Genomic DNA, 288,358 nt, shown 5'->3' on the forward strand with positions numbered 1-288,358 from the left:
CCGTAAATAAATAAATAAAGGTATTAGCCTAAAACAATGGGAGATCCCATAGGAAAATATTCGCGGTCGAATATAAAAAGTAGTTTCCACTGCCACCAGCCAAAACTCGATGAGGGGGGACGGAGACGTGCTCCCTCGACTAACAGACCCCGGGGCAATGGAATTGCCCCGGCCAGTACGTCCACAATATAATGGTTTGTACTGGTTCTGTTCAGGATTTGAGACTAGTAAAGTCAATGGTGACTTTATAGACCCTGGGAGACAGTAGTCAGTCCCAGGGTATGGAGTCTATGTTGGGGGGTCCCTAGGACACCCCTGGGTTACGGCACTGAGGGTGCTGTGTAACCCATCTCACAAAAACACATGAGGCCCTATGGAGTACAAGACCCCATAGCCCATTCAACACAAGGCAAACCAAAGAAACACACTTCAAACATGTCCAAGAGTGAGGGTAAAAGAGTCTCACTCTTGGCAGGAGAGAAAAAATAAACCCAGAAAATCCAGCAAAGCTGCTGGGGGACTCAATAGGTTAGGAAATTCAGCCTAAACAGAGAATTCTCCCTAACACTCGCCCCCCCAGACTAAGGGACAGGAGGATTTAATCCACTCCTGGATGAACCTCATACCTCTAGTCGATGACATACATCCTAGAGAGTCCATCAGCATTTTGATGGTGACACCCTGACCTGTGCTCAATGGTGAAATCAAACCCTTGGAGGCAGATTGACCATCTCAATAGTTTTGGATTTTCCCCTTTCATTTGAATTAACCATCTCAAGGGTTGGTGGTCAGTCTGAATGACAAAAGTAGAACCATACAAGTATGGCCTAAACTTCTTCAGTGCCCACACAATAGCAAAGCATTCTCTTTCGATTGTTGCCCACCTTGTTTCAGGTTCCTTCAGTTTTCTACTGATGAAGCAAATGGGGTGTTCCCTACCCTTCTCATCCAGTTGGCTAAGAACTGCACCTATACCTACATTGGAAGCATCAGTTTGTACAATGAAAGGTTGGTGGTAGTCAGGAGCTCTGAGTACTGGGGCTTGGCAGAGAGCTTTCTTCAGGTTTTCAAAGGCCTGATTGCATTCCTCCGTCCATTTGACCTTCTTAGGGAATTTTGGAGAGGAGATCACATTCAGAGGAGAAGCTATGGTCCCATAGTTCTCAATGCAATTCCTGTAGTACCCAGTGAGGCCTAAGAAGGCTCTCACCTGGGTCTGAGTAGTAGGTGTTGTCCAATTTTGCACAGCTTCAATCTTGCTGAGCAAAGGCCTTATTTCTCCACCTCCTACCTCATGTCCAAGGTAGACCACTTTACTCTGACCAATTTGGCACTTGCTTGCCTTTATGGTCAGATTGGCCTGCTCAAGAGCCTGCAAAACATGTCCTAAGTGGGTCACATGTTCGGCCCAGGAGTGGCTGAAGACTGCAATGTCATCCAAGTATGCCATGCAGAAGTCCTCCATCCCCGCCAGAACTTGGTTCACCATCCTTTGGAATGTTGCAGGTGCATTTTTCAGTCCAAAAGGCATAACCTTGAATTGGTATAGGCCAACTGGGGTAGAAAATGCAGTTTTCTCCTTGGCATGGTCTGTCAGGGCTATTTGCCAGTAGCCTGACGTAAGGTCCAGTGTGCTGAGGTACTTGGCTGCACCAAGTTTATCCACCAACTCATCTGTCCTTGGCAAAGGGTGGGCATCAGTCTTGGTGACTGCATTAAGAGCTCTATAGTCCACACAGAATCTCAACTCTTTGGTTCCTGCCTTTGGTACTAACACTACTGGGCTAGACCATGGACTAGTAGAGGGCTCTATTACCCCGAGATCAAGCATCTTCTTGACCTCCCCTTTGATGTGGGTTCTGACATGTTCTGACATTCTATATCCCCTGCTTTTGACTGGCAGGCAGTCACCAGTGAGTATCTCATGCTGTCCCCCAGGGGTCAAGCCTGGTGAAAGTGAGAACAGTGAGGCAAACTGGTTTAACATAGCTTTGCACTCTTCCTGTTGCTCAGGGGTCAGATCTGAAGAGAGATTAACTCCTTCAACCTTTTCGTCCAAAGGTAAGCCTTTCAGGAGGTCAGGTAGAGCTTCACTCTCCTCCTCCTCTTCTGATGACGCTAGGAGCAATGCTCCTACTTCTGGTCTAGAGACATAGGCTTTGAGGCGGTTGTTGTGGAAGACTCTGGGAGCTTCCCTGGGTTTGCCCAGATCCACCAGATAGTTGACCTCTCCAAGTTTTCCCACAACCTTGAAGGGTCCCATCCATTTGTCTTGCAAGGCCCTCTGCCTTGTTGGAAGCATAACTAGAACTAGCTGGTCTTGAGTAAACTCAACCATGTTAGCCTTCTGATCATGCCAATGTTTGATCAGAGCTTGGCCAGCTTTCAAGTTGTCACTTGCTTCTGCCATCATGTGTGACATTCTCCTTCGGAGACCTATCACATAGTCAGTCACTCTGACTGGCTTGGGGGAAGGAGCACTCTCCAACCCCTCCTTAATCAGGGCCAAGGGGCCTCTGACGGGATGGCCATAAAGAAGTTCAAAGGGAGAATAACCCACTCCCTCCTGAGGGACTTCCCTATAAGCAAATAGAAGGCATGGCAGTAGAAGGTCCCACTTCTTCTTAAGGGGTTCTTCTAAGGCACCTATCATGCTCTTCATGGTTCTGTTAAATATTTCTACCAACCCGTTGGTCTGAGGGTGGTAGGCGGTTGAGAACTTGTAGGTAACTCCGCAGGTTTTCCACATGGCTTTCATGTAGTTGGACATAAAATTGGTCCCCCTGTCAGAGATCACCTCCTTAGGAAACCCAACCCTGGTAAAGATACCAAGGAGGACCTTAGCCACAGCCTGAGCTGTAACAGTCCTCATAGGAATTGCCTCAGGGTACCTAGTAGCATGGTCTACTACAACAAGGATAAACCTGTTGCCTGAGGAGGTTGGGGGATCAAGGGGACCAACAATGTCAATCCCTACCCTCTCAAATGGGACTCCCACAACTGGGAGAGGCACTAAAGGTGCCACATTCTTGGAACCAACCTTACCAGAAGTCTGGCAGGTATGGCAGCTCCTGCAATACCTATCTACTTCAGCCCCCATTTTTGGCCAGTAAAAGTAGAGAGAGAGCCTTTCCTTGGTCTTCTTGAAACTCAAGTGACCAGCCAAAGGAATCTCGTGGGCTAGTTGCAAGAACTGTTGTCTGTTCTCTTGGGGCACTACCAGGCGTTAGTAGGCTCCAGGTTCAGATTCAGTTGGTTCACTGTAGAAGAGGCCATTTTCCCAGTGTAACCTATACTTCCCAGGCTCTTGCCCATTAGCCTGAGAAGCTGCCTGTTGGCGAAGGCCCTCCAGAGTTGGACATTCTCTTTGTCCCTTACGAAAAGCTGTCCTGCTGGGTCCACCTTCTGCCAGTAAAGACTGCAGCTCAGGATGGTCAGCCGGGTCCAGGTCTCCAATAAGTTCTGGGCCTCCTACTAGCTCTTCTTCAGAGTCTAGTTCAACCACACAGGGTTGTACCTCCCTCTCAGCCTCCGCTGGAGGTGGAGTTACAGGTGTAACTTTGGACAACCTCGGGGAAGTCCTTGTTGGAAGCACTGGAGTGCTTGCTGTAGGCTTTTTCCTAGGAGTCTTGGGTGGCCCCTTCGCTCCTGGCCTGGTAGTTACTGCAGTAAGTTGTTCCAGTGGGAGAGGAGTGATTTCTGTCATCATCTCCTGAGATAAACCTCGCAGGGTTTTCTCTCTTGCAGATTTGGTGAGCTCCCGTAACCTTTTACTAGGAGGTCTGGGGGTATGTGACACAACTCCCAGAGCTTTCAGGTCATTTCCTAGCAGAACTCTTCCTGGCACTTCACATTGTATACTGACAGGTATCTTCACAGCCATATCATTACACTGGATGAGAACTGGTAACTGGGGACACATCTGCACAGGCCCTCCAGCTAACTTGGTGAGGCATTTGGGTGCCTTAGCAACATCCTCTGCCTTGAAAAATGATTCATCCACCACAGTTATGCTGGCCCCAGTGTCCCTGATGGCAGGGGTCTCCTGACCATTCACGTGGAGACTGTCCTTATAATACTCTTTAGTATTATCTGGGATAGAATTATACACATCTAAATTTTGTTGTTCCCACAACCCCAGAGAGACTAAAGAAACACTGGCTGAGACTCCAGTGGGTTCATCAGCCAGTAGTAGAAAGTTTCCACTTGCCATAGTGACTTCCTCCTCTGGAGCGAAGGCTAAGGAGACAAGTTGGACCCCGGAAGGTTTACCCTTACATCTGGGATCTCCTTTCACATGGTCAGTAGCCTTACAAACATAACAGGCCCCAAAGGTCCTTTGGAATGGAGGCTTGTTCTGACCTCCTTCTGGTTTAGCACCAGAAGGTATACTACTCTGCTGTGGTTTCCCAGGTGGCTTACCCTTATGGTTTTGTTTGGGGCCCTCTTTGGAATTAGGATTATTAGAATTCTCTTTGGAGTCTTTCTTAGGCTGTCTTCCCTCATCCTTCTTCTGAGTTACCCCAGAATCCTTGTGAGTAGCCCGGTTGGCAACCCACAAGTCAGCAGCCTTAGCTAGCTTCCTAGCATCTAATTCCTGTGAATCAGCCAAGTGCTGTCTGAGCTCAGGAGAGCAGGCATCATAAATTGACTCCATCATTACAAGATTTCTCATTCCTTCATAAGTGTTCACCTTGTAACCCTTAATCCATCCCTCTAAGTTTTTCAGCCCTTCACACACCCAGGTAGCCCAAGGGGTACCATCATGCTTTTTGAGGCTCCTAAACCTCTTAAGATACTGGGAAGGGGTTTTCCCAAACCTAGCTATCAAAGCTAGTTTCACACATTCATACTCTTTCCTATCCTCCTCCCCCAACTCCATTACCACATCAGTTGCAACAGGGGGAAGCCTAGAGAACAACCAGGTGAGTAACTCATTGCCTGTGATGTTCTGGAGCCCATGATTATACTCAAACATAGACAACCAATCCAACACATCCAACTTAGGCTCATACATACCAATCAATTCCTTAGGCATCCGGGGTCTTTTAGGACTGGAACTTCTAGAGGAGCCAGAGAGAGAAGCATTCTCAACAGACAATTTCTTCATTTCTAGCTCATACTTGAGCTCCATTTCCCTTAGCCTTAGTTCTTTGTCAGTTTGAGCATTAAGTTTCTTGTACTCTAATTCAAGTTTCATTCTCTCTAGTTCAAAGTATTGAGGGCTAAATGTGGGACCTGGCAAAGGTCCAGTAGGTACAGCTGGTAGAGCAGACAGAGGCCTAGAGGGACTATCTACAACAGTTTCATCCTCCTCTTCTGGTTCTGACCCAAGATCATCAATACTTTGTGCCATATCAAGATCATTGCTGCTTTCTACATTTGCTGGAGTGATAGGTCCCTCTGGACCATCCTCCAGACTTTGGTTTTCTAACAACCTTTCTATTAGCTCTATTTTCTTTCCTTTAGTCATGAGATCCTTATGCTTACAGAGAAGTCTTAGACAATCAGCAGTTTTTGTAGCAAGGGACTCTTGACTATAACTTTCCATAGTAGACAGGTTAAAAAATGACTTTTTCTTTCTTGTGCTTAAGCTTTGTGGTTAGTTGCACTAAGGTATCTCAAAAGTACTCTAAAGTGTATACTCAATACAGATCCCACCGCTGTACACCAGTGTTAGGCAGAAACCTGTGCAGTTCCCTCTGGGACCACTGCAAAAGATTTAAGACTACAGGTGTTGGCAGTAAACCCACTTGGTAGCAGTCTGCACCGCACAGATTCACTGTGATAGCTGTGGCTGAGCAGCCAGACTTCCCTCAAGAAGAGTTAGGCAGTATACAGAGGATACAGAATAGGTACAGAGGCACAGTAGCACAAGCAAACACTAACCAGAGCTAGGTGTAAAAGTATAGACTTATTTATTAAAGGTACACTCATAAATTACACTAGCACACTAGAAAAGATAAGAAAGTCAAACACAGTTACTATTACTCATATGTACATCCCTAATCATTTGTTGGACAATTCTAAGTTAACACCACTTATTTCCAAACAGAGGTGAGCGCTTAACGTTAGATGACACTCCAACAAGTATTACCAAAATGGAGGGAAAAGGCAGAAATAAAGAGAGCAGTAAGGTAAAACACTTTTCACATAAGGTTAGCAAAGGCAGTCAATGGTGGAACCAGGAGAATTAGTTCGGGGCCCGCTTTAGAGGGAGCCAGGCGAAAAATGTGCCCAAGATCACACAATGTCCTCAGTCTTTGCAGGTGAGAGAAAAGGTTTTACTACGGTTCTGAAAAGTTTAATTAGGGTGACCCAGGCCTACCCAGGTTCGAGAGCCGAGGGCTAAATCTACCCCGTACAATCGGTGGCAAGGGAGGCCGGGCGGATCACAGTACCTTTAAACGTGGAAAGATTCCTCCAGCGGTGGTAGTCGTTCCTGGTAGTGGGTGCAAGTCGCGGCGTCGTCCCGAGGAAGAGGTGATCTCGACGGGGAGGAAGGCTGCAGGTCGTTGCACTACCAGGGATGAGGCCAGCCATGGAGTTCTCCGGTCACAAAGGATTTTTACCCCTCTTTCGCGGTTGAGGTAAAAAGTGGTATCCCGGTTGCCGGGGTGCTTGGCACAGGCAAGGCGGCCACGAGATGCTTCGGGACGGCGAAAAGAAGGCAGCAACTGGTTGTCCCCACCAGTTAAGGGAAGAAGACTCTCCGGCGGGAGATCTCCTCTGTCGTCGGAAAAAGTGGTGAGACGGTTCTGCAGGGCTTCACCGGTGGCGTCGTCTTGGCAGGTCGGCTCGGCTTCTCCCTCTTCGGCTTCTTAGGTCCTGTGGCGACTTCTAAAGTTCCAGTCCCCAAAGCCCTGCTTTTATGCAGCAAACCCCCATTCACCCAGCCTAGCTGTCACTCAAACATGCTAAGTGGTGAGCCGGCCGGCTCACCACTTGGGCCAATCAGGACGGAGTGCGACTTGAGTTACCAAGGTAACTCAGTCCAGGGTGCCTAAATCCCCCTCCACCCCTCCTAAGTACCCCAGACAGAGTGGCACCACTTTGGAGGGCTTCTGTGGAGAAGCCCGCCAAAAGTGGAACAAAGGGCTCCACTTTGGGTCAGAGTTACAGAGGTGAACACCAACGCCATTTTAGAATCAAGTTTTGGCAAAAAATACCAACCAGAGTTATAATAATAAAGAAATAACCCGGCGGTATGTTCAAGGCTACCGTAAATAAATAAATAAAGGTATTAGCCTAAAACAATGGGAGATCCCATAGGAAAATATTTGCGGTCGAATATAAAAAGTAGTTTCCACTGCCACCAGCCAAAACTCGATGAGGGGGGACGGAGACGTGCCCCCTCGACTAACAGACCCCGGGGCAATGGAATTGCCCCGGCTAGTACGTCCACAATATGATGGTTTGTACTGGTTCTGTTCAGGATTTGAGACTAGTAAAGTCAATGGTGACTTTACAGACCCTGGGAGACAGTAGTCAGTCCCAGGGTATGGAGTCTATGTTGGGGGGTCCCTAGGACACCCCTGGGTTACGGCACTGAGGGTGCTGTGTAACCCATCTCACAAAAACATATGAGGCCCTATGGAGTACAAGACCCCATAGCCCATTCAACACAAGGCAAACCAAAGAAACACACTTCAAACATGTCCAAGAGTGAGGGTTACAGAGTCTCACTCTTGGCAGGAGAGAAAAAATAAACCCAGAAAATCCAGCAAAGCTGCTGGGGGACTCAATAGGTTAGGAAATTCAGCCTAAACAGAGAATTCTCCCTAACACCCGGGCCGCCTTAGAGCCTCCCCCGCTCCGCATTAGAGCTTCTCCCTCCGGGGAGGGACGGGGACCCCTCCGGGGCTCCCCGGGCAGGTCCGGGGTTCCGTCGACAGGCGCCCAAAGCCGGGGTGGTCGCAGCAGCCTGGGACACTGGCCCGGGCCGCCTTGGAGCCCCACTCCGCATTAGAGTTTCTCCCTCCCGGGAGGGACGGGGACGCCACCGGGGCTCCCCGGGAACCGCCGCCGGGCCCGGGGGACGGGACCGACCCGGCGCCCAAGGCCGGGGTGGTCGCAGCAGCCTGGGGCCCAGGCCCGGGCCGCCTTAGAGCCTCCCCCACTCCGCATTAGAGCTTCTCCTTCCGGGGACGCCGCCGGGGCTCCCCGGGAACCGCCGCCGGGCCCGGGGGACGGGACCGACGCGGCGCCCAGGGCCGGGGTGGTCGCAGCAGCCTGGGGCCCAAGCCCGGGCCGCCTTAGAGCCTCCCCCACTCTGCATTAGAGCTTCTCCTTCCGGGGAGGCCGCCGGGGCTCCCCGGGAACCGCCGCCGGGCCCGGGGAACGAGACCGACGCGGCGCCCAGGGCCAGGGTGGTCGCAGCAGCCTGGGGCCCAGGCCCGGGCCGCCTTAGAGCCTCCCCCACTCCGCATTAGAGCTTCTCCTTCCGGGGAGGCCGCCGGGGCTCCCCGGGTACTGCCGCCGGGCCCGGGGGACGGGACCGACGCGGCGCCCAGGGCCGGGGTGGTCGCAGCAGCCTGGGGCCCAGGCCCGGGCCGCCTTAGAGCCTCCCCCACTCTGCATTAGAGCTTCTCCTTCCGGGGAGGGCGCCGGGGCTCCCCGGGAACCGCCGCCGGGCCCGGGGGACGGGACCGACGTGGCGCCCAGGGCCGGGGTGGTCGCAGCAGCCTGGGGCCCCGGCCCGGGCCGCCTTAGAGCCTCCCCCACTCCGCATTAGAGCTTCTCCCACCGGGGAGGCCGCCGGGGCTCCCCGGGAACCGCCGCCGGGCCCGTGGGAAGGGACCGACGCGGCGCCCAGGGCCGGGGTGGTCGCAGCAGCCTGGGGCCCCGGCCCGGGCCGCCTTGGAGCCTCCCCCACTCCGCATTAGAGCTTCTCCCTCCGGCGAGGGACGGGGACGCCGCCGGGGCTCCCCGCGACCAGCGCTGGGCCCGGGGACCTTCGAGACAGGAGGAAGGGGGGTGAGAGGGATGGGGGTTAAGCAGCCCAGGCCGCCCCGGAGCTCCGGCCAGGCCCCCCTTAGAGCTTCTCCCTCCACGTTAGAGCCTTGCCCTCCGGGACTGACCCACAAACGCCGTGGAACTCGGGCCCGGCCACTACGAGCGCCCCTTGACACACGCACCCCGTTCTGGACTTGACCGCACCACGGGAGGCACTGGGCCGAGGACCGGGAGTAACCCACAAACGCCATGGCACTCAAGGCCGGACCCTATGAGCGGCTATAGCCCCGTGGAGGGAAGGGGGCCCCCCGCTCAGGGCGCCACCCCGTTTTGGACTTGACCGGGAGCAGCCCACGGACGCCATGGAACCGAGGCCGGGAACAGCGCAACGGCCGCCCCTGGGCCCGCAGGGTGGCACTTCCACGCCGACTATTAAGCTCCCACACAGTGGGGGCTTACGGAACCCGACCGGAGACAAATGTAGGAGCCAGCCGCCCCGGCCGCGACGCGGGCCATCTGGTCCGCCGGCCGCCACTCGGGCCATCTGGTCCTACCCCCCTGGCCAGATGGCCCACCGGCCAGCCGGACGCGCCTGCCCCGACCCCACCGTCCGTGGGGCACGGGCTTAAACATAAGCATAATTGAGATCGCGGACTTAAGCAGAGTAAACCACAACTCCGGAGAGAGATACGGAGAATACGTCTAAATGATGACGATGGGATCCAAAAGGTCAAAGTTCTAAAGTTAAATTACAAAAACTGGGTCATAACCAGAAGATTGCACTTATATCAGCAAGATGGGGAAACAATGCTTCGAGTGCTAGCCACTAAAAATTCTGGGGCAATATGGCATCTACTTAATGGTGTATCTTCAACATCTCAATCATTGCTGCAAATAAGCACAGTCCCGGAGTATGGTTGGATTGCATATTTTAGAGCTCTGTATTCAAATAGAAATGAGAATACCTATAATAACAATTGTGTTGCATCTTTAAATCATCCACTTACATTTGACATTGACAACATCAAGTATCACATCACTAAATTAAGCCTTTCAAGAGCTGCAGGCCCTGATGGCCTGTCCAACACCTTAAAGCACATCCCGAATACTGGGCCAAAATACTTTTTCAAATTTTCCAAGAAGTAAAGATAACCCATCATATACCAGAAATATTGCACAAATCAATAGTAGTTCCTATTTTTAAAAAAGGAAATCGCCAAAATCCTGGTAGCTATCGCCTGATAGCGCTACTTGATGATCTAGGCAAACTATTCTCGAGGGTAATTCTGAGAGATTTGATGCTTTGGATTAATCAGAATAAAGCTTTTTACCCATATCAGATGGGCTTTATACCTGGTATGGGCACATCGCTCATCTTCTCACTATATCTGCGATCCAGCAACAGATTATCAAATACAAGCAACCAATATTCATGGCTTATGTTGACTTAAAGTCAGTATTTGACTCAGTATCAGGAAGTCTCATGCCTCACAAGCTGTCCAAAGCTGGATGCCCCAATAACATACAAAATCTAATCATCCAGTTACACACACAGACATCTATTCATGTAAGATTAACATCAGATGGCTTTCAGGCCCTATAAATCCTGAATGTGGCCTCAAGCAAGGATGCGTTCTTGCCTCCCTGATCATTAATTTCTACATTGCTGACATGGGTAACTTGTTTAGTTCCATACCATCTGATCCTCCTCATCTTGGAAATGGTCCGATAGCTTGGCTTTTTAATGCAGACAATCTGCTCCTCATGTTAAAATCTCCCATTGGTCTTCAAAAGCTATTAAACGCTCTGGGGGATATGTGAAAGACAACTACTTAGACATCAATGTTGACAAAACCAAGATTCTATCAAGTCACTTCATCACATGGACCAAAGTACGCAACTTTAAGTGGCGACTGAATGGAGAGTAGCTTGAAATTATTCACCAATACAAGTACTTGGGAACTAATGTCAGCAATTACTCCAATGATCAACCGTATCTCCACGATCTGGAAACAAAGATGTGAACAGCTATATCACAAGCTCTAATACTCCAATGTAAATTTGGAAAATATTCTTATTCATATATCATGGCATTTTACTTACAAAAAGTAACAGCAATAATTCTATATGGATCTTATACCACATTTCCTAAAGCAGAGCAGTTCTGGATAAAGTTAAATGGAACATTCTGGAAGGGGCTTTTAGTCATCTTGAAAAGTACATCAATATCAGTAATAAGATATGAATTAGGCTTGTCATCCTTGTATGTGATGTATTGTTGGAAAATGTTTAGCTTGTATCGAAAGCTCTGCATGGCTCCAAAAGCTGTTCTTCTTATAGACAAGTTAGCTGTTTATATGCTCATGTCACATCACAATTTTCCTTCTAAATGGAGATTCCCTGTAAGTAATGCACCATATGCGGCAGAAATAACAGTGGAAACACTGGTTTCTAACCCAATGAAAGCTAAGAATAAATTGTGGCAAATAGATTGGATTTGGACTCTAGACCAATGCAAGCAGTACATGGTTTATAAAGATCTTCCATTTCTTGAGAAAAAACTTCCGTCTTCTGAATAATATCTATTAAAAACCCCGACCGGTGATATAGGCAGGTCTTTCTAAGATACCGACTGAATTTGGTCAAAACCAAACAAATACAAGAGCGACGCCACCAAATGACAGAATCAGAGAACTGCTGTTGCTTTTTTAAAGTGTTGGACAAGTGGGTGTACGGTAAACCAATAGAATGTGAATTGACAAGTTGAGGGAAACCTGAAAGTGAACTAACAAAAGTTCACATGACAAACTATGTGAGATAGGGATCGTCCGATAGTTTAAAGAGCTATGATACGCAGTGCGGGACCACCTCCTGTGGTAACACTGGGGTTATCAAGCCTCTTAATCATATAATTGGATGGAAACATTTGTGCAATGTCAGGATTGGAGGTGGTAGACAACCAAACTGTGATGCACTGAATCTCGAGTTTCTGTTCTTCTAAAAGGGAAACAATATCATTACAATGTGCACCCTCAGATCTGGCATTACTCAGAAGACCCCGGATGTGGGGAGATGCCTGTTGAACAGCAATTTTGCTAAATGACAAAGCTGCGGTCACACCATTCCTGGGGGAAGGGACTAAAAAAGGCATCATCCTTTGAGGCGGTAACCTCCCCCGGATGATCAATGAGGAAACCAGATGGAAAAAAAGTAGTTTCTGGCGCAAGAGAGATCCCCTCTTGAGTACTTCTGAAATCTGCGGGTAGGGCAGATAATAGACGGGAGAGGGGGGGTTTTGCCAAGACTCACATCATTGTGCAGTTTGCAATAATGTGTGAAGCTGACAGTACAAGGTGAAATCCCCCTGAACACAGGCAGATTCACTGCTGTACTTGATCTCCTCAGTTTGGCCCCATTGCTCTGGTGTTTCTTTCTGATTCTTATTAAATCTGAACATCTTTAAAACATTAGATTTTTTCCTATTGCTCTTCATGGCATCAGGCCACTTCCAATTCTTCACAAAAATAAAAACAAAGGGCGAGGCATAGTCTATCAGAGTTATGCAACAGTGCACCAAGGGTTCACTTTGTGTGTTCTTTGATGACAGTTGGACACTTCTATAAGCAAAGGGTATCAGGGTGAACACAGAGAAAATAGGTTACATACTTCCCCGCTTACTGGGTGACCCACCAAGTATCTTTCAGGTACACTGAGCATCAGAAAGCATGTTTCGGTAGACCCTAATGACAAAAGGTGAGTGATCCAACTAAAATGGGCAAATCTTCAGGCAGCCACACTGGGCACATCACCTGTGCAAATTAGAGGTAAGACCAATATAGATGTCAGAGTGGATCCCTGAAAACTAAGATAGGAGAAGTAGGGGCCCGCAATTTTCATTGCTGGCTGTTTATGTATCTCTCAGTCTAATTTGCATGCCTCAGAGAACCCCTGGTGTTGCACCTTTGTAAATCATGTGCAACACATTTATGACAGCGAGAGAGAGAGAGAGAGAGAAAGAGAGGGGAGAGAGAAAGATAGAAGGAGAGAGAGAGAGAGATAGAGAGAGAGAAAGGGGGAGAGAGGGAAAAGGGAGATTGACAATAACATAGTGAGACTGTGAATTGGAAATTGTCTTCTTTGTCTACTGAGACCAGAGGTAAGAATTATTATTATTATTATTATTATTCTGTGGGATACATGTGACATTTGGAGGAATGCTCTGAAGCTCTATTGCTGTCACTCTCCTTAGCTGTTACCATACCCCCAGATGTGTGTGCCACAGAGCTAGCAAATCAGTTTGCTGCCAGTCCCCGGGCAGCCTTCCATCCTCCTTTTTCAAAATTATGAATGCTTTTCAGCAGTTCAGCTTTATCTACCTTTTTGCAATGAGGGAGATCCTTCTCTTGACAGAGGTCTCACAAGACACTTGTAATCACAGTTTGCACCATGCTCATATCGAGTTCCATGATTGTAAACTTTAACGTTAACTCCACCCTTTTATTTTGGCTGGCTGAACTGTAAGCACATTCTGTTTCAAATCCCACTGCTACCATCAGTGCAACAAATTGGATTCTGCCTTGCAAGAGTACAAGGATAAGTAGGGGTAAAATGGCCCACTCAGACCACACACTACAAACCAAAACACAACACAAATACAAAGGTAAAACAGGGATATTCAATAGATAAACCTCCTTTTGTGGTAACGTGGCAGAGGGAAGTGTAAAGACTGGTAGGGGGGTCTGTACTTCCGCTCTCTATATGGTAGAGGGGAGGCACAGAGGACCCCAGCCAAGATTCTCTAATATGGTAACGATGGACGAGCAATCAAGGCCTAGCTTCTCAGGAGGTGATGCAGGCTGGTTCTTAAGTACAGTGTATCCCCAAGCCCCCACAAAGGAATGTCCACACACTGTATTACTGAAAACACAGTCTTTATATAATTAATATTCAAGGGTTATGTACACTTATCACAATAACGCACTTTGTGCTCAGGAAAATCGGCAATGGTAAATATCTACAATTCTAAAGTGGTACCACTAATATTAGACCTCATTAAAGTGCATTCACAATACTGTTAAAATGGCACACAGATCAATAAGAAGGAAACCAGCAATAGAGAGAGGAGAGATAACAGAGGGTTGAAACAATAGGCAGAATACTGGCCCCTACCACTGGACACAGTTCTGTGTGGAGATCCCCCCACCTGGGCAACCTGTAAAATAAAGAGATATAACACCAGCCCAGTCCATATATTGTTCAATAGTCTATTTCTCTCCTATAATGTTTTTACCCCCCCAATGTACCTGGTGGAGTCGAGTTCTTCGAAGAGGCGTCGACAGATCCTTCTTGAATGACCCCCTTTAAAGCAGGAGTCACGGATCGTCGAGAGGCGTCGAGAAGCGTCGAGGAACTCGGTGTTCGGTGTCGGGGAATCGACGGCCCTTCTTGAATGCCTTCCCTTTCAAGCGGGAGACACGGGGCGTCGAACGTCCGACAACAAACAAGGTAGACCGGCGTCGATGAGGCGGCAGGCTTCGATCCGAGCGGTGCTCGTCGGCGTTGAGACGTCGGCGTCCTGCGAGGAAGAGGCGTGCGGGGCACCTCGGCGACACTAGTTCTGGACCGCAAAGATTGTGGGTGACGGTGGCCCAGCAAGGGCGTCGAGTCGCTCGAGTCTTTGGGGTCGTGAGGTGGCGGGAAACCCACCGGCGGATTCTCCTCGGCGCGTTGGTCGTCCTCGACTTTCTCCGGCGGGACAAAGCGGCCGACGATGCGGACGAGGGAGTCCTTCAAGGCAAACGTTCTTAGGCAAGGAGCGGACGGCTCCGGTCGTCGGCGGCACGGCGTCAAGTGGTTCCCACGGCGGGGCAACACAACTTCGACGGGCCTCCAGCGGTTACACAGACCTGCGAACCCTGGTCGACGGCAATGGACTTCGACAGCGTCGATGTCCGGGTGCTTCACTTCGATCTCCTCGGCGGTCCCGTCTCGGGTCGGCAGCCTTTCGAGGGTCTGACTTCCAGGGCGCTTCGGCGAAGATTCAGCGGTGCTCGATGGTCCCTCGGAGCACGGGAAGAGGGCGCCTAGCCAGGTCCTCTCTCGGGTCAGTCCTCGACGATTTCGACAACCTTCAGTTCCGTCGAAGCAAATGCCACAGCAAGTCTTCTTCTTCCAGCTGGACGTCGAGGATCAGCAAATCCAGTTACTCTTGAGTGGAGACTCAGCTTCTGAATGCTTCTGAACAATTTCCAGTGGTGAGAGGTCCCCAGATATACTATCCTGTCTCTCATCCACACTGCTGGCACACACACAGCAGCCAATCACACAGAAGGGCATTCATGCAGTCAGTCAGCCAATCAGGCGCACAGTGCATTCAGGCCACACTCCTCCCTTTCAGACACTCACAACAAGGAATGTGGATTGGGACAAGTACCCAGCCATTCAACACTACACACTGCATTCAGGCCAGTTTCGGGCAGGGCTGTCTCAGTCTTTGTCTCACATGCCAGAAACCAGACAACCACAACAAGAAGTGTATATTGGTCACACACTCCATTCACCCAGGTCCCACCCACAGGAGGTACCCACAACATACAGTCAAAGGGAAGGCTCCAGTCAGTCTAGCTGGGCCTTCACAACAACACCATATATGGAACTTCCACCCAACAGCCAGTCAGGGGGAAGGGACAGAGTCAGGGCTTCCCAGGACTTTGGGAAAAACAAGACAACAGGCAATAGAAAGCAAGAGGCCACAGGGGCCATCTTGTTTTCTATCAGGAATCAACTGATCCCAATGGCAGGGCCTGGGTATCCCAAAATGGAGGACGCCCAGAGCACCTGTCTAATTCAGCATGGAGCTGCCACCAGCCCATACCCTGCTCTGTGGGCCACCCACAGGTGCCCAAAAACATACACTAGGGGCACAGGGTTGTACCCCTACCCATGGGTGCCATAAGGGTATCCCATGGGTCTGTTCACCAAACCAAAAGAGAGAGCTGCACTGCCAGGAGTCCCAAATGGACTCCTGGGCAGAAAACATAACAGAACACACGATAAAAGGCAGAAAAGGACAAGGATTCAGAGGCCCTGTCCCTCTGATGCATTTCCAGCATCACAGTCGCCCCCCCCAGACTGAGGTGGAGGGTGTCTAATCTCCCACGGGATAGACACCCTCATCCAGACGGTCAACATACCTTCTGGAAAGGCCATCCGCATTATCGTGACTCTTCCCTGGTCTGTGCTCTATGATGAAGTCTAGCCCTTGCAGGCTAATGGACCACCTGAGCAATTTCGGGTTCTCACCCTTCATCTGCATAAGCCACTTCAGGGGCTTATGATCTGTTTGGACCTTGAAGGTAGACCCCGTAAGGTAGGGCCTAAAACGCCTAAGGCTCCAAACTATGCTAAAACACTCCTTTTCAACAGTAGCCCACCTAAGTTCTCTACCCTTGAGTTGTCTACTGATGAATATGATAGGGTGTTCTCTCCCTTTGTCATCTAACTGGGACAAGACAGCTCCAATTCCGGTGTCGCAGGCATCCGTCTGGACGATAAAGGGTCGGCTGTAGTCAGGCGCACACAACACAGGTGCCCTACACAGACTTTCTTTCAAGCCATCAAAGGCCCTCTGACAGTCTTCAGTCCAATTAACCTTCCTAGGTTGTTTGGGCGAAGTTAGAGCTGTCAGGGGTGCAGCTATGGTTCCATAGTCTGCCATGAAATTGCGATAGTACCCAGTGAGGCCCAAAAAGGCTCTCACCTGGGTTTGAGTAGTGGGAGTCTCCCAGTTCTGTACGTCCTGTACTTTACTGGAGAGAGGTTGGATTTGACCCCCTCCTACCTCATGACCAAGATAGGTAACTTTCCCCTGAGCTATCTGGCACTTGGTGGCCTTGATAGTGAGGTTAGCCCTTTTCAAGGCCTGCAACACCCTATCCAGATGTGTCAAATGCTCTTCCCAGGTGGAACTGTAGACGGCAATGTCGTCTAAGTAAGCCACACAAAAGGCTTCCAGCCCACTGAGCGCATGGTTGACCAATCTCTGGAAGGTGGCAGGGGCATTCTTCAACCCAAAGGGCATGACCCTAAACTGGTAGAGTCCCTCAGGTGTTGAGAAGGCCGTCTTTTCCTTGGCATGGTCCGTCAGAGCTATTTGCCAATAGCCTGAGGTAAGGTCAAAGGTGCTCACAAATTTGGCAGCACCTATGGTGTCCACGAGCTCATCAGCCCTGGGCAATGGGTGCGCGTCAGTTTTGGTGACGGCATTGACTCCTCGGTAGTCCACACAGAACCTCCAATCCTTGGTACCCGCCTGGGAACTTGCCTTGGGGACAAGGACCACTGGACTGGACCAGGGACTGGTTGAGGGTTCAATAACACCCAGATCCAACATCTTGGCGACCTCAGCCTGGATGTGGTTTTTGACGGTATCTGACATACGATAGCTCCTGCTCTTGACAGGCACGCTGTCACCAGTGTCAATTTCGTGCTTACACCACGGTGTAAGGCCCGGTGTCAGTGAAAACAGAGAGGCATACTGCTGGAGCAAAGCCCTGCAGGCCCTCTGCTGCTCCGTTGTCAAATCGGGAGAGAGTTGTACTCCCTCCACTGAGCCATCCTGAGGGTTGCTATGCAGCAAATCAGGAAGGGGCTCACTCTCATCCTCTTCTTGCCCTGAAGCTAGCAAGAGACATGAGACCTCCGCTCGTCTGTGGAAAGGCTTGAGCCTGTTGACATGGAATACCTGGGGGGCTACCCCAGAGGCTCCCATGTCAACCAGATAATTGACTTCGCCCATCTTGGAGATGATCCTGAAGGGTCCAGTCCACTTGTCTGCCAAAGCTCTAGGCTTGGTAGGCTCCATCACAAGGATTTCCTGTCCCGGAGTCCAATCCACTTGCGAAGCTTTAAGGTCATGCCAGTACTTGTTCAATTCCTGGCTGGCCTTGAGATTTGCTGTTGCCTGACCCATCATTTGTGTCATCCTCCGCCTGAGGCCTAACACATAGTCCCCCACTTGCTTGGCGGGACCTGGAGGGGTGGCTTCCAAGCCTTCTCGGATCAAGGCGAGGGGCCCCCTCACGGGATGTCCAAAGAGTAACTCAAAGGGGCTGAAACCAACACCCTCTTGAGGTACCTCCCTGTAAGCAAACAGCAGGCATGGCAGGAGGAGATCCCATTTCCTCCTTAGGGGCTCTTCCAAAGCACCTAGCATGCCCTTGAGAGTTTTGTTAAATCTCTCAACCAGACCATTGGTCTGGGGGTGGTAAGAGGTGGAGAACTTGTAGGTTACCCCGCACTCTTTCCACATGGTTTTCATGTAACTAGACATGAAGTTGGATCCTCTGTCAGAGACAACCTCCTTGGGGAATCCAACACGGGTGAAAATGCCCAGGAGAGCCCTGGCAACCACCTTGGCAGTAACAGTCCGAAGGGGTATTGCCTCAGGGTACCTGGTGGCATGATCTACCAAGACCAGGATGAACCGATGTCCACCTGAAGTGGGAGGGTCAAGGGGACCGACGATGTCGATGCCCACCCTCTCAAATGGTGTGCCAACCACTGGTAATGGCTGCAGTGGGGCAATGATCCTGCCTCCAGTCTTGCCAGACAACTGACAAGTGGGGCAGGTCCTGCAGTGGGACTCCACTTCTACCCCCATCCTTGGCCAGTAGAAATGGGCAGAGAGCCTCTGCTTAGTCTTCTTAGTCCCAAGATGACCAGCCAAGGGCACCTCATGCGCCAACTGCAGTAGGAAGGGCCTGTAAACCTGGGGTACCACCAACCTCTTGCGGGCACCAGGTTCAGGCTTAGTGGGCTCACTAACAAGGAGCTCACCCTCCCAATAAACCTTGAATGTCCTAGGCACTTCACCTTGTGCCTGGGACAGGGCCTGTTTCCTCAGACCCTCGAGAGAGTGGCACTCTCTCTGTCCTTTACAGAAGTCTGCCCGGGAGGGTCCCCCTTCAGCTAACAAGCATTGAAGGTCGGGGTGCTCCTCTGGGTTGAGAACCTCTCCCACAGGAGAGTCTTCTGTCTCTTCTCCCACAGGAGTTGAGTTTGGGTTTTCCACTGGACCCAGCCCGTCCGGAGTATGGATCCCAATGGGTGCTGTCGGAACAGCAGGAAGAGAAGGTGTTCCCTCCACAGAGGTGGCCTTCTTGGTCTTCCTTCTTCTTGCCTTAGGCCTCGCCTTTGGCTCGGGTACCTGACTCACAGCCAGACCCGGTGTCACCTGTGACCTAGTGACCGCAGCAGCAGTCAGGGGAAGACCATCCGAGATCAACCCCAACTCCACTAGATCATTACCTAACAGAATGTTAGCAGGGACATTGTCCTGAACCAGGACAGGAAGCTTTGCTGTCTTGTCTCCAATCATGAGTGTGACTAAGGCTACAGGTGATAATTTGGGAGGCCCACCAGCTAATCTGGTGGTTTGCAGAGGAGCACCTTCATAGTCCTCTGGCTTGAGCAGGGTCCTGTCCACCACTGTCATGCTTGCCCCAGTGTCTCTCAAACCAGTAGAAGGCTGGCCATTCAAGAGGACACTTCTCAAAAACCTACGGGTGTTCTGTGGGATAGTCGCCAGTACTTCTGCGTACTGGTCCCAGGCCCCAAGGGACACTAAGGAAATCTCTACCGGAGCACCAAAGGTGATTCCGGTAGAGGAGGGGAGGACAGTGGCCTCCACCTCAGACACGGGGTAAGGGTAGGTCAGGCTGACAGCCTGTACTCCAAGTGCCTTACCTTTACACTTGGGGTCACCCCTTTTGTGATCCAGAGCCCCACAATCCCAACAAGTGCCAGGAGTGCGGGGTACGGTACTGGAACCACTGGGAACCTGCTTTGCAGCAGGTGGACCACTACTCTTATTCCCACCCACAGAGGACTTATCCCCACTAGATTTTTGGGTCTTAGGAGAGGAAGGTTTTGGTTTACCCGACTGTGACTGCTTTTGGGACTCCTCAGCTTTCTGAGAGGCCCCCTTTTCTTTGTCCTTGTCCTTCCCACTGGGGTCCTTAGGGGACACCCGATGGGAGACCCACTTGTCAGCCAACCTAGCCAGCTTAAAGGGGTCCAAAATGTTCTGGTCAGCCACATACTGACGCAGCTCTGGTGAACAGGCTTCAGAAAAATGCTCAAAAAACAAGAGGTGGGACAACTCAACAAAAGTTTTCACCTTGTATCCATCAATCCACCCCATCATGTTCATGTGCGCATTACTCACCCAGTCAACCCAAGACACATTCTCTCTTTTCTTAAATTCCCTGAACCTTTTAAGGTATTGGGCAGGTGTCTTGCCAAACTTGGCAATCAAAGCAGACTTCATACACTCATACTGACCCCTTTCTTCCACACTCAGCTTCAGAATACAGTCATATCCAGTTTGAGGCACTCTGCTTAACAAACACTTAGCCCAATCTCTTTTATCTACATCATGAATTGCACAAGCCATTTCAAACGCTTCAATCCATTGGAGGATATCTGAACCCTCCACAAACACACCAACCAAATCTTTCATAAACTTGGTGGCTGGGGACCTGCCACTGTCAATTGGTCTAGCTGAAGTCTCCACTCGAGCTTTCTCTAACTGGATTCTCTGACATTCAGTGTCCTTTTCTTTGAGCGCAAGATCCCTATTCTTGAGTTCCACTTGCTGTGCCAGCCCCTCTTTCTTAAGCTCAGCTTCTATTTCCAACTTGCGATATTCAAAGGCTAACTTCATCCTTAATAACTCAAGTTCCATGGAATTGCTGGGGTTTGGAACCGAGGCAGCAGGAATGGTGGCATTCCCAGAAACAGATTCAGCGACAACCCCAGGGGCAGAGTCCTCACTGGTTGCATCCCCCCCTTCCTCAAGAGTTTCACCATCAGTCTGGTAATCCACCAGGGCAGCTATCAGCTCAGCCCTAGACTTATCCACAAAGTCTAACTCCCTGGCTTCACAAGCACTCTGGAGAGCCTCTAAGCTCATCCGAGTCAATTTACCATTTGCAATGGACTCCATTGCTTGTAATGCAGTTATTTGGAACACACCCGAACCTTAATCTAACAAAAGTGCGGATATTTTGTAAGTGGCACGGTTATACACTGAGTCTTAAAACCATAAGCATCCCACCGCTGCCACCAGCTGTAAAGACTGGTAGGGGGGTCTGTACTTCCGCTCTCTATATGGTAGAGGGGAGGCACAGAGGACCCCAGCCAAGATTCTCTAATATGGTAACGATGGACGAGCAATCAAGGCCTAGCTTCTCAGGAGGTGATGCAGGCTGGTTCTTAAGTACAGTGTATCCCCAAGCCCCCACAAAGGAATGTCCACACACTGTATTACTGAAAACACAGTCTTTATATAATTAATATTCAAGGGTTATGTACACTTATCACAATAACGCACTTTGTGCTCAGGAAAATCGGCAATGGTAAATATCTACAATTCTAAAGTGGTACCACTAATATTAGACCTCATTAAAGTGCATTCACAATACTGTTAAAATGGCACACAGATCAATAAGAAGGAAACCAGCAATAGAGAGAGGAGAGATAACAGAGGGTTGAAACAATAGGCAGAATACTGGCCCCTACCACTGGACACAGTTCTGTGTGGAGATCCCCCCACCTGGGCAACCTGTAAAATAAAGAGATATAACACCAGCCCAGTCCATATATTGTTCAATAGTCTATTTCTCTCCTATAATGTTTTTACCCCCCCAATGTACCTGGTGGAGTCGAGTTCTTCGAAGAGGTGTCGACAGATCCTTCTTGAATGACCCCCTTTAAAGCAGGAGTCACGGATCGTCGAGAGGCGTCGAGAAGCGTCGAGGAACTCGGTGTTCGGTGTCGGGGAATCGACGGCCCTTCTTGAATGCCTTCCCTTTCAAGCGGGAGACACGGGGCGTCGAACGTCCGACAACAAACAAGGTAGACCGGCGTCGATGAGGCGGCAGGCTTCGATCCGAGCGGTGCTCGTCGGCGTCGAGACGTCGGCGTCCTGCGAGGAAGAGGCGTGCGGGGCACCTCGGCGACACTAGTTCTGGACCGCAAAGATTGTGGGTGACGGTGGCCCAGCAAGGGCGTCGAGTCGCTCGAGTCTTTGGGGTCGTGAGGTGGCGGGAAACCCACCGGCGGATTCTCCTCGGCGCGTTGGTCGTCCTCGACTTTCTCCGGCGGGACAAAGCGGCCGACGATGCGGACGAGGGAGTCCTTCAAGGCAAACGTTCTTAGGCAAGGAGCGGACGGCTCCGGTCGTCGGCGGCACGGCGTCAAGTGGTTCCCACGGCGGGGCAACACAACTTCGACGGGCCTCCAGCGGTTACACAGACCTGCGAACCCTGGTCGACGGCAATGGACTTCGACAGCGTCGATGTCCGGGTGCTTCACTTCGATCTCCTCGGCGGTCCCGTCTCGGGTCGGCAGCCTTTCGAGGGTCTGACTTCCAGGGCGCTTCGGCGAAGATTCAGCGGTGCTCGATGGTCCCTCGGAGCACGGGAAGAGGGCGCCTAGCCAGGTCCTCTCTCGGGTCAGTCCTCGACGATTTCGACAACCTTCAGTTCCGTCGAAGCAAATGCCACAGCAAGTCTTCTTCTTCCAGCTGGACGTCGAGGATCAGCAAATCCAGTTACTCTTGAGTGGAGACTCAGCTTCTGAATGCTTCTGAACAATTTCCAGTGGTGAGAGGTCCCCAGATATACTATCCTGTCTCTCATCCACACTGCTGGCACACACACAGCAGCCAATCACACAGAAGGGCATTCATGCAGTCAGTCAGCCAATCAGGCGCACAGTGCATTCAGGCCACACTCCTCCCTTTCAGACACTCACAACAAGGAATGTGGATTGGGACAAGTACCCAGCCATTCAACACTACACACTGCATTCAGGCCAGTTTCGGGCAGGGCTGTCTCAGTCTTTGTCTCACATGCCAGAAACCAGACAACCACAACAAGAAGTGTATATTGGTCACACACTCCATTCACCCAGGTCCCACCCACAGGAGGTACCCACAACATACAGTCAAAGGGAAGGCTCCAGTCAGTCTAGCTGGGCCTTCACAACAACACCATATATGGAACTTCCACCCAACAGCCAGTCAGGGGGAAGGGACAGAGTCAGGGCTTCCCAGGACTTTGGGAAAAACAAGACAACAGGCAATAGAAAGCAAGAGGCCACAGGGGCCATCTTGTTTTCTATCAGGAATCAACTGATCCCAATGGCAGGGCCTGGGTATCCCAAAATGGAGGACGCCCAGAGCACCTGTCTAATTCAGCATGGAGCTGCCACCAGCCCATACCCTGCTCTGTGGGCCACCCACAGGTGCCCAAAAACATACACTAGGGGCACAGGGTTGTACCCCTACCCATGGGTGCCATAAGGGTATCCCATGGGTCTGTTCACCAAACCAAAAGAGAGAGCTGCACTGCCAGGAGTCCCAAATGGACTCCTGGGCAGAAAACATAACAGAACACACGATAAAAGGCAGAAAAGGACAAGGATTCAGAGGCCCTGTCCCTCTGATGCATTTCCAGCATCACAGGAAGGCTATACTCTCAAGAGGCGATGAACCATTAGTGATCCAAACATCACAGTATCACAGTCCAAAATAAAGGAAATGTCCAATCAAGGTTCTATAAAACTATAAATACTTTAATTAAACCAACCATCTGCACGTAGATAACTACACAAAAAACACTCAAAAGGAAAGAACAGACAAGATGCATCAGACTTGAGAGAGTAGCACTCTGTGCATAATGCCATGGGTAGTAGTTAAGGTACTACCATGAAAAGGATATCTTTGCTAAAAACGGAGCGATCGGCCAAGCATTTAGAAGCTGCAGAGACGCAGGCTTGGATGTGTTCTCTCTTCTTGGCGAGGACAGAGAGTCTGTATTATTTTAGGAGCAGGCAGATGCACTTGATGCCCTTCACTTCCTCTCAGCCACCCTGCACATGCTTTTGAGGGTGACAAGGTTGGAGTCATACCAAGAGTTGCACTTGGATTTGGGCTTCAAGCGGATCCTCATGACAGAGGCAAGAACATCAAGAGTGTTAGAGATAGAATGATGATGGTCAAGTGTGAGTCGGCCAAAGGTGCAGAATGGGGAGACAAAGTAGCGGTGAAGGCCTCAGCTGACACACGCTTAATGGGCCAGACTACCGAGAATGTAGGTGGCAGTGCAGGAGTGGTGAAAGAGTCAGTGGGGGGAGGTCTGAGGAGATCTAAACATCCAGGATGTGCTCTGTGGAGTGAGTCAGACCAGAAGGAAGAATAGAGAGAGAGAGTCGCAGAGGTTGCGAAAGAGTCCTGAAGAAGGGCAGGTAGCATCCAGGTGAATGTTAAGGTCTCTGAGGAGGAGAAGTTGAGAGGTAGAGGCGAGGAGAGAGGAGGAGAGGTCCACCCACTCAGAGTGGAAGGGGGTGACCTGGCCAGATGGCCTGTAGATAGTGGCCACAGTGAGAGAAAGACCAGGGGAGATGGAGAGCCTGCAGACCTGCCATTCAAAGGAGCAGTATTCCTGCATAGGAATGATAGAAGCAGGATCAAGGCTACACACCCCAACCCCCATCTGGATGGTTGGTTCTGGGTGTGGAGAGAATCTTGTAGCCATCAGGAAAGAAAGTGTCAAAGCTTGTGGCAGACCTGTCCATGAACCATGTCTCGGTCAGATTGAGTAGATCCAAATTGAGTTCCTCCAGGAGATGGCAGGTGTCAGCGGAGTGTTTTACAGCTGAGCGAGAGTTGAGAGTAGCAATGTAGAGCAGGTTGCCCCCTTTGAAGGACTTCCGTGGAGGGGTACAGGTCAGAGGTACGCCCTGCGGAAGAGTTGCTGGTGCCCGAGGGTGGGCAGAGGAGGAAAGAGGAGAAGACAAGGTAGCCGGGGAGGACGAGGTGGGTGCTAGAGGGTGGCAGCAGAAGGAGACAACAGGATGGCCTTGGAAGCAGCAGAGGCAGCCATAGATGTGGCAGTGGTTGGAGGCAGCAGAGGAGCCAGAGAGGGAAAAGAAGGAACACCAAGAGAAGAAAGGAAGTTGAAAAGGTACGGGAAGCATCTATCAAAAAGGACGAGGTTGGCCTGAGGGCGGTGCTGTTTAGGCAAACATTAATGATGGTCTTGGAGGAGTGGAAGGCAGCCAGGAGGTCCTCCCACCAGGTGCCACCATTAATGGGTGAAGAATAAAAAGGAGAGCAAACAGAGACCATATGGCCCATGGGCCTGGAGAGGGAATGACAAAGAGGATGTCGGTAAGGGTCTATCTGGAGGAGGCACTAGTGTAGGCATCAGCGATATGGAGGCCTGGCTTGGAGACCAGGATGTCTCTTTTGAGTTTCTTCCTTCCAGGCTTAGTGAGAGGGATAGGGATGCAGGCAGTACAATTAAGCAAACAACCCTGGAGAAACAAAAAAGGACTGGAACAAACTAATCAATAAAAGAACATAGAAGTACAGAGTGAAAACAGCAGGAATGCATGCATTACAGTGTAAGCAAACAACCATATAGAACTACAATGGCAGGAATAGAACAATCAACAAAGGAACCTCGAAGAAGAGAATGAACACAGCTGGAATGCAGGCAGTACAATGAAAGCAAAGAACCCTGGAGAACAAAAATGGCACAAACAAAATAATTGACAAAAAGAACCTAGAAGTACAGAGTGAACACAGCAGGAATGCAGGCAGTTCAGTGTAAGCAAACAACCGTGGAGAACAAAAATGGCAGGAACAAAACAATCAACAAAAAGAACCTAGAAGTACAGAGTGAACACAGCATACACTATATAGTGTAAGCTAACAACCGCGGAGAACAAAAACATCCAGAATAATGAACAAAAGATCAGGGGAGGGAACTATAAAGAGAGGAGGGAAAGGACCGCGGGGGAAGCAGGGAGTGTAGCAGTTTATGAAGGAGGGGTGGACGCAGCCGAGTAGAGAGAGAGTGCATGCGACCTAAAAATGCACAGCGGTACACGTGCCCTAAATTGAGACGGAGTGAACACAACCTAAGGTGCAAGGGAGCACAAGTGGCCTAGCATTGCAACGGGCGCATGCATCCTAAGTTGCGAGGGAGTGAAGGCAACCTAAAGTAAGAGGGTGTGAACATGGCCTATGGTTGTGCAGGAGCACACACAGCCTAAGATGCAAGGAAGTGAACGCAACCAATGTAAGAGGATTACAGACATCGGCTGTGTTGTTTTTCAACATGTCAAAAAATTGTCATTCATTAATACAATGATGTTCTTTTTGGTGCCAACCAACCAAGAAATAAATAACGTCTGTAATGACAAAACAATAGACGTGATCATTGATTTAACCAACTCGTACAAACTGTGACACTATGGACTAACATATCCAACCAGCGCTAAACCAATCCACGGATTTGTCATCCCCACAAAGCTTCTAACCACACAGGAACCTTGGAGTTGGTCCCTAGACAAACCAGGATTAAGGCTGCTGGTAGATCTAGCAACAAGCAACAAGCAGGTGCGCAGGAGAGAGGGAGTCCCGACACCTTAACTCCAACCAATGTTACAATGTAAGAGGAAGCACACATAGCCTAAGTTGCGAGGGAGTGACTACAACCTAAGTAAGAGGGAGCGCACACAGCCTAAGTTGCGAGGGAGTGAACGCAACCTATGTAAGAGGGGTTGCATGTGGCCTAAGATGTGAGGGAGAGCAAGAGTACAGGATGCAGGGGAGAAATAACACATGTTCAAGACTCAGAAGGAGCACCAGGTAGGGGTTACATGGAGTGCAGCAAGCTGACTCTCGCTGAACCTTCTTACCTGGCGGCCACAGACAGGAGGGCGAGGTCGTCTGCACTCACTGTCTACGTCACTACTCCATCACTGCAAACCACATGCATTGCTTAACACTGCAGCCTTGTCCTGCGAGGGCTTTGCCGCAGAGGGTCCGTACCTTAGTTCTTACAGGCACTGGAGTGTGCTATGTGTAATCGGGCACTGTCTCCTGCACAACAGCATCACTTCACACCGCAGCCTTGTTCTGCAAGGGCGTTGCCACAGAGGTTCCATAACTCGGTTCTTATAGGCACGGGCAGCATCTCCTGCACACCTTCGTTGCTTCACATTGTGGCATTATCCTGTGAGGGCTTTGCCGCAGAGGAGCTGCACTTCGGTTCTTATAGGCACAGAAGCGTGGATGTAACAAAGCATGCTACATATAATTGGGCAACGTCTCCTGTGCACCTGTATCACTTCACACTGCAGCCTTGTCCTGCAAGGGCTTTGCCGCAGAGGGTCTGTACCTCATTTCTTATAGGCACAGAAGTGTGGATGTAACAAAGCTTGCACTGTATAATCGGGCAGCTTCTCCTGCGCACCTGTGTCTATTCCCACTATGAACTTGCCCTACGAGGGCTTTGCCACAGAGAGTCCGTAACTCGGTTCTTATAGGCACAGAAGTGTGGATGTAGCAATGTGCATTGGGAGTAGTTATGAGACAGATTTGCCTTCTGTCTTGGACAGCTCTGTCTTCACCTCAGGCTGATCGCTTTGAACAGTACAATGGAAATCCAAATGAGGTGTACTTTACCCGGTTGATGTCACACCCAAAGTGCTTTGCTCTACAGGAAGTGGAGGGGACATGAAAAGGAAAGAGAGACAGTTGTAAAAAAGATGATTCAATGCTTCTTCCAGTGCCCATAGCCCTCATGCCTATTCTACCCCCCCTTCCTTCCTCACTGACAACAAAGGCCTTTAGACATGCAGCACCCTGCTGTGAGGCTACTCCTCCTGAATGGGTGTGATCCTTTGACACCGGGGCCCAGAACAGCTGCATGCTGTGTGGCTGTTTCTGGGGTTGGGTGTTCCCGGCCCTCACAAATTGGATCAAAGAGAGACTGCGGCCTTGGGGCTTCCGTCCTGTAATAGTTCAGTATTGTCCTGTCTGACACGAATACGCATTCCCTTCCATGGCAGAGCTGACTCACAGTTGCTGACACTTGTTCGATATTGATTTGGATGTGGAGTCCATGATCATAAGTAGTGCCATGCACTATGCCTAATCTCGGGCATAGCTTAAGCAGGGTCTGTGGTTCAGTGGACTAATGCATCCACTACAGGTCCACTACAGGTGCTTGTGTATGACCTCATGGTCACAGGTTCAAATCACGGCAGGTCCACTAGGCCCTTCATCCTTCTGAGGTTGATCAAATGAGTACCATTCCATTGGGTAACAATAAACATCTGATGTATATCAATAGTGCCTAGATGCCCCTCTGAGGGTGAACATGGGCTTTATAAATACACCTGTTAAATTATGTTCTTAGAGATTACCCTCCCACCAGCATGGATTACTCATGATCATGTTGTTTTGGTACAGGGGACATATCTTAAATGGCACCCCTGTGTCTCAGTGAATCAAACTCAACACAGCACTACACCAAAACAACTAATTGCATACACCTGCATTCTTTCCAACTGCCACTCGGCACCCGCTCACACACATGAAATCAATGAAATCAATTACACACACTCCCCAAATATACTTTTCCCAACAGAAGCATGGCTAAAACCCCACCATACAACTATTATCCCTGAAATGCTTCCCTACACTATCTCATCCACCACAGCGACCACCCAGACAAAGAATGTGGTGGCATTGACATCACATACACCCACTCCCATTTATCAACCATGCACACTGACATTCACATCCTTTGAAGCACTCTCTCTCAATTGCTCCCCTCTATCACATACACAACCCACCTTTCTCCACCTCATTTTCCGACCCCAATACACAATCTCACATCCCATGGATTGACTTCACAATTAACAAGCTCAGCTCACCCTACAATCAATATCTGTATTGGAGACTTTGACCCTTGTAGTTCCCATCCAGAAGGCAACCCCATACTAAAGAGTATCCTCACTTCACTCATCTCCTGTGTCCGCCCGCACCATACCATGCTGGCAACATCCTGGACCTTTTTGATTTTAAGCAAAGATAATGTCCCTTTGGAAAATTGAATCTGGGTGTTGTGGCTAGACTACTTTGTTATCCCCTTCACGGTCACTCTACCACACAAAATCCCCCACCTGTCACACATACCCCTTGCCTGATGTGTCTCTAATGGGTTTGGTTTGCCTGTCTGGGGCAAGAAAAACCAAACCCATTAGAGACACATCCTTAGCACCATTCATACTACCCTCTCCTCCCCACATGCACATCCCTCCACTCTCCGCAACAATTACAATTCTATCATTACACAGTCACCTGAAAAAGTTGCCAACAATCAAATCTCAAAAAACTAATAGTCATCACCATAAACACTCCAAGCAGCAAGCCAGATGCCTAGAAAGAGCCTGGCAAAAGAAACCATGCCGCGCAACCAGATCACCACTGAATCACTGCGGCAAAATGTACAACACGGTCAGACACAATGCCAAAGCCACCCATTACCTCCAAGAACTCCAATCCACCACCAGTAGTAAAAAGAAACTATTTAACATTGTCAAATCTATGAACAATTTGATGGTGTCATCATTCCTTTCACAGCGGTGGGCTCCTTCCATGTGGCCATGGAATGACAGCCTCTACTTGATCATGACCCTGGGGATGGCTATATAACGGGGTATCACATTGGGGGAAACCACATCCGTGGAGGTGTCATGGCAACATTGGATGAGAAATGGTTTCCCCTTTTTCTTCTGAGGATGAACCTTCCCTTCTCAATGCCCTAATAGCATATTGTTATACCTCTCCTCTTCCACCTTCAACAAATGTTGGAAACCTTTTGTAAAGACCCATAGGCAAACCCTCAAACTATAACCTGCATTGTGAAATTGCTGGAAACACCATCCCAGACTCCACAACCCATTCCGACAAAACTGACTTGCCATCTAAAACCACTAAGTAAAAACTCCCAGGGTTTTTATGCAACTCATCGAGAATGGACTACATTCCCACAACCAGCAAAATTTCGGGTGGAAGAGGAGTGGAGTAATGCAGAACAATGGAAGCCACGAGCACAAGCAGCATTCTAGTCACTATGAGCATGTACCTGTGACCGGGATATTTAAACCACAGAAGCAGGAAGCTAGAGCACACTGCTGAACCGGGAAGATGACAGGCTGAAAGAAGCTTTGTGGAGCCAACCGGGTGGAGAATGGAGGGAAGGAATACTGCTCCAAGCATAAAATACGCTGCTGGAATGGCAGAAGTCATCAGAGGATTCCTGAGCATTTGCAGGTGTCAGGAGGCAGCATATAACTTACCTGAGTCCCGTAAGAAGCAGACACGCTCAGATGAAGCTGCTAGGAGCAGGAAATGGAGGGACAATGGTTGTGAGAGAGAAAACACCAAAAGACCATCATTGGCTGGCTGTGGCAGGAACAAGAAATGCCTCCAGGAGCAGGTGAGTCCTTCTGGGCACAGAAGGGACACCAGGGCATATTGGTGGTCAAAGCGGAATCAAATAATTGGAAATAACAGAGAAAAGAGTTTTTTTGTAGAACCCGAGCGAGATAGGGTTAAACAGCATGTTACAAAAAGAGGACGTGATCCAGAAAGGAGAGATATTCAAATTGGCCAATGTAGGTAGTATATGTATATGAAAAACCCAGACAAGACAATATATATCAACCAGAATATATTGAACAATGAGGCAAAAATACAGGACTTTCAAGTCTGCAAAAGTGAGCAAGAGCTCACCAGTGAAAATCCCTTGCAGGAGAGTATACCAGGCACTTGCAAGTGTGTGATTACAGAAAAGCCCTGGAAGGAGAGTATGCCAGGCAGTCAGAAGAGTGTTAAGGATGTTGTGGTACCAAAGTATACAAGGCAAGGAGAAGCTGAGTGGGCTACAGAAGGTAAAAAGGTCCTGGGAAGGATATATCAGCACCAGCCCAAAAGGGCTGTGTGAATCCATGGAATAAGGAGTTCAAACATGGCAGATGAGTACACAAGGTATCTTGTGTCTTTCAAGAGAAAGACAACAGCTTTGTGTATAACTGTTGTTGTTGAATCAAAAGAGAAACACCAGCAACTGTTTCTTATGAATATATACACCATGGCAAAGATTGCAGGGGAAGGGAAGTACCCTCTGGAACAAGGATCCATTCTTGAGCATTGGATCATCATCATCAACTCCTATCTCTACCATGGTACTATCCTCTCTGAAATGCAAAACTGGACAAACCTCACCAGTCCTCCCAAAAAAATCTCTCAACTCCATACTCCATGAAAGTTACTGTCCAATCACTATCCTTCCATTCCTCACTGGAATCATGGAATGCTTTTCACTTCCCATCTTCAACAACACATCATCACCAACAACCTAGTCAACCCCTCCGAATCACTTCATATCCTCAATGAACTCCACAACATCACAAAGGACACACAGCACTACTCGTAGTCCTCGATCTCAATGCAGCCTTCGACAATATCGATCACACCATTCTACTCAACATCCTATCCCACCGGATGAAACTCCTAGGCACCATCATCGACTGATTCACCTCCTTCCGTATATGCATGCACTCGTTTTGAGTCAGGTATGGGGCCCTGCAAGGCTCCTCCTTGCCTCCACTCCTCTCCAACCTATACGTTGAATCCCATGGACAGACCCTTAGAAAACACATTGTCCCTTTCCACCAATACACTGAAAACACACAAGTATGCTTCCAAATCTCATCCGCCTCTGAGACCCACATCCTCAAAAGATGTCTCTCTATCCACCACCTTGATGCCCGCCCAGTTCTTCAAAGTCAACTGTTCCAAAAGGGAATAACTCTTACCCCCTCATCCCAAAATGGCAGGGCATACACCCAAACTTACCCATTGCCACAGACAACCCACACATATGTCATGATGCCCGCTCCCGGGGAGCCATTCAAGCCCTGCGTCCCCGAAAGCGGACATCCAGTCCCCAGGGAAGGACCCAGCAACCCCATATAGGGGCCCTTTGGACAGTGTCCTGGCGCCTATGGCGCCAGGCTCATAAAAGACATCAGCCCTGGTGCCATAGGCGCCAGGCTCATTATGGGAGTGCTTGGGTGCACTTACCTGATGCAGACCATGCGGCAGGATCCCTCCTTGAGGCCTGAAAGGAACTACTTTACCTGTGGGACTAATTTACCATCCAGGCGTGGTCGGGGAAGGATACATACCTGATTGGAGGAAGGATACATACCTGGAACTTCTTCCAAGGCTATTTAAACCCCACCCGAACCGCCACACGTGCTTTGCGTTGTTCTGCATCTAGCAGCTGGACGCTCACCGTGTCTGCTCCTGCATCCTGACTTCTGCCACGCCTGCCAGCATCCTGGATCACCTGCAAAGAAAGAGAAGAAGAGAACAGAAGAAGGAAAAGTCCTTATCTGCTAAATCCGCATCCCGGAGACATCTCGCCGACAATCCTGAAAAGGAAGACTTTTATTTAAAAGCTCATCGCGTCGATCGCTGCAGCGCCGCATTCCACTCCCCTTTACAGGGTGCCTCCATATTCAGCAGCGATCATCCGGATTCGCAGTCACGCCCCAGCGCCTAGGGAGAAAAAGACAAGAACAAAAGGTGAAAGAGAGAAGGGAACAAGGAAAGCTAAATCTCCATGTTAAGACTTACCTGTTGATTCATTCCCTCTTCATTTAGGGTCCGCGCCGCATCCTGGCATTTCCGGACCCCGGCCCCTAAGGGGAAAAAGAGACATCAGCATTAATGAGCGAATGAAAAGACATTACCAAAAAACGCTCATTAAAGACTTACCTGATTTCTACAAGGATTTCACCTCTCATCTCGGGTCGGTGCCTGTTCCCTGGCATTCCGTACCCCGGTCCCTATGGGGAGCATTAGTACATTAATGCATGGACACAAGGGGAACCTCTTATCAAAAAACTTACCTGGAAGCCGAGCAAGTTTGGTTCTCACCAATCCGAAAATCCAGTGAAGTAACTGGATACCAACGCGCCCCTGCATCAGAAGCAGGATGGAGAGCTCGTCCTTCCAGACCCTAAGGAGGATACTTCCGCGAGCCAGACAAGCCAGATTTGGGGGCCCGGTCCAGTCTGTCTTCCGAACTATGCGCATCACCTTAGAAGAGGTCACAGCAGCGCGAACCAGGCCAGCGCCTCCGTGGGAGTCAGGTGAGCGTTACAGAATGTGAAGCCTTCCTACAAATTCCCACCAAGGAGCTATGGAAAGTTCTGAGACTGATCAGTTGGCCCAATTACTGGGGGAATTACGGGCCGAAGTACATGCCGCTCGTCAAGAGACTAATGCCCTCAGGAGGGAATTAATAATATCATAGGAAAGAACTGAAGACCTGGCCAGACAGCTTTTGCAAGGTCAAGCTGGGCAAACTCCTCTACCCGGTTCCGAAGGGAACCCCACTCCTGTGGTTCCCAATAACCCTGTGCAGATTAATCTACCTGGAAACATGCCGCTGGCCCCACCCGAACGCTTTGCTGGGGACCCCAAACGATTCGCCGTATTCATGAATCAGTGTCATTTGCACTTCCTATGCAGACCTGGGGCCTTCCCTAATGATCAGACCAAGGTAGTCTTTGTATTGTCATATCTCAGCGGCTGCGCTGCCGATTGGTCAGTTCCACTGGTTACTCAAGATGACCCGATTCTCCGTGATTTTCAAGGGTTTCAAGCAAGCATGGAAAGGTTATTTGCTCGACACTCTCAGGGGCAGGCTCTGGATGACGAACTTCTATCCCTGCGACAGGGCAATCATGACCTCCTATCCTATATTGCAACCTTTAATAGACTAATTGTGGTAACGGGATGGCCAGAGGATAAAAGAGTCACGTTGTTTTATCGAGGCCTACGCAGAGAACTAAAAGATGTCTTGGCCCAAGTTGTAAATCCGCCCCAAGAATGCACAGAGTATATAGACTTAGTGGTCCAATTGGATCACAGACTTCAAAACAGAAAAGCAGATCGGTCCAGGTTTGAGACCCGGGTGTTGGTCAAGACCCATGCGAACCCCAAGGGAGTTGATGTCTCTGAGCCTATGCAAATTGGAGGGGTTAAAGGACCCTTAACTCAAAAGGAACGTGAAAGGAGGCGGCAGTTAAAATTATGTCTTTATTGTGGGAATTCTGGACACTTTCTACGAGATTGCCCGGCAAAACCTCCCCGAAAGGCGGTAGGAGCAGCTGATAAAAACCATGAATACTCTGTTTCGGGAAACGACTCCGCCCGACAAGCGTAGGGGTCCGCTTGCCGAGCTTGAAAACTAACTCTCAGACCTCGCATTTCATTGTGCCAATGGTTCTCGTAGATCCAGAACAGCCTAAGCGGTTGCATGCAATAAAGGCATACATTGATAGTGGGGCTATTGGAAACTATGTGGATCGTGAATTGGTCTCTAGGATTAACCTCCCTCTCCCTCCTAAAACCAGCAAAGATATCATCACCACAGTCGATGGAACTGAAATTGCCTCTGGACCGGTAACACATTCCACTACTGAGGTGACTCTCATTGGTCCCGACGGCCATCGGGAGGGTGTTGTGTTTGATGTAATCAAGGCTCCACAGTTTCAGGTTATTCTTGGAATCCCTTGGTTAGAGACACATAATCCTCGAATTGATTGGCGAGCTAAGAGAATAACCTTCCCGGATTGTACACAAACCTGCTACCCAGAAAACCTGAAGATTAATCTAGCATCTGTAACCTCTGCCTCCATGCAACTACCTCCAGAATACCAAGACTTTCAGGACGTCTTCCAAAAGGAACAGGCCAACACGTTACCTCCTCACAGATCGTACGATTGTCAAATCGATCTGGTGCCCGGTGCACAACCCCCTTGTAGCAGGATTTATGCCCTTACCGAACCTGAGAACCTGCATTTGAGACAATATTTGGATCAATACCTAGCTAATGGATTTATTCGCCCGTCAAAGTCCCCGGCATCCTCGGCTTTGTTCTTCGTGCCCAAAAAAGAAGGCGACCTTAGAACTTTTATCGATAACCGCGCATTGAACCAGATAACGGTTAAAAACCGTTACCTCTGCCTCTGATCCCTGAACTCCTTGACCAGGTGAAGGACGCTTGCATATACACCATGTTAAATCTCTGGGGGGCTTATCATCTGGTACGAGTTAAAGAAGGCGACGAATGGAAAACTGCCTTCCGTACTAAATACGGATTATTCGAGTACCAGGTGATGCCTTTCGGATTCTGTAACGCGCCGGCTGCCTTCCAATACTTCATGAATGATGTCCTTCGGGAACTCATCGATGTTTGTGTAGTCGTATATATCGATGACATTCTGGTGTACTCCTCTTCGGAATCTGATCACAGAAAACACGTCAGGGCAGTACTTGAAAAACTGCGCCAACACAAACTATTTGCTAAATTGGAGAAATGTGTTTTCCATACCACAGAAGTCAAGTTTCTAGGTTTCATCCTGACACCCAAAGGAGTCCGAATGGACTCAAGAAAAGTGGATGCCATCCTCAAATGGCCATCACCTAGCTCTGTAAAAGGGGTTCAAAGCATGCTCAGCTTTGTCAATTTCTATCGCAGGTTTATCCTGGAATTTTCATGCGTGGTACAACCCATTACTGCACTCTTGAGGAAAAATAAACGTTTTGAATGGTCTGAAGAAGCCGAGCAGGCCTTTCAGGATTTAAAAGCTAAGTTTACCTCCGCACCTATATTGAAACACCCGCGTCCAGATCTCCCTTATGTCGTCGAGACTGACGCATCCAGCCTAGCCATGGGAGCTGTCCTGTCCCAAAGAGATCCCCAAACCAACCAACTGCATCCCGTAGCATTTTGGTCCAGAAAATTCTTGGCACCCGAGGTTAATTATGCAATCACTGACAAAGAACTGTTAGCCATTAAGTCCGCTTTTAAAGCCTGTCGGCATTATCTGCTTGGCCCTCGACATACCATCACAGTGATCACTGATCACTGGAATTTACAGTATTTGAAAACCGCCAAGGCTCAGTCATCACGGCAGCTCCGATGGGCTTTGTTTTTCGCTGAATTTGATTTCGTGATTACCTATCGACCTGGCTGCAAGAATGGCAAAGCAGTTGCCTTATCCCGAATTGGAATGGGAGAATCTGATACAAACTCAGAACCAGTACCAATAATTCCCGAACAGAGGATTCTAGGCATGACTTCGTTACAGACGCTTGAAGACATTCAAGCCAGAGTGAAACAACTCCTGGACCCTACAACCTTACAGGATTGGATACAAAAGGGATCAGACTTTACCATAGATAATGGTTTACCTTATTTCCAAGGACGTTTATTCCTGCCACATAAGGAGTTACACGAACTAGTTATTTCCGGTTATCATGATACATTAATAGAGGGACACCCCGGTATTGCCAAGACAGAGGAAAAGGTGAAACGACAATTTTGGTGGCCCTCTTGGCGAAAAGATGTTAAATCTTTTGTGATGTCCTGTGGTGTTTGCGCCCAAAATAAAAGTCAAAAGAAAAGACCAGCCGGTCTCCTTCAACCTCTAGACATACCGCCAGCACCCTGGCACACCCTATCAATGGATTTTATTACGGACCTGCCTCCTTGTTCGGGGTACAATACTATTCTGGTAATTGTGGATTTGTTTTCCAAAATGGCCCACTTTATTCCTTTGAAAGGTTTACCTTCAGCTTCTGTCCTAGCCAAAGAATTCCTCGAAAATATTGTTCGGCTACATGGATTCCCATCTATACTAATCTCTGACCGGGGAAGCCAATTAATTTCCCACTTCTTGCGCAAATGTTGTCAAATGGCGCAGATCGACGTAAGATTATCGACCAGTCACCACCCTCAGACCGATGGTCAGACCGAGAGGACAAATCAGACCCTTGAGCAGTATTTACGGTGTATGTTACAGCAATCTGAAAGCAACTGGAAAGACATTCTTTGGATAGCCGAATACGCATATAATAATTTGGTACACTCTGGAACTGGCCACAGTCCTTTTTATACTTTGTTTGGGCATCACCCTCGAACCTCAAACCTTGACTCACCTCAGAACCTCGGAATGCCTGCAGTAGAACATCTGCATTCTACAATTACTCAAGCCTTCAAAGAGGCAACTACGCATTTACAACAAGCCAAGAGAAAATACAAGGAGAATGCTGATCTACATCGGAGTGAAGCACCTCCGTATCAGATTGGGGATCAAGTGTGGTTAGCTACCAGACATTTACCACTCAAAAGGCCTCGAACTTTTAACCCAAAATATCTGGGACCTTATTCCATTACAGCAATACTTAACCCAGTGGCTGTTAAACTTGATTTACCAGCTAGTATGCGAATTCACCCTGTTTTTCATGTGTCACTTCTGAAACCAGTGGTACCCGGAACCCGACTACTCAAACCTCCAGAACCTATTCTAATAGATGGGGAGCCCGAATTCAAAGTGAAGAACATTTTAGACTCAAAAATGTTTAGGTCAAAACTGTTCTACCTAATTGATTGGAAGGGGTACGGACCTCAGGAGAGGTCGTGGGAACCCAGCGACCATGTGCATTCTCCGAGATTAGTCAGGAAATTCAACCGACTCTTCCCAGACAAACCAAAACCCTGGAGGGAACAACCTTGGGAGGGGACTTGGGGGCGGGGGGGTGCTGTCATGATTCCCGCTCCCGGGGAGCCGGTTCAAGCCCTGCGTCCCCGAAAGCGGACATCCAGTCCCCAGGGAAGGACCCAGCAACCCCATATAGGGGCCCTTTTGACAGTGTCCTGGCGCCTATGGCGTCAGGCTCATAAAAGACATCAGTCCTGGCGCCATAGGCGCCAGGCTCATTATGGGAGTGCTTGGGTGCACTTACCTGATGCAGACCATGCTGCAGGATCCCGGCCTCCTTGAGGCCTGAAAGGAAATACTTTACCTGTGGGACTAATTTACGATCCGGGCGTGGTCGAGGAAGGATACATACCTGATTGGAGGAAGGATACATACCTGGAACTTCTTCCAAGCCTATTTAAACCCCACCCGAACAGCCACACGTGCTTCGCGTTGTTCTGCATCTAGCAGCTGGACGCTCACCGTGTCTGCTCCTGCATCCTGACTTCTGCCACGCCTGCCAGCATCATGGATCACCTGCAAAGGAAGAGAAGAAGAGAACAGAAGAAGGAGAAGTCCTTACCTTCAAAATCCGCATCCCGGAGACATTTCGCCGACAATCCTGAAAAGGAAGACTTTTATTTAAAAGCTCATCGCGTCGATCGCTGCAGCGCTGCATTCCACTCACCTTTACAGGGCGCCTCCATGTTCAGCAGCGATCATCCGGATTCGCAGTCACGCCCCAGCGCCTAGGGAGAAAAAGACAAGAACAAAAGGTGAGAGAGAGAAGGGAATAAGGAAAGCTAAATCTCCATGTTAAGACTTACCTGTTGATTCATTCCCTCTTCATTTCGGGTCTGCGCCGCATCCTGGCATTTCCGGACCCCGGCCCCTAAGGGGAAAAAGAGACATCAGCGTTAATGAGCAAATGAAAAGACATTACCAAAAAACGCTCATTAAAGACTTACCTGATTTCTACAAGGATTTCACCTCTCATCTCGGGTCGGTGCCTGTTCCCCGGCATTCCCTACCCCAGCCCCTATGGGGAAAAAGTCACTAGCATTAGTACATTAATGCATGGACACAAGGGGAACCTCTTATCAAAAAACTTACCTGGAAGCCAAGCAAGTTCTGTTCTCACCAATCTGAAAATCCAGTGAAGTAACTGGATACCAACGCGCCCCTGCATCAGAAGCAGGATGGAGAGCTCGTCCTTCCAGACCCTAAGAAGGATACTTCTGCGAGCCAGACAAGCCAGATTTGGGGGCCCGGTCCAGTCCGCCTTCCGAACCCTGCGCATCACCTTAGAAGAGGTCACAGCAGCGCGAACCAGGCCAGCGCCTCCGTGGGAGTCAGGTGAGCGTTACAACATATCCCTCTCCACATTGTTTAAATCCCGTTATTTCACCATTGGCACCTCCAATTCCTTCACACAACACATAGCTGATGTCACCAAACATGCAATCCACAACTACACTTCCTATGTAAGGTCAGGCACATCCTTTCTCCTGAAGTGCTCCCGTCACTACACTCCCCAGCAGCATCCTTTCCACCCTGAAATTCACACAAACCTTGCCCCACAGCAGGTCATACTAAATGCAGCTGACAGACTCATCCTTCACCTACCAAAACATTCACACATTACCCCAGCTCTCACCTAGCACTACTGGCTCTCTGTACCCCAAATACGTGGCTTCAAAGAACTCTTTGTTTTCAGAGCTAGCCACCACAAATCCCCATCTTGAATTGATGACAAACTCCAACTCATCACCAGACAAGCAAACCAGCTTCCCATTCACATTGCACTATGCAAACTAACATGCACATAAAAGCAAGACTTTTCCCTACCCTATCTCTTCACATCTGCACTGCAACCTTGATCACTACTTTCAAAAAGGGTCTCAAAACATACCTGTTTTCCCAAACATAACCAAGACCTTCCATCTCCCCTGCTACCTCATGCCTACCCTAATCATTCTATCCTATATCCTGAAAACATTTTGTAACTTCTGTTTCACTTCCCACCTTTTAACCTTTAAACCTTGTAAAGCGCTCCATTACCTTCTACTTAGATCCATCCCTTAACAAAAATTCTAATGAATAAATAAAATAAAAAAGAAAGCCCCTTTAATCATTCATTTTCCTGTAAAAATTGGAAAGAAATGTAAATGTTGGCTGCACTTTGCAGATGGCATTGCAAAGGATTCATTTTCAATCCTCATACTTTCAGCAGGTGCTAATTGCAGGTGGAAAACAAATTGCACTTTGAAGACGGAGGAAGACAGCACGGAGGAAACATTCATTCTGGTTCTTGCACCTTCTCCACTTTCATGCAAAATGTCCCCAAGAGCTAAAGCAAGGTCTACATGCCAAACGCGGTGCTTATGCACTTTGCTTTACATCCCAACCCATTATGAAATGCCGACCAGAATGTGTTACAAAGTACATACATAAAGCCCGAGCAATGCCGTTTTTAGTCGTGTGCTCAGCTGATTACCGTGGGCATGGGGTGTGAAGGGTGCGAGGAGGGTTCGAATAGGATCATTTATGTTGACTAATGACTAAGCAACAACCTAGGAGGAGGGGGGGAAGGTTAGGTTGGAACATGATGGTGCTCGTCCAGATTACACAATTTGGGCCTCATTACGACACAGGCGCTAATGGGTTAACGGCGCCGTAAAAGGCTGTGGCGCCGTTAACCTATTAGCGCCTAATTACGAGGTCCCTTTGCGGGACCCGACCTTAACGGCTGGTGTAAACCAACCGTTAAAGTAGGGACACGCAAAGGGACCTTGGTGCTAATTACGGTGCCACAATTTGCGGTACCATACTTAGCGCCTTCCCCATTCCCATTGAGCCCTATGGTGCAAAAAAGGGAATGGGGAAGGGCCATGGAGGAAGGAGGAATTACCGCCCCGCCAAACTTGTAATGGGGTGGTAATTCCCCCTTTCTCCATGGCAGAGTCGGGAAATGAATGGGTCGTAATGAGGCCCATTATGTCGCATACATATGCAGTTAGAGTGTGGAAGATGTTGAATACATTGAGAAAAGAAAAGAACACCACCTACCTTGAAAGTAATGGATCTGTGCCAGTCCGTGTCTCCATGATATTCTTCTCGCTGCAGTGTTTTTCATAAATAGTTTTTTTTTTTAGAGAAGAAATATCCATTGATACCGTGTTGTGTGCTCCCCATGAAACCATCACACTCGGTCAACCTTGGCACCCAAATGCATTATTCAATCAGGGGTTTTGTTTTGATCTATTACCTCTGTTATGTGATGCTGTTGGTATTCTTGTGTGCCGTGTTTTGTTCTCTTTCTCTCTGACAATCTTCACTCTTCCTTGCTGAAAGGACCGGACTTCCTCTGTGAGATTGATGACTTAATAGCGAACCTCACTCAGACCTGCTGGGGACTTTTTGCATTTTTCTCTATATCCTCGGGCGTTTACGATGTCTGCACGCTGAGTCACGTCAGTGTTTTGAAAAGGGGATCATCCCTGTGGTTGACTCTTGAACACAAATTGGCACTTTAGTTTTGTGTTTTCGCCATTAATCTTGTCCATGAACACCAGAGGTGCAGCTTGGATCCCAGTAGTGCGAATAAGCATTGTTCTACGGCAGGCAGGTCTGATGTTGCTGACCTGGGTGTTATTTTCTGCCTTCGAAAACAGATTGCACTTTCTTTCGCAAGGCCTCTGACAGGGACTTTTACTGTTAGCCATGTGACAAGCATTAATTGGACTGCAGAAGAGGAGACTAAAAGGCTAGGCTGATATTTGAGCACCACTGCTTTCAGCAACGTGGGTGTTTTGAATGTTTAGAACGGAGTTGACATTTCTATAAATCTCTATTAAGCATGAGTAGATCTTTAAACAGTAACAGAGGAGAAGCTGTGTTTTATCCAAGAATGCATGGTTACTTTCAAATATGATAAACGAAATGTCCTCTCTTTGTTCTCCACCATAATAGCCTAGCTACTGACCCGGCAAAATCTGAACACTCAATCCACATTTGAAGAAGATACATGAAACGGTTGATGTCCAAATTGATTACAGAGAACCATGTTTCTATTGAGATTTCCATACAACCAGAAAAATCTCGAAGTTGTCCATTTTGATTTCCAATATTGTCGATACTACTTGGGCCTTAGAATACAGTTCTGAAATACAAAAAAACATTTTGGAAATCAGATAAACCCAACTGCTGTAATTTTTTGATTTCGCAAAAATTGTCTGTTCATGCACAGAAGCTGAAGAGGAAGAAACACACCAAATAATCTGCAAAAGGCACACCCATGTCCACAAGCCCAATGCAGTCATGGGCAAGACAGCACACAGTAGCTGCAGAGGGTCCAACAAAATGAAGTATAATCTTCCCACTACACATTAAGTTCATAAATAGCACATCCAGCATTGAAGGCACGAACAATAGGGTCAAAGTGATGCAACAAAATAAGGCACAAATTGCATGATGCATGCAGTCAGTCATAAAACAAAAGCACCCACAAACACACACACAACACAAGCAGCACCAGCATACAAAAGGACATAGAGAAATTAATTACACCAAATATATTGGCCGACTGTTCTATTTCATAGGTTATATTATGTTATGTTGAAGGATATTTATACTGCACACTATCATCACCTGAGTGGTCCTTTGGCGCTCTGGCGGATCTGAAAGGCAAGACGGTAGGGTAAATTTGTAGGACTCAGCAGGAAAAGTGCAAGTGAGCTGTGATGTGCTGTTGGCAACTTCAGTTCGGTTTACACCGTTCGCTGAGCATAGGTGTGATTGTTCAGTCGGTAGTTGTCATGTGCTGTTGTGTGGGGCTCTGTGTGGTTTGTTTCATTGTTACAATGTAGTGAAGTGCATGTGGTTGTGCTGTATAGTTATGGTTGTGTTTTGTTTAGATTTTGAAAAGTGTACGCAGAGGGATGAGTCTTTCAGTGGGTTGGTTAGTGGAGGCACTGCATCGTACCCCCTCTGTTTTTGCCACCTGTGGTGCATGTCCCTGGTAGTGTTTCATATTGTGTTGTGCTGAGGGGTCTCTCTCTTATATTCCATGCAGAATTGTGAGTTGTCACCAGGGATGTTAAGTGGTGATGCCTCTGTCCTCCCCCCATGTTCAGGCTAATGGATGTCTACACTGATTTGTCCCCTGGCAATCCTGGTGAGCAGCCACCATGGCATCCCTGGGCCCTTTCCTTGGGGGGGGGCTCTTACCTGTGCCCTTGAACTCCCTTGGCCCCATGGCTTATTTGTTTGGTCACCACTCTATCCTCTTCAGCTCTTATTCCCCCTGTCTGCAGTTCAATCTATGATGCTCCCATCTCTCTCCATGTCCTCCAGCAGGCCCTCCATTGGAACGGGTGCACCCGTGTCTCCCTCCCCCCACCCAGACGTCCCTCCACCTCCCTGCACTTAGTTGTGATAAGGTGTAGTCCTCCGTCTTACCATTTGGGTGTTCATTCCGTGGGGTGTGTGTGTTGCTCATTCATTTTCATCCCGTTTAGAGTTGAAGAGCCAGGTTTTTAGGAGTGTTCTGAATTTTATATGGTCCTTTAAGTTTCGTATTTCTCTCGGGAAGGAGTTTCAAATGTTACAGGCTAGGCAAGAGAATGCTGATCGGCTGAGTTTTTTCCTTGTATATGGTTTACGTTCCAGGCGGAGGTCAATGCAGGATCTGAGTGTTCTTGTTGGCTGGTAAATGGTGATTTTCTTTTGTAGGAATTCTGCTCCTTGGCCGTGGATTGCTCTGTGTGCTATGCACATTGTTTTGAATGTGATTTGTTTATTGACTGGCAGCCAATGTAGCATCATTAGTGTTGGAGTGATATGGTCCCTTCGTGTGAGTTTGTGCAGAAATCTGGCCGCTGAATTCTGTATGCATTGCAGTTTCTTCAGTAGATAATCTGGCATTCCAAGGTATAGGCTGTTGGCGTAGTCTATGCTTGACATGATGATGGACATGATTGCCTGTTTTGTGTGTGTGTAGGAGAGGAATGGAAACATTCTTTTGATTGTGTTCAGGTGGAAGAATAATTTCTTGATTATTGCGTTTACTTGTGGTTCAACGGTAATCTTATTTCAAGATTTTTTACTACGTTGGATGGCGTGGGCACTGTTTCTAGTTCTGTGGGCTTTTGGATATATTGGTTGCTTCACTGGTTTTTCAAAATAATCATGATTTTTGTCTTAAGTTAAGTTTGAGGCTGTTTGTGTTCATCCTTTCATAGAGTTATTTGAGACATTCTGATACCATTGTGTTCTCCTCTTGTACGTCTTCAATTTTGTAGATGATTTGGGTGCCATTTGCATGGTTGTAGCAGGTGAGGCCATACATTTTTATGAGTTTGATTATTGGAGTCAAGTAGATCTTGAAGACGAGTGGGGATAGGGAGGATCCTCGTGGTACTCCACAGGTGGTGTCCCACAGAATGGATTTGAATAGTTTTTTCCATACTGTTTCTGTTCTTTCAGATATGAAAGATTTAATCCAGAGCAACAGCGTGTGGATGATCCATATTTTTTCCAGTCTCTTGATGAGGATGTTGTGGTTGACAGTGTCAAACGCTGCAGAGAGGTGAAGTAGTATCAGTGCCGATTTTGTGTTGGAATCTGCGTTGGTCTTTCAGTCATCCCAGATAGAGAGAAATGTCGTCTCTATCCCTCTCATGGGTCTGAAGCTGACTTTTGTCTGTTCCAATAGTTGGTGGTTTTCTACATGTTCCAGTGTTTGTTCGTAGACATAGGTCTCTAGCAGTTTAGCTATACAGGGATTTTATTTTACATTAGTTTGTAGTTAAAGATGTTCTTCCACATCGTTCATAGTATCATTGAGGAGTGGTTTGATGTACACAGATTTAAAAGCCTGCAGTACTTTTCCTGTTGAGAGTGATTTGTTGAAGAGATTTATGTGGCATTCCAATGGTGTGCCTTGCGTGAGGATTGATTTATAGATGTCTGGTGGCAGGGGTCCCCTGGGGATCCTGCTTTGTTGCTATGTTTCACCAGCTTGATGTATCTCTCTCCTGATAAGCGGTGAAGCTTTGCAGTATGTCTGTTGTTCCAGGGTATATGGGGCTTTGTGCATGGTCTGGTTGATTGGTCTGCTTTGTATGACCCGATGTATGTCAGTGTTTTTATTTTTAAAGTGGTCTGCAAGGTCGTGGCATAGTTTTTGTGAAGGCACCAGTCTGTTTTTGCAACCAGGTGGGTTTCTGATTTCATTTACAATGTTTCTGGGCGTTAGTGGCTTTTGTGATTCAGTTATCGTAGTATTTATTTTTGGCTTTGAGAATGTCCTTTTAGTACGGTCAGATTTGTTTTTGATAGTTTATTCTTTTTGCCTGGTCATAGTTTTTACCCCATTCTAGTTCAAGTTTCCAGTTAGTTTTTTTTTCATTGTATTGAGGTGGGTTATAAACCATCTTGCCACTGCTTTCTTTTGTGATGGGATATTTTCCGGACAGGTGCTGTCTATTGTTTTGGCAATTGATTTCTGGATTAGCGCTGCTTTTTCATCTAGGTCAGTTCTGTACAGGTTTGTGGTTGACAGTTTCAAGGATTATAGTTGTTCATTTAAGTTGCTACTTTTAATGGTATTCCAGTTTCTTTTCCAGATCGTGGGGAGCTTTTGCAGCTGTTTGGGTGCTTTAGCTGGTAGTTGGATCATGAATGGTATGATGAGGTTGTTGCTTCAAAGTATTTATATTGGTGGCGCAGTTGAGATCAGTTTTATGTTGGAGAAGATTGCATCGGGAGTGTGTCCTGCTGTATGTGTCACTCCTATAACTATCTGGCATAGACTCAGTGCGGGTCCTTCCGAGGTTGGAGTAAAGGGAAAAACAATGCCGGTAAAAGATTACCGGCATCGCTTACCGCTACGGGCCATTCCGACCGGTCAGACCGCTATTTACGGCACCGTAATCTACGATGCTGTAAATACCGGTCTTGGGTCGCCCCACCATGCCGAAATTAGCGGCATGGCGTAAACCGGAGCTGATCACAAGTATGGAGCACACGTAAATAACGGCTTCATTAAGGCCGTAATGTCACTTACCGGCATGGAGTACACACAGGCATCTCAGAGAAGGAGTAAATAACCCTGAGCAGTGGTCCACAGAGCCACAGGTGCACACAATCAGCACAGGTGGAGGCAATGGAGTGTGCCACAGCACAAAAGGACCACACCCACACCCCCTCCCACACCAAGAAAAGACCAATAGTGGTAGCAGCACATGAGGCAGGAGGCCCTGCCAGAAAGGTCACAACAACTAGAACTACACCAAAAACACCAGGCCTCCCAACTGAGGAGACACAGTGGGAGAGGGAGGGGGGGACAGGCCCAGCATGAAGCACCAGTGCAGCCTCTGCCACCACCCCAGCAGCACCCATTCCCACGCAGCAGGTCCTGTACCTCAAGGAAACCCCTGAGCAGACACACACCCCCTACCCGCTAGAATGTGACAGCCTCACCACCATAATTTGGTGGCTAAATTACTAGATAAGTGAGCAGCATACAAATACACACCACTCCCCCGGCACAATTGAAGGTGGTGCCTGTGCCCCACACCCATGCCACAGGCACCTATCAGCACACAGTTGGACCCATGCATGGCATGTCACAACCGTCCAGTACACGGACGCAGAACGAAGTGCTGGAGCACCTCCTCAGGCACACATGGGGCTACAAATCACTAACAAGGACTACCCAGGAGATATACAACACAAAAGTTGTCCCCCATGCATTGGCAGGCATGCCAAATGACATGGGTGCCCCTGACAGCACCCACATGGATTAGGTTGACCTGTAGGCAAGAACAGTTTCCCTACATGACAGTCCAGACACTTACCTAAATTGGCTACACATGCAGGTGTTGGCGGCTGTCCCTTGACACCATGGTACTGGACCCCTGTCAGAAACCCACAGAGCAGGCCCAGGGAGCCCTATTATAATGGCCATACCCGTGCATGCGTAGAGATGAAGCAGCCACCTGGCTTGCAGAAGGCACATATGAGTTGCCGAAGCTGGACTGGTGGGGGACCCATCTACTGCAATGTGCTGTCCAAGACCCCGATGTCATTTGTACAGCTCAACAAATTGTGCATCCCTTGGAATGTGGCTCTGTCCCCTGACATGGGACTGCTAGTACCAGATGAAGATTGAGTGAAGGAGGAGGAGGAAGGGGCAAGACAGCATCATGGAGGCGGTGCATGGGAGTGTCATGATCACTGCTTCCAAGGAGCTAGGACCAGCCCAACGTCCTTGGAAGCAGGCCCCTAACCTTCATCCTAGGCACCAGCCGGTCCCCACTGGGACCTTTTGGACCTTGTCCTGGCGCCGGCGGCACCAGGCTCATCAAAGTCACTGGTCCCGGCACTGGAAGCGCCGGGCTCATAATTTGTATGTAGATGCTTGGGTGGACTTACCTGCAGCAGACCATGCTGCTTACTTACCAGCCACATAGGAATCCTCTGTGAGCTGGGACTACTTTTTTATCTGGGTGGGGCAAGCTCCACTCCCTGGATACAACACTGGATCTCTTCTGGAACAGGAGCTCTTTTCTTACCTAGGCGAGGCCGTGGAGGAAGACGCCTCATCACTCCAAGGCTATTTAAACCACACCCGATTGAAGAAACGTGCTTCGCGTTATTCTGCATCTGCAGCAGAACGCTCACCGTGTCTGTTCCAGTTTTCTTCTTTCCGATCCTGAACCTGCAAGAACAAACGCTTACCATTCCTGTATCCAGCCTTCAGTAGCACCTGCAAAGACAAGAAACAACAGGTTAGCACGGCAACCTTTCACGCGCAGCGCTTTCCTCACCTGATCCATCGGCAGCTACCATCTCTTCAAGCTGCTCCTCCGCCTGTGAAGACAAAAGCATAGTTATTCCTGTGTGGAATTACTTACCGGCACTCCGCGAATTCCGGTTTTCTTCAACGCTGCAATCCTGCACCTGAAAGACAAAAGAAGAGATATTTGACAGGTATTTTACTTACGCGCCATTGCGCCCGCCACAATAGGGCGCCTGCAAATACTCTGGCGTTTCCAGCGTCTCTTCAACACCCGAACTCACAACTGCAAGGGAAAAGAGACAGTTAGAGAGCTTTTGAAAAGCAGGCAACCGGCATTTACTTACGCATTTCCAAGCACGTCATTCCAAGACTCTGGCTCGAACTTCGGCTTTCTTCACACCATCTTCTACCTCAAGAGCCCTGCAAGACAAATAGAAAAAGCATTATACAGAGCCCTGTTCCACATTAACGTGCCCACGCACCTAAAGACTGTAAGGACTTAAAAGGTGTCCGGAAACTCACCGTTCGTGCAGTTAACGACGGTAGCAATCCTCTGATGTCAAGAGGCCTACGTTTCACCCAGTGAAGGAACTGGCAACGGCACCCTGCACCAGACGCAGATGGAGAGTCCAGCATTCACCTATCTAAGGTGAGCATGTTGACCTTGGGGCTCCACGGAAAAGTGAGGAAGGGAAAGGGAGAGAGATACCCGACAACCCCAGATCATTAACCCCATATTCTTTCACCTGCAGATATCTCACTCTTCGAGTTAGACACACAGTGCGAAGAGGCTCAGCCCCGGAAGCCAATCGAGTCCTGCACTTCACTTTTCGAGTCACAGACACCATCCTGCCAAGACCGGCGCCTCCGTGGGAATCAGGTGAGCGTTACAGAACGCGAAGCCCACCGCAAAACTCCTACCCAGGCGCAATGGAAACCTCGGATACTGATCAATTGGCCCAGTTGCTTGGGGAACTAAGAGCAGAAGTACATGCAGCTCATCAGGAAACAAACGCTCTAAGAAGAGAGCTGATAATATCCAAGGAGCGAACAGAGGACCTCGCTAGGCAATTGCTACAAACGCAGGCAGGACGAACACCTTTGCCCGCTCCAGGAGGCTCCAGGAGGAAATTATCCTTCAGCATCTTCCTCAAATCCAGTGCAAATCAATCTACCCGGTAATGTGCCCTTGGCTCCGCCCGAACGCTTTTCTGGTGACCCAAAGAGATTTGCAGTGTTCATTAACCAGTGCCGCCTACACTTCTTATGTAGACCAGCTGCCTTCCCAACAGATCAGGCCAAGGTGGCTTTTGTGCTTTCTTATCTCAGTGGCAGTGCCGCAGATTGGTCGATCCCTTTAGTCACTCAGGATGATCCGGTTCTTCATGATTTCCAGGCCTTCCAGTCCAGCATGGAGAAACTGTTCGCAAGACATGCACAAGGGCTGGCCTTGGACAATGAACTCCTTTCGTTACGACAGGGTAATCAAGACCTCTTGACTTACATTGCCTCATTCAACAGACTTATAGTGGAAACTCAATGGCCTGAGGATAAAAGAATAACGCTTTTCTACAGAGGCCTGCGTGGAGAGCTCAAGGATGTGTTAGCTCAAGTTGTGAATCCTCCACAAGAATGCTCCGACTATATTGACTTAGTTGTTCAATTGGACCACAGATTACAGAACAGAAAGGCTGATCGTTCCAAATTTGATACCCGAGTGTTTTCTAAACCGCAGACCTCTACTAGGGGAGCTGACACCGTGGAACCCATGCAAATAGGGGGCATGAAAGGACCTTTAACCCAAAAAGAGCGAGAAAGGAGAAGACAGCTGCAATTATGCCTCTATTGCGGAACTCCGGGGCACTTTCTTCGAGACTGTCCAGTGAAACCAGCTAAGAAGGCTGTAGGAGCCCCAGATACCTGTGCCACAAATTCTGAGCATGGAAACGACCTAGCCCGACAAGTGTAGAGGTCCTCTTGCCGAGCGTTAAAATCTGTTCCATGACCTCGCATTTCGTGGTGCCTATGGTCCTCATTAGCCCTGAACGTCCGGATCGTTTGCATGCAATTGAAGCTTACATCGACAGCGGAGCAATCAGTAATTATGTGGACCGTGAAATGGTATCAAGGATGAATCTACCTCTTGTCCCTAAGGCAGTAAAAGACGTCATTACTACAGTGGATGGCACGGAGATAGCCTCCGGACCAGTAACTCACGCCACCCAAGAAGTGACGTTAGTGAGCCAAGAGGGACACCGGGAGAAAATCGTGTTCGATGTGATCAAGGCCCCTCAGTTCCAGATCATTCTGGGAATTCCTTGGTTAGAGAAGCACAATCCTCAGATCGATTGGCGAGCAAAGACGGTTCAGTTTCCAGAATGTATCTCCACTTGTTATCCTCGGCCTGATGTTCCACTGGCGGCAATCTCTTCTGAGGTTCCCAAACTACCTCCCGAATACCAGAAATTCCAAGACGTCTTTCGGAAGGACCAAGCTAACACCCTGCCTCCTCATAGGTCTTACGACTGTCAAATAGATCTGATACCCGGAACAACTCCTCCTTGCAGTAGGATTTATGCCCTCACCGAGCCAGAGAATCTTCACCTCAGACAATATCTGGACCAATACCTAGCTAACGGATTTATCCGTCCTTCAAAATCTCCAGCTTCCTCGGCTTTGTTCTTCGTTCCGAAAAAGGAAGGAGACCTTAGGACTTGTATAGATTACCGCGCCCTGAATCAAATCACTGTTAAAAACAGATACCCGTTACCTTTGATCCCTGAACTCCTGGACCAAGTCAAAGACGCATGTATATATTCAAAGTTGGATCACAGAGGAGCCTACCACTTGGTACGAATAAAAGAGGGCGATGAATGGAAGACGGCCTTCCGCACCAAGTATGGGCTGTTTGAATATCAAGTTATGCCCTTTGGACTATGCAATGCTCCTGCCGCCTTCCAGTATTTTATGAATGATGTCCTTAGAGAACTCATAGATGTGTGTGTTGTTGTCTACATTGATGACATCCTCGTCTATTCATCATCTGAAGAGGAACATCAGAAACATGTTAAAGAGGTCCTCGAGAGATTACGTCAACATAACCTTTTTGCTAAGCTTGAAAAATGCGTTTTCAACGTAACTGAAGTTGAGTTCCTGGGATTCATATTGTCACCAAACGGAGTCCATATGGATTCAAAGAAAGTCGATGCAATCATCAAGTGGCCTTCACCAACCTCTGTAAAAGGAGTTCAAAGCATGTTAGGCTTCGCTAACTTTTACCGCAGGTTCATTCCTGAATTCTCTCGAATAGTCCAGCCCATCACCGCTCTATTAAAGAAAAACAAACGTTTTGAGTGGTCTACCGAGGCGGAACAAGCTTTTCAGGACTTAAAAGCTAAATTCATCTCTGCACCTGTTCTAAAACACCCTCGCCCAGAACTCCCCTACATCGTAGAAACAGATGCTTCTAGTCTTGCTATGGGGGCAGTTTTATCACAAAGAGATCCGGTCACACACCAATTGCATCCTGTAGCCTTTTGGTCCCGCAAATTCTCGGCTCCCGAGATCAACTATTCAATTACAGACAAGGAACTTTTAGCTATCAGGTCAGCCTTTAAAGCCTGGCGGCATTATCTTTTGGGAGCCAGACACACAGTCACCGTAATGACAGATCACCGCAACTTACAATATCTGAAGACGGCCAAAGCTCAGTCTTCCAGGCAGCTCCGCTGGGCTCTGTTTTTGGCTGAGTTTGACTTTATAATTACTTATCGACCAGGCAGTAAAAACGGAAAAGCAGATGCCCTCTCCCGGATGGGAATAGATGAACACTTGACCAATCCTGAACCAATACCCATAATCCCAGAACAAAGGATTTTGGGCTTGGTCAGCGCTCAATCCTTTGAAGACATCGAGACTACAGTCAAATCACTCCTAACTCCGGCAGAATTACAGGACTGGCAATTCAAGGGGAAGGATTTCTCAGTGGACCAAGACCTACCATATTTCCGAGGACGATTGTACTTGCCCTGTGAGAAAATAAAAAAACAGGTAATCTCCTGTTTTCACGACTCATTAATGGAGGGTCACCCTGGCATTACCAAAACCATGGAAAAGGTCAAAAGACATTTCTGGTGGCCATCATGGAAGAAGGATATTAGAGACTTTGTAATCTCCTGCGGTGTGTGTGCTCAGAATAAAAGTCAGAAGGAGAAACCAGCCGGCCTCTTACACCCACTGGACATCCCTCCCTGTCCATGGCATACCCTGTCCATGGATTTCATCACGGACTTACCTCCATGCTCAGGGTATAATACCATTTTAGTAGTCGTGGATCTATTTTCCAAGATGGCTCACTTCATTCCCCTGAAGGGCCTACCTTCAGCTTCAGTATTAGCCCGAGAATTCTTAGAAAACATCGTTCGGTTACACGGTTTTCCCTCGGTTTTGGTCTCTGATAGGGGAAGTCAATTCATCTCCCACTTTTGGCGAAGTTGCTGTCGCTTAGCCCAAATTGATGTGAGACTTTCAACCAGTCACCATCCCCAAACTGACGGACAAACCGAGAGGACAAATCAAACTCTGGAGCAATATTTACGTTGCATGCTCCAACAAACTGAAAACCCTTGGAAGGATATTCTTTGGATCGCTGAATACGCTTATAACAATTCGACCCATTCTGGAACAGGGAAGACTCCCTTCTTCCTATTATACGGAAACCATCCTAGGACCTCTAACCTGGATCCTCCCCAAGAATTCGAAACACCTGCTGTGGATCACTTGCACTCGGTGATCACTCGTACTTTTAAAGAAGCCACTGCCCATCTGCAAAGAGCTAAAGCTCTATACAAGAAAGGAGCGGATCAACACCGTAAAGAGGCCCCTCACTACGCAGTGGGAGATCAGGTCTGGTTATCCACTAAGCACCTGCCTCTAAAAGGACCCCGCACCTTCATCCCGAGATACTTAGGACCCTTTCTCATCTCTGCCATAATTAATCCGGTGGCTGTCAAATTGGAATTGCCTTCGCATATGAAAATACATCCAGTATTCCATGTCTCCTTACTAAAACCAGTACAACCAGAAACCCGATTGACCGAACTCCCAGAACCTGTTCTAGTGGATGGAGAACTTGAGTTCGAAGTAAAGAACATCCTAGACTCCAAAATCTCCAAATCTAAATTATATTACCTGGTTGATTGGAAGGGATACGGCCCCCAGGAATGGTCTTGGGAACCCTCAGAACATGTCCACGCACCTTGTCTGGTCAAGAAATTCCATCTGAATCACCCCGACAAGCCAAAACCCCCAGAGAAGACACGCTTAGGAGGGGCCTTGAGGGGGGTGCTGTCATGATCACTGCTTCCAAGGAGCTAGGACCAGCCCAACGTCCTTGGAAGCAGGCCCCTAACCTTCATCCTAGGCACCAGCCGGTCCCCACTGGGACCTTTTGGACCTTGTCCTGGCGCCGGTGGCACCAGGCTCATCAAAGTCACTGGTCTCGGCACTGGAAGCGCCGGGCTCATAATTTGTATGAAGATGCTTGGGTGGACTTACCTGCAGCAGACCATGCTGCTTACTTACCACCCACATAGGAATGCTCTGTGAGCCGGGACTACTTTCTTACCTGGGTGGGGCAAGCTCCACTCCCTGGATACAACACTGGAACTCTTCTGGAACAGGAACTCTTTTCTTACCTAGGTGAGGCCGTGGAGGAAGACGCCTCATCACTCCAAGGCTATTTAAACCACACCCGATTGATGAAACGTGCTTCGCGTTATTCTGCATCTGCAGCAGAACGCTCACCGTGTCTGTTCCAGTTTTCTTCTTTCCGATCCTGAACCTGCAAGAACAAACGCTTAACATTCCTGTATCCAGCCTTCAGTAGCACCTGCAAAGACAAGAAACAACAGGTTAGCACGGCAACCTTCACGCGCAGCGCTTTCCTCACCTGATCCATCGGCAGCTACCATCTCTTCACGCTGCTCCTCTGCCTGTGAAGACAAAAGCATAGATATTCCTGTGTGGAATTACTTACCGGCACGCCGCGAATTCCGGTTTTCTTCAACGCTGCAATCCTGCACCTGAAAGACAAAAGAAGAGACATTAGACAGGTATTTTACTTACGCGCCATCGCGCCGGCCACAATAGGGCACCTGCAAATACTCCGGCGTTTCCAGCGTCTCTTCAACACCCGAACTCACAACTGCAAGGGAAAAGAGACAGTTAGAGAGCTTTTGAAAAGCAGGCAACCGGCATTTACTTACGCATTTCCAAGCGCGTCATTCCAAGACTCTGGCTCGAACTTCGGCTTTCTTCACACCATCTTCTACCTCAAGAGCCCTGCAAGACAAATAGAAAAAGCATTATACAGAGCCCTGTTCCACATTAACGTGCCCACGCACCTAAAGACTGTAAGGACTTAAAAGGTGTCCGGAAACTCACCGTTCGTGCAGTTAACGACGGTAGCAATCCTCTGATGTCAAGAGGCCTACGTTTCACCCAGTGAAGGAACTGGCAACGGCACCCTGCACCAGACGCAGATGGAGAGTCCAGCATTCACCTATCTAAGGTGAGCACGTTGACCTTGGGGCTCCACGGAAAAGCGAGGAAGGGAAAGGGAGAGAGATACCCGACAACCCCAGATCATTAACCCCATATTCTTTCACCTGCAGATATCCCACTCTTCGAGTTAGACACACAGTGCGAAGAGGCTCAGCCCCGGAAGCCAATCGAGTCCTGCACTTCACTTTTCGAGTCACAGACACCATCCTGCCAAGACCGGCGCCTCCGTGGGAATCAGGTGAGCGTTACAGGGAGGGACATGTCTTACAATGTTTGGACATAATAACCAAAACACAAGACAGCAAAGGCCAGCATTATATGGGCACACAGGGCCCTGGTTGTGTGTATACTTGTAGACCATGCACTTTCAGACGTCATGATACACACGCTGAATGATGAATGTCCACACAGGTTAAACTTTGCAACTCCAAAGGTGTATTTAAATTTAAATTTTGAATTGATGAGTGTAAACAATCCCTCCACCCGCCCAACCACCTACCCCCAACTCCACACCAAACCCTTCCCCCCACCCCCTTCCCCCATCTCCACAACAAACCCTCCCCCCTCCCCCCCAACTCCACAACAAACCCTCCCCCCTCCCCCCCAACTCCACAACAAACCCTCACCCCCCTCCCCCCTCCCCCCAACTCCACAACAAACCCTCACCCCCCTCCCACCCTCCCCCCCAACTCCACAACAGTACTCCGATGTAGTACATCAAGGCCACATGTGGCAGAAATGACGATTAATGCATGCTCCCCGGACCCGGGGGAGGCATGTCCCGGCGCCGCATGGAACGCAGAGTGCGTCGCGGAGGAGTTGCCAGCGTGTCACGACTGGATGTGGCAGTGTCCCCTGCTGATGATGCGGATTGGAATGTGCAGCCTCAAGGGCATCAGCTATGCGTCCTAGGACGTCACACAACCTGTTAGTGCTCTCAGTGACTGCCTGACGCATATCCCTGAGTTCATTTAGCCATTCCACCCTGGCCTGGCGGTTGTCCTCCATGAACACAGTGATGAGGTCAGTCAGCTGAGTTACAGGACGTGCATCAGATGATGGGTGTTCATCACTGGAGTGACTTGGCTCTACGTGCTCTGGCATGGACTGGACTGGTGAACTTGGGCCACAATCATCGTATCCCTGTGTGTCTGTTGGAGCACTACAGCCAGGTGTTTCGGGATCCCCTGAGTCACTGCATGATGCCAGGGGGACATTGCTGGGCTCTGGGGTGTGGACTGTGGGGTAAAACTCCTCCTCGGACGCCCCACAGATGGATGAAGGGCTGTCCACATTCTCCTCGGGGCCGGTAGCTGCAACCTCCCCAGCAATACTGGACTCTGCCGACGTTGGGGTGGCCATTGTGGCAGGCGCAGATGCTGGGAGGGATTGTGGTGGTGCAGCCTCCACTGATCTTTCAGGTGCCGGGGTGGGTGTTTTTTTTCGGTGCTGGAATGCGCCGGTCCCTGCCACTGCCCATGGAGGTGGTTGGACGGCTTGTGCGTGGCTCACCGCTGTCATGATCAGTGCCTGTGGGGGTAGAAGAGAGGGCCAACATGAGTGATTGTATGATGTCCTAATAGCATACATGGCTGCATTCACATTTCAGTCATTTGGGGTTTGTGGCCTTTTGGGTGTAGCAACAGCAGTGGTACATGTGCATGAGTATGATATGTATGCAGGTTTCGGAGTGACTCATCCTGGCCTGGTTATGTGCTGTCTGGCTGGCACACTGCCGAACCTGCTGCACAGTGTGCATGATGGCATGTGCAAGTCAGTGCACTATGGTTGATGTGCGTTATGTACTTGCACTTGGCCCTTGATTGCGTGGCAGTTGGCTCTGCATTAGTTGGATGGGGGGGAAGGCAACATGACAAGATGCCTTTGATGGCCCTTGAGGGAGTATACATCATACAATTGCCATTGGCAGTGTTGACTTTGGACACTCACCTCCTTCGGCAGACTACGTTGCCCCACACTCCATCTCGCTGACGCCCTCAATCGATTCCATCCCGATCAATGCCACACATGTCTCCTCCCATGGCTCAAGTCTCACTGGGGAACTTGGGCCCCCTCCAGTCTGCATTGCCTGACTCCGGTTGGCGGAGAGGAGGCCCCGCACCCGCACCCGCAAGTCATCCCACCGCTTGCGGCAGTCCTTGGGGGTGCGGGGGGTGGTGCCTACTGCGCTCACCCTCTGGGCGATTTGTGCCCAGATGTTTTTTTTACGGATTACTGACTCTCTCCGCATGTTGGGGCTGAACACAACGTCCGCATGCTCTGCCAGGTAGTCCACCATGGCTTGCAGCTCTTCAGGGCTGAATCTCTTCTTGCGGAGCCGGTCTGCAGACTTCTTTGGGGCTTTGGCATAGTTCCTGGTTGTGTGGTCCTTTCCCTGACTTTGGATTGCTCCCAAGGGTGCTGCCTGATGAGGATGGCAATGGATTGTGTTTTTAAGGATGGCCGCCACGCTCCTTCCCATTCCTGTGCTATGACGAAATTTCCAGTTCCATTGTTTTGCAGTGACCGTAATTTACGGGATCCGTAAATTACGGTCACTGTTATTTACAGACGCTGCTGCTTCCAAGGCGGTGTTGTTATGTACGTGTCGCAGCATGCCGGTAGGGGGTTTTGCAGGTCATTTAGCGGCATGCTGCTAGGTACTTTTCTGGCATGGCAGAAAGTGCATGCCCACGAGTTCGGAATGGGCCGCATTTAGCAGTCTGACACCAGGCCGGTGTCGTACTTTCCACCATGCCGGAAAGTACCTGTACTTACCTCCTAGCTCGGAATGAGCGCCATTGTCTTAAGCTGCTTGATTAGTGACTTGTGAGAGTTTGCATTCTCTACTTCAAACCATATGTTGAAGTCCCCAAGGATTATCAGGTGATCATTTTTGATGGCCAGGTTTGTGATGGCTTCTATGAAGGTGTCTACAAAGGTTGCATCATAGGTTTGTGGTCTATAGATGAGTATGAATGTGAGGTTTGTTTTTTAGTTCAATGTCAGGTGAAGAATGAGGGCTTCACAGTTTCTGATGTTAATTGGGTCATCTGTTTTTATTTTCAGGTGTTCCTTTTAGGCTATTGCAAGTCCTCCTCCTCTTTTTTCCTTTTCTGTTTACCTGTGTGCATTTGAAGTTTTTGTTTAGGCAGTTGTCTAGTGTGACTTTGTAGTTGTCATCTATCCAGGTTTCTGTGACAACTAAGATGTCCATTTCACTTTCGTAGACAAGATTGTAGATCTCTGTAGCATGTTTGGACATTGATCTTTTATTGATTAGTTTTTCTTTTAACAGCGCCTTGCCTTGTTCTTGGTTTCGTCTTATGGTGGTCTTCTTGGTGGGTTTCATCATTGATCTCAGGATGCGAGGTGTGTTCAGTAGGGTGTGTTTCATCATTGAGAAGATCTGTTACATTTCGTATTGGGTTCCTGACTTCTTCAGGTTACTCTTCTGTACCCTGTTGCTGTTGCTGATGATGTCATACAGTTTTGGTGATATAAGGAGTGAGGGTGTCATTTTCCCTCTTGTTTTTTCCATATGTTTCTGGTCTTTTCCTGTGCGATCCTGTTATCTTGCTGGAGCGTCTAGCATTGTTGATGGTTGTGAATTTTTCTGGCTGGTGGTTTGTCGCAGAGTATGTTTTTAGGTACTAAGATGTTTCCCTTCTATTAGAGTTTGTTCTATTTTCTGTTATGCTTAAGGGTGTCTATTCCGTTGTCTTGTCTGTTTTTGTTGGTGTGGTGCCATGGCCTAGATACATTTTATTTATTCTTTCTCCTAGTTTTCTCTTGCATCGTCCCATTCTGTGTCATAGCATCTCGTAGTCTTTTAGAGTCTTTTAGTCTTTTAGAGTCTACTAGTTTAATGAGTTAGCATTATTGTATTTCAGTGCCAGGGTCCCTTGACTGCCAGCAACACTTTCCTGAATTTTGTTTGGGGTGTAGTTCTCCTTTGGCTTATTTGTGTTTTTTTTGCTGGCCTGTGGTTATGGACGAGGGTGCGTGGTCGCAGGGTGGTCTTAGCGTCTGATAGCTAGCAGATTGGGTAGGGAGGGTATTTAAGACAGGGGTGGATGGTGCTTCTTGGGTGTGCACATTGGGTGCACCTTATTCTTTTGGCTAATTATCCCTAGCTATCCCTATATTCTGAATCTTGTGGGGGGTGGTGGAGCACCTAAGGTCGGTGGAGCACCTAAGGTCGGGGACCCTTACTGGAAACTTAGTTCTGCTGCAGTTTCACTTGGGGCATAGCTGTAACATGAGAGTGCAGTTCGGACTGGACCCTGTAGGGGCGTTGGATCACCTAGAGCTGGATGGAGGAGAGGATGTCTAGATTTCTGGATGGGGGTACAAAAGCAAACACAAAAGCAAATGCAAACACTTGGATTTGTGAATCCTGGGTAGGGGGGAAAATGCCTAAACTTCAAACACAACAGCAAATGCAAAAAACCTACATTTGTGACTTCTGTATAGAAGGAAAAACACCTAAATTTCATAACACAACAACAAATGCAAAACACCTAGATTTGAGTTTCCTGGATAGAGGGAAAAATCCTCCATTTCAAAAGACAGCAGCAAATGCAAAACACCTAAATTCAGTTTCCTGTATTAAGGTAAAAAAGCCTACATTTCAAAACACAGCAGCAAATACAAAACACCTAGATTCCTGTACAGAGGTCAAAGTGCCAAATATGGCTATTTTACACAATTGACCTAAATGCGAGATATGGCTAACTAACACAATTGGCTTAAATGCCAGATATGGCTAACTTACACAATTAATCTAAATGCCAGATATGGATAACTGACACAGTTGGCCTAAAAGCCAGATATGGCTAACTAACAGGGTTGGCCTAAATGCCAGATATGACTTACATAAAGCTGTGGGCTATGTGAAGTAGGCTACAAGCCTCCATGGAATAAGGTAATAAGATAGGTAGGACCGTTTAAAGGGAGGAAGTAATAGATCCTAGTTCCTAGCGAAGTAGACAAGATTGATACATGCGTTGTCCACCAAAAACTGCAACCTGCAGGCATTCTCTCAGGCTAGGTGATCAGACCAGTGGCAACAATGGGGACACATAGACTTTCTCATGAACTTGGAAAGGTACACCGAGCGCTGTGAACAGAACAGGGTCCTGGGGGACCCCGCTCCAGCCAATTCAGACGCTTAGATCATCGGGTGGTGTAAAATGTTGTACAGACCAAGGGTCTCAGTACGACCGTGCTACAAAGTAATAGATAGTTTGTGGGGAAGTCTCAGGTGATGCCACCTGACATGGTTAACTAATGGGATAATTAACAGGTGGGACGCCTATAGGTAATACCAACAAAGCTACCCAATGGGAATGCCCCTTGGGTTTTGGCAATGGTGTTAATGTTTGCATGTCACCATGATAAAAAACGGGGTGACAAAGGCTCAAATGAGGAGATTGCTGGAGATTTTGTTGTTTCCTGTAGGATCCCTGTCTGTTGGAGAATACATGGCAGTACAATTTGCCCAATGGAAGAGTTCTCTATTATTGCTGGGGGAAGGTTCGAGATGGGCCCTGCATACTCTGCTAATTTGTGATAGTGTTGATGTGTAGAACCCCTCGTCCTCTGGTATACTATTTCACCCTCTCCTGCACACATCAACTGAGACAGATATAGACATATGTCTCCTCTAACAAGGTCACAATTAAAAATGGGAAAGGGCAACATTGGCAGATATTGCAAGTGTACAACTACATGTTGCACATTAATATGTGACAGACCTAAATGCAGAGACAAAACAAACGTAAATTGCAATACAAGTTCAAACATAAGAGAGTAATCAAGATGCTATGTTGATTCCAAGTGGAAAACATGTAGAACGCATTCCCTGTTATTATAAGTCCATTTAAAAACTGCAAGATGAATGATTCCTGTGTACGTCTTCATAAAATGTCTTTTAATGTCTCTTCGCCTCTAATCCTGCCTATCTATTGCTGACACCTATATAAGTGCTACTTCCAGACATAGTATCACTGATATACTCTTCTCCGTCCCTTCCTCTGACCTATGGACATCTCATCTGATCTATACCCTCTCCCCTTTCTTCACCCATTATTAGTGGCACTAGATGGGAAGTACTCTTGGTGTACTTCTTATCCTCTAGGTGATTCATTAATGTCTATCGCAATGGCACTGTCATGGCCCAGAATCCTCAACTCAATCCTTTTCCCTTTGACTGGCAACTGCGGCCCTCATCAACTTCCTACCTTTTCCACCTACTCCCCCTTTCTCTCTCTTTGCACTTCCTTCACCACCTCCGATGGATGTACCACAACCCTGTACCCCTCCATGGAAAACCGTCAAAGATGGTCACCGGCTACAATTAGCAACTCTGAATGCTCAAACTGCAGTCAAATATTCTTCTGACATCTGCCTCCTTTTTGAAGACTTTGATCTTGACGTCCTTGCTCTCACTGAGATGTAGTTCAATGCCACCTCATTACCCCTTTTGACTCTGTCCTCCCTGATGGCTACAGGATCCTCTTCGAGCCTCGGCCCAACTGATCTGGCAGTGGAGTAGCCCTGATCTTCTGTGAAGGGGTCCCTTCCTCTCTTATATCCACTGTAAAGAAGGCATATAATCAAACAGTGTAGACAGACAAAAGTGATGACAGCTCAAGGGTGTTTATTGAACTTCAATTGGGTTCGAAAAAAAACTATCTAAGACACAAAATACAGGATTCTTCAGCCTAGTTTCCTGGTCTTACACTTTCCAATCTCGAGGGCTCTTGAAAGTAACGGTTTCCTCTTGGGAAGTTCAAGGGAACGTCCCTCCTTGTGATCCTCTCCTGGTTTGCCATTTTTCTCCCCTCGTTCAGCTGCCGTCTCGAAACTGCTATTTCCTCGTGTGCTTTGCCTCGCTCAGAATTTGCCTTTTTGCTCCGTCTTTTATCTGTGTGGGGAAGCTTAATGGAAGTCAGTTGTGAGTGATGGTCAGTAATGGGGGAATGTTCAGATAGGGTCCCTCTGCCGGTTTCAAGCTGAAGGGATGGCAATGATAAGCCCAGTTTGCTTTACGCAGGCTGTGATGACAACGAATGCGACTAGGTTAACCCAGTGCCTGCTGCTTGGTCTTCATCTATGCATCCCCCTTATGATCTGTGAAGGCAAACTATCCAGACGAGGTGCAGTATAGATTAAAAGTACAAGGAGTAGACCTGGTGATGCATCTTGAGAGGAACAAAGTATAGGTTCTGAACAATTGACATTTCCCCTCTGCTGATTTGAAAAAAAGAAGGCAACAAAGAGAAGCCTATTGGATAGATCGTCTCGATTCCTTGGCACCACGAGGGCTCAACGAGGAATTTGATCTCAACTGCTTTTTTACTAACCTGGCTCTGACGAAGGATACAATCCGAAATGCATTAGCCAGATGGGTTTTCTGTTTTGCCTCAATTGAGATAATTAGCTTTTTTGGTGAAGTTTAACCAATTAAGCACAATTTTTTATGAGCTTTATAAACACAGCAATTGAAAAATTAAAAAATATACACATCTGTGAATTACGATTGAAGTTGGATTTTATTAACTGAATAACGATCACAAAAGAAATCGATTAACCCTTAGTGGGAATCAAGGGTGTGCGGCCCACACCGAAGGCACTTTTGCCTCGGTCTCTTTTTCTCCATGTTCATTTTCTGTGCCCAACACGGTGGCACATGATAGTGGGCTGCACCCCATTAATATATTTATTAACAAAATAACATTCCATTGAAAACGAAATACACTATTAAGAAAGTAAGCTGTGCACTCTCGCCCCTCTCTCTTATTGATGGTCAGTAATTGCCTGACCTCACCTGGCAATTGTATTGGGACACATACTGCTATGGTGTTAGTCTATTTTCTCCCAGATTGGGCTGTCCATGTGAAAGTGTTTATGTAGGAAAAGGGCATGGGGGCTAGAGCTCCTACATATCCTATCTGATAGGATGGAGTAAAGGTGGTAGCATGACGGGGAGACCATGTCTCACCATCCGGTGTCCCACTCCCCGAAGACCCCTCACCCAGGTGATCCTCCCTCACTGGTCCATCCCCAGGAACTGGATCCAAAAGCAGTGGCCGTGTCCTGGCCACCTGGATGACAGATCCACAGGGACTAGTGAGTGAGACACCTTCTGGTTTCTCACATGCTCTTCCCCTATGCAAGGCGGATATACTTGGTCTTTTCTTAGGCTCTTCGATTTGAAGACCTTGGATAGAACAAGAGGGAAATATATCCAAGGACTCCTGCATAGTCAATGGTGTTATTTTCATCCATTCTGGTAGAGATGGGTGTTCATATTTGCCTCCTGAATGTGTACCATAAACTGTCATCAAGGGGTTGATTCTGTAATTAGGTGCTTTCTATATTTGGTGCAAGTCTCAAGGGGTTTTGTCTCTGTCCACCTCCACATGGGAGACGTTTGGAAGTAACAGCTTGAGTGCCAATGGTCTTGGGGTATAAACTCCCTATGGGAAGTTGGAAGTTCCTGCTAAAGAGTGGAGAATGCAGGGAAGTCCCTTCTCAAAATGACTTCTATGGGGAGCCCAGGAATGATGGCTGTTGACATCAATTATGACTACCCCCTGATATTATTGTACACGGGTATCTTGGGGTATATTTCGTTATTCCAGTGTACACATGTAACTCTAACTAGGGTTGTATTTTCGAGGTCCTGTTGTAACCAAATCAGCCCTTATGGTGGTTAGTTTGCTACCTGAGTCGACTAATGCCTTTACTTGTTTCCGATTTACCATGGCCTTTTCAAAAGTAAAGTCATCGGAAGACTGACATAAACATACAGTAAAGGTTTTCAGATCTTCTTTGGGTTCTTCCCACTCTTCCCCTTTTACACAGCCTATTTCTATGGGCTCTTCCTTTAGATTTTTAGGACAGTTTCTGGCCAGATGGCCAGTTTCTTTACACGAAAAGCAGATAGGAGGAGAGGGTTTGATTCCATTATGTTCTTCTCTTTTCCTTTCCTCTCTACCCCTTGCATCAGTTCTTTTAACTTCCATTCTTTCTTTAGGTATCCATTCTTTGGATATATAGGATCCTGCCCCTCTCTCTGGTACCTGGGGTTAGGAGCGGTGAGTAAATTTGTGATCTTTCCGCTCTTCACTTCTATGTACCGAGTGGAAGTTTTTGACTGCATCTGAGTGGTTTTGGGCAGTCTCATTAGCCATGATTAGGATGGGTTGATTCAACTGTAGTACTGCCTTTTGTAAAAAGGATGGTAAAAAATTGGTGAATTGTTCCAAAGTAATATTTTCTGCCAATTCTTCCATTGTTTTGTTGTTAATCCAGAGGTTGAATGTGTTTTTATTTTGCTATCCTAGGTCAAGGGGAGTTTCCCCAGGGTTGAGTCTAAAGGCCCTTAATTTTTGCTGGTAACTTACAGATTTGGCCTACCCTTTTTATAAGCCCCTCTTTTATGGATATAAAGGTAGCCCCCTGAGCAAGGTTAAGTAGCTGGCAGGCAGTCTGTAGCTCACCCTAGAGCAGAGGCCCAAAATAACATTTGTTCTAGTTTTCTTCCCAACCTAATTGCAAAAAATGACCTTGGTCTTCACCCTCTCGGTATGGTTGTCGTATCGTCTGAGGGAGCAGAGGTCTTGCCTGTAACTCAACCAATTTCATTAAATTGTCTAGAAAACGAGCTTCAGCCTGAGTCTGATTGGTGGCCAGCTGGGCCATGATGGCTTTCATGTCGGCCATGATTTACCGTGGGTTAAGAGTTCCTTTTACAATATTTTCTGAATCAGAAATAAAAAAGGTATCAATTCACTCTGACGGGGCTTTGAAATCATCTGATTCCGATGGAGGGGAAGATCTGGATAGGTTGATTGCTAAACCTGATGGACCAGGGACTGAAACTGATTTGGTATTAAAAAGAAAAGGTTTGGGAAGAGGTGATTCGGAGCGCTAGCTCTAATGAAGATATATTTTTTGCTCATATTTTTAAGATTATTCAATCCCATTGTTGGATGCCATAGTGGGAATGTGGAAGGATATCTAATAACAGCTGAGTTTTGAAAAATAAATCTTGTTGAACAATTGGGACGTGAAGCTGGGAAAACAAAACCTATTTAAGAGTGGATACACAATCAGAATCGAGAAGTTCAACAATTATATTTTCCCCTTCTGGTGGTACAACGTTTATCAGCATGGACTCTCAATTTGTCAATTGAATCATATCCCACTTCTGGCACTACATGTTAGGAAGGCATGGTATCAAACAGTGGGCCTCATTCCGAGTTCTGAGGTAACCACGCCGCTATTTGCGGCATGGCTGCCTCCAAACTCGTCCAAACTCCGGCCTGGTGAATGGAGTAATTACCGGTCCATTCCGAAGTTGGAGGGACCGGTAATTCCCCATTCACCAGGGCCAATCCCCATTTGCGGGTCCCGTCCTTAAAGCCTGCTAAAAGCGTAGAATTAGATAGAATATTGGGAAAACAAACAAATTTGGTAGAAAGAAGAAATGGGTCACCTTTTCGGATGCCTCCTTGAGTGGTTCAGAGAACGATATGAGGAACCAACCTTGTCCTCAATTTTCATGGCCAATCATCTTTTCTAGAGATGGGCTGTCGACATGGCTGCAGAGCAGGACACAAATCACAGGACTAAGAATAAGGGAATTTAACACCCGCCAATGAGCATACCACTGGTAAATAGGAGAGCACTTACTGTGCTAATCGAAAATGAAACTTTACCCATCTTCAACCTATCACAGCAACAACTTACCCAGGTGGAAACATCAGTCCTGCAATATGGCCTTAGCTTTATGCCTACACAGAACCCAAGTAGCATAATATTTACCGGTGAGGTGAGAGCGTTTTTGCAAAGATTTTGATTGGAATGCTAATTTGCGGGTAAAAAGGATTCACAAGATACAGATGTAACATAATCAGACTTTTTGGAAACATCAGAAGGATGCATACCCCTTTTCTATACTATGCCAAAAATGCATACAAATTTGGAAAATCCACCGGGTAGACCAATTGTGTCAATTTTGGAGTCACTATCCAGATATGTGGACCATTTCATTAAGCCCCTAGCAGTGGCAATGTCACACAGGATATTATCAACCTGGTTGAGGGCCGCAAGTTCAATCCATCCAAAGAGTTATTGGTGACTTTGGACACTGAAGCACTATATAGGAACATCTCCCAAGAACAAGCCCTCTTAAGTCTAGAAACAATTCTTAACATACGTCCTATACCACATCCAGTACCTACCAGCTTCTTATTGGAATATACAGCTGTGGTCATTCAAAATAGCATTTTTTAAGTTTCAAAATGACTTTTTTCTTCAAGCAAAGGGGACAGTGATGTGCTGTTATTTTGCACTAAGCCTTGCTATCTCAAAAATGGCAATTTTAGATGAACAAAATATTGTATGTGACTCCATTCCTTTCTTCCCTCAAATTGGGCTATTCCACAGATATATGGATGATATATTCATTATCTGGAATGGGTCAATGGGTCAGAAAATACCCTCTTTGATTTTATTGGCTGGCTGAACAACCTAGATCAGGATTTAAGATTTGCACACGAAGCAAACCGACCATCTATACATTTTCTGGATTTATGTATCTTTTATAGAGCAGGACGATTACTTTCCACTTTTCAAGTCAACATCCACCTAGTCTCATTACAAACCTACCATACAGAATGTTTCTTCAATTAAGGATAAACTGCACAGATACTGATCCTTTTCAACAACATGCAGAGACCCCATCAAAAAACAACATGCGTGTGGCTACCCTAAAAAACGAGTCAATCACTGTAGAAAGAGGGCACGATTTGACAATCGGGAAGCACTGCTAATTGAGAACTCCAACAAGGAACACTCATCTAGACCGGTATGTGTGCTCACATTCTGTCAACAAGCCCAAGCAATTTGGGGGTTAAATAGGACAAATTGGCATGTACTACAGACTGCAGAACATGGCATGGAAAAACCTTGCTTTGCCTTCAAGAAGGCAACGTACCTAAAACAAAGGTTAATTTGTGCGACTAGGAATGATCCATCTTAGAGCCGCATTGTGGCTGTAACAAACAGACCTGTCATTGGGCATCACCCTAGCAACACCTGTACTGCATGCAAATTATCTAAAAAAGTTCAATCATTTGATGTAAACAGATGAACATGGCATTTGAGATCTTTCACGACATGTGAAAGCTCCAACATGATGTATGCCATTACTTGCCTGTGTAATAAAATCTACATAGGCGAAACTGGCCAACAGGTTCATCTAAGAATCATTGAACACTGTTCCAAAATACAAATGAAAAATGTATTGACCCCTTGGCAGTACGCAAATTAGGACACACTGCTCATTTGACAGGGCCACAGGAATCAATAGTGAGGAAATCACCCGGAAGTTGACCTTTAAAGAAACAAATGTGGATGGTCAACTTAAAAACCATTGAATCAGGAGTTAATATATTGGAAGGAAAATGAACCTGCAATTTCCATACTCCTGGAACATTGTCCTCCACGTTGCTCTACAATTGCCACAACAATAGGAACATTATTTCATATTACTCCAACAGGACATTTTCATATTAAAGGAATTATTCATATTAATGCAGGCACTGTGCATGATGGCCGGGTCCATCTGCATGGCAAATTTACCATATTTTCCCCACAACATGCAAACACTTAGACCGCTCAAACAATGGGAAGGCTTGCCCAATCCAAAATGGCTGCTGTGTTGCCTTCCACTGTTCCATAGAATGACAGAGGTCACATGACATGTGTGTCTAGTTTCTGTAGTTTCTGGCGCTCCTTAGAACAAACCTACCTGATGGAGTTCTCAGACCCTACTACTAAGGCCTCACTGCATCACTGATCAGAACGGTGCCAGTGTTCGTCCCTCACCGCCAACAATAGGTAAGCTCATTCTTCTTCAGCAGGTCTCACTTGCAATCTCTGTGGTCTCCCTTCCTACCCCTAAAGAAAAAGAAAAAATATAGCTTTATTTAGTTTTCTTGTTTTTAAAAAAAAAAAATAAGTTCCTGGACTGTGGCCAGCACCATGTGGCTGTTTGTTTCTGGAGTGGCTGGCTTTCTTGTTCATGCCTCTTAAAAAACAGGGTTTTTCACAAGCCTAACACTTTGAGCAGTGAACAAAAATAAGGAACACTAGGAATGAATAACAAATAGTCTTTCTGGAATTCTATACAATAATTGCTATACTCATTGAAGGTTTATTTTAGGCAGACTTCAGGGGGTGAGTCAGTGATTTAGTCTGTTTTTAAACACCTCAAATTAACAATGCAGACAAAAACTATATGCATCTTGCTTTTCGCAAGTTGCAGTTATAGCATGTTTTCTTCTGCCTCTGTCTCTGTTACGATCATCACAAGACATTCCATCTCATTGTCATTGGTCACTTGACAAAATCCTTGTGCCTAAAAGCTTGTGTACAGTGTAGAAATGTTTGACCATAGCTCATGAAGTGGCCCTTGATTTCATTGTGACGCATTTAATGCTTTCTTGTAATGTGTCTATCTTTCCTATCTCCCTGCCATCCTGTTCAGGATGTTTGTTTGCATGTGTGAGGCAACGAGTGCCCAGAATATGGGATGCCGTGTGAGTGCTCGGCTTTCCCTACGCTACTCTAAATTCTTTAATAAACAGTTATGAGCCCTCCCAATGGTATGTATTTTGCCAGACTCTGAAGCCTGAAAAGTAAATCCACGCAGGCTTGACATGTGTTCAACTTTGCGCCAGACCAGCAGATTAACGGGCCTGCTGTTAAATCTCAATTACCAGTTTATTGGTATCCACTACAGCGCGGAATTTGCTTCGTGACTTTGAGAACATTCAAACATGGAATTGCTCGTTTTACTATAACCGGTAAAATAACTATAGCTGGCAAGATAGCTCAGTGGGTTGAGTGCTTGCTGCTGCTGGCAAGACCATCTCAGTCTTTAATCCTTCTAAGGTCTATAAATGAGTAACAACACAGTTTGGGGGGATATTATAGGTGTATATGTTCTATTTAAAGCGATTAAGCATAAGTGCTCTATAATAACGTTTCATTATCATTTGTCCTTGGAGGCCTGCTTGCATTCACAGTAATTTGGTAATATGGGCCTATATACACTGAGTATAACAATACATATGGTGATTCATTCTTGTATGAAATGTGTATCACATTACAGTGATATTGTAGTGTACTTAGGAACAAGGCTAGGTGATGCCGCTTCTTGTTTAGTCAAGGGGTGAAAGGTTGTGTCCCATCGCTTCTGGTGATGTCCCTTTGGGGTGGGGTCAAATAACATCACTTCCTGTGATGTCATCAGAGGTCAATGGTCGTGTGATGTCACTTCCGCTACCCCTGGCCTTTTGGAGAAATGACGTCCCTGTTCTTCAGCCCACCAACTTGCATGCTTTAACTTGGAGTCCTGTGTTTTATAACCCTCACATGTTTCTTACTCCTTGTCCTTATTGTCTCGCAGCATGGACAGCAGCCATTACACCATTGTGAATGCCACCAACTTACAAATGATGGCTCTGCATTTACAGATCCTCGTGTGACCATGCAACATCTCCCATTACATTGGTAAGCCTCCCCGGCGCCATTATGCCCTGGTTTAAGGAACCCTTTTCCATCAATCATTGTTATCTTCTTCACGCACCATTATGCCTCGACACTAGCCACTTTTTGCCAGAAGTTTTGTTATCTTCCACTTTCTGATTGTAACATGAGTCACTTTTCATTTCTTTCATTTTCGATTCAGCCCGGGAAACCTATCTGTTATGCCCGGCGGTGACAGTAACTCAACAACATCCCCACGCGGATGTCGGTTGGATCCACCTATCCAAGTTGGACAACCAACTTGGCAAAGAATCCCTTACCATCATACGTGGTGATGGTCTCTTTGGATATCATTCTTCTCTCCTTTACAATGGTGCATCAATTAAGACTCTGATGATTTAAATGCACTCTATGAATCTGGTCTTTCCTGGTGACACCTTATGGGCATTCAGGTATTCATTAATATTCCATGTGGCGATTGACACGTGGCCGGACGGTTTTGCTCTCCCCTTTCCCTCCTTCTACTTTCTTTCCTTGAGGACACACACCTTGCTGTTTGCAATGGGACACTGTTGGCTGTAGGAAGGCAAGCTTTTCTCTCCTCCGACAAGCCCCCTTTTTTAACATCTATACCATTCATTGTTATGCTAGGTATGGTCTTTTGTAAATAGTGCTTTTTAGTGTATAGGTACAATGGACGATTCCCTTATGGACAGGTGTCTGAATTTTGTATTTTTTAGTGTGTTTACTCCTCTGATGAAGACGTGGTGAAATCCCTACAAGTCGAAACCGTTTAGGAATGACAACAGGGCCCTGGGAAATTCTCTTGGGTACCCTGATTTCTGGACCAAAAGAAATGGATTCTTGTGATCTTATATTGAGAATTATGTGTTTGCTTTGTGTAATGTTAGTATTGATTTCGAAAGAGTGGTTGATGGTATGAATGGTGACTAGAAATGTTTCTTGATTTTTCAACTTGTCTGTGTTAATGGTGGGTTGTCCATTGGATTTAGACTTTGTGTTGTGTTTTCTGAATACATTGTACGATTTTTTTCTACCTAAAAAAACCTTAAATAAACGTTTCTTTGATGAATACGACCTAGAACCCTTTTCTGTCGTTCACATTTCAAATATCACCTGTGTCTTTCCCCCCTGAGCTCTGACATGTCAAACACATTATACTGGGGATGGAGGCCACAGTGTTTGATGGTTTGTGGGGCAGTCAAGTATCATGGCCATTTTACTGCATCTGGCGGGGGATTCATGGCTCACACACAGCACTGACTGTGCTCTATTGCATACAAGGAAGGTATACATTGTCCAGGTTCTATTAGCTGGGCATTCACATAGAAACAGTGATTGCCATAAGGTCACATTATTACCAGTGAGGAGCACAAATGCTCACAGGTACATGGCATGGTAATACCATGCCTGGCCCAAACACCATAGTTGAGGACTACATCTCATTAGGGAGGCTGTTTTTGGTGTCACAAGATTTGCTCGTTGTTCAGTTTATCCTCAATTAAATCTGATGAAAAAATATAAAACACTGCAGATACCATTATGAAATGTGAAGATATATTTGGATGTCGAGATTGGTCTGGTGCCTCAATTGAAATGGAGTCTTCTGTGGTAGATTACGCTGCATGTTTTCCAACATGTGAGAAGTGGCAGCAGAGAAAAATGGCACAGAGGTACTAGAAAGAGGTGACATCAACCGTCGTGGCTGTTCGAGAAAGTGTCACTGGGCAAGACTTCATGGTGTTGCTCACTTGCAGATGAAACCATGCACATGAATATTCATTTTTCTGCATGTCTTTTGGGGGCTCACCCTTACGTCCATCCCCTACTCCTCAAAATTCCTCCAAGCCCAATATATCAATGGACATTTGGGCCTGTGTCTCTCGTGGCTCCAGCAATGCTTATGGGGTGTCATCTCCTGTCGCTATGGCACTCCTTTGGTGCACATCATCGGCATCTGCACACACACCCTGCAGTACCTGAGAGTGTCAACTGCACACATCACTTATTTTTTATCAGTCAAATCATCTATATTGCCCACACATGTCAACACGATTGTATACCAATTTATTTTCGGTGCAAGCCGTACACAACCTTTGGAGGCACTGCTTTATCATTTTCCATCTAGGTGGCTCCGTGCCATGGTATAGGAGTAGAATCACCCGCTCTGTCAAGTGCTGAACATGGCCACGAGTAGAGCTTGAATAGGCGTCCTTTAAAACATGCAGGCATGTAGGCACTTGTGATAGATTGAGACCAGGGTACCCACTAATGGCAAAGCATTCAGCAACATTCCTGTGCAACATTACTTATTTACCCGTGGTTTAGTGAGATATTGGCATGAGGCATTGGGAGCCTCTGTTAGAAACTCTTTAGCTGTTGACGAAAAAAATCATAACCCCAAATGATTTTGTTCTGTTTTTCTTAGAGGTTTACCATCTAGACTGACCCTGTGTTGACATTCAGCATTTTACTCCTACCCATCTATGTGTGTTCCCAATGACCAATGGCTGATCAGCTGTCAGCACACCCCTCAAATAACAGCATTTCCAGGGTCTATACATGTTAGTCCTGTAGGGATCCTTTAGTAAACCTCATTGGCTTTGACTTTTTCTGAACCCCATCTGTAGTCCAACCTATGACTGGCTCAGACAAACTGCTGTCAAGCCTGCGTGAGTAGCCTTCAACAATAAAGACCAAACCTTTTCTTCGCCTGCGAACAGTTAATGCTCCTCCCATTCAGAAGGCTGAACAGCTTAGAACAAGCAATACAAGCTTTATTTTTCCCCACACCATTTTGAAGTTGTATTACAATTTAATTTTGAGGGGGCAGCAGACAAAACATTTTATCCTATTTTATCTTTATTTTGATTCTGGTTGATACCAGTCAACCTTATACAACAGTGAAAATCATCACAAGTCAAAACAAACATTTTCATTTGATATTTCAATAAACACATAAATATCACAAAAATTCCTATTCACCACCTAAACTGTCCTTCTTAAAATGTACAAATTCTCTAAAACATGTAAGTCAGTTCATCTTTCTCCACATTATCCTAACACAACTTTTTGCATAGCTACCACACTTCGAGACTTTTATAATGCATTGCTGGTACACCACCCTCACCCCCCCCCCCCCTGAGGATACACAGTGAGGAAGTGGGCGAAACACAAATCTAAAGCATCTAATGAAGTGAAGTTCTGGCTGAATAAACGTGTTGATTAGTGGGAGCCACTACACCTTTGTAATAATCCTCGCTTGGCCTAATCATTTGAAAGTTGCAATTGTCAGGAGCGTTTCCTCACCACTAGTTAGCCTCCAGAATAGTTCATCCTTCCTCTCAAAATCGAGGTTCGAAAAGAATCTTTTCAAAAGAACCTGCCCCTTTGCATTTACTACCTCACATTCTGTCAGTATGTGTGCACGGCTCTGCACTATATTCAACTTATTAAACAACAGGTAATTACCCACTTCCTTTGAAATCGTAACTGACAATGGCCCTGGCGGAGATCCATGGTGCAATTTGCACCATGGACCATGGCGCTGAGCTGCCAACTCTGCCATGGGGGTTGGCGGACTTACCGCCCCATTCCGACCTTGGCGGGGCGGTAAGTCCCCAATCCCCATTTACCCTTCCCCATTCCCATTTTTGCCCCATAGGGTATAAAGGGAGTGTGGAAGGCGTTAATTACGCCACCGTAAATTACGGTGGCGTAATTAACAACAAGTCCCGTAGCGCCATGGATTTTTCTGCCTGCAAAAAGCAGGTGTAAAAATCACCATGGCGCTACGGGAAGTCGTAATCTGGCGGAGAGGTACGCCATGCATTACGCTGGCGTAAACCCCTCTCCGCCAGGGTCGTAATGATGGCCAATATATTTAACATCAGTCTTAAAAATTGCCCCCACCAATATGGATAGGGAAATGTTTCTAGGTAAAGAGTCATATGGCCTAGCGTTTTAGCACAGGGGGTGAGGCTTTTATAGACTTACACATGTTAACCCTATCCATCGTTGTACACCAATCCAATCATCGCAGCTTTATTTTAACCAACAGAGGATTCACTATTAATAGAGCACTACTCAGATTACACCCTCCCAAAATATCATCTGCTACTTCACCGAAGGCGATCATCTGAGCAGAAAGAATCTCGCCCACTCAGAGCTAGACCCAAATCAGTGTATAGACTACCCTGCAAAGAATTAAACATCAATATATACAAACATAATAATTTCCAATTGCGGGTGTATCTCAGCGAAGCCAGACCCACCGCCAAACGCAGTGCAGCAATGGGTAGAAAGTTTAGTAAGTTTAAGGCCTTCTTCCAAATAATCATCTCCACTCGGTCCCAATAAGACAGATGTAATTTCTGTTCCCTACATCATAGTAGCCACCACCTTTAAACTGTAAAATGTAACATTGGATCCAGGCAGAATCAACACAGATCGTTTTCATCTGGATTGCCATGTGTTCTGCTTTCAATTTTAATTTACCCCATACACTACGACTAATGGGGGTCACATTTTTAATATGTAACGTTTCACGAATGTGCGTGTCATCCTTGCACAGGGGCCATGCTAATCTTCTCTGTATCGTTCCAATTTTAGTATATGTGCTGCCGAAGCGAGCACCAGCCCAGGTTCTTTACATAGCAACCATCTACATCCAAGAGGCTTCCTGCCATTCTTACTGAATCTTAAACAATTCGTTTTAGTACAATTAATTTCTAGTTCATTTAATAAGTCATATTTTTCTATTGCACTGGCCAATTCTGCAATCCAATCTGTGTTTTATCTAAAAAGATAAAATCGTCTGTATATGTTGGGTATGGGATTTGTGTTCCCCCCAGCCTTGGCAGTGCAAAGCTAACTGCACTTACGCAATCACCCAAATCAGCATGGTACAATTGAACAGACACAGGGCCAACACACAACACTGTCTCAATCATCTCCAAGTGGAGAATTCTTTAGATAATGCCCCCTGCCTATTCAATCGGACCTGCAATACAGTCCCCTGCAATACAGTCCCCTTATTCAAGTGGATCAAGATGGCAAGCAAAGGATCTGGAATACCCCAAGAATAGAGTTTCACTGACTGAAAGACGTACATGGCTCACCATATTAAATGCCATGGAGAAATCAATCACCATGACAAAAACCTGCCCTGCTGAATCCGCCCATGCACATTCTTGAATTGTGGAAATTACAAAACCGTTCAGTGAGGTTGACAACTCCTTTTTAAAACCTGTTTTAAATTTTGGGAGACAACCAGCATCCAAAGCCCTAACTTCAATTTCTTTTTTTCAAAACTTTATACATTTAATATTTCGCATTGACAACAAAATGTAATACAATAACACAATGTTCAATTTCTTGTCACACCAAACTTTCAAAGATTTTACTTTTGGAGTTCAGCAACAAAATAGGAAGATAATAGTTTGGGCTATTCCAATCGCCTTTTTTTAAAAATATGCACTATCACAGATTGCTTTCAGGAGATGGGGGTATGCTTGTTTGCCAAAACTGATAAAAATAACAAATACAGGGCCGCTGCCCATAACCCAGGATTGACCTTTAAGGGGACATTTGATAACCCATTGGGTCCTGCAAATTTCTAAAAAGTCCTTCAATCATCTGCCCCCAAAATTCATAACCCAAGGGCTATTGATAGCTGGCACCTGGACTGCTACCGATGGGCACCAATACATTTAGTCAAAATGGTTGCCCCATATATCGGGATCGGGTTGTCTTCTTTACCAACCTGCGGGCAAACCAACTCATTTAACGCAGGGCAGAAATTATTAGAGTCCTTACCAATGACCATATGCAGCATTCCTTCTACATGGGACCAGTAATAGCGATGGGATTAATACAAATTCTCACATAGTTGCTCCAATATATTGATCTGCTCCCTCACCAAATCCCTACACCCATGTGATTTTACCATATGTCATATTTCTTTTTGTAGGGCCTTCTTCCTTTCCTGTTCCACTTGATAAAACTGGTGGGTGAATACCCTATTTTTCTTAAACCCCAAGTTACCTACCAGGCCAAATCTGTCTAGCAGACAATCAAATTAACCCACCTTCATAAATTCAATCTTTTCAGGTAATGAAGTGGAGCCTATCATATGCTCAAAATATAATTGGTGGTTATACCCTTGAAAATACATCTTCCCCAATCTGTTACCTCCATTGGATAGAATCAAACTCGATAACTCGAATTGTTCTAATCATACCAATCATAGGAGTGGGGGACACCCCCGTAACCCCTGCTCCACATGTTTGGTATATATTAGCCAATGTGTACCTTTTTATTCGGTCAAATGGTACAGGCCAAATTCGGTCAAATGAATCAATCAGCCAAATAAAAACAAACACATTTACTAACACCGTTTTTCTATCTGCGTAGTGCATATAGTATGCATCTTTTTGGTGACCGGATTAACCATACTCATTTGGGATCTTGAATCAATCCACTTGCTTGCATAACTTTCCTTCATTGGGGCTTCAAGCATGGCCACCTCTACCTCTGCCTGCAACCTCATTTCACACGTATGCGGGCAGAACAAAGCTTTTGAAAGATTTAGATTCCTAAGATATTTTCTGGAACCCAAGTTTCCCCACTTGTAAATCTTCTTCTTACTAGGGAGTTGCTTCTCTCCTCCCCCTTTTATTTGTTTTTGGCTGCCTGAGGAGGAGGAGGGACCTTCTACAATAGTCATCACCCCACCTTTCTCACTAGGAATGCTACTCACTACTGTGAAGATCACTATAACTGGGATCTGTGGAGCCTCCTTCAACTGCTCGTTAGGCTCCGCTGAGACCTCATTCAATAAATACTATTCCTTCACCAGGTATTTACAATAGCCTTTAACCTCCTCAACTCCCAGCTTCAATTCACTTAGCAGCAAGGTATGTGCTTTCAACTCCACTTTTATGTTGTCATACAAGGAGCCAAAGGAACTCAGGAGCATTTTTAAGGCAGATGTTTCCGGAGCGGTTAATCTCACCTGCTCGTCAAATTCTCTCAGTGTATAATTTAGACACTGAGAGGTGTGGTGCAAGCCTTGACTCAAAATGCCACCTTCCTCCAACCCCTTGCCTATTATACTGTTTTCATGTTGGGTGAGGAACGATAATCCTGAGTCAACCTTCAGAGGGGCATCCATATCCACCCGATCTAAGCCCTCTAGTGGAATAGATCCAGGGATTTCTTGAATGTCCAACAGATCCAATGCAATTAAGATTTGATCCTTAATAAAGTTACTGTCCTCATCTTTCGGTGTCTTTCTATGACGCCACCGGTCTGATGTCCATACTTATACCTGGCCTGGGCCATTCTTCTCGGCCACTGAAAAGAAAGTTCTCAATCTTTTTTCGCTTTGCTATAGTATTCCCAAAGTCAAATGTAGTTACTAATTTGGGCACTGTCCCTTCATCGAGACTACTCAGAAGGGGGTTAGAGACATTAGTCTCTGGGTCCAAATGATCGACTGGCACACTGAAAAAACCTGATGATAAACTTGACGCTTGCCCCACAACATGAATCATGGAAAGTCCCCAAGGTAATGATCCCAGGACAATTATTGAGGTTGACTCTATCACCCCCATTGTTCTGTAGAACAAAGTGGTTTGAATTTTTTTTCATTCTCGAGGCCTTCGGCTCTACACTATTCGTGGGTACGGCAGACCTACCAGGCCCATTTAATCTGTCAGATCAGAGCTCAGTGGAATTGTTTTGTGCCATTTCCACAGCATGAACCACAATCAGCTTGCACTTTTCTCCCACCACTGAGATCCCATGTTGCTTCCTTTCGGTCATCCCTTCAGAGTTAACCATTATCACAGTTATTACAGGGGAAGTTAATGAAGCCAATAACTGCAATGTAGCAGGGTGTTGCACTATCACATAGTAACTGATTGCAGCTTGCTTTGTAGATTGTACATTCTATTTCCCTCCAGCTTGTGCATGCCTTGAGAATCCAGAGTTATGTTACTGGCTATAATGAATTGCCACAACTAGCTGCAATGATTCCCCGGAGCAGTCCTAACAAAGTAACATACACATTCAGGCCTGGACGCCAGATGGGGGCACTTACTGCACTACTGCTCGTGAAGAATAGGCACCTCTGACAGCATAGCGGCATAAACACGTACCAGTGGATGGAACGAGGCTTACTGCATGCTCCACCTGCCTCCCACCAGCAAACCACTTCCACACCACTTCTCTGCACTCCGCGCTGTGATGTTATAGCAGGTTGCTGTAGCAGACAACTGATAGCACTCCACCTTCAATAATGGAAACAAAAAAAGTTACTGCTCCCATGATACATTTTGCTGCATGGCCATGGGGATCACCTTGTGTATATGTGTTATCACCCTTACAAAGGTTTCTGAGGTCATAAGTGTAGTATTCTAGGTACTTTGTTACAGGCATTATGATGTGAAGTTATTTCATATGCCAATTGTAATACGGTCTGCTGCCTGCATCCGCATGCCTGGAATGTTTGGGTTAGAAAGAGTGAGGTTCCTTTGGAACGGGGCGACTGGAAGCAGCTGGAGAGAGAGGCTGGATGGCGGTGGATGCAGGCGGATCACCGGGTACACCTTTTGAAGTCCCGAGCATACTTCAATAAGCTTGTGAAATCTTGATGTGCCCTACAATAGTTTGGCCTTGTTGGTGGTTTTGTGAACAACACTTGATGTGCCGCTTAAATTGTACATAGATCCATTGTATCAGATTTAAGCCAAGATATTCTTGATGATTCTGGAACCAGGTGACACTGTTTCATCATGAAGACGTTTGCAGAGTACTTCTTGTGGATTGTATTTTACAATGTGTAATTTGTCAGAGAAATGAAGCCTCTGCATGATGTTCCATTTTAAAAAAAAGGCTGATTCCACTATGCCCTCAAAATAAACTAGGGGTTCTGGACCATTATTGGAGTTGCCACGACAGACACGCAGTTGGACGAATAAACTGAACATGAAGCCTTTAGAAAGGTAGATAAGCTTTCACAAAATCTTGCAGATGAGCAGTATGTAAACAAATTAATCTGTGATCACGTGACGAGGTAACGGGTGTCATTTTCGGCAAAGGGTGCATCTTGTGCCTCTTCAACATAGTTCTGGTGTTCGGCTAATGCTGTAAGCAAGGAAGGGAGTAAACTAGTCTAGCAGAGAAAAGGTCTCAGGAGGCACAGGAGGTATGGGTTTGATGGCTGGAGGTGTCTGGGCAGGATACCCGAGCTGGTGAAGGACAGTTGGGGGAAAGCAGGGGTGGTTGCTGCCTGCAGCTGCCAGATAGAAAATGCAAGTGCAGTTAGCAGTACAGGTTGGTAGGAAACAGTCGTTTTTCAGGAGAGGGGTGGAGAAAGAAGAAAAAAAACGTTCTGCAGTAAAAAAGAAATGTATAATAATTATTTGCAATGGGCCTAGTGGTGATGCAAAGCCCTGTCCTCTTGGTGCTCTGTGTAGTCTCAGAGGGCAGTACTAAGGTTTGTGTATAATATCAGCAGTATTTTGTCATTTTCTCAAAACATTTGAAAGGATTCCTAGTCATTTTCTTTTTTTACCACATGTATGGATTTTGGTCAAATCCAGATCTGTCACACAAATCAAATACTTGCAAATACTTGCTAAACTATCAAGTGAACCTTTTCAGACAAATCACCCACATTTCTGGGAATTCAACCTAACACAACAGTTTTGGCCTTCGAGGATATTAATAAGGCATGCATTTTACTGATCCCTCTTCCAAGCAAAGGGATAGGTAGGAGGTTGCTAAAGAGTTCAACAAGAAGTTGAACATTATAATATAAAAAGTTGGAAAGGCTATCTTTTTTGGACTAACAGTAGAGAGCATATTGCCAGTGACCAATTTACATAATATACCTGCACTGTACATTTCTTTTCAGTGACTAGGGTGTGAAGAGAACATCTGGGAATTGTTGGGAGGCTTGCACAATGTTAAATTCAGTGTCTGTAACTGAATGTAACATCGTTTTGTGGCAAATGAAAACACATGTATCCAATAGAAAACAGTAATTGAGTTTGTAGAGATGAGACTCCTAAAGTAGTCACCAAATAGGGAGCAATTAATTGTTGAGTACAGATATGGTGTCTTCAGCTGGTGTTTAAGAAATGAGAAAAAAATACTATTGAATGGAATAAAGTCAAGCATAAATCATACAGGTATGGTGATGTTGATCTGAGTTTTTCAGAATAACATAAAAATGGTAACAACGTATACATAATGATTTTCCATGGAGCAATGCTTTTCATTAAGTAAAAGGCAAGCGCAATGTTTGATGGGTGTAGTGAAAAGTGGTGGTTCAGCAACCAAGATGACAGGTGTGCATGTGGCTACCTCTAGCCAAGGAGGATGATCCAAGGAACAAGGTCTTGCTTACCAGTGAGCTAAGAATTCAATCTAATCCTGTTGTATGGTATAGCTATCTTGGTATCCAGAGTTGTAGTCGCAGTGGTCCAAACAGTACAAGCAATGTCCCTGTCCTAAGTGGGAGGCACAGAGTTTCGGACACAAAGGGTAAATACTGTATGGTCCATCATGTGATTGTCCATGGAACAAGTAGTCCTGGAGCCAACCCAGATTCCCCGGCTGGGGTGGGCTGGAATGAATCACTCTATGGTGCTGAAGGTGCACCCGGTTTCCAATTAGAAACACTGCACCACTCAAAACTGACATTTGTCACAAAATCATGGATTTGGCATTGCATACTAGACACCCATTAATCTGTCCTCATAGATCACACCATGAGTACACTGATCGACTAACTTGGAAAATCAGAAAGGGCATGGATTTATAGGGCCATGAAGTCTTTTTCATGCTTACAGAGTGAATCAGACGTCTTGTGTTGTCTAGCTGGACTACTCAAATCGGACTGAGATTTTAATCCAAACTTTCAATGAACAACACTTTTATGCAGCCTTCAGAAATGCACAGTAGATGGCACCACACCGTGAATTATACAACAGATATAGCACGCTGAACTGCTCAGGAAAGAAACTATAATTGGGCACCATGGGCCAACATGTCCTTGAAGTTGTGGCGTATCACCGGGACACATTACACAGAGTCATGTTGACAGTGAATACCTAAATGAGGGACCAGTTGGGAAAATAAGCGGTCATTAAACCATGATGGCAAACATACAAATGAAGGGTCTCACATAAGACTGAGCGATAAGACTGTCGACCAAGCAGGTAGGAGATTATGGTGTGCCTGTAACTGAGTATGCCATCTCATTGTGATAAGGCAAAATTATAGTATGGATTAGCAAATGAAAAAGCCTCAAAAAGATTTGAGGCAGTAGATAACCTTCAACGAAGCTAAAGTGTGCAATCTTCTAGTATTTTTAACGCTAGTAGACAATGGGAAATCATATACGTGTTGGGGGCCAATCAGTGGCTGCATATGAGCATACACTCTTTCTGTGATAAAACTCATCATAGAATTTTTAGGTGGCACAAGTGTATTGATAGAAAATGAGTCAGACTATATTTTGTCACAAGACAATGCACCAGAAGTGAGTAATGAAGAGGGCATCACAAAATTGTTTAGGCACAAGCGATAACAATCAATGGATGTAACCGATTGGGCCATATTTTGGCGATGAGACAAAATACTATTAGTAAAGTGTACACCCTAAACCTGTTTGGAACTGGAGAATTAATACAGCAGAGGTAAATCTGTTTGACAACTTTTTGCGATGAGACAAAATACCAGTGGCAAAGAGTTAATCATACAGGAGATTTCAGTAAGTGGGTGTTACAGAGATTGCTATCTTTTTGTGACATGATAAAAGGCTAGTAATGAATAGTGAAGAGAAATTGTTTGGGTGGAGTAAAATTGGTGACTTTAAATGAATGGGACAACTTTGTTTTTTCAAATTATTTTTATTGCAATTTTTATATTAAGAAACAAACCACAACATTAAAACAGTGGGACTGTCCCTCAGTCCTTAACTCTTTCCCTCCCTTCTCTCCCCACCCCCCGCCAGATGGCACTTATTGTCTCTGATCTTCAATCGAGGCTGCTAGAGTTTTAGTCTATTTAAACATGTCCAAAATGCAGATTTTGTGGGGGCACCATTGTAGCATGCAGTCACTCTGCAAATGTTCAAGCGCTGTACCCCAGTCTCTGAAGAATTGTTGGGTTTCTCCCTGGATGTTGTATGTAATTCTTTCCATGGCTATATGGGACCAGATTCTTCGGAGCCAGTCCAGGTTGGTCGGAGTTGATTGCTGTTTCCATTTTTGTGCTATTTCTAGCCAGACCGCTGTTAGGAAGCCCATAAAGTTCTTTTTTTGAGTGTTCGACATAGTTTTATCTCTGGGGTTCCACATACCGCACATCCATACCTCTTCTTGTAGATTTTCTGCCCCGTTAAACATGGCGTGCATGTGGGTTTTTACGTCTGACCAGAATTGTGCAAGTTTCGGGCAGTCCCACCAGATGTGTCTCCAACTCCCTGCGGAGTTGCATCCCCTCCAGCATTTGTTGTCGATGGTATGATACATTTTATGTAGTCTTTCGGGGTTGTAGTGCCATTGGATCAAGATTTGTATCCATGCTTCTCGTATCTGATTTGCTCTGGACCATTTAGGGATGATGTGCCACACATAGTCCCATTGCTCTTTTGTTGCCACTTTCTCCAGCGTTATTTCCCATTGCTTCATATGTTGCCATTTGACATTTTCTGTTGAGGTATTAAGAAATCTGTAAGTGGTAGATACACATTGTTTGGTTCTGGTGTGTGTCGGTGTGTATTTTTCAAATGGAGTCAGGTTTCTGTTCACCGCATGCTTTATCCGCATCGAGGATAGCCAGTGATATAGTTGATCGTATTTGAATTTGTCCTTTTCCGATAGTCCCAATAGGTCTCTGCATTCAGTGAATTATCTAATTTGTTGTCCAATAAACATATCTCCAACTTTAGTACAATCTGCTTCTTCCCATTTTTGGTATGCAACACTCTCCATGCCAGGTTGGAATTCCGGGTTGCCTTGTATAGGCATGAAGGGGGCTGGATCGATTGTCAGGATTTCTCTTTTAGTTGATTTGTTCCATATTTCAAGAGGTGTTCTCATCACCTCGCTGATGCAGACATTCTGGTGCCTATGCTCTGGTCTGGTCCATAGGAGCCTGCAAAGTCGGTTCCTTGCCACCGATCTGTCTTGTGCTTCCCAAATCTTTTGGGAATTGTCTGGGATCCATTCTTTGAGGACCCACAATTGGGCCGCTTCATAGTATTTTGGAAAATGTGGAAGCGCCATGCCCCCCCATTCTCTTTGCACTCTGAGTGTCTTGTTCTGCCATAAGTACGTCGTTATTTTTATTTTTTTATTTTTATACGGTTTATTACAAACCTTTAAAAAAGCAAACATTACACCATCCATAAATTACATCAACACTAAATCAGTAAAACCACCACACTTCAAAAAAGAGACTGCACAGGTATCCTGCAAATGAGGAACAAATAGCCACCAAAAAAAGCTTAGGTATAAACACTATGCATAAAAGTAAGTCAAGTGCATATGCTGGTCCTTCCAGCTCACAACCTTATAGTATGTATCATATGAAAATCTAGAGAGATGAAAACAACTTATTAAAGATCCTCATTTACAGCACTAAATCAAAGCAGTATCTCTTCAAGGAAAAAAGTTACTTTTATCGTCAATGCCCTGTCGGTCTCATCAAACATTCATTGCCACCAGTCTAGAGCAGTTAGTGTTGAACAATTTCGGATGAATCTTACCAAGTACTTAGTTCTTTCCTGCCTAAGTGAAGAGCAGGATAATGTTAAGTGTTTGAGGGTTTCCTCCCTCAAACACTTGATGTCTGCATACATCACTTAGTTTGTTGGGACCAGCCCATGTATTCGTTTTTTCTCTTGTTTTAAACAGATTTAAACAAAATTGCATATACAACCTCCTTCGACGGGGATCTCTCTTCTCTTGTGGAACATTTTTCATTATGCAATGATTTCTTTTTTGATCACAGGTTGAACACCAATAATGTCTTCATAACATTTTCTTTGTGTGATCTGGATTTGTTTGTAAAGTCTCCAGCTTGATATCAAGATCTAGCATTGTCACTGCATCTTTTCAACCATAAAGCAAAGACTGAGTTCTCATTACAATGAGTGGATGCTTGTAAGATCTTAAACTGTTTTGGGGAATCTGTCATCATGATTTTCCTGTATAGGGAAAGCATGTTCCAGCACACTCTAGCGTTTATAGAAATGAAGCTGAGTTCATGTCGTATACAATGGGTGGGAGTTCCCTTAGGCAGGCACAAAACTCTGGACCAAAAGATGTTCTCAAGCAAGCTCCAAAGATCTTCTGGGCAGCCAAATGCGCATTCTTCACCAAAAATTAATGCAGGAACTGCTTTTTGTTTATAGAAGGCCAAAACAGGTAACAGAGAGTGTTTCCCATATTTTTGATTTAGGACTGTCACCTGAACTTCTAGAATGTGGCATTTCTTTTTCGTTGTTTCGACCCACGGGGAGTCATTGATATTTGAATTGATTTGCATACCCAAATATTGCGCATTCATTGTGATGTTCAACACAGATTTGTCCATATGCCATCGAAAATGTGGGTAATGTTTCTTCTTTTGGCCGCTTAAGTTCTCCAAAACAAGGATCTCAGATTTTGAAGCATTGATAGACAACCTGTTGTTTCTTACATTTTGATTCAGTGTATTCAGTTTTCTTTGGAGGCCGATCGGTGTTAAATCCAATAAAATCAAGTCATCTGCATATAGGAGATGACTTATAGGCACTCCATTTCTTTTTGGTGAAAAAGATCTAGGGCTCTCGATGGCCTGATCAATGTCGGAGATAAATAAGTTGAAGATAATCGCAGCCAAAGGACCACCTTGCTTGACTCCACATCGGGTTTGTATAGGCACAGATAGATTATCCAAGCGATCCAAATGAATTCTTATCTCCGTATTCGTGTGTAGATCTTTTATTGCCAACAACAAGCTTGGAGTACACTTCCAATTCGACAGTTTAGACCATAATTTCTCGTGGTCTATAATGTCAAGAGCATGAGATAGATCAATTATGGCTGGATAGATCTAAGAGCTAGATCTTATTGCATCCATCTTCAGTATGTTGACAATGAATAGATTTAGGCTGCAGCCCACTCCTTTAAAAAGCCCTGTTTGCCTCTGGTCGATGTGCTCACTAGCTATAGCCCAAGCTAAGAGTTTGCATTGAAGAAGCGTGGCATAAATCTTGCTTAGGACATCCAGTAAGGCAACGGGGCGATAATCTGTTGGATTTGCACGATTGCCCTTCTTAAACACAGGTATAATTAATGCACTTTTCCAAGATATTGGGGTAGTGCACTCACATGCAATATCTTCAAATAAGGTACAGCAGAGGTCTGCCCAGTCTTCCGGATTTTCTTTCAATATGAAGTTGGTTAACCCATCTGGACTTGGCACGCGTGAGGTGCTTATTCTGTTGATGGTTTCAAGAATGTCAGAGCGTTCAAATTGCAAGTCCCACCTAGCCAGGACAGGCAATTCTGGGTCAACGTAATCTCCTTTCTTTTTGTATAGATGTTCATAGTGCCTTATCCAATCGGATTCTGTGACCATACTTGATTGCAGTGCAGTCTGCGAAGCCTGTTCCTCGTTGACTAAGGCCCAAAACTGACAGGTGTTTTTGTTTTGAATTTTTGCCAACATCAGTTCTGCATCTTGCAGTAGCATGATTGCTCGGTGAGACTTCAACCAATTTTTATAGGACTGTTTAGCCTTTTTGATGTTAGCCAAGGTCTCATCGGTATACGGTTTATTGTATGCTCTAATTTTGCTTCTTAGCTGTCTTTTTTGTTTCATGATGTCAAGATCAAAGGCATGTTTATTTGTAAAAGTTCAGTTTCTGACACCTTGTGTTTCTGCAAATATAGCTAGAAGATGTTGATGTTCCAGACAGCCGTCTTCTTCTTGATAGGCGAGGTTAAGCATTCTCACGCTCTCTTCTTTAATTCTAAGTCTATTGCGGCTTGGCTCAACTGCTATATGTATGCCGTTATTGCTTTTGCAAGGGTTTTAAAGAAGGTGGGAGGGAAGCGGATGGGGAGCGCCTGGAAGGTGTATAACAGCCTGGGCAGGACCGTCATTTTTATTACTGTCATCCTGCCCCACCATGAGATCGAGAGTGGGTTCCACTTTTCCAGATCACCCTTGATCTTTTCTAATAGGACCAGGAGGTTTTCTGTGTAGAGGTTTGTTATATTGTTTGTTAACGTTATTCTGAGGTATTTGATCCCTTTCTTTGCTATTTTTAGTTGTAATTCCACTGCTTGGTCATGGATTAATTCGTTGTTGCCAGCCAAGATTAGGATTTCGGATTTTTGTCTGTTGATTTTTAGCCCTGATATAGTGCCGTAGGTCTCTATCTCTTTCAGTAGGGCCGGAAGGATTCCTTCGGATTCGACAGGGCCAGCAGCATGTCATTGGCGCACATCATTGCTTTGCGTGTTAACCCTCCCATGTCAATCCCTTGTATTTCTTCTGCAGGAGTGGTTCCAGAAATATAGCGTATAGTATTGGGGAGAGTGGGCACCCCTGTTTCGTGCCTCCTCGTATTTCGATCGTGTCTGAGAGTTCCCCATTTATTGCTAACCGGGCCGATGGGGTATTGTAGTATGCCCATATCATTTTAATATATTCCTCTCCCATTCCCATTTTCTCTAGGATACGGAGTAGCAAAGACCATTCTACTCGGTCAAACGCTTTTTCTGCATTGAGCGCTAGCAGTGTGGCCGCTGTTCTTGTATGAGCTGTCTTTTCAATCACGTGGGCGACCCGTCTGGTATTATCATGGGTCATTCTGTTGGGGATGAATCCCGCTTGGTCTTGATGAATAAACTTGGGGAGCACTTCTGCAAGTCTCTTGGCCAGGATTTTGGTATACAGCTTCGCATCCAAATGTATTAATGCAATGGGGCGGTATGAGCTTGGGGTTTCTGGATTTTTCCCTTGTTTATGGAATACTATGATATTCGCTTTGTTCATGGAAGGTGTAATATTTGCGTGGTTTTTAAAGGTATTGTACAGTTCTGCTAGTGCCGGGGCCAATCTCTTGTCTATGTTTTATAGAATTGTGTGGTAATCCCATCCGGACCCGGTGCTTTATTGTTTGGTAGGTCCCATATCGCTTCCTTCACCTCTTCCTCTGTGATGGATTTGTCTAGTCTTTGTTTTTCCTCTTGCAACACACATTCTTCAGGTAGGCAAATGATCTTCTCTCGGATTCTCTGTGGCGTATAATTTTTGGTAGTATTGTTTGAAGACCATTCCTATCTCGGCTGTTAAGGTGTGTATCTGGCCTTGGTCATCCGTCAGGGATTTTATCGATTGGGTTTGTTATTTGCCCTGTAACTGTCTGGCCAGTAGCTTGTCTGCCTTGTTCGAGTTCATGTAGTACCACTGCTTCAGGTGTAGGAGATGTTTTTCAGCTTGCTTGTTCCATAGGGCCTCTAGTTGGCCCTGTACATGTCTGTATGCTCGTTTTACTTTTGATGAGTTGTTATGTGCCATTTCTTCTCTCAGTTCCGTGCTCTTTGCTTCTAATTCGGCCTCCTTCTTGTTGTGTAGCGTGTCTCTTTGTGCTTTAAGCGCTATAATGTGTCCGCGGATCACCGCCTTGTAGGCCTCCCATAGGTTGACTTGGTTATGTCCGGCGTATTGTTCTCTTTGAAGTATTCATCTGTCTGTTCCCTTATGGTCTCTCTCATGACTGGGTCCTGGAGGATTTCCCCTGGTAGCGTCCATCTCCATAGGCTTTCGTTGCTTGCGGATGGTGGGGAGTGAGATCCAGAGGGGGACATGGTCCAATAGCGAGATGTCGCTCACCTATATTTCACGGATCCTTCCCAACAGGCTTGAGGACGTCCAGGTGTAGTCTATCCTGGGGCTTGTCAACCCCCTAAGTTTCCTCCACTTGTCTTCAAGGGCTAGATTTGTCATAGCCTTCTGCAGAGTCTTTGATGGCGTGCCCTGCCACGAGTGTCTAGGGGTTGATCGGTCTGTGCCGGGGTCGCATGCGATGTTGGAGTCTCCAGTTAAGATGTTTTCTGCCTTCGCGAAGAATTCCAGTTTATCTATGCTATCCCTTATTAATCCGCCTTGCCACGCATTGGGAGCATATATCATAGCAACTGTCAGTGGGAACCCCTCGATTAGTACATTTGCGAACAAATGTCTACCTTGTTTATCCATTATTGTTTCTTGGATGCATACATTTAGGGAGTTGGTGAATGCTATTAATACCCCTCTTTTCTTCTCTGAGTTGTTTGCTTGGAGGATTTGCGTGCATCCCTTAATTCTTCCCTTCGTCTTGTTTTTTTGATATCTGTAGCGTTAGGATGTCAAATCTCTCTTTGTGCAGGTAGTGTTCCACTTTCTTCCTTTTAACAGGGAAGTTAACCCTCGAATGTTGTATGTGTATGTGAGGATTTTCAGCAGCATCTTTTATGTAAATCTTCTTTTCTTTTATGTCTCGACTGTATCTGATGACTTGGGTCTTTTTCCTTCTGGCATATTCCCTCCCCCCCTTCCCAACAAACCCCTTAACAAACCCCTTAACTCCCCCCATACCCCCATGACATCACTGAGGAGGGCTCTGGGCCCTATGATCGCTTGGGCGTGCTGCCCTTCGCGCCATGCCCTATCAGTCTCAGGGCTAACATGGCATGAGGAGTCCTAAACCTCCTTAAACCTCTTTTTGGGTTCCCTTTCGATGCCAGTTCACCACTGCTGAGTGTCGGTGACGGTCACCTTTCTGCCGCAGAGTTTTTGATGGAGGTCTGGCGGTTGCTGCTCTGTGTCAGTTTGGCGATTGCGGTCATTATTTATGACTCGTAGCTTCCGTGGCTCGTCTCGATTTTGCCTTCACTGTTGACCAACCTCCTGGGATTCCTTTTCCCTTGCTGTGGTTCCCTGCCCGTGTATTGCATCCCCTCTTTCTCCTGTATGTTCAGAATCCAATCTCCCTCCTTGCTCGTGGTGATCCTATGCTGCTTCCCTTCCCATGTAAATAACAGACTGAATGGGAATGTCCATTTATAGCGTACTTGTTTTGCCGCCAAGTCCTTTGTTATTTGCGCATCTCTCAGTGTTTTTTCAGGGTTGATAATGCCAAGTCTTGATACAGTTGTATTTCTGTCCTATTCATTCTGATGTGGACCATCGTGCGGGCTTTCCGAAGGATCTGCTCCATTTGAGGGTATGACACCATTGCCACAAACACGTCTCTTGGGCGGGCACCAGGTTCGCCACTGCGGCGCGGGCTGACTCTGTGAACCCTATTGATCTGGATCACTTCTTCGTCCTCCTCTTCTAGGATTTCTCGGAACACATGTTGGACAGCTTGTTTAAGGTCATTGTCTTCCACGGACTCGTTACAATGAGTGGATGCTTGTAAGATCTTAAACTGTTTTGGGGAATCTGTCATCATGATTTTCCTGTATAGGGAAAGCATGTTCCAGCACACTCTAGCGTTTATAGAAATGAAGCTGAGTTCATGTCGTATACAATGGGTGGGAGTTTCCTTAGGCAGGCACAAAACTCTGGACCAAAAGATGTTCTCAAGCAAGCTCCAAAGATCTTCTGGGCAGCCAAATGCGCATTCTTCACCAAAAATTAATGCAGGAACTGCTTTTTGTTTATAGAAGGCCAAAACAGGTAACAGAGAGTGTTTCCCATATTTTTGATTTAGGACTGTCACCTGAACTTCTAGAATGTGGCATTTCTTTTTCGTTGTTTCGACCCACAGGGAGTCATTGATATTTGAATTGATTTGCATACCCAAATATTGCGCATTCATTGTGATGTTCAACACAGATTTGTCCATATGCCATCGAAAATGTGGGTAATGTTTCTTCTTTTGGCCGCTTAAGTTCTCCAAAACAAGGATCTCAGATTTTGAAGCATTGATAGACAACCTGTTGTTTCTTACATTTTGATTCAGTGTATTCAGTTTTCTTTGGAGGCCGATCGGTGTTAAATCCAATAAAATCAAGTCATCTGCATATAGGAGATGACTTATAGGCACTCCATTTCTTTTTGGTGAAAAAGATCTAGGGCTCTCGATGGCCTGATCAATGTCGGAGATAAATAAGTTGAAGATAATCGCAGCCAAAGGACCACCTTGCTTGACTCCACATCGGGTTTGTATAGGCACAGATAGATTACCCAAGCGATCCAAATGAATTCTTATCTCCGTATTCGTGTGTAGATCTTTTATTGCCAACAACAAGCTTGGAGTACACTTCCAATTCGACAGTTTAGACCATAATTTCTCGTGGTCTATAATGTCAAGAGCATGAGATAGATCAATTATGGCTGGATAGATCTAAGAGCTAGATCTTATTGCATCCATCTTCAGTATGTTGACAATTAATAGATTTAGGCTGCAGCCCACTCCTTTAAAAAGCCCTGTTTGCCTCTGGTCGATGTGCTCACTAGCTATAGCCCAAGCTAAGAGTTTGCATTGAAGAAGCGTGGCATAAATCTTGCTTAGGACATCCAGTAAGGCAACGGGGCGATAATCTGTTGGATTTGCACGATTGCCCTTCTTAAACACAGGTATAATTAATGCACTTTTCCAAGATATTGGGGTAGTGCACTCACATGCAATATCTTCAAATAAGGTACAGCAGAGGTCTGCCCAGTCTTCCGGATTTTCTTTCAATATGAAGTTGGTTAACCCATCTGGACTTGGCACGCGTGAGGTGCTTATTCTGTTGATGGTTTCAAGAATGTCAGAGCGTTCAAATTGCAAGTCCCACCTAGCCAGGACAGGCAATTCTGGGTCAACGTAATCTCCTTTCTTTTTGTATAGATGTTCATAGTGCCTTATCCAATCGGATTCTGTGACCATACTTGATTGCAGTGCAGTCTGCGAAGCCTGTTCCTCGTTGACTAAGGCCCAAAACTGACAGGTGTTTTTGTTTTGAATTTTTGCCAACATCAGTTCTGCATCTTGCAGTAGCATGATTGCTCGGTGAGACTTCAACCAATTTTTATAGGACTGTTTAGCCTTTTTGATGTTAGCCAAGGTCTCATCGGTATACGGTTTATTGTATGCTCTAATTTTGCTTCTTAGCTGTCTTTTTTGTTTCATGATGTCAAGTTCAAAGGCATGTTTATTTGTAAAAGTTTAGTTTCTGACACCTTGTGTTTCTGCAAATATAGCTAGAAGATGTTGATGTTCCACACAGCCGTCTTCTTCTTGATAGGCGAGGTTAAGCATTCTCACGCTCTCTTCTTTAATTCTAAGTCTATTGCGGCTTGGCTCAACTGCTATATTTATGCCGTTATTGATTTTGCAAGGGTTTTTAAAGAAGGTGGGTGTGAAGCGGATGGGGAGCACCTGGAAGGTGTATAACAGCCTGGGCAGGACCGTCATTTTTATTACTGTCATCCTGCCCCACCATGAGATCGAGAGCGGGTTCCACTTTTCCAGATCACCCTTGATCTTTTCTAATAGGACCGGGAGGTTTTCTGTTTAGAGGTTTGTTATATTGTTTGTTAACGTTATTCTGAGGTATTTGATCCCTTTCTTTGCTATTTTTAGTTGTAATTCCACTGCTTGGTCATGGATTAATTCGTTGTTGCCAGCCAAGATTAGGATTTCGGATTTTTGTCTGTTGATTTTTAGCCCTGATATAGTGCCGTAGGTCTCTATCTCTTTCAGTAGGGCCGGAAGGATTCCTTCGGATTCGACAGGGCCAGCAGCATGTCATCGGCGCACATCATTGCTTTGCGTGTTAACCCTCCCATGTCAATCCCTTGTATTTCTTCTGCAGGAGTGGTTCCAGAAATATAGCGTATAGTATTGGGGAGAGTGGGCACCCCTGTTTGGTGCCTCCTCGTATTTCGATCTTGTCTGAGAGTTCCCCATTTACTGCTAACCGGGCCGATGGGGTATTGTAGTATGCCCATATCATTTTAATATATTCCTCTCCCATTCCCATTTTCTCTAAGATACGGAGTAGCAAAGACCATTCTACTCGGTCAAACGCTTTTTCTGCATTGAGCGCTAGCAGTGTGGCCGCTGTTCTTGTATGAGCTGTCTTTTCAATCACGTGGGCGACCCGTCTGGTATTATCATGGGTCATTCTGTTGGGGATGAATCCCGCTTGGTCTTGATGAATCAACTTGGGGAGCACTTCTGCAAGTCTCTTGGCCAGGATTTTGGTATACAGCTTCGCATCCAAATGTATTAATGCAATGGGGCGGTATGAGCTTGGGGTTTCTGGATTTTTCCCTTGTTTATGGAATACTATGATATTCGCTTTGTTCATGGAAGGTGTGATATTTGCGTGTTTTTTAAAGGTATTGTACAGTTCTGCTAATGCCGGGGTCAATCTCTTGTCTATGTTTTATAGAATTGTGTGGTAATCCCATCCGGTCCCGGTGCTTTATTGTTTGGTAGGTCCCATATCGTTTCCTTCACCTCTTCCTCTGTGATGGATTTGTCTAGTCTTTGTTTTTCCTCTTGCAACACACATTCTTCAGGTAGGCAAATGATCTTCTCTCGGATTCTCTGTGGCGTATAATTTTTGGTAGTATTGTTTGAAGACCATTCCTATCTCGGCTGTTAAGGTGTGTATCTGGCCTTGGTCATCCGTCAGGGATTTTATCGATTGGGTTTGTTATTTGCCCTGTAACTGTCTGGCCAGTAGCTTGTCTGCCTAGTTCGAGTTCATGTAGTACCACTGCTTCAGGTGTAGGAGATGTTTTTCAGCTTGCTTGTTCCATAGGGCCTCCAGTTGGCCGTGTACATGTCTGTATGCTAGTTTTACTTTTGATGAGTTGTTATGTGCCATTTCTTCTCTCAGTTCCGTGCTCTTTGCTTCTAATTCGTCCTCCTTCTTGTTGTGTAGCGTGTCTCTTTGTGCTTTAAGCGCTATAATGTGTCCGCGGATCACCGCCTTGTAGGCCTCCCATAGGTTGACTTGGTTATGTCCGGCGTATTGTTCTCTTTGAAGTATTCATCTGTCTGTTCCCTTATGGTCTCTCTCATGACTGGGTCCTGGAGGATTTCCCCTGGTAGCGTCCATCTCCATAGGCGTTGGTTGCTTGCGGATGGTGGGGAGTGAGATCCAGAGGGGGACATGGTCCAATAGCGAGATGTCGCTCACCTATATTTCACGGATCCTTCCCAACAGGCTTGAGGACGTCCAGGTGTAGTCTATCCTGGGGCTTGTCAACCCCCTAAGTTTCCTCCACCTGTCTTCAAGGGCTAGATTTGGCATAGTCTTCTGCAGAGTCTTTGATGGCGTGCCCTGCCACGAGTGTCTAGGGGTTGATCGGTCTGTGCCGGGGTCGCATGCGATGTTGGAGTCTCCAGTTAAGATGTTTTCTGCCTTCGCGAAGAATTCCCATTTATCTATGCTATCCCTTATTAATCCGCCTTGCCCCGCATTGGGAGCATATATCATAGCAACTGTCAGTGGGAACCCCTCGATTAGTACATTTGCGAACAAATGTCTACCTTGTTTATCCATTATTGTTTCTTGGATGCATACATTTAGGGAGTTGGTGAATGCTATTAATACCCCTCTTTTCTTCTCTGAGTTGTTTGCTTGGAGGATTTGCGTGTATCCCTTAATTCTTCCCTTTGTCTTGTTTTTTTGATATCTGTAGCGTTAGGATGTCAAATCTCTCTTTGTGCAGGTAGTGTTCCACTTTCTTCCTTTTAACAGGGAAGTTAACCCTCGAATGTTGTATGTGAGGATTTTCAGCAGCATCTTTTATGTACATCTTCTTTTCTTTTATGTCTCGACTGTATCTGATGACTTTGGTCTTTTTCCTTCTGGCATATTCCCTCCCCCCCTTCCCAACAAACCCCTTAACAAACCCCTTAACTCCCCCCATCCCCCCATAACATCACTGAGGAGGGCTCTGGGCCCTATGATCGCTTGGGCGTACTGCCCTTCGCGCCATGCCCTATCAGTCTCAGGGCTAACATGGCATGAGGAGTCCTAAACCTCATTAAACCTCTTTTTGGGTTCCCTTTCGATGCCAGTTCACCACTGCTGAGTGTCGGTGGCGGTCACCTTTCTGCCGCAGAGTTTTTGATGGAGGTCTGGCGGTTGCTGCTCTGTGTCAGTTTGGCGATTGCGGTCATTATTTATGACTCGTAGCTTCCGTGGCTCGTCTCGATTTTGCCTTCACTGTTGACCAACCTCCTGGGATCCTTTTCCCTTGCTGTGGTTCCCTGCCCGTGTATTGCATCCCCTCTTTCTCCTGTATGTTCAGAATCCAATCTCCCTCCTTGCTCGTGGTGATCCTATGCTGCTTCCCTTCCCATGTAAATAACAGACTGAATGGGAATGTCCATTTATAGCGTATTTGTTTTGCCGCCAAGTCCTTTGTTATTTGCGCATCTCTCAGTGTTTTTTCAGGGTTCATAATGCCAAGTCTTGATACAGTTGTATTTCTGTCCTATTCATTCTGATGTGGACCATCGTGCAGGCTTTCCGAAGGATCTGCTCCTTTTGAGGGTATGACGCCATTGCCACAAACACGTCTCTTGGGCTGGCACCAGGTTTAACACTGCGGCGCGGGCTGACTCTGTGAACCCTATTGATCTGGATCACTTCTTCGTCCTCCTCTTCTAGGATGTCTCGGAACACATGTTGGACAGCTTGTTTAAGGTCATTGTCTTCCACGGACTCTGCCATGTTTTTCATCTGAATTTTGGATCTGCGTGACCGATTTCTTACAGATCCTGGAAGAGTCTTGCCAGCCTTACCTGTGCTTCTGCGACTCTGTAACATCTTTTCCAGTATGTCAGTACATTCTTAGAGGTTCCCTATGTCTGTTCCCTTCATGGACTCGAATTGGGTGTGCATATAGGACATGAATTGTTCTTGGAATTCTTTGAACCATTCATTCATGCCTTCCTAAGTAGTCATGTCTGTGCTGTCTTCCTCACCTCTGCCTCTTCCCCCTCTCTCATTTTGTGCAATTATTTTCAGGATTGTTGGCGTGTTCGCGCCCCAGAGATGGTCCAGGTTCAGAACGGGTTTCCACTTGTTAGCTGTAGCTTGAGCTTGTCTTCCCCTGGATTTGGACATGTGTGCTTCTTCCCCGTAACTATGGGTTGTATGCTAGGAAGTGCCTCTGTGGGCTGCCACGGTAGCTTGCAGGTATGTTGTGGTGACTTTTTGCCCCCATCTCCTGTGTCTCCCTTCTCTGTAGTTCGTATCGCCTTTCCTGTGGAGATTGTGCAGTGGGGGGGGTTCGCCACCTCAGGATTGATGCGGTTTGGGATGGAGAGTCCTCTGGCTGTTGGCTCCTCTTCTTTCCCCGTCGGTGACTTTCAGTTGTTAGCGGGGGGTGGTTGAACCCCACTCGTGGCTATTCGTGGAGGTTTGCCTTGCATCTTCGGCTTCTCCTTATCCGTGTGATATTTATTCCCCGTGGGATACATGGGGGTATGCCCGTATTTGAGTGGGCTGTGGTGTGGGTGAAAATGGACGCGGAGAGTTCCTCCGGAGCCCCGCTCGTGGCTTGTTGTAGGCAGAGGGCAATGGGCCACGCACCCTCCCACCAGGTGCTCCGTGGGCTGTATTTAGCTATGGTGGTTATCCCCCTTGGGGCTTCCTGGTTGCCCCAGTCATCCCATCCGCCGGAGGCAGGGGCAATCTTATGTTGTGGGGTGAGTCCTCTCCTCCGTTGTTCCGTATGTGCTCCCGGGGGGATAATGGCACTGCTGGGCTGGGTTCCCCCCTTGCCCGCTCCTCACCTTAGCTGTAGGCCCATCCGAGGAGGGCTCCTGCAGGGCACGGGGTGGCCCCTCTCCTCCTCAGTCTCCCGAGGCCTCCTCCAATATGGGAGTTCTGGGCCTCCCCCGCCGTCTTTCCACCGCTTTCTGCCACCTTCCCCTTCGGATGCTGGTGGTATTGATATTGATATTGATATTTTATTTCTATTGTGCTCGTATACAAGTGTTTCAAAGCGCAACAAGGCCCAGTGGCATTGAGAACATGCAAGTGCATGGAAGAGGGGGGAGGGGAAAAGTGCGTGGAAGGGGGGGAGAAGTGGAAAGTGCGAAGCAGATGAGAAACAGATAAATAACAATAAATAAATAATAAAGGCAACAAACAGTGGCGATGCAGCTAGCAATTTGCAAGTGCTAGGTTTAAGGCAGCAGACAGGGCAGGTCTGATAAGTGCAGGAAGAAAAAGGGAGGGCTGTATGGGTACAGACACAGACCCCAGTGCAAGGGGTGGCCCGGAGGCAGTGCAGGAGGGTGGCAGGGTGAGCAGGTACCTGGGCCCGAAGGACAGAGCGTGGCCAGGTGCACAGTGCCAAGAGAGAACAGATCAGCAGGGGAGAGGGGGAGTGAAGGCAGAAGAAAAGAGGAAGGTCTTGAACCGGAGATGGTTCTCCTCAAGTTTTAGAGTGGCAGGAAGGCTGGTCCAGAGGGAGGCCCCAGCCGAAGACAGAGATCTACCCCCAGCTTGTTTCTTTGAAAAACGACTGACCCTGAGGGAGTTAGAGGTAGAGGAGCGAAGAGCTCTAGAGGGGAGCTATTTGCGGAGGGACAGCTGAAGGTATTTTGGACCCAGGCCCCAGAAAGCGTTGTGGACAATGCAGAGGGTTTTGAATTTAATCCTTGCATCCACTGGGAGCCAGTGGAGAGATTTCAGAGCTGGAGAGATACGATCCCAGGGCTTGAGGTCAAGGACAAGTTTTGCAGTCCTGTTCTGGATTAGTTGCAGAGGGCAGAGAATAGAGGCCGGGATATTTAGAAAGAGGCTGTTACAATAGTCCAAGCTAGAGAGAACCAGAGCTTGGGATACTATGAGCTTCTAGGGGAAGGAGAGGAAAGGCAGAGTACCTCTGAGGAGGTGCAGTCGTAAATTTGACTTTTTAGAGACCTCATAGATGTAGGCGGAGAAGGAAAGGGTGGAGTCAAAGATGACCCCGTGGTTCTTAGCCTCACAGGTGGGGGTAGGAGGAGGGCCAAGGGAGGCCAGCCAGAGAGTGAGGGGAAAGGATGGTGAACGGTGAGGAGGATCTCCGTCTTGCTGGCATTCAGACCAAGATCATTGGCGGCACACCAATCTTGAATGACAGTTAGGCAATTAGAGATGAGAGAGGGAGAGGAGGTGGCAGAGGGCAGCTTGAAAATGAGTTGAGTGTCGTCAGTGTAGCACTGGAAATTTGAGCAGAAAGTGGCAATGAAGTGGGTGAGTGTTGCCAGGTATTGGTTAAAAAGCCAGGGCGAGAGGTTAGACCCCTGGGGAACACCACAGGTAGAGAGGTAGATAGATGAAAGGAAGGACCGGGGACTGGGGTCCACCTCCCCGTTCCCACTCCCCTTCTGTTGGCTCCTCAACTCCGGAGGCGCTGTTCGGGCGCCCTCACTCGCGGTGGCTCCCGATCTCTGCTGTGTCGCGTGTGTGTCCGGAACTCCGTGCCTTCCCTGGCCCTCTCTGCGGGAGGGGGCTATCGGCCGCTCCACTGGGCTGTTCTTATCGCGTCACGGATCTCATCTTGGTGGGTTCTGCAGGGGTGGCAGCTTTGCTCTTCGGGGGCGCAAGGCTTAACTAATAGGGCTGGGAGCTCGTCCTTCTCGGCTGCTTTGGGTGGCCCGTGGCTGCTCCCGGGGTCTTGCGCCTTGCCGCTTATGAGCTCATGCTCACGGGAACCGCTGGCTGGGCAGTTTCACTTTCCCTGCACCTTCTCTTCTCTAGGTGCAACCGCCAGGTCCTCGCTCCCCTGGGGCCACAGCAATTCTTTATTGTCCGGTTTATGTTGCGGCCTTGTGCTGGCCGACGGAGCTTCACTCACACACGTCCGTCCAGCACGGCCGCCATCCTGGAATCGGGACAACTTTTTCTGATGAGGCAAAATACTAGGAGCCCCCAGCCTGAAGGCCCTTATTGGGACTGTTGATCAATCCCATTCCAACCCAGCAATCAACGGGGTGACACTGGAAACCCCTCTCCCGGCCCCTCACCATCAATCCAATTCCACCAGAATCAGGGCACAGCGACAGAGATTGATGATGAAGGCATGGGACCAGTTGATCCATCTGGTCAGGGGAACAGGTGCCTGAGTGAAAGCCCCACCCCTATAAATACCCCTGACATTGTGCCAAAGCATACCCTAGAAGGATTCTGGAGGAGGATCAACAATATTCAGCAGCACCAAGAGCACTTAGAGAATATTGCAGTCCGAACACTGCAACACCTCGAGGCAATCAGATGTGTCATGCAGGGATCATCCCACTGAATAGCAAGGGCCATGGGCAGGCAGTGATGCCACCTATCAGTAGCAATGGCATCAAAAACTGTTGTGGGCCAGAGGGCCAGAGAGTTCAGGGTGCTGAGACCATACAGAGTACCCTGCTCCTCACCTTGCAGCACAGCTGGAGCCAGTAGGCAGAACCTTCTACTTCTTTCACCCCCAATAAAAGGTCACTGTCTGGCATCCCCTGTCATTGTCAAAATGAAATGTGGCATGCACATAGGCTGATCAAGTTGCCATGCCAAATAGGTCAATTAAATGACACTGAGCTACATGTGACACTCATGCCAGGCACAAGAGACGTGAAAGAGCACAGCTCCTGGAGATGAGGGAGGTGGGTGGACAAGGTGTTAGGGGATGTGAGAGGTGAGAGGGCATGGGTGTTTGGGGATGAGGGAGATGGGGCAATGGTGTATGGGATTGAGGAAGGTGGGAGTACAAGGATGTTTGTTAATGGAAATAAAATCCCATGTAGACATGAATAGATGCAAGCATAGTCATCTTTGAGTGGGTGAGACACATTTCCTAGCTGACTATGTACAATTGTGTAAGGTAAGTGCAAACAAATGGCCTCATAAGGAATTCTCAATCATTCTTGCTGAACATTCATTAGGGTCACTACATTTTGGCAAGTGGTCCTAGGCATATGTGTGATGATCCTTGAGGGGGCAGGCTGAGATCTGGAGGAAGAGGAACATTTCTCCAGCATGTGTGCAGCATGGCATACACAACAAAGAGTTAGCCCACCTGGTCTGGTTTGTACTTCAGTGTGCCACCTGTCTGATAGAAACACCAGAAACCATCCTTACAGAAATCCAACTGAGCCTGGTCCTTATATGTGCCTCATTGTTGGCCTTCTCCTGTGCCGTTCACGGGTTCTGGACAGGTCTCATCAGCCACAGGAGCAGGGAATAGCCAGAGGCATCTACAAAGGGATTGGGGATAGGTATTGGTTACACAACTATGAGCAGGTGTAACCATTGGTCATGACATAATGGTCAGAATGTCAGCTGCTGTATGTATGGCTCTTTTGAAATCACTAGTTGCCTATCTGTACATTATATGATGCCTGATGGCATAAAAAGTGCGAAATGATTCAAGTCACTTGGAAATCCCCAATTTAAGACATCACTAACCTACCAGAGAAAACCGTCATATGAACATGTTGTCTGTGAATGTCCAGTACTGGGCACTCATGCATGTGGCTGATAAGCATACTGTTGTCCACTTTGTGATAGTGCTCTTGATAAATGACATTCCTGGCCTGCAGTGTATGCCATCACTGTCTGTCAGTGTTGTGCTATCATCCTGCACAGGAGAACGGTGCTGTGACCTTGTCGGTATGGTTTGCCCAAGCATGCTTTTATTTTTTAGAGAAACCATTCTGGAAATGTTTTGTTTTAAAATAAAGGTGCAGGAATCAGTAGAAACGTGCACTTCATTGCACAGCACAGACCTTTCCCGTAAACAGCAGGCACACTTGTTTTGGGGGTTTGCATTGTGAGTGGATGGGGGCGTGGCGAGGGGGTCTGTGGGACGCAGGGCAGGCCAGCAGGGAACACAGTTCCGCTACTTGCTTTCATTCACTTCGACAGTAATTCTGCAGGCACTAATTATGTCAGGGCCAATTCTTCTGGAGGAATTAGTGCCCATTTTTGGTGAACCTTAATTTGTCAGAGTGATAAAAGCTACCGTTACCACCACGTTTTCCACTTATCGCCCACCCAACTCATAATGAGGCCCGTCGTCCCTTATTTATTCACCTCAATGAGAAGAAAGATAAATAATCTAAGCCTTTATGAAGTGATGGCTTCAAATGGGGTTGGAGCATCAAGAAATTCAAGGCTTGGATACGATTGCCTACGTCATTTTTAAGAGGAATATGACACGTCTTGGAACTAATGAGATGTAAAATAACGATACGATAACATGTCAGAAATGTCATTGAACTTCCATTATTTTGCCCAAAATATGGCAATCTAAGATTAGGATAAATTGTTTGTCTTCCAGACAAGATCAGTATCTCCAATTATTGAATTCCCCTTTTCTGTTTGATTGCTCTCCCTAATCTAAATGTCACACTTCCAGTAGCACTTTACATCCAAATAGGTTTGCTCATTGGACGGAATCTGGGACTTTTGGCTAAAGAGCATGCACATTATGGCACCTGCATTTTAGACTGACAGTTCTAGCAACTCTTGATAGACATGCTGCACTTGTTAATGTCACCTTAAACACAAAGATCCCTTAACATTTAAATGGCAGAATAGTGCCATTGCTTTTCACTGCACCCATCCTGGCACTTGATATTGAAGCACTGTGCAACTCACATATTTAAATTATGCAGTGGACCAAGTTATGACGAGAAATGCTTAAATACATAATTGAATCCGTGATCTGAGTTGAGAAACAAAAGAAATTGCACATCATACCTGCAAAAACAAAATAGATAACCATTGATTTGGATAAATCAACAATCTCGTTAATGAAACAAGCAATGCAATAAAAAAAACTTCACACAGCGCACGTCACTGGAACCAGATGGCTTCTCTGCAGACATCGAACAACCCTTCAGATCTGAATTTCGTACAATGATGACGGCACTCCCAAAACCGATGCTATTGCATGCCAAAACATCCCATCATCAATTAAGCCTCTTGGAGGGCTCTGCAGGACGCAGCATTAGTTCTGATTAGGGCAAGTACTCTTATTAGTGTCCAGTGTTTGGTAAATGGGTTGTTTTTGTGCTTCAGAAATAGCTTTCTAGCCTTTTACAAAGAACATATTTGCCCATGAAAAGTATGTTCAATGCCCTCCAATAGTGGAAAATACTCTACCCCCTTAAAGTCCTGAGTAAATCCCTGAAGACAAAATGATGGTTCTCATGTTGTACAAATCAACAAAAACTATTAAGGATCATGCAGGTTGTGACCAAATCGCTAATCAAACTTAAAATAAATCCTGACCACGATGCTGGTTAAAAGATAGCTAATTGACAGAGATCAAGCAGACTTTATTAATTAGAGAACAGGAAATAAATTCATTGGATGTCACGGTTTATAACGCGGCACACGCCAGCTAGGGAACTCCTTCCCCTACAATGGATGGGGTGCACTATGAAACGCTTTTTATTTTATTATGCTATGGATTCTTTTGAGTAGGACTCCAACCCGTCTCACACCCAACCTCTACAAACACCACGTGACCCAATGGACTAGGAACCAGGCCGGTGTGTCTCAAGGAAATATGTATTCATTTATTATTTAATGAAAAAGGTAAATTATCAATGAACAGCAGTCACCATTGTTGTGGCAACACAAATGCAATGATCTGTACAGAACAATTAGAATAAGATATTTGTCTGTGTATTTATTTTATTTATATAGCACAGCCAGGCCCTGGGGCATATGGGCGCATCAGTTTAGATCAGGTTACATAAGGTTACAGTTTACATTTGCATGCCTTAAACAATGGTTACAGTTAAATACAGACATTAGTGTTACAGGTACATACATGTTGCAATTAAATAATAAGGTATATTATTTACAATACGTACAGTGGGCAGACAGCAAGTCTAGGATCTGTTGGTTAGACGGTCATTGTATCCAAGTCATGAAGCCAACGCTTAGTGTTGCGCTTAAATAGGTGGAAGGAGGGTTCTGACCTGAGGGGAGCGAGGAGTGTGTTCCATAACTTAGAGGCTTGTACAGGGAAGCTAGCTCTTCCCGAGTTATGGAGTTTGAATCTCGGTATGGGCATAGTGTTTGCTTGATCTGCTCTAAGTGGTCTTGATGATGTATGTGGGCTGAGTTGGTTAGTAATGTAGCATGCTGCAAGGTTGGCCCTGGCTTTGTGTGTAAGGGCAAGAGTTTTGAGAGATATTCTATCCTCTACTGGGAGCCAGTGCAGATTGTGTCTGGTCTCAGAGATATGCAACTTCTTAGGGATGCTGAGGGCTGCCCTGATGGCATTATTTTGTATTACTTGTAATTTGTTAATATTTTTGTGGCTAGTACCTAAATAGAGGGTGTTGCAATAATCTACTTTGGACAAAACTGACGTTCTAGCAAGTGTGATGCAATTGGGTGTGGAGATGAACGGCCTGCATGCGGTGATAAGTTTACAGGTGTAAGCGGATGATGATGCTACTGCATTAGTTTGTTTGGAGAAGGTGGCATCAAGGTAGATGCCAAGGGTTTTAGTGTTGTTTGAGACGGTGATGGGATTACATCTATAGTGAAAGATTTGAATGCAGTTATTTAGTTTTTTTAGTTTAGCGTGAGTACCAAGGATGAACAGCTCAGTTTTTTCGTCCTTGAGACAAAGTCCATGTGGTGCCATCCACGCTTGTATTACTGAGAAGATTTCATTAAGGGTTTTGTTTGTTTGTTTGTTTGTTTTTATTACTTATATTGTGCACCAGACCCGGGCGTAACCGGGCGCATTTTATAAGACAACTTAAAGCTTAGTTACAGGAGCACATGGCAAAAAATAGAGAAACAGAAACAAGAAATATACACTAATATACAATAGAAATGTACAAAAATATATAATGGGTGAAAATGAGGATGCATGTATTTACAGTCCTGATTACAAATTACTGGGGATTAAATGAGTCCATGCAATGGGTGAACTATTGTTTGTCTGTTTTGCTGTCAGTTGCATAGTCTCCAGAGATAGGAATGAATATCTGGGTGTCGTCCTCATAGTTAGTATACGTGACACCCAGGTAGTCAAGGATATCGAAAAGAGGCTTCGTGAAGACCTTATAGAGCAATGGGGACACACGGGAGCCTTGCGGGACCCCACAAGGTACCGGTGAAGGTTCAGCCGAGTCAGTGGGAGAGAAAACCCTCATAGTTCTGTTCACCAAGAAGGAGCTGATCCAGGCAGTGGCTGCGTCGGAGAAATGTGCTGCAGATTTCAGATGGTGGTAGAGCATTTGGTGGTTGACCAAATCAAAAGCTTCTGACAGATCAAGCAGTAAGAGGAGTGCTAGTTTACCATTGTCTTTTAGGATTTGGATCTGAGTAGTGAGATCTATTAAGGCAGTTTCCGTGCCGTGTCTGGGTCGGTAATATCCTATTACAATTCACACAGTTCTTTAATGGCAAACCAGAAAAAATAACATTTTTTACAAAGTGATAGCACCAACAGTTTAGCACTCCCCCTGCAACACTCACCCCCAAACATCAGCTACACCTTATTCCTTTGAATGGAAGGCAGTGGAAATGTCAAGGAGTAGGAATAGAGAGAGGAAATCAGATTTGGGGTAAATCCCACCACCATGGCAGAATGGGACTTTGATTATTACTCACAACTGCTAGGGGACAAAAAGAAAGGGGATTCGAATTGCTTACACTTGATGAGATAGGGAAAGTTTAGAGATTACTAATCAGCACACCAGGGCAACAATAGAAATTAAGTAGGAAAATCGGTTTTGGGCGAAAGCAAATGCAAAAGGGAAAAATACAGTGGCAAATTGACATTTGTTTACACTGGGATTACAATGACAGGTAGCTCAGGGAAGGGTTTGCAAAGGTAGCGGGCGCCCCTCTCTCGACAGAACAAGGCCTGATAACCTGTTCAGTGGTTATTAACCACTTGAGAGTTCGCAGCCACTGCTTTTACTCACTGTGCCTTTCACAGATGGGAAATATCCATTTGCATATCAGTCTTTGTCCTGCCCAGGGGCAGTCCAGCACCGAAATGCAATGGCAATTCCAACCTGAACGAGAGTACCACCAGCAACCCCATACACGTGTTTCACCCTTGTTGGGTATCATCAGTGAGGTGAAGCTGATGCCTCTCTAAGCACAGTGAGAGGGAGACCACGTCTGGTTGCCCCCAGGAGACCTAGGGTTACCAATCCCAGGTTCCTTGAAATTTAGTTTGCAAAGGTAGCGGGCGCCCCTCTCTCGACAGAACAAGGCCTGATAACCTGTTCAGTGGTTATTAACCACTTGAGAGTTCGCAGCCACTGCTTTTACTCACTGTGCCTTTCACAGATGGGAAATATCCATTTGCATATCAGTCTTTGTCCTGCCCAGGGGCAGTCCAGCACCGAAATGCAATGGCAATTCCAACCTGAACGAGAGTACCACCAGCAACCCCATACACGTGTTTCACCCTTGTTGGGGATCATCAGTGAGGTGAAGCTGATGCCTCTCTAAGCACAGTGAGAGGGAGACCACGTCTGGTTGCCCCCAGGAGACCTAGGGTTACCAATCCCAGGTTCCTTGAAATTTAGTTTGCAAAGGTAGCGGGCGCCCCTCTCTCGACAGAACAAGGCCTGATAACCTGTTCAGTGGTTATTAACCACTTGAGAGTTCGCAGCCACTGCTTTTACTCACTGTGCCTTTCACAGATGGGAAATATCCATTTGCATATCAGTCTTTGTCCTGCCCAGGGGCAGTCCAGCACCGAAATGCAATGGCAATTCCAACCTGAACGAGAGTACCACCAGCAACCCCATACACGTGTTTCACCCTTGTTGGGGATCATCAGTGAGGTGAAGCTGATGCCTCTCTAAGCACAGTGAGAGGGAGACCACGTCTGGTTGCCCCCAGGAGACCTAGGGTTACCAATCCCAGGTTCCTTGAAATTTAGTTTGCAAAGGTAGCGGGCGCCCCTCTCTCGACAGAACAAGGCCTGATAACCTGTTCAGTGGTTATTAACCACTTGAGAGTTCGCAGCCACTGCTTTTACTCACTGTGCCTTTCACAGATGGGAAATATCCATTTGCATATCAGTCTTTGTCCTGCCCAGGGGCAGTCCAGCACCGAAATGCAATGGCAATTCCAACCTGAACGAGAGTACCACCAGCAACCCCATACACGTGTTTCACCCTTGTTGGGGATCATCAGTGAGGTGAAGCTGATGCCTCTCTAAGCACAGTGAGAGGGAGACCACGTCTGGTTGCCCCCAGGAGACCTAGGGTTACCAATCCCAGGTTCCTTGAAATTTAGTTTGCAAAGATAGCGGGCGCCCCTCTCTCGACAGAACAAGGCCTGATAACCTGTTCAGTGGTTATTAACCACTTGAGAGTTCGCAGCCACTGCTTTTACTCACTGTGCCTTTCACAGATGGGAAATATCCATTTGCATATCAGTCTTTGTCCTGCCCAGGGGCAGTCCAGCACCGAAATGCAATGGCAATTCCAACCTGAACGAGAGTACCACCAGCAACCCCATACACGTGTTTCACCCTTGTTGGGGATCATCAGTGAGGTGAAGCTGATGCCTCTCTAAGCACAGTGAGAGGGAGACCACGTCTGGTTGCCCCCAGGAGACCTAGGGTTACCAATCCCAGGTTCCTTGAAATTTAGTTTGCAAAGGTAGCGGGCACCCCTCTCTCGACAGAACAAGGCCTGATAACCTGTTCAGTGGTTATTAACCACTTGAGAGTTCGCAGCCACTGCTTTTAGTCACTGTGCCTTTCACAGATGGGAAATATCCATTTGCATATCAGTCTTTGTCCTGCCCAGGGGCAGTCCAGCACCGAAATGCAATGGCAATTCCAACCTGAACGAGAGTACCACCAGCAACCCCATACACGTGTTTCACCCTTGTTGGGTATCATCAGTGAGGTGAAGCTGATGCCTCTCTAAGCACAGTGAGAGGGAGACCACGTCTGGTTGCCCCCAGGAGACCTAGGGTTACCAATCCCAGGTTCCTTGAAATTTAGTTTGCAAAGGTAGCGGGCGCCCCTCTCTCGACAGAACAAGGCCTGATAACCTGTTCAGTGGTTATTAACCACTTGAGAGTTCGCAGCCACTGCTTTTACTCACTGTGCCTTTCACAGATGGGAAATATCCATTTGCATATCAGTCTTTGTCCTGCCCAGGGGCAGTCCAGCACCGAAATGCAATGGCAATTCCAACCTGAACGAGAGTACCACCAGCAACCCCATACACGTGTTTCACCCTTGTTGGGGATCATCAGTGAGGTGAAGCTGATGCCTCTCTAAGCACAGTGAGAGGGAGACCACGTCTGGTTGCCCCCAGGAGACCTAGGGTTACCAATCCCAGGTTCCTTGAAATTTAGTTTGCAAAGGTAGCGGGCGCCCCTCTCTCGACACAACAAGGCCTGATAACCTGTTCAGTGGTTATTAACCACTTGAGAGTTCGCAGCCACTGCTTTTACTCACTGTGCCTTTCACAGATGGGAAATATCCATTTGCATATCAGTCTTTGTCCTGCCCAGGGGCAGTCCAGCACCGAAATGCAATGGCAATTCCAACCTGAACGAGAGTACCACCAGCAACCCCATACACGTGTTTCACCCTTGTTGGGGATCATCAGTGAGGTGAAGCTGATGCCTCTCTAAGCACAGTGAGAGGGAGACCACGTCTGGTTGCCCCCAGGAGACCTAGGGTTACCAATCCCAGGTTCCTTGAAATTTAGTTTGCAAAGATAGCGGGCGCCCCTCTCTCGACAGAACAAGGCCTGATAACCTGTTCAGTGGTTATTAACCACTTGAGAGTTCGCAGCCACTGCTTTTACTCACTGTGCCTTTCACAGATGGGAAATATCCATTTGCATATCAGTCTTTGTCCTGCCCAGGGGCAGTCCAGCACCGAAATGCAATGGCAATTCCAACCTGAACGAGAGTACCACCAGCAACCCCATACACGTGTTTCACCCTTGTTGGGGATCATCAGTGAGGTGAAGCTGATGCCTCTCTAAGCACAGTGAGAGGGAGACCATGTCTGGTTGCCCCCAGGAGACCTAGGGTTACCAATCCCAGGTTCCTTGAAATTTAGTTTGCAAAGGTAGCGGGCACCCCTCTCTCGACAGAACAAGGCCTGATAACCTGTTCAGTGGTTATTAACCACTTGAGAGTTCGCAGCCACTGCTTTTAGTCACTGTGCCTTTCACAGATGGGAAATATCCATTTGCATATCAGTCTTTGTCCTGCCCAGGGGCAGTCCAGCACCGAAATGCAATGGCAATTCCAACCTGAACGAGAGTACCACCAGCAACCCCATACACGTGTTTCACCCTTGTTGGGTATCATCAATGAGGTGAAGCTGATGCCTCTCTAAGCACAGTGAGAGGGAGACCACGTCTGGTTGCCCCCAGGAGACCTAGGGTTACCAATCCCAGGTTCCTTGAAATTTAGTTTGCAAAGGTAGCGGGCGCCCCTCTCTCGACAGAACAAGGCCTGATAACCTGTTCAGTGGTTATTAACCACTTGAGAGTTCGCAGCCACTGCTTTTACTCACTGTGCCTTTCACAGATGGGAAATATCCATTTGCATATCAGTCTTTGTCCTGCCCAGGGGCAGTCCAGCACCGAAATGCAATGGCAATTCCAACCTGAACGAGAGTACCACCAGCAACCCCATACACGTGTTTCACCCTTGTTGGGGATCATCAGTGAGGTGAAGCTGATGCCTCTCTAAGCACAGTGAGAGGGAGACCACGTCTGGTTGCCCCCAGGAGACCTAGGGTTACCAATCCCAGGTTCCTTGAAATTTAGTTTGCAAAGGTAGCGGGCGCCCCTCTCTCGACAGAACAAGGCCTGATAACCTGTTCAGTGGTTATTAACCACTTGAGAGTTCGCAGCCACTGCTTTTACTCACTGTGCCTTTCACAGATGGGAAATATCCATTTGCATATCAGTCTTTGTCCTGCCCAGGGGCAGTCCAGCACCGAAATGCAATGGCAATTCCAACCTGAACGAGAGTACCACCAGCAACCCCATACACGTGTTTCACCCTTGTTGGGGATCATCAGTGAGGTGAAGCTGATGCCTCTCTAAGCACAGTGAGAGGGAGACCACGTCTGGTTGCCCCCAGGAGACCTAGGGTTACCAATCCCAGGTTCCTTGAAATTTAGTTTGCAAAGATAGCGGGCGCCCCTCTCTCGACAGAACAAGGCCTGATAACCTGTTCAGTGGTTATTAACCACTTGAGAGTTCGCAGCCACTGCTTTTACTCACTGTGCCTTTCACAGATGGGAAATATCCATTTGCATATCAGTCTTTGTCCTGCCCAGGGGCAGTCCAGCACCGAAATGCAATGGCAATTCCAACCTGAACGAGAGTACCACCAGCAACCCCATACACGTGTTTCACCCTTGTTGGGGATCATCAGTGAGGTGAAGCTGATGCCTCTCTAAGCACAGTGAGAGGGAGACCACGTCTGGTTGCCCCCAGGAGACCTAGGGTTACCAATCCCAGGTTCCTTGAAATTTAGTTTGCAAAGGTAGCGGGCACCCCTCTCTCGACAGAACAAGGCCTGATAACCTGTTCAGTGGTTATTAACCACTTGAGAGTTCGCAGCCACTGCTTTTAGTCACTGTGCCTTTCACAGATGGGAAATATCCATTTGCATATCAGTCTTTGTCCTGCCCAGGGGCAGTCCAGCACCGAAATGCAATGGCAATTCCAACCTGAACGAGAGTACCACCAGCAACCCCATACACGTGTTTCACCCTTGTTGGGGATCATCAGTGAGGTGAAGCTGATGCCTCTCTAAGCACAGTGAGAGGGAGACCACGTCTGGTTGCCCCCAGGAGACCTAGGGTTACCAATCCCAGGTTCCTTGAAATTTAGTTTGCAAAGGTAGCGGGCGCCCCTCTCTCGACAGAACAAGGCCTGATAACCTGTTCAGTGGTTATTAACCACTTGAGAGTTCGCAGCCACTGCTTTTACTCACTGTGCCTTTCACAGATGGGAAATATCCATTTGCATATCAGTCTTTGTCCTGCCCAGGGGCAGTCCAGCACCGAAATGCGATGGCAATTCCAACCTGAACGAGAGTACCACCAGCAACCCCATACACGTGTTTCACCCTTGTTGGGGATCATCAGTGAGGTGAAGCTGATGCCTCTCTAAGCACAGTGAGAGGGAGACCACGTCTGGTTGCCCCCAGGAGACCTAGGGTTACCAATCCCAGGTTCCTTGAAATTTAGTTTGCAAAGGTAGCGGGCGCCCCTCTCTCGACAGAACAAGGCCTGATAACCTGTTCAGTGGTTATTAACCACTTGAGAGTTTGCAGCCACTGCTTTTACTCACTGTGCCTTTCACAGATGGGAAATATCCATTTGCATATCAGTCTTTGTCCTGCCCAGGGGCAGTCCAGCACCGAAATGCAATGGCAATTCCAACCTGAACGAGAGTACCACCAGCAACCCCATACACGTGTTTCACCCTTGTTGGGGATCATCAGTGAGGTGAAGCTGATGCCTCTCTAAGCACAGTGAGAGGGAGACCACGTCTGGTTGCCCCCAGGAGACCTAGGGTTACCAATCCCAGGTTCCTTGAAATTTAGCTTGCAAAGGTAGCGGGCGCCCCTCTCTCGACAGAACAAGGCCTGATAACCTGTTCAGTGGTTATTAACCACTTGAGAGTTCGCAGCCACTGCTTTTACTCACTGTGCCTTTCACAGATGGGAAATATCCATTTGCATATCAGTCTTTGTCCTGCCCAGGGGCAGTCCAGCACCGAAATGCGATGGCAATTCCAACCTGAACGAGAGTACCACCAGCAACCCCATACACGTGTTTCACCCTTGTTGGGGATCATCAGTGAGGTGAAGCTGATGCCTCTCTAAGCACAGTGAGAGGGAGACCACGTCTGGTTGCCCCCAGGAGACCTAGGGTTACCAATCCCAGGTTCCTTGAAATTTAGTTTGCAAAGGTAGCGGGCGCCCCTCTCTCGACAGAACAAGGCCTGATAACCTGTTCAGTGGTTATTAACCACTTGAGAGTTCACAGCCACTGCTTTTACTCACTGTGCCTTTCACAGATGGGAAATATCCATTTGCATATCAGTCTTTGTCCTGCCCAGGGGCAGTCCAGCACCGAAATGCGATGGCAATTCCAACCTGAACGAGAGTACCACCAGCAACCCCATACACGTGTTTCACCCTTGTTGGGGATCATCAGTGAGGTGAAGCTGATGCCTCTCTAAGCACAGTGAGTGGGAGACCACGTCTGGTTGCCCCCAGGAGACCTAGGGTTACCAATCCCAGGTTCCTTGAAATTTAGTTTGCTCAGGGAAGGGGCTTAGCCTACAATAGGAAAAACAGTTTTCAATGACAAGGACTGCTCACAATAGAACAACAGTTTAATAAGACAGATGCAAACAGGAACTTGTTTGGTAATGCACACAATACACAGACATATTTGGTTTTCAGTTACAAGGAGACTAATTCTTTTGAGTCAATTCTTCAATTTCTATAATAATTAAATACAACACCAGAGACAAGATGGTTGATTTCGAACTTGAACAATCTTGAACCGCGAATTTAAGTGGGGGAAATTAATTGATATACTTCAGAAAAATACTAAGGATTTACACATACAAGTGAGAGTTTTTTTTATTTTTTTTAAGGAGAACTACTAACATGCACAGGCTAGTAATATATTTGTCTAAGGGAAGGTGACTGAAATACACTGGCAATTTTTGGGTTTTCAATGGGAGAAATATTGGATACAATGCTACATAATGAAGGGCTTATGCCATTTGGTGCTGTGGTATAAGCTATTTAGAAAGCAAGCCCTGGTTTAGGATTCAAGAAAGCCAGCAGGATCTCAGGACATATAGGGCAAGGGGTCTGGTCACTACACTCTCAACGATGGTAGGGTTCAGCCTCCTTCTCCTGTCTCCCTGGATTTTGTGAGTCTGTCCTAGTACAGTCCCCCCTTATATAGCACGAATGACATCACTAACTTTACAATCTAGGCGGAGTGCCCTGCAATTATCCCTGCCGCTTGGTAGGACAGTTTACCATTCCTCTCTCCGCCCCCTGGCATGATTGGTTCAAGGCAAGAGAGCACCATCTGTCTGTTTGCAGTTATTACAATTCTTTGTTCTCATTACCACATTTTGGCAAAAACTATCTATAACTTCACAATAATACTAGCCCCTGCCATAAGAAACAGATATGTGGTTTTATCTGGTCATAAGGTATTATGTAAGCCGATTGCCAACTTTGTTTGATGTAGCATGGCCCTTTGGCAAATGATCAAGAAGGTTCCTAATTTAATTGTCCATCTTTTCATCAACTGTCCCATTTGTCACATGTTCTGATCAGCCAGAAACTAGTCATAAGTGGCCATTTCAGTCCCCAAAGTCCTAGGTAAATGCAATGTATCTCTTTAAAACCGCCTGGAAATTACATGAAAAAATAGCATAAAACTAATTTAGTTCGCATTGTGATTGCTGCGAAAAATGGCTACAATGAAATCAGTCTGGTAATGTCAATTGGGAGTGTCGGTCTCCCCTGGGGAGGGCCGCTTCATCCCCCACAGCCATCTGTCTTCTGCTGGGCTCAGCCGGTGACCATAGATTTTTATTAGTCCCTTTGAACTTTGCAGTTTGCTCTTTGAGGTGGGTGCAGGAAGGGCCCACACCTCTTGATCAAGCTTTAGCCACACTTTGCCTTCTTGGAAATCTCTGGGCTCCTGTCTTCATGTCTGGCAGAGCAGGGAATTATGACGCCCTCAGAAGCATCACATTTTATTGCAGGGTTGTTCACTGGTCAGTGCGACTTCCAGCTGGAAGCGGGGCTTTTAATTGTGTAGTTCCCTGCCTTAGTCGAAAAGTTTTTCGTGTAATAAATGTCCTTTCACCGGTGACTCGAGTTTTGTGGTTTGGAACCTAAGATGAATTTGCTTTTCTCAACCCCCCACATCATATTTTTGACATTTGCTGTGTGAGCAGTGCTATCTTTTCCCACTGTGGCTTTTTAAAGGCAATTTTGTTTTCCCACATGTGCAGGCCATTTTTTGCTTTTAATGTTTAAAATCCTGTCGTGCAGGTTACAGGATTCTTTGATTTCTCCTTTTTGAGCAAGTTTGCATTTGCTGTTAGTCCATTGATAATGAGCGGTAGGCCCCCTTCCACGTGGTTCTTTAATTTGACGTGAACAAAAGAAAAAAACAATATGTTTTTCGTTTGCAGCATTTAAAGGGCTGCTATTCAAGAGAAAGGGAAAGCAAAAGCCATTTCTGGTTGTAGTGTTGAAAATCTTGTCCCTTATGTGAATTAAAAGTAAATCAAGGCCGTAGTTTGATGAAGTGTATAACTTCCTGTCATTCTGGTGCAATAAAAGCAAAGCAGGGACGTTTTTGCTTATAGTGTTCCAATGCTCACCACTCATGTGAAATAAATGCAAAGCGGGCCGTTTTTGGTGGCAGTGTTTAAATGCGGCTTTCCAGGGGAAATAAAGGCAAAGCAGGGCCATTTTTGCTTATCGTGTTCAAATTCTTGCCACTCATGTGACATGGAGAGCAAAGCAGGCCGCTTTTGGTAGCAGTGTGTAAATGCGGCTTTTCAGATGAAAGGGATTTCTGTTTGGGGCCTTTATATGTACCCCACAGATCCCCAGACCCATGCTCTTCCATGACTTTTTGTTGTTGAAGAGTAGGGCAGAGTGGGGTTTCTTCGGTGTCATTTTCCTTCATCAAGGAGTGGGCACTCCAGTATCCCCTTCCATCTTTGGGTTGGAGAGTGTGACATGGCACCCCCTTTCTTCCATTCCTTCCAGGTCCCTGGCGTTGTCCTCTCCAGGCTGGAATCTCAGTACTTTTTGCAAACAATTTTCCCGGAAGATTTACAAAGAATTAACAACAGCAACAACTTGCAATGTTCATATGACTTTTTTTTTGTATCATACACAACTTTTCTTATTTTTTGTCCATTTTTACAGTAACACCCAGTAAATTATTCCCATATATATATATATATATATATATATATATATATATATATATATATATATATATATATATACACATGCATCTAAATATTTCCGTCTGCTTTTTCCTTCTTCATTTTTAATTCTTCAGATGGTTCCTCTGCTCAACTTTCATCTGGCTCATCAATCAGTCACAAAGCGTGTCTGGGATGACAGCTTTTCAACTGATTGCTGTGGACTCATTTTTATTCTGTCTGTTCTCCTTTGGGGATGCCTATCTTGTTAGCGACAGGTGAGATTTTGTCTACAACTTCAAAGGGGCTGCACCAGGAGGGGAGGAACTTCCTCTCCTTGGTCTGATTCCTCTGAAAATTATACAAGTAGAGCTTGTCTCCTACTTGATATTCTTTTTTAGTAGTCTTTAAATCGTAGTGGATTTTCATCCCCTCTGCCGATTTTTCCAGATTCCGCTGAGCGTACGCAAAAGCATGCTGAAAGTGTTTTCTCAGATTCTCAATAAATTCATGTGTCATGGATGCTTTAATCAGTGTCTGCTCTTTTGTTCTGTAGAGAAGATGCTGGGAAGCACCATATTTCATCCAGTCATTAGCTCAAATGGAGAAGTTTTGGTCACAGAAGATGGTGTAGACCTGATGGCCATCAGGACAAGCAGTAGTCAGATGTCCCAACTAAGCCCAGAGTCTTCCACAAACTTCTTAAGAATGCTCACAATAATTTTCTTGTGCCTCTCAACTCCCCCCACTAGAAGCTAGTTGGTAGGCAATATGGAGTTTTCTCTTTACCCCAAGTATCTCCCACATTTTTGTCATCTCCTCGCTGCCGAAGTGACTTCCTCGGTCCGACTCAATGCTTTGGGGAAGGCCAAAGTGGGAGAAGATGCGGTTGATCATCGGGGCAGCTACTGTTTCTGCCTTGCAATGTGAGGCCGGGAGACATTCCACACATTTGGTAAACAAGCATGTTTCTTTTAACATGTACTTGTTTCCCCTAGAGGAGCGAATCATGGGCCCAATAAAATCAACTTGTAAATCTGACCAAGGCAGTGTCATCCCCCTTTTCTCAAGGGGAACTCGGTGTGTGAGTGAACTTGGATGAAATTGCACACACACAAGACACCCCTTCAAATATTGGTTGAGGTCCTGATCAATGTGTGACCAGTATGCAACCACTCTCAAGATTACCAAAATAGAATGAAACCAGCGTGACCGGCTGTGGCCGCGCCATGGGCATGACTTAGCATCAGGCTTCGGAATGAGGTAGGTACAACCCACTCATCACATCCAGAGATGGATCTCCGTTCCAACAAACCATCTTGGATTCTGAACATTTTGGGAAACTTCATCAACACCCGGAGATCCTCTTTCCCAATTTAATCAGTTTCAGTCAGATGAAAATCCAGGGGTCTTCAATGTGCTGATAACATTTCCCAATAATCGGATCCCCTTTTTGTGCCATAATCAGATAAGCATCTGGGGTCTCCTTACTCCACTGTCCAGTTTAGAGTTCATTTTGGGCAGGTGATTGGGAACTAGGAACAGCAGTGACCTGGATTTCCCCCAAAAGGGTCTCAGTCTCAAGGTGCTCCCCATGGATGGCTCCTCTTTTGGCCAACTGGTCAGCCAGGTCATTTCCGGTTTTGACTGGTCCCTCTGTTCTGGAATTACCCTTGATCTTCTTCCAGTAGATGGTCATCTCATTAGAGGTGACCAAATCATCAATGGATTGTATTTGTCTGCCATGCTTCAGTGGTTTATTGTTTGTACACAGCATGCCTCTGGTTTTCCAATTTATCCGGTGCTCCACGAACCTGTTCTGGACATAATCGGAATCAGAATCAGAATCAGTGATTATGACCAGTTTGTGGAGTTAGTTGTGCATAGCAGTGAGAATGGCCTGAAGAACTGCCATCAACTCCGCCACCTGACTAATTCGGGGACTGATCTTGTACTTGGCAAAGGGGATCATTCACCCAGATCCTTTTCCCCGTTGTTATCAACATGCTAGGAGCACCCGTCCACATGAACTGTGGGCATCCCCTGGCACATGTCTTCTTCATAGACTTTTTTGTAGGGAATTGAGCTACGCCTCCATGTTGTCTTGTGTTTTGAGACTTTCGTCCTCGAGACAGTTTTCTCGAGCACAATCATGCAAGTCAGCCAAACCTTGCGCGAGGGGTCTCTTCCTGTTTTGGCCATATCTGACCTCCACAGGAAAACCTTGCGTGGACAGAATCCAGAGAATAATTACATTCCCTGCCCAGATTCTGTCACTTTGGAGGTAGTGCATAGACTGGTGAGGAGTATTGATGATGATGTTCTCCCCTGGATTAACAGGTGGTAATTTTTCAATGCCCACACCACTTCCAGGAGTGCCTTCTCAGAATCGTTGAATTTTTCCTCCACAGAGGATAAAGTCTTACTCGCATAGGAGATTACTTTATTGTCTTTAACTTAGGATTCAATGATCCAGCAGATAAGCATGCCCTGGAAATAGCCAACTACCTTAGTGCACTTGGCTTGTTTCAAAAAGTAAACAAACCAACCCACATTAAGGTAGAACCTTAGACTGGGTTGCAGATTACAATTGTACAGGTACTACCACCTCTATCACACCACAACAATGGACGGACCACTCACTGGTGTCCTTCACACTATCAACTACCAGACCTCAACATATAATCTTACAAAAAGTACCGCCCTATCTAACCAGAAATAAAAAGAACATCACAGTGGACAATGTGATTCCTGCTATCCTTCCGACCTTAAACTCTCTGCCCGACAATCTCAACCCGAACAACAAAATCATGCTTTCCACAATGGATAACATTGCCCCATTCAAACTGAGACCAATTAAAGCCAGAGCCCACCTTGACAAATGGTTCACTTCACAATTAAAGGACGTCTACTGAAAAGAAAGTGCGAGACTGCCTGGAGACTATGTCCTTCCAGTGAGAATAAAAATAAGCTAACTACTACCTCAGCGCACTATAATAAAGAAGTCTGCCTGGCAAAATGAAATTCTTACAATGAACTTAATGCCAATTCTAAATCAAGCATGAAAGAATTATTTACCATACTAAAAGAACTAGAATCCCCCATCCCCATACCTGATTTATGTAACAAAAACAAGAACTGGTGCTCTGACATTCAACAGGCACTAACCAATAAAATAAACACTCACCAAAACAAAATAGAACTTAAGAAAAACTCTCTGAACTTATCTCTGCCTGACAACTCTCTCCCACCAAGCGAGTTAACTACTGCCCAGAATAATAGATTCCACTTCATTAAAACATCCGTTTTAGAGGTAGAAAAAATCATCTTGTCCCTCAAACCAACCAATTGCAAAGGAGATATCTGTCCAGCACATATCATAAAAGATGCTGCCAGAAAGCTCTCTCCTCATTTATTTCCAAAATGATCAATGCATAATTCTCCTCCGGCACCATCCTAGCCAACTTAAAACAATCCTGGGTTCTCCCACTCCCAAAGAAGCAAACTTTAGATCCACTCATTGCTATGAACTACCGCCCCATCATGATGGTGCCTTTTCTACTTAAAATACTGGACAAAGTCACATATATTCAAATTCAAAAACACCTAGAAGTGCACAAGCTCCTAGGGACCGGATAATCAGGCTTCCGCCCTCATGGGACCGAAACCGCCTTGATTGATCTGAAAACACAGATTGATGAGCTGAGAGATAAAGGGAAGACAGCATTGCTGTTATTACTGGATCTCTCAGCTGCATTTGACCTGGTTGATCACAACGTCCTCTGCAGGCACCTGGAATCAGCAGCCGACTTCTCAAAGGAGGCTATCAAATGGATAGAATCATTCCTGAGTGATAGAACCATGAGAGTGTTCTCCCCATCGGCAGCAGCGGACCCCAACCCAATCCTGTGTGGCGTACCTCAGGGCTCATGCGTCTCTCCCACTCTTTACAACATATTCACCAAACCTTTGTTCGATGATCTAGACCTTCTGGGTATCACATACACTAACTATGCAGATGATACACAGATTCTCCTCCCGCTGGGAGGAGAATCATGATAAGGACTTGGCATTGGTGTGTTTTTGTGTGTGTGTGTGGGTGTGTGTGTGTGTGTGTAGGCATCGATGTGCATAGCTGAGTGGGCCTGTGATTGTGGGAGCAAGTGTGTGTGTGCTGTGATATTTCTGCTCAGAGTTTTTATGTTTATTGAATGAAAGAGAGTAACTGTGCATGAATGGGTATGCGCAGGAAAGAGTGTTTGACCCTGATTCATGGAATTATCTGCGCGTGCAAACCCCTGTTCGTCAATTCATGTAATCAACTGCATAGTACTTTTCTGGGACTTGCGTGGACTTCGCGCAGGTCTGGCATGCCTCTGCGAGCAATCGAGTGACTTGCGCAAGAGTCCTTGCAGAGTATGGGTTGGAACTACGCAGAGTAAAAAATAGGGGGCGAAACTTGCAAAATTGTTTTTTTTATTTTCTATTATGTAGTTGACTTAATAACTTTATAATACATTTCATCAATCATCAAAGTGTAGTAAGTAAAATTAAATTCACTAAAAGATATTGATTACACTGTTAAAAGGTATTTATCATTTAGGCTGTAACTTCATGTTTCAATGATGGCATTTATATCATACATTTCGTTCCATAGCATGGAAAAGTAGATTATGCTACTTTCATGATTCCCAGACATGAATATGTCCCAAAGGTCAGTGGAGCTTACTATCAATTGGAGGCCAGCAGCAGCAATGGCCTTCTGTGGAAGGGCTGCCATTGAACCATAATCAAAAAGGAGGTGTTGCGCAGATTAAACACAAAACCGGCAAAGTTTATGTTGCCTTTCTACATTATGCCAGCACCCGTTGTTTCAAATGATTTGACAGCATTAAAATGAATGCGTAGGTATACCCATACTAGATAATTACTGATGAAATTCTGAATGTACTTAGGGATTGTCTTTCTAATAGGCAAAATGAGGAGGAACAAGGCAAAATGTGGGCGTGTTGAGGGGAGGGTCCGGTCTAAGCAAACGCAAGCCCATTCCCACACAAACCCAAACGTATTCATGGATTACAATGCACAACTTTGCGTCAGAAAAAGCTACACGCAAACCCTGTGATCCATCCGCCACATGATAGCAGGTGTAAACATCAACACGCATAGGATTCAATGTGTATAAAGCATGCAATGCACACAAAACATATGTCTACAGCCATGATAAAGCCAGCAATAGCAGGAGCTATCATGCATGGACACCGCAGGAGGAGGAGGATGCACCGGCCTAGATCTTCACACAACGGACAACACTGTTTAGGATGCCGGATGACCAGGTATATGCTAGGTACAGGGTCCCCTCATGTAATCCTAGACCTCCTGTGGGAGTGGCAAGATGACTTAGCATCACCCATCATCGGCTTCCAGGCCCTCAGCCCCTAGAAAAAGTGCTGACTGCACTCCTTTTCTCTGCAACTGTTCCTTCCAGCGAACCTCAGCAATAGTTGGTGTAATATCACAGGCCACACAATACTGCTGTAGACACCAGGTATTGTCATGGAAAAACAGTACATACATGTGTGCACAGGCATATATATATATATATATATATATATATATATATATATATATATATATATATATATATATATATATATACCCTGAACAATGGCGGAAAGGCAGAATTCTATGCAGTGGCACTTCCGTGTAGTAGGTGCAAATGACCGTACACATATAGCGCTACAGCTCCATTTTCAGGGGACAGTGCCTACCCGCTGTGCGCTTTCAACATTTATGAGGACACCAATTCAGAATCCTGTAACACCAGCTGAGTGAGATACAAAACAGCACATGTAGCCGCTCATGTAGCCGCTCGGGACATGTAGCGCACATTCAAAGTTATGAAGTCACGGTTCCGCTCCCTTGACAACTATGGTGGGGTGTTGCTATGTGAACCACCAGTAGTATGTGAAATCATAGTGGAAGCATGTGTACTGCACAATGTCACCACACAGCATGGCACACCAGTGAAAATGTAGGGGTGACACCACCCGCACCCACAGGCACCACCCATACCCTTGGCTGGCCAAAGGTCATGTGGCGAGGCTGCACCCACACAGTTGGTGCAAGCATACTCCCATGAAAACCTGCCCCTGTGGAGCACACAGTCAGCCTACATCCCATGTGCCATTCAATTATGAATTGCGGCCTATCCTCATGCCCATAACAACACCATGAGAAGGTGTGTCTGGGAGAGGAACATTGTGTACGTCCATTACACATAAAACAACATGCACGACAGTGCCCGAGATAAGATTTGTAAGTGGGAGTATTGTACTCCCTATTTATGAAAGTTGGGAGTGAAATGATTTTGGAGGCATTCAAAATATAAGACCTGTTCCCAAATGAGAGAAATGAATAAGCAAGTAGACATATGCTGAAAAACTGCATTCACCTGCTAACATTCAATGTTTAACACCTAGTTATTCATGCACATCAAAAGCTACATGTATACTTCTTCCAATCAGGCATTCAAAATACTATTGTCTTCCTGTGGTACTATGTGCGCTACTGGGCCAAACCTAGCCATGTCGCTGTGAGTGTGAAATCATCGGTGCAAGAATCCACATGTCTGTTTCATACTGTGTATAGAAAGTATTTGTACTCCATATCTTAATTTCCAGTGAGTATTTGCCACTTTGTAAGGAAGCGAAAGCGGTTGATACACCCCTAATTTGTATTACTGTGCCCAAATCACCAACACAGTCATAGCAAATGGAAACAACAGTGTCCATGTTGTACACCCAAAAGCACACAACACCGTCACATGGCTACCAACAACTGTTCTGCACATAGCCACCAAACTACACACATGAGACCGCATGCATAGTACGAAGGCATAGTACAAAAAGGAAATGATCAACAAACATATGTGAGGACTGCTGTGGACCTCCTATGCATGTTCCATAACAATATACATGTTGAGTAGCCAACCTTTTCCCTGACAAGTATGCACAGACACATCAAAATGGTCATGCACATTTCAAGATATGCAAGTGCACTGAAAGAAAGATGCACATTTCACCTCACACCTTAACCATTGTGAGCCTGCACCAGCTGGAGTCTGGAATCCATGGATGCCCCCTCTAAAGGCCTGTAAACCACACAACACTGATGCTGTGTTCTGTACAAGCATACAACAGCAATGTCCTGTTCAATTGCAGCAAATATCTTCCCCTGCAGAATGCAGAGAAAAACAGCAAAAGGTCAGGGGAGGCAACACATCCATGCACTCAATTGCACAGCAAAAAGTGCCCCCCTGAGTGCCATGCAACACATGCAAACAAGAATTCACCAGCCACCCATCACCACGTGTCCCTGCACCCATACAGCCAGATCTGCCCACCTCATGCCAATGCAATATGAACACCCCGCACTGTGACACCTTAACCAGTCACAATACCTACGCTGCCTTCTCCCCAGAGTGCCATGCAGTGAAATAACAGGTAACACTTACCCATGCTCATGGTGATGGGACCTTTTGAACACTCTGACCCGGCCACAGTCAGAATGACACTGGAAGGACTTCCAAAAATAGACCACTGAGCAGTTGAAAACCCAGGATCACCTTGAAAGTACTCCCAATTCTTTGAGTTGGCACACCCTGATTAACGTGGCAGGGGGAAAGTACATTAAAAACTGAGACGGGAGCTGAAGATGTAAAGTCCAAGACAATGTGATGCAAAATCATCCCCAATTGCATAGAAGAAAGGATCCAGCAGAAGACAGCTGTTCCCAGAGGCAGCAGTCATACAGGAAGGCAGGGCACCGAAGCAACTGACACGAAAGAGACAAGCAGACATGAGAAATTAATGAGAAACAGAGACCAAGGACTCTGCCACACAAAAGGGAGCAGACAACAGGAAAGAGGAAGGGAAGGCAGACTTCGCAGGGACTGTATTGAATGGGGACCAATGTGCATGAAACTGAAGGGAGCGTTGAGATGCACTGAACAGCTATTCAACAGGTTGTAAAATATTTGCTGGTGTATCATTCACGGTAAATGTCCACCGTGACAAACAACAGCACATAGCCAATGGTGTGTGCCTGGCGTATCTGGTGTACATGGCATCCCCCAAATGGCCAGCAGTGCTGTGCTGTATGTGAAATTGTTTTGGGACAGCACCCCAAGAAGAGGGAGAAGTATCAAGAGTGGACTGCCTGTGTGGATAAACATGACTAGTAAAAATTAATTGAATGGGATGCTATGTGGCAGGCGAGACACATGTGAAAACTACAAGGAAAAAATCCCCGTCACCATGTGTCCTAGCACACATACAGCCAGATCTGCCACCCTCATGACAACTCACCAACAAAGGCCCCCCAGTGACAGTCTCCCTCACAACAATCACCCCTCAACCAGTGCCAACCTGATGGTCTTAATAAAACAGCATGCATAGAAACACCAGTCTACCATCACCATGTGTTACATGCACCCATGAAGCTGGACCCACTCACCCCAATACAAGTAAAAGAAAAACAACCCCACAGAGTGCCAGACTCCCTGTCACCAATGAAAACACAATTGCCACCCTGAGTGCCTTTCACTTGCCTGCACAGGGTACCCACCTGGTTTAGAAAGCCTGGAAGGCACATATCTGGAAAAGTACCTCATGTGTACTGGGCAATGAAGTACACGAATGGGTGATCGAGAAGGGCAGACTGGCCAAGAATGGCCACTTGTGAAAGGTCAATCAACAGCTCAACATCAAAGAAACAACATGCACAACCCACCATGTCATGCAAAGCAGAAAGAGACCCATGTATGCAACATCCGGGCAAAGAAATGCCTACAACCACATACTCATACCCTGCACTAACCAACAACCCCACCCCCCCTGATACACACCACTCAGGACAATATGCTGCTGTTCACTCACCCTCCAACAGACCACACACATGTGTGATACCGTCCCAGTACACTGGCAACTCCCACAGGGACAACAGAAGAAGAGAAGCTGTGGGAGTGGACGATGTAACACATGCATGGGCCCACAATGTGCACACACACACACACCGTGCAGTCACTCACAGTGCCAGATGAGGTGAACAAGTAATGTAAATGGAAAATCATGCAATATATCCTGGTATAGAGAACATACAGAAACAAATAATGTACAACAAGTTACCTGATTGTTTATCACAGGAGCATACATGCAGCAAGTGTGAAAAACCTGTCCTGTGGAGTCAACATACATAAATGCCCCGAACTGTGTCACCAGTGGGTACGCCATGAAGCGGAGCAGCTGAGGATGAGTAGACCTGACCATGGACGTGTGTGTTACATGTGGAATAGTGGCAGGGCAGGTCATGTGAGTGGATAAGGGAGGGGAGTGGTCAGTGGCACAGGTTAAAGAGTAGTGTGGACAGGGAGTACACCCATAGGGCCCTATAGGAAACATGGGGCAGAGGGAGTAGAATAGTGGCAGTAAGGAGACATCATCACGGTCAGTGACAAAAGTGTTGGAGAATCAAAATGCACAGAGTGCAGATGCACAGAGAATGCATGCCGTCAATTAGTATTTACATCCAGAATGTTGGAAACACTGCCAATGGCTAAGGTGTGACAAGCATTGCACAATCACTTTCATTTAGCGTGACAATTGTGAAAGTGCATCCACCAACACAATGCACATGCATCGAATTGTAACTGCACATACACACGCATGCATATGGACAGACACAAATCTGCACTGACATATATCGTGAGAAAAGGATTACACCCCCAGCTAGCAAATATGTGGCATGCATGCAAAGACCATGGTGACCAATAATACAGACATAAACACAAGAGAAAGTGCACATGCTTACCGGCTGACAGGGCTGGGGTGATGTAATTCCCTCATCAACTCCACCGGAATCTGTACCTCCAAATTCGTGAAAGGATGCACAGTGCCTGGCAGAGTGCATGGGGACTAGCAACGTAAAAGAGTGCAGGGTGGTCCTCCCATGGAGTACAGTCACTGGAGGAATCAGGATCAGTGCAACAACATGGGGCATTGCATGTCACCAGCAATAGTCCCTAAGGGGACTGTGCAGGTCAATATCCACATGAAAGGAAAAAAATAGAAAATACAAATAATAATCACCTCCATGGGCCCATGGACATCAATGCAACGGTGGTTCAGGAGGCATAGTTGATCTAGGCCCCCCATCCTGCGGTTGATCTGCAGGTGAGTGTGTGGTGAATCAATACTACGCAGTGCCAAAGCCTGGTCTTCATTGGCCAGGGTCAGCAATGACACTGTTGCTCAGACAGTGTCTGCCTCAAGGCATCCATCACTTCATGGATATGTGTTCTTGTGACACAGAGTTCACCATGAATCATGCAAAGATTTCTTCATGGCATCCAGCTCCATCATCCACTGTAAGACATCTCCTTTTAAACTGTAAGGCATTAACCACAAAACACATACAGCACTTCAACAAATGTGTGTATAATCTAGAAAGGGATGACCTGGAGTGTTTATGTAGGACAAGCTACAGGGTTCGCCAGTGCCTTTAACAATTGCTGTGGTCTGGTTTCTCTTATCTACTTGTGGCTTGCTATTAACTGATCAAGTGAAATGAATAACCTGATTTGATTTGGGAGGAATACTTTCTGCAAATGTTAAGTTAGATACTAAATCTAACTGCAGAAGTTTAATGTATTGTGGGTAACTGAGTAAAAATATACTCTGATATCAAATGGAAGAGAACAGTGTCACATCTCCATTGTGGAAATCTATTGTGAGTTTGAAGCAAGTCAATTGCAAAATTGAAAAGTGCTGAAATACTTAAATGTACAAGTGTATGTTTTTGTCGCGAACTGAGCCTATGAATTAAGCTTACTAATTCTATGAGTTTGAAGCTACGCAAATGTATAACTGAATAAGTGATGAAACATCTGAATCTATAACCATATGCTTTTTTCAAGAACTGAGCCCAAGAAGGGAGATTATGAATTTTAGCTTCAAGGTTTAAATTTGAAGATTTCTTCATTTTTATCTGTATTTCTTATCTTGATAATTTTCTATCTATCTCTTTTAAGTTTTGATGACATTTTGTAAAGGTTTGTAAAAACCAAACACAAATAAAGAAAATAAAAATAAAATAAACAAATGATCAGTCTTGGCTAACTTAATGTAAATGTCTCTTATTGAAGAGACCAGTCGTTAAGGAGAGAAGTTTGCCATTCAATGACATTTACAACTCTTTGCTTGCCTCTACACTACACAGATTGGGAACCCATTGCTACTCACACGGTGGGCAGTGAGGACCTTACATGGAAGAATGTCTGTGCAAAACTGGATTCACATCATATCATACTGAAGCCTTGGTATCTTACCAGGGGCCAGATGGACAATTACACGTTGCCTGTTTGCAACTCCCTTTGGGGACAAGGGAATTCAAGAGAGGAAGTGGTACGAAAATGTTGTGTCTTCAAAGAGGTCAAAGGGTCCAACACAGGCCATGGGAATGCTGACAACATTTCAGAAAAAAAACACATTACCATTTGGCCATTGCTAATACTGTAATTAAATGGATTTTGGGAAATATTATTGCTGGCCTTTCTGCCCAAAAATCCACCAAGATTGCAATATTCCTGAGCTACCCTACATTATAAATAATATATACAATATGTCTATGAGGGGTTACATTCTACTATATTCCCTCCTTACCCCCATCATTAACATGTTTCTTTTGTCATGCGCTGCTTTGAAACATTCTTCAGGATGTAGTTATTACAAAAAACATCATTCTTCTAACAAGGTCACAATTCCCAATAGGTTTTACATTATATCATGTCACTTTTGTGACAGCTATGTATGTTCTTGTTTTTACCACACAATCTAACATGACGCTGGTCTTGTGTTGATCTGTGACGTTGTTCATGATGTATTGCATTACTAAAAACATGATTTCTCTCATATGTTCTCATTTCTAATTTCTCATCATGTTGCTTTTGTACAGCTGATGGCAGGTTTGAAATGTATATTTTCTTCTTCACTATCAATATACCGTTTACATGTCTAAAAAAACAAATATATAAAATGCATATATAAAATGTATATTTTGTTACCCATGTCTCAACTAATACTGAGTATCACACATTATTTCTTAGTGCATGAATATTCTTTGAATGAGATCCTGCCCTTTGCCTCCAATGTTTTATTCATGGTTTCCCAGTGAATCTAAAAATAGAATGTTATATATTTTCTGGTAATGTTGAATGTCTCCACTTTTAAGTGTTCACTTTTTGACTTGGTGTTATCCTATGCATTTGCCTATTAGGACTTTTGTTTGTTTTTACATGTTCCTCTACTTCCCCTTCAGGTAAAAGTGGCAGGCCTAATTGTATACATCATTGTCTTTTGTTTGGAATCATGTACATTCGGGAATGTAAGGGATTAATCCTTGTAATGCTGTTTACTATCCTTTTATGTTATTGCAGTGTTAGTGCTGCTTTCCATGTATACAAGGACGTGCGAAGACCATATTTCATTTTTATATTACTGGTCTAGTCCATCTTTACGTGTTTTACTGCCATTCAAAGTGCTAGCCTGAATGTATTTCAGAGCTGGTAACCATTTTACAGCAGTGATAGTCTCCATAATCTGTTCTCTCTATCTCTGCAGGACAATAGTATGTTACTAATTTCTTTTTGAATGGCACCTTATACTTTCTCCATTTGTTATGTATCCAAAAGAGACTGTCATGTTCATCTTTGTGACTGTCATTATTCATCAAATTGTGTTTTCCTATCTTGCTTACGTCATCATAGACTTGATGTTATAGCTTCAGACATCCTACATAGATTAGTGATCCCCTGCTTGTTTCATTGAGAGCATTGTAGCCCTCTGTTGCATCCCTGTGCCATCTGTATTCACATGATACCAGGCTAATTGTGTCTCCCCGCTTAAATACATGCCAATTTGTGTGCATGAGTGCTTTGTGCATGTTGTTTAAGTTTCGTTTTTATTTGCATGGGACATTCACATTCATACTATCTCCCCACATAACATTGCTCCTCTCTTTTGATGCATGTTAGTTGCTCATCTCTCTGGATATTTTTGTAGTGCACCCGCCTGTCATGTGTGCCAATACATGACACCATCATTAATGTATTTAAGTAGAGACTTTTCATGGGTAACAGTATACATTCGTATGTGCTCATTAGTTAAAGTTTTGAATGTTAGGAAAGGAAAGATTTTCTCATACTAAACCGCCCTACTGTTATACAAATAATGAAGAACACCTGATCCCTAAAGAACTTGAAAAGCAAAAACATGATGCTGGTAGAGCCATACCATAGAGGGAGAATAGCAAAAGCATGTCTCCACGTAAAAGCTGAAAGCATTAAGTACATCGAAAAAACGGCATTCAAAGAAGTGGAGCAATTAGGCTTCATCCTAACCAAAATAAGAAAGCAAAAAACAAAAGAAAGCCCAAAAAGGAAAGGCACTATGCTGCAAGAAAAAAATAACGAGCAGCGAACAGACAGGGAACCAAACCACAAAAAGGAAAACTTGAGCCACCAGAAACTATCCAGAGATCATAATGTGTCAAATCAGAGAGACAACCGAGAATCACATCGTAAAAAATCGCCTGCCAGAACCACAAGCACAAGCTGGGCCAAGACCCCAAGAAAATGGGCGGAGACAACGACGAAGGAAACCACATCCATCTACCAAACAAGATTATTTAAATTAGAGCAACAAGACCCAAAAAAAGGAAAAGAGCCACTGAACCGATCAGCAATTCTCCAAATAACAAAGAGATTGAAACACCTGAGACATCTGAGATTGGAAGATCTCAAACTAGTGGAACCCTACCATGATGGAAATCAGGCAAAAGCTTAAATCCACATCAGTACAAAGGGAACAGAAGGAATTGATCAAGTAGCCATCGAAGAACTGGATCGAATGAGTCTGCGTCTGACAGAAATAAGGAACGCAGAAGCTCCAGGAGGACACCGTTCACCAGACACCACAAGGAAAGGGAGCGTTTACATGAGGCAAGATATCCGGAGTCACCGCGCTTTCAAAAGCCCGAGCACCGAAACTCACCCAGAAAAATCAAGACAGGAATTGGCCCGACTTCGGAGACCCCAAAGCAAAAGAGCAAGATAAGGGACCCGAGCCAGATAAAGGGCCCTTGGAACTTGTTGACATCAACGTGGAACAAAAAATCTGAGAAATAGCAACGACCAGGGCCAGAGTCCGACCCTAACACAACAGCGAAATGCAGGGAGGTATGGCCCGAACCAAAGAATTTCATCTTAGGATCCTGGAGCACCCGGGGCCACGCGCACCTAATGGTTGCCGGAGACGTTAACCTGGGCAGTTATGACATCTTATGCCTGCAAGAAACGTGGCTGACGTCTAAACCCGCACTGGACGGTTTTACAGTGGTAATTTCCCCAGCAGTAAAAGGCCTTTTTGGAAGACCGTCATCAGGTTTATTAATCACGATCAAAACTGGATGTGGCTTAGCAGAGCAAGTAAAGTGGAAAGAAGCCTAAGAACTTCTTGTAGTGGTCTCATCATGGGCCCAACAGGCACCAAAAAAAGGCCAAAACTCTATTGTGTTAGCTATACTCACCTGCTATTGGAATCCCCAGAGGATGTTGACTAAAACTTTTTGCGACAGCATGAGCTCCATGATCGACAAACTTTACGAAGACTTTGAAGACATCAAACTCATAATCTGCGGGGACCTAAACGCAAACTGTGGCAAACAGAAACAAGCTAATCCACTCGGCAACCGGCGATCACCAACATACGATCAAATGAGAGAGCGTGGGAAGGCCTGGAACGATCTTATCGCAACAAGAAATCTACATAACATAGATAAACTGTTCCCCAATCAAATCAACGTACCGACATGGGAACGAGGCCGCTCAAGTGCCACCTTAGACTACATAAGCATCTCCACAGGCTTAATGCAAGCGATAACGAGTTTCTAAGTTGAGAGAACGCTGAACAGCGACCACAACTTGTTGTCATGCGATTGGCAGGGCTGGAGACCTATCAAATCTAGGTATGCCCCAATTACGGAGATAAATAACCAACAAACACGTCTAAGACTAACGGAAGCGAACATTCTGAAACTGAAAAACGACTGGGACCAAAAAATTCAGTCCAACAAAGTAAACAAAATGTACGAAAGACCAGATTATACACCGCTGTTAGCCCCATACAAAAAATCATAAAAAATAACTGTGGCTCCTGGGACCTACCCTAAACACACATTCAACAAAGAGGTGGTTGAACAGAGGAAAATGGGACGACGTTTAAAGAAAATAGCCAAAAAAACAAACACCAGCAAGGATTGGGCAAAATGGCACCAGGAGACAAAAAGGTACCGCAACTGGCTAAAACGACAAAGGGCAACACAATACCAACTGGACGCAGAGGAGATGATGAAGAGATTATCGTCTAAAAAATCTAGCAAATTCTGGTCACTAATAAAAACAGCATCTGCAATCCAGAACACAAATCTGATCAACGCAGTTGCAGAAGAAAAATGGATAGAGTACCTCTTGAAAGAATTCAAAGACCTGAAAACAGCAAAAAGCGCGAAGGAGGACAATCCGACCTCGACCTGGGTGAATCTCTCTAACCCAGAAGACATCGCAGATAAAATTAAGAAATTAAAAACATCTACAGCACCCGGACCCGATGGCCTGACTAACATGGAACTCAAAAAATTTCCGAATGAGTGGTCGAACATTATTGGTAGAATCTTTGCAGAATGTGAGGCCAAACAACAGATCCCCGAGTCGTGGCTGAAAGCGGTGATTGTACCAATATACAAAAAAAGAGGGCGCGAACAGCCAGAAAATTATAGACCAATTGCCTTGCTGGACATCATTGGCAAACTATACGCATCCCTACTGTTGGACCACCTCAGAAAATGGGAGAAAAATAGACCTGCAAAGGACAATCTACAAACAGGTTTCCAAAAAAATGGAAGTACTACAATCAACATAATGATATTAAATATCTTAAAAGCAAAGGTGAAAGAAGGGGCACCAAAGATACATCTAGCCTTTGTGGATGTATCTAAAGCCTTTGACAAAATTGACAGAAACAGACTCTGGGAGAAACTTCAACTTTGGAAATGCCCTCAATCGATACTCGAGCCTATTAAAGCATTACACACGAACAACACCATAAGAGTGAAACTAAGTCAAGAAGGAACACTCTCTGAAGAGATCAAGATCTGTAGAGGGGTCAAACAAGGATGTCCCTTAGCGCCAGCTTTGTTTACAGCCTTCCAGAGCGATCTGCAAGACTCAGAAGCCGAAATAAGGAGCTTCACACCAAAACTGGGCAAAACCTTCATACCCAGATTACTGTATGCAGACGAAGTGATCTTGATAGATCAAACTAAAGTCGAACTCCAGCGCAAACTGTCAAACTTAGCTGAATACATCAAGGCCAACGACCTAGAAATCAACAAAAACAAATCAAAAGTCTTGTCAATCGAAAAAGCAACAAGCAAGAAAATAAAAAAAAATTGGCTTGGTTCCTCGAAAAAAAGAGAAAATTGAAACGGTTGAAAACATCAAATACCTAGGGGTCAAAATAGACAGTTCAAGAACAGACATAACCATGCAAAAGGCACTATGGGAAAAGGCTAAAAGACTAACATCACAAATGAAAGTGATTGATAGAAAGTACAGCAAGTTCTCCCTAAAACCTGCTATAAACTTCTACAAAGGAAAAGCTGTCCCAGTCCTAGCATATGGAACAGAAGTCTCACTGAACATTCCTGCAGTAATTTGGACCAAACTAGAAGGGCAGATATGGAAGGCAGTGCTGGGACTCCCGAAATCCAGAGCTATGCCGGCGATTCGAAGAGAGCTGGGCCTTGTATCTTTGACATCCATGATAGAGCAAAGCGCTATGAGCTTTTTCCGAAAAATCATTCTGCCCGATTCACTACCAGCCCTCAAATTCATAAAGGATGACATAGAAAGCGGCAAATGTGGAGCACTGAAAAGAGAAATGAAAAGCTGGAGGAAATAACTTGCACAGAAAAATAACTGATTGACAACCCGGATCGAATAAAGCGAAAAATGATTACCATAGACTGGATTAACACACTGGAGGCAGCAGTAGAAAATAAACTTCTTTCACATCTCCCGGCCACCTTCAATAAAGTCAAATCTCAGCTAAAATATTGCGTTAAATTCCCTGATAAAAGGAAAAGAACTATGTTTATGAAAGCTAGACTAAATCTGCTCCGAACTCAAGGAATGTTGTTCATCAGAGGTGTGTCCGGGAACAAAGGATGCCGTTTGTGCAAATCAACAGAGGTGACAGAAACCCTGAAACACCTCATAATAAACTGCCTTAAAACCAAGAAACACAGACTAGTGTACCTACAACCCCTGATTGAAAATCCATGGATGATATGTGAAAATAATCTATGGAATCGTTTAATATCCGGCGAAACTACAAGATGGACGATAGCGTTGGTAAACCTTATAGACGTAATTTTCGACAAATTAAAGAGGAAAACCCATCGGCCTAAAGGATAAGCCCGGAGCTAAACACGTGACTGTAACCTTCAAAGGCGAATCCTCACTTAGGAAACTTCTGAAAACGCACAATAACAAGAAGGGATTGGAAATAACGAAAGCCAGTCATTTTGATAAATTTTCTTAGGATTCTCCTGAAAACAAAACAGTCAAAAAAAAAAAAAAAAGAATGTTCAACATTACCTACTTTGACTAAGAGACAGAGGCGTAGCCAGGATTGAGTAACACGTGCAGCCTGGAGCTAATGGTGCAAGGCCCATTATAAAGGGAGACAGCAGAGGGAAGAGGGCTTGTTCTGCTCTGTTAAATGAATCCAATCAAGCAATCCCACTAAGCCAGTGCCTGGTCTGGGATTCCCAAGGGAAGCCCTTATTTATATATTTTTATGTCCAGTTCGTGTACTCTGGATGACAACCCTTATATAACATCCCTCTCTTAGAATCCCTGTGACCCCACTGACCCAAGAAGTAAGTTTGTTTTGCAAATTTAAAAGGTTTATTTGAGAATTAAACAATATATATCTAAATTAATAATTGATATCACACTTGTGAATATGAGCAGTAATCAGCAATAGGTAATCCTACAATAGCAAAGTTCTGGTGATTTATGACTAGGAACAGGGGAATAAGGTATGCTTTATGGTTTCAAGGAGATGCAAAGATGAATAAAAGGCAGCACAGAAATAAACTTGATATGATTTCAGCAAAAGATAATGTGATCACTTTTTCTTTGACAATTTACTCCCCCCTATGCAATGTAAGGAGATGGAAGTAACACACACAATTCACAGGAATACACACAAATGCAATACAAAGTTCCAGTTCCCCCCAGCGAGCTTAGAGGAAAACAGGTATGATTTTAAACACTGGCAAAATCCTTTTAAATGTGGTGGCAATGAAGTGAAAAATATACTCAAATTGCTTTTAATTCCCTATGGGAGGTTCAGGGTGAGTGAGAGATAATTTAAATCAGTTCAGGCCAGCCCTACCAATGATTCAGGGATGGTTATCAAGTTGAAAACAGTTTTTACACGTGGCTGGAATGAAGCAGAATGTCAAATTGCGGCAATTAAGTCGCGTGCGTCGAGCGCAATTAAGGAGGAAGTATAAGGAGTAGAAAGGTTTTGGGCTCGTTAGAAATCTTAGCATTACGATGAAAATGTCGTTCCTATCACAAACGGTTCAAGAGATACGGACGATTTTGTGAAGGTAGTTTTTCAGAAATTAAATTTTAAAGTTTCAGAATGACAGATGACAGTTGTGCAGCTTTGAATCAAAAGAAGGGATATGATTTCTTTGATGCAGTTCTCAATAGGTTAAAATAGTTTGAATTAGATTATTTTAAACTAAGAGATTGGTTTTGCGCAGTTCTGGCTGAGTACTCACACTATATTTTGGACAGGAATGCGACTTCGTCACGGATCGGGTCAGGATTGGCTGCGGTTCTCTCGCCACTGGGTACTGGTTCTGCGCACAGCGATTTGGGTCAGCTCTCAGCGATCTGGTCTGGGTCAGGTCTCTCTGGATCTCTGGTGTCTCTGGATAATTCTGCCTTCTGGGTTTGCTACCGGTTCTGGCAAAAGTTCTTGGCAAATAATTAAAACAGCTCGCCCGGCTGTTGAATAGTTTGCAAATGATTTGGAGGCCTGCTGAAAAAGGATTCAGCTTGTGGATTCAGGCCTCTCTGCTACAAGTTCTGGAGTTAAGTTCTGGTCTCTGGAGATTGATGGATTTGAAGTCTGGAGTCTCCCGGCAAAGCGTCCCGCAAGAAAATGGAAAGTGAATGTCCCTGTCTGGCTTCCAGTGGCTCTTTTTATGTCTTTAGAAAGTGGGTGTGTGCATAGCATAACTGAACCTGCCCCTCTCAACTTATCATTGGTCCAGTTCTCCTCTCTCCCTTGATTGAGGGAACTGAGTTGTGAGTCAGAGTGATGAGGTAGGCATATAGTCAGAGGACCCTCCCCTTGTCAAATTGCACACAAATCTATTTCTGATCCAAATACATATTTCCCAGATACACAAGTGGTTGACATTACATGTACATATTAAAGATTACTTATGGTACATTCTGTTCCAACTCTGATGTTTCTAAGAGCTTGCATTCAAAAATGACAACTTATTTTCGTTTTTAATTGGTTTAGCAATATCGGACATTTACCAAAAATGGCACACATGTACACCGCCTTTCTACACATATTCCAGTAACTTTTCATTTTTCTAGCTTGAACCCTGTGTCTGCAATCTCCATAATTCATGGGGTTTTGCCTCAGAACATGGTACAGAGTTCTAACACCTCGTAAAATGTGCACAGAAAAATCACAAGAATGATGATGTTATGTATATAATTTTTACAAGTCCGCACTATGAATGATCCATCTTTTTAAAATTGTGCTCTGGCCCCGAGGGGTGTGGTTTTCCAAAACACATGGTGGAATTTCTGGTTTATCCACTTCCCCCAAGCTCAGCTTGCTCACAGATGCAGTGCCCCTCCCCGTTTCCTTCCAAGAGGAAGCCATTTACGAACCCCTTAATTTAACATGTGCCTGGGTGAAGGACAGTGTTTTGTTTAGTTTCCTGCAGTCCCCAGGTGCCACTCACCTAATTCAATCAGAGAGGTGTCATCTCCTTTTGGCATGGGCAGCAGAATGCAGCCAGGCCTGGAAACACAGTTGCTGATCAAGTTTCAACTCCTGTCGGGGGTAGTTGCCGGGCAGAATTCACTCTCTTCAAGCCAGGCTTCAGCCAAATGTCACTTTGGTTCCCAGTTTTCTACATTCAAACCAAACTTGCGATTTTTACACATGCAGCTAGAACACTGATTCTAAGTTCAAAACTATGACATTTAACAGTTGCAAACTATGTGACACTCCACAGTAGGTCACTCATTTATATACAAGTCTACCTTCTGCCAAATGTCTGCTGGTGTTCAGTGAGATTTTTGAATATCTATAATGTTTAAAATAGGCATTTTTAGCTTGCATTTCAGAGAAACAAAGGTGATTTGAAAGCGCTTTCTGAGCTAACCGGCACTGCTGTTTTTCCTTTGGCACACATTTCACCCATGGCACTCCTGGCCCATCGCACTCGCACTGGTGGGTGGCAGGTCAGGCGACCATTTTGTTGTGCACATAGACTGCGCGGTTCTCCCAGATTCTGGCGCAAATGTGGGCTTTTCCGCCCACTTGGATTTCCTAAACCCACAGCACCAAGTGTTGCAGAATAATAGTCCAAACTTGGGTCATGGCACCCAACTAGCCCCCCTGCCCGACTGCGCTTTGATTTTGAGTCGAGGGGGAGTCGGGTGCAAAGGATGTTTTGATCCACGGGCTGGTATGTCCGCATCCTCTTCTTCCAATTCCGCAGATGGCACAGATCAGCATCTTTTCCTCCATCCGGTTGGATTGATCGGTTCTCCTCGCCTGTCCTGATGGGAATATTGGGCGGTACCCCGGGCCCCTCGGATCTTTGCTCCCGGTCTCGAGGTCGTCTTCCGTGGTCAGTCTCCGGGTTTCATCTCTCCTAGGATGATAAAGCAAAGCGGCAATACACATTCCTAGACATTTTTCCACCTGTATTAATGGTGTGGCGAACATATACATTTTACATCCGGACACATTTTTCAGTCTTATTTTAAAAAACACAAGATATAACAGGAAACATTTTCATACCAGAATCATGATATTTTAGAGACTATATGCGGGATATTTTAGGGTTGGAACTAAATTACTCTGGAGCGGCCCCCTCTGGGACTCCAGAGGATTCTTCCAGTTGCTGCAGAGTGTGCCTGGGATGGCAACACTTTAGCTGATTTATATGGACCCACTTGCCTTCCCCTTCCACCAAACTACCTTTTCGGATGCTGATCTTGTATGCAACTGGGGAGACCTTGTCTATAATTTCAAAGGGTCCCTTCCATGTAGGCAAACATTTTCGCTGTTTGGCCTGGTTCCTTTGGAAATTGTATAGATAGACCCGGTCTCCCACATTATATACTTTCCTGGAAGTTTTCACATGGTAATGGGTATTCATGCTATCAGCTGATCTTTCTAGATTCCGCTGAGCATAGGCAAAAGCATGTTGGAGGTGTTTCCTCAAATTCTCCACATACTCATGTGTTGTGGAGGCATTTATTTTATCAATGTCTGCTCTTGGGTCCTGTAGAGCAAATGTTGGGGAAGCACCATCTTGCGTCCAGTCATCAGCTCAAACGGTGACATTTTAGTTGCAGATGAAGGGGTAGATCTGATGGCCATTAGGTCCAGAGGTAATTGGATATCCCAAATTGGCCCAGAATCTGCTGCAAACTTTTTTAATATGCTCACAATGGTTCGGTTATAGTGTTCTACTGCCCCAGAAGAAGCTTGCCAGTAAGCAATATGTAGCTTCCTTTTGACCCCCAGTATCTCACACATCTTTGTCATCACTTCACTAGTGAAGTGGCTACCTCTCTCTCACTCAAGCCTTTGAGGTAGACCAAAACTGGAAAAGATGTGGTTAATCATCAGGGCAGCTGCTGTTTCTGGCTTGCAATTTGGGGCCGGGAGACATTCCACCCACTTGGTAAACAAGCATTTGACCGTCAACATGTACTTATTTCCTCTAGACGAGCGAATCACAGGGCCTACGAAGTCGATTTGCAAATCTGACCATGGCAGTGTCATCCGCCTCTTTTGGAGAGGCGCACGGTGTGTGAGGGATGATGGCTGAAATTGTGCACACACCAGACACCTGTGAGAGTATTTAGCATTTTTTTTCATGCAGCACCACTGCATGGGTTTGGTGCATTGCTAGAATGTGGTACAGCAAGGCATGTGTTGCCAGTGTGACATGGACATGTAAATGAAAACAGGCCATTCAGTCAAAAACAATTTCTACATCTAAAATGCAACTATTTTTTTTTCACAGTTAAAAGCATATATTTTTTTCTCACCTGAAATTCCTCTGTTGCAGGAGACACATTTGAAGATTAATGAACTAACCTCATTAACAATACTAACGATTGTAACTCATTAATAATATAATGTGTTCTCCAGTGCAAAATGAGATGGAAAATGACAGGCTCTGAAAGTAATTTTAAACGTGCATCCAGATTTGTTTTTTCTTTGCTTCTATCTGCGCTCTGTCCACAGTATTTGCAGGAAGCAAAGACTCGAATGAGCAGGAAATCAGTTTGGTTACAGTTGCAACTGTATAAGCCAAGCCATTGTTAAAGAAAAGGAGGGTAGGACATGATATAATTTCATTGGTTGAACTCGTTTGGCAGGCTGTAACAGAGCTTTGCTAATTAATCTCGGGGAAGAAGGGAAGAGAAGAAATTTTACACAGCTGAGAGAAAGACCTGTCTGGTGGCTGGGGATTTTCCTGATTGAAAAAGCAGATCCCAGTGCAATGCTGCAGAGACTGGGAATTCCAGTCAATAAGCCCCGGTTTGAGTGACGGCAGATGCTCGTCCTTGCTGGGGTGATTTAAGAAGAATTCATTGAACCACTTCCAGAAAGCAACCAGCGGACGAATTTCACATGCTGAAAAGGCCTGGTAATTATATTACAGAGCGTGGGGGCAGTGTGTATGTGTGCGAAACTATTCAGTCAGCGTGGAAGAGGGAACTACAGTGTTTTATCAACATGTTTAATGTTGCGAATTGAAAATGTTCTCGCTGCTCTCTTTTCATTTTGTTACAGATAAGGTTGTTACAGATAAGGTTGTTACTGTGCAATTTCCATTTATTTCTGTAAAAAGAGTAAGATCGTGTTGAAATGCAATTTTTATAATACACAAAAAAATATCTGAAAGCAGACAGATAGTGTGTTTTATTTTTCACTTTTATTTGTGGATCTACCATTACAGTACTAATAATATGTGGAGAGGTTTAGACAGTGCAATTGTCATTTTTAAGCTAGCTAAAAATAAGACTTAGCAGTAGCTGTGTGCATGATTCCATTCAGTATATAAGTGTATGTTTTCTGAACGGAACATAATAATAATATAATGAAATAGAATGCTGCTGGAGGTACATGTGTCAGCAGAAAGAGAGGCCCTGGACATAGTTCTCCGATGTAGATAAGTTGGTGATAAATACCACATGTTATCTCGCTGCCGTAGATAAGACAGTGAGGACAGCCTATGGTGGCACTCCAATTGAAAATGTGGTGTTCCTGAAATGTAAGCCTGAGGCCTCTCTAGTGATCACACGAACAAACTAAGCAAAAATAAGGGGTTCTGGATATTGGGGCCACATATAAAACAAAGGCATTATGCTCACCAGAAATACCACCAATAATGCATACTAACATAATGTATACCACTAAATGTATCTGTGTGCTGAAATAATGTATGTATACTGTAGTACTATATACAAAATCTAATCTGAATGCAAAGAGTGATTATTACTGAATTATTTTCATTTTGGCAGTAAGAAAATACCGCTTAGCCCCAAATCTATACAAAATACCCTACACACCCCTTCAAGTATTGTTCGAAGGTCCTGCCCCATGTGTGGCCAGTATGCAACCTCTCTTAAGATTTCAAGTGTTGTGTGAAACCCCCTATGACCGGCGGTGGCCACATCATGGGCGTGACTGATCATCAGGCTTCGGAATGAGGTAGGATCCACCCACTGATCATGGCCAGCTTGGGATTTCCTTACCAACAAACCGTCTTGGATTCAGAACATCTTTGGATATTTCATCAACACTCTAAGGTCCTCTTTCCCAATGTAATCGGTATCCGTCAGGGGAAAGTTCTCAGGGTCCTCAATGTGTTGGTAAAACTTACCAATTATTGGATCCTCCTTCTGAGCTGTAATCAAATCGGCATCTGGGGTCTCCTTACTCCATTGTGCAGTTGAAAGATCATTGTGAGCATTTGTCTGGGATCTAGTGATAGCAGTGACCTGGATTTCCCCCAACAGGGACTCTATTTCTATTAGATCCCCTTGGATGGCCCCGGTTTTGGCCAGCTGATCAGCTAAATCAGTTCCAGTTTTGTCTAGGCCCTCTACTTTGGAATGACCCTTGATCCTCTTCCAGTAGATGGTCATCCCATTCGATGTGACCAGATCATCAATATTTTGGGTTAACTTCCCATGTTTCAGGGGTTTGTTATTAGCACATAGCATGCCTCTGGTTTTCCAATTAACCAGGTGCTCCACGAACCTGTTCCGTACATAATCTGAATCCGTGATTATGACCAGTTTGTGGAGTTGATGTTGGACAGCAGTGAGGATGGCTTGATGCACAGCCATCAACTCTGCTACCTGACTACTTCGGGGACCAATTTTGTACCCAGCGGAGGGTTCTGGGGAATCATTCACCCATGCATTCCCTACACCGGCCACCAGTTCTTTTTCCCCGTTGTTGTCAACATGATAAGAGTATCCATCCACATAGACAGTGGGCATTTCCTCACACTTGTCCTTTTCAAAGACTTTGTGTGGGGAATTAGGTATGCCTCCATGTTGTCCTTGATTTTTAGACTTTCGTCCTCGAGATAGTTTTCTCTGGCACAATCATGCAATTCAGCCAGACCTTGCGCGAGTGGACTCTTCTTGTTTTGGCCATATCTGACCTCCACAGGAAAGCCTTCCATTGACAGAATCCAGGAAGTAATTTGGGAATTACTCACATTTCCGGCCCAGATTCTGTCACTTTGGAGATATTGCAGAGGCTGGTGTGGAGTCTCCACTATGATGTGTTCCCCCTGAATGAACGGGCGGTAATTCTTCAATGCCCACACCGTTGCCAGGAGTGCCTTCTCACAATCATTGAATTTTTCCTCCACAGAGGATAAAGTTTTGCTCGCATAGGAGATTACTTTATTGCTTTTGGTATAATACTGCCGTCAAGCAAGTATTAGAGAACCTGGTCTCAAGGAAAAACTTGTTTCTGACAGGGTAAACTAGGCAAGGTGCTTGTGAGAGGCTTCTTTTGAGTTGTCTTACTGCCTCGGATTGTTCTGGACCCCATTCCCACTTGACCCCCCCTTCAAAAGATGAATCAGGGGTCTGGTGATCTCTGCGTAGCCCTCAATGAACTTTCTGCTGTAATTAGTCAGTCCAAGGAGGCTCCTTAGTTCCCGCAGAGTTGTGGGATCTTTTAGTTTCTGGAGTGCTTCCACTTTCTTTTCCTGGGGACAGAGACCCTGGGGAGTAATCTCATGCCCCAAGAAATTAACACGTGTTCTACACCACTGTGCTTTTTTGGAAGGAAAATTTTGCTCCGGCGGCCCTCAACTGGGTCAGGACATAACGGATCTCCGCTATGTGTTCCTCAACAGTTGAGCTTTTAATGAGGACATCATCTACATAAGCCAGGTTACCCCTGGTACCCAGGTCGGGCATGGCCTTATGTAGGAAAATGTTGAATTCATTACCGGAGTTGAGGTATCCGAAGGGAGTTCGGGTCCATGTGTGCCGCTGGCCCCCAAAGGTAAAAGTCAGTTTGTATTGGTCCTCCCTACTGACAGGCACAGTCCAGTATCCATTGGTCAGGTCTATTGCAGTGAGTACCTGTGACCCCTGAATCTGGGCCAGCCCTTGGTCAATGTAGGGCAGAGGCCATTGGGAAGTATGGACCTGTTTGTTGAGCTCCCTAAGGTCGGTGCAGAGTCTCCACTGGCTGTTTGGCTTCAATATTCCCAGCACCGGATTTTTGAAGGTGCTGTGTTCTGGACGGATCATCCCCCGGGACTCAAGGTTCTTAATTATTTAAGTAAGGGACTCCATGGATGCGAGAGGCAAACAATATTGCTTCACAAACACTGGAGTCATGCCAGGGTCTGTGGGAATTGTTGTCGTGTGGATGTCAGTGCGACCACTGTCATATGAGTCTGCCACAAAGAGATCTTGGAAATCCAAGAAAACTTGTTTCAACTTTTGCTTCTGTTCCAGAGTCACGCAGGCATCAGCTAGGTTGACTCTCTCTTCCACCATCTGCCTGAAGCCTGAAAAGACTTCTGGTTTTGCTATCTCAGCAGCCTCCTCCAGCTGGGTGGAGAAGTCCCTGGTCAGAGTGCTGATTTGGACTGGAGGCTTCAGGTGGGAAGGGCAGCCCTCATGGACCTGGAAAATCACCTCATCCCTTCCGAAGTCACAAGTCACATCTTCCTTACCATAAGGGCAGGAAGTGTACACCAGGAAGTTCCCCCCATGCCGGGTAAAGATCCTGTCTGGTGTTGTATTGTCATCACTGTCACTGTCAAAACAGTCCTTGGGGATTGGTCCTAACAGTTCATTTCCTAAAACAATGGAGAAATGTCAGTCATCAACCGCCATTCCAATAATGGTGCCTGCGGCTAGAGTAATAGTCTTTAAGTCGCTGTTATCCACCTCTATTGGAATGGTGTCATGTTCTATGTTGACTAATGGTGTTGGGTTTACCCCTAACCCTTGATGTTGAAGGAAAGCATTTAGATGAATATAAGCATCAGGGTTTTTCAATTTTTGTCCTCTTTTAACTTTCACTTCCAGGAGGAATTGTCGGGTCCTTTCTGGGATGGTGACTTCCTCTTTAATCTGAATTTCAACTGCATAAGGTAGCAATTGAGCTGACCTAAATGCTTTTTCTGGATCATCAAAACCCATGGGATTATCTGCTAATCGGCACCAAGCTTTGAAGTTAATTAGGTCCAAACTAATGGCAAAGCGATTGAGAATGTCACTGCCTAAGTAAAAGATGGCAGTGACGTCTCGCACGACCCAACAATTATGGACTATGCTCTTGTTGCCAATGGAGAATTTGAGCATACACCTGCTTGGCAGGAGATGTTTCGAATTGGGTGTTTCCAGATCCCTTTCCCATTTGTCCATCAGTTTCAATGTGGGAATGGCTGGATCTTTTGGGAGTTGGCAGAACATGGCTTCGCTGATGAAGCTCTTACCGTTGTTCACACACACTCGAGCGAGGACAGAGTCCTTCCCATCATTTAACTGAACAGGGATGAACAACTGCTCTCCAATTTGCTGAACATCAGCCAGGCTCTGAGCTGATTTCACCTCTTTCTGGACGATAGAAGTGGGAGTGTCTGATTGTGGATTGGTAAAGAATTTCGGAGTATTTCCTTCCAGTTTGGAATTCCACCTTAAACTGGAAGGAAGGTTGATTTTCAGAAATAGAGAGAACCCCCCATCACAGTCTGTTGTCCTACTGCTATTACTGTCACGTCTGGAATTTGGTTGTTCTGGAAGTGAAATTCTACTTGGTCAGATTTTTGTTCAACCATGTGGCAGGTGCCGTTTAAGCTAACATAGTTGACACTCTGCTTTAATTTTATTGGTCGGCTAGTCTTGGTCCAGAGGACCTTGTTTATGCAATCTATTAGGAGTGACAACCTTCTCAGGCGGTCATTCCCTAGCAAACAAGGGTGCCCTCTGGAGTCACTACTATGACCGGGTGTTTCACCCTGTGTCGCCCAATTTTGATGTCCAAATCTGCAGTCCCCTCGACGGGAATTTCCTTCCCGTCAAAGTTCTGGAGTTGTCCAGGAAGAGAGGTGAGAGGAATACGGTAATTCTCCCCCCTTCCTGCATTTACTTCATCAAAGGCCCTTTTTGACAGAAAGTTAGCTTGAGATCCAGTGTCCACCAATGCCGAAATTGTACCCTGCCCCTGTACTTGTACCGGGGCATAGTATCTTCCCTCCTTCTCCTCAAGGGGGCACAGACATTTTTGGACAACTGGTGGGCTAATTTTCTGGTTTTGGACATTGCGAGAGAAGAGATTTGGGCAGAATTCTGTGGAGAGTCATGGGAATCTGAAAAAAAAAGTTTGTAACTGGATATTGATACGGTTTTTGGTTACCCTGGTTCCGGTTCTGGGCCCCCTCCTTTTTTGGAGGCAGTCACCTGGAAGGGTTTGAACCAGGGGTTTTTGGTATTGTTGGTTCTGGGATAGGATGATGGGCGGCGACAGCTCGATCCCCACATTTACCCAGTCTATTGATTCGGGTTTGTTCTGGGATAGAATGATGGGCGGCGACAGCTCAATCCCCACATCTACCCAGTCTATATTGGACTCCCTTGGGACCCATTTTTCCTTGGGAGGAGTTCCCCCATCTTTGAAGGAGAAGATCCTTTTCCCAGGATCCTCTGAGGATCCCTCTCCCTCATATTGGAAGATCTGTACCTCCTCCACAAAGTGGATCTGTTTGGGTACTTTGTTTCTCCTACCTCCTCTCTGCTCCTTGGGCGGCAGACTTCCAGGGGTAGGAGATTTTGTTTCCGGTTCCTGGTTTTCCAGGGCTGTTTACAAGTTGGGAAGGAAGCTTCCTCTAAGGCTTTAAACCCCCCTTCCCCTTGTGCCTCCTCCTTGGGAACCGGTGGGCTATCGGGGTGCTGCCCCTGCCATTGTTCTGGAGCACCAGGTCCAGAGTTTGGGGCATTCTGTGTTGGCATGCTCATCTGAGGGTTCTGTTGCGCCCTCAGCATGTGACCCAGATCCCCTGCCATAATTTGGACCTGGCGCTCAAGTTGTGAGACCCGCTCAGGCTAATACGGGGTTCTATTTTCTCCCTGGGCTGATCCCGGGAAGGGTAGCTATCCCTTCTCTGGTAATACCCTGGGTTGGGAAGATTCGGGTATCCCTCCACCCTTGGCCTCCCCTCTCCAGGATTAGGCTGTCTGGGCTCAGGGAATTGGGAAAAGAAGGATGGATGGTTTTGGGGTTGGAAGTTGGGTGGATACCAGGGGAAAAAGTTCTGCCCAGGATTTGGTGAATTTCTGCCCTCCTGGGGGAAGTTAGGAGGGAAGTCCCCCAGGTTAGGCGCTTGGCTGGATCCCCCCCCCTTGGGCTGGAGGAGTCCACACATAACCCAGGATGGGTCGGTTTCCCTTGTAGCGGGGACTGTTATAATCAGGGGAGTGAGGGACCCCATTTATGGTACTACCACCTTGGCTCCCTGTCTGTGAATGGCCCGAGGGCCTTCTGGGCTTAGAATTATTTCGTGCGGGCAGGTTTTTAGGCCCCCTCATCTCCAAATCTAAAACGGGACAACCTTTACCTCTGCCACGTTGGCAGCAGCAGGGGTGCTGTTGGTTTTGGTTTTTTTGGCTGATTCTTGTCTTCCACCGGTCTCTGCACCTCATAGATGCGGGTGGCTTGCTCAATGACCCAGTCTAAAGATCTTTTCTCGTGAAAATCTTTCATGAGCTGCGTCATTATGTATTTGGGGAGAGCATGGAAAAATGTGTTGATGAATTCTCTGCTGTTCGCGCGCACCCTTCTGGTGGTCTGTACAAAGGCACACTTCAATTCTTGCATGAATTCTTGTGGGGCCTGATCCTCTCCACATTGCAAATTGTAGGCTGCCTTGCGAGCCTCTTGGGGATTTCTATGCACAGAAAAGTGTTTCAAGATGGCCCCCTATAGGTGGACCATCTTGAATGGTTTTGGTTCTCCAGCCCCGCAAAGAAACTGGAGTATTCTGGGGAGAATGTCCATTTGACGTACTGGATGCAGCTACTGCTGTCCTTCAAATGGAAGGCCTCCATCATTTGCTCAAAGAGCTCCAAGTGTTCCCACACAGAATACTTGGAGTTCTTGTGATAAGGCGTGATGACACTCCTGATTGCCTTAACCTGTTTTAAGGGCTCCTTAAGCAATGCCTTTTATGCCTTATTGGCCTTTTTGGTTCGGGTAACCCTGGTCCATTCATCCTTCAACTCGGAAGCACTGCTCCCAGAGGTGCCCGTCTGATCTTCCAGGTTTTCCCGGATTCTGCGAGCCTGGGAATGGCTGCCAGAATGTGGGGACCTGGTCTCCTGTGTCCTGTGATGCTCAGAGGAGTCTTCAGATCCCTCCTTGCTACCAGGATTTGCTGGCTACCCCCCCCCCCACTGACCTAACTGGGCAGAGGTTTTCAGGATGCCCTTAGTGGGCCTACCCTCCTGGGGTTCCCCACTAATTTGCACTGTGCTTAGGTGCCCATGCCCGGATGCCCGGCCATCCATTCCTGGGAGGTACTGGCCTATGAACCCTATACTTTTGGCTGGATAGTAATCTGCCATCCCTGTGGCCCTGTGCTCATGTGCGCCAGGGGACGTGGGGGTGGCAGAGTCCAGGGACTGGGAGAGGTGGAGGCCTCTGGTACTAGGGCTCCTGAGGTTATGCTCAGGGGTTTCCCTTTTCCAGCGAACTTAATCTCTATCAGCCCCTGCTCCCTGTTGCAATGCAAGAGCCTGGGCTTTCAGTTCCTCAACTAAGGCCTTACTAGACCCTATCAGTCTCTCCTGCATGGCTACCTGTTGCTGGAGCCTATCATTGTGTCGACAGAGAGCCTCATTTTCCCTCTGTGCTACCTGGTTGGTCCTGGATTACTGGGCCAGTCTTTGCTTCAGGAGGGTTACCTCCTGAGTTCGATCCCTGCTGGCCTGCTCCTTTCTTGCCAGAGCATCTTCCACCCTCCTGGTGTGCTCTAGCAAGTCGTGATGCTCTTTTTGGAGGTCACCCAGCCCCTGGAGGGCCAGGTGATTTTCTTCATTTTTTTCTTTTAATTGGCAGACTTCCTGGCCTAAGGTGTCCCTTTCCTGATTAAGAGCCTGCATCTGTGCCGCCAGGCTGTCCCTCTGCCGTGGAAAGGCACCAGCTTTCTTGTGCTCTTCCTGAAATTCTGTCTGGGCGTCCAGGTCTTTCAGAATCATTGTATTGCTTTCCTCTTTCTGTCTGTCTAGTTGGATTTGCAGGGTGGCTACCTGGTCTGTGCATGCCCTGTTGAAATTGATCTGTTGCTCCAGCTTTTTCTGGCACTGCAGTAAGGAGTCCAAACTGTCTTGATGCTCCTTCTGCAAAGCCAGAATTCTGGTATCTTGGTCAGTTTTTTCCTGTTGCAGGATATCCATATCCTCCTTCATTTTAATGATGTACTGTCTACTCTCGTTTTCTGACTCCTGGCTTCTGTACAGCCTCTTCTCAGAAGAGACCAGGTCAGATTGGGCCTTTTCTAACGTCACCTGTTGCCTATTTGCCAGATCTTGGCCTTCAGTACATTTGTCCTGCATGGCTCCCATATATAGATACAAATATGCCGCTATCCTGGCAATCTTATTGTGTTCATCTTTGGCCTTAGGAGCCATATATAGTTGACTCAGGGCCACATGTAAGGGACCCTGATCTCTCCACTTATCTGACCCAGTTGTAGTGACCTGTTGTGTGATCGCCTGCAACCATACATTTTGGTCCTGTTCAGACCATTTACCTCTCACAAACAGTTTATGTAAGAGGTGCTCCCTAGCTATCTTCATATCTACCAAGGTCGTCATTCTGGAGATTGATTTACTTCCTGACTTACAGAAGTTTGTATTTTATTTTGCAAAACAGACCGTTTCCTTAGAGCGTTCCTTTGAGGAGTGCTTTACAGTGTACCACAGCGTGGTGATCCGACCGGTTGTATGTATCCCGTCAGTTAGCACACTGTATTAATCTGCACAAGTGATAGATCTAATCCAGAATCCCCGGCTACGAGCCCCCACTTTGTTAAATGACTCCAATCAAGCAATCCCACTAAGTCAGTGCCTGGTCTGGGATGCCCAAGAGAAGCCCTTATTTATATATTTTTATGTCCAGTTCGTGTACTCTGAATAACAACCCTTATATAACACCCCTCTCTTAGAATCCCCCTGACCCCACTGAGCCAAGAAGTAAGTTTGTTTTGCAAATTTAAAAGGTTTATTTGAGAATTAAACTCTCTCTCTCTCTCTCTCTCTCTCTCTCTCTCTCTATATATATATATATATATATATATATATAACGCACTTTTATAATAAATTAATAATTGATATCACACTTGTGAATATGAGCAGTAATCAGCAATAGGTAATCCTACAATAGCACAGTTCTGGTGACTTATGACTATGAACAGGTCAATAAGGTATCAGAGAATGCTTTATGGTTTCAAGGAGATGCAAAGATGAATAAAAGGCAGTACAGAAATAAACTTGATATGATTTCAGCAAAAGATAATGTGATCACTTTTTCTTTGACAATTCACTCCCCCCCTATGAAATGTAAGGAGATGGAAGTAACACACACAATTCTCAGGAATACACACAAATGCAATACAAAGTTCCAGTTCCCCCCAGCGAGCATAGAGGAAAACAGGTATGATTTTAAACACTGGCAAAATCCTTTTAAATGTGGTGGCAATGAAGTGAAAAATATACTCAAATTGCTTTTAATTCCCTATAGGAGGTTCAGGGTAAGTGAGAGATACTTTAAATCAGTTCAGGCCAGCCCTATCATTGATTCAGGGATGGTTATCAAGTTGAAAACAGTTTTTACACGTGGCTGGAATGAAGCAGAATGTCAAATCGCGGCAAATTAGTCGCGTGCATCGGCCGCAATCACAGAGGAAGTATAAGGAGTAGGAAAAGCTTGAATCTTAGCTTTAAGATGAAAGTTAAATTTCGTTCCTATGACAAACGGTTCAAGAGATACGGACGATTTTGTGAAGGTAGTTCTTCAGAAATGAAATTTTAAAGTTTCAGAATGACAGATGACAGTTTTGCAGCTTTGAATCAAAAGAAGGGACACGATTTCTATGATGCAGTTCTCAATAGGTTAAAATAGTTTGAATTAGATTATTTTAAACTAAGAGATTGGTTTTGCACAGTTCTGCCTGAGTACTCACACTATATTTTGGACAGGAATGCGACTTCGTCACGGATCGGGTCAGGATTGGCTGCGGTTCTCTCGCCACTGGGTACTGGTTCTGCGCACGGCAATTTGGGTCAGCTCTCAGCAATCTGGTCTGGGTCTGGTCTCTCTGGATCTATGGTCTCTCTGGATAATTCTGTCTTATGGGTCTGCTACCAGTTCTGGCAAAAGTTCTTGGCAAAGAATTCAAACAGCTCGCCCAGCTGTTGAATAGTTTGCAAATGATTTGGAGGCCTGCTGAAAAAGGATTCAGCTTGTGGATTCAGGCCTCTCTGCTACAAGTTCTGGAGTTAAGTTCTGGTCTCTGGAGATTGATCGATTTGAAGTCTGGAGTCTCCCGGCAAAGCGTCCCGCAAGAAAGTGGAAAGTGAATGTCCCTGTCTGGCTTCCAGTGGCTCTTTTTATGTCTTTAGAAAGTGGGTGTGTGAGTAACATAACGGATCCTGCCCCTCTCAACTTATCATTGGCCCAGTTCTCCTCTCTCACTTGATTGGGGGAACTGAGTTGTGAGTCAGAGTGATGAGGTAGGTTTATGGTCAGAGGATCCTCCCCTTGTCAAATTGCACACAAATCTATTTCTGATCCAAATGCATATTTCCCAGATACACAAGTGGTTGACATTACATGTACATATTACAGATTACTTTTGGTACATTTTGTTCCAACTCTGATGTTTCTAAGAGCTTGCATTCAAAAATGACAACTTATTTTCGTTTTTAGTTGGTTTACCAATATCGGACGTTTACCAAAAATGGCACACATGTACACCGCCTTGCTACACACATTCCAGTAACTTTTCATTTTTCTAGCGTGAACCCCGTGTTTGCAATCTCCATAATTCATGGGGTTTTGCCTCAGAACATGGTACAGAGTTCTAACACCTCTTAAAATGTGCACAGAAAAATCACAAGAATGATTATATTATTTATATAATTTTTGCAAGTCTGCACTATGAATTATCCATCTTTTTAAAATTGTGCTCTGGCCCCGAGGAGTGTGGTTTTCCAAAGCACATGGTGGAATTTCTGGTTTATCCACTTCCCCCAAGCACACTTGCTCACAGATGCAGTGCCCCGACCTGTTTCCTTCCAAGAGGAAGCCATTTACGACCCCCCTAATTTAACATTTGCCTGGGCCAAGGCCAGTGCTTTGTTTAGTTTCCTGTAGTCCCCAGGTGTCACTCCCCTAATTCAATCAGAGAGGTGTCATCTCCTTTTGGCAGGGGCAGCAGAATGCAGCCAGGACTGGGAACACAGCTGCTGATCAAGTTTCAACTCCTGTCGGTAGTTGCCAGGCAGAATTCACTCTCTTCAAACCTGGCTTCAGCCAAATGTCACTTTGGTTCCCAGTTTTCTACATTCAAACCAAACTTGCAATTTTTACACATGCAGCTAGAACACTGATTCTAAGTTCAGAACTATGACATTTAACAGTTGCAAACTATGTGACACTCCACAGTAGGTCACTCATTTATTTTAAACATTTATATTTTAGCGTCTTTCAGTCCAATTTAACTTAGGCTGCTGACATCCACAGCCCAGCCAGTTTCATTATGAACATTATTTTAGGCTCTTTCTCTTTCCAGATTTTGTATGCACACAAGTCTACCTTCTGCCAAATGTCTGTTGGTGTTCAGTGAGATTTTTGAATATCTTGCAATGTTTAAAATAGGCATTTTTAGCTTGCATTTCAGAGAAACAAAGGTGATTTCAAAGCGCTTTCTGAGCTAACCGGCACTGCTGTTTTTCCTTTGGCACACATTTCACCCATGGCACTCCTGGCCCATCACGCTCGCACTGGTGAGTGGCAGGTCAGGGGACCATTTTGTTGTGCGCAAAGACTGCGCGGTTCTCCCGGATTCTGGCGCAAATGTGGGCTTTTCCCCCCTCTTGGATTTCCTAAGCCCACAGCACCAAGTGTTGCAGCATAATAGTCCAAACGTGGGTCATGACACCTAACAGCTCCTGGCCAAATGGGCAGGAGTGACCAAGCGTAGCGAAGTAGTGTGAACCAATCATGTGGCCTTTGTAGGGGTTCTCCCACTGAGAACATTTCTTATTTTATGGGTTCAAGTTGTGCATTTTCGATAATGTTCATGTCCATAAATTAGGTAAAATGCCACATAGTTTACAATCGGTTTGGGTTTGTAGAGTAAGACATGGAAAAAAAACAACATTAAATGCCAAGTCAACAACAATGCACAGGGACATTTCCCAGTGCATTTTCGTAAAGCCTTTGCCCACTATATGCCAGTACTATGCACGTATACAAAATCTGATTGAGGCCACACTTGTCCATTCTGGTTCACCTATATCCCAATATCCCCACATAAGAAAATACTAATGTTGGCTTTACCCATAATGCCAGTAATGACACTCTAACAAGATATGTTCATACTGGCTCTGCCAGTATATGCCAGTATCCCCATGAAAGAACATACTCCTTCTGGCATTGTGTTAATGCCAAAAACAACAAACAGTGGCAATGTACAAAAAGCTCTGGCAGCCCCTCTACCAGGAACAAACACAGCCAAATAACCTGTTCTATGGGAAGGTGCCCACTCGGGAGGGTCTACAGCCATGTTTTAGCTCTCTGTACTTTTAACATAGGAGAAATAACCATTTGCATATCAGTGTTTTTCCCACCGACAAGCACAGTCCAGCACCAAAACGCTAAGCAATTCTCCTCTGAACAAGAGTACCAACATCAACCCCAGACACGTGTTTTAGCCTAGACGGGCCTCATCAGTGAAGTGAGGCTGCGCCTCTCTAATCTTCTTCTTCTTCTTAATTATCGGAAGCGTGGGCGGACCCACGCAGGCGCTTCCCCATCATATAGGATGATGTGCACCGTACCCACTAATTATTATTTGGCTCCATTTAAGCTCACAACTCCTCCCACCACAGTGATCAAGGGATCCACGTCTGCATTACCCTGGGTAATTTAGGGTGAAACCCAAGGTTCCCCAAAATGCACCAAAAGGTCTGGGAACACCTCTACCGAGAACAAACAGGCCAGATAACCTATTCTATTGGATGGTGCCCATTTGGTAGAGCCTACAATCATGTTTTAGCTCACTGTACCTTTCACAGAGGAGACATGGGAAAATAATTTGCCGGGCGCTTCCTTAATGGTACTAACTTGACAATTAATGTAAGGAGATGCACAGCAGTGCAAGTACCTGGACATATAATAGCAGGCAGTGCATGGCAAATGCCTATTAATACCTATACACACGCCAGAACTGTTTCTTTACCAATGTGTGTTTTCTTTGTAATTCTAAAAAAACCAATACAGGATAACAAAGGAAGCATTTCATTATATTTGGCTACAGTTAATTTCAGCATCCGAAGAACAGTTCTTACGATCACAGACTGAAGTCCCTCGCACATTCAGTTTCAGTGACCAGTTCAAAGTACATGCTGAAAGCCACTACCCTGTACAAATCCTATTTCTCCTCCTAATTCTTTAGCGATTTCAGATTGCAGATTACGGATAATCAAAGAGTATAGGTTGCAGCTAGCAGATTATAGGTTATAATTCCCTGTCCCCTGGCTAAGATGATGCCGATAGGATAGCACAACACATTTGCTTTGACATCCGTACAGAGCCTACTTACACAGGTTCAAATCCTGGCAGGGCCAAACTCAGCCTTTCATCCTCACAAGGTCAATACATGAGCACCACACACCATGGGAAATAATAAACTCAGATTCCTGGGGGTTTATAGCGCTATATAAATACTCACTTTTATTATTATGAGGATCCCATGCTAATTCCTATGGGCCATGAACCAGGGCCTTATATAATACTGCAGCATCATCCGAAGTATCAAAAAAACAGTCCTAACAGAACAAAGCAAACTAAATAGACTAAACAAAACAACACAAACATGCAGCTGGAGTCAATGATGCTGATGTCTTATCTTCTTCCCCTGCACTAATCGTATCCCACTGAGTCCATAAAGGGAACTTTGGGGACAATGTCAATACTGCAGCGGGAGAGCACTCCAACCTAAGCCATGTCCACCAGTTCTCACCCCTAATTTAGCTGTAAGAATAGTTCCCAAACAAAGTTAAAATCTGCTCCTTGTCTAACAACCTGAATATAACCTGTTAATATGAACCCGCCTTAATCAACTGTGTGTCCCACATGTCCACAGTTGGGTAGTATGCTGTCTTCCACATCCTCAGAAATATCTGCTTAGCAAGTGCAGTGTTCACCCATCTATCATCCAGATCCGTGCACGCAGTATTGGGTTTAGTGGAATTACCCTCCCCAAAGTGTCTTCAACCATCGAGGGGATGCAGGTCTGTTGGGGAGAATTCTCATAAATGGCTAATTTCCCTTACCTAATGAGTCCCTCAGCAGCTTTGCTGTATTTCTATGATTTCTTTCACCTGGTAATAGTGTAAGCCTTTTTCCCACTCTTATATGTGTTTTGCTGTGTGTGTTTTTACCGTTTGTATGATCTTGGGCTCTGGAGCCTCACCTACTCCATGAGCACCATTTTTGTGTGTGCTACACAGCACCTTCAGTGCAGTAACACAGGGTTGTCTTTTAGACTTCCCTCTGACTCCATTTTTCTGGGACTGACTACTGTCTCCCAGAAACATGTAAAGTTGCCATTAACTTTATGTAGTCTCTTTAAACTACAGACCCAGTACACCCCATTTTACATGGAGTAAGTATTTTATAGTGTATACCTCTAAGTTGTGCTTCTCTTGCACCCCTTTCAAAACTAAGCAGCATGTTCATTAACCTAGTCTCCCCCAGCAATCCCTGCCTATTTCTCTCTATCTCCTCTTTATTCAGGACATTACATGGGACCTCCAACAAAATAGCATAGAACTTGCAATCAGGAATCTACCCCTCTTCGAGGACAAATGTGAGAAAATGATTTCAGTACCTCGGCATCAAATGGCAGTGCCTGTCAAATGCCTAATACTTATACACAAGCCAAAACTGCTCGCTTTGCCAATTCTTGTGTTTAACAGGACTTCAGTGAAGGACATGCAATTAAGTGGCTGAAGGCAGACCTGCGTAAGACGTTTTTATTATCTAGTAGAGCATTCTCAGCCCCAACTAATCCATTACCTCTCAGAAGACTGCTTTAAAGAAACACTTGCAGGCATTTCGAGCACAAAGTTTCATGTTAATGCTTGTTCAAAGTTAGTTCATAGAGATCCCAGCAGGATGTGTTTTGGGAGAGTAAGGGCAGGAAGTGGGGGAGGGGGGGTTTGGCCATAGAGATTAGCAGAGCCTGAGGCTGTCTAAGGGTGGTAAATAACCAAACAACATATACAAGCCTTGTTTCCCTCCTCATATGTCATCTCCCCCTAGATGTAATCAAAGGTAATAGTTTTGTCAGATAGGTGGCGCTAAAGTGACACTTTGTAATTGTAATTGTTTATTTTTAAAGCGCTTATACACAAGTGAAGTGCTTCAAAGCGGTTCAAGGCGGGAAGTGAACAAGGGAATACAGTGGTCATTCTTAGACCTTGAATATTTCGAATGATCAAACAACAATAGTAGCATGCTAGGCCAGAGGCATATAGACTAGTGAAGTGCTTAGCAAAGAGTGAGGGGAGAAAATGGGACTGAAAGGGAGAGGAACATACATATCAATAAACTACAATGCTGGCCTGGTGACATGTCAGATTGCTTGGTGGTTGGTCATCTAATGCACGTATGCATGAGTATTTCAAGCACAGCCAAGATAGTGAGGGGAAACAGAGGGTGGACTGGATTGACAGACTTGCAAGGCCTAGAGCATTCAGGTCAAGGTCGTGCAAGTGTGCAGAACAGGAGGTGCAAAGGAGGGGGAGGGGGACAAGTGTGCCACATCCAGGAGCGGCTGGGGTTAAGTGTAGAGAGGTTGCCCCTCTCATGGAGCATATTGCAGTAGTGCCAGGCAGAGTGCAGAGTCCTGGAGGTAAGTGCAAGACTGGCGGGGGAGACTAGGACCTGTGAGGCTCTGGAGGTGGCAAGGCAACCATTCAGCTAACTGAAGTTAATGAAAGGAGGGGAAGAAGCGAAGAGAAAGGAGGTTAGGAGATGAGAGGGAGAGAGAAAGAGGAAGAGAAGAGGTATGTCTTTATTGTCAAAACTAAAAATAAGCCATGCCACAGTTGGAAAACATGCCCTTACTTGCTACAATTACCCCTCCCCAAATAAGAACGCTCATGTTGCATTTGCCCCCTAATCACAGTAAAAAATGCCATGCCACAGTAAGAAAACATTGCCTTGCAGTTTACGCAAATGCCTCCCCCCATGTAAGAACACATATCATGTTACCTTTCAACTTAACACCAGTAAAGCAATGCCATGCGACAGTATAAAAACATGCAATTCCCTCTGCATGTATGTGTACATGCATGTACTTTATCACACCCATGAACACATACATACAATCCTTGCACACACCACAGAAGTATACACACAAACAACGCTTTTTATTGTTTCCTTACCTGCTGTTTCACTCTAGACTCACCACTGCCTGCTCAGCTGTTCCTTAGGCCTCTGGCTAATGCCCTGCATGCACACAGGAAGCAGAGGGAGCCTTCTGGTTCCTGACATGCACGGAGCGTAGGAGCTGGAGAGCGACTCATGCTTCTCAGACTGCAGGGTGAAATCGGTAAATGTCCCCTGAGCACTATGTGTTGATTGGGCATTTACAGATTTTGGGTTGGCCAAGCCCACCTAAGCCCAACCCTGTCTACGCCTCTGCTCAGAGATAATCCTTGTGTATGCTTATTAATGCTGTTCTTATGACTCCTTAGTATGAAAACCCACTATTATCCTGTTCTTTGTAAAGTCATCGTCATTGCTTCAAGATTTTTTTTTGTATTATCCACCTAATATCTATTTCTGCATGTTTATCCCCACAGTTTTATATTGTTATTCTACCGGTGGAACATAGCAGGTTCAGAGGTCATAGATGATCATTCTATAGCGGCAGTGAAAGTCTAGTATATCCACTGCAGGGGGCAACATTTAAGATATTGTCTTCTGTACCCAAACTATGATGGTCATAGGTAACCCATGCTGGTGGGAGGAAAAACTCTAAAATTAGCTATGCCTGAGTTTAGGTATGGCACCTCATGCAGGTCTCCCTGGGCCTCCTACAAACGGCTGGGTGAGGTACACCCCCCTTCCATTTGGGAGGGGGGAGAGGGCCACCAATAATTGTGGGACAGGCCCCCCAGTGGGTGGGGCAGTAAGGTTTGGGCACCCTGGGGCTAGATTGGCACATCAATGTGCCCCTCTGCGCCAAGGCAATTTTGGTAAACAAAGAAAAAAATTGAAAATGGCAGGCTGCAGTTTAGGGGGGGCTGAGGGGCACCCTACAGTGCTGGGGAATTTTGTTATGTGAAGGGGGTACACCTCTCCACCCCCACCCCTATTGGAGGGGCTGCGGATCTCATGTAGCCCTCCCTGGAGGCAAATAAGGGGGGGATGTCGGCACTCCTCCCTGGGCTCAGGTGTCCCTTCCTAGGAGCAGATATCTGGGCCCAGGGAAGGCTGCATGACATGGCCCCCACTCCATTGAGGGTCCCTTTAGAAAATTCCCGGTCGCTTTGTGGTGCCCTGCAGCCCCCCCCCCCTAAAATGCGATCCATGATTTTCAATTTTTTCCTTTTGGTAACCTAACTCCCCTTGGCAGAGAGGGGCACATTGGTGTGCCAATCTGGCCCCAGGGTACCCAAACCTTACTGCCCGACCCACTGGGGGGCCTGTCCCACAATTTTTGGTGGCCCTCTCCCCCTCACCGCAAATGGATGGTGGGGGCACCTCATGCAGGCCTCCCCGGGCCTCCTACAAACGGCTGTGTTTGGTACACCCCCCCTCCATTTGGGGTCGGGGCAGAGGGCCACAAAAAATGATGGGACAGGCCCCAGTGGGTGGGGCAGTAAGGTTTGGGCACCCTGGGGCCAGATTGGCACAACAATGTGCCCCTCTGCACCAAGGCAAGTTTAGTAAACAAAGAAAAACATTGGCAGGCTGCACTTTATGGGGTACTGAGGGGCACCCTAAACCGCCAGGCAATTTTAATTTTATAATGTAAAGGGGGTGACCCTCCCCCCTCCACACCAAATGAAGGGGGTATCTCATTCAGCCCTCCCTGGGGGCAGATAAGAGGGGGGCATTTTATGCAGCCCTCCCTGGGGTCAGATGCCCCTTCCTAAGAGCAGATATCTGCCCCCAGGGAGGGCAACAAAGGGGTACCCCCATTTCCCCTTGGGGTGAGGGGGAGAGGGCCACCCCCTTCCCATAAAATAAATCCCCAGTGGCTAGTGGCCTCCTCACTCCCACCCAAATCTCCCTTTTGTTTTTTTTTTGTTGTTTTCTTTTCTTTTCTTTTTGCCCCTTCCCTGTGGGCAGATGATCAGCCATCTGCTCCCATGGGGGCCCTAACCTGCACTTATTCCTGGTGGCTCTCCCCCCTCCAATTGGATGGGGGACCACCTCACGTACTCCTGCCTGGGATCAGCAATCTGCCCCCAGGGAGGGCTACAAGGAAGGCCCCCCTTTCCACTTGGTGTGGGAGGGGGAGGGCCACCAACTTTTCACAGGGGCAAAAGAAAATCCTGTTGTCTAGAGCCACCCTACCCCCCCATCCCTGTGGCATTTCCTTTTTTGAATTTTTTGTTATTTTGCCCCCTTTCCCTAGGGGCAGATGATCAGCCATTTGCCCCCAGGGTCTACACATATGTGCCCCAATGCTTTGGGGGCAGAGGAGAGGGCTGCTTACTGTAAGCAGTCCCCACCTCCCATCCACATTCAAAGACATCCCTGGTGTCTAGTGGGCAGAGCTGGGCGCGGATCGAGCGCTCTGCGCCCTATCCGTGCCCAGCAATGCTTTCACAAAAGGGGTTGTTGGAAAGGGGAGAATCTCCCCTTTTCAAAGACACCTCCCTCGATCACCGGCTTGAAATACAGCCAGAGATCGAGGGGGAGAAAGGTGGAGACTCACCTTTCATTTCCACCGCAGCAGTCCAAAATGGCTACTGCGGTGAAATTTACTTTCACGTCGGCGCAACGTGAAATTGAAGTAAATTCAGCCCCCTGGCAGTGAGGGGGGAGCTCCCCCTCACATAGCTCAGGGGTTGGATTACTGTTTTTGAGCGATCCCTGCTTTGCATGGATCGCTCAAAACAGAGTGCCAAAAAGGATGAGCTATCTCGTCCTTGGCACTTAAGGGGTTAAAGTTTATTTGGACTCATCCATTACAAATAAATACATTAAATCAGCACACATGTACACAATTATAAAACAATGTCCAATCAGATAAAATATAAAATCATTGCCCAAGCCAAATAAACCAACATCAGCACATTCCATAAAGTTTAACTTTGGATGCTCTAATCTCAATAGACATCTCCATCTTCAACCCTCTCACTACACCTCTCTCCTGATCTGATCATGCTCTCCTGTCCTTCACTTGGATCTTTTGGGTTCCCCCGCCAAGCCTTGCCCAAACTGCCCGTCTCCTTCTCCATCATTTGACCGATGAAGCGAGTGTCAGTTGCTGCTTTTGCCGCCACTTTCATTCCCCCTCCCAATCCGACCATTAACTTGCACACTGACACAGCCCTTGCTACCCTCCACCATCTCCAACACTTTGGACATCCTTGCCCCTGCCATGAGGCTCTGCACGACGCCTGCTTCCAAGCACAACAACTGGTTTGATTCTGACCTAGACTCTCTGAAATGCAAGTGCAGAGCTGCTGAGTGGAAGTGGCAGGCATTAAGCACATCCTGTGACAAACTGACCTGCTTCCTGCTACCAAGGCAATACAGATCCCAATCCACTCTAAGAAGAAGACCTATATCCAAGCCCAGATCTCTGGAGCCACTAACAACAGTGGTAAATTGTGCAAGGAATGCATCAATCCTACTACAGTCTCCACTTCTCCTCGGCCATCCCTGACCCTCTGCACTGTACTGTCCTTTCACTTCTTAACCAAACCTCAAGGCATCCTGTCATCACTCTCCTCTACACCCCTCCCATTTTCCTCACCCTCTCTCAGGCCTCCCTTGTGTCAGTGGCAGACCCAAGGTAACAGACAAAACATGTAATTAGACCTAGAGGAGGTAAATATGTATATGTCCTGTACCATGGACCATGTATTGATAAAATGAAGACAGTAAAATCAAGCAGAAGAAAGCTGCTGCCCTACAGGTGACTGCTTTGTCCTCCCTGTAGGCTAAAGGGACATCAGGACTACATTTCCCAGCATGCTTTGCGCATGAGCAAACAATCTGGCGCCAGACCAGGCGTGGCGCTCATCAACGCGCATGCGCGAAACCTCCAGCACAGGTTTTGTGCTCGAGAACGCCGAGGAGGAGGACGTGTGCGAAAGAGCTCCGCTGAAAAACATGTGCGAGGGTTCCTGCCCCACCAGATTGAGATTCCGGCCCCTCGCCATTCTACAGATAAGTCTGGGATGCGCTGCAAGGGGAATGAGAACGTGTAACATAGAGGCCCAAGGAAGCCTGCAGAGGGAGTTGGTGGGAGCGCAGGGGGCACAGTGTCCCAGCCCATACCGGTCACCCCTGCGCCGGCATACTAGATAAGTAGCAGTCCCGGGGATTGGCAATAAGTTGCTTTGGTAGCCCCCACGCTCTGAGGGCATTAGACCTGGGAAGAAGCACACGTAGTATCGCATGTAACGCATATTTAAGGAACACAACGCTGGTATTACGGAAAACTGCAAAAGCCTAATGCCACAAGCCACATGCGGCAAAGTTTGCACTGGCATTCATAGTGAACGACTTGTTTACTAGAGACAAGTGCAGCGAGTAACACAGTTCGTGGAAGCCACGTTATTGATCCTGAAATGAGAGCATACATGCGGCATGGAATGAATGACTGTGTGTGTGAATGACAAAGAATAACACGCTATTCTGTCTTTGTAGCTGAGACCAGCCTGCACAACCTTCGAGATGCAGCACGAACTGACAGCTCGCGACGGTGACACAGAGGACCGTGCAATCGGACAGAACAATGAACAGAGCTAAGTGTTGCTTTCATGACTAACTGTGTCAGTGGTAGCCAAATTATATAGCAAAGTTGTATAAGGTGTTTAGCCTATGTCTATGTGATTCTATAAACATAGTGTAAGGTTTCTTGGAAGGGTGCTACTGGGAGACAATTGGCCAGCCTGCAGGCAGTGCAGGAACTACCATATCTGGCGTGTTATGAAGGTGTGCAGCAGTTGAACCTCTCCCAATCTCCCCTTACCTGCCCATAACCACTTCCTAACCCATTTTCAAGTTTCCCTAACTACCCCAACCCATCCAACCAACGAGACCCTAACCCTCTTTCCCTGCCCTGGTCGTGAATGCCTGCGTAGACTTCGGCTTGCAGGTATCAAGACCAGTGTGGGGGTGGAATCAGTGTGCCCTTGACAGAAGCACAAGCGCACAGATAATTATGGTGCCTGAGTGGATGTGACCACCCCCCCTCTTTCTGCAACATGGAGGAGATTGCAAAAGCTCTGCAGGATCTGCAGAACGAACTGGCAGCATCCAGAAGGAGTATGCCACTCTATCGGTACAAGTCCGAAGCATGGCAGCGCAGGCTTCACCATTTCCTGGTTCAGCCCCAGTCCCAGAAGAAGTGTAGGTGTCGCCCGAACCAACAATTCCTGTAGCGCCCCCAGAGCGTTATTCAGGAGATCCCCAGAAGATTACCACTTTCATTACTCAGTGTCGCTTTCAGTTTCTCACCTAACCCACACCCTTTCGATCCATCCAGTCAAGAATGGCCTTCGTTATATCCTATCTTACGGGGGACGTTGCTGCATGGGCCATCCGTTAGTACATAAAGATGACCCATTGTTATATGACTAGGATGGGTTCTTGGGTGAGTTCGAAAAAGTATTTAAAAGGCGGGCAGGCACCCTGTATAAAGATAGAGAGCTGTTGACGCTCAGGCAGGGAAATAAGGAATTAGTGACATATGTCACACATTTTAACCGCTTGGTAGCTGAGGCTGAATGGTCTGCTGACAAAAGAATGTCCTTATTCTACCAAGGGTTACAGGATGATCTGAAAGATTTGATCGCCCAAGTTGAACTGCAGCCACAGGAATGCTCCGACATGATCGATCTTGCCTTGGGGTTAGATCATCGTCAGGGTGAGAGGCAGGGCGATAAAAGAAAAGGAAAACCTGTCCGATGGTCCAGTTAGACCAGTCTCGGGGACCCCGTGGACCTGCGGAAAGGTCAGGTGGGGATGAACCTATGCAAATAGGTTCCGTCCGAGGACCTTTGCCCAAAGAGGAAAAGGAGCGGAGGAGGAAAGAAGGTGTTTGCCTTTATTGTGGCTTATCAGGACATTTCGTTCGGGAATGCCCTATCAAACCTAAGGCCCAGGGAAACACCTCTGCTCGGCGGTAGTTTACTGGAGAATAGAGCCCCAGTTACAGACAATCCCAATTATGCTTCCCATATTAAGGTATCGGGTCAATTGAGCTATTCAGGACATCAAAGGTCGGTATCTATGCTGGTGGATTCGGGAGCAACAGGTAACTTTATTGATGCCAAGTGTGTTGCTGCACTAGGGATCTCTGTTCACCCAAAATTAAAACCAGAGCCGGTTCAGGCTGTCGATGGTACCCCTCTCTGCTCTGGTCCTGTCACTCATAGTACCCGAAAAATGATCCTACATTGTGGGGACTCACATTGGGAAGAAATTACCTTTGATGTGATTGCCGCCCCACAGTTTAGGTTTATTCTAGGATTGCCCTGGTTACGAAAGCATGATCCTGACATTCAGTGGATCACTGGCTGGATTGAATTGAATTCCCCTTATTGCCAATTACATTGTGAGCCAAAACCCACCGTGACCTCTTGTGTCATTGGTGCCACAGAGAACCAACCAGTCGAGGTATGTCCCAAAGATTTGCCTAAGAAATACACTGACTTTGCGGACGTTTTCAATAAAAAGGCCGCAGAGACTTTGCCCCTGCATCGACCTTTCGATTGCAGGACATATCTCGAACAGGGAGCTGTTCTTCCATGCAGTCGTACCTATGCATTAACTGAGGCGGAAAATGAACATCTTTGCGAGTATATCGCTACGAATTTGCAGAATGTTTTTATTCGCCATTCAAACTCTCCAGTCTCCTCCCCCTTATTTTTCGTTCCCAAGAAGTCCGGGGAGCTCCGGACCTGTATAGATTATTGCGGGGTAAATTGGATTACCATCAAAAACCGATACCCCCTACCTCTCATACCAGTTCTGTTAGATCAGGTATGAGACGCGGTTATCTACACCAAGTTGGATCTTAGAGGCGCTTACCATTTAGTGCGGGTGCATGAGGGGGACGAATGGAAAACCACCTTCCATACAAAATTCGGATTGTATGAGTACCAGGTTATGCCATTCGGCCTCTGCAACACGGCCAAAGCCTTCCAACCCTTCTTGGATGAAGTCCTCTGAGAGTATCTAGACATCTGTGCTGTTGTCTAAATAGACGACATCTTAATATACTCTTGCAGTCCTCAGGAACACGTGTAGCATGTTGGCGCAGCACTATCAAAACTACAGGGACACCACCTCTACGCTAAATTAGAGAAGTGTGAATTCCATCGTACCACCGTTGAATTTTTGGAGTACTATTTGGCACCCACCGGGGTACAAATGGACCAAAAGAAGGTGCAAGCCATATTAGATTGGCCATCCCCTACTAACATAAAAGAGATTCAATCCTTTCTGGGATTCACCAGTTTCTGTCAGCGTTTTGTTAAAAACTTCTAAGGGCTGGTTACACCAATTACCAGATTACTACACAAGGGATGTACTTTCGTGTGGGATCAAGCCACGGAACGGGGTTTCCAACAGCTCAAGAGAGCTTTCACCAGTGCACCTGTCCTGAGACACCCTGACCTAGCCCAATCATTTGTAGTGGAGACTGACGCCTCTAGCTACACCTTAGGAGCCATCTTATCCCAAAGGAATCCCGAGTCTGGCCTACTCCATCCAGTGGCCTATTATTTGCGAAAGCCGCTCCCAGCTGAGGCAAACTACACCACTGCAGACCATGAATTACTAGCCATTAAGGCCGCCTTTGATGAGTGGCGACATTACCTGATAGGGGCACGCCACACGGTAACCGTGATGACGGATCATCGAAATCTGCAAATTATCAGGACCGCTAATCATTTAAGCCCACAACAATTGCATTGGGCCCTGTTCTTCGCAGAGTTAAATTTCCTTATCACAATCAGAACGGGTATAATAATCGGAAAGCCGTCATACTGTCACGATACCCTGACCCTGTCGGCAGCACTGAAAATGCACCCCAGACCATAGTTCCTTTGGCGCATATTGTGGGCACCACAACTGGTTTATTTGAGGCAGTGCAACAAGAATTAACTGTGCAGGATTTGCTCAAGTGGTTTGCAGAGGACCCGCAACACCAGGTGATTGCTGGGCTTCCGTATCATGGCCAGAAGCTATTCTTACCCACTAAAGAACTCCAAAGAAAGGCTGTATTCTGGTGTCATGATTCACCTCTGGCAGGCCACACGGGCAGGACAAAAACCCAAGAATTGGTATCGCAATATTTTTGGTGGCCTACTGGGCGACGGGATGTACAACAATATGTGAGTCACTGCGATACATGTGCACATAACAAATAAGACCACCGTAAACCCGCAGGGTTGTTACTCCCATTACCTACACCCTCTGCACCCTGGCACCTTTACTATGGATCACATAGTGGAGTTACCTGCAGTACAGGGGTTTACTTCCATATTAGTGGTTGTAGGCACCTTTTCTAAAACGGCACACTTTATTCCCTGTATAGGGGTACCAACAGCGGGTCAGGTCGCAGAGCAGTTCCTTCAGCATGTAGTGTGCCTCCATGGGCTGACATACCGCTTTGTGACAGATTGAGGACCACAATTCACCTCTCGGTTTTGGCAAGAGTTCTGGAGGGTTATAGGAATGGATGTAGGCTTGACGTCGGGCTATCATCCAGAAACCGATGGCCAAATAGAAAGAGTAAATGAGGGGCTTGAACAGTACCTGCGCTATTTCATTGCCAGTAGGGAAGCATCTTGGGTACAACATGTGTGGTTAGCGGAACTGGCCTATAACAACGCAAGCCATGCTTCCACTAAGCAATCACCCTTTTACTGCCTTTATGGCCACCACCCCTGGGCACTTCCTGTTGCATTAGCAACTTCTGATGGCAACCCTTCCAACCTTAACGGGACGGAGGAAGTGCATGGATAAGTATGGAAAGAGGTGCAGGACAATCTTGTACAATCCAAAACCACCTATAAGAATTATGCTGACAAACATCGTCGAGCTTGCCCCCAATACCTTGTAGGGGATATGGTATGGCTCTCTACCCGAAATATTTCCTTGTATGGACCACGAAAGTTACAGCCACAATACCTGGGCCCGTTTCCCATAGTGCGGATCATTAATCCTGTGGCCATGCATCTCAAATTGCCCCCCCAAATGAAAATTCACCCAACATTCCATACTTCGTTATTAAAGCCAGCACCCAAGACCACCAAAACCCCCAAACCACCATCCATCCTAGTACAAGGAGAACCCGAATATGAGGTTCTGTATCTGGCAGATTGGGTCAGGCATGGGCCTGAGGATCGCTCCTGGGAGTCTTCCGCTCATGTACATGCCCCAAGACTGCTGCGCACCTTCCATCGCAATTTTGCAGACAAACCCCGGCCTCTGCCGGCCTTCTGTGGGGGGTGGGTGATGTCAGAGGCAGACATAAGGTAACACAGACAAAACATGTAATTAGTCCTGCAGGAGGTAAATATGTATGTGCCCTGTACCATGGACCATGTGTTGATAAAATGCACATAGTACAATCAAGCAGAAGAAAGCTGCTGCCCTACAGGAGACTGCTTTGTCCTCCCTGTAGGCTAAAGGCACATCAGGACTACATTGCCCAGCATGCTTTGCGCATGGGCAACCAATCAGGTGCCAGATCAACGCGCATGCGCGAAACCTCCAGCATGGGGCTTGCACTCGAAAACGCTGAGGAGGAGGACGTGTGTGAAAGAGCTCCACCGAAAAACACGTGCGAGGGTTCCCGCCCCACCAGATTGAGAATCCAGCCCCTCGCCAATCTACAGATAAGTCTGGGATATGCTGTGAGGGGAATGGGAACGCGCAACATCAAGGCCCAAAGAAGCCCGCAGAGGGAGCTGGGGGAAGCACAGGGGGCACAGTGTCCCAGCCCATACCGGTCGCCCCTGCGCCGGCATACTAGATAAGTAGCAGTTCCGGAGATTAGTAATAAGTTGCTTTGGTAGCCCCCACGCTCCGGAGGGCATTAGACCTGGGAGGAAGCACGCGTAGTAACGCATGTAACGCATGTTTAAGCAATGCAGCGCTGGCATTACGGAAAACTGGAAAAGCCTAATGCCACAAGCGACGCGCAGCAAAGTTTGCACTGGCTTTCATAGTGAACGACTTGTTTACTAGAGACAAGTGTAGCGAGTAACACAGATTGTGGAAAGCCACGTTATTGATCCTAAAATGAGAGCATGAATGCGGCATGGAATGAATGACCGTGTGTGTGTATGACAAAGAATAACACGATATTCTTTCTTTGTAGCTCAGACCAGCCTGCACAACCTTCGAGACGCAGCACAAACTGACAGCTTGCGACGGTAACACAGAGGACCGTGCAATCGGACAGGAGAATGAACAGAGCTAAGTGTTGCTTGCATGACTAACCGTGTCAGTAGTAGCCCACTGCCAAATCATATAGCAAAGTTGTATAAGGTGTTTAGCCTATGTCTATGTGATTCTATAAACATAGTGTAAGGTTTCTTGGAGGATGCTACTGGGAGACAATTAGCCAGCCTGCAGGCAGTGCAAGAACTACCATATCTGGCGTGTTATGAAGGTGTGCAGCAGTTGAACCTCTCCCAATCTCCCCTCTACCTGCCCATAACCTCTTCCTAACCCTTTTTCTGGTTTCCCTAACTACCCCAACCCATCCAACCAACGAGACCCTAACCCTCTTTCCCTGCCCTGGTCGTGAATGCCTGCATAAACTTCGACTTGCAGGTATAAAGACCAGTGTGGGGGTGGTTGGTTAAATCCACTCCTGCGCCTGGTATCAGTGTGCCCTTGACACCTTGGCCCACCTCTCTACTTCCTTCATACTCCCCTCTTTCTCACCCATATCACTGTAAGAGGTCTCTAAACAAGTCCTCTCTATGAAAGTATCTTCCAAACAGGAGGTCCCTGGCTCCACCAGAACTATCAAGGACAGCATTGCCTCCCTTGCTCCAGCCTTGGCTGAATTATCTGATCACTCCTCCCTGCCACTCCTCAACACTACTTTGTGCACCCTCTCCTCAAAAAGCCTTCTGCCGACCCCTCCTGTCTGGCTACCTACCACCCTATCTTCATTATCTTCTTTTGGCGCAATCTCTTGGAGAAGCTGGTCATTTCCCAGCTGATACACCACACTGAATATGTTCATTATCTCCATGACCACCAGTCTGGCTTTAGAGCAGCCAGAGGCATGGAAACTGCACTCCTAAACATCTGTGAAGACTTGCTCTCAAATATCGATTCCAACTCTCCCTCCATTCACATCCTTCTTGACCGTTCCTCTGCCTTTGATACAGTCAATCATGCCACCCTTTTAAACTTGCTCTGTGATACCCTTGGCATCACAGGTCTGGTTGATCTCCTTCCTTTTTGATGAATCATCACAGGATCACCTGGGCCCTTTCTCTCCTCTGTCATACTCTCCACCTACGGCATCCCTCAAGACTCTAGCCTCTTACTGTGTCTCTTCAACATCTACCTTGCCCCTGTTGCCCATTTGATCTCTGCCTTCTCTGCTCACTTCTACTATACAGACATGGTGTGCTGCTAATGATCTCTCCCTTAATGCCAGTAAGACTGAGATCCTGCTCGTTGGGACTCCAGCTCCCTCCTTCCCTACTACTCTATGGCTACCCTCCAGAAGGTCTCCCTCACACTCCTGTGAGGTAAAAAAAACTTGGTGTCATCTTCAACTCCTCTCTCTCCTTCTCTCCACATTTCACAGACCTTGCCAAGAAGGCCAACTTCCAGCTGCACCGCCTAAGAGGCATTATCCCTTCCCTCACCCTCTCCCAGAAACTCAATGTGTCCAGTGCTTTGGTCCTCTCTAGGCTGGACTACTGCAACAGCCTCTTCCTCACTCTACCTACATCATCCCTTTGACCCCTTCAACCAATCCAGAAAAGGACACAAGACTTATCCTTTGCCTCAAGCCCAGGGACTGCATCTCTTCAGCTCTAAAATCTCTCCACTGGCTTGTGGTTGCTGCTAGTATCAAGTTCAAGACCACCTGCATCATCCACAAGGCTTTCTGGGGCCTGGGACCCTGCTACATCTAACTCTCTCTGCTGAAATACAACCCTGCTAGAACGCTTCGGTCTTCTAGCTCCAACTCTCTGCAGATCAGACACTTTTTCAAGCAGAGAGTAGGTGGTAGATGTTTCTGTTCCGCAGGTGCCTCCCTATGGAAGGGCCTCCCTGTCCCTCTCAGACTTGAGCTGGATATCCTTAATTTCTGCAAGCTTCTCAAGACCATCCTTTTCTCTTCTTCCTTCCTCTCCCCATTTCCTGCTAATGTCCCCCTCTGTCTTTTTTTGACTGGCTGCCTGATTATTTCAGATTCATAGAGGGCACCAGGCCCTCATCAACCAGTCTACCACAGCACTTTGTCTCCCATAATCCTCCCCTTTACTTGCACTTGCCCTACCGTGCTCCCTCCCCCTCCAATAGCCAGTTTGGGCTTTCTCCCTTTGTTACCATCCAGCCCATTCCTAGCACATAGCTCATGGACCTCCTTTTTCCCTGCACTCACTGCAGTCCCCTGGCACTTGTCCACCTGGCCTCCCCTTAGCACTCACCTAACCCATCGGGCCCTCCCCACCACTGTTATTGTGCGCCCGCCACTACTACTTGCACTTCCTTTCCCTCCTTAGCATTAACGCATTCCGCCCTGACCGTCATGTCCCATCTTGTTACTGCACTTGCACGATCCAAATGAAACAAGGACAGTTTTTATTTTCTTCATCCCCGTTCCCCCTCCCTCTTTGTCTTGTTGCGTCTTGAAATACCATTTGCTGCATAGGTGCAATATAGATGCCCAATAAATAAATAAATAAAGGTCTAAAATGTTATTCCGATGCCGGGTTTATTTTAAGTATTCGCACCTTTAAGGCAACATCTAAATTCTTGATCAAGTCGAAAAGAAACTGTGGATCAATACAGTTAAAAAAGAAAGCCAGCTCAAAAAAAAAATCACAATAAAATATGCCAGATCTTCATCTGCACCCTTCTCACAGTGATACTTTAGTGAGGCTTTTAACCAAGTAGTTCTTTTGGCCAGCAGTAAGCCAATCGGTTCCATGGATTGCGGGCTGAAACCTGTAATCTCAGCCCATGTTCCATGGGACCTGCAGGCTGTCTTACCCGCTGCAGGCCACCATCCTTCCCCATCCTCCCGTAACATTTTTAAAATGTTTTAATCCAAACCCTCAATCCCACATACCTGACTGTTGCGGCAGCAGGGCCGCCGCCGTGGTAGCAGCTTCCCTTTTTCCAGCTGCAATGGTTATAGAAGAGGGGCTCCTTGTGGAGCCCAGCCTTCTATAACTATGGCTGCCATCTTAGTAAAGTATTTCACTTCATTCAAAAAGATGCGTGCAATGTCCCGTTGAATGAAGGAAAACACTTTTTTTCAGCACCCTGTGTTACCGTTTTCGTAACCCAGGGTGTTAATGGCGTTAATCACCCATTCCAAGAGTTGAAAAAGGGGGTAACGGCCCATTGTCCTCGTTTTAGGCCCTCGCTTAAGGCAGGGATTGGATCTTTTTACATCCTCTGCCAACGCTCTATCTCTAGCTCACATCTTAGTTTAACATTTAACTCAATCTGGATTATCCAGCCCTTCTTCAGCTAAAAACTGGTCCCAAATCCTGCATCCTATTATATACCAAACTGACTTGTGCACCTCTCTCGCACCCTGCATCACTGTAAATCCTAGCTGAACATTTTTTTTTGTTTATGTCACTGTTTTGATTCAGTAAAATAAGCCAGATGTCTAGCTTGTGTCATGGACGAGATGCTCTTTATCCCCAGTTCTATTCTCAGCGCACTGCTCGGGCAACCCGGAGTGAGCCCAAAATGTGGCACCAAAAGTGCAATTGGACTATCTCCAAATGCTTACAGTTGCAGTGTCCCCAAATCTTGCTGCCATAAAGCATCTGAGTTACTACCTTGCAGTTGACAACCTCTATACACGTATCAATCCTACAGCTCCATATTAAAAATAAAACCTTCATAATCCCTAAAGGCTGGTTTTAGCACTTTCTGCCTGGTATTTCATGTGTTCCTTCCAGGGACTATTATCTGAAAATGTTAGGCCCAGATAAATATATGAATCTGCTACCTCTTTCTAACTTTAAGGATTTCTTCTTTTTTCCAAAGATCACAATTTAGTTTTTCTCTTCATTTAACTTTCATATGTGTGCTTCCACGAAATCCACAGCGTAATGAAGCCCTTGTTTGAGGACTGCTTAAGTAAGCTCCTGGATATGGCCAAACCCTGTCATTATTGCTTGCATGGTCAAAATCGGTCATAAAAATTATATAAAAAGGATGGTAAGGGGGTAACCCTGTTTTAGCCCCCTGTTGTTTTAAAAATATAACATATTTTTTCCTACTCCACCATATATGACCGCTGTCCTAGTCTGGTCATGACAAAATTTAAAAATCTTAATGGGAGGATAGCTCGAGCAGCAACGTGCTCGCCTTGGAAACAAGACGACACGAAGCAACACTGGTTCGATCCCCGTGTCCGCGCTTAGAAAACTCTGGTTATTAAGCGCGTTATAAATACGCAACTAAGACATATTCCTGTAACAGCGCCTAGATGCCCCTGGATTGTGTGAGCGCTTTAAAAATGCAAATAAATAAATAAATGAATAAATTGGACAGGATCCCTAGTGTTATACATTTCTTCCATACTGTGACTCTATAAATTCCATCAACAGCCTTTTCTAGATCTAAAAAGGCAGCATAGACAGTACCGCCTCGAAGTTCACAATTTTTACCAATAATGGTGCAGATTGGTGTAGACCGTAATGGAGTAGTGTGGCATTGTGTGGATTGGGGTGGTGTAGAGTGGATTTGGTGGTATAGAGTGGGTTGGGTGATATAGAGTGGGGTGGGGTGAGATGGCATGGCGTAATGTGGAGTGTGCTGGAGTGTGGTGGAGTAGGATGGTGTGAGTGAAGGGGTTTGTAGTAGAGTGAAGTGTGGTGGAATGGTGTAGAGTGGGTAGAGTCATGTCAAGTGAAGTAAGGTGGGGTTGTGTGGTTTGGGGGAGTGGTATGGTGTGGATCAGGAGGGTGGGGTGGTATAGAGTGGGATAGGAAGGTGGGGTGGAGTGGGATGGTGTGGGGTAGTGTGGAGTGTGCTGGACTGAGGTGTAGTGGATTGGTGTGGGTGAGGATCTGTGTAGTAGAGTAAAGTGATGTGGAATGATGTAGAGTGGTGTGGGAATGTGTGCGCTGGAGAGCAGTATAGTGTGCAGCAGTGTCTATGAGGTGGAGTGGTATGGGGTGAAATCGTGATGCAGACACATATCCAGTCAGTCTCACACACAGAAAAGGCACTCAAACATACACACATTGAAATACATTCTAACATGAATGCATACATACAAACACTTGTTTTACTTTACTTTACTTACAACGTGCATACATACAAACACTTTTTTTTAAATGTAACTTACCTGCACATGCTGCTGCTTTAGACTCTCCTTGCAGTCCTAGTGTCGGAATAGTAAACCCCTCTGGCCATTGTTATGGGTTTGCATGTATTTATAGACCACTTTCTAATGGTTTCCATTTTCAAAAAACACGAGTCAGAAACGATGCTGATGGCGGATTGTAGAAATCATGGGCTGCTAGCAGAAGCAGGGGCAGCAGCAATTCCAGCTATTTAACAAGCCAGCACCATGATGCCCCCATTTGCTCTGAGCCCACCGCACTGTTTGGCTGTGGGCCCCTGCTCTCCCAGCGTGTGAGCAGGCAAAGGAAGGGTCACTAAGCCAGTAAAGGATGAAAGAATGTGCTTTCCAATAAATCATTTGATTATGAGAATGATTGTAAAACACCAATGCATTGTTTTAAATGGCCCAAGGACACGAAAATTTGCATTTTCTGATGGGGCTGGTTTATGCCTTAGCATTTCCAGTTACCATGTCGAACAGATTCTGCTTCTGAACACCCATGTTTCTTATTTGTTTTAGCAATGCTTTGCCACGTAGGTGGCTCTAGAACCACCATATTTGCTGAAACCAATGATATTTTAAACCGTTACTAATCAACAAAAAACTGTCAACAATGAATCGCATTTTGTATCCCCATAATTTATATTCAAGGGTATCCACTAGAAATTGTTGGCTTTTAACCTAATATTTTTATTTTATTGTTTAAAGCCCAAACCTAACTGAAGAGCAGCGAAGCATTGTACAAGATTTGTTTACCCAGGGTTTGGCCTGACATCTTTTATTTATTTATTTAATATACATATAACCACATGATTTTGTATATACAATATAAACCATTACAAAAGTGAGAGAAACAACACAGCAGTTATTCAATTTACATTAAAATAGCACCTATTTAAAACATTCATCATTACACATTTTGATCTCAGAACATCCCTTGTTATTCTAATAACGCTTGTCTACGATTAAAATACTCCTTCGGAAAGTTGATACACTTCCAATAAAATGTAGTTAAAAAATAAATAAAATTCATGTTGTTTCCTTCCATAAAGAGGGTCCATATCATGGCTAGATCATTACACTGATTATCATATGATTTCAGATAGCTTTCTCTAAGAATTTTTAGGCATTGACATTCAACTAGCAGGTGTTTTAATGTTTCCAGTTTTGATTCATCATTTTACTGGTCGCGGCATGCCCATTGTTGCACTTTCAATCTCCAACGTTTCAGAGCAATTGAATTTCATGAGCATATATTGGCGTATTATCTTTGGGCAAGGGTATGCCTGAACATAGGCTGGAATGCAGATACAATCCATGTGATACTGCACATACTTAGAACTATTGCTAAGAGTGGCTAGTTGCACAATATTTGCCTCAGTGCTGCGCTCCTTGAACTTTTTTTAATGCCAAGATTTGAAACCTAGGCTACTTTGCGGTGTATTAATGCTCTCGTATCTGTCTCTACATTTTGTATATTCAGCCGTCATTTTACCAAGAGATCCCATATTCGTAGAGTTATCAATATTCTTCAAGGCAGATATAAACTGTACCACTATCTTATCAATTTCCAAAGTTGACAATTTTTCAAAACACATCATGTTGCTTAAATTAATATCAGTGGTAATACTGTTCCGTTCAAACTCCAAGAGAATATATTCCACGGAAGCACATTGAGGAAGGCGCATCAACTAACGCAAAATAGTTGCCAGAAACTTTTGTATATCACGTGTAAAATTGTGTCCCCAAATCTCAACACCATACAGTAGTATGGATTTAACTCTTGCCGTATATAGAAGAATAACGGTCTTTACAGAGAAACCCATATTTTTCCCAATGAAGCAACTAACGGTATTAACAACTTTCAAACTTTTAGGCTTCATTTCCAGCCAATGGGACTTCCAATTGAGTTTATGATCAACTTATAAGTCAAGGTATGTGTAAGATTCCACTTGTTCTAGCAGAGCACCATCAAGGGTCCAAATATGCGTTTTTTGGAATGTTCCATTTTTTACAAAGACCATCATCCATCATTTTACTTTTTTCTTTATTTACTTTAAGATTGTTACTACAGGCAAAGGCACTCACGGCATTGAGAGAAGTCTGTAAGCCATATGGAGCATGATCAATGTTGGGTGTCCTGACCCACGTTTAAGCTATCCTGCTACAACATTTGGTGCTGTGGGCTTAGGAAATTCAAGATGGCGGAAAACCCACATGTGCGCTGAAATCCAGGAAAGCTGCGCAGTTTGTGCGCCCACCAAAATGGTTGCCTCACTTGCCACCCACCAGTGCGAGAATGAAAGGCCGGGTTGCCATGAGGGAAATGGGTTGCCAAAGGAAAAACAGTAGCGCCGGTTAGCTTCAAAGCGCTTTAAAACCACCATTGGACTACCCGCACAGTAGTCTGAAACCATTGGGAATGGCAATGCTGATTGCCAAATGCAACCTAGAAGTGTGGGGAATTCATTTCTTAAATCCCAAAAATGGGTGCAGTACCAGTACTCACCACTATCCAAAAGCCGGCGTTTTAAAACCACTCTGTGTGTTTTTCTGAAGGCAAGCAAAATGCCTATTTCAAACCTTGCAACATGTGCAAAATATTCACTGAACACCAGCAGACATTTGGCAGAATGGAGTTTTGTGTGCCTACAAAATCTGGGAAATGAAGAGCCCAAAAACAATGCTTATAACAAAAATGCTATGGAGTCAGCAGCTTAAGCCTAACTACAACTGGATTTAAAACCACTAAAATCGAAAATGTTAAATTAAATGAGTGACCTATGTTTGGTGTCACATGCCTTTGTAACTGTTGAAATGTCATAGTTTTGCACTTAGAATCAGCATTCTAGCTGCATGTGTAAAATTACAAGTTATTTTAAAAGCAACAAAAAGTTAGCTGAAGGTCTGGCTTAAGGAACTTGATTTTGCCTAGCAACGGACCCCCATCAGCAGTGAAACTTGAGTCACCACTGTGTTCCCAGGCCAACCTTCCTTTTGCTGCCCAGGCTAAGGATATGCCATCTATCTGATAATTGAATTTCCTGTGCTCTGCCAGAGAGTGAACAAAGCCCTCTCCACTCAGGCAAAGGTTTTTTATTACAGACGTCGTAAAAAGTGGCTTCCTCCTGGAGAAGCTGGGAGGAGCACTGCCTGTGAGAAGCAAGCTGGCTTGGCAGAAACTGGAAAGACTGGTTTCTGTACCATGTGACCTGAAAAGACACACCCCTGCAGCAAGGATATGGTTTTATAAAAAGGGGGATAATTCATAGAGCGGACATGTGAAAATTTTATAAATGATACCATAATTCTTGTGATTTTTCTGCCCACAGTTTAAGACGTGGTAGGAACCGGTGGTATGTTCAGGGGGGTTTTAGCGGAAAAGTGGATATTACTCTAAATGTGTGCATGTTAAAAATCTGAAACTTCATCAGTTAATGTCCCTACCCCCTGCACACATGTATGTAAAGTTGGGTCCATGTCGGAAATTGAAAAGCAGTTAAAAAGTGAAATATGTGCCAGTTCTGAATGCAAGCTCCCAGGAAGAGCAGAGTTTGAACAGGGGATACCTCCTGTGATGCATGATGGGTGCATATGATTTTAAAACAATATGTACCTCTGCAAATATGTATTTGTTTCAAATCTAGATTGTGTGTAAGTTGACAGGAGGAGTGGACTTTCTGCAGGCTGTAAAATGACATCAATCTGACTCACAGTTCAGTTTGCCAATCAAGCGGAGGAATGGAAGTTTGACCAATTAGAAGCTGAGAGAGAGGTAGGGTCAGTGATGCTAGAACACACCCACATTCTAAACACATAAAAGCAGACAGACAGGACAGATAGGCCCTTCAAAATCCATCTGCCGCTGGAAGCCCTGCCGGAAAAATCCATACTTACCTCCATCAAACTCCAGAAAGCCAAACTAGAGACTTCAATCTATCCAGACCAGAGAGAAAGCAGTGCTGTGCCCAGCTGAGACCAGACTAGAGAGAAAGCAGTGCTGTGCCTAGCAGAGACCAGACCAGGCGCTGTGAGCAGAACCCGGAAAGACCTGACCAGACTGTTGACCAGATCGTGACAAAGCCGCTTTCCGGTTCAAAATCTCTTGTGAGTACTTAGCAAAACTCAGAACACATCTCTTAGTTTAAATTCATCTAATTCAATCTATTTAACCTAAGTAGAACTGCCTCCTAGCTGTCACCTGTCATTCTAGCTGCAAAAATTTGTCACTTGTCATTTTGAAAAAGTGTGCGTTTAAAATTTACAAAACCAAAAACGACCTTTACGAAATTACTCATATCTCCGCAACCGTTTGGGCTAGAGACTTGCAATAACTTTCATTTGGAAGCTGAGATCCCAGGCTTTTCTAGGACCCCAAAACGGTAGAGATAGTCCTTGCGGTTCCTCTGTAATAGCGCTCGGCGCATCCGCGAATTTTGCCGCGATTTGCAATTTCTTCACATGTAAAAAACTGCTGATGCCTGCTTTCCATTTGCCAGAAATTCGTTTAACCTGTTAACTATCCCTGCATCATTGCTAGTGTGAGCCTGGACTAATATTAACTAGATATCACTCACCCTGAACCTCTAAAAGGGAATTAAAAGCGTTTCCAGCATATTTCTCATTCATTGCCAGCACATATCAAAGCAATTTGGGCCTGTGATTTCAAAACTCCTATCTGTTTTCTGTTGTCTAAGCTTGCTGGATTGAACTGATTACATTGATTGCATTTCTGAGAACTGTGTGCTTCCTCCCATTTCCTTGCATTGCATAAGGAGGGGGGGAGTGAATAGCCAGAGAAAAGTGATTACATTGTTTGGTTGAAATCATATTGAGTATTTTCTGTACTGCATTCATTGAATATTGCATCCACCTGAGCTTACATAAAGCATCCTCTACCACATTATACCTTTGTTCCTAATTACCAGTGTGCTACCTTATCCATTTCATCTCAACTCCTTAGTAATTATAAAGAAGTGTGCTAGTGCCAGATTCTCTGTTGTCAATCTTTATCATATCAGATTAAGTGTGCTATTCAATTATTAATTTATTATAAAGTGTCATATATATATCTATTGTTTAAATCATCAAATAAACCCTTTTAACTTGCAAAACAGAACTACTTCTTGGCTCAGTGGGGTCAGGGGGATTCCAAGAGAGGGGTGTTATATAAGGGTAGTCATCCAGAACGCATGAACTGGACCTAAAGATATATCAATAAGGGTTTTCATTCAGTATTATAGACTAGGTGTTAATTTGGCTGTAGTGCTGAATTGAATCCTCTTACAAAGTGGGGGCTCGAGCCGAGACGTTGGGTTAGATTTACCAGTTGTGCAGCTTAATACAGTGTGCTAACTGACGGGATACATACATCCGGTCGGATCACCACGCTGCATTACGCTGTGAAGCATTCCTCAAAAGGGACACTCCAAGAAAAGTTCTGTTCTGCAAAAATAAATTACTAACTTCTGTAAGTCAGGACAGAGACCAATCTCTAGAATGACGGCCTTAGTAGACATGAAAATAGCCAGAGAGCACTTCTTACATAAGTTATTTGTGAGAGGTGAGTGGACTCACCAGGACCAAACAGTCTGGTTGCAGGCCATCATGCAACAGGTCACGGAAACAGGGTCAGACTTATGGAGAGATCAGGGTCCATTACATGTGGCCCTGAGTGAACTATATATGGCTCCTAAAGCCAAAGAGGAACACAATAAGATTGCCAGGATAGCAGCATACCTGTACCTATATATGGGAGACATGCAGGATAGATGTGCTGAAAGCCAAAATCTGGCAAATAGGCAACAGATGGTGTTAGAGAAGGTCCAATCTGACCTGGCCTCTTCTGAGCAGATGCTGCAGAGGAGCCAGGAGTCAGAAAATGACAGCAGACTGTACATCACTAAAATAAAGGAGGATATGGATGTGCTGCAAAAGGAAAAGTCAGAACAGGATACCAGATTTCTGGCCTTGCAGAAGGAACACCAAGAAGGTTTGGACTCCCTACTGCAAAGCCAGAAAAAGCTGGAGCAACAACTGGACTTCAACAGGGTATGTGCTGAGCAGGTAGTCACCCTGCAAGGCCACCTAGATAGAGTGAAGGCAGAGAGCAACAAACTAATTCTGAAAGACCTGGATACCCAGGCGGAGTTTGATCAGGAGCGCCAGAATGCTGGTGCCTTCCAAAGGCAAAGGGACGACCTGGCGGCACAAATGCAGGCTCTTAGTCAGGAAAGAGACGCCTTAGGCCAGGAAGTCTGCCATTTAAAAAGAAAAATGGAAGAAAATCACCTGGCCCACCAGGGACTGGGTGACCTCCAAAAAGAAAACCAGAACTTGGTAGAGCACACCAGAAGGGTGGAGGATGCTCTAGCAAGAAAGGAGCAGGCCAATAGGGACATTGCCCAGGAGGTAACCCTCCTGCAGCAAAGACTGGCCCAGTTCTCCAGGACCAACCAGGAAGCACAGAGGCAAAATGAGGCCCTCTGCCAGCACAATGATAGGCTCCAACAGCAGGTAGCGATGCAGGAGAAACTGATAGAGTCGAGTAAGGCCTTAACAGAGGAACTGAAAGCACAAATGCAGGCTCTTGCATTGCAACAGGGAGCAGGGGCGGATAGAGATGAGGTTCGCTGGGAAATGGAAACTCCGGAGCATAACCTCAGGAGCCCTAGTACCAGAGGCCCTCATACCTCTCAGTCCCTGGACTCTGCCACCCCCATGCCCCCTGGCGCACATGAGCACAGGGCCACAGGGGTGGCAGATTACTATCCAGCTAAGAGTATGGGGCTCATAGGCCAGTACCACTCAGGAATGGAGGGGTGGGCATCCGGGCATGGGCACCCAAGTACAGTACAGTTCAATGGGGAACCCCAGGAGAGTAGGCCCATTAAGGGCATCCTGAAAACCTCTGCCCAGTTAGGTCAGTGGAGGGGGTACCCATCAAATCCTGGCAGCAAGGAGGAATCTGAAGACTCCTCTGAACTGCGCAGGACACAGGAGACCAGGTCCCCACATTCTGCCAGCCATTCCCAGGCTCGCAGAATCCGGGAAAACCTGGAAGAACAGACGGGAACCTCTGGGAGCAGTGCCTCTGAGTCCGACGAAGAATGGACAAGGGTTACCCGAACCAAAAAGGCCAATAAGGCAAAAAGGGCCTTGCGTAAGGACCCCTTAAAGCAGATTAAGGCGATCAGGAGCGTCATCACGCCTTACCATAAGAACGCTAAGTATTCTGTTTGGGAGCACTTAGAGTTGTTTGAACAAATGATGGAGACTTTCCATTTGAAGGACAGCCAAAGCTGCATTCAATATGTAAAATGGACATTCTCCCCAGAATACTCCGGTTTCTTTGCGGGGCTGGAGGACCAGAATCATTTAAGATGGTCCACCTATAAGGCGGCCATCCTGAAACATTTTTCTGTTCACAGAAATCCTCAAGAGGCTCGCAAGGCAGCCTACAATTTGCAATGTGGGGAGGATCAGGCCCCACAAGAATTTGTGCAGGAGTTAAAGCGGGCTTTTGCACAGACCACAAGAAGGGTGCGCACGGATAGCCGTGAATTCATCAACACGTTTTTCCATGCCTTGCCCAAATATATCATGACCCAGCTCGTGAGGGATTTTCACGAGAAAAGATCTTTAGACTGGGTCATTGAACAGGCTACCCGCATCTATGAGGTGCAGAAGCCCATAGAAAATAAAAGCAACGCCCAGAAAAACCCCAAAGCCAACAGCACCCCTGCTGCTGCCAAGGTGGCAGAGGTAAAGGTCACCCCCGTTTTGGATTTGGAGATGGGGGGGCCTAAAAACCTACCTGCACCTAATAATGCTAGGCCCAGAAGGTCCTCGGGCCAGTCACAGACAGGGAGCCAGGGAGGCAGCCCCACAAATGGGGTCCCTCGCTCTCCTGACTATGTAAGTCCTCGCTACAAAGGTAACAGACCCATCCTGGGTTATGTGTGGACTCCTCCAGCCCAAGGGGGGGGATCCAGCCAAGCACCTAACCCAGGGAACTTCCCTCCAAACTTCCCACCGGAGGGCAGAAATTTACCAAACCCTGGGCAGAACTTTTTCCCCAGATATCCTCCCGACTTTCAGCCCCAAAACCATCCATCCTTCTTTCCTCAATTCCCTGAGCCCAGACCACTGAATCCGGGAGAGGGGAGGCCAAGGGTGGAGGGGTACCCAAATCTTCCCAACCCGGGGTACTACCAGAGGAGGGACAGCTACCCTTCCCGGGATCAGCCCAGGGGAGAAAACAGGGCCCCGTATCAGCCTGAGCGGGTTTCCCAGTTAGAGCGCCAGGTTCAAAACATGGCGCGGGATATGGGTCATATACTGAGGGCGCAGCAGAACCCTCAGATCAGCATGCCGGCGCAGAACGCACCCAACTCTGGACCTGGTGCTCCAGAACAATGACGGGGGCAGCACCCCGATAACTCACCGGTTCCCAGGGAGGAGGCACAAAGGGAAGGGGGGTGTAAAGCCTTGGAGGAAGCTTCCTTCCTCACTTGTAAACAGCCCCTGGAAACCCAGGAACCGGAAACAAAATCTCTTGCCCCTGAAAGTCTGCCTCCTAAGGAGCAGAGGGGGGGTAGGAGAAACAAAAGACCCAAACAGACTCAGTTTGAGGAGGAGGTACAGATCTTCCAATTTGAGGGAGAGGGATCCTCAGAGGATCCTGAGAAAAGGATCTTCTCCTTCAGAGAGGGGGGAACTCCTCCCAAAGAAAAATGGGTCCCTAGGAATGCAAATCCAGACTGGGGAGATGTGGAGACTGAGCTACCGCCGCCCACCATCTCATCCCAGAACCAACCGCAAGAAAATCCCCTGGTTCAAACCCATCCTGGTGACTGCCTCCAAAAAGCGGGGGGCGGCCCAGAACCGGAGCCAGGGGAACCCACAATGGCTCTGATCTCCAGTTGCCAAATTTTTCTTTCAGATTCCCAAGGCTCTCCACAGAATTCTGCCCAAATCTCTTCGCTATCGATGTCCAAAATCAGAAAATTAGCCCACCAGTTGTCCAAAAATGTACATTATCTGTGCCCCCTTGAGGAGAAGGAGGGAAGATATTATGCCCCGGTACAAGTACAGGGGCAGGGTACAATCTCAGCGCTGGTGGACACTGGATCTCAAGCTACCCTGCTGTCCAGAAGGGCCTTTGACGAACTGAATGCAGGAAGGGGAGAGAATTACCAAATTCCTCTCACCTCTCTTCCTGGACAACTGCAGAACTTTGACGGGAAGGAAATTCCCGTCGAGGGGACGGCAGACTTGGACATTAAGATCGGGCGACATAAGTTGAAACACCCGGTCATAGTTGTGACCCCAGAGGGCACCCCTTGTTTACTAGGGAATGACCTCCTGAGAAGGTTGTCACCCCTAATAGATTGCGTAAACAAGGTCCTCTGGACTCAGACTAGCCGACCCATAAAATTAAAACAGAGTGTCAACCATGTTAGTTTAAACGGCACATGCCACATGGTTGAACAAAAATCTGACCAAGTAGAATTTCACTTCCAGAACAACCAAATTCCAGACGTGACAGTAATAGCAGTAGGACAACAGACTGGTGATGGGGGGTCCTCTCTATTTCTGAAAATCAACCTTCCTTCCAGTCTAAAGTGGTATTCCACGCTGGAAGGAAACACTCTGAAATTCCATACCAATCCACAATCTGAAACTCCCACTCCTATAGTCCAGAAAGATGTGAAATCAGCTCAAAGTCTGGCTGATATTCAGCAAATAGGAGAGCAGTTGTTCATCCCTGTTCAGTTAAATGATGGGAAGGACTCTGTTCTCGCTCGAGTGTGTGTGAACAACGGTAAGAGCTTCATCAGCGAAGCCATGTTTCGCCAACTTCCAAAAGATCCAGCCATTCCCACCTTCAAACTGATAGACAAATGGGAAATGGACCTGGAAGCACCTAATTCCAAACATCTCCTGCCAAGCAGGTGTATGCTCAAAATCTCCATTGGCAACAAGAGCATAGTCCATAATTGTTGGGTCGTGCGAGACGTCACTGCCGCCTTTTACTTAGGCAGTGACATTCTCAATCGCTTTGCCATTAGTTTGGACCTAATAAACTTCAAAGCTTGGTCCCGATTAGCGGATAATCCCATGGGCTTTGATGATCCAGAAAAAGCATTTAGGTCAGCTCAATTGCTACCTTATGCAGTTGAAATTCAGGTTAAAGAGGAAGTCACCATCCCAGAAAGGACCCGACAATTCTCCCTGGAAGTGAAAGTTAAAAGGGGACAAGAGTTGAAAAACCCTGATGCTTACATACATCTAAATGCTTCTCTCCAACAGCAAGGGTTGGGGGTAAACCCGACTCCATTAGTCAACATAGAACATGACCCCATTCTAATAGAGGTGGATAACAGCGACTTAAAGAGTATTACTCTAGCCGCAGGCACCATTATTGGAATGGCGGTTGATGACCGACATTTCTCCATTGATCTTGTAAATGAACTGTTAGGACCAATCCCCAAGGACTGTTTTGACAGTGACAGTGAGGACCACACAACACCAGACAGGATTTTTACCCGGCATGGGGGGAACTTCCTGGTGTACACTTCCTGCCCCTATGGTAAGGAAGATGTGACCTGTGACTTCAGGAGGGATGAGGTGATTTTCCAGGTCCATGAGGGCTGCCTTTCCCACCTGAAGCCTCCGGTCCAAATCAGCACTCTGACCAGGGACTTCTCCACCCAGCTGGAGGAGGCCGCGGAGATAGCCAAACCAGAAGTCTTTCCAGGCTTCAGGCAGATGGTGGAAGAGAGAGTCAACCTAGCTGATGCCTGTGTGACTCTGGAACAAAAGCAAAAGTTGAAACAAGTTTTCTTGGATTTCCAAGATCTCTTTGCGGTAGACTCATATGACTGTGGTCGCACCGACATCCACACCACAACAATCCCCACGGACCCTGGCATGACTCCAGTGTTTGTGAAGCAATATCGCTTGCCTCTCGCATCAATGGAGTCCCTTACCGAAATAATTAAGAACCTTGAGTCCCGGGGAATAATCCGTCCAGTCCACAGCACCTTCAATAATCCGGTGCTGGGAATATTGAAGCCAAACGGCCAGTGGAGACTCTGCGCTGACCTCAGGGAGCTCAACAAACGGGTCCACACTTCCCGATGGCCTCTTCCCTACATTGACCAAGGGCTGGCCCAGATTCAGGGGTCACAGGTATTCACTGCAATAGACCTGACCAATGGATACTGGACCGTGCCTGTCAGCAGGGAGGACCAATACAAACTGGCTTTTACCTTTGGGGGCCAGCAGTACACATGGACCCGGACTCCCTTCGGATACCTCAACTCCGGCAATGAATTCAATATTTTCCTACATAAGGCCATGCCCGACCTGGGTGCGAGGGGTAACCTGGCTTATGTAGATGATGTCCTCATCAAAAGTTCATCTGTGGAGGAACACATAGCGGAGATCCGTTATGTTCTGACACAGTTGAGGGCCGCCGGAGCAAAACTTTCCTTTCAAAAAGCACAGTGGTGTAGAACCCGTGTTAATTTCTTGGGGCATGAGATTACTCCTCAGGGTCTCTGTCCCCAGGAAAAGAAAGTGGAAGCACTTCAGAAACTGAAAGACCCCACAACTCTGCGGGAACTAAGGAGCCTCCTTGGACTGACTAATTACAGCAGAAAGTTCATTGAGGGCTACGCAGAGATCACCAGACCCCTGATTCATCTCCTGAAGGGGGGGGTCAAGTGGGAATGGGGTCCAGAACAAGCCGAGGCAGTAAAACAACTCAAAAGAAGCCTCTCACAAGCGCCTTGCCTAGCTTACCCGGTCAGAAACAAGGAGTTCTTCCTGGAGACAGGGTTCTCTAATACGTGCTTGACGGCAGTATTATATCAAAAGCATGACAAGGTCAATAAAGTAATCTCCTATGCGAGCAAAACTTTATCCTCTGTGGAGGAAAAATTCAACGATTGTGAGAAGGCACTCCTGGCAACGGTGTGGGCATTGAAGAATTACCGCCCGTTTATCCAGGGGGAACACATCATAGTGGAGACTCCACACCAGCCTCTGCAATATCTCCAAAGTGACAGAATCCGGGCCGGAAATGTGAGTAATTCCCGAATTACTTCCTGGATTCTGTCAATGCAAGGCTTTCCTGTGGAGGTCAGATATGGCCAAAACAAGAAGAGTCCCCTCGCGCAAGGTCTGGCTGACTTGCATGATTGTGCCAGAGAAAACTGTCTCGAGGACGAAAGTCTAAAAATAAAGGACAACATGGAGGCATACCTTAATTCCCCCCACAAAGTCTTTGAAGAAGACAAGTGTGAGGGAATGCCCACTGTGTATGTGGATGGATGCTCTTACCATGTTGACTACAACGGGGAGAAAGAACTAGTGGCCGGCGTAGGGAATGCATGGGTGAATGAGTCCCCAGAACCCTCCGCCGGATTCAAAATTGGTCCCCGAAGTAGTCAGGTGGCAGAATTGATGGCTGTGCATCAGGCCATCCTCACTGCTGTCCAACATCAACTCCACGAACTGGTCATAATCACAGATTCGGATTATGTACGGAACGGGTTCGTGGAGCACCTGGTTAATTGGAAAACCAGAGGCATGTTATGTGCTAACAACAAACCCTTGAAACATGGGAAGTTGATCCAAAACATTGATGATCTGGTCACCTCGAATGGGATGACCATCTATTGGAAGAAGATCAAGGGTCATTCCAAAGTAGAGGGACCAGACAAAACTGGAAATGACTTAGCTGATCAGCTGGCCAAAACCGGGGCCATCCAAGGGGATCTAATTGAGATTGAGTCCCTGTTGGGGGAAATCCAGGTCACTGCCATCACTAGGTCCCAGACAAATGCTCACAACGACCTTTCAATTGCACAATGGAGTAAGGAGACCCCTGATGCTGATTTGATTACCGCTCAGAAGGGGGATCCAATTATTGGTAAATTTTACCAGCACCTTGAGGACCCTGAGAACTTTCCCCTGACGGATACCGATTACATTGGGAAAGAGGACCTAAGAGTGTTGATGAAATGTCCAAAAATGTTCCGAATCCAAGACGGTTTGCTGGTAAGGAAATCCAAAGCTGGCCACGATCAGTGGGTGGTTCCTACCTCATTCCGAAGCCTGATGTTAAGTCACGCCCATGATGCGGCCACCGCCGGTCATAGGGGGTTTCACACAACATTGGAAATCTTAAGAGAGGTTGCATATTGGCCACACATGGGGCAGGACCTCGACCAATACTTGAAGGGGTGTCTTGTGTGTGCACAATTTCAGCCGACATCCCTCACACACCGGGCGCCTTTACAAAAGAGGGGAATGACACTCCCATGGTCAGATTTACAAATCGACTTTGTAGGCCCTGTGATTCGCTCGGCTAGGGGGAATAAGTACATGTTGACTGTGACATGCTTGTTTACCAAGTGGGTGGAATGTCTCCCAGCCCCAAATTGCAAGGCGGAAACTGCAGCTGCCTTGATGATTAACCACATCTTTTCCCGTTTTGGTCTACCTCAAAGGATTGAGTCAGACAGAGGTAGCCACTTCACCAGTGAAGTAATGACAAAGATGTGGGAGATACTGGGGGTCAAGAGAAAGCTGCATATTGCTTATAGACCAGCTTCTTCTGGGGCAGTAGAGAGATATAACCGGACAATTGTGAGCATATTAAAGAAGTTTGTGGCAGATTCTGGGCCAAGTTGGGATATCCGATTACCTCTGGTCCTAATGGCCATCAGATCTACCCCTTCATCTGCAACCAAAATGTCACCATTTGAGTTGATGACTGGGCGAAAGATGGTGCTTCCGCAGCATTTGCTCTATAGGACCCAAGAGCAGACACTGATAAATGCCTCCACTACTCATGAGTATGTAGAGAATTTAAGGAAACACCTCCAACATGCTTTTGCTTATGCTCAGCGGAATCTAGAAAGATCAGCTGATAGCATGAAGACCCATTATGACCTGAAAACTTCCAGGAAGGAATATCAGGTGGGAGACCGGGTCTATCTATACAACTTCCAAAGGAACCAGGCCAAGCAGCGCAAATTTTTGCCTACATGGAAGGGACCCTTTGAGATCGTCGATAAGATCTCCCCTGTGGCCTACAAGATCCGCATCCCCAAAGGTGGTTCGGCAGAGGGGGAAGACAAGTGGGTCCACATAAACCAGTTGAAATGTTGCCATCCCAGGCACACTCTGCAACAACTGGAGGAATCCTCTGGAATCCTAGCGGGTACTGTATCAGACTAATTCAGTTCCAATCATAAAACATACCACATCTAGTCTCTAACATACTGGGATTTACATGAAACTGTCTCTAGTGATACTGTTTTTTTTTCAAAATAAGAATGTAATGTTTCGTTATGATGAAATGCATATGCCGCCCCACTATCTCAACAGTGGTGGAAAAAAAAATCGTCTATGAGTAGATATTGCCGCTCTTCCTTTATCATCCTAGGAGAGATGAAACCATGAAGGATGACCAAGAAGGACGATTCGGAGACCGGGAACGGAGATCCAATGGGCCCAGTGGACCGCCCAATACTCCCATCAGGACCGGCGAGGAGAACCGATCGATCAGTACCGGATGGAGAAGAAGATGCTGAACTGTGCCATCTACAGAAGAGGAAGAAGATTATGCGGACAGACCGGTGCATGGGTCAAAACCCTTGTGCACGCGACTCCCCATCGACTCAAATTCAAAGTGCAGTCGCGTGGGGGGGACTTGTTGGGTGTCCTGACCCACGTTTAAGCTATCCTGCTACAACATTTGGTGCTGTGGGCTTAGGAAATTCAAGATGGCGGAAAACCCACATGTGCGCTGAAATCCAGGAAAGCTGCGCAGTTTGTGCGCCCACCAAAATGGTTGCCTCACTTGCCACCCACCAGTGCGAGAATGAAAGGCCGGGTTGCCATGAGGGAAATGGGTTGCCAAAGGAAAAACAGTAGCGCCGGTTAGCTTCAAAGCGCTTTAAAACCACCATTGGACTACCCGCACAGTAGTCTGAAACCATTGGGAATGGCAATGCTGATTGCCAAATGCAACCTAGAAGTGTGGGGAATTCATTTCTTAAATCCCAAAAATGGGTGCAGTACCAGTACTCACCACTATCCAAAAGCCGGCGTTTTAAAACCACTCTGTGTGTTTTTCTGAAGGCAAGCAAAATGCCTATTTCAAACCTTGCAACATGTGCAAAATATTCACTGAACACCAGCAGACATTTGGCAGAATGGAGTTTTGTGTGCCTACAAAATCTGGGAAATGAAGAGCCCAAAAACAATGCTTATAACAAAAATGCTATGGAGTCAGCAGCTTAAGCCTAACTACAACTGGATTTAAAACCACTAAAATCGAAAATGTTAAATTAAATGAGTGACCTATGTTTGGTGTCACATGCCTTTGTAACTGTTGAAATGTCATAGTTTTGCACTTAGAATCAGCATTCTAGCTGCATGTGTAAAATTACAAGTTATTTTAAAAGCAACAAAAAGTTAGCTGAAGGTCTGGCTTAAGGAACTTGATTTTGCCTAGCAACGGACCCCCATCAGCAGTGAAACTTGAGTCACCACTGTGTTCCCAGGCCAACCTTCCTTTTGCTGCCCAGGCTAAGGATATGCCATCTATCTGATAATTGAATTTCCTGTGCTCTGCCAGAGAGTGAACAAAGCCCTCTCCACTCAGGCAAAGGTTTTTTATTACAGACGTCGTAAAAAGTGGCTTCCTCCTGGAGAAGCTGGGAGGAGCACTGCCTGTGAGAAGCAAGCTGGCTTGGCAGAAACTGGAAAGACTGGTTTCTGTACCATGTGACCTGAAAAGACACACCCCTGCAGCAAGGATATGGTTTTATAAAAAGGGGGATAATTCATAGAGCGGACATGTGAAAATTTTATAAATGATACCATAATTCTTGTGATTTTTCTGCCCACAGTTTAAGACGTGGTAGGAACCGGTGGTATGTTCAGGGGGGTTTTAGCGGAAAAGTGGATATTACTCTAAATGTGTGCATGTTAAAAATCTGAAACTTCATCAGTTAATGTCCCTACCCCCTGCACACATGTATGTAAAGTTGGGTCCATGTCGGAAATTGAAAAGCAGTTAAAAAGTGAAATATGTGCCAGTTCTGAATGCAAGCTCCCAGGAAGAGCAGAGTTTGAACAGGGGATACCTCCTGTGATGCATGATGGGTGCATATGATTTTAAAACAATATGTACCTCTGCAAATATGTATTTGTTTCAAATCTAGATTGTGTGTAAGTTGACAGGAGGAGTGGACTTTCTGCAGGCTGTAAAATGACATCAATCTGACTCACAGTTCAGTTTGCCAATCAAGCGGAGGAATGGAAGTTTGACCAATTAGAAGCTGAGAGAGAGGTAGGGTCAGTGATGCTAGAACACACCCACATTCTAAACACATAAAAGCAGACAGACAGGACAGATAGGCCCTTCAAAATCCATCTGCCGCTGGAAGCCCTGCCGGAAAAATCCATACTTACCTCCATCAAACTCCAGAAAGCCAAACTAGAGACTTCAATCTATCCAGACCAGAGAGAAAGCAGTGCTGTGCCCAGCTGAGACCAGACTAGAGAGAAAGCAGTGCTGTGCCTAGCAGAGACCAGACCAGGCGCTGTGAGCAGAACCCGGAAAGACCTGACCAGACTGTTGACCAGATCGTGACAAAGCCGCTTTCCGGTTCAAAATCTCTTGTGAGTACTTAGCAAAACTCAGAACACATCTCTTAGTTTAAATTCATCTAATTCAATCTATTTAACCTAAGTAGAACTGCCTCCTAGCTGTCACCTGTCATTCTAGCTGCAAAAATTTGTCACTTGTCATTTTGAAAAAGTGTGCGTTTAAAATTTACAAAACCAAAAACGACCTTTACGAAATTACTCATATCTCCGCAACCGTTTGGGCTAGAGACTTGCAATAACTTTCATTTGGAAGCTGAGATCCCAGGCTTTTCTAGGACCCCAAAACGGTAGAGATAGTCCTTGCGGTTCCTCTGTAATAGCGCTCGGCGCATCCGCGAATTTTGCCGCGATTTGCAATTTCTTCACATGTAAAAAACTGCTGATGCCTGCTTTCCATTTGCCAGAAATTCGTTTAACCTGTTAACTATCCCTGCATCATTGCTAGTGTGAGCCTGGACTAATATTAACTAGATATCACTCACCCTGAACCTCTAAAAGGGAATTAAAAGCGTTTCCAGCATATTTCTCATTCATTGCCAGCACATATCAAAGCAATTTGGGCCTGTGATTTCAAAACTCCTATCTGTTTTCTGTTGTCTAAGCTTGCTGGATTGAACTGATTACATTGATTGCATTTCTGAGAACTGTGTGCTTCCTCCCATTTCCTTGCATTGCATAAGGAGGGGGGGAGTGAATAGCCAGAGAAAAGTGATTACATTGTTTGGTTGAAATCATATTGAGTATTTTCTGTACTGCATTCATTGAATATTGCATCCACCTGAGCTTACATAAAGCATCCTCTACCACATTATACCTTTGTTCCTAATTACCAGTGTGCTACCTTATCCATTTCATCTCAACTCCTTAGTAATTATAAAGAAGTGTGCTAGTGCCAGATTCTCTGTTGTCAATCTTTATCATATCAGATTAAGTGTGCTATTCAATTATTAATTTATTATAAAGTGTCATATATATATCTATTGTTTAAATCATCAAATAAACCCTTTTAACTTGCAAAACAGAACTACTTCTTGGCTCAGTGGGGTCAGGGGGATTCCAAGAGAGGGGTGTTATATAAGGGTAGTCATCCAGAACGCATGAACTGGACCTAAAGATATATCAATAAGGGTTTTCATTCAGTATTATAGACTAGGTGTTAATTTGGCTGTAGTGCTGAATTGAATCCTCTTACATCAAGTAAAGCAGATCATCTGCATGTGCTAACCAATTATAAGATAGGATTTCTATTTTTGCCTGACATGTTGGGGGCATAGAAAAATTGTACTGGAGATCTGCCAGGTAAAGGTTAAAAGGTGTGGCCGCAACTCTGCATCCTTGCTTAACACCTTGATATGTCTGGAAGGATTTTGAGAGTTTCCCGCTACTATCCAGGCAAACCTTTTCTCATGTATCTGAATATAAGGCCAACAGCATAGTTAGCAGTCCAGATGGAATATTCTGCTTAACCAATTTCTCCCAAAGTTTATTCCCTTGCACTGAGTCGAACGATGCACTAAAATCAATATAAGCGCAATACATGAATTGCACCTCTTCCAAGAATATTCAACTGCGGACATTAATATATGTTATGTGCAGTATTTGCTTTTGTTCTAAATCCTGACCAATTAGGGGGCAAGATTGTATTCGCATTGATCCACTTGTTTAACTCAACTAAAAGAACCCTTCGGAAGATTTTTGCTGGTATATCAAGCATGGCCAATAAACAATAGTTTTCTGGACTATTCCATACAACTTGTAAACCGGTAATGCATCTTCCAAGTAGGAGGAATATTACCACTCACACCAATTTCATTGAACAAGATTAATAATGCTTTAGTCCAACTTTCAGTAGATGATTTTATCAAATTGTTACACACCCCATCAGGGCCTACTGCTCGAGAGTTATTCAAGATAACAATGATTTTACTGATGTCATTTATTGTCGCCCTACAGGCCCAAATGCTATCTGGTATCTTCAGCGTGTATACATCACGTGTACTGTCTATGACTCCCAGGGTCGATAAGATATATGTTTCCCAGTCTACTTCTGCTACACAGTTAATTGGGAGATCCCTTTTTTGTGCCACAAATGACTCACCATATTTCAGTCGAGTTTCGTTGGATAGATAACCAGTCCATTTTTTTCCAGTGCTCTATTTCACACAAATGTTTGTATGCTTTATGCCACGTGCGATATCAAGGCTTAACTGATTTAATATATGCAGTCGCCTGGCTATTATCAGTTATGCCTAATGCCAGGAACAGAGCAATCGCAGTTTGCATGATTTTTTTCGTCTCTGCTATATTTTTGTCGTAGAATACTCTTTTATTAGTCACAACATTTGATCGTTCATACAGTGTTTTATAATTTCTTTTAATACTACAGCCTTCACTCATTTTCGTCATTATATTAGAGAAATCAACAATAATCCCTTCTCCTACCGAGGACCCAGGCCCTTAGTACATCTTAATGTACACACTCAGGAGGCATTGTGCTTTGGTGTTACCCCTAGTCACATTTTTTGCATTCCAATGTATGTCATTCGAATTTGCATTAAGATAGATTTCACCATTCAAATTGTGACCAGATGTTAAATCTGTGTCATCTGATAGCTTTGTAAGGGCACACATAGGAAAGTGATCACTCTCCACAAGGGAGACAATACCCATATCAACAATCAGGATATGGCTACATTGACAAATATATAATCAACCGTGGTTGCGCTTTTACCCATGGCACAAGTAAATGCCTTGTTAGCATCCCCAAGACAGTACCAATTTAACATAGTTATTTCATGTTCTTCAAATAACTGTACCCAGTGTTTGCCCTGTCAGTTTGTTTTCTTTATGTCTACCTGTGATGAATGGTTAGCTGTCAGAGAATCATATGGATTAAGTGTGATTTTTGCATTAAAATCTCCCATCAACCATATGGGATATGACTCGGAGTAACTCTTTATCAGATATCCTACAACCTTAGTATTTACTTTTGTTTCTAAAAAGTTAGGCGGGTCGTATATGTTAACAACCAGGATCTCCCAATTCCCATGTTAGGAAAGCTGCCTGAACAGATAGAATAATTTATTTTAGCACTGCTAATTTCCAGAGAGCTTTCACAGTTAAGAGAAGCCATTTTGGACTCCCTTGCACTCCCTTTGTGGCGATCTGGTGTACGGTCAAGCGGCCATCAAATTGAATTTTTTTCCACGAGCCATGCCCCCTTTTAAGCTACTAACAAAAAGATGTCCGTATTAGCAGCTAGTCCATCTTCACAAAATATGTGCCTATAGCCTCTATTATTCCAAGATAAAATCAGGTTTACTACATCAAAGCTGAGAAGTACCATGACTCTTGAAAGCATAACGTAGCCACTGCCAATAACCATCTACTTAACACACAAATGCCTCAACAATGCAGCTCCTTGCTACCTTGCCAACAGAATAAAGAGATACACCCCCAGCAGGCCCACCAGATCCACCCACACCAACCTTCTTACAGTTCTTAGATACAACCAAACTAAAATGGGCAGTAACCGCTTCCAGGTGAAAGCAGTCCAACCCTGGAACTCCCTACCACCCTCCCTCAGGACACCGCAAACCTATCCCCACTTTAGGTGCAGCTACTTACAATGGTTAAAGAATAAGGACCAATAACTGCCCTCGCCTCTCTATCCATGTAAATATGTTGACAGACTAACTGTATACTTCTGACCATCTACTGACCAACTCGCAAATTTGTAAATTTGTGTACCTGTACTCTGTATATCAAAGTATCCATCTGAAATGTATCTACCTATGTAAACACGGTAAGTATTGTACAGCACAGTAACTAGGCTGAGAATATACTTGCTGGTCCTGCGCCCTAATACCCCCGGGTCTGGTGCGCAATATAAATGAATAAACAAACATAAACCTACTTCATCTCCATTTGTCAAACCTAATACTGGTGTTCGAATGGTCTCCGGAATTGAGACAGGTGTCGTTTAATTACTCACGGTCTGTATTCGTACAGCCTTATTGCAAGGATGGGCTTGCCTATTTTTAATATACTTACTATCAAAGGCACTTGGTGCTTATTTAAAGATTGATGTTACTGAATGAGGTTTGTTTTGAGACATCATTACAACTTTAGATGTGTAGCCAAGTCTAAATACATCATTTTGAAAACTTAGTACAACGTCAAGGGTGGATGTGATACAAAACCAGATGTTGGTAATACATGATTTCGTATTCTCCACCTGATCAACATTCAGATGTCATCTGAGGATATTCCACGAAGAGGAACAATCATGAGGAACATTTGAAAGACAGCATCACGATTCAAAGGAGATGTGTCATAGTTGTTGGATACTGACTTCAGTTGTAATGCTTTCTGCAAATCTGAAGGATTTGTGATGAACTCAACTTGATTTGAAATAGAGGCATTCAGCGGCCCTATTTTAGGTGCCCACATTTGATCTAAATTAGTCTGGATATTAGAGCGAGGGAACTGTGTGTTTTTAGCTGTATTTGGTGCATTGGCTGACTCTACAGTCATAGAGGGACTGTTTGTTGAAGTTGGACTCTTGCTATTTTTGTCCAATGTATAAGGATTTGGCTCATTGGATATAGACGCGGTACTTGAACTTGCACCGTCCGTTCCACTGCTATTTTCAGATGTTAAATTAGGGTTGCTGGATCAATGCTTGGCCTCGGTTTCTAGAATCGGCGCTAGTTTTACTTCAAATAGAGGCGATTCTTTCTGACAACTCCACATATCAATTTACGTGTCTATTGTTTTTCAGGATACATAAAGGGCTGTGATACAACCCTAGATTTTACTTTTTTTTAAATGTTTGGAAAATGTTAACTCCCTTTTTTTGATTTTCGATCTTTGGAGGGGACAGAGTGATAGTATACAAGAGAGTAGCTACGTTCGCATTAGATTGATTTTGCAAGCACGACTGTGTTGTTATACCTACTTCTCTTTTTCTGTTCTGTTTTGTGTACATGATTTATTCTTTTCAGTAACAACACGGACTGTACATCTATTTTCTTTTCCAGGCTTTCACACTTTGCAACCAGCATAGTTAGCAAATTGTCCAAACCTCAGAATATATCGTTTGATGTCATACTACTCACACTGTCCACTGACAGATAAGTGGACTTATTCAAGGGCAGGTCCTGTCCATCAAACACATGTGGATTTCTAGTGCCCTGCCCATTCCCATCCTTTGAGAGAGCTACTACCACTGTGGATGGGTTAAGAGAATGAAGCAATTTGCTTTTATCAAAAAATGTCACAGGCTCAAGATTCATTAAACATGGTGTAGAAATAATTTCTCTTTCATCACCCATATATTCTACATCTGACTTATCCATAACCATATCAAGATTTATAGATGCATTCAATTCTATTAGATCACTTAGCTGTGAGGTTTTAAGTACAATTATAGAAGTATGGGCAAGGTCACCTTTTCCTGCCATCTTTCTTATCATTACCATAACACATAGTGCGAGACAGCACTTTAAGAGGCTCCTCAGGTTTGTACTCAGATATCTCATCTTGTTGATTTGTAGAGTGACTATTGATACCATATCCCTCAATAGATTGATTCAGGGGATGAGTTATAACTGCAGCTAGGAATGCTGTGCCTAAACAACTTAAAGCATTACTTAATGCATTTGCAATTTCATTAGCAGCAATCTGCTCTGCTACGCAGCCTATTTTAGCAGTTCTAGCAAAAAAGGATGTCAACATTTTGCTTTTCGCAGCCATGTTGATTTTGCATATGCATATTATTTTGGGGTAAATATCCTACGACATTTCCGTATCGCCAGCAGAATGTTCTGCTGGACCGCCTCTTCAGTACTCAAATTACTCATCTGTTTTATGAGCACCATTCACATAGACCAGTTTTTAGTGTACAGCTAAATTGCACAACACCTGTCTAAGTACTTATATACTCTGGGTACTCAAAGTAACACCATACTTTACACAGCAAAAAAAGAAATGAGGGCACAGAGACCCAACGCCCCCCCCCCCCCCCGCCCCCCAGCTCTCAAACACACCACTAGCAGAAACTTGTGAAGAGTTTTAAAAGTACAGCATTACATTGGGCCGCTTAACAAGTCCCACAAATCACACAGTCTTCTCTATATTCTCAGCGTTTAACCACAGCGGCCCTCTAATTGTTGGGAGTTACTCTGAAAGCTCGGTATAAGAAACATCAAAAACTGGAGGATACGTCTCCACGTCTCCTCATATCAGGCTCAACAAAGTTGCATTCAACTATCTCCAAAGCCTTTTAGCTGCTCCAACAACAGACAGAAAACGGCACATATCAAATACTTGGATATGCTCGGAAGAGTTTAGCACCATGCGTGTTAAGAAAAGAATAGCAGAACACACTAAATGCAATTGATAAATGGCCTGTATGCCGCCATTAGCTCGATAAACTCGCATATAAGGATCCAGGGTAAGATAAAAGTAAACAGGGATATTCCAAGATTCGACACCTTTCAGCAGTGTTGCGAAACCTACTTCGTAGGACCGTGTCACTGGTCAGCATAGATGCAGCACCCCCCTCACATCAACAAACCAGACAAGCAGATTGGGATTTGAAAACTTCACAGGGGTACACGCGTGAGCATTTCCACTCACATACGCCTTCCAACTATGCAAAAAACGTTTTGCTGCCACTTCACCCGGCACACGAACAGCAACCACCTTTGCAAGCACCTTCGCAATGCATTCATTTTTTTGAGGTATTCTGGCATTGGGGCGTGGCCTCTTTCAAATTAATAAATTCAATGGAACTTGAGGAATTCAGTCGTGCAGTCCTCTGCAGCGAAAAGCAACCACCTTTGCAAGCAGTTCCACATCTTTTAACACTACTCCACAAACAAATATAATTCATGAGTACACACACAATCCTATTGCAACATTATAAAGCAGTACACTAATAATATGTAAAACTATTTCACGTAACATTTTCAATGACAATGAAAACCATTTATATACACAATTGAGGAATTACAACTTCTGCCTTAAGTATGACATTCTATCACAACCTTCCACCTTTTGATGGACTTTCTTAAAAATGAACAAACCACCCAGCAAATATATGTGTCCCCCAGGTTCATCACACAATCATAGCAGCTTTACAGTGCTCGTATTACATGATAAACATAGCCTAATTATGCTCAACTTAACATTATCATTGGAAAAGCTACCAAAACATCAGGAAGCGTTCCATTATTACACATACAGAGTAATTGATTATTTTCTTTCCTCCATGGCACTGTCTGTCAATTGGCAGTACTCCCGGCATCAATCATTCAAGTATGAATCTATGATTCTCCCAAGAAACCTCTTCCAGATAATTTTTCGGAAAAGCAGTAGGATTAAATGGAAGACACCAACTTCCAATTGGGCTGCGGACCAATCGTCCTTCCCTTTCTCCGGGCAGCTTGTCCATTCATGACTTCTTAATTCAATGGGTAGAATCTTCAATGATGTTATCTATTTTTTGAACAAATCAGCTAAGCCAATCCCCTGCATATTAACTTGTATATAGCATAGACATGGTATTTAGTGTCTTTATCAATTAGGTAGTCAGTGTTGCTCCTTCATTATGCCAAAACATCACCCAAAAAATATTCGATTTATAACAAATAACACAAATGATTAATGGCTACTTCCTCATACACTACAAAGGTGGATACAGACATTGGTATGTCCAGCATAGAACATAGGAAGATATTGGGCCTCAGAATGAGTACCACAGTAACCCACCGGTGCTACCGGGGGGTTGCCGCCATATCCATAACACTGGATCTGCCGCCTGACTTCCTGCTGCCTCTGGGACATTACAAGTCCCGCCAGAGCGGGAAGCCAGGCGGCAGATTTGGTAACTCCCGTTTCCCGTCGAATCCCATAGGACTTCATGGGAGTGGGGAGACAGACGCACCGGCACCGCTACAGCGCCTGCAGGCAGACTCATAGTGTGGCATTCCAGAATCAATCATACCGTAAGCTTACTGGCAACATTGTTTCCGGACCACCACACTCGTAATGAGGCCCATTATGTCTTTAGTGTATCAAGTCTGTACTTAACCCCAGAACTCTGAAACGTACTGCCCAATCAGATTTTATCTTTTATATTTCCAAACCTTTCCTCATGGCTTCATGCTGTTCCTTAAATGTTAAAACGCTTAATTTGTTTGTAACATATTTTGGGGCCTGGTCACATACGTGTTTGCTCCACTGACATATTGAGTTACATGCTATTCCAAGATAGGAAAAACTCTGACATCTTTATCAGCTCGAACAATTAGTTATTATGTAAACAAGCAGGAACATTGGAAAAATGAGAACCTCCATAAAAGGACGTGTATTTTTTTCATAACTGCACATAAAAAAAAGTCCAACGTTGTTAAGTCACAGCCGGAGCCCTTACCTTGAAACACTTGCAGAATTCTACTTCTTTTATTGGCATAATTCGGAATTCACAAAACTAAAACAATTGGATTCATAAACTTATCCTAAACAGTGATTTTCAATTGAATCCTAAGCCACCTGGTCTTGCTGTAACTAATCATCCTTAAAAATTGCATGTGGCCATAAGAAAATTGAAACTATTTCAGCAATGTTTTAGTGCCTTTGTACTGCTTTTCATTATTTTATAATGTGATTCATGTTTTATTCACATGTATCATTCTGTATAAATATGCTTTCTTCATCTCCAATATCCATCAACCCGGGAAGTGCAATATTACAACCAAGAGTAGAGCGTGAATACTATTTGAATCAGGAAACATAATAAATTAAATTCCAGTTAATAGGCTTTAAAATGCCCCTCGTTAGTCATCGGTGGTTGTGAGCATTGGACCTGAAAGACAGAAACAACATGTTCTCAATGATTAATACTTATTAGCAGCCCTGCGCTGTGCTCTGTATGCTAAATAAAGAACACACACGCCATAAGTCCATTAGGAGAACAATAATTCAGGTAAATTATCCTCTCTGGCCAAGCGCAACCAATTTTCAGGGCCTAAATTAACAGCACATTAATGCGAGCATTACACTACCTGTTATTTTCAATGTTAATTGGTAATATTTGTTTATCTGTAAATTGCCAAAGGTGTACCAGACAGTTAAAGCATTATAATATTTAGAGAATATTTAAAATACAATGATTTATATTCAGTATCTGCCTTGCATAATGACACGTATACACTTTCTAATTTATGTGCACATCCCTATTTCTGTTCCTATGAATGAATGATCATGACATGCTTCCCGCCCTTCCGTGGGTTCTCGCTCGAGCGTTCGAGGACAGCTTGTACGATTAATGCGTGCCTTTTGGCTATCATAAGCGGGTCCCATTTTATAAAGCCACTAATTAAATCGATCTGACCACCTGAGTCTCTGTTTCAACAACATGAGGAGCTCAGTAATACCTAAATGGAGAAACAGGTTTCGTTGTCAGCAGTACAATTTCAAGTCTACAAATAGCAACCATCTAATATAAAATGATGACTGAAGTGGGAAACAACATATATTTTTCCATCTTTGTTATGGTTGAGCTATACAGACATCCATAGCAGAGCCCAGAATTATTTTTTTGAATTGATTTGTGTAAGGTGAACTGGTTGTTTCTTTGTGGCCGATTCGAAGGGCTTAGTTGCACTGCACTGCAATTAATTTGTGATCTTTAAGTGTCGCGGAAATAGTTTGGGCTGTGAATGCGGTTGAGCTGGTATTTTCCTTCAGGAGTATTTGCTGAAGCCTGTGGTTGAGCTCGTTTTGTATGAGAACCACATCTGGAAACTTGATGTTACCAGTGGGATACAGGTTGCTTGATGTTTGACCAGGTGTATGTTGTGGGTTTTTTTTAAGTCAAAGAGTTAGGAAAGGAAAATTACTTCTTTACCACATTGGGCGCAAAATGCCAGCAGTCAAAGACACTAGTTGTGTAGATCATAAATAGTGCTTTTGCAGGACTATTGGTTAGGCTAAACTCTCAAGGACTGGTCGGGATTGTACCAAAATGTAGTCCATGCCCTCTGTGTGACTTTCTACCACCTACTGACAGCCTCCTCTTTTGACTTCAAGTTGGGTCCAAGGGGATTTGCACGTGTTAGTTTTGTTTGAAAGGTGGAAGGTGAAAGGTGTAAAATAAGGCTGATAGTGAGATGTCTGCAGTTACATTACTTGAGAGCTACATTTGAATATATGACCCTCGTTTATCTCCTGAAACGTCCATCTTGGCCCTCATTTCTATAATGTCCTCTCTATTTCCATGGTATCTTCTCCTTCAACAGTGTTCGAAGCACCAGCGCCTGCCTGCTCCACCTACTGAGGAGGCAGGTGTGACCTTCCTAAGTACACTTAGACATTCGGGTGGGGCCGAGCTAACACCGTTCATCCCCGATACTAGTTGTGAAACTATTATAATTTCCTGCATAAATATATTGTAAAGAGATCTTTTTTTGTAACTTTTGTTTTACACACAAATAAACATGTGTCTCCATTCCCATGTATGTATCTACGGCATTAACAACCTGAAACACTACCCCCAGCTAAGGCCTGCATAAAACTGCTGTATCAACTGCAGTTCAAAGCATATACATTACAGCACACAGGGGATTTGGTTTGTAGTGCCAGTAGGACCTATCTGCACAATCCAAGTTCGTGCATTCATTTTGGTGAATGCCAGGATATTTCTACTTCAACTATCAATATTACTCAAGTCTACCATATTTGAATTGAGCAAATCTGGGGCACTGAACCGCTGATACCATACACCCCTATAGCTGCACAGATGACAGTATAAGGAAGAAGGTTACATGGAAAGCTTCTCGGCAATAATACAGACACTCTGGGAATGATTATGGAATTCATGAAATAATGCATCTTCAGAGCATAACATGGGAAGCCTATTGAGACTACTGCACTTTTTAAAATATTCAAGGCTAGGGCATAGATGCCCTTCACACAGATAGAATCATTACATGATATAACTTCTGCTGAACAGAGTGGAGGAGGGGCAGTGCTTACAACAGAGGGAGAGGTTCCAAGTGCCACCATAACTTATGGTTCAAGTCTGGACACAGTATTTTTCAAGACCCAATCTGTTGATGGCCCAGATCTCAAAAAGAAAACAAAAAGGTTGCAAAACAATAAGTGACCATGGCACACTCACCATCATGGTTAGACCAGTGTGGGACAACATATCCTATCAGGAATAGGAAATAACCTCAGAAGACAACGCAAATGTACCCAACAAAGGCCAAGATAATCCATGTGACTCTGAAAAAGAAATTCCCTCTTCACTGTTCAGGGGCAGTTGCCACACTAAATGGTTTCTCCTACCATTTTGTAAACTTCTCCAATTTACACTTGCATTTGCATATTATATTGGGTACATTAATGTTTGGTGAGTTCTTCCCATCTCAGATGGTGTCATTAATTTCTTATTAGCATTGGAAGTGGGTGATAATGTATGGGGTCACAGTACTTTGTGTTGCTCTGCTCTGTAGGAAGAAATAGCCTGACTATTCCTTTTTGCTAATTCGACTATACATCAGGATATTAGCAATGTATCATCAAGCTTAGTAGTGAATCTTTTTTCAATTAATCTCATTTACTTATTGGACAAAATAAAGTCTAACACACCCTTTCACAGTTAGTCACTTTATATTTTCAATTTTACCCACAAGAAATTGTCAACTCTATGTTGTCAATTGTTGAGCATGAATACAAAGAACCATGAAACATTTATCATAAGACACATGCAGAAAAAAAACACATTTTACATTAGCATTTCACATGTCCGTTCATAAATACATGTTTTTCTTTTCAACCTCAGAGCCCCTTCCCTTTTTTCATTTGTTACCAAAACAATATAAAAGTATTAGGGTTTCGGTGTTCTGGTATACACCTTTTCTCACTTATCATTGGATGGCTCCTCAAATTATTATCCCTTTTGCACTAAAGGGACAAACTCCCATTAAAGATTTTGAATTCCGCCTAATTCATTAATTGTTTGGTACTGAAGAAAGTTAAGGAATTGTTGCCTTTCGTGTCCAATCCGATACCCCAACTGTTATGTAACCCTCTATCAGATTTCTTTATTTCCAAGAATGAGGACATACAAACTATCATTTGGTCCTCATGGTCTAACAATTAGTATATCACCTCGGCTATCAAGGAGGTAAATTCTCCTCACTCCTGGTTATCATTTCCAGTGTTTACTAGAGAGGAAATGTTAGCCCCCACTAATGGCCTGAAATCGGCCTCCCCTTTAAATCCCATCCCTTTTGGGTACTGAAGGACATTATAGTACAGATTGTCACATGGGTGACTCAAGCTGTGAATGCCTCCTGCGCCTGTGTCATTATTCCTTCTGACTTCAAACAGGCACTTGGTATCCCCCTTTTGAAAATGTCTGCACTTGACCCCACCATACTGGCCAATTTTCATCTAATCTCATTCCTTCCTTTACTCATTTACTCTCCTTGAGTCCCTGATCTCTCCTATTCTCAGCTCCTTTCTGGAAACTACTGACTACTTTGATTTCTATCAATCAGGTTTTTGGCCAGGCCAATGCCCAGAGAGTGTGCTAGTGTCAGCCATGGAAGACCTATCCCGGATTGTTGATCATCGAGCGGTGGGTACCCTGATTTTGTTGGATATATCAGTGACGTTTGAGACAGTCAACTACTCCCTCCTATTATATTGCCTATCTCTGGCAGGGTTATCTGGATCAGTCCTGGCCTAGTTTGATGTTAATCTTTCTCTTTTCTTCCTTTCCGCTCAGCATCTTGCTCTCTCTCCTGCAGCATCTTGCTCTCTCTCCTGCAGGGTCAGTCGGATATCCACCCTGTCTCCTATACTATTGAATTTGTATATACAGCCACTGGTCCACCTTGTCCGCTCCCATAGCCTCCTTTGCTACTCGTACCCAAATGACACACAGATTGTTATTCGACTTGATCTGATTGAATTTGAGGTGTCGACATGCTTCCAGGATTGCTTTGGGACCGTGGGCCGGTGGATGAATGAAAATAGGCCAAAGCACAATGGGGATAAGACAGAGGTCCTGGTGATCGGCCCCATTTCAATTCCACCTGCTCCTTCCTTATGGACCTCCTCTTTTTGGCCTTCTGCGATGGGGACTCTTCCTGTACCAGTTACAGAGGTTACAAATCTGGGTGTTAAGATCTCTGCATCCCTTTCCATGAAGGCGCAAATTAGTCACATTTGTCAGACTGGGTGTTACCATTTAAGGATGCTTCATAGAGTACTCAGTTATCTTCAGGTTCATCTTAGGCCCCAGGTTGTGGCCTCTTTAGTGTTGAGTCGCATCGACTATTGAAAGGCTCTCTTTGTGGCCTGTAAGAGGATTCAATTCAACACTACAGCTAAGTCAATGCCTAGTCTGGGATACTGAATGGAAACCCTTATTGATATATCTTTATGTCCAGTTCATGCGTTCTGGATGACTACCCCTATATAACACCCCTCTCTTGGAATCCCCCTGACCCCACTGAGCCAAGAAGTAGTTCTGTTTTGCAAGTTTAAAGGTTTATTTGATAATTTAAACAATAGATATATATATCACACTTTATAATAATTTAATAATTGAATATCACACTGAATCTGAGCAGTAATCAATAATGGATAGTCTGGCACTAGCACACTTGTGAATAGGAACAGAAGAATAAGGTGGTAGAGAATGCTTTATATAAGTTCAGATGGATGTAATGTTGAATGAAAATGCAATACAGAAAATACTCAATATGATTTCAACAAAACAATGTAATCACTTTTCTCTGGCAATCCCCTCCCCCCCTTTATGCAATGCAAGGAAATGGAAGGAAATCACACAGTTCTCAGAAATGCAATCAAATGTAATCCCGTTCACCCCAGCAAGCTTAGACTACAGAAGTTTAGAAACACAGGCCCAAAATGCTTTCATATGTGCTGGCAATGAAGTGAAAAATATGCTAAAATGCTTTTAATTCCCTCTAGAGGTTCAGGGTGAGTGGTATCAAGTTAATATTAGTCCAGGCTCACTCTAGCAATGATTCAGGGATGGTTCTTAAGAGGCAAACGAATTTTTAGCAAGGAAAGCAAGAACTGCTGTTTTCACACGTGGAGAAATTTGCAAATCGCGGCAAATTCGCGAGTGCATTTTTCGCGATCGCGGCAAAAGTATCGGAGGTAGGAATGCGGTTCTAGGTTCGTAGAAAAGCCACGATTACCAGCTTTCAGAGGAAAGTTACTGCAGGTCACGGAGATACGAGCGATCTGGTAAAGGTCATTTTTCAGATTTGAAATTTTAAAGTTCAAAAAGACAAGTGACAGCTAGCAACTAGAAAATGACAGGTGACAGCTTTACAAATGACAGGTGACATTTAGGAGGCAGTTCTACTTAGATTAAAATAGCTTGGATTACATTATTTTAACTAAGAGATTGGTTCTGCACAGTCTGCTAGGTACTCACAATATATTTTTGAAATAAAATGGGCCTCGCCACGGATCTGGTCAGGTTTTCTTCACTCGCCACGGACGGTTTCTGCGCACAGCGTCTGGGTCAGCTCTACTCTGCTGGTCTGGGTCTCTGGTTCTGATCAGGTCTGTGGGTCCGGATACAGCGGTCTGGGTCAGCTCTGCTCTGCCTCTGGTTTTGGATACTGCTCTGCTTTCTCTGGACCCAGCGCTGATCTGCACGCTGTTAGGTTTGCTGGATGCTGAGGCCCACTGAGAAGAGTTCTCAGTTTGTGGGTTTAGGCCCTTGCTTTGAGTTCTGAATCAAGTTCTTTGGAGTTTTAAAGTCTAAGTGTTGAATCTAGTATCTTCTGGATCTTGTGTGGTCCGGCAGAGAGCGTTGCAGCAAATGGAATTGAATGTCCCTATCTGTCCTGACTGTCTGCTTTTATGTGTTTTGAAAATGGGTGTGTGTGCAGCATCACTAGGCTCTACCCCTCTCCACTTGTCATTGGCCACTTCATCCTCTTCCCCTTGATTGGGGGAATGAAATGAAGTGTCATCATGATGAGGTCTGTTTATGGTACAGAGAACCCACCCCTGTCAAATTACACACAATCTATATTTTGACCCAAAAGACATATTTGCACAGGTACACATTTGTTTAAAATTACATGCACCCATCACATATCACAGGAGGTATACCCTGTCCAAATCTGCTCTTCCTGAGAGCTTGCATTGAGAAATGAGAACATATGCACTTTTTAACTGGTTTCGTAATATCGGACATTACCCCAAATTTATACACATGTGCGCAAGGAGTATGGACATTACTTGATGAAGTGTCAGATTTTTAACATGCATACATTTTAAGTAATACCCTCTTAACTGCTAGCTTGCCCCCAGATCATGCCACCGGTTCTAAAAACCTCTTAAAATGTGGGCAGAAAAATCACAAGAATTATGGTATCATTTAAATAATTATGACAAGTCCGCACTATGAGTTATTCATCTTTTTCTAAAACCATATTCTGGCTACAGGGGTGTGTCTTTTCAGGTCACATGGTACAGAAACCAGTCTTTCCACTTTCTTCAAGCTCAGCCTCTGTCTCCAGTTTCTCCCCCTCCCAGTTTCTGCCAAGAGGAAGCCATTTTTATTACCCCTGCAATAAACCATCTGCCTGGGCCCTGGAAGGCCCATTGTTCAAGAGGAAGCCATTTATGTCCCCCATAATAAAACATTTGCCTGAGTCAGGACAGGGCTTTGTTCAATTTCCTGCAGAGCCCAGGTAATTCAATCAGAGAAGTGTCATATCCCTTTTGGTGGGAGCAGCAAAATGCAGGTCGGCCTGGGAACACAGCTGTTATGCAAGTCTCAACTCCTGTCGGGGGTAGCTGGTGGCAGAATTCAGTTCCTTAAGCCAAGCCCCAGCTAATGTCACTTTTAGTTACCCAGTTTTCTGCATTCAAATAAAACTAACCATTTTACATATGCAGCTAGAATGCTGATTCTAAGTTTAAAACTACGACATTTAAACAATTGCAACCTATGTGACACTCAAAAGTAGGTCACTCATTTCTTTTAAACATTTAGATTTTTAGTGTCTTTCAGTCCAAATTTACTTAAACTGCTGAAATCCAAGGCTCAGCCAGTCTTGTTAGAAACCTTCAAGTCACTTCAGAATATAACTTTACATTGGATCCACCTCTCAGTAAGTCTTTCTTTGGCATGCTTTGGGTTCATCTATTCAGTTTTACACACATAAAAAAATCTGGTGTTGTTTTAAAACGCCGGCTTTCTGATAGAGGTGAGTACTGGTACTGCACCCATTTTTGGGATTTAAGAAAATGAGTTCCCCACAATTCTAGGTTGCTTTTGGCAATCAGCATTGCCATTCCCAATGGTTTCAGATTACTGTGTGGGTAGTCCAATGGTGGTTTTAGGCAGTGCCCTTCTGTGCCCATAACATCGGCAAAATGGGTGGCAGCCTATTCTTCATGCACTTCCCTGGGCATTTTCTGGGAAGCTCTGGCCATCATGATGTTTTCCATGTCAGTACTGCACAGTTTTTGAGGTAGGGCTTGGATGCATGGGTAAAAACATCCCACAGGCCCAGCCCCTTTTTCTTATATATTGGCTGTAACTGCACCAAAAACTGAAAGCCTGCAGGCACTGGGTCCCCTTATGATGCGCATATCTCTCCCATATTACAGGCTCTCCACTGGCTCTCCACTGGCTCCCAGTTGACAATAGGGTGATGTTTAAGTCTCTGTGCATTATCCACTGGGCTTTCTAAGGACAAGGGATGTAATATTTACATTAGAAATTTGTCCCTATATCCTAGTCGTTCTCTCCGGTCCATGGCTGCTCGTTTGATCACACACACTTCAGTTTATCTCGGGCTGGTGGACATGCTTTCTCTATTGCAACTAGGCTTTGGAATAATCTGCGGATTTCGCTTAGGAGCACTGAAAATCATTATCAGTTTTGGCACCTACTGTAGTGCGCCATGCTTTAGAATATCACCCTTTAGTCCTTTTGCTCTAGTTTAGCACCAAGATGCCCTTGGGAGAACGTGTGCTGTATAAATAATTATAAAATAACATAACATAACTTAACCCCACCAATTACCCTGCAGAATGGGTTCTGATTTATATTACTTTCCCTGATACTCACCATCCAAATGGATCTTGTCACTCTGTCTTTTAGAAGGGCTGCCTCGTCCTTGGCTCGCAATCTCCTTTCCTGCAACTAGCTATGTCGTCTCTGGCAGGAAACTGTCCTGGAGTCAAACACAGCCTTCAACAAACTTCCTGCTCATTTATCACCAGCCCACTACAGAAACACCGATCAGCAGCCCAGGGGTCCAGCCTTCCCAAAGCTCCAGCCCACCAAAAGAAGACAGCCCCCTTTTCTATCCAGCTATTGCAAACCCTTCACTCATCTCCATCTCCTTTATATATTTTTCTGTACTTTTTCTGTAATATTTCCCAACCGTTTTCATGATGTCACCACTGACCACGTTATGTGTCAGAACTTTCCAGAACCCATCTCGCACCCTTTGCAACCTTGAGCAGTGGTCCGCTCAGTAAAATCTCCTACTAATGTTGCGATTTTTACTTCCACCGTTCTCCTTCCTTCCTTCACTCCTGTTTTGACTGAACAATTAGTGTTTATTTTCAAGGGCCATCTTGCTTCTGCTACATCTTCCCTTCCCATTCAACTTTTACCTGACCATGTTCATGCTTCTGCAGCTACCAGCATTTTAGTGGCCTAATCAAATCTAACCCACTTTATTTACCCCACACCTTTAAGTGTTAGCATCAAATGTTAAACTGCACACATTCTCTAACAGCTCTTACCTTATCTGAGTCTCATGACATTCACATTTCCTATTAGAATTGAATAACATGACTGTTGATCCCAGGACAAAAATCTTTTTGACAGGATAAGCACTGACAGTTTTCTTTTGGCATCAGAAGGGTTTAATACTGTATTAGGTTACAGTATGCTGTCTTGTGTTCTTCTATTTTCTCAGGGTTGGTGGCACTAATAGGATTCTGAAAAGACGTGGGTATCAATGAATAAGTCAGAGCAAGAGCTGTCTTCTTTTCTTAACTTCTTTACAATATGTTGATTTACAAGATGTAAGTAATTAGTCAGAAGTAGCATTAAAGACATCCACCAACCCGTCACTTCAGCTGCCATCTGTAACTGTCATCCATTCGAACCTCCAGGCCAACATTCCACTCTACCCTAACTACCCTAACATTCCATTCAGCATGATATGACTGACTCACAGATATAACAAGTAGTTCACTACAGTTTCCTGTTTCTTTTCTGTAACGCCAACACCATGGCTGTCCTCACTGACCATTGTTTTGGAGGAGGCATTTCCACTGAACAGCACAGTCAAGTGCGAAAAAGATAAGGGGCCTTAGCAAACAGCCTAGAGTCAAATCAATGGATCGAATGTGCACGATAAGCCAGTGAATGACACCATGTAGTGGGAAAAACAGCACGACCAAAACCTGCCTACAATCTGGCTGATGAAGCTAATGTTCATGAAATGAAGCCAATGCTCTTCACATGAAGAATAGGTGACCATAAAACCCCATGTTCCCCTATGGATGGCCCTACAGTTAATGCTCCTTTATGCAGGATGTTTTTCACTGACCTATTGGAATAAATGGTAATTATAACTCCTAAAGAACAATGTGTGCCTGTTAAGCATGACAGTACACAAGGAACATGGCAATGTGGCTGCACATTCAAGTTGCAACAGGTGAAAGAGTTACAGTCCTTTCTCGTGCACTGTGTCATGTAAGATGAAACCTTGGAAAGGGAACACATGACCGTGAGCCTAGCCCTCCAACCCTTCCACCATAGAACCAACAACTGTTATCGACATTCCTCCACTCTTTTAACAGCCAGTACAGAGCCCCATCATTCCCCCAATAACCTATATATCAAGAAGGAAAAGTCTCCACTTGACAGCACCACCCTTAACAGCTTCCCGCACACCATCACTCCCCATTGTTCTGGAAATCGACACTCAGCAACCCTGATCCTTGTCTGCACCCCCTTGAGCTGGATGATGCCATGATAGTTTAAATCCTTCAGCCCACCACCTGGTTCGAAGTGAAATTAACTACCCACTGTGAATGATAAGGATCATTGTTAACAGCTACGACACTTTTCGTGTAAGCAGTTTTATGAATAGTTTTTAAAAAAAGTGATCTTTGATGGATTGGACAACAGGGCACCCATGACTCTCAATCTAAGCACTGTGATTCATAGCTCTGTAATGACGGTTTAAACATTTGATTGAGGGTGCTTTGAAGGTATGCTGCCTGTTCACAATTGTACCCTCATTCGCCCTCATCAACACCCCTCCTGCCATTAATCAGGCAAGTCACCCTCCCATCACCCTCGCACACAACACTCATTTGAGCGTATCACAACACCCCGTAGGTTTCTCTTATTTGCTACGTAGTATGACGTCGCGTATGACAAATTTTTGCTATTCAGAAGTTTTTTTTTAATTAAATGCTTTGAGAGAACTTAAGCGGACGTCCGTTGATGTCCACTGTAAATCCCTGTTTTAGACAATTGATATCAAAACAGACTTTTTGCCAACTTCCTGAGTCGTTCCTATTTGGTGTAACAGTTATTCTGCATCTGATCTATGTATGAAGTGTTACTGATTTTAGGACCCCCCGGGTTCACGTGGTAGCGTTGTCGGATGGTTTAATAGAATACCCACCGACCTGTTACAAATACAGTGTTTCTGACGATCGGCCATCCTCCGCCATCTAGCCGGAAGATTGCTGGTTTCCAGTGGAGAGGGGCTGAATAGAAAACTTGCACGTAAAATCGAGACGGTGGGCAGGGTCCATCTTTTACGAAATCACTACCTGGTTTCCACAGGTGCTTTGTGGACGGAAGGCGAAAGTGGTTGTTAGGAGGACGAGACAATATCGAAGGCCTGTAGCCAGAGCAATCGAATGGTGAGTAGACTGAGGGGAATGGCAACCTAAGGGGATGGGGTTGTGATCATTTAAAACAGTAACAAGAGTAACGGCAGTAAAGGGAAATATTGTGTTAAGAGGGAGAGATATAATGTCCAAGAGTCCTAACACAAGTTTTTTTTTTACTAGAGGTTGTCTCACACTCCAATCGGAGAAAACTAGGCTATGTGCAGGACAGGTCTGCATAAAGTTACAACCGAAACAGAGTATTAATTAGGGGCAAAAGAGAAGTAAGGGTGATCACCATGGTTTTTTACGTGAAAAGTCAACTAATTTGTCTGTGTATGTGTTGGTGGTGAATTATGGTGTTGAGGAGCAATATGAACGGTGTGTAAGAATAGAGACAAAGTCAAGTAGTTATACTATCTATCTAGGGAAGTGGTTGGTACCAATCCAGAGGTAGACAGAGACAATTGGAGAAATAAAGGTTTTGAGCTGCAATTGTTGGGGCATGCTCATATTTATTGTTTTTAAAAAATCGAAAAGCAGCAAAAGTATTTAATACGTTCTGGTAAGTTTTGACAGTCAATTGAGACTCGTCACAATGGGAGATATTACTCCTCTGATGCATTTACGTAAGACATTGCCATACAAATGCCCAAGCTCAAACAGTATATTGTGGAATGGGTGAAAGACCCAACAAATAAGATGTTCATGCCATAGCCACAAGGGGGATTATTGTCAAAAACGGTATTGCAACACATGACCAGATACCTGCACGCTGCATACACAGGAATTGTTTTTTAGAAGAGATTAGTTATTCAAGAGCTCTGGAAAATGTACCAGGAAGAGAGAGAGGTTCCGCCACCCAACAAGTGGATAATTTACCAGTGTCAGGAGAAAGGTGTTGAGTGTTAAGATGGATTTCTGAACTCTGTCCTGGAGGGGCAGAGGTTCAGAAGGCCAGCCTAGTTTCTTGGAACAGGGTAACCTCTGGACAAGCCAGACCAATCAAGAAAGCGATCGCGGCGGTCAAGACTAGGTCTCAAGAGGGGTGAGGGGGCTGAAAGCCCGCAATGAGCACACAAAGCAAGGACGCTTACAAATTAGTCTAAGCAGGTGTTATATTAAAAATATAGACACATTTATTACAAGGCCTCTGTAACAATGACCATAGTAAAGAATCACGATAAAACTCAAGTAAATAAACACATCACAATCAAATACAATATATATACAATTACCGAAGGGTCTAAAGAGTTAGAAGCACGTAATATGAAGACCACCTAGATGGGGAGGAAAACAGGCAGTGCAAGTAATTGTTAGACCCAGTTCGCCTTCAGAGGCCACCTAACTAGAAGGAAGTCCGAGCCCTACGAAGAGTGGAGCCTTGTACTCAAAAGTACCTGCACACGCTGGTGCCAATGGGCCATGGGGAGTCTCTTCAAGGAAGTCAGGCAGTTCAGAGCAGTGAACAAAGGAGGGCGAACAGATCTCCGCTACTCAAGCGCGGCCTCCACTTGCGGGCAGAAGCAGAGTGCGAGTGCGAAAAAGGTGCTGTTTAACACAGCGAGGAAAAGCTACGGGCTACTGCAGGAGGGCGACCAGTTCCTAGCGTTGCTACTCACCGGTCCCCGATGCAGGCAGACCCAGGCTTTCCTGCATCAGTTTCAGTGCTGGCAGGTTCAGATATGAGCAGGGGATGTCTTGGCGTCGTGTAGATTCCGCGGCAGCAGAAGTTAGAGTTGAGGATGTCCCAAGCGCAGTGAACCCGCACAGACTGTTACCACAGCAGGGCAACGAAGCGGCTGTGTGTATTTCAGCCCAATGGACACTTCTCACTTCAGACCTGGGAATGCCAAGTGTACGAATCGTGTCAGAGTGTCAAGGACTTGGAATACAGCAGCAACCTGACGGCGGTTACAGAGCAAGACTCCTGGGTAAGCTGGTCAGTCCACTGGATGACCCAGAGATGCTTCCGAAGGCTTACGTGCGGGAGATGATGAAGATGTCGAGAATAGTTATTCCCACTATTCCAAAGGGTTGAAGTACCAGTACAGGCCTTGTCGTTCGATCAAAGGCAGAATGGTTTCACAGGGCGACAGCAGTGCAGAGGAGCAGTCCTTCAGCGGGTCACCAGCGATTCCTCGGTTCAGCCTCTTAGTTGCAGGATACTTGGCTCCTGTATCCGTCGTTCGTGAGAACTCAGGAGATCGACATGGTAGTGGTGTTTACAGCCTCCTCTTATCCAGAGTTCCCTGCGTGCCAAAACGGAGAGGACCCAATGGGAGATCTGCTCACAAAACACTCATACCATACATGGACCTATCACGGACCACGATGGTCCCTGGCATTCAAGACACACTAGATTCTCTGGCAACCAGGATGTGTATTGGGACCAGACATCCCAGCCGACATCCTGGAGGCACACACAAGGCATGCAGAAGCCCACAAAAGCATCTGTGTTTCGCGAGAAAGTACATGCTCAAATAAGGATGGCCCTGGGTCGGCTCGACCTGGGGAAGGTGAATGGGCAAGACGGTCAACAGACAGGACAAAGAACCTCGTGGCATGGCCACTTTGGAAGCCAGGCCCCCCATTTTGGCCAAATGCGAGAAGCGCGGTTAACAGGGCAAAAGGGAGTTCAAAAACACAAAGAAACAATCGCTACCACCAGTCCCATCTGTGACATACTTGCACAGTTCGTTATAAATCCATCGAGAGTTACTAGGGCCTGTAGAATGACTAGAGACCCAAGAGCGCGGTAATGTAAGTTACGGTGCACTCTTGTGCCATGTTGCGCGAAAGCTGCAATATGAGAAAAGAACTACGGAAAACAACGTTTCCCGGTACTGACTGTCTTAAGGGCATGTCAGTTTCCCCATACGAATGGAGCGAAAGCCCAGAGGAGTGCGGCAGAAGGCTGCGCTTCTCTGGCAAAGTCTAGATCAGGGTGAAAACAACAGCAAAAAGTTTATGGGTTGCCACATGGAAGGAGAATTCCCTACAATTAAGAAATCTTTCCTAACATTGAGCCCTCAGCTCCCATTACCTCTCCGGAAGTAAAGTGTGATAGTAAGGAAGACATAGGATTGTATCCTTTAAAGGAACTGAAAGCGGCGATGGGGTATAGTAACCCGATACACGAACCACTCGCTTATAGCAGTGACGACAGTCCAGAGGAGAGTAATAGAAAAGATGAGATCTTTAAGATCATACAAAGCAAGGAAGAGAAAAGTGAGCGATCGAACATATCAACAGAAATAGAATGGGAGATTAATAGATGGAAAGGAGAAAAGGATAAAGATGATGAGGTAACGCTCGTACAGAACGAATGGATGGGAGGACAAGATACTGCTCAAGATAGATGGGAAAAGTGGAAGTAAGGCAAAAGGAAGATAAGGACGAACAGGATAGGAAAGACAGGGAACTGGAAAGAAGATTAAAGGAAGACAAGTAAAAAAGAAAGAGCAGACAACAGTGAGAAAAGATGTATCAGGAGGAGCAACAAAAGAAAGAAGAAAGGGCGGAGCAAAGAAAGCATGACAACAGGTAGAGAGCAATAGAAGAAAGGGATAAACAAGAAAGGAAGAGATAAGAGGAGGAATCACAGAAATTAAGGGACAGAAGAATACAGGGGCGAAGAGAGGAGGAAGAAAAAAGAGCATGAGTAAGGAGAGAAGAGATAAGACAAGAAGAGGTGAGAGTTAGGTGGGAAGCGAGAAAGCAAAGAGACTTGGATGAAGAGTTAGAACATAAGAGGAGACAACACGAACTTGATATTAATCCTATTCAAAAAGAGCTGATGGAACCAAGTCCTAAAATACGATGGGACAGAACAGAGGTGTTCCTTCCATTAAAGGGAACAATGTCAGGGCCATCTAGAGCGGCCCTAGAACAGAACTTTGATATAGGAAGCATCCGGATAGGATCAATAAGGCTTATCAGGAATTAAGGTAAGGTAGCAAATCGGGAAGCCAAGGGTAGGGAGAACAATCCCCTGTATTTCAAATTACAAAGGTGAAGAGGAAAGTCTATTCATTCTTGAGCATAGGGCCTTATCCTTAAGCAGACTGACCTTAGATAAGGGTGAAGGGGACAAGAGTAATAATAGTTGGGGACTAAATATGTATGATAAGGAGAGGGAATCCTTCCATGGAGAAGAGGGAGCATGTGCCCCTAATGGAAGCCTGCAGGCAGACAAGGAAGTAAGATGGTCTGATTTAGATAGGACGCCAGATCCCATAGCATATCCAGAGCATCTCCAAGGACGATCTCATAGTGAAAAGGGAGAGTCACCGCCATATGTGAGCAGATGAAAATCATTGCCAGGGAGGAGAAGGTCAGGGACTATTGTCCCCACCATGGATAGGCAGACAATGGGGGCAGACTGCTGGTTAGGTTTTATGCGGTTTACCTTATTGGAAAAATGGGGAACAAGGTCACAGTATATTCCATGGCCACAGATGGACAAGGATAATTGAAGGTGCAAGCTCCCGAGTTTGACATCAGGTGGGGGAAAATTGATTTACAAATTAGAACAAATGACAGGAGGAACTATGGTGGCCATAGGGGACAGCTGGGTCTTATGGAGACTACGAAGAGACTGTGAGGAGGCTGTGAGGAGGATACAAGTTGTTCATTTACTTTCATCTGGATTTTGTGAAGTACGATCAATGAGCATTCTGCTGCCCTCCGAGCAGTCTGCTGTCCTGCTCCATTTAATCAAGGCGGGGCATATTGTTCAAAACCTCAGCTGACCCATGGAGCGATGCAGAGTCAGCTGAGTCTTGTGGTGTCTTTGGGAGGCTGACGGGAGGCAACCTCTACCTTAGACTTACTGTTGCAAGACTCACTCAGCTGAATCAAACCCCTCTGTTACTACACATCAACAGTGATCACACGAGGCAGAGTCAATATGGTTGTTTCAACCGGCCCCCAAACGAGACACCAGACAAAGACTTGTTCCGAGATGGAAGCTGCCACATTGTCCGAGCCCCCCGCCCTCCTATAACCTTCCCTGTGCAAGCTGAGTTATTTGACGACTAAGCCGGAAGGAGAGCATTTTGCTGCCTTGCAGGTGAGTGAACAAACGCAGCGCATTGCTGAGGCTCACCGATGTGACACAACCATCCAAGAGGGAGTTGGGGCAGAGGGGCACACAAAACCGAACATTCAAGAACAAAAGGAAGCAATAACCAACCAACCTGACAAAGACCCACATCGAGCCACGGTGTGTTGCCTCGCTGATGTACTAACACTAAGTAATACAGAGATAACACAAGACCTGACAACGCGAAAGGAAAAAAGCATGAATTATGATTTCTATAAAGTCTCAACATCCAGAAATTCTCCAAATGGAAACAAAGAGCCCCTGGACATAGGGAGAGCAAAGGAAAATACATCCAACATGTATAATACATTTGATGACACCAGAGAAGTATTCCAGACACACAATGAAACTAAAGCAATGGAAAAAGAATGGAGACAATGATTAGTAGAAAATGACACAACACCATTAACAATACAAAAAAAAGGGCCATTCAAGCAAAATGATTATGGCAACAAAATATGGACAAACAACAACTGATATCCCAATAACACCAAAGAAAGAAAATTGATGTTTGGCATGACTCTCATTGGATATCACTGAGATAGAATCGTTGATGACCAATCATGAAAAAAGAAGTGAAATATTTGGAAACTTATTACCAATCAAAATCGATCTAAGAGAACCAGACAGTACTTCCACACCGATGCATGAAACATCAGATTCTATGCTCTGGCTGAGATGTAAGACACAAGTTGATGCGCACTTGAATGGACACATCAAATCAGAAAAAGATAATTCTGAGACACTGATGTCAAGGAAACTAGTGGAAGGTGAACCATATAACCCCGTATGTAATAAATGTCATTGTGATACACAAAAAGGAGAACAGAACACACCAATACCAACAACAATGGTAGAACTACAACATATGCTCATGTCAGCATCAAACTATGTTCTAACCCTGTTTCTAATACTTTACGAAACATTAAATGACACAATTAGCAACACGGCAACCATACCTGACAGATTTACATAGAATCATTTGTAAAAAAAGATCCAAACCACACAGGATACTGCGCAATAGCTACCCATCAACGGAAGATTTGCCTCTTTGATATTGCGAGAAACAATCGAGCCGACAAAGTGCTGACGACAACAGCCCTGATAGAAATGATGAACTACAAACACCAAGGAAAATTAAGAAAACATGACAACAATTTGGAGGGCGATTTGCTGGGAACAAGAGACATTATTGCAACAAAAGATTCCCAAGTCCCAAACGAACAAGCGAAGAAAGGAACTAAAGATACTTTAATAGATGATGATACAAATAAACCTGCTTCTACTAACTCGCATGTATTAGAAAGATCAGCAAAAGAAACAATGGCGGATAAAGGAACTCATCCATTTACACAAAAAAACAAACTAACAATAAACCAGCAATGAAGCAAAGAAATAAAGAGATAACACAACAAAATACTCAAGGAGGCAAACAACCACTAACAAATGATGCAGAGACTTTCCCGATCTTTGATCTGACTAGGAAAGGCCCTAACCCCACAAATGACGAAAACTGTTGCCCTCATGGAAAACAAAATCACAAAAATATGAAAGAAAGGAAAAATAAATGAAGATAACGAAGAGAGACTCGCTGGCATTCTTAAGAAACTTGACTATGCCAACAATCCTTAATAAACAACAGATTAACCAAAATAAAAAGGAAAACACATGGAAAAAGAAGGCGCCTAGCAACAAAGAGCTTGTGTCAGTACCCAATGAGTGGCTGCAGAGACTATCACTGGAAGAAAGAGAACAACATGAAATTCTGATGACTTTGTCGACATATTCAGAAGGAAAATCCTAAAACACAATAGAAGAAAATATGACATTGCAAGACAAACCATCATAATACATCATTGATGAATATAAAGAAGGTCATACCATATAATAACAAGCTGATGCCCTCTCGTGCGAAGATATCTCGGACACCGAATTAGACCTTTCAGAAGATCAAACTGTGAGCTCTAACACAACATCCTACTACGATGATAACTTGACACACCTTGTCAGAGAAAGCACCCAAAATATAAAGAATGATCCATCCAGAAGCATCAAATGAGCTGACAGAAGAAAAAGGCCAAAACAGTGGGAAGAAAAGAAAGACAAGCGATTACGCCTACCAATATTTGTTGATCCATGACCTAAAGCCCCTGCTAATACACTGTAGATTGATAGAGAAGCAGACAAAAATGACGGCCTAATTCTGAACAGAACCAACTCCCTCTGATTATTTCATGCCTTATCACCATTGCAAACCATCAAATCAGAGGACATTAAACTGGTTGAGTTCCCACACGAGAAAAGAACAGACACAGCTCTGATACACTTTGCATCACCAAGAATTACTGAGAATGTGATGAAATATGCCAAACAATAACCTCAATTAGGCTTCATATGTATACAAAATCAGTATATTCGAAACCTACTCTCGCCTTACAAAGAAAAAATATATGATGAAGATACAAAGGAGAAACTAAGAAGAAGACTGCAAAATCTTAATTCAACGATAATAGAGAATAACTTCCAGGTTCTTGAACAAACAAGACAAAGAGGACGTTATACTTGATCCCCAAAGAGGCAGGAGGAACATGCAAGCAAGTTCAACAGACAAAACACCCCAAAGACTTTCAAAAAATGGATTCGAAAAACACAAAGAAAGATAAATATATAACAACCAGATGCAAACAAGTATTCAACACTTAACCTGTGCACTTGGAATACTAGAGGCTCTGTTCATCTGTTCAGTAATGAAAATAAGGACCTATCTAAATACAAGATAGTATGTCTCCAAGAGACATGGTTAACCAAATAACCGATCTGTGACGGTTAATTGACATGCATGTATCCAGCAGTAGTACGAACAAAGGGCCGCCCATCTGCTGGGTTACTTACACTAATAAAAACAGGAGCAAATCTACAACTAAGAGAGACATATGATTCTAATCCCTGGACACAAATAACTATCATGGAACACAATGAGCAGAGGAACAGAGAGAGAAAGACTCAGCAAACTGACACTTGGGATTTGGAACCTCTACTGAAATGCTACAGCCATTAAGGACTCTCTTTTCATTGAAATTGTACTATAAAATGTAGATGCAATTCTATTAAAATACAAACAGATACAAGTCATACTATGAGGGGACTTGAACATACATTTTTTCCACTGAAACGGCATGAAAATACCTAGCAATGAACTGACTCTAGAGCACAAACATGGATGAAAGAGCTGAGCAGAAGAAATCGACTAGTACTAAACGGAACAACAAAAGGAGACATACCGCCAAAACCTACTTGGTCACGCGGTAGATTGACTGCCTATTTAGATTATATTTACATATCTGCAACACACACAGATAAAATCAAGGTTCTCACAGTTAATCCATCGACAGAGAGCGACCACCACAAAATAATGATGACTTGGATAGCTGACCATGACCCAGCAGATAAACAAATGTTACTACCTATAGAGATTAATGCAGGATTAAATAGACTACGCATCTCTGATACACAAATTGAAAGATTGAATGAAGTATTTTCCACCACAGAAAAGAATGACATATCCAAACTAGACTATGAATGGATGTTAATTCCCTTTAAAGCGAACAACAAATCCAGAATAAACACACAACTAGTCACACCCATGCTTATAACAAACAAATATGCTTAATTTCGAAAACCAACCATATACCGAAAACATAGAAATCAGCAATACTGATTCCCATTTTCAAACATGGAGATAGAAAACTATCTTGCAACTACTGCCCATTAGTGCTGCTTGACCCGCTGGGAAAGGTCTTTGCTGCCCTACTACTTAGAAGATTAACTGACTTGGCAAAGGTAAACAGAAGATGCGATCCATGACAAACAGGCTTCACTTAGAATGTAGGTACAAATATTAACTTAATAATACTAAACCTACTAAAATTTGAAGCCATAAGGACTAAACATCTACTCATGCAGCATTTATAGATTTGAAACTAGCTTTTGACTCTGTTAACCGATCAAAACTTTGGGAAAAACTAAATCAGTGGAAATGCCCGAAGGACATACTTGAACCGATCAAAGCACTCTACACAGACACAACAATTAGAGTGAGCTTATCGCAAGATGGGGTCCTTTCAAAACAGATACAAACCTACAATGGTCTCAAATAAGGATGCCATTTGGCAGCTACACTTTTGAATATGTACACTTCAGATCTAGCAGATAACCAAAGCGCGATTGTTAGAAACCCCTCTAAATTGCATGCAACTCTGATACTTACATCATGTATGCGGACAATGTAGTAATACTTGACAAAACTCAAGTCGGGCTCCAAGAAAGCCTGGAAAGTTATGTGGAACAGAATGATCTGATGATCAATATTAAAAAATCTCAAGTCATGACATTAACATACCATCCATCCTTAAAATCCAAACCACTGAAAATATTTCTAAAAGGAAAAAAATGGAGCTAGTAAAAACAATGAAATACCTCAGGATTTGGATAAACCAATCAGAGAATGAAAAAGATTGGGCTGAACAACTAAAAAATAAAATCCCCTCTCTTGCCCACCAAGGGCTCATATTACATAGAAAATATGGAAAATGTTCAATGAAACCAATAGTGACATTTTACAGACAAAAAAGTGGTGGCAATTATAACATATGGAAGCAAAGCTTTGCTTAATTTGCCTCATCAAATTTGGAACCAATAGAAGGAATTTTCTGGCGAAAGATATTATCATTACCACCTGCCTATCCGACTCCTAGGATCCGCTATCCAATCGATAGGATCTATTGTAATTTGGAAGCAGCTAGATATATTCGGAAAGAGCATATCAGATGATAACATTCCAGGAATCAAAATATTATTGCACAAAACCAAAACAGTAAATGGAAAAATATGAAAGGACTGGAAAGATGCTTGTTTACTAACATTGGAAAAAGCAGATGTAACAACCGAAATGCAGATTAACCGACCGCGAGAGGTAAAAAAATGAATACAACATAATGATTGGAGTGTGTCTGAGTGTCCGGTGTGGCCGCACAGACTGCTGGATTGTAGCGAGAATTGGATCGTATTCCAAGTCACGGGAGAGCTTTGAAATTGGAAGCGGTGAACTACGTGGAGTCTGCTTTCTGTCACCAGGAAAAGGAGTCTGCCTTCACTTTCCTTCAATGGGGAACGCTCCACCTCCCTACGCCCGCCTGCTTTCATAAACCGGAAGCAAAGCGGAGCGTAGCGGAGTGTGTCTGAGTGTCCGGTGTGGCCACACAGACTGCTGGATTGTAGTGAGAATTGGATCGTATTCAAAGTCACGGGAGAACTTTGCAATTGGAAGCGGTGGACTACGTGGAGTCTGCTTTCAGTCACCAGGAAAAGGAGTCTGCCTTCGCTTTCCATTATTGGCGAACGCTGCACCTCCCTACACCCGCCTGCTTTCAAAAACTGGAAGCAAAGCAGAGCGTAGCGGAGTGTGTCTGAGTGCCCGGTGTCAGGCGGCGGGCGGTGAGCGGAGTGCCAGCTGTTATTGCGTCGTCTAAAGTGCTCTAAAACAAGAAGGTAAGAACTATTTACCAGATTCAACTCAGGAGACTACCTGAACAGGACAGATGCGAGGAGGGAATAGAAGGGGGTCCAGACATAACCTGCTCCACTCCCTCTTGGGCAGCGGAGGCAGAGCTACAGATGGCCGCCCTGGACTAGCAGGCCAACCAAAATTCGTGCCCTTTTAATATACAAGTAAAGATTGGAGCAAGCACAGCTCAATATATAGATAATCGATTGGGCACACAGAGTAGCAGGGAAATACCCATATTCACGGAGCCATCTATGAACGAAACAGAAATTGTAGCAGGCAACCTACAGACAGATGAACAGCACCTGTCAAAGCAGGCACAGCAAATGACTGCATATAAGAAAACGGAAGACCTGACACAAAACCTGGTCAGCCCACCGTACTCAATATTGACTGACTCACCAACTATTGAGCACCGGGAAAGTCCAAAGGAACAGAGAACAGGTAGCAATGAAAGCCTAGCTACGGAATTAAACACAGCAGACAAACCGATGCCTTTAACAGACAAGGAGCCTTACAAATTGAATGCCCTGAAAATGAAAAATTCCAATTACATGGCAGAGGATGAAGAGCTGTCAAGGAAGCCGGCAAAGACACAAGGTCGTGAAGGGGTAAAACTGAGGCTTCCAGTTAGCCCCTCAGCTAGATACACAGTCAAAAGGACTAAATATCCGAATAACGAAAAGGAAGGAGCCGTCAGTACCGTCAGTACCGTTACATGGAGACCCTTCACGGCAGGACCAGTGCCAGCAAACCTAGTCACTCGAGTGCCTACAGTCTCAAACATTACATTTGGAGGAAAATCATCACTTTCAACAAAAGCTCTGCCAACATCAAGCTTCACCTTTGGCAGTGGAAGACCGGGCAATCCACTCCAAATAAAAAGAACAACCGGAGCAGAAATATCAGATGCAGTACTGCTGGAGACGTGAACTGACATAGAGAATGCCATAAGAGGAAAGACCACAGGAACAATACAACGCGATAAGTGGAGAGGAATGATTAGTAACGTCGTTAACCAAGACCAAACGACACAGACCACGTCCTCAAACCCAGCGAAAAACGAGTACCGGGTGAAACCGGTTCGAACAGAGGAAGAAAACTTCCTAATGGTAACGACATTGTCAGGAATCCTAGCCCCTTTCATGAAACTGTATGAGGACATTGCGGACACCCTAAGAGATCATTCGACAATAAATGCAATGGTTCACACAAAAACAATATTTGTGCAAGGGTTCATCTCAGCAATCCAAAACAACCTGGACAATAGTACAGCAAATGTTACCCAACTACTGCATGACATAATTGAACCTATCTTAAAAGAGAGAAAACTAGGGAGGCTGAACCCAAAAGGAAAGGATTTTATAAGCAAAGAACACAGTACAGCGATTGCACAAGGAGTAACCACTGCAGTAGAAAACTCAAATGATCCAAGAACAAATGAGCTAGAACATAAAGGCGGGAGGTTCCAGCAGTATTGGCAACGACGCAAGAAAACAGAGAAATACAGAGTGAGGCCTTAACAAGAAACTCTGCCGCCTAAGGTGAAGAATCGGCAGAGGTAAAACAAAGTGAAGACAGAATCCTAGTAACTGAAGAAATAGGCAGCAAGGGAACAGCAGGAGAAGAACCAAAGAGACAATCCAACGTCTTAAGTTCTTCAACAGATTCAGTGAGATCATCCAAGATCATGGCAAGGGAAAGATCCCCAAACAAAACCGCCTGTGACTGCCAAAACAACACGAGACAGACGCAGGTGGCAATAACTAGCTAAATAATAACAATAGGTATAGAGGAACCTAAAAACACGGACAAGTGCCTGGAGAAAGAAAAGAAGAATGGGAATGTTTGTGAGATTTTCAAAAAAAGAGACACAAATGCAGGAGAAAAAAAACAGGAAAGCCAAACAAAATTGAAGAAAAACGGGACCGCAGAAAGGAAAACAGGTGGGAGCCAAAAGAATAGTGTGACAACAAAAAAACAAAAAAACAAACCACCATCAAAATCACCCAGCAGCAGCAAAAGTCGTGCATTTATCAAAAATTTGACAATACCAAAAGAACAGCCGAGCATAATAGACCAGCTAATAAACAACAAGAAAAAGGTCAGACTAGAACAGAACATTGAAGAACAGGTGATACTTGAATCTGGAGATGGTGAATGCTCTGAAGATGAACTTCTGGACCTCTCGACATACACGGTATCAGACGTTGAAGAGAAACAGGGGACAAGAGCAAATGAAGATACAAACATAGAGGTGGACGAGTCCATGAGCGAAGAGAACACAGACGATACCGAGAGTGACACTTCAACAGTAATGGCAACATTTACTGAAAAGGAGAAACGAAGAGAAAGTGGAAGAACACCGAACACCCAAACACAAAAAGAACAATTGAGAAAAACAACTGATAAAAAAGACAGGGTACAGAAGAGGGAACACAAAGTGCAAGGAAGGAACCTGGGGTCACCTGAGAACCCAAAGATTGGAAACATGTCGGATAGAGAAATGAGAAATAGTAACAACCAACCTGAGAGGGAGGACAGAAGAGAAAAGTCGTATACAAAAGAGGCGGAGAAAGAAGATCAACATCGAAAAGCACATAGAGTAGGTACTGTTGACACCAACAAGCAACCAGGGCTTGTCTTGGAACGAATCCTCCATTATGAGGACGGGCTAATTCTAAATAGAACCAATGTAATAAGACTTCTACACCATAGCCCGGTATTAAGACTAATCACCACGGATGATCTAGCAATCATGGATTTTGTCGATGAAGACCACACCGACAAGGTGATCTTGCACACAAGGTCAAACCTGGTGAGACAACTGCTCCTGGAAGAACACCTCAATTAAGACCAATGGGCTTTGACCTTCAAGAAAGCGACGAAATCCTAAAAATGCAAGAGTGAGTAAAGAAACATGTGTTGAGACAGACTAACAAAAAAGACAAAGACGCCGGCAGCTCCAGGATAAACAGAGTAACACCAGGGAAAAGTGTCAACCAGAGTACACAAAGCTCAAATAATAGAATTAAAAGACAAGGAGAAGAAAACGAAGCAGCGAGATGGAAATGGTTGAAAAACCTGATTGACGACAAAACGAATACTCAATAACATAAAATAGTAAAAAGTGTGGGTTCATGGAGCCTGGGAAGCTGGAACACAAGAGGCTCCTACCACCTTTTTACCAATGGAGGGCTACAAAAAGAGAACTTTAAAGTGCTGTGTCTACAGGAAACATGGCTGTTGCAACCACCTACACTAGAAGGATATGTGGTATTACTAAACCCAGCTGTAAAAGGCTTAAGAGGAAGACCTATGTCAGGTCTCCTAGTAGCCATCAAAAATGACTTCAACTGGCAAGTGCTGGAGTCAGTAAACCCAAACCCGTTCATCCAGATGGTAGTGATACAGCCAGACAAAGAAGCTACAAGAGTATTGATACTGATCAACATATACTGGAATCCAGTCAATACTCTACATGAAAACTTACCAGACGAAATAGCAGAATTAATAGATGAACAGAGAGAGAAGTGGACAGATCCAACCTACATACTGGTTGGTGATTTAAATTGCACCTGTGTGAATAAGGACAATCAGACAGAGCACGATGCAATAACAGCAACAGCGAAGGTAAAAAGAGGAACAAGGTGGAACAGTATGCTGCAATCGAGAGACTGCGTCATACTAAACGGAAAGGTGAAAGGTGACCTGCCAGCGAAGCCAACCTGGAAGGGGGTACAATCAGCAGAGATCCTGGATTATATTTGCATTTCGAGTAACCTGTCAGAGAACATTCAGACTTTGGAAGTAATAACAACAACAGAAAGTGACCATAACCTGATGAAACTGACATGCAAAAACATCAGCAACAACAAGATCAGTACCTACAACCAGGACTTAGTCACAGTTCAATGAGGAATGAAACTAAGGATTAGACCAGAGAAAGTCAAAGAACTGAATCATAAATTAAAAGACATGATCTTGCTGCTCGAAAACGAACAAGAATCACAAAGGATTGATTACACACCACTCTTTAGAGCCTTTGTCACAGAAAGGAAACCTGGAAGTAACCACCCAACTACGAATCACCAACATCTGTACAATAGTCGAATACGAGAAAGGAAAAAAGAATTAAGGAGAAACATTAGGCGATTAAAAAAGACCAAATTCAGCAACCCTATTAAAGAGATAAACAAGCTAAAACAGAGGTACCGAAATTGGCTTCATTTACATAAGAAGACCATGCTAAACCAGGACGGAGAAAGAATGCTAGAAAAAATAAGAAATAAAAATACTGCAGAAATTTGGACAATTATTAACGATGTAGAGAATCCCCAAGAGACAAGCCAAATGAATACAATAAGTGCAACAACATGGTGTGAACACTATACACAGCTGCAAGGGGAGAACCATACATTACCCAAGAGGAAACCATTGGCAAACAAAAAAGAGGTAACAATAGACATTAGCATTGAGGCAATTGAAAACATCCTAAGGAAACTAAAAGACTCAAGAGCCCCGGGCCCTGATGGGCTGACAAATGTAACATTAAAAAGCAACACATGTGAGTGGGCAAAGTTTCTCATTACCTGTTCAAATATATACTACACACAGAAAAAATTCCAGACTCCTGGAGGAAAGCGGTAGTGGTGCCGATCTTCAAAAAGGGTCTTAGAACATCAGCAGACAACTGCAGGCCGATTGCACTCCTGGACGTCGTGGGGAAGGTCTTTGCATCTACATTACTGAAAGATTTGGATACCTGGGTACAGCAAGGTGGACGACGTGATCCCTGGCAGTCTGGCTTCGTGAGTGGGAGAGGCACTGCACTTAACATCTTTCTGATTAACCTAATGAAAGCAAGAACACTAAGGAATAAAAATCAAGAAATTTACATAGCTTTTGTTGATCTGTCAAAAGCTTTTGACACAATAAAAAGAGCTAAACTGTGGGAGAAATTGGAGAACTGGAAATGTCCACAGACACTGGTGGAGAACATCAAAGATCTGTACACAGACACAAGCATTAGAGTCAAGCTGGACAAAGCAGGAACGCTGACAGACCAAATTTTGATAAGAACGGGCCTAAAACAAGGGTGCCCGTTGGCGCCAGAACTTTACAACCTGTTTACATCAGACATTGATGAATCCTTTGAGCTCATTCGCTGTTTTCCACCTAAGATCGCAGGGATTCCAATAGGGAGACTGCTATACGCAGATGACATTGTCCTGATGGACCAGACCCAAATTGGTCTGCAACGACAGCTAACAGCATTGCAATCATATGTGGATTCAAACAACCTGGTAATAAACCCAGAAAAATCCAGGATCCTAAAGTTCCGTCCAGGAGATAGAAAAAACAGACTTAAAAAATCTGGCTGGTCACTGAAAAACAAAAAAAATTTGGAAGTGGAGGTTTTCACATATTTGGGAGCTTGCATTGACAACACGAAAAGCGATGCGCCAAGAATTGAGGGGCTAAAAAGGAAAGCAAACAATTTAGCATCTCAAGGGAAAATACTGCTTAAAAGATATTGCGGATTCACCTTAACACCACTGGTAACCTTTTACAGGATGAAAGTTGTGCCCATATTGATATATGGTGCCGAATCTCCAACGCCCTTATCGCCCCAAACTTGGTCAATTTTGGAGGGCCTTTTCTGGCAGAAAGTATTACAACTTCCCAAATCGGTACCAATACAGCAAATAAGGAGAGAGCTGGCATTAACCTCACTTAAAACTATAGTGGTATGGAAAACGTTAAGCTTCTATCGAAAATGTTTAGAGGAAAACACAACTGGAGGTTTCAGTGCGTTGAATAAAGCCTCAAAAGAACAATCCAACGTAACGCTAACAGAGTGGCAAAAGACATGTCGAGCGACCCTAGCGAATCTTAACGAGTCAGAGGACGACCTATGGATCAACCCAGATAAAACTAAAAAAAAACTATACATGGCAGATTGGATAGAAACTCAGGAAAACAACTGCAAATATAAAGGCTACGAAGATTTCTGGGCTCAACCACGAAAATTGAACCAGATACCAAGTTACCTGACCTTATTTCCGAACTGGTACTTCCGAGACCTTTTTCTGAGATTCAGATTGAACATTTTACCAACGGGAGAAATACTGCAAAGGAGAAAAATGATGGACATACACGAAAGCTGTAGAATGTGCAAGATAAAAGGAGAGAAAGAATCTCTGAAACACCTTATACTATACTGCGTCCGACTAAGGGAAGACCGTGAGCAGTGTTTGGGGGAAGTCCTGAGAAGCTTCGTGACAAGGAACGCGGAAGAGTGGTGGAGGACTCTCGTTGAAGGAGAAACAATGAAGACCAACATAGCACTCATAAGACTAGTAATTTCAATACTTAAGGAATTGAAGGGCCTTAAAAGTGTGACGAGACTTGGAAAACATTAACAGTCCCAGAAACACTAGACCTAGCCTTGTGAGCCACATAACGCTTATCAGACAGTAGATACACCACAGAAAAATGGTCACGATATTAGGTTAAAGGTTTTAAATATGAAAACCATATAATCTGTGTAAATAAAAATAAATAAAAAATGATTGGATTAAAACAATAAACTAGAAAGCGCAGTATCAACTTTAAATAAATTGCAATTTAGAATTATGAGCACTCAATCAATTGCTGCAGTTTTTGAGCATGTTTCCTTGCCGCCAAATGAGAGACACCTTTTGTAGACTCTGATGCAATGTTTGACCTAGACGAGAATATCTAGTTAAATCCAAACAATTGACGGAAGCAGAGATATTTTGTCGATTTTGTCAGCAAAGAAACCAAGTGGAACCCAGCTACCACATCCTCAAGCGTGCCAACCAATTATAGAGGACCATATAATGAAGGGTCATATATTTTGAGAGCCAATGATATACTCTTTACCTAATAATTGATGAGGATGACTTGCACTTGGGTTGAGCATAAGTTGTCCACCTGACTGTAGAGACCCAATAACAACATGTCCCTACATAGAAAGTATACTTAGATGTTCCCTTTGAGCGTATCACACCACCCCGTAGGTTTCTCCCCTTTCCCACATAGTATAACGTCGCGTATGATGAATTATTGCTATAGAAATGTTGTTTTTTATTAAATGCGTTGAGAGAACTTAAGCGAACGTCCATGGATGTCCATTTTAAGTCCCTGTTTTAGATAATTGATATTAAAACAGTCATCGGAGACATGTTCTGCCAACTTCCTGTGTCAGTCTTATTTGGTTTAAGAGTTATTCTGCATCCCATCCATGTATGATGTGTTACTGATTTAAGGACTCCCCCAGGTTCACAGGTAACAAGAGGACAGTGTATACCAGACCTCAACCCAGATCCACCTACATTTCAGGAGGTAAATACATGATGATTCCCCATGAAGCAGGCACCCGAACCACTACTAAAATGGCATGTAAGAAAGGCATCACAGCAGGCAGACCAAGCACTGGAACAACACATACACTGGACTGTGTTAGGGAGATGTATCATTGGTATGTTTCATCCTCTCTCCTAGTGAGACCCCAGCACTTTTTGCTGGACTTCTGGACCCTTGCTTTTTCAATTCTGAATGGATGGAAACTTTTTCCACTCATTCATTCTTATGGGCTATGTATTTTGGAACTCTATTCTTTGTATTCTACCTGTACTATGGAGTCTGTCTGCTCCATAGCTCTTAAAGGCATCTGTATTTTTACTACTGCAGCACACAGCTCCTTATGGGCAGTGTTGCTGGGTATCCTTAGTGTCCTCCTTTAAGATAATTTTTCTATATCCTTAAGTAACTACTGTTCTTAAGGATAAGGAGATACCTAGTATCTCTCTCAAAACTATATAGTCTGACAGATTGGCACACACCACCTTCAGTGGAGTACCAAAGAGATACCTAGTATTCCCCTTCTCTCTGCTCCTGTGACATTCTAGTCAGCGGAGGCGGAAGCCAGCCCAAGTCGCCTAAAGCCCGTGAGCCAAAGGCTCTTCCTGTCCCGGATCTCAGTTCACTAACCTCCGCACTTCATTACTCGTGGAGTCTGTGACCCTTCCACACATCTGCCACCAGATTCGATCCAGCATTCACGGATGGACAATCATACCCGAACTCTGCGCTTCCTAATGCATAAATGTTCATAACTTTGCCTGGAGTCACTGTCACTGTGCCTTCCAATTCTTGTAGACTATACGTCTGAAGGTATGTCAATTTTCAACCTGCGGCCAAACTAATCATGCTTAGCGAATGATCCTATGTACTCTATTCATTACTGCTTCACTCTTGTGCAACTATGCTAATGTCATTTCATGCCTAGGTTTGTCTATGCCAGCACCGATGATCTGCTTTTCTGCCCTTCACTGCACTCCATGTTTTCTTCCTGCCTTAACATGTTAAGCCACCTTAGGCACGCTCTACTGTACCTCAGCCACCTACCTCTAGCTTGCCTCTAAGTGCCACCCATATGTATCCTTAAGCTCCTACGCTAGAACAGTATGGCTAATGTGTGCTAGTGTTCTATGCCTGCCTGGACCTATGCTATTGACTTTGCTTGTATCCCTGGCCATTAGGATATTGAGATTGAACCTTACTCTGCTACCTATTTGACTGTGTTAGCGTCTCCTGCCTAGTGTTACACCCTCTGCCTACCTACTGCCCAGCCCGATTCTGCTCGTCACACTATCACCGCTCCCTGGCCAGCAACAGTCACTCTATGTGACCCGAGCCCTTGTGTCTCACTCCACATTTAAGGTTTCACCATGACATATTTTGCCTAAGGGACAGCCCAACTCCCTATCGGCCTAGGCCCTAGTACCTGCCCTAGCATCAGGCCCACCTCCCATATATCTAAATACACTTGGTATAACCACTTAGCATATGTCTCTTGATCACCAGCTTGCTCGCGTGCCTCCTGCCTCTCATAAATACCACAGCATTGTCTAGTATGGCACCATATTCTCCCATCACCATTTATTCAACCATGCTTAACACTAAGCCACCTAGTAGTTAACTCCTAGGTATAAATGAATTACAACCACTGCCACATACCAACCTCCCGCGTTTCACTATTGTTAGGAATTTAGGAATCAGAGCCAGATTAGCTAAAATCCATGAGCCCCGCGCCCGCTCTTTGCCTACTACACAGAGACCAAGAACCTTGACTGTCCGACCTAGCCGATCTTCACTAAAACCTAACTCATCTCAGAACCCTAAATCCATTCCTCTACATAGTCCCTTCTACCAGGACACTCCTGAATTAACACACAACCACTCTCATACTACAACCACTAAAACTATGGCGAGCCCCCAAATCAAGGGAGCCCTAATCAATGCCAGATCATTAGCAGCTCATGCAACAGAAATTGCACACTTGATCCTCAAAGAAGACCTTGACTTCCTCGCTATTACGGAGACCTGGCTACATCCGGCTGCAGGTCCTATGCTTCTGCTTGCAGTCTCACATAATAACTCTATCCTGAGACAAGACCGACCCAACTCCAGAGGAGGGGGTGTCGCTATTATCCACAAATGTAGTCTTAACATGAGATTAGCAACTACTATCAACTTCCTCTCTTGCGAAATTCTCTCAGTTAAAATCCCTCTCACTAATACCCAAACTCTCAACATCCACCTGATCTATCGCCCTCCAGGCCCAATAGGCACTTTCGATGAGGACATTAACACCATTTTATCTAATAACCTTAAAAGTTCCACTCAAGTACTTACCCTTGGGGACTTCAATATAGGATTCAATGACCCGGAAGACCAATCTGCCAGAACTATAGTCAATACCCTTTCCGAATTAGGTTTTACCCAAAGAAGCTTGGAACCTACACATGCTAAAGGTAGAATTCTCGACTGGGTGGCTGACCACAACTGTCTAGCCAACATCACAGAGATTTCACCTTTAACCTGGACCGACCATCACCTGGTATCGTTCATGCTTTCTACCAACCGACCCACACCCTTGCCTATTAGCAGGGCCCCTCCCACACTCACGAGAAACAAGAAGAGTATTACAGTGGAAAGACTCATCCCGAACTTACTCTCCACACTCAATACACTCCCTGATAATTCGGATCCAGAGACTCTGGTCGAAGAATATAATAAAATCATGTCCACCTCGCTGGACCTAATTTCCCCCTTCAAACTCAGACCCAGCAAACCTAAAACGCACCTGAACAAATGGTATACACCATTCCTCAAAAACTTAATGCAAAAAAAAAGAAATTGCGAGGCCACCTGGAATAAACTCCCCTCAGCAGCAAATAAACTTAAACTTACCAAACTAGCTGCCCTTTACAAAAAAGAAATCTACCTTGCTAAAGGAACCTCCTTTGACTCCCGCATATCCCAAGCAAAATCAAATATGAAAGAATTATTTTCCATCCTTAAAGAAGTAGAAACCCCTATAGCACCACCAGATACCTGTACTAAAGATAAAAATTGGTGCTCAGAAATCCAAAATGCCTTAGCCAACAAGATTGCTACCCTACAAAACAAAATCTCCAGCAAAAAAGCTTCCTTAAATGATCCCCTCCCTTCCAAACTACCTGAGAAGCCTATCCTAAGAGAAACCACTCGCCTCAACTTCTCTAAAGTCACCACACTTGAAGTAGAAAAAATTATCCTTTCACTGAACCCTTCCAACTGTCAGGGAGATCTGTACCCTGCACAGCTTATTAAAGACGCTGCCCGCGACCTCTCCCCTTTCATTACAAAACGAATTAATGCTTCCTTCTCTACCGGTTATAGCCCCACCAACTTAAAACAATCTTGGGTACTTCCTCTATTATAAAAGTCCACACTTGATCCAGCCATGCCTACAAATTACAGACACATAATGACCGTACCATTCCTTCTAAAAATGTTGGATAAAGTCGCCTACGTACAAATACAGAAGTACCTGGAAGAACATCACCTGCTAGGAGCTGGACAATCAGGCTTCCGTCCTCTCATTGACCTTAAAACACAGATCAATAACCTTAGAGACAACGGCCAAGCCGCCTTACTCCTCCTCTTGGACCTCTCTGCAGCATTTGACCGGGTCGATCACTCTGTCCTATGCACACAACTCCACACATCAGCCCGTTTCTCCCTCGAGGCCATCACTTAAATCAGATCATTCCTTAACGGCAGAACCATGAGGGTCTTCTCACCTACAGCGGCAGCAGACCCCATACCTATCACTTGTGGTGTGCCACAGGGCTCTTGCGTCTCCCCTACACTGTACAATATATTTACCAAGCCCCTTTTTTGATGATTTGGATCATCTCGGTATCACCTACACCAATTACGCAGATGAGTCCCAGATCCTCCTTCCGCTTTCTGGAGATTATGGGAAGGATTTGGCCTTGGTGAATAGAGTGTACATCATCATCCAGGCATGGATGGCCACACATGGACTATGCCTAAATGATGATAAAACTGAATTTATCATCCTAGGCACCACCACCAGCTTAAAGAAATTAGGCCCGGCCTATTATTCCTTCACGATCAATGGCAATATTATCAAAGTAGGACAAGAGGTTAAAACGTTTGGCTTCTACTTGGATTCTAACCTCTCTCTCAACAGACAGGTGAACGCCCTAGCCTCCTCCACAGCATACACGTGTAAACTGATCCGTGCAGCCAAACCCTTTCTGTCCGACACCAGCTGCCTGACCCTCGCCAGAGCCCTCATACTATCCCGCCTGGACTATTGCAACGCTCTGTATCTGGGATCCTCCAAGGCTACCACTAGCAAATTACAAACTCTTCAGAACAACGCTCTCAGAGCGGCCCTGGGCATCTCTAGAAGAGAGCAGATCACAGGACACAGCCAACAGAACAACTGGCTGTCTATCAAAGATAAGATTATCTTAAATACTGCGTCACTCACACATAAATCCCTCAATAACGCTGCCCCGATCTATTTGATCGACAGATTTCATAGACAATCCTCCCTATAAAGACTGGCTTTCTTTCCACAATTTCAAACGTTCCACTATAGGGGGCAACAGCTTCCCAGTGAAAGCAGCTAAACTGTGGAACTCTCTACCCCCCACTCTCAGAATGGACTTGCCCTATCAAAACCTCCGATCCAAGGTCGTTTTATGGCTGAAATCGTAGGGCACAAAACTCACCCAGGTGCCAAGTCCTCTTACTCCCGCCATTGGCACACTCTGTAACCACTTGTGCCTATCTGTGCATATGTATATAATCCTGTTATTGATTTTTCTCTGTTTATGTATATTTTACTGGTGTTGTAACTAAGCCTCGCAAATTCACGTAAATGTTGCGCCCTGTTACCTGGGGGTATGCTCACGCATTATAAATAATAAAACAAACAAACAAACAAACATAGACAAACTCCTAGTTATGGCTGGTGGCAGTGGACATGTTCTACCAACTATTGTGTCGTTTTTTTTTTTTTTTTTTTTATTTGAATTTAGCTAAGTGAACTCAACTTTTTCAAAAACATTTAAAACAGCATTTAAATGTTCAAATGTACACTTTTTCTAAATTTAAACAACACCATTAAACAGAGAATGAAAGGATAAAGTTAAAAATAGGACAAATTCTCAAACAAATATAAAACATATTGTCCTTATAACATTCATAAAACAGTAAACAAAACCATATAAACAGAAGCTTCAACGCAAGGGTATAATTGTCCAATGGTGCTTATACCGATCAATGTACTAGTTTTATACACAGATTATTATATAGCAAAAGTTGATACATAGAAACCCTGTAAGGCAACTAATTTTCTTATCCTCCCTGCACCATTACAGAGTCAATTGCAGCATTTACGTTTAAGGCATTCATAAAATTAAAAGTTGCAACCCGAATGCTCGTAACTTTAGTGGTTAGTGGTCAGAATACGTTTCCTTCTTGCCAGGAAATCACGTGTTAAGTATAAATTAAATTCCAAGGTTGGTGGATTCCGAGTTCCGAGATCGGAGGTAACCATGCCGCTATTCTCTCAGTTAAAATCCCTCTCACTAATACCCAAACTCTCAACATCCACCTGATCTATCGCCCTCCAGGCCCAATAGGCACTTTCGATGAGGACATTAACACCATTTTATCTAATAACCTTAAAAGTTCCACTCAAGTACTTACCCTTGGGGACTTCAATATAGGATTCAATGACCCGGAAGACCAATCTGCCAGAACTATAGTCAATACCCTTTCCGAATTAGGTTTTACCCAAAGAAGCTTGGAACCTACACATGCTAAAGGTAGAATTCTCGACTGGGTGGCTGACCACAACTGTCTAGCCAACATCACAGAGATTTCACCTTTAACCTGGACCGACCATCACCTGGTATCGTTCATGCTTTCTACCAACCGACCCACACCCTTGCCTATTAGCAGGGCCCCTCCCACACTCACGAGAAACAAGAAGAGTATTACAGTGGAAAGACTCATCCCGAACTTACTCTCCACACTCAATACACTCCCTGATAATTCGGATCCAGAGACTCTGGTCGAAGAATATAATAAAATCATGTCCACCTCGCTGGACCTAATTTCCCCCTTCAAACTCAGACCCAGCAAACCTAAAACGCACCTGAACAAATGGTATACACCATTCCTCAAAAACTTAATGCAAAAAAAAAGAAATTGCGAGGCCACCTGGAATAAACTCCCCTCAGCAGCAAATAAACTTAAACTTACCAAACTAGCTGCCCTTTACAAAAAAGAAATCTACCTTGCTAAAGGAACCTCCTTTGACTCCCGCATATCCCAAGCAAAATCAAATATGAAAGAATTATTTTCCATCCTTAAAGAAGTAGAAACCCCTATAGCACCACCAGATACCTGTACTAAAGATAAAAATTGGTGCTCAGAAATCCAAAATGCCTTAGCCAACAAGATTGCTACCCTACAAAACAAAATCTCCAGCAAAAAAGCTTCCTTAAATGATCCCCTCCCTTCCAAACTACCTGAGAAGCCTATCCTAAGAGAAACCACTCGCCTCAACTTCTCTAAAGTCACCACACTTGAAGTAGAAAAAATTATCCTTTCACTGAACCCTTCCAACTGTCAGGGAGATCTGTACCCTGCACAGCTTATTAAAGACGCTGCCCGCGACCTCTCCCCTTTCATTACAAAACTAATTAATGCTTCCTTCTCTACCGGTTATAGCCCCACCAACTTAAAACAATCTTGGGTACTTCCTCTATTATAAAAGTCCACACTTGATCCAGCCATGCCTACAAATTACAGACACATAATGACCGTACCATTCCTTCTAAAAATGTTGGATAAAGTCGCCTACGTACAAATACAGAAGTACCTGGAAGAACATCACCTGCTAGGAGCTGGACAATCAGGCTTCCGTCCTCTCATTGACCTTAAAACACAGATCAATAACCTTAGAGACAACGGCCAAGCCGCCTTACTCCTCCTCTTGGACCTCTCTGCAGCATTTGACCGGGTCGATCACTCTGTCCTATGCACACAACTCCACACATCAGCCCGTTTCTCCCTCGAGGCCATCACTTAAATCAGATCATTCCTTAACGGCAGAACCATGAGGGTCTTCTCACCTACAGCGGCAGCAGACCCCATACCTATCACTTGTGGTGTGCCACAGGGCTCTTGCGTCTCCCCTACACTGTACAATATATTTACCAAGCCCCTTTTTTGATGATTTGGATCATCTCGGTATCACCTACACCAATTACGCAGATGAGTCCCAGATCCTCCTTCCGCTTTCTGGAGATTATGGGAAGGATTTGGCCTTGGTGAACAGAGTGTACATCATCATCCAGGCATGGATGGCCACACATGGACTATGCCAAAATGATGATAAAAAAGGATTTATCATCCTAGGCACCACCACCAGCTTAAAGAAATTAGGCCCGGCCTATTATTCCTTCACGATCAATGGCAATATTATCAAAGTAGGACAAGAGGTTAAAACGTTTGGCTTCTACTTGGATTCTAACCTCTCTCTCAACAGACAGGTGAACGCCCTAGCCTCCTCCACAGCATACACGTGTAAACTGATCCGTGCAGCCAAACCCTTTCTGTCCGACACCAGCTGCCTGACCCTCGCCAGAGCCCTCATACTATCCCGCCTGGACTATTGCAACGCTCTGTATCTGGGATCCTCCAAGGCTACCACTAGTAAATTACAAACTCTTCAGAACAACGCTCTCAGAGCAGCCCTGGGCATCTCTAGAAGAGAGCAGATCACAGGACACAGCCAACAGAACAACTGGCTGTCTATCAAAGATAAGATTATCTTAAATACTGCGTCACTCACACATAAATCCCTCAATAACGCTGCCCCGATCTATTTGATCGACAGATTTCATAGACAATCCTCCCTATAAAGACTGGCTTTCTTTCCACAATTTCAAACGTTCCACTATAGGGGGCAACAGCTTCCCAGTGAAAGCAGCTAAACTGTGGAACTCTCTACCCCCTACTCTCAGAATGGACTTGCCCTATCAAAACCTCCGATCCAAGGTCGTTTTATGGCTGAAATCGTAGGGCACAAAACTCACCCAGGTGCCAAGTCCTCTTACTCCCGCCATTGGCACACTCTGTAACCACTTGTGCCTATCTGTGCATATGTATATAATCCTGTTATTGATTTTTCTCTGTTTATGTATATTTTACTGGTGTTGTAACTAAGCCTCGCAAATTCACGTAAATGTTGCGCCCTGTTACCTGGGGGTATGCTCACGCATTATAAATAATAAAACAAACAAACAAACAAACATAGACAAACTCCTAGTTATGGCTGGTGGCAGTGGATATGTTCTACCAACTATTGTGTCGTTTTTTTTTTATTTTTTTTTATTTGAATTTAGCTAAGTGAACTCAACTTTTTCAAAAACATTTAAAACAGCATTTAAATGTTCAAATGTACACTTTTTCTAAATTTAAACAACACCATTAAACAGAGAATGAAAGGATAAAGTTAAAAATAGGACAAATTCTCAAACAAATATAAAACATATTGTCCTTATAACATTCATAAAACAGTAAACAAAACCATATAAACAGAAGCTTCAACGCAAGGGTATAATTGTCCAATGGTGCTTATACCGATCAATGTACTAGTTTTATACACAGATTATTATATAGCAAAAGTTGATACATAGAAACCCTGTAAGGCAACTCATTTTCTTATCCTCCCTGCACCATTACAGAGTCAATTGCAGCATTTACGTTTAAGGCATTCATAAAATTAAAAGTTACAACCCGAATGCTCGTAACTTTTGTGGTTAGTGGTCAGAATACGTTTCCTTCTTGCCAGGAAATCACGTGTTAAGTATAAATTAAATTCCAAGGTTGGTGGATTCCGAGTTCCGAGATCGGAGGTAACCATGCCGCTATTTGTGGCATGGCTGCCTCCAAACTTGTCCCGATTCCGCCCTGGTGAATGGTGCAATTACTGGTCCATTCCAAGGTTGGTGGGACCGGTAATTCCCCATTCACTAGGGCCCTTCCCCATTCCGAATGGTTGGCCATCTATTTTCTGGGGACATCAGACCAAAATAAGTCATGTGCCTCCAGAAAAACGTAGCTCTCGTGTCCATGAGCTCCGGGCATTACACTATTACATGATTTAGTGTTTCTCTAACAGATGTGTCAAAGCAATATCTACAGTTATTATATTTTTCATCAATACGTTTCCTTCTTGCCAGGACATCACGTATTAAGTATAAATTAAAACGTAAGCGTAAAATCGCAGATCTCAACTGTGGTGACGGTAATCTGCACAAATAAGATTCTAAATCTTTAAGTTTTTTCGGTTCAAATGCAGTTGCCTGAAAGTCCTTATAGGTAAGACATGGGGCCTCATTACACGGAAGGCGGTAATCCAGGGTGCTATTAGCACCCTGGACCATGCCGGTAAATTACCGGCACCGCCTTGGCGGAAAGGGGATTTACCGCCCCATTCCAAGGTTGGAGGGGCGGTAAATCCCCTTTCCGCCATTGCCCTTCCCCATTCCCATTTCAGCCCCATAGGGCTCTATGGGAATGGGGAAGGCGCTAATTACGGCACCGCAATTTTGCGGTGCCGTAATTAGCTCCGAGGTCCCTTAGCGGGTTGGTACTTAACGCCTGCAAGAAGCAGGCGTTAGTTCCTCCAACCCGCAAAGGGACCTCGTAGTACGGCGGTAAGGGTTAACGGTCACCGTTGCCATTAACGGTGACCGTTAACCCTTACCGCCGTCCGTGTAATGAGGCCCATAATCTTCTCGTTTCAATCCAGTCCAACCTATATAACTTATCCTTAGCTCGGTCCCGATTGGTAATGAGAATGTCAATGGTCACATCCGCCTTTGCCAGAATGTTAAAAATGCATGCAGTCCACGTTCGAACACAAACATGTGATGACGACAACATGTAAGCAGACACAGTTGCCAAAATGTTATCAGTTTGCATAAATATTAAACATTTGCGAAATAAGGCATATCATCGCCAATTATATTCTGCCTCCAAAGATGTAAGGCCCAGCTCATATCTCAGCCACGGTCCTGGAATGCATTGTGGGAGATGGCGGGCATCCCTCCAAAATGTTGCGTCTAATTTATTCAAAAACAATGCCGTGGTTATGTTTTTGGTCTCTAAACCATAGAGAATCATGGGCATGACTTTTTGTCGCCAATACAAGACGGCAGGTTTGATTGAAAATTTGCTGTATTTGTAGAAAATCAACCGTGTCTGCGATATGGCTGAGACTAGTCTGTGTACAAGCATTTTTAATTGTGAATCTACATGCGACATTCCATCGAACAATATACCAAGATAAAGATAAGTTGGTACAATCTCTAAGCTCACATTATTGATCCTCCAGTCCATTTTAGATCTATTAGTTGACCTTGGAGCATATACTACTATCTGAGTTTTCTTCAGATTAACGACCAGTTTGTTTCTATCTAGGTAAGCACTAAGGGCGGTCAGTAGATGTTGTAGGCCTGTCAGTGTTTTTGCAGAAAGAAGGCTCAGAACTGAAAGCCTAATTTTTATAGTGGTGGCTGAATGTAAAGCATAGATGATGTCACATAAGGTGGGTGGGCAATTTGCATTGATTAGTTTCCTCATTAGTTTAACTTGTGAGACCGAGTTGAAGGCCGAGTGTAGGTCGACAAATGCAAAATAGATCGGTTGTTTGGACGTTTGTGCTTGAGATTTGAAAGCATTGAGGGTTAAGAGATTTACTGCCGTGCCTAAACTGGAAACAAAACCTGTTTGATTTGCATTGCGTTGCATGCATGATTGTGACTAATCTTGAGAAAACCTTGCCCGGGGCATCAAGCAAAGCGATTGGCCGATAACTTGAGGGTACTGCCCGATTGCCTTTTTTGAAAATTGGTATTATCAAGGATGATTTCCACGAGGCTGGTAGTTTTCTAGAGTTTAAGATTAGTTGGAATACATTATTAAGAATACTGGCCCTCTTCGTTGGGGATTTTTTAAACATGAAATTACTCAAGCTATCCGCCCCTACGGCACGTGATGATGAAGACTTGTTTATTAAGTCCTCTATAATTTCTTCTGAGCATTCTAACTGCCAACCCACTGTAGATTGGTTTTCATATCTATACTTATCAAAGTTTTCATCAGCATATAGGTGTGCATAATGATCAAGCCATAGGGTTTCAGGAACCCCATTCAACTGTGCACTTACTTGAATCTGATTAGATGTTTTACTGAGCAAAGCCCAAACTTGGGTGGAATTTTTATTGTATACACAGCTCATGAAAGCCTCACTATCAGTTTGAAACAATGTGGCTTTTCTTGCACGAGTCTAGTTTCGGTACCTGCACTTGATCGTTCTTTGCACCTGGTCACGTTTGCTTGGTGAAAGTCTGGCAGTTAATCTTAATTCTCTCCTGTAAATTGTTCTGGTTTGTTGTAAAAGTGGATCAAACCTATGATTATGATTAGGACGAGATACACCTTTATCAAGATATATATTGCTAAAGGAGGGCAGGATCTGTACATAGGATTCCAGATCAGTCTGACTCTGATTTTTTACTGCCTCATTTAGAGTGTCAAGAGAGTTAGCAGACCACCTAAAGCGGGTTTTAGCATTATTAACCAACAATGTGTGGTTAAACCACTGTTGGTTATTCTCGTGCAGCTTGTCGTCCCATTTTCAGGATAAAGCAAGAAGATGATGGTCACTAGCTGTTTGTTGTATTATCTCAAATTTGAAGGCCTTGTGAAGTAGGGCTTCCGTCATTTAAATGTAATCTATGGTGGATTTAGACATACCTCTATCCCATGTGTGATAAGGTGGGATTTCTCCTATAATGGAGCCATTTGCTATATGGAAGTAGTGATCGGCAGCAACTTTAACCCACCTATCCTTATCATGTGCTTGTGGTACAATTGTCGGCCGTATACAATCAAGGTTTACATCTCCTACCAAAACAGTATCTATAATGTCAGGTGCCAAAGTAATTATCTCCAAGACCGTTGAGAGATCTTCATAGAAGGTGTCATCTGAGATGCCAGCCAGATTACGGTATACATTAATTAGTGCCAATGCTTGGGCAGAGTTAGATATCTTGACTAATTGTATGAAATTATCTGGTGCGGCCCACTCGGTTATTGTCAATCCCCTACTTGTTTTAACTGCAACCAAAAGGCCGGAAGTAGGTCGCCCCCTTTGAGCAGCCATGGCTGGTAACAAAATAACATCATGATTATCCCACACTGCAGCCACCAACATCCAAGACACCTGCAGAGCCACTATGTCATATTGATTTATAGGATGATTCACACCCCATTGCAGATGAGTAGGGCCTCTAGTGTTCCAACTGGCCAATGAGATTGTATTGATACTTTTTTACGTTAATGGTTATGCTTCCATGGTATGCTCTTGTTCTTTTTGGGCTATGAGGAATGGGCCACAGTATGAACATGAGCAGATTGGGTGAGATTGGGTTTCTGCCATTGAAGTCTCCTTGCTTATAAGGGATTACTTTCTTCCATAAATTAGGCGTTCTGGATCCTGAACAGCCAGGAAACCCATTTTGAATAAATCCATTTTGGTTTTCCAAAATGAATTCAGGACCAGGCCAGATTTGATCAATAATCGCACAATTGGCAGATTTTGATCACAGACAAATTCAATTTGGTTGATATCACTTGAGGATATATCTTCCAAACTGGCTATGTCTCCAAAGATGTTCAATATGCTTGTACGACATAGGTCATATTTTTCGAAGGGAGCATCTCAGCATGTTACAATCAATGAATGACAATGTTTAAAGGTGTTTTTATTTTTGTTTTCTTGTCGACTGGAATTCACAGTGTCATTTTTAGGCCATTTCCTATTATGAATTGCTATTGGCATAGGGACATCTCGAAGACAAGATTCACTTTGGCACCGAGAACACTCATTTCATAGTTTCGGTGGACAGGGAGCATCTAATGCTGCTTTTGTTGTAGGGCAAATGAGATTCTTTGCTTGGGATACTACTTTACCCATAGCAGTATGGGGAGGTTCAGTTACCATGGCTTGTGAGACACATTGTAATAGATAAGCATCAACTGCTGCTTTAATTGATGTCATACGATCTTGTAGAGCATCGACCTCTGCAAGATCTTTTTGTCTCATTGCCTCTGAGATGGTCTTTACTTCTGGTGAACAATTTAGTTTAGTTTCCCCCATTTTGTGCACTTCACTAAGAGAACTTTCAATTAGATTCACTATCTCACTGAGAGGCTTGTGGTTCGTAATTCAGTGGACTTGCTTTACATTGAGAGTCAGCAACAGCAGTTTTGTGACTGTTCCCGACTCTTACTGAAATCGGAGTTACAGATGGAATAGTCAATGTTGCATTGGAAGTCTGTTAAGGTCTTGACAATGCAGGTGCTCCATTGATTGAGTTGGAGGGAGCACAGACTTCACTTTGATTGACTGGGCTGGCCTGGTCGTCTTCTGAGGGGTCTCTTTTCATTTAGTTACGATCCATTTTGGCCGGTTTCTGAGACTCGTCTTTTAGAGTATATCATCAGTGGAATCCCCACAAACATTAGACCGAGATTTTTTTGTACATCTGTCTAGACTAATCCATGAGTCATTTAAGTTGACTACTACCGGACTAGCTTGCTCAATTGGACATCTGATGTTCTTAAATTAAGGTAATGCCGATACAATGGCATTATTATTGATTGGATCTCTCAACAAGGAAGACGGTTGATTTGCACCTTTTTTTGCCCTTGTGTTTTCACCATTTCTGGTATGATGGATGTCTGCGGGTAATTTTGTAATCCAGTTAAGTATTTGCTGTATCTGGGTGGATTGCTGTGTAATTTTCATGTCTAAACACTCAAATAGTTTGAATCAACTTGCAACCGTTGTATTTACAACTGCTAAAGTAATTTCAATTAAGGCAAGATTTTCAGTTGGATTATCAGAGTTATTAATTGGCAAGTGGTGCCACGGTGTGTGTTGAAGAAAAGATTCGGCAATTGATTGAATAGTAGTATCCATGTAGCACGGGGCACCATAATCTGTGATCATTGAGCCCTGAGTTTTATTTAGTTTCCCACTGCTAGCATGTAATGATATTGCCGATAAAACAGGCAGCAATTCACTGATCTCATTCACCGGAGACATGGGTTTGCTGTTGTTTGTGTGTTTTTTTGGTGTTTGAGCTATAGTCAAAATGGTAAAATGAGACACAATAGGTGGAAACGTGTCCTTGCATACTTCAGTCATGATTGGCAGGGAAGAAGGCACTGGGCCTCATTCCGAGTTTGGAGGTAACCATGCCGCTATTTGTGGCATGGCTGCCTCCAAACTTGTTCCGACTCCGCCCTGGTGAATGGAGCAATTACCGGTCCATTCCAAGGTTGGTGGGACCGGTAATTCCCCATTCACTAGGGCCCTTCCCCATTCCCATTTGAGCCCCCATAGGGAATGGGGAAGGCGCTAAAAACGCTACCGTAAATTACGGTACCGTTATTAGCTCTAAAGTCCCTTTGTGGGTCCCGTCCTTAACACTTGCTAAAAGCAGCCGTTAAGGAAGGACCCGCAAAGGGAACTCGTAGTAGGGCGGTAAGGGTTTAACGGCACCGGTCTCATTACCGGTGACCGTTAACCCTCACCGCCCTACTTGTAATGAAGCCCATAGAGTTCAAACTCACAGGCACTGCCGCCTCTTGTAGATGTACATCATCCGGCATACACTCCTTTCGTTTAGCACAAAAGATGCAAATATCTCTATTTGAAAGAGGAGTTCTTAAAACTGGGGTGAAGGTATATTTGACTTTAACGTGTATAAACAATGTAGCATAGACTCCTATTTTCCTCACCACAAGCACGCCTAAATTAACCAAGTCACGCACAGCTTAGATCAAGTTAACAAGATTAAACAGCTAGAATGAACATATTACTTAAAATAGTTCTGAGCAGAAGTGTGCAGCAACACGGCTAAGCAGCCAAATGGGACTTTCAGGGACTTGCTTGGGAGTGCGCGTGTGGTGCGCACGCGTGGTGCGCGTGCGTGCAAGTTTAAATCTGAACTCCCCCAATGTGACGTCACACAGAGCCTTGTGGACAGTGTAGTCACTGTAGCTGAAGCGCTGCAAAAGTCCTCAGTAATTCAATGGAACGACGAACGAAGCGAAGCAGAGTACCAGGGCCAAGCAGGACTTTCAGGGACTTGCTTGGGTGTAGTTTTTATACTTCAGGCTATGTCCATAGCCTCGGTAGGCACAATGTGGGCACCCAAGTACCAACTCGGTGCCTCCCTTCTTTTTTTGCCATTACTAGCATAGTTGTTCTTTATTATCCCTGTGTAAAAAAGTGTAAAAACCTGGCTTTTTTAACAAATACTAAATCAGTGGCAGGCACTCTTGCTTGACAAACTACACAACCCATGGTGTCACATGATCTATCCCCTCCTATTTCCCCGACCTACATTTTCTGTAAATGTTTTTGAGGTTTATACGTGCACTGAGACAAATCTGTAATAATTATAACCATATCACTGTAACCAGACATTAAAGTGTGTAACCCATGGTGTACTCTGTATATGTAACCCTAACATATCTGTATGAGCTATAACTATTTTCTCACCTTAACCAGAGATTCAAGCTTTCTGTAACCAACGCTGTGATACCCATGGGTTTGGGCGTATAACAAATGCAATAAATAAAATAAAATAATAAAATATGTGTTTTCCATTGGCGGGAACACTTGGGTATCCCCGCCTAGGCTCCAGTGTATCTGGGCAGCAAGAACGTGGGGTTGGAGCCTTCCACCCCCCTGTCCTTTATCTGCCAGAAAGCCTGAATAGGACCAGCTCCCATAGCGGTCTGGCTGTTCTGATTGGTCAGCCAAGCCCCTTTTTGTAAAATGCTGAGAGAGATTGCAGAGGAGTGTGTGCTAAAACTGTATAAAAGGTGACGCTTCTGGAGTGAAAGAAAGTCAACCACTGGAAGCTGTAGGAACCAAAGAAGAAGACAACCAGAGATGCCTGCAGACCCTTTGCAACACAGTGAAGCGACCACTGCTGTACTGACCCCGTTTTCTGTGCGACAGAGGAGTTCTGAAGGGATAACTCCTTCCCTTTGGCAGGTGGGAGCAACTAGTTCCAAGATAAACTTTGAATTGAGCCAACTCCTGATGTCCTGGGCTTTTCCAGAGCTGTGGAACCCCAATACCAGGAGACCTGCTGCCCATTTCAAGTGCATCATCATGGAAAGACCAAATACATTCAAATCTTTGCTGAAACTGGAAGGACACTCGAGAGATCAGATTCAACTCGCTCATACCCCCTCATCAGAGTGTGGGACTGCAGGAAGCAAAGAGGATTCACTGGGCGATCTGTGTCCTTTGTGGGTGCTGCAGAAAAGGCACCAAAACCGCAGAATGAACCAAGAAGTTGTTGAAAGTCGTGCCCCAGGTCCTCCTTTGAGACTGCTGCTATGAGACCCTATCCATTGTCTTGCCTTCAGTCATCAGACCAAGGAATCCGGAGGATGGGTCCAGAGCTGCAACATCACGGAGCATCCATCACAGACATTTTCTTCTAACCTAAGGTACTGTGCGGAAAAGGGTATTGCTTACATGAGTTCAAGAATTTGCTTCAAGACCATTGGATTGCACCTAGAGATGTCCGGGGTCACCCTCTCTTATCTCCGACTCAAGCCGCTGCTTGTCTCCCTTCATTGAGTCCTTAACATGTCTCCCTTGTTAGTTGTTAACTTGCTGCTTCTATAACACTAGAGACTGGAAGAAATCCACAGGAACTCTTCGTATTCTGCTGCTTGTAAAGACTTTGAGCCCTCTCCGAAATGCCTTTAGTTAGGGTTGTATTTTTGTACTCAAAAGACTTACTGGATGAAGAAACCCTCTCTAGAACCTTGAACAAAGCTAATGTTACACTAGCTAACAATGTCCCTCCCTTTAAGGGACTTTACTATGTGTGTTTGCAGAGTAAATGTATTACCGTATGAACTGTTAGGATCCTCAGCTGGGCGTAATAACGATAATCCGATAACATTGTCTTTTCCTTTTCAAACAAACACAAAAGTGAAAGTGCCCTTAGAAATGTACTCTCAAGTATTCTGAAGTGTTTTATTTTAAACAGCTAAAGTATTTAAAGTGATGCTGTGGTAAATATAATAAATATATCTTTTTGATAACTATATGTGTAAGTGCTCCTTTGTTGTGCCTGTCTAACTAAGACCTACAGCTCACAACTTCCACTTAAGATAAGCCTTACTTCTCTGCCAAACTACCAAGGTCCTGAGCTAATAGAGAATAATACTAAGGGCCTCATTACGACCTGGGAGGTAAGGGATTACCAGTACCGGTAAGGGCACTGGTGCCAGCAATCCCTTACCGCCCAATTCCGAGGTCCCTTTGCGGGTCCTCCCTTAACGGCTGGTTTTACCAGCTGTTAAGGACAGGACCCGCAAAGGGACCTTGGAGGTAACTACGGTACCACAATTACCGCCTTCCCCATTTCCATTGAGCCCTATGGGGGCAAAAATGGGAATGGGGAAGGGCCAATGGTGAATGGGGAATTACCGCCCCGCCAACCTTGGAATGGGGCGGTAATTCCGCCATTCACCATGGCGGAATCGGTAAGGTATCGGCGTCAACCATGGCGCTAATAGCGCCATGGTTACAACTGGGTCGTAATGAGGCCCTAGGAGTTGGAGATCTACACACCACTGGGATAGTTTACTATACCAGTAGGACATTAGGAAAACTCCCCTAATAGCATGTCTATGTGCAAAAAAACAGAGGGATGGCAGTGTGGCTTGTGGCTTGAGCATAGCCCCCACAATTCATAGGCGTAACATACTTGTGGTGGCCACTTCTGTTCCCCCCGTTTAGTGTTTCTCAGTAAATGACCACTTATTGTGCATCTCTTTTTGTTTCAATAGCACAGGCTTCCAACAATCGATCTCTATAATAATAAAGAAAACAAAATAATAAAGCAGCATTGGTCATCTTGTTTAGCCCAACTGCAAAAATCCCTTCGTGCACCCTTTTTGGAAGCACATATTCAAAATAAATTCAGCAACAATGCCATGATGATAAAACCCCTAAATGCGTAAATCCTGTTACAATGGACCCCCATGCGCTGACACCATCTGGGCTAATCACAGCAGCAGCCTGGGCTTCATTTTTCTGCAAAATTCATTTTGGATGGGTAGCCCTACACCATTCGCACAAAACCGTACACACGTCAATAAAGCATGTTCTTTAACCGTCGTACTGGAAAAGTACTATCCTGGTTGTAGAGGGAAGGGAGAAAAAGGCCACTGGTCATGAAGGGGTTCCAAACTGCAATTCCTTTGATTTTAGGACGGGACACAAGAATCTCCCAGCCGCACAGGCAGATAAACTCGGCTCCTAAAAATATGACAATCATTGCTCCCGGAAATAAACAAAAATCGAAAAATCAGATAATTTCATTTAATTATTAATATATTCGTACTTTTTGTTAAAGTGCTCATTTTAGATCATTCCATAAATGGAACTGATGGGAAGATTTCACTTTGGCTCCAGGGCTGCTTTATTTTTTGGAAGCTACAGATCACACTCCTATCGCTCAAATTATTAAGTACAAATTCGATGGCCATAACGTCTGTACAGGCATACATAAGGGCAAGCTCATCGGCACCTCGTAATGTGTTATCAGTCACTCAACCAAAACCTTGCAAATGGGCATTGCAGATTGCATCTAGTGCCATACCGTGCACGGAGTGCAGTTAGTTCAGTAATCCAATGAAAGTTCTATACAAATTGATATACGTGAATAAATCACACCATCTGCAAAATAACGAAATAGAAAAACACTACACAAAACAAGAAATAACAGAGAATAAGAAAGTATTGCACAATGCCGCACTAATGAATCAGGGGTATAAGGCAAGTAAAACCTGTATATTTCTTGGATACATTGAGGTCAAGTATGGACTTGAGCAATGATCTTCATATTCCAGAATGCAGTTCTGCGAGGCGGCAGAACAAAGTTGATCGGGATCAAATATTTGAGAGCCAGCAAGGTGCAGTTGATTCGAACCAGTCAGATGATGGGGTCAGCAATGTACGACGCAGTGTTAAGGTTGTTTGATTGGTGCAAGCACATCGGATCAAAGAGTTTGAGGACAACAGCTGTGTGGTTCGAAGCAGGGAGCAGGTGTAGATGTGTAGAGGCAGATGCACATTGTGGTTCAAAATGATGCTTGAAGAGTTGGAGATTGTGAGGGCTATTAGTGTCAGTTTGAATGTCTAGGTTACGGTGAAAATACTGGTGACTGGATGTGCATATAGGTTTGCACAGTTTGAGGTCACTGTTTGAATAAATGCCCAATGATTGGAAGGCTACGGCTGCAACAAATATCTCCTGGTTTGAGCTGACATGGCGCTGCAGCGAACTTGTCCGAACAGGTGGCAAAGCAGTTTGAGGTGGTAGAGAGCCAAAGGCAACTCTGGAGTGTCATGTAGGTTAAAATGCGTTCAATTGGGCTTGACTCATGGCTCAAATCAAGCCTGCTATAGGGGTCCAATCCCTTCTTGAAAGAAGTGGGCTTTGCCTTCTGTATTCAGACCAAAAGTACTGTGTGCTAGAAGTGGAGGGGAAATGGATGCAGAGAGAAACATGATTGTGGAAACTTCCCCCAACTGTCTAAATCCCTCCCTGTCTACAACCATCTCACCCCTCCCCTTCTCAATAGGATCAAAGGCCTCTTTGGTGTGCAGCACCCCAGTGTGAGGGTGCTCTTTTTGAATGGAGGTGCTCCTTTGATTCCTGGCCCTCAAACAGATTCTTGCTTAGTGGCTATCTCTGGAGGAGGGTGTTACCTGCCTTCACAAAGAGATTAAAGAAAGGGCATGGCCATTCAGGTTCCTGTTCTGTCACTTGGCAGGGCCAGCCTGTCTGACCACAATACACATCACCTTCCACAGCTTAGCTGGCTGACAGGAGCTGACACATCCGTGATATTAAATTGGATGTGGCTGCAATGATAATGAGTAGTGCAATGAACCATACCCTATCTCAAGTATGGCTTATATTTAGAGTTTACACCTCCTTTTGGCCGGCACTTTAGCACTGTGCCGTGCAAATGAAGTAATGTGATAATTAATTGGATGCATGGCAGATGGATTTTACAATGGATCCCTATGGAGTCCGCCAGGTATTTGCAGGTGCAAAAACCTTGTGGGCTTCATAGGGATCCATAGGATGTGAGCCTGCATGAATAATCCTGTGGGTGCAAATACTGGAATTCATTGTATGATGGAGGGGCAGGGAGTTGTGTAAATGCAATCTGTGTTTGGCCCGTGCTCTCCACCACACAAATGAATGGAAATGTGACGTGGCATGAATTGAAGGCATACATGCCATATGCAGTGCATTTATGCCTTTCATTCCACGTTTTGCTCGAAGCAAAATGATCTCCTGAATTTTATGGTCAAATTTAACAAATTAATTAATTCCTCACTTCGTGATTATAACATTTGTCAAAATTATTCCTTTTATGTCGTCTTGAGAATATGTATTTGAATTTTGAATTGTGTAATTTATGTTTTACTTGTGTATTATCTTCGTTTTGTAAAGGTTTTAATAAACCATATACAAATTTTTTTTTTTAAATGAGCTTCTTAGAAGATACAATAACATGGAGCCTCTACTACCCGTCATTATTAATATTGCCAATATCCATTTTGGAATTACAATGTGTAGGTGAGCGTGATAGGTGCTTACATCAAATACCTTCGAGAATCAAACTCCTCGCAGTGCCGTTTGCTCTCTTGCTTTTAAATAGCATCAGCCCTTTGCTCCCTGCTGAAAAGAGAAATTGCTTCTCCAGGAAGCAAGCGTTGGTTGAAAATAATGAATTCATTACGCTTTTTTCCTTTCTCTTTTGCACTTTCTTCCTGATTATGAGCGGGTATTTCTAGACATGCACTACTTCATTTTCTGTTCCTAGGAAACATCTGGACCCTACTGACAAGGTTCAGCGAAACCAAGAAACAACATATCGCACGTTTGCGTGCAATCCCCATCCTAGGCACGTCCTGTGTAGTAGGTGTTGGATGTGGTTTCAGAGCAAGGTCAGGCTGTCTTGCTGGTGACATTTTCCCTCTGCAGGACACAGATAAGAAGCTACACGAGACACGTGCAGATTCAGAAAACACCCCCTTGGTAGTTAATGTATTCAATTCTATGATGCATATTTTTCACATGTTACCCAGTTAACATCCTCGACTTCACAACTGAGGCAAGTTAATTGCTGACATTACCCTGTAAAGAATTGTTCAAAGCGTATCTGATTGCAAGTTGCCTATTTCGTTAGAATGTCCGGGAAGCTGTGAATAGCTGTCCCTGAGATCTGCTCCCAGGCTTCCTTCATCGTTTAGCGCATCCTCAAGACCATTAATAAAACTCCAGTCAGAAGAACAAGATTTGATCAGTTTGATGTATGGCCAGGCTCCATGTTCGTGGGATGTGCACACGATGTTTTTTTTTTCTTCTGTTGGGGGGCTTATATTGAATGTTGGTATCAGCCGCACCCAACTTTGCATACATGACAATAAACACGTTAGGGCTCCCAAACTTACTGTCCTCGTATGCTAACTACGCACTTTGTGGGTAATTCATGGAATAAATGTGCACCGAAATTTGTGGCGCAAGTTGCCGCAAGCGTGAATAATCTAGTGCACACATGAGATTCACACGCGTGCAATTCATGGAAGGCCCTGCACGTGTTTTTCCCGGGCTGTGTGCCAAATCTGCACTTAACTTACACGTCACTGCAACTTTCCAAACGCGTGCGCGACAGGAACGGGGAAAGCACACAACTTCTCGCTCACACACCTATGGGGAACAACACGTGAAAATGTCAGCGTAACATGGGAAGTACCGCTGGGAAACACACGTAACACCCGCACACTAGTGAACAACACATATTCATGGAATCGAATAGGGAAAAGCTGCACACGTCAAAACACATGCACACGCACAAATACGTCTGCCACACGAAAGGAGGCGGAAGCGCCCCCGCGCAGCATAAAAGTGTGCTCAAACAACAAACAAGCATATACAGCTACTATAAATGTCCCATTCCTCACAGCAGTGATCGTGGGACACAGCAGGAAGAGGAGAATAGCCAGGCCCTGCATTTTTTTGCCCATGACCAGCCTTTTTGGGATGCCTGATGACCAGGTCTATGGCAGGTATAGGTTTCCACCTCATATCATCCTGGAGTTGGTCACTGATTGGGAGGATGAACTCACATCACCCTCCCTGTGCTCCCAAGCATTGAGCCCCTTGTAGAAGGAGCTCAATGTACTGCATTTTTTGGTACTGGGTCATTTCAGTGGACAACTGCCATAGTGGGAGGGCATCTCGCAGCCCAGGTGTTGGCAATCATGACTGCGCGCCCCTCAATCCGCAGGCACATATACATGCCCAGAACACCTGCAGAAAGGCAAGCCATGGTCCAGCACTTCTACAGGGTGGCACACTTACCCAAAGTGCTTGGTGCCATAGATTGCACCCATGTGGCCCTACGTCCACCTAGGGCCACTGAAAACATCTACCGCAACCGCAAGCACTGGCGTTCCATCAACGTGCAGGTTGTATGCAATGCCCAAGGGAATCATCACCTCTGTCTATGCAAACTATCCAGGGTCCACCCATCACAGTTTCATATACAAAATGTCTGCCCTGAGCCGGGCCCTGGAAGCTGGGAAGCATGGCGATACATGGCTCATAGGTGAGTACAAATGCCTGTGCACAGACAAATACACAAGCCCAACTAATGACAACAATTATCACCTTACCAGGGGACAGTGCCTACCTCCTGAGCACCTACATGATAACGCCAATACGGAACCCCACCACACCACCCTAGGTAAAATACAACGCAGCCCATATTGCAACCAAGACTATAGTGGAGCGCACATTGGGAGTGCTCAAGTCACTCTTCCGCTCCCCTGACCGCTTTGGTGGACAACTACTATATGCACCCCCAGTAGTGTGCAGGATCATTGTGGCAGCATGTGTCCTGTACAACTTTGCAACACGGCGGAGCATACTGGTGGACATGGTCGTGCCCCCACATCCCCAACTACACACCGGCCGCTGCGCATGGGAGGAGAAAGGGCATGTGGCGAGGCAGCCCGTACTCAGCTTGTGGCCACATTTTTCACCCATACTCCAACTCCTGCAGAGTGCACACAGGCCTGGCACATACCAGGTGACAATCGATGATGAGAAAGGGACAGTTAACTGTCACAACCTTACCACCCTGAGAATGTGTCCACGGAAGTGCCACATTGTGTGCATCCCTAGCTACTTAAACACACCCAATCCCATGTGACCAAAAGGAACACATGCAAGGTGCATATCCCCCCCCTCTAAAACAGGGCATGAAAGTACTGGTATTCCACCTAAACCCTCCCCATCCCCATGACCCCCGTCTGCCACACCATACTATGGTATGCAATGGCAAAACATCAAACCATATGCACAACACATGACACAATAGTCATGAAGTGCCACGAGAGAAATGTATATAAGCACCAGACAATTACACCTGACATGGAATCTGAAGAAATGACTGACCAAAACCTCACACTCTGAAAATGGTGGCACAAATGCATGCCACCAGTGGTGCAAGCAACAAAAGTCAGAATAGCTGTTGCTATGCACATTGGACAATACCAAATTGGCATTACAAACACTGTGTGCTGTGTGTGTCCCCTGCAACACACCGCTCACCAGACAGCACAGTGAGTGTGCATTGCATTGGGGAAACCCCTTAAGCATCATGAAAAATAAGTACAATCAACCAAATAGTACCCTGTCATGCATGTACACGATCAATGAATCGGATGTGAACATGGATTGTAGGGACACAGCATGCCTGAGTAGGCAATCTGGGTGCACGTGTGTGCATGGTGTCGCCGTAGTTGGTGTGGGGGGGTGTTGCCTAAATGTTTGTGCCAGTAGGGACATGCATCGAATACATACATGTGAAATGAATTGAGCCTCAGTGTCCTGTACACAGCACATGTGAACATTGCACTCAAGGACCCCCCTGTGTGTTAAACCACACCAATCCCTCTAACACCTCAAAATAAAACCCAACATATGATCAGGCATTGATCAGCAGAACACATCATGTACAGAGTACCCCACATTGACAATGGCAGACAGTGAGCAATCACTGATTCATTGAAAATCCTTATAGGGCCTTCACACAAAGGGCATCAACGCGCCTCAAGGAGGGAGGGAACAAGGGAGAATAACAGTACATTCTTACATGTCCTTCAAACAGTCCAGAATTTGAAAATGAACTATCAAATCAAAGTACATAGTACAAGTGCTTGGAACAATAAGGGAGAGTCTAGGGAGGGAATGTGGGAAAACAAAACTAGCATTACCATTGCTATGCCTGATGGTAATAGTTGCAGTGCAGGAGTCACATAAGGAGTGGGGTGAGGGAAGAGGAGGGAAGTGGTAAGGAGAGTAACAAAACAAGTGACAAACTATGGAAGGTCAATGAAGAATCAAGATAGTGCTGGGGAGGGGGAGAAGAAAGACAGAAGGGAAAGGGGGAACAGACAACCTGTAACCAGTGGTGGAGGTGTGAAAACAGAATCAAAATATCGAGGCTGAGTTCCCCAATAGGAAATACACCGAACACGGGTTACAAAGGAACATACAAAGTACTTTATTTTATACTGAATCCAGTTACAAAAACAGAGCAAAATCAGATAGCTATCGGCCCTCAGTGCAACACAACGAACTCCAGCGTGGTTCAGAGTGTTTAGTGAGAGACGTTGTACATTAGAATGCATTTGTTTTTATACACTTGGTGGGCACGATGTCCAGCCCCACTTTGGGTTAATATTCCATGTAATACATCACCGATCTAGGGTTCGTGCCAAGTCTCGAATAACCGCACATAACTGGTTTGCCTTTAATAGATGTATCAACAAGCCTATGCAATAACTGTGTATTCTAAGATTTTTCCATGCAGGCCTTCTCAAACATTAATACAATGTAGTAAAACAAGTATTCTACGTTCAGTATTTGAATACATTGTTTCAACATATGCTTGTGGATTAATTTCATTGCACGAGTAATCCTTTTACACACAGGTCAACGAAGGACAAGGTCTCAGTTTACGACCTCAACCTTTGGCTGCAGGCAAGTTACATATTAGCTATGTACAGAGGTCAAGATGGCCATGTTGTATTTTGGAATGACATCGTCCACCATTTTAACTCACAGGGTGACTTTAACAAAGCAAATCCTAAAATGGCGGATTGGCCTAAAATGGCAGCTTACATTGATTTAAGGTCAGGACCTTGTAACACGGATTCTCTCGCAAGCGACTTTCGAGCAGCTTGACGTAGGCCAATATACATATATTTATTGCAATAGGAGGCACGATATAATTTCTCTTCTGACAGAGGGACTGATGATAAAAGTAAGTGCCAAAATAAAACTCAAAAAGGTGAAGGTGGAGGGTGGATGGACGGAGGCAGAGGGGGGAAGTGTCTGCAAAGAATAAGCAGCTACATATCACCATGCCTGACGGCAATTGGGGTAGTGCTGGAAAAACAAACAGAGGACAAGGAGGAAGGGGAAGGATGGTCGAGAGGGAGAGGGAGAAGAGAAGGGAGGAGGGGGCCAAGGTTTAAAGGCAGGAAGGAGGAGAGTGGGAAAGAAAGCACACACAGGGGGCAGAGGGAAAGAAGACGGTGCAGAAGGGGAGGGGGTGTGATGGTGATGGGAGAGACAGAGGGAGTCTGGTGGGGAGCAGGTGGAGACAGATGGGGGCAAGAGAGACAGGGGGAGACTGGCAGGGGCAGGTGGAGACAGACAAGGGGCAGGGGAGACAGGGGGACACACAGAAGGGTGGTGGACAGGGGTGGACAGGGGTAGACAGGATCTCCATTGTGGGCCTTTGGTAGTGGTGGCAGGCTCCAGCCTCCTGGTTGGCCGTATTGTCACAAGGGCCAAGTGCAACCAATGGGAGGGGGGAGCAGGTCAAGGCCACAAACATGACAGTCAAGTCAAAAGCAATGCTGCCATATTTCCAATGGCATAACAAAACACCAGGCAGGGCTGCAAGATGGCCACAGCAGGGTAAGCAAGGAAATGGGGGTAGTTGAAATGCATTGTAACAAGGATAACTCAGCGTGCAGTGGTCATGTGGCATATCAAAATCACTGTAGGCCAAGTGTCCCAATGCAACATTGTCAGCACACGGATCCCTCCCACCATCAGTGTGTGTTACACAGCCAAATGGTGTATGGTACCGCCTACAGCAGGAAGTGCATGAACATAGACAGTCAATTCATAAAAAAATCATAAACAACATGATGAAAAGCACAGTCAACAGAATACTCACCAAAATGAAGTGCAGACATGCATTGGAGAAGCCATCCGGAATACCCACTAGGGGTGTACACACAAGTAGGACTGCAGGCTGGCCACAGATATGATGGAAGCCCAATGCCCCTGTGTGAAATGCTGTCACACCTAGCCATCCTTGCGAGCCATTGGAAAGGGGAAGCAGGAGTAGCATATGTGTCAGGACCCCAAGCAAAACACATACACAAGACAAGCCTGAATGGGCCCTGCTGGAACACACAGTGGGTGCCTTCAAATGCCACAAAGCACCACACTGTCACATGAATGCACAATAGACAAAAAAAATAATTACTTGCAAGAAAAAAAAGAAAAACTAAATCAAAAATGGCTACATATGACCTGGGGGGTGGGAGGGCGTGGGAGGGCACCCAGGAGAGGGGAGGTACAGCAGGCACCTCAACACCCACATGTGTAGATGTTGAGATTAAAAAAAAAAAATCATTAGGCTCAGCGCCTGCACGGCCCGACCTATGTGGGAGATAGGTTGTCGTTGTCACCTTCTGGATGGAAATCAGAAGGTGGATGCGGCACAGTTGCCTCGCCACGCCTATCCGCGGCTTGCCCCTCAGCGGCAGCAAGCATGTGCATCTGGTAAAACAGGTCCTGCATGGCAATGACACGTAGGTCCACATGCATTACCTCACATGTCACACGTACTTCCTCCTGCAAGGACTCACGTGTAAGACTGAGTTCAGCCTGCATGGCCTCACATAACATACAGAGTACCTCCCGGCTTGCATGGAGTTCAGCTGAGATGGTTCTTTCCAGCGGCTCAATCCTGTCTTCTGCCCGCCTTCTGTTGTTCATCATGAGATTACCCAGAGTAGATCGGAGGGTTTGGTGTTCGGCCTTCAGGGCCTCGTGGTGTGCCACTGGCTGAGTAGAAATAGTTTGACGCAGAGCCACCATTTCAGCCCGGCATGCCCTGTCAGAGGCGGCCATGCCCAGCCTGAGTGAGCAGCATGTGGACCGAGTATCCTGCTGCTGGAGCTGCACTTGCCTTTCAGGGGGGAGGATGTAACGGGCCACACTTTCCATACCTTGAGCCATCATCTCAACTGCTGCCCCCTGTTGCTGTGCTATGGCAATAACGGCATGCTCCCACTCAGTTGACCCCAGTAGCGCACGGCCACCGCGTTGCCAGACACAACACCTGCCGGGCCAAAGGAGCGGTTGTCCTTGCTGGGTTGGTGCCGCCCGCGGCTGCAGGACGGCATCCCTCTGTCGACCTGATGTCCCCTAGGAACATGGCCAACTGGTGTTGAGTGTGACCATGGACCCGCAACCACCACAGGCAGACATTCCAACCCCACCTGGCTCCCTACTCCAGGTGTCGCGGACAGAAGATCATCCAACACAGGATCACTTACCGGCGACGACACTTCATGATGCAGATCCGGCTCAACATAGTGGTCAGAGGGTACATCAGAACCTGACTCAGAGTCTGCTCTGGATATGATGGCCTGGATCACCAGTGGGTTCTTGTGGGCTGCCACCCCACAACCAGCACTGATGCCTGGATGGTCATGTGAACTGATCACCGTGTCTGGGATGACATCTTCATCCTCTGCCTCCAGTGCTTCATCACCAGAAACATAAACAAAAGAAACAAGAACACACATGTCAGTAGCACATACCACAAACATACAGATCACAACATTGACAGCAAACACATGAAGCAGACATGTCACATGCAACTCAAAGCCCAACATGCATCCAGTGGCATTGCAATGCAAGGGCATCCCGAAAGCAGAAAAGGATGTTAGCAAAATGTGAAGCCAAAACATGTTTTGCATGTTGCCCATCACCTGCATCACACACAACCTCTAGCAGGCAACATATCCAAGGCAGAAATGAGAGATGGCAACAAAGAGATGGCACGTAGCATAAGCATGTAGGAACACACAAATAGCCACAGCTGGCAATCACACCAAACACACCATGACACATGTAACATGCATGTTCATGTGCAGCACTCAACAACCATTGACTATGCAGAGTACATGTGTCACAGGAGGCACCTACACTACTGTGTTTCGATACAGTGAAAGGAGGGACACGGGTACATACATGGCAGGTCACTTTCACACAGCAGCATTGATTTGGCATGTTGAATGGCTGAACTTGACACAGGAGTGTGTGTGTGCGGTTCAGTGTGCATGTGTACCCCCTCAACTTCCAACCTCAACATGTATGTAGTGATGTCAATTTACAAACGTGACGGCAGTGTCAGGGCAATTGTAGCCATCATGTGCAAATGGCATGCACCATGTAGCATGAATACCGTGAAACACCCACCCTCTGGGCAATAGCACAGAGGCACTGCATGGCAATGAACGGTTCACCACAGAACTGTGCATTGGCAGACAGTGTTTGTATGCGTCTATTGCATGTCATCAGTCAAATGTCACTACAGCCGATGAGAAGTGGACATGGTGGAGGAGAGGTGAGGAACCATCAATAGTACACCCATGCATGCAGAAGACAGAACACCAGTTGAAAAGAGGAAGTGGGCCTGTAACAGGGAGAGCCATGTGCACCACACAGATGTGGACACCCCACACACAGACCCACAGTGAGCATGAAATGGCTGTCCAAATAACATGACACTTAGATCATCCTGGAGACATACTACAATGAGCAGGCGGTCAAGGACACCTAGGAGCATACATGGAATGCACATGGAACATGAATGTGCCCACATGTGCACGGGCAGCCACTGCCATCAGCACAGTCAGAGTGAGACACACTGCACCAAGGACAAAGGATGTATATGACATGATATGACATCTCATCAAGATTGCCTTCTTAAACAAGTGGCTCAGAGTGCAACCAAGCAAAGGGAGGGGAACAAGGGAGAAAAGGAAATGAAAACAACGATCATACTGGGCACAGTGACATTGAGAACACGCAAGTGCATGGAGAAGGGATAAAGGGTTGAAGACCCTGGAAGGGGGAGAAGTGGAACGTGCCAAACAGAGATGACCAAAGAATGAAAATGTAGTCCAATGATAGAATGGGCATTCAAAAGGTGGTAGTACAGCCAGCAAGTGACAAGCGCAAGATGATTTGGTAGGGCAAATCTGATGAGTGCAGAAGAAGAGTGGGGGTTTGTATGGGTCCACGTACAGGAACCATTGCAATGGGAGGTCTGGATGGAAATGCAGCAGGGAGGCAGGGTGAGCAGGTACCTGTACCCGAAGGACAGAGGGTGTCCAGGTGCACAGAGCCAATAGAGGAAATGTTCAGCTGGGGAGAAGAGGGCCTAATGCAGGAGCAAATAGGAAGGTATTGAGGTGCTTCCAGAAGCAGAGATGTTTCTCCTCAAGTTTCAACGTGGCAGGTAGGCTGTTTCAAAGGGAGGTCCCAGCTGTAGACACAGATCTGCCCCCAGCTGTTTCTTTGATAAACGACTGACCTGGAGGGAGTGTGAGGTAGAGGAGCAAAGAACTCGAGAGGGGAGGTATTGGCAGATGGAGAGTTGAAGGTATTTTGGACCCAGGCCCCAGTAATCCTTGTGCACAATGCAAAGGGTCTGAAGTTGTATCCTTGCATCCACTTGTAGCCAATGAAGGGATTTCAGAGCTGGAAAGATAGGATCCCAGGGCTTGGGGACAAGGACAAGTCTCGCAGTCCTCTACTGGATTAGTGGTAGAGGGCGGAGTGTGGAGGCAGGTAGAATTTTGAAAGAGCCTGTCACAGTAGTCCAACCTTGAGACAACCAGAGCTTGAGAGACTGTGAGCTTGTGGGTGAACGAGAGGAAAGGCACAGTACCCATGAGTAGGTTAAGCAACAAGTTAATATATATCAAAAAACATCAGAAATGTGTGCGGAAAAGGAATGTGTGAAGTCAAAGGTGACCCTAAGGTTGTTGGCCCAGCAGGTGGGGGTAGGAGGAGGACCAAGGAGGGCCGGCGAGAGAGTAAGGGGAAAGGATGGTGAAGGTGTACCGATGAGAAGGATTTCGGTCTTGCTGGCATTTAGACAGGGAGCGTTGGCAGTACACCAATTTCAAATGTCAATGAGGCAATCAGAAATGAGGGAGGGAGAAGAGGTGGCCAAAGGCAGCTTGGAAATTAGTTGAGTGTCATCAGCATAGCACTGGAAGTTGTAGCAGAAAATGAAAATGCAGTAGGTGAGAGCTGCCATGTGCTGTTTGGAAAGCCAGACAGAGAGGTCAGACCCCTGGTGAACACTACAGTTAGAGAGGGAGATAGATGAAAGGAAGGACCCAAGTTGTAGCTGGGAGGGTCACACACACCAAACACACATGTCATTGAGAAACACGCATCAATACTCACCGGACGATGCATCATAATCAATCCTCTCTCCCACTCCACAGATTTGTTCTTCCAGGATGAACTCTGCAGCGATCTCCTCATGCTGAGTGAGTTCATCCTCCTCTGGTGGTGGCCCACCACCAGTCACCAGAGACATGGAATAATTGGAGGCATGCTTTTGTTTTGCACTGCATTGGAGGTCATCCCAACGCTTGTAGCAGTCCTGAGCCGTGCGCACCTGGAATCCTATGGATGTCACACCATCCGCCACATGCTACCAGTGGACCCAACGCTGGTGATGCGTTGTATGGCACTGTGGGCCCACAAGTATATCGCGTTGGTGTGCCGACACGTAGTCCACAAAGAAGTCCAGTTCCTGCTTGCCGAAGGGCTTCTTTCTCGACGTGCCAGAGGCCGGAGCCATGTCTGGGGTTTCAGCCTTTTGTGCAGGAGCATGCTTCCTCCTTTTGGGCAGTGGTACTCACCCTGAGTGGGCAATGTGGCCCTGATCAGTGGGGGCAGTGGCGCTGGTGGACTGGACCAAGGCAGTGGGTGTTGGAAGGAGAACAGAAGGTCTGGCTTGGGTCTGACCCATTGCCGGGGGTGGTGTTGGCAGCATCTGCCCATGCAGTTACCACCACCCGGCTGCTTGGGGCAGCAGATGTCATAACTGCCCCATATACGTGTGGCCCAGTCACAGTTATACTGGACACACGTGACCCGCACCTCCGGACAAGATGTAAATCATCCTAGTCATGCAACTAGTCATGCAACGCAACATGCCCGGGTGGTGGTTCCCACAGTAGTTTCCACGGTGGTTCCCACAGCTGCAACTGCAGCTACCACCATTGGTGGTTCCGTGACAGCAGATGTAAGATGCTGTTGGGTCATATGGGCACCAGGTTGTGATACAACCGCTGCATCTCCAGGAGCCACAGGGGGTGGTGGCATGTCTGCACCAGCACATGGCTGAGCATCCTGCCCCAGTGGGGCATCCCTGCCTCTTCCCCCTCTGTAGCCACCCTGGACTCCCTGTCCCCCCTGGCCTCCGCGACCACATGTCCGACCACACCCAGCCCTCTGAGGATGCCCAACTTTGGTGCCCTTAGCCTTTGGTGGCCTCCGAACCATGGCACTGAGGGTAAATAGCCGATGGGAGGTGCACTCAACAATTGTCGGGGGAAATGTCTTGTGGCCCTCTCCTGCTCTGTACACACTATACGCCAGTCGTTCTCTGTGCCATCTTCCGGCCCAGATGCCACCAGGGCCCACTGTGGACCTGCCCCAACCAACCCAGCCAGGCTGGTGGAGATCCCATCCCTGCCACAGTCGGGAGTCAGAGCTCCAGCACAGGTGCTCACCCCAGCAACTGGACCCCTGGCAATGGACGATGTGCAGGCACATGCAAGCAGGGCACCTGCACGACGGCCCTGGTTGTTGCCATTACCCAGAGGCAGTCGTGGTGGTGGCGGTAGGCAGCAAAAAGGCAGCGGCAGACTCGGCGTAGGAGGCATGTGGCCTCGGGGCCCTCTACATCATCGAGGCAGGCATCGGCCGGCGGGCAGGAGGACCCAGGATTGGGAGTGTCTTCCGTGTGGTAGCGGTTGGGCCAGCGAATAGGTGTGGAGCGGCGGACGGCGGACAGGGCAAGGCTCACAATGGTCAGGGTGGAGAACTCCATGCACAGGGTTTTGAGGCAGGCTGAGTGCCTCGAGGCAACTGGCAGGGAGTTGGAGGAGGCCATGGATGCATCCCTGCGAGACCTCAAGGCCAGGGAACTGGCCCGCCTCCAGAACATCGACATGGAGTTCAATGATGCCCTGGCCCAGGACATCAATAAGTGAGCCGTCGGACTAGCCCGCCGCCTTTGTATATAGTTATTTAGGTTTAGGTTTCATTTGGTTTTTATTGAGTTCACAGACTTTGCTCCACTTTTTGTATATAGTTGTATTTTAGATTATGTTTTAGTTAGGTTGCCTTTTGTTTTGGGATAATGGACCCTTCAGACTTTCGTTTTTCAATATTCCGATACTTGATTTTTTTGATATTCACATGGATTCATGTTTTTTTTATGCTTTGCATCTTAGGATTTATTTCTATGGACCGCTTTTATTTTTCCATGTTTTGGATTTGAATTTTTCCTTGGATTTCACTTTCTTTTTCATATTGCTATCATTATTTCTTCATTTGCATGTGTGATTTTCATTTTGTAATTTGTTTTTGTTTTTTAATACATTTCATAATTCTTCATTCTTGGTGTGGTCTACTATGATTTCTTTTATACATGTCTTTATGAGCATTGGCTCAGTCATGTGTTGCCTCTGTTTGGCTATGTAGGACATTTGTTGATGGGCATGATGGTTCTTTTCAGACTATCATGGAATGGGTAATTTAGTAGGGAGTGGGTGCAGTGGATAGTTGGGTGTTTGTACTGGGGGGTGGGGGTGCGGGATTTGGGTTGGCATTAGGGCCATGGGTCTGAATAGTTATGACGTGGTGTTTGGGGGGACATGAGTCGGGGCCTACTGGCAGGTGCCCATCAATGGGGGGTTGGGGGACATGTGTCGGGGCCTGCTGGCAGGTGACCGTCAAGGGTTCCATGAGTTGGGGCCTATTGGCAGGTGCCCGTCAATTGCGGGGATGGGGTTGACATGAGTCGGGGCTCCCAAGTGCATGGTGCCACGTGGCCTGCCTGCAGGGCATGGGGAGGGTGGATGGGCTGCCTGCAGGCATGGGCTGCCTGAGGGGCATGGTCAGGGTGGATGGGCTGCCTGTGGGGCATGGTCATTGTGAATGGGCTGCCTGCGGGGCATGGGGAGGGTGTATGGGCTGCCTGCGGGGCATGGTGAGGGTGGATGGGCTGCCTGCGGGGCATGGGGAGGGTAGATGGGCTGCCTTCGGGGCATGGTCAGGGTGGATGGGCTGCCTGCAGGGCATGGGGAGGGGTGTAGGATGGACCGCTGTAGCATGGTCTGGCTGCATGGGGTGCATGTGGCTTCTTACCACACTGTTGCGTGAATCTGGGGGTACGGGAGTGAGAATTACACACGATTGGGCTGGCGCAAGCAGGGTACGCGTATTTCAGGGGTGCGCGGGGAGTTTTACATGCGATTTCGCTGGCGCGAGTGGGGTACACGTAATCCGAGGGGTGCGTGGGGAGTTTCACATGCGATTTCGCTGGCGTGAGTGGGGTACGCATAATCCGATGGGTGCGCATGGAGTTTTACATGCGATTTCGCTGGCGTGAGCGGGGTACGCGTATTCCAGTGCTGCGTGGGGATTTTTACATGCGATTTCGCTGGCACGAGCGGGGAACGCATAATGAGAGGGGTGCACAGGGAGTTTTACATGCGATTTCGCTGGCACAAGATGGGTACACATAATCCGAGGGTTGCGCGGGGAGTTTTACATGTGATTTCGCTGGCGCAAGCGGGGTATCCGTAATCCAAGGGGTGCACGGGGAGTTTTACATGGAATTTCGCTGGCGCGAGCGGGGTACGAGTATTCCGGGGGTGCGTGGGGAGTTTTACATGCGATTTCGCTGGTGCAAGTGGGGTACGCGTAATCTGAGGCACTGGGGAGAGTGGGGTACGCATAATCCGAGGGGTGCGCGGGGAGTTTTACATGCGATTTTACTAGCGCGAGTGGGGTACGCGTAATCCGAAGGGTGCGTGGGGAGTATTACACACAATTTTGCTGGCGCGAGCGGGCTACGGGTAATCCGAGAAGTGCGCGTGGAGTTTTACATGCGATTTCGCTTGCACGAGCGGGGTACGCATACTCTGAGGACCTGCGGGGAGTTTTACATGTGATTTCGCTGGCGCGTGAGGGCTGAGTGGCGTTTTTTTTAGTGCATTTTCATTGTTGGGGGCTGTATGCTGGTCCACTGGCCTTTGCGCCATGTAGGGGATTTGTGCTATGTTTTTGGCTCATGGGGCGGGGTTGGTGACATAACTGGCGATGCTGCAGGGTCGCTGCGCCACTCTGCACCACGGCTGGTTATGGATGTAAGTATCCATGAATATGCTGTGCGTGAAAATGGGGTTTGGCACACGCGGCTGGCGCACGCTGGCGCATGTTCCCTCTCTGCGCTGCACGCGTGCGCTACTTCTGCGCTAAATTCTCTGAATTACCCTGTTTATCATTTAATTCCCATATGTTTCAGCAGAGGATTCTCTTGTTCTGATATTTGGCGCCATTATCTAGAAGCTGAGCATTTCTGTGCTATTGTCACTCTAATTGTTACGTTTACTTGCTTGCTTGGACAGGCTGCCAATATGTATTTACTTCTTAAAACATTTCCTGTGTAGAACTGTGACGTCTCGACAGCGTTTGAGGACTTCAGGTGGTTTTTATCTATGTTGGAATTATGTGTAGGTTAAGGTGGGTGGCCTTCGGGTAATATTGGAGATTTCAGGACAGGTCAGTGTCTCTCAAAATCCTCAGGGGCTGGAGCAGGGTTATTAATTAGCGTGTCACAGGAATCTCTCTCTGAGGGTGGGAATTACACATTGGCCGTGTGAGAGGAGGAGGGATTATGCTAGGATAGCTTGACAATCATACAGAAGAGGAAGAACATAGGCTCCATGACAACACAAATAGCATGGCGCATAGCAGTCAAAAAATCCAAGCACACATCTAACAAAAGGGAAGAATCAGCACAATATCACTGGGTAGGCAGGTGTGGACCACAAACAAGGAATCGAAAACGAACTGTCCATGACTCTATTCAAATAAGATTTTTAGGCTTAAAATAATTCAAAGCCTTTTCTCACAGAACCTGTCCGGCTCCATCGACAATCCCTAAACAAGCCAGTGAGCAGAATGACCTGACTGAGCACCCATAGACCAATCAGAGACTAAAGCATCTGGGCCAGTCAGCACAGCAACACACAGGTGGACTAGGTTTGTCGATACCACAACATCTGAGCAAACAGAAGTGGTTGCCTTCACTGTGTCCAGTGGCATCACACAGGAAGTATAATCTACAAGAATCCATCATGTACATCAGGAGTCAGTACATGGTTGGGTACACATAACATTTGCTTGACGTCTTTAAGAGCTGCAAACGAACCTCTACTCCTTGCAGGGTCTCCATTGGAAAACATAAATGGGCACAGGAAAATAAGCAAGGTGGCCCTAGTGGATCATGCTTGGCCCACAGAGCATGTGCCACACTATTGCTTTCTGTGGGCATTACTTCATCAGCTTCCAAAAAACTTACATCAGCCTTGGCCTCTATTGGCATGTCATGGGAGTCATGATAATAACCCACTTTCTAACTCAAAGTCAGGTAAGTGTTCTTGGACTTCTGCTCATTACCCAAATATTAACTGAAATATAGCTAAGCTGCACTAGTAAATAAGATCAATGTGTATCAATAACAAAAAAAACAAAAAACAACTGAAGGTGACAGGGATACAAATGAAAGCGGTAAATGTTAGTCCATGGGGAATGGATGGGGAAATCCCTCATAAAAATGCAGTCACACATACATTTAAACAATTAAATTATGGTTAGAAATGTTAATCCACCCGGCATTTGGGAACAAAGCACAAAGTCCACTATAAATACCTCATATTTTTAAATGAAAACCTAATGACCCCCAATATAGCCATCCACCAATATGCAGATGATACTCAGTTGCACATTTGTCGCTGCGATTATCTAGCCATCATCCAGTCCTGGATGTCGACTGCCTAACTCAAACTAAACCCATGCAAGACTCGATTCATCCTCATCGATCCACCTGCTAAAAAACAACTCGTCCAACAATGGCTCAATGATATATATATTACATGGCCACAGTAGTGGCCATGTAGTTATGGTTAAGTTGCTGTTTCCATAGGAAGAGCCCTTTTTGGGTGGCTTATAACTTTGCTCTCCCTGGACGAATCCTCACCTAACTTTGCAAAAAAAAGTATATGGGTCACTCTGATTTTTTTTGCAAAGTTCGGTGAGGTTTGGTCCAGGGGGGGGCAAAGTTATAAGGGGGGTCCCAAAACTTCTTTTTTTCCCATAGACTGAATGGGGAAAAAACTTTGCTCACGCTTACAGCCCAAACCGCTGGATGGATTTTCACCAAATTTGGACCAGGAGTAGCGGCCTGGTCCCGAAAGCATGCTTTTGCAAATTTGGTGATAATCCGTCCAGTAGTTTTTATCAAATGAGCAAAAAATTGGTAAATAAAAATGTGTGATATCTATGTTCGGTCCACGGACACATTTCCCTGTTCGCTCCGCGGACAGTGTCCTGATTGGCCAACCTGCTTGCGTCATGTCCGCGGACATACAACGTGTTTGCTGATTGGACAGCGTAGAGTGTGAAGCGCGTCAAATTTTCTGGAAAACACCCGACATCTTGAATGTTCTAAGAACACATGACGTGTCCCGGGATGTTCGTTAATAAACAAAATGGGGGTGTCCTGAGGACGGTATGACTGTCCGTACTGTTCGCAAGCAAGTTGAAACTGTTCTGAGAACACATGAAGTGTCCTGGGATGTTCATCAATTAACAAAATGGGAGTGTTCTGAGGACGGTATGTCTGTTCGGTTCTCTGGCAAGTTGAAATTGTTCTAATAACAGATGATGTGTCCTGGGATGTTCGTCAATAAACAAAATGGGGGTGTCCTGAGGACGGTGGATGTTCGTCAATAAACAAAATGGGGGTGTCCTGAGGACGGTATGACTGTTGGTTCTGTTCGCAATCAAGTTGAAACTGTTCTAAGAACACATGAAGTGTCCTGGAATGTTCATCAATAAACAAAATGGGAGTGTTCTGAGGACGCTACATTTGTCCGTATTGTTCGCAAGCAAGCTGAAACTGTTCTAAGAACACCCACGGGGTCCTGAAATGTTCGTAAATAAAGGAAATGGGAGTGTCCTGAGGATGCGGTCCGTATTGTTCGCTGGCAAGTTGAAATTGTTCTAATAACAGATGATGTGTCCTAGGATGTTCGTAAATAAATAAAATGGGGGTGTTCTTAGGACGGTATATCTGTTTGTTTCATTCGCAGGCAAGTTGAAACTGTTCTAAGAATACATCATGTGTCCTGGGATGTTCTTCAAAAACAAAATGGGGGTGTCCTAATGACGGTGGATGTTTGTCAATAAACAAAATGGGGGTGTCCTGAGGACGGTCTGACTGTTCGTACTGTGCACAAGCAAGTTGAAACTGATCTAATAACACATGAAGTGTCCTGGGATGTTCGCAAGCATGGTGAAACTGTTCTAAGAACACCTGAAGTGTCCTGGGATGTTCGTCAATAAACAAAATGGGATTGTTCTGAGGACGGTACATCTGTCTGTATTGTTCGCAATCAAGCTGAAACTGTCCTAAGAACACTCGCGGTGTCCTGAAATGTTCGTAAATAAACGAAATGGGAGTGTCCTGAGGACGCTGTCTGTATTGTTTGCTGGCAAGTTGAATCTGTTCTAAGAACGCTCATCATGTCCGCTGACATTAAAAGTGCCCATATGGCATCGTCAAAATGTTTGACTCTATGGGTTTGATATGCTGCGGTGGTTGTGGCCAGGGCATAGAGTCTTGGGTGCATGGCCATATGGCCATGCACCCAAGACTCTATGCCCTGGCCACAACCACCGCAGCATATTTCACCCATAGTGACTTATAACTTTGGGATCCAAGAACACATTTATAAGCTACAAGGTTGTAAGCCACCATGGGTGTGATATGCTGTGGTGGTTTTGGGCAGGGCTTATAGTTTTGGGTGCATGGACAAGACCAAATTTATAAGCACCGAAGTTATAAGTCAATATGGGGGTGATTTGCTGCGATGGTTGTACTTATTATAATATACTTACTGTTTGGTTTAGTAACTGGAGTACATGTATTTCTTGTTACTTTCTGTGATAAAAGAAAAGATCATGTTAGTATTGGTATTTTGTAATGACTTATAACATTGAATAATCAACATTTTTTTTTACCCTCATATTTAGTAGATTACAAACCAGTGTACTGTGCAATTTGCTCAGTTTCTTTGTTTGTTGCTAAAATCATTAGGTCTGTGGGAGAAAAAAAATCCATGTTGGATTAAAAAGAAAACTATATTTTGTTATGCTCCAGTCTATTTGTTTGTTTGTTTTCAGTGTTCACGTGTTGTTTCTGCCTAATGCTCTAAGTATTGGCTTGTTGCAGATTTTAGGAGCAGTTAGATACCTGTTGACATATTGTAACTGTCTATTTTTTGTTATAATGAAGTGGTATTGATTTATCTGTTTGGATATTGTAAACTTTTGGGGCCGTTAGATACCAGTTGGTGTATTCTAACTGTCTATTTTTTAATATAATTTAGTGGTATTAATTTATCTGTTTAATTGTTGTATAATCTTGGGGCAGTTAGATACCTTTGGCATATTCTAACTGTTTATAGTTGTTTTATAATGAAGTGGTATTGATTTATCTGTTTGGTTATTTTAAAATCTTGGGGCAGTTAGATACCAGTTGGCGTATTTTAACTATCTATTTTTTTTATATAATTTAGTAGTATTCATTTATCTGTTTAGTTGTTGTAGAATCTTGGGGCAGTTAGATACCTGTTGGCATATTCTAACAGTTTATAGTTTTTTAATCGAAGTTTAGTTAAGGTTTAAGTATAGTTCAGTTAATAAGTTTTGGTTTTAAGAAGATTAAATAAGTGTTTGTAAGATTTGCTGGTAATCTCTGCTTTAGAGTGATTTTTTATATATGCAGTGTAGTGACCTGAATTGGTTGTGGCCTCTGTGTGGTAGATTATACCTATTGTTGTGAAGGTTTTCTTACCAAGTGATACTTGACCATGTGTGAATCCAGTCAGCTTGCAGTTGTTTTTGGTACCATCTGCATTGTAACATAAAAGCATTAGTATTACGTATTTACCATGTTTTTGTATTAGTAAAGTGGAGCGATTTTCCGAATTGCAGGTAGAACATAATCTACCATGGTTTGTATTTTGTACAAGTTGCTGAAATGGAATGGATTCACAATTAGGTGTTGATATACATACGAAGCGTTCATTGGGGATTTGTTCTTGTGTCACATTGTTGCAGAGAGTGCATGTATGTTGCCACATGTATGAAGTCTGGAAGATGTCATTTATAGGTATGTTTTGTTTTCCAGTACTTGTAGTAAGTGCATTAGAAATTCTTGTGGATCTTCCTGTGAGTTTATAGTGAATTTCACCATTCCAGCACAGTAGTCCAATTGTTGTCTTATTCCATAAACACTAACAGGCCGATTCATGGAATAAATGTGCGCCGAAAATCCCGGCGCAGAGGGGCCAATACGTGCGCTGCGCCGAAAATTAGCGAAAAGCGCAGGGAAACCAGCGCACGTCGATTCATGGAAGTCCGTGCGCAAGAAAAGCAGAGGACGTGCGCGGAAAAAGTGCGCGGCGCAGGCCGGCGCACAGGTCAACCAACGTCGTGCGCCACGGCCACTGCGCTATCACTCCGAGCGCAGCGCACAGCTCTAAAGTAGGCGGAACACAGGGCGGGACACTCGGAATGGGGAATAAAATGGGGCACAACACTCGGAATGGGGAAGAATGTGGGCGGCACGGGAAAGTATAGGAGGCAAGTGCGCGGAACGCCCACACGCTCGCATACAACACGTATTCATGGAATAGAATAGGGCAAAAAAGCGCACGCTCAAAGCAGCGCACAGGCACAAACAGGCACAAACACGACCGCCACAAGAAAGCAGGCGGTAGCGTCTCTGCGCCTGCAAGAAATGTGCGCTAAAAGGTGCGCCAACAAATAGCACCTATATACAGACATGATCAATGTCCAATACTGTGGCCCTCCAGGACAAATGACGTACAAAGGGGTACCCACAAACACAGACACGCGCTGAGAGAAAAAATAAACGTGTGCGTGCATACCGGGGTGCGCGGGAAGTTGCACACGCGATATGGCCGGGTACGTGGATTACAGGGGTGCGCGGGAAGTTCCACACGCGATATGGCCGGGTACGTGGATTTCAGGGGTGCGCGGGAAGTTCCACACGCGATATGGCCGTGTACGTGGATTACAGGGGTGCGCGGGAAGTCCCACACGCGATATGGCCGGGTACGTGGATAGCAGGGGTGCGCGGGAAGTTCCACACGCGATATTGCCGGGTACGTGGATTGCAGGGGTGCGCGGGAAGTTCCACACGCGATATGGCCGGGTACGTGGATTTCAGGGGTGCGCGGGAAGTTCCACACGCGATATGGCCGGGTACGTGGATTCCAGGGGTGCGCGGGAAGTTCCACACGCGATATGGCCGTGTACGTGGATTGCAGGGGTGCGCGGGAAGTCCCACACGCGATATGGCCGTGTACGTGGATTTCAGGGGTGTGCGGGAAGTTCCACACGCGATATGGCCGTGTACGTGGATTTCAGGGGTGCGCGGGAAGTTCCACACGCGATATGGCCGTGTACGTGGATTTCAGGGGTGCGCGGGAAGTTCCACACGCGATATGGCCGTGTACGTGGATTTCAGGGGTGCGCGGGAAGTTCCACACACGATATGGCCGTGTACGTGGATTTCAGGGGTGCGCGGGAAGTACCACACGCGATATGGCAGGGTACGTGGATTTCAGGGGTGCGCGGGAAGTCCCACACGCGATATGGCCGGGTACGTGGATTTCAGGGGTGCGCGGGAAGTCCCACACGCGATATGGCTGTGTGCTCCCAGGCATTACCTGTACACCCTCCACGGCCCCTGCAGGCAGCACACACCACAGGGAACTACCCTGCACACCTGCTCATGTCTCCCACCACCCCCACCCCCCATCCACCAGGGACACCCTCCACCAGGCCCCCACCCATGTCTCCCACCACCCCCACCCCCCATCCACCAGGGACACCCTCCACCAGGCCCCCACCCATGTCTCCCACCATCCCCAGCACTGTGGGGAACCTGCCAGCAGGCCCCCACCCATGTCCAACCCATGTCTCCCACCACCCCCACCCCCAGCACTGTGGGGAACCTGCCAGCAGGCCCCCACCCATGTCCAACCCATGTCTCCCACCCCCCCCCACCCCCAGCACTGTGGGGAACCTGCCAGCAGGCCCCCACCCATGTCCAACCCATGTCTCCCACCACCCCCACCCCCAGCACTGTGGGGAACCTGCCAGCAGGCCCCCACCCATGTCCAACCCATGTCTCCCACCACCCCCACCCCCAGCACTGTGGGGAACCTGCCAGCAGGCCCCCACCCATGTCCAACCCATGTCTCCCACCACCCCCACCCCCCATCCACCAGGGACACCCTCCACCAGGCCCCCACCCATGTCTCCCACCACCCCCAGCACTGTGGGGAACCTGCCAGCAGGCCCCCACCCATGTCCAACCCATGTCTCCCACCACCCCCACCCCCCATCCACCAGGGACACCCTCCACCAGGCCCCCACCCATGTCTCCCACCACCCCCAGCACTGTGGGGAACCTGCCAGCAGGCCCCCACCCATGTCCAACCCATGTCTCCCACCACCCCCACCCCCCATCCACCAGGGACACCCTCCACCAGGCCCCCACCCATGTCTCCCACCACCCCCAGCACTGTGGGGAACCTGCCAGCAGGCCCCCACCCATTTCCCCCTGGCCCCAGGTCCTGACGATACACAATCATGGCAGTAATGGCCAGCATACCCAGCACAAACACCCAGGCAAGGATTGCATGCACCCACATAGTGAATGCAATCACATGACACAACCCCAAAGGCAAGTATGCAAAAGAACACATGTCTGTCACACACACATACAGAATGGGTGCAAGTGAATGTCAAAACCCATATCATGACATGTAAGAAACCAAAGAGAAAATAACACAAGTGTAAGATAATATAAAAATGTATTAAAAACACAAATCAAGTAAACCAATAAAACTTACAACTATGTGGCAAAGTAAATAAAAGGTCCATGTCCGAGAACAAAAATGATAAACCAAAAAACAAAGGATTAAAAAATCAATATAATTTGTCCAAAGCAAAACCATGTAGTAGGAAATCAAAGAAAAACCATTACGTCATGGTGTAAACAATAAAGAATTTAAAAAATGTATCTCCCAAAATATATCAATATATACAGGAATGTTCCAGGGTCCATGAGCCCAACAGCACAAATGAAACCTAATACTAACTAATAAAATAAATATGTACAAAAAAGTGGCCATTGTCCGAGCGGTCCAAAATAATAAAAATAAATAAAGGAAACCTAGCACTAACTAACTAAAAAACTATATACAAAGGCAGCGGGCTAGTCCTGCGGCTCACTTGGTGATGCTGGCCAGGGCATCCTTGAACTCCATGTCAATGTCCTGGAGGCGGGACTCTGTCCTGGCCCCGAGGTCTCGCAGGGACAACCCCATGTGCTCACCAAAATCCCTGTGAGCCTCCTCGAGGCACTCAGCCCGCCTCAATGCCCGATGCATGGAGATCTCCGCCCTGGCCATGGCGAGCCGCTCCTCTTCCGCCCGCTGCCGCTCCGCACCTATCCGCTGGCCAAACTCCTCCCATACGGAACACACCGCCATGCCAGGGTTGCCCTGCCCTCCGGCCGATGCCTGCCCCTCTGATCTTGATGGCCCTGAGCCATGATGCCTCCCACGTCGAGCCCGCTGCTGCCTCCGACGCCACTGCCTCTGCCAGCACGACGGCATCCAGGCTGATGGTAACCACCGACGCCGTCGTGCACGTGCCCTGCCCGATGATGCCGGCACATCTTCCATCTGCTGGGGTCCACTTGCTGTGTCGTCCACCCCTGCTGGACCTCCGACTCCCAACTGTGGCAGGGATGGGATCCCCACCGAGCTGGCTGCATTGGTCGGGGCAGGTCCACAGGGGGCCATGGTGGCATCTGGGCCGGAAGACGGCAAGGAGAACGACCGTTGGATAGCCTGCACAGAGGAGGAGAGGGCGGTCAGATTGGCCAACACATGCAGGAACCCCCCGAACATGGCCGATCCCAATTGGGCCACGTCGGCACGGTGCACTTCGTGATGACGTGCGTGCTCCTCCCGGGAAGCACGCACGTCATCACGAATCACAGCCGTGCGCATCGCGACCCCAATCAGGACCTGCTCCACGCGGCCAGGGGTTCCCACGGCCGCAGGTGGAGGGGAGTCAGTTGACATGGACATCCCCACTACCTGCGGACGGGCCTGGGACGGGGCATCCCTGCTGGTGCATGGTGGTGCACTCACAGGGTCAGGGACAGCGACATGCACAGGCACCTCCACGGTGACCTGTGCTGCCTCCTGCCCCTGACCCTGGACTGCACCACTTGCACCAGCAGGGATGCTCCCACCAGGCCCCATGTGTGCACCAGTGTCGGCCTCCTCCTCCTCTGTGCAAACCACCAACCTGGATGGCTCCTCACTGTCTCCCGCCGTAGCAGGCCCCTGTGGGGGCTCACCCACCCCTTCCGCTGCAGCCGTGGGGGCATCCCCGCCGCCTTGCTCCACAGCGCCGTCTCCGCCCTCTTCTTCACTAGCCGCTGCGTAGAGGGAGACAAAGGACACAAGCATCATGCTACTGTAAAATGGTCCCCTAGACAGGAAGCAATAGCAGATGAGCACCCCTGTCAAAGTACACTTCCATCATGTCCCTCCACAACACATGGGTCAGTCCAGGCAAAACACACACAGTAACAGGCATGGTGCATGCCATGCACATTTCCATGCATGTCCAATTGACTCTTGAAACATTCAATGATATGTGACTCACATGCATCATGGCTCATGCATATCCCATGCACACACTTCACCTCAGTCACATCCATCTGGCCCCAAACACAACGAACACAGGCGAAACAAGGGTTAGTTGGGTGCGTCACAGAATCTGTGCATTGTCACACACATGTGTCATGCATCCATGGCATGCACAAGTCACAGACACGCAGGTCAGGCACACAGACATGGCTACCATATATGTACCTGGCATCAGCACCCATCCTTCACCCCCATCCATGTCCAGGTACAGAGACTGGCATGCTCTCATGTCCTAAATCTGCATAGGGCTCCCCATGCCACATTTCAACACATGCAACAACCATGTGGGTCACACATCACTGGTCGCACATGCATTACCATGATGTCCCTGCACACATACATGCATACATGGCCCATGGCACACATACAGGCAAGTATCATAGAACCAGCACACCGCAACATGCCCTGTCTCACACAGTAATGCTTGCACACTTACCGCTCAACTCCAGACGGGCCTCCCTCTCAAGGACCTGGGCGTGGAGCGCTGGGCGTACGCGTTCCAGGAGGCGCCGGGCCTTCACAAGGGTCCTGGACCTCAAGTCCTCCCAGCGCTTCTTGATCTTCTGGACGTTGCGGGTTGCCACCCCCTCCGCGTTGATGGCAACCACACAGTCGGCCCAGATCCTCTCCCGTCCTTCCTTGCTGGCGCAGGACGATCCAAAGAGGGCGTCATACTGCCCCAGGACATGCTCCACCAGGACACCAACTTCGGTGGCAGTGAAGCTGGTGCCCCTCTGCCCCTCTGGCCTGGGGTTGCCACTGATGCCAGATGTCGAAGTGCCCGACATGGCAACCCCAGAGGCAGGTGTGGGTGGGCAACTGGGTCCTGGGGCTGGGCTGTGGAGCGATGTAATCCCAGTTGGGAGTCTTCAGTTCCAGCAGGGGTGGACACAGCAACTGGACCCCTGCAGATGGCTGATGTGCAGGCACCAAATGGCAGGGCACGGTGGCAGCAGGCAGGCAGGCAGGCAGGCAGCAGCAGATAGCACGTGGGAGGCTGCTCAGGGCACTGGGGGGGCAGTAACTCGGCCTTCTGGGCAGGAGCGTGGTGTTCCGTGTGTTTTCGGGTGGCCAGCTTGATACGGAGTGATTTGGCACGTGAAATTCCTGCACGTCAGCGTGAAATCCGAGGAAAGGGCCTTAGCGCGTAAGTGCATCAGCACGCATACGCGATTCTATTGGACCAGAGTCCCTCACCGCGTAAGCGCGTCTGACGTGATCCGCACGGGCGTTCCCCACTCAGCACGTGATGACGGAGCACACGTGGAAATACTGCACGTCAGAGTGTCATCGCGTGTAATTGGCCAAAAGTGCGCGTACACGCGATTGGCCAATGTACGTGTATTACATCGCGTGTAATTGGCCAAAAGTGCGCGTACACGCGATTGGCCTATGTACGTGTATTACAGGGGTGCGCGGGCACTTACACACGCAAGTACGTCAGCGCACCTGTATGCCTGCTGCGTGGGAATTTCCACACGCTATTGGAGTGGGAACTAGATTCCAGGGGTGCGAGGGTCACACGCTCGCCTAGAACACGCACAAGGCATTAATTTGCGCACTTATCAATAAACAAGCCAGATGCCAGGATGAACATACCGTTCCTAGCAGCAGTGGCAGTGGGCTACCAAAGGAGGAGGAGGAGGAGAGTCAGGGCCAGAATATTCACACCCAGAACCAGCCTATTCGGGATGCCTGATGACCAGGTGTATGGGAGGTACAGGTTTCCAGCACACATCATACTGGACCTGGTCAGTGAGTGGGAGGATGACCTCACATCACCCACCCTGTGCTCCCAAGCACTCAGCCCCCTGCAGAAGGTCCTGAATGTACTGCACTTCTTGGCCACTGGATCCTTTCAGCGGACAAGTGCCATAGTGGGTGGTGTGTCACAGGCCACGCAGTCACGCTGCCTACACCAGGTCTTGAACATCATCACTGCACGGCCATCAGTCCGCAGGCACATATATCTCCCCAGGACTCATGCAGAAAGGCGGACGTGCATCCAGGAATTCTATGGTGTGGCTCAATTCCCCAAAGTGCTTGGTGCAATTGACTGCACACATGTGGCTCTACGTCCACCCAGGGCAACAGAGCACATCTATAGAAACCGCAAGCACTGGCATTCCATCAACGTGCAAGTTGTATGCAATGCCAAGGGAATAATCACATCAGTATATGCCAACTATCCCGGGTCCACCCACGACAGCTTCATCTACAGAATGTCTACACTATGCCGGGACCTGGAGGCTGGCCAGCATGGAGATACATGGCTGCTTGGTGAGCATGAATGCCACTGCACATGCATGCATGTCAGATACTGGGTCATGACACAACACCACTAATGATACCCATCACCACCTCCGCAGGGGACAGTGCCTACCCTATCAGCCCCCACATGATGACCCCAATCCGGAACCCCACCACGCCACCCGAGGTAAGGTACAACACAGCCCACATTGCAACACGGGGCATAGTGGAGCGCACATTCGGAGTGCTGAAGTCACGCTTTCGCTCCCTTGACCGTTCTGGCGGGCAGCTGTTATATGCTCCCCGAATAGTGTGGAGGATCATAGTGGCAGCATGTGTCCTGCACAACGTTGCAACACGCCGGGGCCTGCCCGTGGACATGGTGGTGCCCCCACATCCACAACCACATGCACGCCCGCTGCGCATGGGAGGGGAAAGGGCACGGGGGGTGGCAGCCCGTACGCAACTGGTGGCCAACTTCTTCACCTAGGAATCACAGTGCTGGCTAGTGCACACTGCTCTGGCACATACCATCTGACAATCAATGATGACACTACCTGACAATGTCACAAAATTACTCGACAATAAACTGTCAGATACACATCAGCCTGAGATTGTTAACATGGAAGTGTCACTATGTGTGCACCCCTACCTACACATACACCAGCAATGCATCACAACGAGAAGACACAACTCCATCAATCAAATATGCATTGCCACAGGCGATTCACTACATGACAACATTGCCATGTCACCCATTCCCTTCACAGTCCCGCCACTGAGGACACCATGTCATGGTATGTGAGAGCAAACAAACTGGCCATCACAACATGACACCGGTGTCACAAATAGCAGTGCCCCAAATGGAACATAGCCGCACTTGAACAGCTAACCGCGCTGGAGCCACTACTACACACCTGTGTAAGAGTAATTTCAATCAAATTACACACCAACCCACCCTGAAGCCCACCCAAACAAGACACAATGCATGTAATCAATGGTAGTCTCATTACCTGATTCTGCTGGTATGTCCTCACCGTCCAGATGTACAGTGATGGCGCCACGCAAAAGTGTCAGTGCACATCTACCGACATGTAGTCTGACTCCAGAGAGTATGCCCGTGTGAAGAACTGTGTGAAATACCTGCAAAACATGAGCAACATATGTAAGTAGAGGCACATATCAAACCATCATGCATAGTTAGGTGCAACAACAATGTACACTATGAATGTCTACACAGTATTGACTATGGACTGGCCAACAGCTCATGGGAGTCCAATGTCACCGTGTAATTTGCTGTCACTTGGGCACACCCTTTGCAAGCCCATGGAAACGGAAGCAGGAGGGGTGTGGATGTCTGCTACCCAAGCATCTAAACCAAACTCAGGACAAGCCTGCATGTGCCCAGCCACAATACAGTGTATGCCCAGGTACCCACACAAGGCAACACTCTTGGAAAAGAAAAAAGAAAATTGAGAAAAAATGGCCATGAAAGGGCCGGCGGGGGGGGGTGGGGCCACCTATGAGGTCCGAGGACAGGATGCACGCCACAATCCACCTGTGTGGATCATGGGAAACTAAAACACCCCATAGGCTCGTGGCCCACACGGCTACTCTGTTGTGGGAGATGAGTCGCTATCGCTCTGGCCAGACCCTGCAGCTGACTCAGGAGGTGGGGGAGCTGCCTCAGAAGATGGTGTGACAATGGGAGGCAGCCCACGCAAAGCACGAGTTTGCTCCTCCATGGCTGCAAGCAGGCGGGTCTGGTAGTTCTGGTTCTGGGTTATAATCATGCGGAGGTCCCCATGCAGTAACTCCCGGGATGACCTGACCTCCGCACGAGTTGCCTGCATCTCGGCCGAGAGCGTCCGTGTCAGACGCTCCAGCTGCTCCTCTGTCCTTCTATGGGATGAAGCCTCAAGCTCTAACAGGGTCGACCTGAGGTGACGGAATTCTTCCCTCAGGCCTTCCCTGTGGCGCTGGGACTCCATGGAAAGTGATTCCCGCAGAGTCGCCAGTGCCGCCCGCCTGTCCTTGTTGGACGCCAACATATCCTCCCTGTGTGCCTGGCTGATGGACTCTGTAGCCTGCTCCAGTCGCTCCATCAGCCTTTCTGGGGGGACAATGGAAGTGGCCACCCTATCCTTGGCCTGTGCAATCATCTCGGATGATGCTGCCTGTTGGTTGGCCATACCGTAGATGGATTGCTCCCAAGCGGTATTGCCAGGTGGCATACGGCCACCACGTTGACGGGCACCACACCTGCCTGGGGCAAGGCGGACTGCGCCTTGCTGTGCCGGCAAGGCCTCAGGCTGCAGGACTGCATTCCCTCTCTGATCTGCAGCCCCAGGAACAGGATCAGAGATTGTGTGGTGTGGCCCTGCATCCGTAACCACCGGAGGCTGAGCTGCCGACACTGACATCCCCATTGAGGGCAATGGCCCGGCTGCAGGTGGGTCGGACAGAGGAGATTCTCTCCCAAGAACACTCACCTGCGACTGCACATAGGTGTCATCCTCCGAGTCTACACCTGAATACTGCTCGGGGGAGGAACCCCCAGAGACACCCCTCGACAGCACGACCTGCAGCACTTGTGGGTTTTCACCCACAAACACACCACGTCCCTCACTTGTGGAAGGTCGGCCCGGGTTGCCCTCCTGGGACGGCTCAACCACCACATCCCCAGCATCAACAAGTGCTTCGTCCCCTGCAAAGACATGAAAGAGAAAAATGGAAACAGGCATTAGCACCATGGCATGCAACAAGGGCTGATGAACAACAGAGGCAGTAGTTCTACGACACATGTCCCACATGACTGGGAGACCTCCTATGCATTCACCATCACTGGGTCTGTAGGGGAGGCTCAGGGCATAAAATGTACAGATTGGAGAGCAACGCCTGCTCACCATGCTGCCTAGCACTGCCATCACACATTGGCCGGTGATTGCCATGTCAAAGGCACATGCCATCACACACATGGCATGTGACATAGCCACCAAGTGAAGAGGGAGAGGAGGGCAACTTTTTTGGATTTCTACCACTCTGGTCCTGACATTGCATCATCACATCAATAAGTTGACATGTTGTACATGGATCTGCTAGTCCAAATTGGCCACGATGCACAGTGCCTTGTCTACATCAACAAAATGCAGTAAACAATGAGATTCCACCTCCCCATCACCTGTAAAGGAATCATATAGCATTCGTGAAGCACCGGTCCAGAAATGTATGAAGGTACAGCGGAGCACTGAGGGGTGGTGGGGCAGTAGGGGATGCAAGTCAACAATCCTACTGGTGCTGGTGTCATTCATGTCACGCAAGTGCAGGGGTGGGTGGCACAATGATGTGCAAGGGGAAGTGGCGGCTGGAAGTGCTGTACAAGGTAAGTAGGACTTAACGTCAAGGGCAGATGGTGTTAGGTGCAGACAAGTGCTGGGGGGGGGGTGGCCTATAGGGGTACAGAGACAATCATGCAGTGCTGTGGGCTCGGAGGGGACAGGGGAGGTACACACTGCATCTGGCTCGGCAAGGTCCTTGCAGATTTCTATCTGTCCTGCAGAGTTGTCACATGCCGCAGATATGTGCCCTTGGATTGGGGATCTCATCTTGGTGAAAAGGGTGAGGCGCTATTGCCTTTGGAGCATGTGGCAGGCCAGTTTGCCAGAGGATGAGCATGATGCAGGACATTCCCTCTCTGCCACCCGGCACCTGTGGTCTGGGTTCACATGATCCGAGTCATGCCAGGACTCTGCATTGGCATGGGGCTTCAGACAGGTGGTCATGACCGTGGCAAAGACATCCAGTGTACCTGACATAGAGTGGAGCATGGAGTGGGCCCTGTCAGGATGGGAGTGAGCCTAAGGGGGAGCTGGATGGGGGGGAGATTTTGGCAGCATGAGCCTCGACTGACACACACTTCATGGGTTGGAACACCAAGAAGGTGTGTGACAGTGGTGAGGGTGGCTTTGCCTCTGGTGTGGTGAGGGTGAGCTGGGAGGAGAGGAGAATGTGATCACTCCAGGAGAGAGGAGTGCAGAGATGGACGGAGAGGGGAAAGTCAGATGAGATCAGAGCATCAAGAGTGTGCCCTGCAGAATGAGTAGGGACAGACGGGAGTCTAGAGGGTGAGAGGGAGTTGCTGAGGTCACAGAAAGGTCACGTGGGGGGGTCAACAAGCATGCAGGTGGATGCGTACAGCAACAAGGAAGAGGATTTCTGTGTCTGGGGACATGAGTGAGGAGGAGAGGTGAGGACACTCACAAAGGAAGTAGTACATTTGACCAGTTTTCCCAGACACAGTACGCACAGTTTGTGAATGTCAAGGTGTGGTAGAGAGAGACGTCACACAAGCCATTCCAGAGTGGAGTAGGTCTAAGTAGGAGTGACAGTGGCAGGAATACCCTCAGGGAAGCCAAGGGCACACACCCCCTGCACAGTAGTGGCGGGCAAAGGAGAGGGTCTCCTGAACATCAGGTAGGAGTGTGTGAAGGATGCAGACAGAGCTGGCCGTCAGACATGTTTCCATGAGACCAAGGATGTCAAGGTGCATAACCTCATGTAAGTGACAGATATCGGAGGAATGCCTGATGCAGCCGCAGTGAAAGGAGTGTAATTGTGGAGGAGGTTGACAGCCTTGGAGGACTTACGGGGAGTGCTAGAGATCAGAGGTGCAGCATGTGTAGGAGTTGGAGTGGGAGGCGGAGAAGGATCATGGGAGGGTGCAGGGAGGCAGTGCAGGATTGATGAGGAGAGAGGAGGGGGGACAGCAGGAGAGGTAAGGAAGTTGATGAGATGTGGCTAGCATTTCTCAAGGAGAATGAGGTTGGCCTAAGGGCCTTGGACTGAGATGCTCCCATTACCATGCACATCAATTGTGGCCTCTGAGGATTGGAAGGAGGCCAGGAGTACACCCCAACGGGTCCCACCATTGATGGTGGAAGAGGAGCAAGGAGAGAGGACAGGGACCATGTGAAGGGTCTATGGGACAGGCAAAGGCATGTATGAGCAGATGTCAGTGAGAGTTGGCTTTGAGTAGGCTCAGATGCACTTGTCAGCAATAGGGTGGGTCGCATTGGAGGGCAGGGTGCCCTCATTTGACTGTTAGCAAGCAGGTGTCGTGAGTAGGGCACGATGGTCTGAACTGTAGAAGTCAGGGAAGATAGACCATGAAGAGCAGCATGGAGTGTGAGGGAATGGGGCTCGAAACCAGACGGTACCAAAGCACACAGGTAGGAGGTGGATGTCAAGGCAACATCCACAGTATGACAGCATGTTGGTTGGCATTTATATACAGAGGACGCATTAGCATGTGGTATCATTGCATGTCAGGCATGTGAAGATGAAACTTGATTGGCTGGGGGAAAGTATAGGAATGGTATGTAAGACATCAGATGAATAGACAGGGGAGTATGAGCAACAATGTAGTGACAAAATGACAAATCAAGGGCAACTTCCATGGTGTAGGGCCATATGTGCACTGTTGCCAGTTGGGATAGTGCTGTGGGCAGATGGTGTTGCACTGAACATACTGGATGAGGCACATGGGTGCCACTATCTACTCTGCCACACACCCCCTTGACAGGCACCCAACATGGATGCTTCACACACACACCATGCACATGGATAATACACACATGCATGTGCACTCACCGGATGATGCCTCGTAATCAGGGAGATCTCCCACACCTTGGAGTTGTCCCTCGGTGACGTAGGATCCAGCTACAGACTCGTGTGGTGTGAGTTCTATTTCCTGTGCTGGGGACCCACCTCCAGTCACCAAGGTTGCGGCATGACTTGAGGCCAGCTTATCCTTTGCCCTGCGCTTAAGGTCATTCCAGCGCTTCTGGCAATCACTAGCTGTGCGCCTCACTACTCCAAGGGCACTTATTCTGTCAGCAATGGTCTGCCAGTGTGCCTGGCGTCTGGCATGTGTGGTCTTGGACCCTGCAACGATGACCATTTCCCTATCATGATCTGACACATACTGAACAAGTGCATTCAGTTCGGCGTCTGTGAAGCTTGGCTTCCTTGATGGGCCGGACTGTGCAGCCGTGCCTGGGGAATCAGCCTGTGCCGGACGTGCACTCTTCCTCTTGCGCTTGGAAGGGGGTGGGGATCCAGAGTGTCCTACGCCGCTGTGGACACTAGGGGCAGGAGCCGTGGTGGACTCAGTACTGGGTGTGTGGGATTGCACACTCAGCATGGGAGTAGGTGCAGGCATTGGGGGTAGTGGGATGGGGTCAGGCCTGATCTGAGGTGCATGAACTAGGACCGACACAGTCTTGGCAGGGTGTATGAGAGGTGGGGTGGATGGAGCCACACCCTGGATACGGGGGCCAGCAGATGACCTATCTGGCATAGATGCGCGTGCCCTGATGACACCAATGTGCACCGGTGCACGTGCAGTGGACCTGCTGACCTGGATGTCAGCGATGGGATCACCCTCGGACAGGTCTGCTGCCACAATGGGCTGGTCCAACAAGGGCTGATCAGGGTTGGTATCAGCCACATGACCCTCAACTGGGGGGGGGGGGGGCATGGGTGTCCCTGACTGGTCCTCCAGACTGGGGGGGACAGGGGCACCCTGCAAGTCACAACCACGTCCCCTAGTGGATCCTCCACGGCCACCACGTGTGGCTCGGCCACCTTTGCCACCCTTACGTCTTGCACGCCTCCCAACCATGGCACTGATGTTATTGTGCGTATGGGAGTCGGTGTGCACAATTGTCCTGGGCAATTGGGTGTCAAAGGGGTTGGGTACCAGATGGTATTCGTACCCTAGTGCAGTGGCAAGGCTATATGACACCCCTGGGGAAAGATGACGGGTCACGCAACGCACAGGCACCCCAGAAAAGTTAAGGAACATGCACAATACCCCTCCTAGACCACGTGTGCTGATGGAAAACCCTGCACTACGCTGTGGCATCCAGTAACACAATGAACGTATGCGTGTCACACGCAGCCTAGAATGACCTCTGAAGGGGTAGGCTACACACGGGGCAAGCACAGAAGTTAGATACGTGCGTGACTCACCGTCTGCCAGGTAAAAGAGCGTGAAAAATGAGCGCGTTTGGTTGGCAACACCCCCGCCAAAAGAAGATGTGTACGCTGTCTGAGGAGACAGGACAACAGTAGAAGGGGACACTGTTTGAGGGAACAGGCCCAGGTAAACCAGTACAAGAGGAAAAAGAGAAAAAGCTGTCAGAGGTAACAGGGAGTACGAACTGGAAACGCCGTGAAGTAAATCGCGTGTGAAACGACAAGAAGTACAGAATTCACCCACTCGCTCTCCACGAAAAGCACGTACAAGGAAATGGTGTTCAACACTACCTTATATACAGGCCCACACGTACAGCGTCACTTACGGCGTGTACGTGCTTGGCCCATGTTCACCAATCACACGCTTTGTCACTTCTGCGTGTGGATCCTTTTTCACCAATCACACGCTTTGACACTCCTGCGTGTAGCTCACTTTTCACCAATCACACGCTTTGTCACTCCTGCGTGTAGATCAATTTTCACCAATCACACGCTTTGTCACTCCTGCGTGTAGATCCATTTTCACCAATCACATGCTTTGACACTGCACGTGCAGGTAACTATAGACGCACATATGCTGGTGACGGGTTTTCGCGCGATTCGCTGAGTGTGGGGTTTTCACGTGCTAAATCACTCCCTATCAGGCTGTCCACGCGTCCAAACACGAAAGACCACGCTCCTGGCCAGGAGGCCGAATTACAGTCCCCCAGAGCCCTGAGCACGCTCCCACCTGCCATCTGCTGCTGCCTGACTGCCTGCTGGCCACGTGCCCCACAGTGCTGGTGGGTGGGGGTGGTGGGAGACATGGGTGGGGGCCTGGTGGAGGGTGCCCCTGGTGGATGGGGGGTGGGGGTGGTGGGAGACATGGGTGGGGGCCTGATGGCAGGTGCCCCTGCACTGCTGGGGGGTGGGGGTGGTGGGAGACATGGGTGGGGGCCTGGTGGAGGGTGCCCCTGGTGGATGGGGGGTGGGGGTGGTGGGAGACATGGGTGGGGGCCTGATGGCAGGTGCCCCTGCACTGCTGGGGGGTGGGGGTGGTGGGAGACATGGGTGGGGGCCTGGTGGAGGGTGCCCCTGGTGGATGGGGGTGCAGGGGGACATGATCAGGTGTGCAGGGTAGTCCCCTGTTTTGTGGGCTGCCTGCAGGGGCCGTGGAGGGTGTACAGGGTACACCTGTGAGGGCCCACCCAGCCTATTCGCGTGTGATAATTCCCACGCACCCCTGTGATACACGTACCCTGGCCAATCGCGTGTTCTACTTCACGCGTACCCCTGTAATACACGTTCCCTGGCCAATCGCGTGTTGAACTTCCCGCTACCCCTGCAATACACGCACCCTGGCTGTTCGCGTGTGATAATTCCCGCGTACCCCTGTGATACACGTTCCCTGGCCTATCGCGTGTTCTACTTCACGCGTACCCCTGTAATACACGTTCCCTGGCCAATCGCGTGTTGAACTTCCCGCTACCCCTGTTATACACGCACCCTGGCTGTTCGCGTGTGATAATTCCCGCGTACCCCTGTAATACACGTTCCCTGGCCTATCGCGTGTTCTACTTCACGCGTACCCCTGTAATACACGTACCCTGGCCAATCGCGTGTTGAACTTCCTGCTACCCCTGTAATACACGCACCCTGGCTGTTCGCGTGTGATGATTCCTGCGTACCCCTGTAATACACGTTCCCTGGCCTATCGCGTGTTCTACTTCACGCGTACCCCTGTAATACACGTTCCCTGGCTAATCACGTGTTGAACTTCCCGCGTACCCCTGTAATACACGTACCCTGGCTAATCGCATGTTAAACTTCCCGCATACCCCTGTAATACACGTACCCTGGCTAATCGCGTGTATAACTTCACGCGTACCCCTGATATGCACGTTACCCGCTATGCGTTCCTTGTTTGGCAGCCCTGTAAACTGGTCCAGGGTTAGCGCAGCCCTTTGCGATGATTTAGCGATTTTGATGGCTTTTCCTTGCGCGAGGGCGTTCTTGGGGGCGTTAAAGGCGCTGCTGCAGGGTCGCTGCGATACTCTGCGCCACGGCTGGTTTGGGAGCCTAAAATCCATGAATACGCTGTGCGCCGGATTAGGTTTTGGCGCACGCGGCTGGCGCAGACTATCGCACGCGCACGCTGTGCGCCAGCCGCGTGCGCTACTTGTGCGCTGAATTCTATGAATTACCCTGTAAATTTGTTATTAGGATTGTTGCTTGCATTTCTATGAAGTACTAACATTTGCAAACACAATTGGTCTGTACTGTGTAAGTATATGTTGTCAACAATTGGTGGTAATTGAAATAAAATATTAATTGGTACATTTGCGTAGCAACTTACACCAATTATTTTTGAGAGTTTAAATGGACCAGGAAATTCTGTATCTGAGTGATTTTTTTTTGAGTTTGTCTTCCTTCTTTGAAGAAGTACCTGGTTTACTTTCCCTAATTGGTTCTTTTTTGCTTGTGGTACTTGATGAAGTATTAGTTTCTTTTACTCTCTTTGGAGGATTTGCAGTAATATCCTGTTGTATTTCTGTTTGATTTAGTTTTGTTTTACAACGTTTTACTTTTTGTGGAACAGGATATGTTTTTAGATGGGGGTGTATAGTGAACAAAGTCTATTGTATTCTAAAATGCAAGGAATATCAGCGTTTACTTCACTTGCATCAAAGTTGATTAGAAATAGACTGTCAAGTGTACGTAAGTATGATAGTACTACGTAGCTCATGCCTTCTTTAAAGACTGTGTTACCAATGTCTATTAATTCTTTCTCTAGGGTAAGACCTTGTGATTTATGAATGGTGACTGCGTATGCAAGAGTTAGAGAAAATTGTTCTCTGCGTACATACATGTCTTTGAAGAGAAGGAATCAAGCTTTTGAGCGTCCTATCCTTTTTACTTCTGAAAGTTTGTCAAAGAGAATCATGACAAACTGAATGTTGTTGTCACGTGGGTATGTTTGAAAGCCAACAACTGTACCCAGTGCTTCATTAACATGCCTTGGTCCATGTCAAGGTTAAGTTTAATAGCAAAACAAAAGAGTTGATGGCTGGAAGGTTTAGAGTAAATCTTGACCTCTGGCATTGCTCTGGGCAACCCTCCAGACCATCGTTCTTCGTCTGCCAAGCCATTACAAAAGGGGAAAGGCCATAGGCAAATCAGGCTTGGTCCCACCCCCAAAGGGGTAGTCCAGCCCGAACCGCTAGGTCACATCCCTTTTGCACGAGACCACAAGCATCCCCAGACATGTTTCAGCCTTGTTAGGCGTAATCAGTGAGGAGTAGCTTGGGTCTCTAGGCCCAGCAGGCAAGGGACCCACGTTTGGGCATACCCTTCCCACTCGGGGTGACAATAGCAAAACAAAAGAGTTGATGGCTGGAAGGTTTAGAATAAATCTTGACCTCTGGCATTGCTCTGGGCAACCCTCCAGACCATCGTTCGTCACCTGCCAAGCCATTACAAAAATGGAAAGGCCATATGCAAATCAGGCTTGGTCCCACCCCAAAGGGGTAGTCCAGCCCGAACGGCTAGGTCACATCCCTTTTGCACGAGACCACAAGCATCCCCAGACATGTTTCAGCCTTGTTGGGTGTCATCAGTGAGGAGTTGCTTGGGTCTCTAGGCCCAGCAGGCAAGGGACCCACGTCTGGGCATACCCTTCCCACTCGGGGTGACAATAGCAAAACAAAAGAGTTGATGGCTGGAAGGTTTAGAATAAATCTTGACCTCTGGCATTGCTCTGGGCAACACTCCAGACCATCGTTCTTCGCCTGCCAAGCCATTACAAAAGGGGAAAGGACATATGCAAATCAGGCATGTTCACACCCCCAAAGATGTAGTCCGACCTGAACTGCTAGGTCACATCCATTTTGCACGAGACCACAAGCATCCCCAGACATGTTTCAGCCTTGTTGGGCGTCATCAGTGAGGAATAGCTTGGGTCTCTAGGCCCAGCAGGCAAGGGACCCACGTCTGGGCATACCCTTCCCACTTGGGGTGACAATAGCAAAACAAAAGAGTTGATGGCTGGAAGGTTTAGAATAAATCTTGACCTCTGTCATTGCTCTGGGCAACCCTCCAGACCATCGTTCTTCGCCTGCCAAGCCATTACAAAAGGGGAAAGGCCATATGCAAATCAGGCTTGGTCCCACCCCCAAAGGGGTAGTCCAGCCCGAACTGCTAGGTCACATCCCTTTTGCACGAGACCACAAGCATCCCCAGACATGTTTCAGCCTTGTTGGGCGTCATCAGTGAGGAGTAGCTTGGGTCTCTAGGCCCAGCAGGCAAGGGACCCACGTCTGGGCATGCCCTTCCCACTCGGGGTGACAATAGCAAAACAAAAGAGTTGATGGCTGGAAGGTTGCGCCACACGGAACCAGGCTGCACCTCACTGAGGAGGTCCAACAAGGCCGAAACATGTCTGGGGTTGCTTGGTTTTCTGTGCAGAGGGGACCTGGCCTAGCAGTTCGGGCTGGGCTGCTACCTTTGGTGGCGGCAGCTGCTGACTGATTTGCACATGGCTGGTCCCCTTTTGCAATGGCGCAGACGGGCTAAAAAACGGTGGTGTGGAAGGTTGCCCAGAGCAATTGCCAGTGGTTTAGATTCATTCGAAACCTCCACCCATCACTTTTGTGGTCAGTTTGTTTCTCCTTGTGAGAGAGGGTATACCCAGACGTGGGTCCCTTGCTCGCTGCGCCACAGGGAACCAGGCTGCACATCACTGAAAAAGTCCAACAAGGCCGAAACATGTCTGGGGTTGCTTGGATTTCTGTGCAGAGGGGACCTGGCCTAGCAGTTCGGGCTGGGCTACTACCTTCGGTTGCGGCAGCTGCTGACTGATTTGCCCATGGCTGGTCCCCTTTTGCAATGGCGCAGACGGGCTAGAAAACGGTGGTGTGGAAGGTTGCCCAGAGCAATTGCCAGTGGTTTAGATTCATTTGAAACCTCCACCCATCACTTTTGTGGTAAGGTTACGTTTAAGCATTACTCTGCAATTAAGGATAATTTTAATATTTTTTTCCAATCCAGCTGTGTTAGAGATTGAATTTTCTAAACTATTTAGTCTTGTTGTGGCTTGTTCACACATAGGTAGTGTCATGCCATGTACGTCTAGTTTTTCTGTGGCGCTAATTTCCAATATTGGTTGCATTTCTTTTTTTAACATTGTTTCATTGAATTTGAAACAGCTTGCAAGAGTTGCATTAAGGCCATACAATTGACATTTTTGTGGTCTAATTGTTCCATAACATCTGTAGCACATGCATTATCGCCATGAAGTGTATGAATGTGCCGGTTTTTCAATATTGATTGTGCTTCTTTAAATAGTATACCAACTCTTATACTTTTTAAGATGTTGGCATAAGTGAGATCTGCAGATTGCCGCATGTTTTCCGTTAATTCTCTGTATTGGAAATGTTGCCAAAGGTTGACATTTCCTATGTTGCCAACAGTTTTACGGCAGAGTTTGTGTCCTAAGGTTTTAAAAATAGGCTCACCTTTCACTGGTGTCAATTGAAGGAGATCTCTGAAAACAATAATGTGTTTTCCTGCAAAGAGCTCTTCGCAGTTTTTTTTGAGTACTTCTTGTAATCTGAGGTGAATTAAAGCCAACATTAGGTTGGAGACCATGCTCACTTCATCTATTAGTAGCATTTTCATTTGTTTTAACACTCTGCGTAGTTCCATTGCAGCTTCTGTAGAAAGTGTGTAATAGTCTAATTTGTTTTGGTGTTCTACTGACAGGAGTAGTAATCGGTGTAAAGTGACACCGCCTATGTTGTAGGCAGCTAAACCTGTGGGGGCAGTGACAACAGCTCACAGTTTGTTGTTTGTCAATTGTTGAAGGAACTTACTGATGATTCTGATTAAGAATGTATTGCCAGAACCAGCTTCACCACTGACGTAGAGTAGTATAGGTTTGTAATTTTGACAGGTGCATTCTTTGTTTTCATGTTGTACACTATGTGCAATTTCTTTTGTTACTTCTTGAAAAATGCTATGTTGCTCATTGTTTAGTTTTGATTGCAGTATAGTTAAGTCTTCTTTATCTTCATACTGACACATCGTGTTTTCTACTTCTGTCATAGCTAAATCTGCCTCATTTGTTATTAGTGGCTCTCCCAGTGGTTCTTGTGTATATGTATATTCAGTAAAAAAAAAACTTTGTTAAAGGGACGTTATGGTTCAAAGTAAAACCAAAACACCCTTGCCATTCGCTAGTTATGGTAAGCTAAGCAACCATAACTCGCGCCACCTACGTGCATTGCTAAGACTAACACCCAGGACATCAAAGATGACATCACAAATGTCATTTATGACATCACTGATGGCATCACATGTACATGTACTTTTCATGAAAAGTCTGCACAAGGGATTCTTATTATAATGTTGATAAACAAACTGTTAAGGATCATTGGAATATATGTCATGAGCTATGTGGTGCATTAAGCAATGCATTGCTATAAATAGCATTCTATTATGAAGTTCTTTACAGTATAATAATGTACTCATGTATAAACATAAGCATTGTGTGCAGCATAGATGATGGAAGTGCAATATTCATAATCTTCCCATGTTAAATAGTGAAATGGTAAATGCTTTCTTATTACAGTTTTTTGTACTGTGCAACATGTTATAAGTAGCTAATGAAACCCACTTCCTATATAATTTCATTATGAAACACAAAGACATAACAACATACACAAATATGAGTATATACAGTGAAAGTGAAGTATGCAAAAAAGCAGCAGTAGAACCTGAAATTGCTCACAACCTACCTGATTATTTTTATGCACAGAAATGATTGTTCTGCTTCAAACCTACTACTTCCCCGTGAATAACTATCACATGATGTGATTGAACCCTAAAGAGAGTAATGCAAATACAAATATGAGCATATCCACAGAAAGTACAGTAATACAAAAAACAGCAAACCAATCAGAAAGTGTTGATTACCTTACTGATTGTCTTCATACACAGAAAGCATTGGTATCTTTCAAGTGTGTCTTCTCCCTATGTATATGTTTCATATGCTAAGAGTGAACCCCAAATGAATTACTGTAACAACATATTTGAAGTGTAAGTCTACAAATATAGTACTTTTCGATGTTTTTTTCCTAAGTATTACAGGCTAAGATATATCACTAAAGGAAAAAAGACGGAGCCAGACATGTGATGTCATCAGTGATGTCATCAATGACATTTGCGATGTCATCTTTGATGTCCTGGGTGCTAGTCTTAGCAATGCACGTAGGTGGCGTGAGTTATGGTTGCTTAGCTTACCATAACTAGCGAACGACAAGGGTTTTTCGGTTTTACTTTGAACCATAACGACCCTTTAACAAAGTTGTTTTTTACTGAATATACATATATATATGCCAGTGAACAAAAACAAAGGGGCTACACATGTGATATCATCAGTGATGTCATCAGTGACATTTGTGATGCCATCTTTCATGTCCTGGGTGTTAGTGTTAGCAGTGCACAGTGGTGTGGGCAGTTATGGTTGCTTAGCCTACCATAACTGGTGAATTTCAGGGGTTTTTCGGTTTTACTTTGAACCATAATGTCACATTTGTAAAGTTTTTTTAGTGAATTTCATAGGTTTTTAGTAGCGCAACTTAACCATAACGTCCCTTTAACAAAGTTGTTTTTACTGAATTTCACAGGCTTTTTGAAGAGGGACTTTGTCATAACATCCCGTTCAAGTTTTTTGTAACTGAAAATACACTTTCATCATGTGATTTTGGGCCATATGTACTATAATTGTCTTACTTTATATACATGTAACATAAAACATACTGCATGGACTGAGCGCCTGTCTCCGGACGGGCGGGGACGAGATCACCACTACCCAAACAGTCAGGGGGTATCTGAAATTGTACTATTGTGTTACATGAAAAATGCACAACTTTCAATTAGAACACATAAAGACATTATAAGTACTAATTAATAACCAATTGAACCGAAACGTCTGAAACATTATCCAAGCATTTAATGACCATGTAGAATGCAATGGATTATACCATAACAGAAAAAGGTATGCCTCCAACGTAATTACCTCACAGAAACTGTGCAGCCAGGAGTGACAGTAGACGCACACAGTACAACGAAGACAAATTACAACAAAATAGTAAGTGAACTTCATTTGTCTTATATGTGTGTGTACTTTTTTGTATGACGGGCAGAAAAAATAATGTTTAAAGATGTAATGGCAGCCGCTCTGTTACCAGTCTTTAGCTTCTCCTCCTAACGCACGTTTTCATGACTTCATCAATCTTCAGGGAGGCTGAGTTTCTTAGTTATTTCAGGCAGGTCTGCATTTCTTTTTTAGGTGTGGCAAGTTAATTAGCTCTGAGGATTCTGGTACTTGTATTTTTCACACTTGATTTTGCTGGCAGGTGACTGGAAACAACTCCCTCCATAGCACAAATCTTCCCCTTGATGGGGGGAGGGGGAAAGCCATGGTTGTGGCTGTCCAATGTAAGGCATGATGGTCCTGCTGTTGCTGCTGCCTTTTGAGCCCGGGACTCCTCGAACAATGTTTAAAGATGTAAAGGCAGGCGCTCTGTTACCAGTCTTTAGCTTCTCCTCCTAACGCACGTTTTCATGGCTTCATCAATCTTCAGGGAGGCTGAGTTTCTTAGTTATTTCAGGCAGGTCTGCATTTCTTTTTCAGGTGTGGCAAGTTAATTAGCTCTGAGGATTCTGGTACTTGTATTTTTCGCACTTGATTTTGCTGGCAGGTGACTGGAAACAACTCCCTCCATAGCACAAATCTTCCCCTTGATGGGGGTAAGGAAAAAAGCCATGGTTGTGGCTCTCCAATGTAAGGCATGATGGCCCTGCTGCTGCTGCCTTTTGAGCCCGGGACTCCTGGAACAATGTTTAAAGATGTAAAGGCAGGCGCTCTGTTACCAGTCTTTAGCTTCTCCTCCTAACACACGTTTTCATGACTTCATCAATCTTCAGGGAGGCTGAGTTTCTTAGTTATTTCAGGCAGGTCTGCATTTCTTTTTCAGGTGTGGCAAGTTAATTAGCTCTGAGGATTCTGGTACTTGTATTTTTCGCACTTGATTTTGCTGGCAGGTGACTGGAAACACCTCCCTCCATAGCAAAAATCTTCCCCTTGGTGGGGGGAAGGGGAAAGCCATGGTTGTGGCTCTCCAATGTAAGGCATGATGGCCCTGCTGCTGCTGCCTTTTGAGCCCGGGACTCCTGGAACAATGTTTAAAGATGTAAAGGCAGGCGCTCTGTTACCAGTCTTTAGCTTCTCCTCCTAACGCACGTTTTCATGACTTCATCAATCTTCAGGGAGGCTGAGTACCTTAGTTATTTCAGGCAGGTCTGCATTTCTTTTTCAGGTGTGGCAAGTTAATTAGCTCTGAAGATTCTGGTACTTGTTTCCAGTCAACTGCCAGCAAAATCAAGTGTGAAAAATACAAGTACCAGAATCCTGCTTTAGAATGATCGATATGGTCATGAGATGCACCCCTCCACCCCATAAATGGCCACACCCCAAGCTCATCTTCATTGTGCTTCTGGCTATAGCAGATTGAGTTGTGCTGCCTTTACTGCTGTAGCGAACATTAGCCGACTAATCCTTATGGCATCCATGGCTGCTGTTGCTTTATTAGCCTCAGCATCACCCCCAAACTCTCCACTGCCACCACCTCCCCAAGGGCCTGCAGAGGGAAATATGGGTGAGGATATAGAGAGTGAGGAAGAAGAGGAAGAAGAGAATGAGGTAGAGGAACACCGCACTACAAGCACTCACCGGGAGTCATGGGTGTGGCGATTGTTTACCGTTTTTGGGAACGTACCAAAAGCATGTGCGAACCAAGTCAGGTGTAACCAGTGCAAGTTGGTGCTGAGTCGCGGGCGACCTGGTGTGTACAGCTTTGGTACGACAACCATGAAGCGACTCCTAACGTTGTTCCACAGTACGGACATTCGCAAGGTGGTGCCATGTGAAGAACGTAATAGATTGAGTTCCTCCACAGCATCCTCCGTGTCCGATCCTCGCACCACAAGAGACACTCCTGTGGGGGAGCGCATCCCTCCAGCTGCCTCACAAGCCATTTGCGATGCTGTTGACCCTTACCTTTCGAGGGTCACAATAGTGTGTATGTACTGCGACGCAGTACTCTGCAGGGGGGAGAGTTTTCGAAGTGCTTTTGAGGCTACGGTCACGGAGCACCAGAAGAACTGCCCCCTATATAAGTGAAGGCCACCCTACATCTTTCTCTCTCCACCTGCCCTTTCTTATCCCCGTGGTTGGTGTCCCTTCCTTACCCTCCTTTGCCCTCCTCTCCTAGTGCGTCGTGTGCTGAAAATCAATAAACTGGAAAACAACAAAAATTACAAAAAAGGCTCTTTTCAGAGCCGCCTTTCTCAGTGTAACAATAGAACTATCAAGTGACTGGTGTAGGCCCCCGAGCATTGTTCAAAAAGTCTGTGGACAGTCGTAGGATGCACAAAAATGGAGGGTGCAAGCAGAGCAAAACCAATGCACTTTTCGCTGGGAGTAAGTGGTGGCTCTGAAAAGAGCCTTTCGGTGGTGTTTTGTGTTTGTCAAAAACTGTGGATTTGAAAAAACGGATTGCCAAATAGGTGACTATGAATCCAAAAAAGGTTGCAATGCATTTTGTACATTGCGAAGGAAAATCTGATTGCCAGCATATGTGAGATGGATTCCATCTCTGCGAAAAATGAAAGTGCTGCGAAACAAAATGTTTTCATTGTGGAATGAGGACATGCCATCATATCTTAGAAAGGCACAAACAGCCTTATTGACATTATGCCTCATTTTCTCCATTTGTGGACCAAATGCAGAAGAATGCAGCCATTTTTGTCTTTGTGCAATACAGGAAAAAACTATTTGGCAATTTGGAAACATGTCCATGACCTTCGCAAGTCCTTCCTTCATTGCAAATTCCAGAGACATGACCTAAACTGTTTCCTCTGCAATTAATCATAATTATATCAGGATGAAGCTCTGTCTATGAAGTAGCACAGAGAGGTACGAAGTCCAGCCACCTCATTCCATGCATGCCATGCCAGTCCATTTCCACATGAGGAAATCCAAGATCTGCAGATAGACCGCAAATTTCTGCATATACCTTCATCCAATGTGTCCATGAGTCTCCCAAAATCCAGATAATCTGTTTTCGAGCACACAGAGCCATGTCTGTCTAGTCTCCTGTCAGGGAAAAGAAGTTGTGACTAAATTTCTCCGTTCAGAACACACTCACTGAACTTTACTGACCAATCCATACCTTCGCACATTCTCATTTTTATGTGTCTCCACCCCAGAATTCCATTTGGTAATACATGCTGCCTGCAGACTACCGCCATGTCCGCGGACGCATAGAGGATCAGAGCGTGACGACTGTACATTTAAATATTATTCCCCTTTTCCCCTTTAAGGTGGGCTCTGAAAGAGCCGTTTTTTTGTTTGTTGGGCAGATGCCTTACAGACACCTGTTATTTTCTTTTTTTTAACATTTTGTTCTTCTTACTTTACTCCTACAATCATTACATAACCTACTCCAAAGCAAGCCTTACATTCCAAAAGAACATGACATTTCCCAAAGAAGATAACGCAACACCATCTGCTTCAAAATAAGCCGCATTACTGGGAACAATGTTCCCGTGGCTGCGAAAAAACATACCAGCTCGTAACATGAAAGCATGCATGCCGCGATTGATGCTACACCTCCCAATACATTGATCAGGACAGAAAACAGAACAGTTGTCCCATTTTCCTCTAGGGAGTAAGCCAGAAAAAATTACTTTCGCACTTGGAAAGATGTTAATGACTGCTTGCACCAACTGTTCCAAATCTTCCAACAAAGTACGTGAACTCACGTAGCCCAAATGGCAAGCACCGTAGTGCGAAAATACCACATGGAGACTGGTCATCCTACGCATGTCTCTACAAACTTGCAGAATTGCCGCAGCATTGGCATCAGTGTCAGCGCTCCACACAACCTCCCCTCCTCGCACATTGAAATTGTGTGCCACATGCCTACTTTCGGAATAGTGTTGTAAGCCTTGCATCAAAACCCTGACTCTCTCCACCTCTGCCATCTTCAGTACACGCACCATCTTTCGACACAAAAGAGTAATGTGAACATCTGATTGTCTGATGCCTACAGTCACCTTTCCATGCAGGATTTGCTGTACAAACCAGTATGTGACACGCCCTACCATCGGACAAGTGTTGCCTACCTGCGGCACGTAACTCTTACCCAGTCCTTCCACCCTTTCTACAGTGGTACCAAAGCGAGTCCCTCATTGGACACAACTAAGCGGTCGCACAATCATCCACCAATCACATAGAACATCGTTAATTTTAACTCTGACATCAACATCGCACACTTCAAAATTACTATTGATGATTCTGAATGGAAGTCGCATACCATTGCAAAGCGCCTACTTCACAAGCTACTGTGCAAGGATTGCGAATTTCTACGTACAGCTCCATGCATGTCCACATGCATCAGTATAGAGTACAAGTATCTATATTTTAATCAGAGAACATGTGGAAGCCTTATGATTTAATTCAGACAAAATAATGCCGCTAAATGTCCATAGGGAATACAAAACAACACTCCCCCTTTAAAGTGCAAGATTGCTGATTTGTCATTCACAAATCGCATGACTGCTTACTGTCTTCCGCATAACCTGTACATACGTTGCAAGCATGCCTATTTAGGGCAGACCTCAATTTTGTATGTGAAAATGTCAGAGTTGTGTACTCTGTACGGCCTACAGTAATGCTACTTGCAATGTGATCATATGAGAATAGTAAGCGCTCCCGATTGTAGTGGTGACATTTCCTTCTGAGGGTCTCCCGATTTTTCGACATCATGCTTTTCATTAACAAGTACAAAATGTTTCCCCATCTAGTACTATGCCCTATCGCTTACAAACCTCTCTCCTATGCATAGTACACTTTGTAAACAACAAGGCATTTACATACCCTTACGAGTTTTAGTTATTTTGAAGGACTTTCAAGTACCATATTGCAAGTACTATGCAAAGTCTGCACAGAGTGAAGTTAAATATGCACGTGCACTGGGTTGAAATATGAAAGTTCAATGCTCTTGACGAAAGAAGCACAAATAATGGCTGCAGTATCATCACTGCTGCAAACACACAAAGTATTTGATTTTGTTTTTTTAATTCGCAGTGAAGACAACTCTCCTGAGAATTAACGGCATGTACACTGCAGACGACATATCCGAAGAAACCTGGTCATCTTGCACAAAAAAGTAAGTACAGTACAACCTTTATATTGGAACTACTCCTCAAAGAGGCTGTGTTGGTTATTTGTTTATTTTGGGCACCAAAGCAAGCATTGATTTGTA

At 45.8% G+C, this 288,358-nt stretch overlaps 1 non-coding gene across 1 annotated transcript; it reads right to left on the minus strand.

Moving 5' to 3' along the window:
- Positions 1-72,938: 72,938 nt before the first annotated feature.
- On the minus strand, positions 72,939-73,045 carry LOC138448190 (U6 spliceosomal RNA). Its single transcript, XR_011260036.1, has one exon. It is a non-coding gene; the product is annotated as a U6 spliceosomal RNA (small nuclear RNA).
- Between the last annotated feature and the right edge of the window lie 215,313 nt (positions 73,046-288,358).

The sequence above is a fragment of the Ambystoma mexicanum genome, chromosome 3q, assembly GCF_040938575.1.
Source record: "Ambystoma mexicanum isolate Mex_15411 chromosome 3q, UKY_AmexF1_1, whole genome shotgun sequence".
Lineage (NCBI taxonomy): Eukaryota > Metazoa > Chordata > Amphibia > Caudata > Ambystomatidae > Ambystoma > Ambystoma mexicanum.